Source organism: Rattus rattus, chromosome 6, assembly GCF_011064425.1.
Source record: "Rattus rattus isolate New Zealand chromosome 6, Rrattus_CSIRO_v1, whole genome shotgun sequence".
Taxonomy (NCBI): domain Eukaryota; kingdom Metazoa; phylum Chordata; class Mammalia; order Rodentia; family Muridae; genus Rattus; species Rattus rattus.
In genome coordinates, this window is record NC_046159.1 from 19,161,197 (window position 1) to 19,394,617 (window position 233,421).

Here is a 233,421-nt window from a genome sequence, read left to right on the forward strand (position 1 = left end):
GGAGGAGATTGGATTAAAGTAGGAAAGTACTGTTTCAGCTCAACGGAAATAGAAGCCATAAAACACAGTCTCCCTTGGGGAGCACTAGGAAATCACAGTGGGTGGGAAGCAGAAAGGGCCCGAGTTAAGGGAGAGATGCGTTGAGTACAAGGTTGAGAGGTTACTACAGAGCACCCTGTCATTCTAAAAACCAGTGGGAGGGGATGCGCCTAACCCTGTAAAGACTTGATGCCCAGGGAAGGGCGGAGTCTGGGGGGGGCAGTGGCAAGGGGACGGTGGGGGTGATGGTGGGGGGTGGGTGAGGGAGTGGGGAGCACACTCTCAGAGGCAAAGGGAGGGGTAGGACAGGATGAAGAACTGTGGGAGGGGGGACCAGGAAGGGGATCAACATTTGAAATATAAATAAATAAAATAATTTAATAAAAATAAAAAAGGTGCCTGTTGGGCTGGAGAGATGGCTCAGAGGTTAAGAGCACTGGCTGCTCCTGAGTTCAATTCCCAGCAAACACATGGTGGCTCACAACCATCTGTAATGAGATCCGATGCCCTCTTTTGGCCTGCAGGCAGAACACTACGTACATAATAAATAAATATTAATAAAAAAAAAAAAAGGTGCCTGTTAGGGTTTAAATCTTGGCCCGTGCCAGGACAGAACACACCAAACCAACATGGTCCCACGTGGAGAGGTTTAACGAGAGAAGAGTAGAAGGGAGGAACAAAGGAGGCGGGCCATGGGCACGTGGTGGGAGGGGAATGAGGAGAGAAGGGACAAGGACAAAGAGGGCACGAGAACAGAGAAGAATAAGGACAAGGAGAGAGGAGAGGATAGGGGAGGGGAGGGGGGGAGGGGAGGGGAGGGGAGAGGGGAGAGAGAGAGAGAGAGAGAGAGAGAGAGAGAGAGAGAGAGAGAGAGAGAGAGAGAGAGAGAGAGAGAGAGAGAGAGAGAGAGAGAGAGAGAGAGAGAGAGAGAGAAGGGAGCAAGCAGCTCCCTTTATAGTCAAGCACAGCTGGCTATTGCTAGGCAACTGTGGGGGTGGAGCATAACTGGCTGTTTCCAAGTAACTGTGGGGGGTGGGGGTGGAGCTTAGACAGAATACCAACAGTGCCCATTCAAAAATAAAACAAAAAACAAAAACAAACAAACAAACAAAAAACAAACCCTATTGTACTGCTTCAAGCTTACCTGAAGGCAATACCTTAATCTACTCTTTGTCTGACTTAGCATTCCTGCTGTGTTAATGAATTTACATTGAAGATAGAAAAATGTGCGGGGCTGGGGATTTAGCTCAGTGGTAGAGCGCTTGCCTAGGAAACGCAAGGCCCTGGGTTCGGTCCCCAGCTCCGGAAAAAAAAAAAAAAAAATGTGAAGGAGCTGGGGGGAAAAAATGATAGAAATGAGAAGCTTCTGTATCAGTGTTCACACGGCTTCAGGATTCACTAAGATTCTTTTACAAACAGGAAAAGGCAACCAACAAATTCTCCAGTCCTGCAGTTAAAGAATTTGGAGCCAAGAGCTCCTAGATCTCCCTAATGTTGTGACCCTTTAATACAGTCCCTCATGCTGAGGTGACCCCCAGCCATAAAATTATTTCATTGGTACTTCATAACTGTAATGTTGCTCCTGTTAGGATCATAATAAAAATATCTGTATTTTCCCATAGTCTTGGGCGACTCCAGTGAAAGGGCCATTGAACCACCTGCAAAGGAGTCCTGATCCACAGGTTGAGAACGCTGCCCTAGACTACCAGGATACAACAAAATGCAAAGCATTGGGGTAGTTAGATGTGCTCATCCATGTAGTTCCTCTGTTCGGGGTAGCATGCTCATCTTTAACCAATAAGCCTTACTGATTGACATTGAGTGAAACCTACCTCCATCTGTATGGGTGACTCCACTTAGTTAAGATTCTATTCTTCTATTTTATCAAATACAGCAATTCAAACACGTAAGCAGGCCATCAACACTCGTAAAAATATTAAAATTTTAAAAAATCCACGGTCTGCCTGTATTTCAAAGATTCCACTCAAGGAAAATATGCCCCTTATAGCCTAACACTGGAACATTTTCCTTTTCTGTTGTTTTCATATGATTATAGGAAACTTCTTTTTTTCTAAACAAATGACCAACTCTGTTTATTTGTGTATCCAGTAGTGACACTAGATATATAATAAGATGGTTTCTCAAATCATAGGCAAGGAAGAAGGGTATGCCGATGACAATAGATAACTGACCAATTGTTGATCTGCCTTCCGAAAGGCTGATGGAGGGTTCCCTGCATTTGTCTACCACGTCATGTTGACCTAGTACAGAGCCCTAGGCTTGAGTGTTGACAGTTGTTGAACACCCCCTTGGTGTTTAGGAGCTAAGAGTTCTACATCTTGTTCTAAAGGCAAACAGGAGAAGACTGTCTCATGGGCAGCTAGGAGGAGGGTCTCAAAGACCACCCCCAAAGTGACACACTTCCTCCAACAAGGCCATACCTATTCCATCAAGACCACACCTCCTAATAGCACCACGCCCTGGGCCAAGCATATTCAAACCACCATGACAACCATCAATAACTATGCCTGCTGCAAATTTAATTAGAGGAGGGAGCCACGTTTCAGCCCAGCAAGCAGCAGAACTTGGTAGTTTGAACCAGAGTTTGGCAGAAGTGGTTTGGCTTTAAAGTCAATGATATAAGAAAGGGGTTGTGGAATCCCCCTCCTCAGCTAAAGAGAAGCCGCTGAGGCCGGGTGTGTCAAGGCTGTCTCTGCACGAAAGCCCAAAGAGACCTCTTCGTGAAGCTGTGAAGCCAAAGCCTAGATTTCGTTGGATAGTCCAATATGTTGAAGATGCTAGAGTCATGAGATACCTGTCAAGAGGAGCCACATACAGCCAGAGAGAGAGAGAGAGAGAGAGAGAGAGAGAGAGAGAGAGAGAGAGAGAGGGGTTGCAGTTTACAAAGCTCAGAGGAGTTGGAGATCTGAACAGTACTTTGACATCAGACATGGAGAATTCAGAATTTGGAGTTTGCCCTGCTGATTTTAGGTCTTGCTTTGGTCCAGTATTTCCTAATTATGCTCCCTTGCCTTCCCTTTGAAGTAGTAATACATCTCCTGTGCCATTATATGTTGGAAGTAAGTGATCAGCTTTTTTATTTTTATTTTGCAGAGAGTTACAGCCTGAGTCTCAGAGACTTTGAATTTTGGACTTGTAAACAGTGTGGAGACTGACATAGACTATGTGGACTTTTGAAGTTAGACTGAATGCATTTTTGTATTATAATATGGCTATGAACCTGAGGGGGCCAGTGTGGCATGAATGTTGGGTCCAGCTTTGATTCAGAGTCCTCTGTTTCCCCTCTTAGGGTGTCCAGATGCCACTGTACCCTGGGCTTTATTTGGGGTGGGCTTCTATGCATACACTATTTGGGGTACACACACACACACACACACACACACACACACATACACACACACACAAACATACACATATACATATACAAATATACATATGTGCTTCTTTGCTGAGGTTTAAGGTGTTGGAGATACCTTATTTGCATGGAGAAGTGTTCCAGGAAGTTGAACCTGTAATTTCGCCAGGGATTACGTGACATTCCCCAGGTAGAGCGTGGGTAGGGCTTCCCAGATCAGAGAGAAGAAAAGGTCTGCTAAGAAAATAGAGTCCTCCATTTTGTATCGGTCTTGTCCAGGAAGCCCTTCCCTGTACCAGTGAGTTCAAGTATATCCCCTATCTTCTCTTAATTAGAATTGGGGTTCCAGGTCTTATATTGAGGTTCTTATCCATATGGACCCTGGCAGTATCGACATTTAGACCAACAAATGGGACCCAGTGAAACTAAAACGTTTCTGAACAGCAAAGGAAACCACCATCTGAGTGAAGAGGCAGGCTACCAAGTAGGAAAAATTAAAATCTTTATAAGATATATGTGTATGTATCTGTCAGGGAGTTACTATTTAGAACATGCATAGAACCCAAAAAACTAAACATCAAGGAAACAAACAACTCACTTAAAATTTTGGTGTGGAACTAATCACAAAGTTCTTAAAAGATAAAATAAAATAGCCGAGAAACATTTTTTTTCATATGCAGCATCCTTGGCTGTCAGAGAAATGCAGACTAAACCATCTTCAATTTAGGTTTATTTTCTACAAGAACATTCTCATCAAGTGTACTGGAGGTGGGGGATACCACTGAGATTTTGAAAAAGAAGACAGGATGAGTGGACTCTGTCTTGATGACACTCTGACTTGATCCCTGAATGCTGATACTGTATGACACAAAGAATGTGTCTTTGCAAAGTCAAAATCATGCGTTCCTTATGTCCTTTTTGTCTGCCTTTCTTCCTCCCTCCCAGAGTCTGCTCAGGAGCATACACTGAGGGCTGTGCAACCCTTCCCCCTTTTCCATTCCATTCTCTGCCGGAACAAGATTCACAACGGGAGAAAACATACCCATCTTTGGGGCTAGCTAGGCTATCATGGCGAATCTTCCCACTTCTGTCTTTCCTTAGAAACTTTGTTTCTAATACCATGTGTACTCATAGGAGCTTCCGTTTCTGTCTCAATATACGCAAATATAGCTCAGATTTCTGCCTCAGTAGTTCAAAATGCAGCTCCCCCAGTGTACACACCAAAATGGGGAGGACACTTCATTCTCAGCCCACTCATAATTGCTCAACCTTCAGCAAACACACATCTCGGGAAATGACACTGGCTTAGAACTATGTCCAAAGGTAATGATGTTTTCCATGGTTTTCTTTTTTAAATAGTTTTATTCTGCTAGTTTAAAAAGTCTGTTGTTTATTTAGCTTCCCACAGTTATCAGAAATGAAAAAAAAATTCCTCTAACCCTTCTTGGTGTAAATATTTAGTACCGTGATTCAGTCAGGGTTTTGCTTCTTATTCACAACAGCCTCTTTTGGCCTTTGCCATTGAAGTTTCCTTGGTTAGTACAGTATAGATTCATTAATCTTTTAAATGTGTGAGAGTTGTTGGAACTCAGCCAGGTTTATCAGTCTACACACTGATTTGTTTATCTTATGGTGTTGGACACTTTCTGCAGTGCACATGTGGAGACAAGAATTACTTATCTCTTACTCTGAAATCTGAGGCTCAAAACCAAGTCATCAGGGCTTGGACACTAGCCTTGGCCTGCTGAGCTATCTCCCTGATTCTGCAAGGTTTATGTTTGCCATTTGACAAAAATCTCCCACTCAGTTTCAACTTTGGCCTTGGTCTATTTCAACATCATTTCTGGCACCCTTGAAGTTGTATACGATCAATAACCTTATGATTGTTGCAGCCTACGATTAACTGTGTCCTACAGTTAACCCTAGGCATGACTTGAGAGTTATTCCAGTATGCGAAGACCTCTTCCCATGTATTTTACATATGCCCTGGAGTAAAGACCTTCCTTCTAGTTTCTTACAAAAAGACAATTTAAAACATCAATATTTGTAGAAACCCTTATAATCAAGGAACCCTCAGTTTGTCTTAAACGGTAAATACCCATTTTACTCAAATTTACTTCTGGTATGAAAAAGTCATGACATTAGAAATAGTTCATCCGGCTCATTCTGAAATTTTCTATAGTCAGGACTCAATGACTATTTTTGCTAAAAGGTCCATCTTTTGCCTTTTCCAACTGCCATCCATTTGCTGCTGAGAACTGCACAGTAGTAAATCAGAGAGCATGGGCGGAAACTCTAAGTGAGATGCCTTACATGTGTAGACAGTAGACCCTCACCCTGATTGCTTACCCTAGAACTGAGAAGTACAGGAGTACAGTAAGTTCATGAAAAGAAAAATTAATTTAACAGCAAATACTCAACTTAAATCTAGATTATTAGCAAATGTGGCATAGAGAGATGGATGGATGGATGGATGGATGGATGGATGGATGGATGGTGGATGGGTAGGTGGGTGGATGGATGGATGGGTGGGTGGGTGAGTGGATGGGTGGGTGGGTGGATGGATAATAGGCTAAAGTGTAGATCCTGGTTCTGATAAAATATAAACATTCTATGGAGTGCTATATTAACAAAAGTCTATTTATACTTGTGTTCCAACAGAAAATAAATAAACAGTTATCTCAGTTTATTCAGATTTGCTATGTGTATTGGGTTTAAAACTGTCTTTAATTAAGAAAGCGGCAGTCTGTAGCTTTCCCTAAGTCCTAGTAAGCCTTGGTATGAGCACACGGAACTTGGTGTAAAATGACTCAGCGGACAGATTTCCAGACTCTTTTGCAACTGAGTGGTTTTCAGTGCTTTTCTTTCAAAAGAACAATGGACAGCATAGTTACATTAGATTAAATTTTTAAAATTAATTTTATTGATGATCATATGTGACCTCTGTCTTCCAAACTTGAAGTGTAAATGATTAAATGACAGGTAAATGATTAAACAGAGCCTCTCCTTTTTCTGTATCTCTTTGGATGAGCCAGTTTTCTTATTGCTTCTGTCTGTCTACATAACAGGAAATAGAATAGAGGAAAAAAGGTAAAGAATAGGTTGCTGAAATTTGTCTCAAACTACCAATAATCAATATCTGTCCAAAGATACATAACCTCATCAAGGAGGCCAAATGCAATATGCATGTATTTCATTAAAACATAATTTTCTCCTCGACCTCCACAGGAAAGGAAATACACGATCAATAAGGAATAATATTTCAGTCTTTTTCCTTTTTTTAAACCTGAGAGAGGACCTCACTCTGTTTTCCTGGCTGGCTTAGAACTCACTATATAGAGGAGCCTTGCCTTGAACCGGTGGCCTCTGGTCTCTGCCACACAAGCGCTGGGACTGCCGGCTCTTTGTTTAGTTTTGAGGCAGGGTTGATAAATGCCCAGGCTTGGCTTAATCTCACTCCTGCTCCCAGGTCAACCTTAAAGTTATATCCTCCCGCCTCTGTCTCATGGATGCCAGGGTCACAGCCACGCAAAACACACACACTTTAGCCTTGTGGTGACTTTATATTAATGTAACAGTGGGATTTTTCTTATTTCCATAACTCTGTAAAATAGATCCCAACACTCCTGTCTTGAAAAGCAAATAGGACAATGAATGAATACTAACTAAAAACTTTTATTTCATTCTAGAAAAACTAAATAGGGCTGCCCATCAAATAGAAATTATTTTCTTAGAGAATAATCAATCTTCTTTATTTCCTTAATGTTTAGTGATTTATTAAATATGTATTGTATAGCATATGTCCAAATGAACTGTTTTTACTTTATAATAAACAAAGATAAGGAGAACCATACAAAAGCCAAACTTTTACATTGGAAGCTGGGCTAGGGAGGTAGTTCAGGTTTACTGTGGTCTTAAGTTTGCATTGCAGGACTCACATAAAAGGCCAGGCAGGCGGGTATGCACCTGTGGTTGTAGTCCCAGTTCTGTGCGGCAGAGACTGGAAGACCCAACAGCTTGCTGGCCAAATTGGTGAGCTCTAGAATCAGTGAGAGATAGCTGCCTCAAAAAATATGTCCAAGGCATCTACAGGGCCAGTCCCAGGATATCCAGGGCTACAAAAAGAAACTCTTATCTCGAAAAACAAAGAAGAGGAGGAGGAGGAGAAGGAGGAGGGGGAGGAGGAGGAGGAGGGGGGGGAGGGGGAAGGGAAGGGGATGGGGAGGGAGAAAGGGGAAGAAGAAGAAAGAGAAGGAGAAGAGGAGGAAGGAGGGAGAGGGGGACGGGAGGAGGAGGAAGAAGGAGAAGGGGGAAGAAGGAGGATTAGGATGAGAAGAGGAGGGAGGAGGGAGTGGAGGAGGGAGAGAAAATAGAGAAGCTATCTGCTGACAATCTCTGACTGCCACACTCACATGCATCCCCAGACACACACATTCCTGTGTGTCAGCCATCTCCTAAGAAGGCCTGACACAGGGGTTGGGGATTTAGCTCAGTGGTAGAGCGCTTGCCTAGCAAGCGCAAGGCCCTGGGTTCGGTCCCCAGCTCTGAAAAAAAGAAAAAAGAAGAAGAAGAAAAGAGAACAAAGAGAGAGAGAGAAAAAAAAGAAGGTCTGACACAAGCATCGATTCACCCCCGATAAGGATGCAATGATGAACCAAAGCAGTGGTTCTTCCAAAGTTTAACTCGGCTTTATTTTCTTCAACTCCTTAAAAAAAATAAAAATTAAAAAAAAAAAAGCACGTACCTCCGAACTTACCTTATCTAACATTCAGTGGTACATTTCACTATGTCTCTGAGTGAATGCAAAACCCCGAGTTATGAAGAGGGGATTGATATTGTATATTTGCATTCGTTACTCTTTAAAAACACTGGACAGGTATATTGATTGAGTTCATCAAACCATGTGATTTATTTCACTTTTCTTTGAAAATGTTTAAAGCCCCATGTATTAACCTGAGCTAGTGGCAGCCTGAAAGCAACACCTTTCAAACATTTTGGGTAAAAAACATAGATAGTCCTGGAAATGATCTGGAATTGATTTTTTTAATACTGAAGTAGTTAATATGTTACAAAAATAAATGGTTGTCAGTTTACTTTCACTGCCCATCAGGTAAAATAAAAACCAGCAGATCTGGACAAGGATCAGAGTTCAGGGGCTGAGGGCTCAGACCCACTCTTCCCTGCCCCTCTCCACCATGAGGAGAAACCAGCTGCCCATACCAGTCTTTCTTTTACTGTTCCTCCTTCTTCCCAGAGATGCCGCCACCGCAGCTACTGCAAAACCGTAAGCTATTCTTATTTCTAAGAAATTCTATTGTGTCCTTCCTTCCCACCATATTATCTCTTTCCTCGTCTCCTATGCAGAAGTCTGTTGTCAAAAAAACTTGGAAGGATTAGTTGTTGGGTTGGAAAGCAATTCCGCTTCTCCCCACATGTTACCTGTTAGTTTCTGGTGCTTCCTGGATAGGATTTGTGGTACACACATGGAACCCAAGGCCACATGCAGTGGGTTTTTAAAGGTTTCCAGTGATAACCCACTGATTAGCTCATGGTTTGGAAATTTGGAATTTTTAACCTAAACACATGATAGTTGTCACATCAGACCTGTGTGTGTATGTGTGTGTGTATGTGTGTGTGTGTGTGTGTGTGTGTGTGTGTGTGTGTGTGTGTGTGTGTGTGTGTGTGTGTGTGTGTGTGTGTGTGTGTGTGTGTCTCTATGAGGCAAGACCTGACACAAACATTTACCCAGCCCAGATAAGGAATGGACATAGTGATTCTACCAAAGTCCAACATGATTAACTAATGTGTTTGTGGGGTTACCTCCAGGAATATGAGTCAGTGGTTGCTTACAGGAACATGGATGATTCAAAGACAACTGTGTCTCATTCCTGGGACTCCCTGCTTGACTTGAAGGTAGCTCAGCTGGTAGAAAAGTCTCCTCCAGGAGACTTGGCTGGTCCGGGAGTCTCTCAGAGGCACCTCTGCCTCCTCTCATTTCTCCAACAGTTGTTTACTGCTTCTGTAACCATGGAGAGACTGCATCCATCCTGTTAGCCTCGGGTCATAACATTTACCTCTTGTATCTCATATGTCCCTCCTCCCTCCAGGAAGGAATGTCTTGATTTGGAGGAATTGTTACATAGCAATAACTTGAATTGATTGCCCAGTGTTTCTAATACTCTGTGGGTGACCAGTTCCTGAACACCAGAGAATCGCGCCAGTGTCTAATCTTAGGTTTTATGTTGACCTCCGGAGAACCCAATCCTCCTGAAACCTAAGATTGATGGCAGCATGAAAAATCCTAGAAAACACTCACGATAATGGCATCTTTCAAATCCTTCATGGTTGATCCTCTTCTCCACAGACGATATGTGGTGCTGGTCCCCTCAGAGCTCTATGCAGGAATCCCTGAAAAGGTCTGTGTCCACCTCAACCACCTGAACGAGACTGTGACACTCAACGTAACTCTAGAGTATGGAGTACAGCACTCAAACCTCCTCCTAGACCAGGCTGTGGATAAGGACTCCTCCTACTGCAGCTCTTTCACGGTCAGTGTCCCGCCTGGGCTGTCAGTGCTGGCAGAGAAAGACTAATTGAGCTGAACTGTATATTCTCATTCATCAAAAAGAAATATTTTAATTAAGGAAAAATGATGAATACAAAGTATACTTCAAATTGCCTTTATGAGACCTACAAACAGGTCTAATGAAGCGCTTTAAAGAAGACCACTGAGATTATCTTTTTACAGATTTATTCATTTTATTTATATGAGTACACTGAAGCTGTCTTCAGACACACCAGAAGAGGGCATTGGATGGTTGTGAGCCACCATGCTGTTGCTGGGAATTGAACAGTTAATGCTCTTAAACACTGAGCCATCTCTCTAGCCCCTTGAGATTCTTTTTTTAAAATTATGTTTTAGTAATTTATTTAGTCTTTTTTTTTTCTGGAGCTGAGGCCTGAACCCAGGGCCTTGCACTTGCTAGGCAAGCGCTCTACCACTGAGCTAAATTCCCAACCCGAGATTCTTGTTTAAGATTTATTTTCAGATTAAATTGTGTATGTGCACATGAGTGCAGGTAACCACGGAGGCCAGAAGAGGGCACCCTGAAGCTAAAGCTATGGACAGCTTGTGAGCCTCCTGAAATTAATGTGGGACCCTAATTTAGGGCCTCTGCAAAAGCAGTGTATGCCCTTAAGTGCTAAGCCATCTCTCCAGCCTTTGAATACTGATCTTCTTAAAAGCCAAATTATTCATGTAAGATGGCCTTGGAAGGTGGAGTAGGAAAATTACTTTTTAATAACAAGACTTTAGGGCTGGAGAGATGGCTCAGCGGTTAAGAGCACCTGACTGCTCTTCCAGAGGTCCTGAGTTCAATTCCCAGCAACCACATGGTGGCTCACAACCATCTGTAAAGAGATCTGGTGCCCTCTTCTGGTGTATCTGAAGACAGCTACAGTGTACTTATATATAATAAATGAATAAAAAAAAAAAAATAACAAGACTTTACTGTGAAAGTACAAGGACGCCATCTTATTCACTGCCCTGACTTCTGTTCTTTTGCAATGTTTTCTTCTAAAATCATGTTACACAATCATAATAGTCTATGGATAAAACAGGAAATTGAGCCCTTGACAACCCCTTACCAGATCTCAAGGATTCACGAAGCAAACAGATCCCTGTAGACGCTGAGCCCCCAGAAGTGGATCTGAACATTCTCTCTATGGGTTTTGGCAGATCTCAAGGCTGCTTTTACCCTCGGCATTCATTGCTGTGGAGATAAAAGGACCAACGCACCACTTCATAAAGAGGAAATCAATGTCGATAACAAAAGCTGAGAGCCCCGTCTTTGTCCAGACAGACAAACCCATATACAAACCTGGACAGACAGGTATAAAGAATTCACTGGGCAAAAAACAACTGTGGAGGTGGGGTGGAGGGTGGGGTTTGGTGTACTCTTTATGACTAAGCTGCAGTCATCGGACCTCTGGCCCTGGGTTCCCACTGGGCCATGGTTTGGGGATGGGAGGGAGGGAGAGTTGGGGAGGGTAGGTCTCACAGCAAAATCTCTGTTTCAGTGAAATTCCGAGTTGTGTCTGTGGACATCAGTTTTCGCCCGGTTAATGAAACGGTGAGTCTCCTGTTGGTGGGTGAGAAATGAGAACGATTGTTTACAATGAGAAAAGTAAACGAACATCTAAGTCTGATTCTTCAGAAAACCTGAACACCTGACTCTGCCACAGAACACTGCTTGAGAGCTTCCGTGCCAGAAGCATACGTGACGGTAGCATGGATACAGTTCACCAACTGCGTTCTTAGAGTAGATAAAACATTTAAAATCAAGCTGGGTCTGGTTATGCATGGTTCTAAGCCCAGAGGGTGGGAGGCTGAGAAGAAGGATCACGAGGTCCCGGCCGGCCTGGACCACACAGTAAGTTGCTGTCTAAAGAATAACAACAAAAGGATATTCCATTCAAAATGTCCTCTTAAAAGATTCCAGCCACTTCCACAAGCACATTTGGTTTCTCTTAAGCAAATACCAATTCCAAAATAATGATAGTAGTAGTAGTAGTAGTAGTTGTAGTAGTAGTAGTAGTAGTAGTAGTAGTAGTAGTAGTAGTAGTAGTTGTAGTAGTAGTAGTAGTAGTAGTTGTAGTAGTAGTAGTAGTAGTAGTAGTAGTAGTTGTAGTAGTGTAGTAGTAGTAGTAGTAGTAGTAGTAGTAGTAGTAGTAGTAGTAATATACTTATCATTGAAGTCTTTCATCCAGATAGATTTCCTCAAATGTATGCTAGCCACAAAAGGAAAGCCATGGCTTCTTAAGAGATTTATGTTCCAAACCAAACATGTAAAAAGCTAATGCATCAGGGGACCTTCCTACTTTACACAAGGAAAACAGCGACTTTGCTCCTCTGCGATACGGGCTCTATCACCTGATGTCATGGCTGTCTCTGACACCCGTGACTATGTGAGCAGCACCACTGGACCTGATGGGGGAGGGGAGACATGAAGGTGGGTGGGTAGAGAAGGAAGTGTGGGAGGGGTGAATATGGTCCAAGCTCATTTTACAAAAGTCTCAAGAGAACTAATTTAAAAAGGGAAACTGGCATGGAACAAGGAAATAAGTCATGGTAAGAAGAAAAAAAAAAAAGGCAATAAGCTTGGTACAATTGAAAGGCCGTAATTTGATAAAGATGCTCTCTTTCTAAATTACGATGCACACTCATACTGCCTTTTTTCTTTTCAGTTCCCTGTCGTTTATATTGAGGTAGGTACCAAACCGTACAGCTCAGTCAGAATGACGGTGCCCTACAAGTTCTGCACGATCTTGGGTCTCCTTTCAGACTCCATTTCACCTCTACTAAACAGACCCTATCTTCTCTGCCTACCTCTAGGAAAGTAAGAGTAAAGGACCGCAGCAGTTTATGATGGAGTGATTTTGTGGCTCTTCAAATATTTCTGGCTAAAACGGACTTGTGTATCAGAAGGAGGTCCACTGTGACACACATATGCAGGGTCTCCCTTCTAAATACTAACCTGCTTGGCTTCCAAGATCAGACAAGACTAGCACCTGGGATGGGATAGCTGTAGGGTTCAAAGGTTCCCACAGCTGGTGACTTCACCGTCCATTACTCAGGTCTACATTTTTTTTTTATGTTGGTTAATGATGTGAGCATTAATTTACCAACCGCCTATGAAACACCCAGTGTTATTATTACCTGATAAGCTGACCTCTAATCAAATTATATGTTTCAATTGTTTACACAACTCATAATATCTTTCTGTAGAATCCCAAGAGGAACAGAATCTTTCAATGGCAAAATGTCGATCTACCAGGAGGACTGTACCAGCTCTCTTTCCCACTGTCTGTTGAGCCAGCTCTAGGCATCTACAAGGTTGTAGTGCAGAAGGACTCAGGGAAGAAAATAGAACATTCCTTTGAGGTGAAGGAATATGGTAAGAATTGTACACATTTAAGGCATTTATGATGGTGGGACCCTTAAGGTTACTTTTCTGTATTTGTGTGTGGTATATGCATGTGTGTCCATGTTGGAGGTGTGGTATGTTCTCACTCTGTGTGTGCAGATGAGATGGGAGTTGATATCAGGAATATACCGATCATTAAGCATGATTCTCAAAGCTCCCCAGACCTTCTATGACAATTACATAATAAGATAATAGCTTTCACTCTTATGGGGGAAATTTGGAAAAGGAAGAACTCAACAGGAGGAAGTGGCGAATCCCAGAACATGACCAGCAAGTTCTAAAGTGGGCATGGGCTTAGTCAGAGCATAAGAGAGGGCGGGGGTGTGCAACTTCAGGTTCCAGAATGGAAGATTTGCAGGAATCAGTGAAAGAGTCTGCAGACCTTCAGTTCAGTACAACCATGTGTCTGACAATGGGGCTGATGATGTCTGTCAGTCAGAAGAACTAGCTTTTGGTTAAAATGAGAAAGGGAGGAGGGGAAGAGAGAGGAAAACCAATCAAACTTGAACCTACTGTTCCTTCAACTAACTGTGATGGATCTTCAGAGTCAGTGATGTTTCACCCACCTTTGAAATCTTGCACAAAATCAGAGAAGATGAGTCTGGGAAATGTAGTCCAGTTTCACCAAGTGGTCATGGTACCAACTGCTCACAGGAATGAATGACAACATCTCTTTCCTAGTATTGACACTGGAGCGCCTTCCGTGTTATTCTATGCCATAGATGCCTCTAATAAAATCCACTGGTAATATTTATGAGGTCTCTTACCTACTCTCACCTCTTTTTTTCCTCTATTCTAAACAGTTTTACCCAAATTTGAGGTGCAAGTAAAAATGCCCAAGACGATGGCTTTCCTGGAAGAGGAACTTGTTGTAACTGCTTGTGGCTTGTGAGTTACACTGTTTCATCTTGTTTTGTTCTCTGTATCCTATTTGAGATGGTATTTTAAATAATATTCAGTAAGGCATTACATAATAATCATCAGCACATAAGAAGTCTATGGCCATGAGGCTAAAGCTACAACATCACAGCTGGCCTAAGGGAAGATGCAGGGGTGTTGTCCTATGTCAGCTCTACAGGGGGACCCTCATTGAAATTAGAATCCCTAGCCCCACCTTCAGAAATTCTAGTTACAAACCTAAGGCAAGGGTCACAAATCCTCTACCGCAGCATGGTAGAATACCCATCCAGGGTATTGGCAAACAGGAAACGAATTCCACCCTTGCATGGTACCCTTCCACTGTACTCAGCAGAAACAAATTGAATCATCGTGATGTTATTTACAAATCATGTTTTTATTTTGTAGCCACTGCTTTCCCAAACAATTTCTTATTTGTTATTTTAAAATACTCAGAAATATGGTCTTTATATATCTTTTCCTCTTTTTTTATATAAAATAACATTCATGATCTGACATTCAGAGACAATCACTTTTTAATTAATTATGTGGGTTTGCCCATATTGCTACACACATGGGCAGAGGCCCAAGAAGCCCAGAGGTATTAGATCCACTGAAGCACTAAGGCTGGAATTGCAGGCAGTTGTGAGCCACCCGACATGAGTGCTGGGGAAACTCAGGTCCTTTGGAAGAGCGGGAAGCACTCTTTTTTATGTGCATGGGCGCTTTGCCCACACAACTGTCTGTGTCCCACATGCATGCCTGGTGCCTGCAGCGACCAGAGAAGGGCATCAGAGTCCCTGGAAGTTGCAGATGGTTCTGAACCATCAGGTGGGTGCTGGGAATCAAACCTGGATCCTCTGGAAGAGCAGCAAGTGCCCTTCACTACCATCTTTCCAGTGAACGGGACAGTCTTTTTTAAAATTGGATGTTTTATGTATTTACATTTCAAATGTCATCCCTTTCCTGGTTTTCCCCTCTCCTATACCCCCTCCCCCTGCTTCTATGAGGATGCTCCCCGCTCCCAACCACCCACTCCTACCTCAATGCCCTGGCGTTCCCCTACACTGAGGAATCGAGCCTTCATAGGACCAAGGACTTTCCTCCTACTGATGCCAGACAACACCATCCTCTGCTACATATGCGGCAGGAGCCATGGGTCCCTCCATGTGTACTCTGGTTGGTGGTTTAGTCTCTGGGAGCTCTGGTGAGATCTGGTTGGTTGATATTGTTGTTCTTCCTATGGGGTTGCAAACCCCTTCGGCTCCTTCAGTCTTTTCTCTAACTCCTCCATTGGGATCCCCAGGCTCAGTCCAATAACCATTGGATGCTGCAAGCATCCTCATCTGTATCAGTAGAGCTCTGGCAAAGCCTCTCAGGAGACATCCATATCAGACTCCTGTCAGCAAGCACTTCTTGGCATCAGCAATAATGACTAGGTTTGGGATGCATATGGGATGGATCCCCAGATGGGTCAGTCTCTAGATGGACTTTCCTTCAGTCTCTGCTCCACTCTTTGTCCCTGTATTTTCTCCTGTGAGGATTTTGTTCCGGCTTCTTTTTTTTTTTTTTTTTTTCGGAGCTGGGGACCGAACCCAGGGCCTTGCGCTTCCTAGGCAAGCGCTCTACGGCAAGCGCTCTACGGCAAGCACTCTACCGCTGAGCTAAATCCCCAACCCCTTTGTTTCGGCTCCTAAGAAGGACTGAAACATCCACATTTTGGTCTGCCCTCTTCTTGAGCTTCATATGGTCTATGAATTGTATCTTGGTTATTCCGAGCTTTTGGGCTAATATCCTCTAATCAGTGAGTGCATACCATGTGTGTTCTTTTGTGACTAGGTTACTTTACTCAGGATGATATTTTCTAGTTCCATCCATTTGCCTAAGAATTTCATGAAGTCGTTTTTAATAGCTGAGTAGTACTCCACTGTGTAAATGTACCACATTTTCTGTATCTATTCCTCTGTTGAAGGACATCTGGGTTCTTTTCAGCTTCTGGCTATTATAAATAAGGCTGCTATGAACACACAATACTAGTGGGAGACTTCAATACACCATTCTTATCAATAGACAGATAATAGAAACAGAAACTAAATAGAGCCACAGAGAAACTAACAGAAGTTATGAACCAAATGGATTTAGCAGATATCTATAGAACATTTCATCCTAAAACAAAAGAATATACTTTCTTCTCAGCACCTCATGGTACCTTCTCCAAAATTAACCATATAAGTGGTCACAAAACAGGCCTCAACAGACAGGAGAAGATAGAAATAATCCCATGCATTCTATCAGATCACCATGGACTTCAATAACAACAAAAACTACAGAAAGCCCACATACACATGGAAGCCAAACAACATTCTTCTCAATGAAACTTGGTCAAAGAAGAAATAGAGAAAGACTTCTTAGAATTTAATGAAAATGAAGGCACAACATACCCAAACTTATGGGACACAATGAAAGCAGTGCTAAGAGGAAAACTCATAGCTCTGACTGCCTCCAAAAAGAAACAAGAGAGAGCATACATCAGCAGTTTGACAGCGCACCTAAAAGCTCTAAAACAAAAAGAGACAAACACACCCAAGAGTAGTAGAAGGCAGGAAATACTCAAACTCAGGGCTGAAATCAACCAATTAAAAACAAAAAGAACTATACAAAGAATCAACAAAACCAGGAGCTGGTTCTTTGAGAAAATCAACAAGATAGATAAACCCTTAGCCAGAATAACCAGAGGGTACAGAGAGAGTATCCAAATTAACAAAATCAGAAATGAAAAGGGAGACATAGCAACAGAAACTAGAGGAAATTTGAAAACTTATCAGACCCTACTACAAAAGCGTATACTCAACAAAACTGGAAAATCAGGATGAAATGGACAATTTTCTAGACAGATACCAGGTACCAAAGTTAAATCCGGACAGTCTTATAGCAAAACCTCAACTAAAAGAGAAAGAGCTGGGTGTCGTGACTTTTAATCCCAGTAATCAGGAGACAGAAGCAAGCAGATCTTTGAGTTTACGTCAGCCTTTATGCAGCAAGTTCTAAGTTAGCCCAGGATGCATGAGACCCTGTCCCCAAGTTAAAAAAGAAAAGAAAAGAAAAGATAAAAGGAAGGAAGGAAGGGAAAGGAAAGGGAAGAGAAGCAAAGAAAAGAAGGAAGGAAAGAACCTTGGAAAAATATTAAATCAGTATCTTTCCATTTCAAGACATTTTCAAAAGGTTCACTGACTACTTTGTCTTAAAATTATAGCGCATTCTCACTTAGACAGGATGAAGCCTGGTATCCCGAGAGAGAGAGGAACCAATAGGACAGAACAGTGACTTGGTCCAGTCAGGCAAAGAAAACATCTTGACGTTCATAGTTGATCATGTTATTGTTCTAGATACACATACGGAAAGCCTGTTCCTGGTCTGGTGACAATGAAAGTATGCAGAAAATATACACAGTCCTACTCCAACTGCCATGGCCAACACTCGAAAAGTATCTGTGAAGAATTCAGCAAACAGGTATGAAGAAGCCACTCCCTAGTTCTTACTTTGTCATGAGCTATAGTGCTAAGTGCAGCACAAATAGGCATATACTCGAAGTGTCATCAAGCAAGACCTTGGAGTTGGGAGAAGGAATATGAGAATGGTTAGTGGTATCAGGAGCCCAGATGAAGGCGGAGATTCTGAATCTATAACTGGGTCCATTTGGCCAATTTTGTCATTTTTCTTGCCAACAGCAATCAACATGCTGAGTTCTAAAAGAACAAAGTAGCGTTCAACACGGCAGAATGAGTCAGGTGTCAAGGACTGTGGGAATACAGTAACACACCACTCCCAAATGACAGAGGGAAAAATACTGAACCGTAAATGAGCATCTGGCCCAGAAGAGGAAGACCCAGAAGACAGTAATTAGAGACCCCTATTATGTCTCAGAGGAGGGATAACGGAGGGAAACGTCTGAGAGTAGAATATCGCATTGAAAGCACTGGATGTGGCTGAGTGTAGAGGCTCAGGCCTGTAATCCTAGTAGCTGGGAAGCAAGGGCAAGAACAGGAGTCCAAGGTCATCCTTGGCTATATAACGAGACCAAAGTTGATGTGGACTGAACGAGAACTCGTCTCAAAAAGAACTTGTGGGGGTTGGGGATTTAGCTCAGTGGTAGAGCGCTTACCTAGCAAGCGCAAGGCCCTAGGTTCAGTCCCCAGCTCCGAAGAAAAGAAAAAGTAAAAAAAAAAAACTTGTGGCCCTGGAGAGACGTCTAGGAGTTAAGAACACTTGTCATTCCCCCTGAGGATCTAGGTTCAATTCCCAACACACACATGTGAACACAACCTCCTGTAACTTCAGTTCCAAGAGTATCCCACACCCTCTTCTAGCTTCCATGGGCTTTGCACACATGCAGTGCATAGACACACATGCAGGCAAAACACCCAAAGACATAAAATTAAATTAAAGATTCTTAAAGTTGTATGCATGCGTTCTGATTTCAAAGGAAGGGTATGTAAAAACTCAGAGATGGCTGTTAGAGCGAGCACTGTGTAGAAATACAGGAAAGTTACCAAAGCTGCAGGGAGCTAATCAGCGAGAGGCCAAAGTGGAAGGTGTGAGGATAAACAATGGGACAAACACTGATAAACACATCAGTTCACACTCCGGCTGCCCAGAAAATGACTCGTAATGTCTATAAATTCATTAATCATGATGGAATTTTGAGTAGGAGTAGTAGTAGTGGTAGAAGTAGTAGTAATGTGTGTGTGAGTGTGTGTGTGTGTGTGTGTGTGTGAGAGAGAGAGAGAGAAAGAGAGAGAGAGAGAGAGAGAGAGAGAGAGAGAGACAGACTATGTATTCCAAATTGACTTCAAATAATTCTGCTCCAACCTCCCAAATGCTAGGATTACAAATGTCTGTCAACTTGTGCAAATATGATATAATTAAATTTGTTATGCAATGGATATCTGCAGGTGAGACTTGGAAACAAATCTTTATTAAAACATAGGTCCCAACATTTAATTCAAAAGTCTGATTGCTATAAGGAATTGTCTAGTCAATGGCTATGCATGTTCCCAATGTCTTAGACATCAAGAAAATACAGGAAGTAACAAGTGCTGGCAAGGACACAGAGAAAAGGTAACCCTCGTGCAGTGGGGAATGTAAGCTACTCCAGGCACTTGTTGAGTAAGGGACTCAGTAAGGGAAGTTCCAAAATTAAAAATAGATCCATCTATGAAACAGCGGGGTATTTACCCGAAGGATTCACACACCACAGAGTCAACACGCCACGATGGCACATCCACAGTTCTTGCAGCACTGTTCCCGGTAGCTATATTATAAACCAAGTGAGGTACCAGTCAGTAGAGGAGTGGATAAAGAAACCGTGGTCTGATCTGCAGAAAGGAAATGCTTTAGCCATGAACAGAGGCAAGTTATGTGACTTTGTAGGAAAATGGGCACAACCAGAGATAATTGTGGTGAGTTAAGTCAACCTCAGAAAGGCAAGCATCATGTGTTTCACTCTCATTTGGCTCCCGTCTTTTATAGAGAGATACATATAATCATGCACGTGTTTACATACAATGGGGAAAAAAGTAGAAAGAGAACTACACAGGCTAGTGGTCCCCAACCATCCTAAATACAGCGACCCTTTCGTACAGTGCCTCATGTTGTGGTGACCCCAACCAGAAATTTATTTTTGTTGTTGTAAATGTTATTTTGCTACTGTTGTGAATAGATATACAAATATCTGTGTTTTCTGATAGTCTTAGGTGACTCCTGTAAAAGGGTTGTTCCACCCCCGCCAAAGGGATCACAACCCACAGGTTGAGAACTATGGACCTAGGTGAATACAGGAACAAGGGATAAGGAGTAGAATGAGGAGAGGAGAAGGGAAAGATGTGTTAAAGTAAATCATATACTTGTATGCAATGGGGTAATGAAACCCAGCGCCGTATATGAGGAATGTAGAACATTCTGTTTAAATATATCATATAAAAGAGAGCACATGGCCAACAGTCAGTGTTTAGCTAGAGGTGGTCATGGAAGCCTCCTATGTTATGCCTGAGGTAAGTGGGAAGAGTGGGGAGAATATTATCATTTGAGGAGTAACAAATGCAAAGAGCTGTAATTACAAAATATGACGGCACACTTGGAAAATCTAGGAGAGTTGATGTAGAACAAATGGATCCATGTTTTGGAAGAATGGGCGAAGGCTGACTGTAAATAACCCAGAGATTAACAAAGAAACTGTGTCATCCTTGGGGTCGGGAAAGGTAAAACAGCCAAAAGGTATCTGAACGCTAAAACCTTTTTGTAAACTTATAACCGGCATTTTTATGGCAAATCAGAGAGCTCAGGAACTCTCCCCTTCTCTTCAGGCAGATGAAAAAGGATGTTTCAGACAAGTTGTAAAAACCAAAGTATTCCAGCCCAGACAGAAAGGCTATGACATGAAGATAGAGGTGGAAGCCAAGATCAAAGAGGACGGAACAGGTTTGTATTATCGTGTAAACATTTGTCGGTTAAGTGGAAGCTTACCTAACTTCCGCTCCGCTTTGAATACTTTACGGTTTCTGCGTCTTATCAAAGCGGCAGGTCGCCAATCTCAAGAAATAAAACACTTCAGAACAGAAGGTGTGCGCGTGTGTCAGTGTGTATGTGTACAACTGTGATCAAATTTCCGTAAGGAATGTGAAATTTAAGGGAAGACTGGTGTGAAGGGAAGCAACTAATTCTAGTGCAGAGGCAGAGGAGAGATTGAGGATGAGGAACTTAGACCTGGTTCTGAAAAACATGGCTAGCTTCAGACGTATTTGATAATGACATTTAAAAAAAAAACCAGATATTTTAAAACAATGCTAACAAAAGATACAGGATAAATAAAACTGTGTTGGCTATGATACCTCATACAGTGTTCACAGATTGTTGCAACATCCTGTCATGACAGAGGAGAGCTGGGGTGGAAGTAGAAGGTAAGTTTTGAATACACCACACTGACATCACGGTTTTGGGTTTTGTTTTTCAGGAACGGAACTAACTGGTACTGGATCATGTGAAATCGCAAATACCTTAAGCAAACTGAAATTTACTAAAGTGAATAAATTTTACAGGCCTGGGCTGCCTTTCTTTGGACAGGTAAAATATTCTCCCCTGTAATCATACTTAAGGACATGAAATAGTACTGGGTGTGCAAAGTGTGCATATATACATGTGTATATCTTTACATGAGTGTAGGCACACATACATGCAGGTACATGTGTCCCTACCATGGGCATGTATGGACCAAGGCTCAAGGTTGATGTCAGGGGTCCTCCTCAGGCATTCTCTACCTTCTTCATTGAGGCGGAATCTCTCACTTGAACTTGGAATTTGACAATTCTGACTAGTCTCTAGATGGCCAGCTTGCTCCAGATAGCCCTGTCTTTACATCCCAAGGTCTGGAATCATAGGCCAGTTGTCATACCCACCTGCGTTTATGTAGTGCTGGGAACTGAGTCCTCAGGCAGCACAAGAAGCATTTCACTCACTGACCCATTTCCCCAAACCCAAGCGTGAGATCTTTTGAGGGAAAAAAATTTAATTGCAAAATCAAAATATATTACAACAGTTATTTAGAGAAAGAAATTATAAAAATTTTTACATTTATTAAGTATAGTGAAATGTTGAAAAAACAAAGCAAATTTTTAATCAATTTCCTTCTATGCCTCTGTAAAGTGTGTGTGTGGTGGGGGGGGGTTGGCTATATTCTCTTTGATTCCCTCTTTGTAAACAAAGCCTTTCTGACGCAATTAGAAATAATTTTTAGACAGTAATTGAGTTAGTCAACTCCCCATTACTATAACAAGATACTTGAGACCATTAACTTATAAAGGTTTATTTTGGCCTGGAGTCTTGGAAGTCTCTATCTATTATGAGTTATGTGTGTGGAGACACCACTCATTACAGTGGAAGCATAGAGCAAGTCAAAAATATCTCTCTCATGACAAAAAGAGAGAGCCAGTCTCCTTTGACAACACATCCCCAGTGAACTGAGGACTTCAAATTCAGCTCCACTTTGGGGTCCAAGCCTTTGCAAGACAATTAACATCCAAGTGGTATCAATAATATGCCATCTAGATGATAAAAATTGTAATTATTAAAAAAATTTTGGACTTCTTTTTCAATACTAAAACAATGTAATGGTAAATGTAGGACAGCTCATTTACATTTATATAGCATAGCTAAGGATTTAGGCATTTTTTTTCAAGTTTGCTTTTATAGTAAATAATCTTTAAGCTAAGTTTATGGGCAATTTCCTCATTCATATTTTGAATTTTATATCTGATTTTGGCTTTTATACTTTTTTCATTCACTTTAGTATTTCATAGCAAAGACACTGATAAGTATGTTGTGGTTTGACAAGGTCACCACAGGTAGAGAGAAGGTCAGGAGAAAACTGTAACATGTGAGTTCACTAGAAGTCGAATGCAGAAATGGAGATGGTAGCACACTAACTGGGGAAGTCAGAGCAGGAACACAAGGCAGGAACCTGGAGGCAGGGAGGAGTGCTGCTAACTTGCTTGCTCCTCATGGTTTGCTCACAATGCTTTTTTATGCAACCCAGGGCCACCTGCCCAGGGAGTAGGGCCACTCACAATGGGCCAGGCCTTCCTATGCCATCAATCAAGAAAATGCACCACAGGCTTGCCCACATGCCAATCTGGTGGGGGCAATTTTCTTAGTTCATGTTCCCCTTTTCTAAAAGGTCTCTAGCTTATGTCACATTGACATAAAACTAACCAGCTAAAACCTTATCTCATAAAAGCTATTTGTTTTTTAAAAAGGCACAAGCTGTAATGGAGAGGTTCATTAGCTGGGTGTAACCATTTCACTTCAATGCAGTTATCAAGATGTAACACTGTGCTCTAAGATTGTACAGTACTGATGTTTTTTTTTAATTAAAGATAATAAAATATGGAGCTGGAGAGATGTCTCAGTGGTTAAGAACTGTGCATTCAGAGAACCTAGGTTCAGTTCCCAGAACCCACATGGCAGCTCACAACCACGTGAAACTCTAGGGGATCTGATGCCCCCTTCCAAATCCAAGGGCACCAGGCACACAGATGGTGCCCAGACATCCATGCAGACCAAGCACCCATGCACATAAAATAAAAATGTAAACAAAATCATTTAAAAGAAATAAAAGGAAATGTGAAGAAATGTTTAAAAGGAGTATCACAATTTAAAGCCTCAGAAAAGAAGTCTCATTTGCAGCTGTGAAGATCTTCAGTAAAGGGCAGGGACTGAGAAAGAGACCAAGGTGAAAACTGAACAGGCTGGAAGGATGGAGTGGCTAGCTGCCATCTGTAACCGGCTGTTGCTTTCCTGTTTCTAGGTTCTTCTTGTTGATGAGAAGGATCAACCAATCCCCAACAAAAATCTAACTGTCCAAGTGAATTCAGTTAGGTCCCAGTTCACTTTTACTACCGATGAGCATGGCTTGGCCAACATTCTCATCGACACCACCAACTTCACGTTTTCGTTTATGGGAATCAGGGTAAGTAGAAACAGGCACGAGAGGCCGAAAAGGCTTAGTTCACAGGACTACGGGCAACGTAAGGATGTGTGAGAGGCACGTGAACTCCAGGGACAGAAGAAAATGTGACAGGAAATAAGGCAAACTGAGCAACATGGAACAGGTAACGGAGGACAGAAGATCCTGTGTCACCATGGACACTTATAGCATGCTCTGCCTCCTGTAACGCTGGGAAGATTCTTCTGGCGTTGCCTTGAAGTTTTTCGGTATTTTCATAGTTCTATTACCTGGTGATAGATTACACCTGATTCCTTTAGCATAATCTAATTGTCGTCTGTGCTTGAACAGTCAAGTTATCTTATGCACTAATGCAGTAAAAGGATGTGCAGTAGCTACCTACCCAAGACCTGTATGCAAGGCTGGACCTAGCACAATGGGTGGGAGAAGGACTCAGAAGGCCCCGCCCCTGGCAGAGGAGCTATATCAGTGGTTCTCAACCTTCCTAGTGCTGTGTGACCCTTTAATACAGTTCCTAATCAATTATTTTCATTGCTATCTCTTATTTGATATGAGACCCCTGTGGAAGAGTTCTTTGACTCCCCCCAAAGGGGTTGCAACCCACAGGATGAGAAACACTGAGCTGACAGGGGGAGGGAAATCATATTCCTCAGTGATACAGCCATGGATACATTGCCCCCACTCAATCAAATCACCCCCAACACATACTCATGAGACAACCCTAATTTAATGCAATGGGTCACACACACACACACACACACACACACACACACGCACACACACGCACACACAAAAGGCGCAATAGGAGAGAGACTCTGAAAGATGAGATATTCTGGGGTGGGGAATAGGATAACAAGGATTAGTGAGGGACTCGGTCAAAAAATATGTGTGTGAAATATTATAAGTAAAACAATTGCTCATACGTGCAACTAATGAAATAAATCTGAACAGAAAAAGTATGTGTGGGCTTTGCAAGCACAGTGAGCATTTCTTATCCCAGCTCTCAGGAGGAAGAAGCAAGAAGATTGTGAGTTTTATAGCCGGCCGGAGATGCAAAAGCTTAAATGATCTTAATAGGAAGTTGGGAAAGTGGTTATAGATTTAAGAAAGCCTTTTACAAAAAGATGTCATATAAGTAAGTGATATTGATATCTAGATAGAGATATAGATAGGTAGATAGATGACAGATAGATACATAGATACATAGATACATAGATGGATAGGTACATACATACATACATACATACATACATACATACATACATACATACATAGGTAGATGTAGCAGTACTATGTTAATCCACTCTAATCTCTCCAGCAGCGGCTGCTTGAGTTTATCACTGCCCGCCCAACTACACTGGATTCTAGAATGGAAGACAGGCAGGGGGTTGGGGGAGATACGCCTTAAACAGCACAATGGCTGGGCCACTCCCAAACTTACACACTGCTAATACTTCCCCTCTGACATTCCTTTATTATTACATATTAAAATCTGTATCCCATCTTTGCTACCCTAGACTCGAACGGGGGCCCTCTTGGGGCCACTCTTCCTTCCCTGGCTCTTATATAGTTGTATGCTCTCACTTCTCCAGCTCTCAAGCCTGATCCTTCTGCTTCCCTAGCATGGCGGTTCTTCCCCTTCCTTCCTCTCCTACACCCCTTGCACAGGAACTTCAAGTTCTGCCTGTCTCCCTACCCAGCCACTGGCCACCTGCAACTTTATTTACCAATTAGAGCCAACCATGGGCAGGGACCTGCATGTGAATTCCTACGTAATTTGGGAACCCAATTAGCATATTATAAGTAATAAAGCAAACCCATGACAGATAGATAGATAGATAGATAGATAGATAGATAGATAGATAGATAGATAGATAGATAGACAGACAGACAGACAGACAGACAGACAGATGATGAACAAACACTAAATACAAATGTCTTGTTCATTCTCCCATTAGGTCATCTACAAGCAGAACAACATCTGCTTTGATAACTGGTGGGTTGATGAATATCACACACAGGCAGATCATTCTGCAGCTCGCATCTTTTCCCCAAGCCGGAGTTATATACAACTTGAACTTGTTCTTGGTACTTTGACTTGTGGGCAAACTCAGGAGATTCGGATACACTACCTCTTGAATGAAGATGCCCTGAAAGATGAAAAAGACTTAACCTTTTACTATGTGGTAAGAGTGAAAGCCACTGCATCTCTTTCTAATTGTACAGACTCCAAATTTCCCAGGTTCCTCTCAAAATAATGGATTTTAGAGAACATCAGAGTTAATATTTAAGTTTTTGGTTTTTTTATGCTGGAGGGTAAACTGCTTCTTATGAAATTATTCATGCTTTAATTCACCGTTTGTGTTGTTCACTACTCAAATTTTGACTCTAAATAACATTTCTTCATCTCTATAAAAAAAAAGGGGGGGTACCACATTTACAATAGTTATAATTTCTGTCTTCGCTTCACAGTCATAAGACCTTGGATAATTGGCTAGGCTTCTTCCCCAAAAGCAAATATCAGTTCTCTCACCTGAACACTTGAAACAATAGTCCACATAGTTATTGAACAAGTTGAATTGTTCAAACTACCGTATCTCAGAGTTGAGCACACAGAGAATGAGCACTACATTTTGTTTATTTGAAAATAAGAGTAAGCAGTGGCTGCAGAGATGGCTCAGTGGTTAAGAGCACAGGATGCTCTTCCAGAGGTCCTGAGTTCAAATCCCAGCAACCACATGGTGGCTCACAGTCATCTATAATGGGATTTGATGCCCTCTTCTTGTGTGCACTCATATATAAATAAATAAAAATGTAAAAAAATAATTTTTAAATAAATAAAAGAAGAGTAACATCAGAGGATACTTACACTGTACATTTGCCTCCACCATATATTTCACATACAGAGAAATATACGTATTTTAGGAGGTGCTAAAAATACATATGTACATAGTTTCCACACATTGGTAGAAGTAATACTAAAGAAAATAAAACATAAAATTATGTACTCCTTATTTAAAAATATATGAAAAGGATGGAGGGGAAATATAGTAATAGAAATTACTCCCAAGTTGCAGTAACATGATAGTTACTTATATATCATGAGTAAGCTAACAGAAATACACTAACCTGTCTGGACAGACAAATGGTAATGGGTGTATTTCCTCCTGTCTTCAGATCAAAGCAAGGGGAAGCATCTTTAACTCAGGAAGCCACGTGTTATCGCTTGAACAAGGAAAAGGTAAGCATCTTTTGCTTTTTGTTTTGATTTGTTTTAATGTCTTCTCATCTTACCAAAACTTGGTGACCGGGCAAACTGGAGCCTCTCTCACATTACAGGAAGTGCATGGCAGTCCTCTATTATTCCGTGAGGAAGCTGATCAGAACATTTTTGGATTTTAGGGTTTTCTTTCTGAAGTAAAATATATTAATTTCATAATTATTTTCAAGAAGCAAAAAAAAAACAAAATGTAAAAAACAATTGATGGAAGAAGATTTGTCTTCATGAATTTGTGTTGGATCCCTACTGCTGCCATGATGGGTTAGCACAGGTTTCCTGGCACATAACAACACCAATTTCTAATATTTCTGTTCGGAAGTCTCACTGGGTTCAAGTCAAGTTATTGGCAGGATTGCCTTAGATCTTGAACTTTAGAGAAGGCCCAATGTTCTTGCTTTTCCTAACCACCTCCACCACTCCCTTCCCTTCCCTTCAAAGCCAGCAAGCAGCACTCCGTCCCCAAACCTCGCCTGCTTGGCTCCCTTTTATAGCCACCGTTATAAGGACACTGACTCCACCTGGATAATTCAAAACTATTTTCACATCTCGTGGTCCTGGCTTAACATCTGCAAAAGCTTTACTGCCATATAAAATAACATGCTCAAAGATTTCCAGGTCTAGATATCCAGGATTAGAAGTCTGCTTACCACAAGCATTTCAAAATCTATGTGTCCATCCAACAAGTCCAATTCAGTCATCAACAAACCCGAGTCCTTTCCTCAGGCCCCCAAATCTCATATATCATATGCGCAAAAACAGTCCCAAATTAAATCATCTCAAGTCATCTAAATTAAGCTTCGAGGCCTTTTATACAATTAATGCCAGAGTGAAAAATCATCTGTCTGGAGAGAGATGAAACTCACCCAAACAGCCGCAGACTCCAACAAAGACCATCTCTGGTTGGTGCCTCTGTATTCCTAACTTAACTCTGCTGTGCAAATCCCTTCCCTTCCCACCAAGCATCGAATGTGCACACAGCTGGTTTTGTGTCCTGTACTTAGAGCAATCAAATGCTCTCCCTTTATCTGCCCTCTCTGTCCGTTTAAAGAAACAGTGTCTCTTTTAGAATAATTCCGTAAGAATCTTGTCATCTGCCTGCATGCCACAAAGATTTTATATATCCTGCTAGACACAAGTTTCTCCGTAGATGTTTCCTGGATAATTCTACCTCTCATTTTGGCTTTTGCTGAGGGGAAGGGGAACTCTGTGAGTCATACTTAGAGCCTCTTCAAAGGCTTTGTGACTGAGCATGGTGGCATTTTCACTTGGTTTTGCTGTTAGCAGGAGGAGCACAAGGTTTCTCTCTCGAGCCCAGAAAGTGCTCTGTGTCCCTTAGAAGCTGCGTAATGTGAGTTTTCCGAAACCATTTTTTCTCACCAAATCCTTTTTGCTCTGTGGCGAACAAGTCCCGGTTTTCAGTCCTACCAAATCTTACTGCACATAGCAGGAAGAAGCCAGGCTGGGCACTGATGCTTCTCTTAATCTTCCCAAACCATTCTCTCTCTCTCTTTTTTTTTAATTTATTATATATTTCTTTACTTACATTTCAAAGGTTATTCCCCTTCTCAGTTTCCTGTCCATAAGCCTCCATCCCCTCCTCTTCCCTCCTCCCACATCTGGGTATTTCCCCCATCCATCACCTTATTGTCCCCTCCCTGTTCCCCTTCACTGGGGGGTCCAACCTTGGCAAGACCAAGGGATTCCCAACAAGGCTATTCTCTGCTACATATGCAGTTGGAGCCCTGGGTCAGTCCATGTATAGTCTATTGGTAGTGGTTTAGTCCCTGGAAGCTCTGATTGGTTGGCATTTTTGTTTTTATGGGGTTGCAAGCTCCTTCAACTCTTTCAAACCTTCCTCTAATTCCTCCCAAGGTGGTCCTGTTCTCAGTTCGGTGGTTTGCTGCTAGCATTGACCTCTGTATTGGACATGCTCTGGATGTGTCTCTCAGGAGAGATCTGTATCCTGTCCCTTTCTGCAAACATTTTTTTTCTATCAATCTCCTCTAATTTTGGTGGCAATATATATATGGGCCACATGTCTGTCAGGCTCTGAATGGCCATTCCTTGAGGGGATTTGCTTCCATATCCCCTCCTATAAATATTTTCCCCCTTTTAAGAAGGAGTGGGAGCATCTGCATTTTGGTCATCCTTCTTGAGCTTCCTGTGGTCTTAGATTGCATCTTGGGTAATTTGAGCTTTTTGGCTAATATCCACTTATGAGTTCATATCAAGTGTGTTCTTCTGTGATTGGGTCACTTCACTCAGGATGATATTTTCTAGTTCATTCCATTTGCCTATGATTTCATGAAGTCATTGGTTTTTTTTCCCATCTTTATTAACTTGGGTATTTTTTTTTTTTTTTTTTTTTTTGGTTCTTTTTTTCGGAGCTGGGGACCGAACCCAGGGCCTTGCGCTTCCTAGGCAAGCGCTCTACCGCTGAGCTAAATCCCCAGCCCCTAACTTGGGTATTTCTTATTTATGTTTTGATTGTTATTCCCTTTCCGGTTTCTGGGCCAACATCCTCTAACCCCTGCCCCTCCCCTTCTATATGGGTGTTCCCTTCCCCATCCTCCCCCCATTACCGCCCTCCCCCCAACAATCATGTTCACTGGGGGGTTCAGTCTTGGCAGGACCAAGGGCTTCCCCTTCCACTGGTGCCCTTACAAGGCTATTCATTGCTACCTATGCAGTTGGAGCCCAGGGTCAGTCCATGTATAGTCTTTGGGTAGTGGCTTAGTCCCTGGAAGCTCTGGTTGGTTGGCATTGTTGTTCATATGGGATCTCAAGCCCCTTCAAGCTCTTTCAGTCCTTTCTCTGGTTCCTTCAATGAGGGTCCCGTTCTCAGTTCAGTGGTTTAATGATGGCATTTACCTATGTATTTGCTATATTCTGGGTGTGTCTTTCAGGAGAGATCTACATCTGGTTCCTGTCAGCCTGCACTTCTTTGCTTCATCCATCTTATCTAGTCTGGTGGCTGTATATGTATGGGCCACATGTGGGGCAGGCTCTGAATGGGTGTTCCTTCTGCCTCTGTTCTACACTTTGTTTCCCTATTCCCTCCCAAGGGTATTCTTGTTCCCCTTTTAAAGGAGTGAAGCATTCACATTTTGGTCATCCTTCTTGAGTTTCATGTGTTCTGTGCATCTAGGGTAATTTGAGCATTTAGGCTAATAGCCACTTATCAATGAGTGCATACCATGTGTGTTTATCTGTGATTGGGTTACCTCACTCAGGATGATATCTTCCAGTTCCATCCATTTGCCTATGAATTTCATAAAGTCATTGTTTTGATAGCGGAGTAGTATTCCATTGTGTAGATGTACACATTTTCTGTATCCATTCCTCTGTTGAAGGGCATCTGGGTTCTTTCCAGCTTCTGGCTACTAGAAATAAGGCTGCTATGGACATAGTGGAGCACGTGTCTTTGTTATATGTTGGGACATCTTTTGGGTATATGCCCAAGAGAGGTATAGCTGGGTCCTCAGGTAGTTCAGTGTCCAATTTTCTGAGGAACCTCCAGACTGATTTCCAGAATGGTTGTATCAGTCTGCAATCCCACCAACAAGGGAGGAGTGTTCCTCTTTCTCCACATCCTTGCCAGCATCTGCTGTCACCTGAGTTTTTGATCTTAGCCATTCTGACAGGTGTGAGATTGAATCTCAGGGTTGTTTTGATTTGCATTTCCCTGATGACTAAGGATGTTGAACATTTCTTTTTTTTTTCTTTTTTCTTTTCTTTTTTTTTTTCAGAGCTGGGGACCAAACCCAGGGCCTTGATGGTGCTTCTTTAGGTGCTTTTTGGCCATTCAATAATTCTCAGCTGAGAATGTTTTGTTTAACTCTGTACCCCATTTTTAATAGGGTGATTTGGCTCTCTGGAGTCTAACTTCTTGAGTTCTTTGTATATTTTGTATATTAGCCCTCTATCAGTTGTAGGATTGGTAAAGATCTTTTCCCAATCTGTTGGTTGCTGTTTTGTCCTAATAACAGTGTCTTTTGCTTTACAAAAGCTTTGCAGTTTTATGAGGTCCCATTTGTTGATTCTTGATCTTAGAACATAAGCCATTGGTGTTTTGTTCAGGAAATTTTCTCCAGTGCCCAAGTGTTCGAGATGCTTCCCCACTTTTTCTTCTATTAGTTTGAGTGTATCTGGTTTGATGTGGAGGTCCTTGATCCACTTGGACTTAAGCTTTGTACATGGGGATAAGAATGGATCGATTTGCATTCTTCTACATGCTGACCTCCAGTTGAACCAGCACCATTTGTTGAAAATGCTATCTTTTTTCCATTGGATGATTTTAGCTCCTTTGTCAAAGATCAAGTGGGTTCATTTCTGGGTCTTCAATTCTATTCATCGATCTACCTGCCTGTCTCTGTACCAATACCATACGGTTTTTATGACTATTGCTCTGTAATACTGCTTGAACTCCGGTATGGTGATTCCCCCAGAAGTTCTTTTATCGTTGAGTATAGTTTTCGCTATCCTGGGTTTTTTGTTATTCCAAATGAATTTGCAAATTGCTCTTTCTACCTCTATGAAGAATTGAGTAGGAATTTTGGTGGGGATTGCATTCAATCTGTAGATTGCTTTTGGCAAAATGGCTATCTTTACTATAGTAATCCTGCCAATCCATGAACTTAGAAGATCTTTCCATCTTCTGAGATCTTCCTCAATTTCTTTCTTCAGAGACTTGAAGTTCTTGTCATACAGATCTTTCCCTTGCTTGTTCCCAACCCATTCTTTACATTTGCTCTCCACATAGCTTCAGGATTCAGTTCAGCAACAGCTTCTGCCACTGTGCAATAAGAATGCCCCTCCTCCATAGCTCTCATTGGCTGCGGTTTTTGTTTAATTATTATAATCATCAATACTTTTTAGTAATGCAGGTTCATGGGTTTCACAGTGATGTCTCCATGCATGGATGAATCATATTTTGGCCTTCCTTATCTTGCTCATCCTCTTTCCCTCTCTTCCCTTTCATGGGTTCTTCTAGTAGTTTCAGTAGATCTCTTTTTCTGGCTTGCCTTGTCTACCATGATATCCTCCAGATTCACCTGTTTTCCTGAAGATGACATAATTTCATTCTCCTTTATGTGTAAATAATATTCCACTGTCCATATGTACCACATTTTCTTGCCCACTCGTGTAGTGATGGGTGCTTAAGTTGACTCGGGATATTGGTGGTAGTGAGCAGGGCTACAGTAAGCGTGGATATTTATGTGTCTCATTTCAAGCCCTCCTGATAAACTCTCCAGAGTGGCATAGCTGGAGAATATGATGCGTTTTCAGCAACTGCATTTAAAAGGTCCTTCTCCTCCACATCTTCATTAGCACTTGGATTGTTTGTGTTTTCCTTTTCGCCATTCTGACTAGAATGAAGTGGGAACTCAATGTAAATATGATTTGCATTTCCCTGATGGCTACAGACACTGCGTGTGTTTTATGTTCTTCAACTATGAGCTTCTCCACGTCTTACACACGCCACTCGCCCATTTTATGATTAAGTTGTTTGTTCTTTTTTTTCTTATTATACATATTCTGTATCTCAATTCTCTGTTCGGTGAATAGCTGCAGAAGATAACCCCCACTGAGTAGGTTATGTTTTTCTCTTCTGAGCTTAGCTTGTTTACACAGTCACCCACTTCGGAAAGCAACTGTTCTCTAGTTGCTTTGACTTTCCCCATGAAGAGTAGTGGCTGCCTCTAACCATCTTGAATTGCCAAACACCTAGAATTACTTCTCATTTCTGTGTTTTTCTTGTTTGTTTATACCATGTTGAGTCTTCTCTAAGATGTCCACTCTACCATGACTCTCACTCTGCAGACTTCCTAGAGGAATTTTAGCATCATGATTCTGCCAGTCTAATAGAGATGCAGTATCCCCTTCTGTAAAGGCAGGCTCACCGTGGGGTCCTTAGGTCTACAGCACCTCTTCAGCCTCTGCTGTCTCACTAGAGACTGTGTTATCAGTGTGTTTGAAATTTAAAAAGGGGTCGAGGGCTGGAGAGATGGCTCAGTGGCTAAGAGCACCAGCTGCTCTTTCAGAGGACCTGGACTCCATTCTCAGCGCCCACATGGTGGCTCACAACCATCTGTAACTCCAGTTCCAAGGGATCTGATATTTTCTTCTGGCCTTTATGGGAATGGCACATATATGCTGCACAGAGAAGCATGAAGGCAAAACACCCATAAAAAGCAAAATAAAATATAAAAATTTTTAGAAATATATATACTAAGTGCTTTTTCATATTTAGCAGGGGGACAAAATTAAAGCTTTATCTATAAAAACATCATTCACTCATCATGCATTTATAAAGCACCACTGCATGCACATTCATCAAACATGCATTTATGAAGCACCACTGCATGTACAGTGCAAAGGTGCAAGTCTTTTTTTTAACATGATACAAATATGAATTCAACTGCTACAATATAAGATTAAGAATCCACTCCAAATCCATAATTCTGAATCTTCTTTATTCTCCAGTGAAAGGAGTAGTTTCCTTCCCAATTCAAGTGGAGCCAGGCATGGCTCCTGTGGCTAAGCTGATTGTCTACACTATTTTACCTAATGAAGAACTTATTGCTGATGTTCAGAAATTCGACATTGAAAAGTGTTTTGCCAATACGGTGAGTATTTGTGTCTAAGCCTGATCCTTTTGTTCTCTCCTTTATAAGTGTGGGCAATAAAGAAGTACTATAATTTTTTTTTTGAGATGTGGTATCTCTATGTAGCACTGGCTGTCCAGGAACTTACTACATTGACCAGGTTGGCCTCGAACTCACAGAGATCCTCCTGCCTCTGCCTTCCAAGTGTTAGGACCAAAGTCATACACATCACACCTGGCTTAATATTTATTTTAAAACCACAACATAGGGCTGTTAAACATTTCCTCCAAGTATCTCTCAAGTTAGTGAGAAGAGATACACACACCTTAACAGTCTAGTGGAAGTGACCAAAAGAGGTGGCCACAGGCAGAATTCTTTTTAATTTAAAAAGATTCATGTGGATTTCAAAATCTATTCTACAGCAAACTTTAAAAATATGTATACTGTTGCCTTTTGTCTTACCTGGATATATGCCTGTGCACCTTGTGTGTGCTTATAAAGGCAGAAGAGGCCACGGGAGCTCCAGGAACTGAAGTCAGACGGTATGAACAGCCATGTTGGTACTGGGAAAGGAACCCAGGTCTTCCGGAAAAGCACCCTATACTCTTAATGCTTAACCATCTCTCCAAGCCCCGTATCAAACTTTTAAATTATCTTGAAATATTTTGATATCAAACTTCCCATTGAAAATGCTGTTTCACCAGGCTGTGCTGGTCTCACACCGTCAGTTCCTCAGCAAACAGCCGTACCATACGCTGCGGGAGAGTGCGCTACTGTGAGTTCATAGTGAGCTCCTCAGTATAAACAGAAAAGTGTACAGGCCTTTGGCACACCGATAAGGAGTAAAATATAAAAAATTAACTTGTCGATGATATCTTCTGTTGTTTTGAAAGACTCCAAAGCTGTCGTGTGAGCTTCACAAAGCTATAAGTAACTTTTACCCAAGCAGAATTGGCATTTGTTGTCTGATTTGTTACTATTCTAGCAGGTGGGCTATGCCAACTGCAGCCACCTTTTTTCTTCAAAACTGTAACTACGAGGATAATGTCTATTTACAACAAGCGGGTATTTCTATGTACATAGTTACATAAAGTAATTGTGCCGTGATCTAAGCAAAAGACGGCGTGGATTGCTGCGTAAAGCTTCACTTCCTTCTAAGGAGTGCTGTGAAAGTCGGGTGGTTGTGTCCAGAAGCATCGTGCTGGTTCCTCTGTGAATTTCCTGTTTACTGAGTCCCCTGCCCCAGCCTGCAGTGTCTTCACTGTGAGTTGTGTGTAGCTGCGAGGAGAACTCTTGGGAGGGCTTTTGGCACATCTCACTCATGGGCAGCAGTCCTTAGCCTGGTCAGTTAGTTTCTTTACATTCCAGACATGAAGCTATCTGACAGCATATAATTGACAGGGGAAATAATTAATTCCTACTCAGAATCAATGCCTGACTGAAAAATAATACCTCTGATTCTGGAAATCTCTCTGTCATGGCACAAAAATTCTTGATAGAAGCCGAACTCCATTCAAAGCTATGTTCACTTCAGATCAAACATCTTTTCACTTAATGGTTGACCCAAGGTAAAAGAAAGCAGTGACAGGAACTCAAATGAGGATTCCTACACCACTCATGAGAATGCGGACAGCCACACAAAGGCCGGCAGGACAGATCTGGTACAGTTAATAATTTACGCCCCTGACTGGATGGTGGGCAAAGAGGAGCCTGAGAGAAGGAGGAAGGACATGGGGTCAGACAGGGATCTGTCTCTTCAAACCCAGTAGGTTGTTTTCAGTCTTTTATCAGATTGTTTTCTATTTAAAAACATCTTTCCTTTGAGACAGTGTGCACACATAAAATATGTATGAGTTTAAATGGTTTTTCTGGCAGCAAGCCCTGCAAATGCGTGTCTGCAGATAGTTGAAAGGCATTGATTTAAAATAAGCCCAATGACAAAAAAAAACCAAAAAACTGGTTTTGAGTGCAGTGCTGGCTGGAAGCCACCCCACCCCGTCCCTGAGAGGAAGGGCTGCTGCTGCAGTTATAGCTTTCTCCTTCCGCTATGGTGGAATCACATACCTGACGTGAATTGATTTCCCATGTGGCTAAGGTGGAGTAAAAGTGGCATATGAATTTTTGTGTCTCCCTTCTCAGGAGTGTTTCCAATACCATCCCAGATTCTATTTCAGTGGGGTCAAAATCAACTTGCTTCCTTCCAGTTACAGAGAGAGAGTTAAGTAAATCAGTACCACATCTCCACGTCATTCTGAGGATGTTGAAAGGGCAGCTCCTAGGAAAATAATTCTAAGATGGGAAAAGAGAAACAAAGTGAAAAACAAAAACAAGCAAACACTTCAGCATTGGCTGGACTGTGATCAACCTTCTTTTCCTTTTTTTTTTTTTTTTTTTTTTTTTTTCCAGAGCTGGGTTTTGAACCCAGGGCCTTGCGCCTGCTAGGCAAGCGCTTTACCGCTGAGCTAAATCCCCAACCCTTCTTTTCCTTTTTAAAGATGCTTCTATAATCACGTGCTCTTTGCAGGTGAATTTGAGTTTCCCATCAGCACAGAGCCTGCCAGCCTCTGACACCCACCTGACGGTCAAAGCCACGCCTCTGTCCCTGTGTGCCCTCACTGCGGTCGACCAGAGTGTGCTGCTACTGAAGCCCGAAGCCAAGCTCTCTCCTCAATCAGTGAGTGTCCATTGCAGTCTTGAGTACCTAAAGATGCTGACAATGACCAGACCGTTTCTTGTAACCATAACCACGAAGGACAAGATTCTCACAGTGAGAAGCGTCATGTCGTCCCCTAACCGTCACTGAATGGAGTGCTCTGCAGATTCATCTCATTTTACGCTGGTGTTTCATAACAAGTGGATCATCATTTGGGGGAGGTCTTATCCCTTCACTTTATGAAACACAAACAGGCTGTGTTAATTGTGCTACAGTGCGTTTTAGAGAGATTAAAATTCCATCCGATCCGTTTGCTAACCGGCCACAGCTCAAGATGATTGCGTAAGATGCCAGGTTTTTATGCTTTCCCTGAAATCAGGCACTTACGGATGTCAAGAGTGGACGAGAACAGTGTCTTCTCAAACATATCTCTAAAATGTCTGTGTTTTCAGAGAGGCATCAGAGAAGCATCCTCAGTTACAGGCTTCGCAGATGCTTCACCAGTCTTAAAGTTATCCTCTGTCCTCTCTGTAGAGACAAGCGGTTCAGAAGTGATCTCTCTCTCTCTCTCTCTCTCTCTCTCTCTCTCTCTCTCTCCTCCCCCCTCCCTCTCCCCCTCTCTCCTCTCTCCCCTTCCCCCTCTCCCCCCCTCTCTCTCTCTCCCTCTCTCTCTCTCCCTCTCTCTCTCTCCCTCTCTCCCTCCCCTCTCTCTCCCTCTCTCCCTCCCTCTCCCTCTCCCCTCTCTCCCCCTCTCTCTCCCCCTCTCCTCCCCCTCTCTCTCCCCCTCTCTCTCTTTCTCTCCCTCTCTCTCCCCTCTCTCCCTCTCTCCCTCTCTCCCCCTCCCTCTCCCCTCTCCTCTATTCTCTCTTCCCTCCTCTCCCCCTCCCCCTCCCTCTCTCCCCCTCTCCCCCCCCCCCCCCTCCCTCTCCCTCTCTCCCTCTCTGCACCATTAACCACAACCCTGTCAGCCTCCAGCTTTGGTCTTCATTCTCTTCTACTTTCAGATCGATTTTGATGAGTTCACTTAATTTTTTTTTTAAGAAGGAATCTCATAAAGGTTGAGACTGTCCTTGAACTCATAGACTGGGGATAACCTTGAGTTTTCACCCTCACAGCTCTCCCTCCCAAGTGCAGAGGATTACATGTCTGCACAGGCGTGCCCAGTTTATGTAGGGCTGGAGATGAAATCCAAAGCTTCATGCATGTTAGTCAGATAAACATCTACCAACTGAGCTACATCTCCAACCTCTTATGTCTTCAAGTGTTATATTTTTCCATGAGGGTTAGAAACTTTGACATTCTGACTCTTTCATTTATTTATTTATTTATTTATTTATTTATTTATTTATTTATTTATTTATTTATTTATTATGTATGAGCACACTGCAGCTGCCAGACACACCAGAAGAGGGCACCAGATCCCATTACAGATGGTTGTGAGCCACCATGTGGTTACTGGGAATTGAACTCAGGACCTCAGGAAGGGCAGTCAGTGCTCTTGTGATTCCCTGCCTCGTCCCTTGTGTAATACACATGGCAAAGGTGACTAAAATCACCGTGGTGATTTAAACTCCATATTGAACATTGCCACATTAAAGTTCTTTAAGCGGTAGAACAAGAAACAGTTTCTCTTTGTTCTCCTCCAATGTACAGATCTATAATTTGCTGCCACGAAAGGCTGAGCAGGGGGCTTACTTAGGCCCCCCATGGTACGAAGGCAGTGAGAACTGCATCAATGTAGAAGACATCACTCACAACGGCATTGTGTACACACCAAAGCAGGATCTGAACGACAATGACGCATACAGCGTTTTCCAGGTAATCCCTCCTGAGACACAGCAGAGCTGAGTTCTAAGTCTGTGCTGACACGCAAGAGTCCAGTGCTTCTGAGTGCCACAACCTAACCCTCCCCTTAGGTTAATCTGTACACAAACATATCTGCTGGGACTTCTCATGCTCGTGTGTGTGTGTGTGTGTGTGTGTGTGTGTGTGCGCGCACGTGCGTGCATGTGTGCGTGATATATATATATATATACATATATATATACATACATATATATGTCATTAATATACAAGATAATATATTAGTCACTCTTGGCAGCCATAATATAAGCCATTTGTACAATAAATTCTTTAAATGTCTTAAAGCGTCTGTGTGCACACAGTTCGTTGATCGTATCCCTCTGGTAACGTCCCACAGTCCCACTCCTCACCCTCCCCATTCCCATGAGCCCCTCTGTCTGCTAGACTGCTTCACTTCCACTGTCATTAATAGACGCAGGCAAGACTTTATATATCTATACAAAGTCTAGGAACCACAAATGAGAGAAAACACAGAGTCATTGAAAAGGTGGTCATTTTATTTCTGAAAAACTCACATACATGCACATGTGTGTACATATACTTGTATATGTGCAATGTTTGATATATGTTATATGTGCGTGTACCACTTTCCCTATCCAAGCCTCTATTTTCAGACAGTTAGATCGGCTCTAGAAGTTAGCTATTGCGAACAGTGATTCCATAAAGACTGAACTGCGAGGAGTCTGCGATGGTCTGACGAGCAGCACTTTGGGAAAAGGAGTAACATAGTCATATGGAAGATCTACCTCCTTCTAGGTTTTTGAGAATCCTCCACATTTCCATAGTGGCAGGACTACTTTATACTGCTGCCAGCGGGATTTCTTTGTCAGTATTTGCCCGAATGTCTTTTCCTTATATGACGGCCATTCTGAGTAGACTAATACAGAATCTCAACGTGGCTTTGATTAATATTTTTCTAATAGCTAAGGAAGTCAAATACATTTCATATGCTTATTGACCACTTATATTTCACCTATTGAGAATTATCTATTAGTAACCTGTTTTCATTTTTTGTTTTTAAGATTTATTTTTTATATATAAATACACAAGAAAAGGGCATCAGATCTCATTACAGATGGTTGTGAGCCACCATCTGGTTGCTGGGATTTGAACTCAGGACCTCGGGAAGAGCAGTCAGTGCTCTTAACCAGTGAGCCATCTCTCCAGCCCACTAACCTGTTTTCTTATTGGATTAATTTCTTGCTGTTTAGGGTTTTTTGAGTTCTTTGTATACTATAGATAGTAATCCTCTGTCAGATGTACAGTTGGCCAAGATTTTCTCCCCTCCTATAGACAGTCCCTTCAAAAATCAATTCACTGGTTTCTTTGCTTTGCAAAATTTTTTTTCACAAGGTCGTATCTTTTAATGCTTGGTCTTATTAATAAAATCCACTTAAGAAGTATCGGTCTGTTTTCAAAGAATATTTTTAGGATTAACTACAGCTAAGCAGAGCTATGATACTATGGTATATCCAGATGGTGAATTAAATTTTATCCTATCAAAATAAACTAAAATTCTTTGTCTTACCTTAAAAGCATTTATCTGCCCTCCTCTAGAGGTCTGCAGCTCAGCAGAGAACAATTTAAATCACCTCCCTGCAGCTTTTCAAAATCATAGCCACTTAATCTTTTATTTATGATTTCTTTCCTCCTATTTCATATGACTACCACGCACAGCTGTGCCCACCCAGAGTCACAGGCTGTGAGAGAAGACTTTGAGGGGTGTTTATTTATGCCTAACATTGAAAGTGAACTTTGAGAAGAGGTGACCTGAGGGCTCAGATGATCGCAGTGTGGGTAGCAGATCTCAGTTACAATAAACTGGGAAGGAAAAGAGAGGGATAAAATCCAGAGGGTGAGCCAAGTACAGATACTCAGGAAAGGGTAACCAACGCAACCTACAGTTTCAGGAGAAAAGGCAAGGGAAGAACAGATTCTCTCAGCATTAAATCCATGTTTGTCTGTCCATGCATCCATTCACACAAACATATAAATGCAGGTATTTTGTGAGGAAAAGGAAAATAACAGAAGACAAAGAATGCCATTACAGAGGCATTAGGCACGGGAGACAATATTTTAAAGTAGGGGCAGAAGAAATGGGCTTGGATCCTATTTCCCACTCATTAGCCCCATGACTTTGCCCTTCTGTGACAACACTGTGTTTTATGACTTTTCCCCAAATCAGAATCTTATCCTAGGAGCCATGTGTCAACAGTAATGAAATGGCAGCATGAACCCAAGAAAAGAATCACTGTCTCAAGATTAGGCTTTCCAACACCTTTAACATGTAATTTTTTCCAGTCCATAGGATTAAACATTTTTACCAACACCAGAGTCCACAAACCACGCTATTGTCCAATGTATCGAGCCTATCTGCCTTTGCCCTACGTAGGAGGTAAGGGTGTGATTTGTTTGTCTTCTAGAATAACAGGTGCAAAAAAAAAAAATGATGCTTCTTTTCTGGTAGGGTGGGCGTTTAGAGAACATTTTTATACACACTGAATCTTAGGTTCCTCACAGCTCCTTTGGCAAATGTATTCACAAGTCCCATCCGCCAAATATGGGCGTGACTGCTGTTTCTCTCTGCCTGTCCTCTCCTCTCCCAGACTTCTCTCTTCCTTGCTTCCCTCTCCTCTCTCCTTTCCTTGTCAATATTGGCCTTTTTATCCTAGACGCCAATCACCTCGCTTCTTCATCTTCCCTCTGTCCTCTGTAGACACCGCACCTAAGTCAGTCAGCATCTGAGGCTTCAGGTCAGAGCGAGCACCCCAATCTCGGCGGCTAAGCTTCATGTTGCTTTCCTAGGCTATTTCCATGTCACACTCACACAGAAGCTACTTGTGAGTCCATTTCTTTGCTCTCCCTGAGTCTTGCCTCAAAAGGCCTCTTCGTCCTAATTTCCCGGTGTTTTCTTCTACGATTACAATTTGCTTGATGGTGATAAGCATACTCCTGAAAGATACACTCTACTCTAGAGAAGCTTTCCATAACTTCTGAAGGTGCCTTCCCATTGTAGTGAAGACATTTGCACAGCCACTGCCCTGGAATTTCCTCCCCATCCCTGTCTTCCCGTCAACCGATGACCCCCTTAAGTTCCACATGCGGAAATCTCCTGATCAGGTCTCAGCTGATCCCAGAGGTGTATAACGGACTTCTTAAACTTGACACACTTGTAACCTCTTTTCAAATGTAACCTTGGCGAGCACCTGTGTCACACAGTTATGAATATAAAGTGTTCAATGGCGGTGAATCGTAGAGAAATTTATCTTAAAGCAATTCTATGGTATGCTGACATATTTGCCATTTACTAAAGACAAAAGCAAATGCACGTACTAATAGGAAGAATGTGCTTGTCTGTATTTGCGTAAGGAATTAAGTTTTAGATGCACATTGGATACTTGAGGATCCGAAGCATCCTCAGTGTTCCGCAGCCTTGATTGATAAGGTGACTTCATACTCACCAATGCTGAGAGTGACGCTTCACATAGAAAAACAGTAGATGCGTGTTTATGGCCATCTCAGAAATCACTGGACATTCTATGCTAACGACATGCTAAAATTCATCAAACCACGTTTTTGTCAAACTCGAGCCAACTCAAAGAATTGCAGTGTTTTAAACTCAGACATTCTAAATGACAAAACCTAAAGATAGACTAGCATGATGCCTCTATGGTAGAAAGAAAATATTAGAACTCCTTACTGTTGTAACTAAGCCGTTATGCTTCTAGTAGAGCAGAAACCTTCATATGGAGAGCAAAACGGCTGTAGTTCATAGCACACGACAGCCTGGAATCTGACTCTGGGTATTTCTAGCAGCAAAGGGCAGTGCATGCTTAGGCCTAAGGTTACAGGGAAATGGACAATGTACACTGAGAGGACACCTGATTCGTTGCATCTCTGATTGCTGGTCAGTTTTGAGTCATATTTCTGACCTCTCGCTCCAGCTAATCTCCTTTCTTGTTCTTCGGTGACCACTGCCAGTGCCCGTGACAGACACAGCTGTCATTTCAGAGGAAGACCCATCCTAAAGAAAGCTACATTTGCTTTATTTCTAAAGGAAAATATACCCACGTATGTTCGATGAAGCAACAGAACAAATGTATAACATATAGAAGTGATTAAAAATATTTTAAAAAGTTGACTATTGGGTAGATTGATGACCCTCTTCTCACGACAGAGCCTCAAGCCTTAGCTATGGCTGCAATCCCAGGAGCCGGCATGGCATCAAGCAACATTAGGACCGGCTCGATGATGATGATGGGCGCCTCGGAAGTACCTCAGGAGGCAGAAGTAAGAGAGACAGTGCGGAAGTACTTCCCAGAAACCTGGATCTGGGACATGGTGCCGCTGGAGTGAGTTGCGTGTCCCCTGGGATTTAGCATAGGTGAAGGTGGGCCTCCTGCTCTGGGACTTTGGGTTCTGACCCTTTCCATTCTACAATCTCAGAGCAAAACAACCCTTCTCCCTCTTATGTGGTTCCCAGGCAACAGAAGTAACAGAAAATAGGAAACTGTCTTTTCCCCCAGGGAAAAAGAAAGGGAGCGAGGAAAACGGAGAGGGAGGGAGAAGAAAATAAAAATGGGAGGGACAGACAGAGAGAGAAGAAGAGGGGAGGAGAGAATGTCAGAGACCAACAGAAACATCAGCCTCCTAGGTTTAGTCCCGTGCTTTCTGTGCTTGGTTTCTGAGCTATCACTTTCTGACTGTCTGTCTGTCTGTCTTCTGTTCTTTCTCCTCCACACCAGCTTATCCGGTGACGGTGAGTTGCCGGTAAAGGTCCCTGACACCATCACTGAGTGGAAGGCCAGTGCGTTCTGCCTGTCTGGACCTACTGGCCTTGGTCTCTCCTCCGCCATCTCCCATAAAGTCTTCCAACCCTTCTTCCTGGAGCTCACTCTCCCCCACTCTGTGGTGCGAGGCGAAGCATTTATCCTCAAAGCTACCGTACTCAACTACATGCCTCACTGCATTCGGGTAAGGGCGCTTCTCTGCAAGTGAGTGGGAACCCCCAACACCTCTCATTACCTAGGGGTCCTCAGGCCTCTCCTAATGCAACACAAGCTGTGTTCTGACTTTGGAAGGGAGCAAGTACTCAGAGAAAAGTTCTCTGACGACAGACTATTTCTATTGAGGACTGTAAATGTTGCTAAATTCAGACGTGGTTTCCACATGATTACTTTTTTCTTTTTGGATATTTGTATGTGTGTGAGAGAGAGACAGAGTCTCACTGTGAACACACCCCAGGCTGACCTATAAACTCCCACTTTCCTGACTTAATTAACGGTGTGCCGGAATTACAGTGTGTCGCCATGCCTAACTAAACTACTTCATATGTAAAGTCTGCCTGAAGAAATGTCTCTTCCTCCACTGACACAGAGAACTCCCAGGCATTTACACCATTCCTACAACCCTCAAACCCCCGTATTGCAAACATCTAAACTTTAAAGTACGTGCTAGGATTTACCCATTCTGGAGCACCTCAGTCTCTGGACTTGTCTGCACTCTTGTCAGCTTCTTGCTCCTCTCCTGATTCTTTCTGCCTGTCTGGGTTTGGGAACAGATCCGTGTGAGCCTAGAGATGTCTCCTCATTTCCTGGCAGTCCCCGTGGGGAACCATGAAGATTCTCATTGCATCTGTGGAAATGAAAGAAAAACCGTGTCCTGGGCTGTGACCCCAAAGTCGCTGGGTGAGTAGCGAAGTCGTTGGCTGATTTCATGCTTTGTGCTCCTGTGGCTTTCTCTGGCTCTGATCCCAGTGCAGGCTTTTCCTCCTCTTGAATTTAACTGATCAACCAAGCTGAAAACTGTACACTGGGGGTAGGGATAACATTTAACACAAAATAACTGTTTTCCTGAATTTGCAAACATGTTTCTTTGCTCTATGTGCGCCACGAGGCACGTGTGGAAGTCAGATGACAACTTGTGGGGAGTTGGTTGTCTATTTCTACCACGTGGGTCCCAGGGATCGAACCCGGGGTGTCAGGCTTGGCAGCGAGCATCTTCAAACAGCTGAGTTATTTCACTGGCCTAAGCATTACCATTTAAAGCCATCAAAATTTTTTCTCCCAGGGGAGGTGAACTTCACAGCTACTGCAGAAGCTTTGCAGTCTCCAGAACTGTGTGGCAATAAGGTGGCAGAAGTGCCAGCCCTTGTACAGAAGGACACTGTAGTGAAGCCCGTAATAGTCGAGGTGTGTGAGTCCTGAGTCTGTCATATGACATCGTGTTTGTAATCTGGGTGGCTGTATCGCACTTCCGAGTTTGTGTATGGGCTTATAGATCAATTTTTTTTTTACTAATACTTAAAAGTGGTTGGTCTGGGGTCTTTTTTTACTTGTATGTGACGTGTCATTTTACTTTTGTTTTGTTTTGTTTTTTCACTTTCAACGCTAAGCCTGAAGGAATTGAGAAGGAACAAACGTACAACACACTGTTATGCCCACAAAGTAAGTATGACAAAACAAAATTCTCAGGTTAGGCCGTTTAGTAGAATTTCTAACTGTGGAGAAACCATCTCTGGGCTATGGGTTACTCTGAAGAGAAAAATAAAACAAACACTTTTATGTTCTTTCCACGCACACCTAAATATATCTCATGAAGAGAAGCCCTTTCTGGGTGAAAACCTCACAGGTGGGCTCATTTTCCCCAGGGTAATAAGGATAAGTACTACTGGGGGCTCTCTGTCATTATTACTCTCATATTGTAAGGATAAAGAAGAGGTGTGGTGGAAGACGTGGCCCTGCTTAGTGATGAGAACTAAACCCTTTGGCTGGGACAGGATTCTTTCTAATACATCTGTCAAACTCTTCCTCAAACTCTGTTGAGGATGTTGAAGGACCGGTGTGGCATTGGTCTATTGCCCTGTTACACCAGTCATTTAAATATATCCATACTTGTGCTTTGACTCACAGAATCTCTAGGGCACCGGCACAGACGCCAAAACTGTGTATGACCAACACTGTTAGCATGGTCAAATAAAAAATCCCCAACTAAAGAGTTGTCACCATCTAGAATGTTCCTCAAGGTGAGGTTTTTTTCTACAAGTCTGTTCCCTGTACAGATACCTTCCAACTCACAAAGGGGTGGCAACCTATCAAATCCATTACAAATTGGAATAGTAGGAGTCAAAATATACTTATCATACCTAGCCTGTAGGACGCCATAGATCAGCAACACACGTGTCTGCTCTTATAACCGCATCCTGGCTCAAAGCAGAGGATGCCCTGCCACTCTGAAGCCTCACAAAGGGTGTGGCTGTATTGCAGGTCAGGGCAAAGGGTGATGTTTAGAATTCAAGCGGCTTATTATCTCTACTGACTGCACATCACTTTCATACCAAGGTGACTGGAGCCATCATAAGTCAGGGACAATTGTGTAAATATATTTGGTAGTCTCGTCTACGTACATTGTGTATGCGTGTGTGCATGTGCATGTGTGTTCCTGTGGAGGATGTATATATGTGCATGTGCATTTGGAGGACAAAATTCAACCTCAGACATTGTACCCCAAGTGCTATCCACCTTATTTTTGTATGACAAGTTCTCTCACTAACCTAGTTCGTAAGACAGGTCTGCTCACCAGCAAACCTGAGGGATCCCCCTGTCTCTGCTTCCCCAAAGCTGAGATTTCAAATATACACTACCATGTCTGGCTTCTTCCTGCCATGGGTTCTGAGTCCCAAGCTCAGGACCTCAGAGTGAACATTCTCCTGACTAAGCCACCTTCCCAGCCCTAGGCACCTGCTTTAATGGCAGCTAAGTCCCAGATCCAAACATCACTGGTACACATCTCCCTTCTGGGCTCAGATCCCTGCATTTAGGCTCATATGCACTCGCAGGCTTGCAGGTCTAACAGGTACCTCAGAAGCACCCTTCTGATAGAGGGAAGCATTGCTAGCCCCACGCCTCTGCTACCTCACACCTTGGTAATTTCAGTCTTCTACAGGTCAAGTGTAAAAAACTGAATCTGCGTTTATCCCATCATTTCTCTCGTACTCCACCCCGATCCATTCACACATCTGATTGACAAGACTTTCAAGTGAGATCAGGGTGTACCCACTGCTTGCCGTATCTTCTACCGCAGTCCTTTCTCCGACTGAGCCATCTAAATGACTTCCTAATTGTGCTGCATGCCGTGGTACATTCGGTCATCAGAAAGTAGAGGCAGGAACATCGCAAGTTTGAGGCCAAGATAGACAGTAAGAGCACATCCCAAAAAAAAAATGAATTCAGTAATTTCCTAACTGACCTCTTGACCATCATCCCCGGTCGTCCCCTTACTGCAAGCCCATTTCCTTCAAGAATGTGACAAACCAGCTGGAACATGCCCTTCCCTCACCAGCTCCTTTCACTGCTCTCCTATGTTCCACAGAACTACAACCCGTAACCTCACTCATCCTCAAGCCCTCCCCACCCCTAAACATCATGGCCTGGTGCTCTGACATTGTGCCAGCCCTGTGCTTTGTGTCAGTCACACCACCTGTCTCAGTCTGGTTTCTATTCCTGCACAAAACATCAGGACCATGAAGCAAGTTGGGGAGGAAAGGGTTTATTCAGCTTACACTTCCATATTGCTGTTCATCACCAAAGGAAGTCAGGACTGGAACTCAAGCAGGTCAGGAAGCAGGAGCTGATGCAGAGGCCATGGAGGGATGTTACTTACTGGCTTGCTTCCCCTGGCTTGTTCAGCTTGCTTTCTTATAGAACCCAAGACCACCAGCCCAGGGATGGCACCACCCACAGTGGGCTGGGGCTGGGCCCTCCCACCCTTGATCACTAGTTGAGAAAATGCTTTACAGCTGCGTCTCATGGAGGCATTTCTACAACTGAGGCTTTCTCTGTGATAACTCCAGCTTGTGTCAAGTTGACACACAAAACCAGTCAGTACATCAGCCTTCTCCTTCGTCTTAGAACACATTGATCCTGCTTCAGTCTCTGAAGTCTTTTTACATTTGTTTCATTTTTCCTGGAAGTTATCTCCCATATCTCCCATCTATAAATCTTACTCCATGACTGACTGCTGAATGACTTCATCGATAAGTCTTTCCACAGTGACTCACCTCCCCAGTCTCCCACATCCAGACTGCCCAGACTTTATTGGTTCAGGCCATAAACAGCTTCTTTTCATTTTCTCCAGTACCCACCACTGTCGACTTCACTAAACACATCCTTACTTGTTTACCAACCCTACCTATAGGAATAAACAATCTAAGAAATCAGGAAATTAGCTTTGAAAACTGCCAGTCAGTAGGCAATGTGCTTGCTGTACAAGTACGAGGATATGAATTTGGATCTCACACACACACACACACACAGAGAGAGAGAGAGAGAGAGAGAGAGAGAGAGAGAGAGAGAGAGAGAGAGAATGAGAATTTATATAATCCCTGAGAAAGAGGAAGTCCTCCATAAGGAAGGAAATCATATAATCAATAAGAATTTTACCATAGGGGTTGGGGATTTAGCTCAGTGGTAGAGCGCTTGCCTTGGAAGCGCAAGGCCCTGGGTTTGGGCCCCAGCTCAAAAAAAAAGAACCAAAAAAAAAAAAAAAAAGAATTTTACCATAAAACAAATGGTGATTCTGGGAGAAACTGAATTGCATAAGAAATTGCCTATGGTCCAAGAGATATGGAAATGTTGCACCTAATAATAAGGAAAAACATTTGACAAGCATTTCTCTTTCTCTCTCTCTCTCTCTCTCTCTCTCTCTCTCTCTCTCTCTCACACACACACACACACACACACACACACACACACACACACACACTATAATTGTCTAATGTCTTCTTTCATTAGATGCTGAGTTACAGGAAAATTGGACGCTGGATCTTCCAGCCAATGTGGTTGAAGGATCTGCCAGGGCTACACAGTCCGTTTTGGGTAAGTCTGTAGCAGCTGCCCCTCGCTGTGATACTGTGTGTGACTAATGATGTCATTGAGCAAGGGATGTGAGCCTGAGAAAAGGAGTGGCAAGTCCAGGGCTACCCTGTGCACCAGTGAGCGACGGGCTGAACAGATGCTGTATGCAGCGGCATGCTTCGGTCCACTCTGACAGCTAAGAAGCGCTGTGCTCTCATCTTCCAGTGATCCACGGGGTGACAGAGTATCCTAGAGGCTATGGAAATGATAATTCCGTTTCTCCAGACATCATGACCCATCAGAAAAGATGTTGTCTCTTGCCATTTAGTTTCTTTCCTGCTCTCTCTGTGTCCTGGAGCTGCCTGCTTTTCTTTTTTCTTGTGTAACTTTTTCGTCTTTCCTCCTGTTAGTAACGTGGTCTCTCAGTTGTATTTTCCTACTACACTACAGCCGCTTCTGTATTTCTCTGTATTCCTCAGGCGATATACTAGGCTCTGCGATGCAAAATCTCCAGAATCTTCTCCAGATGCCCTATGGCTGTGGGGAACAAAACATGGTCCTCTTCGTCCCTAACATCTACGTTCTGGAGTATCTCAATGAGACACAGCAGCTGACAGAGGCGATCAAGTCCAAGGCCATTAGCTACCTCATCGGCGGTAAGCAACCCTACAAACCTCTGAACGCCTTCTGTTTGGTTAAGATCTGGCCATTACTGTTGCTCTGATTTCCAATCACATGCCCCTCTTGAGAGCAGGGGCTCTCAGCAGTGCCGATACCCTTAGAAGGGTGGGATTAAAACATCTTTACTCGATGGTTCTTTCATAGGGTTAAGGTAATAATTAATCACTGTTAATAATAATAATAATTAATAGTTAATGATTGTCTAAAGTTGCTCTACCTCATAAAGGACTGAAACTCCCTCTCCAGGGTACCAGAGGCAGCTGAACTATCAGCACAGCGACGGTTCATACAGCACATTCGGGGACCGCGGTATGAGGCACAGTCAGGGAAACACTTGGTAAGAGGAAACTGTGTCTTCCTGCTCTGCTGATCCGAGGTGCTTGAGAAGTCTAGAAAAGGCTGTTCTCTTGAGCCTGGGATTCTTTTCTAGAAGATTTACTCATTATTAAAACTCCAAATGTCAACCCTACCGATCCTTACAAACCCGCCTGCTCTTCCAGCACAGCTGATAATAGTGAAATCAAAGAGACAGAGGTGTGAGGCAGGAAGTGCAGTTGTCCATAGCGATGGGGAGGAGTCCTCACTGCCCTTTGGAGAGGGCAAGGCAGAGAGCAGGGAGAGAGAGGGAAATGCAGTTTTGATGGGAGGGTGCTGTAACAGTTCAAAAATTCTATTTTATAAGACCAAAAGAGTGATGCCATCAACTAATGCCCTAGAACGAGCCCCACTGAACCTTGAAGATCAGAGCAGCACACAGTGAGCTTTAAAGGTGATCTGCTGTCTCGGTCTCTCTTTCTGCTGGGCAGGCTCACTGCGTTTGTGCTCAAGGCCTTCGCTCAAGCTCAGTCATACATCTATATAGAGAAGACACACATCACAAATGCTTTCAATTGGCTCTCGATGAAACAAAGGGAGAACGGTTGTTTCCAACAGTCTGGATCCCTGCTCAACAATGCGATGAAGGTGAGGCCCTGCTAGCGTCTCTGCGAGACTCTCGAGGTTGTGATACGTAGGAAGGGAGGCCTCTGTAAGAGTTCTCTGGTCCTTCAGGCTGGAGAGATGGGTCCACAGTTGAGAGTGGTTAGTGCTATTGCAGAGGATCTATTTGGTTCCCAGCATCCTTCCAGCCATTTCCAACCAGCTCCACATGACCCAATGCCTCCCTCTTCTGGCATCAGTGGGTACTATATTCATGAACAAACCCACATATAGATACACACATATATACGTGATCTCACAATCTTAAAAGAAAAAGAAAAGAATTCTCCAGTCCTGATGACATAACTCGGAGGGTCTAATGCTTTTAACAAAGACTTAGCAGACCAGCAAAGACTGAGGTGTGTGAGCGTTCTCCTTCCGTTCTTCCAGGGTGGTGTGGATGATGAGGTGACACTCTCTGCCTATATCACCATTGCTCTGCTGGAGATGCCCCTGCCTGTCACTGTACGTATATACCCATCCCCATAGCTCCTTCACAAATGTAAGGAATAAAAGAAGAAAGAAATCACAGAACCATAACCCCCTCAAAACTCCAGTTTTGATGGTCTTTTATCTTGGTACATTTCACTGTGACAGGATTTAGCAAGTCCTTTTAAAAAGATTTAGAGGAGACTCCTCCCTGGTTGTCACAGTGTGGCCCTCAAGCCGGGGTTAACCTGGTGGGTAGCTCATTAGCCCGGTCTTGTAATTCTAAAATTGGCTTTCGTCTTCTTTTACAGCACAGTGTTGTTCGTAATGCTCTATTCTGCCTGGAAATGGCCTGGGCCTCCATCTCAAACAGCCAAGAAAGTCATGTCTACACCAAAGCACTGCTGGCCTATGCCTTTGCCCTGGCAGGAAACAGAGCCAAGCGAAGCGAGGTGCTTGAATCCCTAAACAAGGACGCTGTGAATGAGGGTAGGTTTCTACTGCACAGTATACTTAGGTAGATGTAACCAGAGTCCCTCTGTTGAGCTCCCACCTCTTGTCCGACCTTAACCAGAAAGAGGACAGAGAAACTGTCATTGATCCAATGCCTAAGTGATAGGAACCAGTTTACTGACACACGCATTACTGATTTTATATAACCCAGCTGCTGGTGCAGCACGGGAACGTAAGAGACCCAAAGACTCCCCCTGTGATCATCTGGGAGCTTGGTGTACTTTCTTGCTAAAGACCTGCTCATCGCCAGGCAATGGGGCTCACGCCTTTAATCCCAGCCTTAAAAGGCAGAGACCAGTGGATCTCTGAGTTCAAGTTCAAGGCCAGCAGGGGTCTAGATTGTGACCATTTAAAGCACTTGTGCACTTCATCTATGCCATTTCATTAGCTGAGCTAATTGTCATTCATAGGCTAGATTTTTTTTTAAATATTTTATTTATTTTATGTATATGATGAGTACACTGTAGCTGTCTTCACACACACCAGAAGAGGGCATTGGATCCTATTACAGATGGTTGTGAGCCACCATGTGGTTGCTGGGAATTGAACTCAGAACCTCTGGAAGAACAGCCATTGCTCTTAACCACTGAGCCATCTCTCCAGCCCCATAGGCTAGATTTTTAAAACCATGTTTTAAGCTTAAAATTCCATCCTTTCTGTTTGAAAGAGGAATCAGTGCACTGGCAACGTCCTAAGAATGTCGAGGGAAATGTCCGGGAAATGAGGTCGTTCTCTTATAAACCGCGGGCCCCTTCTGCTGAAGTGGAGCTGACAGCTTACGTGCTTCTCGCCTACCTCACCTCTGCATCTTCCCGGCCTACGCGAGACCTTTCTTCATCGGACCTGACTACAGCATCCAAGATTGTGAAGTGGATCATCAAACAACAAAACTCCCATGGGGGGTTCTCCTCCACTCAGGTCTGTGGAGAGACCCTAGGAAGGAAAGAGAAAGCAATTAATCTAAATACAAACGCAGACATGTATATGCAGCTCTGACTCATATTTTCTCCACTCCTCCATCACCAAGTCCCACCTAATTCACACATGGAGCACTGCTGGGTCCTCCTTTCACGCCCCTTACCCTCTCTTCACACAGGTCCTCCACATCACCACGGGTCAGTTTCCCAAAGTACTGTTTTTGTAATGTTTTTTAAAACCTTACTACTTCCATGAGAAAAAAGTAACTTTATTTTCATCCACAGACTAAAATTCTCACTCTACCTAGGCTACTTCCTGTCCACAGCAGTGCCACAAGTCCTCGTGCTGATTTTGGAGTGGACTTGCTCCCATGTCTGAGACCATTTGAAACATTCCAGCTCTGCCATGGTGCTCCTTTCCCTCTACGTTTTATTATTCAAGATTTATCCTACTTCTCATCTTCAGTCTTCTTTTTCTCTCCGCCTGCATCTTCTTCCCCGTTTCTAGCTTGCAACAAATATCGCAACGCAGATTTATAAACTGCTGGGTCATATGTTCAGTTCACATTCCTGTATATATTGTAATGTGTGTAAACGATAGAACGGACTCCTCCTGCAGTAGCTAGATTGGGTCCCCCTTAGCTCGCAGGACCGAACCCTGGTGCTAACGTTGGACATTCAGGGTGGTCTCGCTATTGCTGCTTTCTCTGCAATGTCTGTATCTTTCTTTTTCTCAGGATACAGTGGTGGCTCTTCAAGCCCTCTCCAAATACGGAGCAGCCACTTTTACGAAAAGTAATAAAGAAGTGTCGGTCACCATCAAGTCTTCAGGGACCATCTCTCGGACTCTCCATGTTAACAATGGCAATCGCCTGCTGCTGCAGGAAGTCAGGCTGGCAGATCTGCCCGGAAATTACAGAACCAAAGTGTCAGGGTCAGGATGTGTGTACCTCCAGGTGAGACCTCCAGGGCCCAGAGGATGGGCTTGTGAGAGAGGGAATGCCAAGGCTTACATTTAATTGCACAATCGAAATGGAAATGTGTGCTAAGGGAATACCTGAGTTACTTAAAGGAGGCTGCAAGGTGTTCCAGCACTGAGATAAAGAACTTTGCTGTTGTTGTTTTCAGACATCTCTAAAGTACAACATCCTTCCGGAGGCAGGAGAAGCGCCCTTCACTCTGAAGGTCAACACTCTCCCCTTAAACTTTGATAAGGCAGAACATCACAGAAAGTTCCAGATCCATATCAACGTAAGGTAAATCCTAAATTATAAGCAGTCAATTTATAGAACATGTAAAGAAAAAACGGGTTAACTTCTGTGGAAGAAATGCATTGTGCAAAGTTAGGCTTAACAAAAATGGGCTCTTGTATTTGTTAACAAGGATATTTCCTTAACTCTTAATGAAAGGTCTTAACATTGAGAATATTTCTCAGAAATACACACACATACATAAACATGCACCTATATGTACACACACACATATATGTTCTAGCTGGAGAGAGGAGAGGAAAATGGTGAGGTTTCCACACAGCTACACAGATATGATAGAAAGAGAGCTGAGTGGTGAAGTTTAGACTTCTGGCGTCAGTGAGTCCTGAGGAATGCTGTAGGGAGGACTGATCTCTGTGTGTTATCTACAGCTACATTGGAGAACGACCCAACTCCAACATGGTCATTGTTGATGTGAAGATGGTGTCAGGCTTCATACCTGTGAAGCCATCCGTGAAAAAGGTAAAGCCTAGGCCATCAGTAGCAGATGTCTAACGCTAAACCGCTGGTGGAAAGGGCGAACCCTAAACCACTGGTGGCAATGCCATACTATTTGTTGACTTAATTTTATTGATGTAGCCTTCACAGAGCTTACTTGGCAAACCTGCCTCTCCAGAGTGTGACTTTGTCATTTGCTACTGTTTATACTGGTTAGGGTGTCAAGTTCTAGCCTCACACCCAAGGTACTAGCAAACCAGTAGCTATCAAGTATGTGGACATACTTTCCAAATACATGTATGCCCACATATATATATATATATATATATGAATCTCCTTATACATTCCTAGCATGTGTACATATCAAATATATGTATCTATACACATATATATGTGTATGAATAGAAAGGATTTATAAGTATCATCATCATGACTAGTATTCCTAAAGAAAGAAAATCAGTAGTTTGTATTCTCCATCAAAGTCTTTTATATGATAAACACCTGTAACTGCTCCTACCATAAACCTTCCTCACTCCATCACCAGCTCCAAGACCAGTCTAACATTCAGAGGACTGAAGTGAACACCAACCACGTTCTAATCTACATTGAAAAGGTAAGACGCTGAGACTCTGTGGGGTGTGTAAGAAGTGATAGAGGAAGGGCTGGGGCTGGAGAGATGTCCAGAGGTTAAAAGCACTGACTGCTCTTCTAGAGGTCCTGAGTTCAACTCCCAGCAACCACATGGTGGCTCACAACCATCTATAATGAGATGTGATGCCCTCTCTGGTGTGTCTGAAGACAGCTACAGTGTACTTATATACAATAAATAAATAAATCTTAAAAAAAAAAAAAGAAGAAGAAGAAGTGATGGAGGATCTAACAAGACCATCAGGAGCCAGGTGATAGTGGCACATGCCTTTAATCCCAGTATTTGGGAGGCAGTGGCAGGTAAATCCCCGTGAGTTCTGGGCTAGCCTTGTCTACAGAGTGAGTCCAGGGCAGCCAGGGCTAATAGGGAAACCCTGGAAAACTGTCTCGAAAGACAACAATAACAATAAAAGACCATCAAGGGTTCAAAGTCAGTCTTGCCACCACTCCTTTCTCACACAAGCACACTCTCGAACACACACACACACACACACACACACACACACACACACACACACACACACACACACGGACAAAATAGCTACAGAGAAAAAAGGGACTGGGACTCATCAGCAAGGCTAAATTTATGACATTTAAGTGGAATCACCTAATGTTTACATTCTATACACACAGTTTTCTAAGACACATTTAAATGTACATTGGTTAAATTCAACTGCACTGCAATTAGCCATGTGGCACGGCAGGAGAGCTCTCACACAGAAGAAATTCCTTTAGGTTGATTGACAGGTTCACTCTTTCACAACGAATCATTTTCGACAATACCTTTGGTTCTCATTTTTAAACTTTGAGAAAATCTGAGAACTGTTTCGTCACTAAAGACAATTAAAATTAAAGATTTATAATTTTCATTAGCTACGTTACACAGATCGAAGCACACCCCGTCCTCTTCCAGGCTGTCACGTGGGACAGCACACTCATACAGCTTGGTAGATCTTAAGAAACAAGACGGTGACTAATGACTAAGTTAACCATTGAGTCCAATGCTCTCACCTCCACAGCTAACCAATCAAACCATGGGTTTCTCCTTCGCGGTGGAACAAGACATTCCAGTAAAGAACTTAAAACCAGCCCCAGTAAAAGTCTACGATTATTATGAGACAGGTGAGTGGAATCCAGACACAGGAGCTTTGATAGGAGATAGTGCCTAATTTAATAAAAGGTCACCTTAAACAAAACACCACAGCATTTCACTGGGGGGAAAGTGAGTCTACGGTCATTTATAATTATGTTTTTATATATTAACCTCTTGGGTATGCTTTAAACAAGGCTTAGAGCCATTCTGATGAAAACATCATGAAAAAACTGGTCATGAGTTCTAAAATTTCCTTTTAAAGTTGCTTGCTTAGGGCTGGACTATTCTAGAAAGGTAGAATCACAGTATCTGTTTTGTAAGATCACATCTTGCTACTGATGTGTGACATAAAACCTACCATTTGACCTATTTGTTTTTTTTTATGTGCTGTAGATAATCCCTCCAATGGGGCTTGGAGGAGGACTGTATATAGTAGGAAATTCTTCCATTTGGTCCCAATTCTGAACTCGATCATACCATGCTAGCGGTGTTAACGGTGTCTCCTCCTTAACTGAGCACACACAGGGAACACACAGTCAGAGCAAGCCTGGAGCCCACCCCTCAGTTCTGCTCCTTAGCTCTGGTTCTCTTAGGCTCCACCCCCAATCAAAGTAACTCAGTTTAGCCTATATTTTCATTAATTCTACAGCTACAATTTATGCCTTCCTTCTTCACTTGTAGGGTTTTCTTCTTTCATAATTAACCACTTTCTACCCAATCATTTCTGTGTTCTAGATGAATTCGCCATTGAAGAATACAGCGCCCCTTTCAATTCTGGTACAGTATACTCGAATCCTATGCCAACCTAAAGAAAGCAAAAGAGTACCTGCTTGGACCTCCATACTAGACTGTTTTTTGAGTTTAACGTTTTCTATTATTAGTTGGACTGATTCAGGTACACTGTAGAAATTCTTAACAGAAAAAAAAAATGCTAGTGAACTCTAATTACTACTACCTGGACTGACTTGTTTTTAACTAAATTCATGAATCTGAGAGATGTATTTGAGAGAGAACATGAAGTTGGGTAGAGAGGAAGGCAGAAAGGACCCGAGAGGAGAAAGAATATGGGCAAGATACATAAAATTCTTCAAGTTAAGAAATACATATAGAAAATTTGTGAGACATAAAAATGGAATCACCTAATGTTTACATTCTATACACACACAGTTTTCTAAGACACATTTAAATGTACATTAAATTCAACCGCACTGCAATTAGCCATGTGGCACGGCAGGAGAGCTCTCACACAGAAGAAATTCCTTTGGGTTGATTGACAGGTTCACTCTTTCACAACGAATCATTTTCAACAATAACTTTGGTTCTCATTTTTTTTTTTTTTTTGGTTCTTTTTTTCGGAGCTGGGGACCGAACCTAGGGCCTTTCGCTTCCTAGGCAAGCGCTCTACCACTGAGCTAAATCCCCAACCCCTTGGTTCTCATTTTTAAACTTGGAGAAAATCTGAGAAAATTTGAGAAAATGTTTCGTCATTAAAGACAATTAAAATTAAAGATTTATAATTAAATATTAGAATTCGTTCTTTTGGTAGGTGTGTGACTTCCTCTGATATTTCTAACTATTCTTCTGTCTAGACTCTGAACAAGGAAATGCTTAAAAATAGGAACCTATAGATTTCCTCAGAAAGACTCCTCCACACGTGAAGAACCAAGACAGCAAGATAAATGGAAAGGAATTAAAAACCCATAAAATTTATATGTTGAATAAAGTTATGACATTTACAAACTGTGTTTTTTTTTCTTTTTGTATTTTTATATTTATTTTCTGAAATAAGGATTTTATTCTCCGCAGCACTTTTAAAATACCTAAGGAAGTTATAAACAGAGAGACACTGAGAAACACTATAAAGAGAAATTCAAAAAAGTGTCTTTGTTAACCCACAAGGGCATGGGGAAAATGAACCTCTGTTTTCTGACATTGAAAAACGGCCCAAATGCTCGCCAATAAGGCCAATGATGGTCTCACAAACTGTGGCATGTTCATTCCAGAGTGCTACTGCACAATATTAGATGGTGCACGCAACTGACAAACTCACCTGCCTACATGTGTTTTTCAATAAAGAGTTCCAGATAAAGAAAGAGATGGTGTCAGAAGTGAGGGTGACCTGCTTGGTCTTTTTTTTTTTTTTCCTTTTCTAGTTTATTCTTAAAACTGTTTCTAACTTTAATATATAATTTCACTTGATGTATCTCATTTGAACACGTAAAATGCTTACAAACAAAAAACAACCAGCAAAACTGTGGTTGAATATGCTTGGCCCAGGAAGTGGCACTATTTGGAGGTGTGGCCTTGTTGAAGTGGGTGTGGCCTTGTTGAAGTGGGTGTGGCCTTTTGGAGGAAGTATGTCACTGTGGGTGTGGGCTTTAAGACCCTCATCCTAGATGCCTGGAAGTCAGTCTTCTCCTAACGGCCTCCAAATAAAGATGTAGAACTCTTAGCTCCATCAGTACCATGTCTGCCTAGATGCCGCCATGCTCCTTCCTTGATAATGGACTGAACCTCTGAACCTGTAAGCCAGTCCCAGTTAAATGTTGTCCTTATAAGAGTTGCCTTGGTCATGGTGTCTCTTCACTGCTGTAAAACCCTAAGACACGAACTTTATTTTATTTGCATATTTTTATGCTGAATGTTCTCTCCTGCCAGAAGTTTCTGTTGCTCTGGTTGCTTCTAGAATCTTTCTTCTGAGCAGCCTTGTCTTCTGGCTTTGGAAAAACTTTTTTTCAGTGTGGATTGTGTCCGTGCAGCAGGACAGGGGAGCTCACGTGTGGGCTAACGGCAATCCTGGATGCTTTGTTCAGAGGCACATGGTCAGTGACAAGAGAATTTCCACCTAAACCTTCATGCTGAACTTTTGGTTCTCAGGTGTCTTGTCTTACTAATGTTCACTCCCAGAAGTTACTGCCCACCTCTCAGGAAACACCATCCATAGCTGCTCAGCCTGAGGTGTAGACAGACACTTACTCCCAAAGAAACCCACACCGGTGGGTTACAAAGTCCCACAGACCGACAACGGGATTATGCAGGGACATTTCTGAGTGTGTCCGCTCATCCTCAGATACGCAAGGAAGTTGTCAGCATCAGACGAGTAGCAGAGCAGTCATTCATGATTCGTGGGCTCAGCCCGATCTGAGGGTGGAAAGCAAGGCGTGGGAAGTTCTAAATGGGTTTTAAACCCTGGTAGGTAGATCGTGTGCTTCCTTCACAGCATGACAAACCATAGATCTACAAAGTGATTCAGGAAATGTCTGATGAAGTCCTCTGTCCAGGCGTCAGATAACCAAAGTCTTGGGGTGGCGTCCTGCTGCCATCTAACCCAGCCTAGTCCAGAGTCACAGGATGGGTTTGGCTTCTCTGTTTGTAGCACATCTGTACTGTAACCACATCTGAAACCTGCTTGGCTGCATCTACTCAGATCATACACAGCTGAATCACATCGATCTGCCCAGTACCGACTTTCTCATTTAGAGACCTTTCTGGAGAGTTTCACAATCGCGACGTTTCTGTAAAGGACTCTGGCTCCACACTGACTGGAAGCCAAGGAACTGGAGCCAGGCCTCTGGTAGAAAGTGGGTCCTGCTTTGGCCTGGGTGGGCTTTGACGTCATGAGAACTGTGTTAGCAGAGTAGGATGCTCAGATGACAACTGACAGGGAAGGGTGGGAACGAAAGGCCAGAGCCTGCAGACCCTGCCTTTCTCCACTTCTTGTGGCCTTGGAGGAGCCTGAAGGAGGAGCAGTGGGTACAGAAACCAGGAGAGAGGCTGTGTACTGTATCCTAGAATCTTGGAGTGAGTAAGGGGCATGGGTGCTGCCTTCCGATGTCGGGAATCATGGAAACCTGAGAACTGGGAAAAATGAATCCAACTATGGTCTGGGAAGATTCAGATCTGTGTCAAGCTCTCCAGTCTTCATGGTCTTCAGAAGCCAATCTGAGTCCTAGGGACATGCTGGCCTCCAAGAATGCCTTTTCACAACAGTTATCAGCTGTCATCACCTTCCATCTCTAACTGAGGGTACAGAGTGTGGTAGTGCGAAGTCCCAGATCCTCTGTGTTCTCAAGGTGACATGTCGACTTTCCCTGCCGTTCATTCACTGTCTGGAAATGACCTGACTCAGCGGACTCCCCTACAGAGAGCAGACCGCAGAGCGAACCTGTCCAAATGCCCCACGGTACTTGCCTGGGTCAATACAAAGAAGGCAAGTACTGAACAGGAAGATAATTCTTGCTTTCAAATCCTAGGCAGCTGTGTGACAAGGCTGGGACGATGTCCCCACCGTGGTTCCATATTGGACTAGGCCATCTTTGCGATCCCACTGGGAGGCCATCAACTACAGTCCCTAGGGTGTTCCAGATCAGACTCACCCAGACTCTGTTTACACAGCTGCCTACTCAGCAGCTCTCTCCTGCTCAGCTGTGAAGTCTGATAAACCAGAGACAGTCTCTCTGATAGAGATAAACCCAACAGTTCAGCAACCAGTAGGAGACCGCTCTGTCAGGTGGGTAGAGAAAGCATGTCCACAGGAGAAGTAGGAGGAGCACGTGCAGTTGGGAGGTGGGGGATGGGAGAGCTGGACAATGGGAAGAGGATGCGGTCACCAGCACTTCCTGCTGGTTGAGTGGCCCTGCCCCCATGGCACCTGTTGCTACAGCCAGTGACAAAGGCTCTTCTGTCCTGCAGTTGCATCCTCGGTGAGACAGCTAGGCTCTGCCATTGAGTTTTAATTTCAAGGGATGATGGGGTCACAGGTGCCTGTCATGCAGAACGGCAGAAACACTCAGCAAGGGTCTGCTCCTCCTGGCATCGCGCAGTGCTAGCCCTCGTGGCCACTGGCCCACCGTGGCCCACTGTAAACCTGGCCATCCCTGGAGTCCTACAGGCCTGTGGAGAGGACGGGGGATAAAACTTTGAGAAAACCCTTTCTCACACCATGTTCCCATCGTTTGTCTGTCTGTCCGCTAGTCGGGGAAGGATGGTTCCTGAAGGAAACGCAAGCCAAGAAAACATTCTCCTAGCTGCACCCCTGCTGTGGGCCTTTCCTGTTGCCCATGCGGGCAGCCAGCAGAGGGGGCAAGAGCCATTCTGTTTTCCTGTCCCTGACTCCCTCCCCGTCTACCAAGAGGAAATCAGCCACAAGGGGGAGCTAGAGGGAGACTGTTGTCCTCAGCAGGGTCTGAGGAGATTTCAGTTCAGATCGGAAAAACAGGGCCCTAACACGCATAATAGACCGGTGGAAACTCAACTAGGAGAGATTCTCAGACACTGGCATGAACAAAGACTCCCCACTCCTGGCCACAGAAATCACAACTCAGCCACCTCTAGCTTCAGCTGGGTGAAGACTCTGGAAATTTCCTACCACACTGAAGCCTTAAGTGGAGTCACCTGAGGCCAGTGAGTCCCAACGGCCTAGGCCCCTCGACTGCCCATGATCCTCTAGTCAATTACTCAGCTTTGTATTTGACTTTGTATGTATGGGTTTTGTTTGTTTTTGTATTTTTTCTCTAAATACGATTCCCCAAATTGATTTAACATCACTTCCTCAAAACATCACTGTTTAGCTTTGGGTGGGAAAGGAAAAGAGATTCAACAGATTTGTTAGCAGCAGCAACAGGGCTCAGGAAATACAGTGGAAGCTCTGAGGCACCACAAAGCAAGCAGAGCAGGGTGTCTGCTGTTTAAGGTTTCAGACAGAAGGGAAGGGAAGCAGGCTTAGTTAATATGTGACCCATGCTACATGACCAAGGTAGGGGACTAGGTCATACTTGAGTCATATGGAAGGGTCACTCTGTCTGGGTAAGGGAATGGGGGCTGGTTAATGTGAGCCATATACATGACAGTAGTCAGGCTGCCACTGGTCCCTGCATAGTGGGGGTGGGGCGGGGGGAGCCTCCGTGCTCTCTTGTAACCTTCTCTGTTTACGGCCTGGTAAACTGGAGGACATGGGGTCTCAAGTCAGGAAGCAGACGGCCTCCGGCTGAATTAGGGTATCACTGGGTTAGCAGCTCTGTTTGGTAGTGGGCGAGTAAGGAGATGGTCCTTGGGTCAGAGACTGGTATTTGAACACGTACCAGGAGGACATTGTCAACGTGTAAAACCATTTGGAGTTGGACTTGTTGGATTCTGGAAGAAATGAACAAGGATAATTAGAGGAGTTACCAACTAAACGGGCACGTCAAAGGAAGGAGGTAGCCACAGCACCCACATTTCTACTCAACTTCCTGGAAGATACATTTGTTACTGTGCTGGACTTTTTTCTGATTTGTTCAAAAGAACGAGTCAGGCTGTTTCTGAGATAGGTGAGAGGAGTTCGTGGGAGGGCAGAAAAAGAGTAAAGGTAGTTTTTAGTGGGGTTTGTATGGTTGTGTGTAAGGTTAATCTCAGTCAGGAACAAAGCAGCTTCTGAGTTCACACCAGGAAATCCGATTAGCAAGGCTTAGTAGCTCAAATCTTGAATGACAGACAGACAGACTGGCAGAAGACCAGAAATACTGGTTTCGAGCACTCCTCTATAAGGAGTTTGCCAAAACCCAATATCATTGTATTTCCCAAAGGTTACTGAAAACAAGCTCGGACTTAGGTTTGAACCCAAGGCCTCCAGCCTCCAGCTCTCAAGTGCTGATAACAAACATGGGACATCACACCCACCCTGTGGTTCCGACTCCCAAAGGTACAATGTGCACAAGTGAGCAATGTGGCATCCCACCCGCATGACAGCCAATCTTCACAATCAGTTTAAGTCACCAGAGGACGCGCTTGGGGGTGGGGGTGGGAGGAGTATTCCAGTAAGAAATAGCTGAGGAGGGCGGGCCCACTTTAAATGTAGGCTGCTCTAAACCATGAGCCCCAGACTGAATACTAAGAGGGAGAGGCTATCTGTGTCTTGTTCTGTAGTATTTGGTGGTTGTCTCTTGGAAGGCTGTTCCTTCCTGAAGGGAAAGAGAGGAGGAGTGGATTTGGAGGGGAGAGAAGGCGGTTGGGAGCTGGAGCAGTGGAGGGAGGGAAACTGTGGTCGGAATGTATTGTATGAAAGATGAATCTATTCTCAATAAAGAGAAAGAGGGAAACTAAATATTTTCACATGAGGCTAGCTGTTGTGTGGACAGCTGTGGTGGGTAAGTCGGCCATCTGTGCCTACCAGTTACGCTGTGACTGTAGCAACACTACTACTCTCTGTATAACAGCAAGGGAAAAGGCTTTCTAAATAAAATCTGGACATTTTGGGCCTCTTTTTAAAAAAATGTAAAGGGCAGTTGAGCACAAGCACTCGTCTCTGTCTGTTCCGTGGTGTGTGCAGATGAGAGGTGTCCCAGTCACACAGCTGCCATTACCACCATGGTAATATACCTGAGGAGACATCCCATGTGGATTTGTGGAAAAAATGTAATTGGGTTCAAAAAATATCATGTATTCCTTGGAAAACATGCCTATTCGCAGCTGCTCCCACAGAGTGACTGAGATCATATAACTCACACACACCCAACTCAGCAAAGCACGTTCCATGCAGATGTGAGTGTGTATAGCTTGCTAAATGCTAGACAAAGATGCAGGAAAAACAGGACACATCTGGAGCCAAAGAGCCTCCTGTGAAGACGGTCACCAGGATGCAACCTCTCCTGCCTCTTCTTGGGACCCTGAGGGCTGTGGCGCTACTAGGAAACCCTGTGTGTCTTGTCCAGAGCTTCTCATAGAACAACCCTCCACTAAGCTCCCTGGGGAGTAGGAGTACTAAGGAGTGGGGAATACCACTGTAGCTTAATCCATTCCTCCAGTAGATGAAAGTCCATGCTCAGGCTGGGATCCCAGGTTTCTGCCCTCTTTCTGGCCCATTGTTCTCCATGCAAACTGAGCAGCACCCCACCTCAACACCTCAGCACATGCTGATGCGCTTGTCCTCCTACCTGAGGAGCCCCTCTCAGGGTCCTCAAGTCAGCCCCCTTCATGTGCTGTCTTTGAGCTCAGCCAGCACAGTGTTGAGCAACACCCCCAAACACTGAAGACTTCTACCTCTGAGGGCTCCCGGTCTGGGAGATGGACCACACTTTAGAAGCTCGTTCTACCTCAGTGAGAAGCATTGCATGCACGATTTTCCATCCCGGGGCCTGCTCTGACACTGTAAACGCATGGGAAATAAAGGACTTCATGACCAGGGATCCTGGTCTCTGCTGAGGATGGATGGATAAGAGGCTGCACATCTCTCTCCTCCTGTCGTTCTCTTTTCCCTGCTTCCACAGTCATGGTTTTGGAGTTTTTCCAGGCACAGAGTTTCTCTGAGTTCTCTTGTGGTTTTGTCCTCTTCATACAGATGGGAAATGAGGAAGCCATGCTGAATCCCCAAGTACTTAGGGCAGTCTGGGTGACCCCTAGAGTCAGTGAAACTCAACAGGAATGCAGCAAGACAATAATCCCTCCTCCAGCCACACCCTCTCAGGGTTCTGATCAGCCTGTCTTATTGCTGCACCTGCTGGTTTTCACCCTATATAGGGACAGCGGCCTCCTCTCTCTGTCTCGTGACTTGTAAAGGCAAGAAACACCCTGAGGGCCTGAATTCAAGGGTGGGACAAGAGGGACATGACTGGTCACAAGGATTCTCAGATTTGAACCTTTGAAGCGAGAGATGGGTTGTTGGCAACGTTACCTCTCTGGTGACTTCCCCGAGTATGTTCATGACTCCTTCCGTAGCATGGGACGGCTGTCTTGTGTGAGCCTGAGAAGCACAAAATGTGGCACCAAACATGTCCAGGTCACTCCCTTGTCACTCCAGGAAGCCCCGACTTCCTTCCCCCTTTTAGCAACACTGTGTGTCCATGAAGACCTGGCGAGACCAACCCACCTCTGCCCTCCAGCACCTACTCCTGTGCTCTCTGCATTCCCTTCCACAACCGCCTGCCTGTTCCAGCACAGACACGGCAGGGGTGTGTCTCCACGCCAAATCAATGTCCTGGTGCCCTTTCCTGCAGGTCTTTCCTAACTAAAAATAAGAATCTGAAGGTAAACTCATTTTTCCGAACTCTTGACCTGGGGGATTGACGGGTTAATTAAAGGAGAGACTTCCTAGAATTTGGCGGAAGAAGTAAACAGCATCATTAGGAACCTCTGAGAGCCTGAGTTCACTAGGCTGAATGTGTGTCAAGAGAGGAGAGGAGAGCATGTGGGGAGCCGACTGTGAACAAGGTTGTGGTCACTCGGTTCTCACTTCACTGCAGGCTTTGATGTGGTCACACCTCAACTACATCAGACCTCGTGATCTTCTGTTTGTGTCTCATGTGGCCAGGGCCTGTGGTCACAAGGCACAGACATGGCCAGAGCCTTGTCCAGTTCCCAGGATTAAAAACAATAAAATAAATAAATAAATAAATAAATAAATAAAGTAAGTAAGTAAGTAAGTAAGTAAGTAAGTTTCTGTGGTCAGGTTAGCCTAGGCTCAGGCTGAAAGTGACCTCTGTCTGCATCTTTTGTGTTCATTTCTCAGCCCTCAGTTCCCATAGATTAGGCCTCTTCTTGTTCTTGTGAGGGATACTGGTCTCATTCTGCTTTCGTAGCTCACCAGATGTAACAGCAGCATGGAGTGCCCCCTGCTATTGTCTCCACAAACAATGACCTCTGTGACCAGAAAGAGTGAAGAAATGAATGAATACTCCTTCTGGGCTGCCTCCTGGATTTTATTTATTTTTTTCTTAATATCTCAAAATCCAACTCCCGATTATAAGGTTAGCAGGGAGGACAGATCCCACAGTGTCTCCTTGTAGGCCAAGTCCTACAAGAACTGTGTTGGACTCTGCTTGACTCTTCCTCCTCCTCCCTCCCTCTGCTAACCCTGGTGAATGACTCCCCGTGGAAGGTGATATAGCACTGATCACTACTCAGATACTTGGTGTCAAATGAGTGACATTTTTGTTGCTCCTAGGATGCTGTATTAGTCAGGGTTCTCTAAAGTCACAGAACTTATAGAATGAAATGTGTGTGTGTGTGTGTGTGTGTGTGTGTGTGTGTGTGTGTAATTCATTGAATGACTTACAGACTGCAGGTTCACCTAATCCAACAATGGTCAGCTATGAATGGAAAGTCCAAGAATCAAGTACTTGCTCACTCCCATAAGCCTGGGTGTCTCAGCTGATCTTCTGTAGATGCTGGGATCCCAAAGAAGTAGGCTCCCACGGCAGCGAAGGAATGGATGTGCTAGCATGGTTAGGGCAAGCAGGCAAAGGACTAAAGCTTCCTCCTTCCACTGTCCTTATAGAGGCTTCTAAGAAGGTGTGGCCCAGATTAAATATGTGTCTTCCTGTCACAAAATCTACATCACAGATTTCTAGATTGTAGTTCATTCAGGTATAATCAAGTTGACAATGAACAATAGCTATCACAGAATATGAGGTAATCAAAATCATTGCAGGACTTACTTTCATGCATTGGAGTGGAAACACGATATAGTATACTCTACCAGAATAAAAAAGGGACAATTGTTTCAGAAGGTAGTGGACATTATAGGGAAGGTGCTCCAAGGAGCAGGTATTTTAGCAGGATGCCCTATGGTTTGTTATGGTTTGTGTATGCTTGGCCCAGGGAGTGGCACTATTAGAAGGTGTGGCCTTGTTGGAGAAAGTGTGTCACTGTGGGGGTTGACTGGGAGACCCTCCTCCTAGCTGCTTCAGGATGCACAGTCTGCTCCTGGCTTCCTTTGGGTGAAGATGTAGAACTCAGCTCCTCCTGCACCATGCCTGCCTGGATGCTGCGATGCTGCCAGGCTCCTGCCTTGATGATAATGGACTGAACCTCTGAACCTGTAAGCCAGCCCCAATTAAATGTTGTCCTTTATAAGACTTGCCTTGGTCATGGTGTCTGTTCACAGCAGTAAACCTCTAACTAAAACAGGACTCATCGAAGCATGGTATTCAGGAAAAAAAAACTAAGATCATGAGAAATCTCCCAGAGAATGTCCAATCCAAGCTCCTTCCAGGCTGTGAATCCTACAGTGCAGGGGCACTGTGGCAGAAGTGCGTCTGTGTGTCACAGAATAGGCAAGCTAACTAGAACAGAGTCACTCAGAGGATTCGGTACCGGCCACATCCTAAGCCTGGAGGAGGTGGGAACAGTTCAGACTCTTTCTAGATGTGACAGAACCAGGAAACAGTTGCCCCCACAGAAGCATGATGGGACTGTTTCCTTTTTTGAAGGAAAGGGCCACTTGGTATCTTGAAATAATGTTGCCTTTAGCTGAGATTTGAGCATTGAGGAAAACCAACACTATATTTTATGCCAGAAAGAAATGCCACAAAACTGAGAGGACAATGGCCACTGCGGGTCTTCTTGAGGCTCAGATGTCTCAGAGCTGTCAACCCAATCTGGCTCCCAGATCTCTAATTCTGAAGCCCCATGCTTCTGGTCAAATCTACTCAGTGAGGGAGCCTGGCCCTGGCCACATTCTCCATCTCCTCACAGATGGGAGAAGCTAGAGAAGTTGACCAGAGGGGAGTGGTATTTAATTAACGTTAATTAAAACAACCAATCTCCACAGACATAAAACGCATGAGACCAAGAAGTGGAGAAGAAGTGCTCGGCTCTCATTGCCCTTCCTCCCCTCCCCCGAAGCTTCCCCTCACATCAGCAGGGCAGGTACTAGATACAGATTACCAAGGTCTGTGTCTCTGGCTCCTATTTAGCTAGAGAAAAGACGCCGACAACAAAAACAAAGCTTGTGGTCCTAGACTCTCCCCTGGGATTTCTCCTTCTCTCCTGTCTTAGCTACCTTTCTATTGCTGTGTAAGAGATGCCATGACCAAGGCGATTAAAAAAAAAATGTAATTGTGGGCTTGCTTATAGTTTCAGAGAGGATTCCATAACCACCATGGTGGGCAGCATGACAGCATGCTGGCTGGCACGGCGCTTAAGCAGTACCTGAGGGCTCACATGTTGAGACAACAACCATGAGGCAGAGACAGACAGACAGACAGAGTCACAGACAGAGAGCTAACTGGGAAACGGAATGGGCTTTTGAAACTTCAAAGCCCACCCCCGGTGACTCACCTCCTAATACTTCCAAAACAGCTCCACCAACTGGGGACCAAGCATACAAATTTATGAGCCTATGGAGGCCATTCTCGTTCAAGTCAGCACATCCTTACACCCCATTACTTCCCCATTTCCTCTTTCCTCAATTCACTTGTGTCTCCTGCTCAGGACACCCTTGCAGAGGGAGGAGGGGAAATGTACTGAAGGAGGGCTCCAGCAACAGCACAATACCTCGGGGGACGCCCCTTCCCTTTGACAATGGCCCCAGGTGCCACCTGGTGCTGGTGAGGCGACTGGAAGTCAGTTGGCAGCCAAGTCACTCCAGCCTCAGACAGCTCCTGCCCTTCGCGACTGAGCCGGTGTCGCGATTCAGCACCACGGACAGCTCCAGGAGCAGCCCCTGTGCCCAACCCTGCTGGGAGACAGCTTACTCCACTAGGTTTCCAAAAAGCCTCTGCCACCCACCCACGTACTGTATTTGACCACATGCGACTGAATGCAGCGATGAGCAGGAAAAGACTGAGAATCAGAGCAGAGGCCCTGGGCAAGCCGGATGGCCAAGAGGAAAAGGAGAGAGGCTGAAAGAGAAAACAGAAATGGGAGGGAGAAGGGAGAGGGAAGAGAGAAGGCAGAGAAGGGGACAAGGGAAGGAGCCAGGGATTCTGAAATGTTACTAAGTCCCTGGGCATGGTGGCGCATGCCTTTAATCCCAGCACTCGGAGTTCAGAGACAGGCGGATCTCTGAATTTGAGGCCATTCTGGTCTACAAAACAAGTCCAGGACAGCTAGGACTACACAGACAACCCCTGTCTCAAAGAAACAAGCAAACAAACAAAAAAGGTTACTAATTCTTTTTCCTACGTCCAGCCATCTCGGAAACTGAAACCCATCTTGCAGACCTTCTGATGAGGGGGGACACACCTGCCTCTTTTGTATTCGGCAATATGCTTTGCTGGGAAGCCCTGAGGTGTAGAACCATGAGCCTTCACGGACTCCAGAGAGCACATGAGGAACTTGTGCTGATACTTCCAGAACATTCTGAAATGACCATTCTGCTTGACATTCAAGGAAGCATTTATAATTAGTAAGTACTGGATTCAGTTTGGGATCCCCAAACCCAGAGGTTAGTGCCATCCAGTTTTAGAACGGGTCTCCCTACTTCAATTAACTCAATTAGGATAACCCCTCACAGGCATAGCCAGAGGACAAGGATTCTGTCAGACTGACCGTTAACAATGTGAGGTCCCATGTGTGTGTATAGTGTGCAGTGTGTATGTACCTTATGAATGTGAACATACATATCCACATGTGTATACATGTATGTAGAGGCCATAGGTTATATCGCATGCCTTTACTGCTCTCCACCTTATTTTTTGAGATGAGGTCTTGCCACGTCCCTGGCATAAGCTACCACATCGAGGGCTGGATGGGTACTGGAGATCTGAACTCCGGTACTCATGGTTGGACGAGTACGTGAGCCATCTTCCCGGGCCTCCCAATGCTATTTAGAAGACGGTTACGTGTTTTCCTTTGACTGTTTATGCTACTTCCGTATCTTGGCTGTGCCCCATTCACCGCTTGCCACGCTTGGTGGTCAGCGTGCTGCCTTGCACTGCATTGGCAGCTGAGATGAGAAAACACTCAATGATTAGTTTCTGAGGCACAGTGTCGGCCGGTTCGTCCTACTACCCTCTTTTAGCCTTATCAATGTGTTGTATATTATTTATGTGCATTGGTGTTTTGCCTGCATTGGTCTGTGTTAGGGGACCAAATACTGGAGGTACATACAGCTGTGAGCTGCCATGTGGGTGCTGGGAAGTGATCCCAGGTCCTCTAGAAGAGCAGCCCTTACTGCTGAACCATCTCTCCAGTCTGGTTTTATAGTTTTTTTTTTTAAATGTTAAATCAGTGAAGTTTTATTACATAGATTTGTTCATTTTCTGCATTAATGATTGCAAACTTAGGACCTGCTTTATGACTTTAATACTCTGTCTGAATTAGGATCACTATGTAGGAAATTTTGTTTAATTGGAGACATTTTGTTTACTTGCTTGTGTATTTTTTATTTTCAGATCTCCTTAGTTTATGTGCATGTATTAATATTCTGCCCGGGTGTGTGTATGTGCACCATGTGTATGCCTGGTACCCACAGGGGTCGGAGGGGAGTGTCTAGTTCCCTGGAACTGGGGCTATGGAACTGTCATGCGGGTACTGGGAACCAAACAGGCCTCCTCTGCAGGAACAACAAGTGTAATTAACTGCAGAACCATCTCTTCAGCCCCGGTGTATTTAATGTGTAGCCCAAGACAATGCTGCTTTATCCAATGTGGCCCAGAGGAGCCAACGTGATCACTCCTATGTGGATGATGCTACCTGGTGCTGCAGTCAGTTCCAGGCACAGCCTTTTCTGCCTTTGAGCTAAAGCTACAGTGGCCTCTGTGCTGGGCATTGCTTGAAACAGGGAATCTGCTCAGCAGCATTCGCAGTTTAAACTCCTCTGCTTTCAGGTGAATTCACGTTTCCTCAAGATGGAGGCTTTGATGGGTGCCTTCTTGTCTTCGGCGCACCTTCCCCACCCTCCTGGTGCAGAGTTCCAATTACGACTGTGTCCTCGGCCTCCTTGTCTGCCGCTCTGTGTTCTCCATCACTCTGCTGAGTGGACCGTTTTTATCTTCTCCTAATCTATCTAGTACAACCTCCTGGACTAAAAACTATGGATGCCGTATGAACCAGAGTCCCCTCTCAACCCTTCAGAAGGCCAAATTGAGCCCAGTAAGTGTTCAGACAGTATGCTCAATTAAAGACTGAGATAACTGTTGGTATCCAGAAGACAGAGGGCGAGGAGTACGTGTGCTCGATTGTGGGGAAGGAAGGCGCTCTAGCCCTGTGCAACTCACTTTTCAATGGGCTTGGTACAGGCAGGCGGGCAGCTGAGCGTCTGTGCACAGTGCTTTGCCCAGCATGCACAAAGGCCTGGGTTTGACCCCTCAAAGGCTACAGAATTAAATGACATGGTAATATATTAGGATAAATTATGTGTATACATATGTGAGTGTACACACACACACACAGGCAGCTGTGTGTCTATACATACATATTTGCATTACGTATGAGGTACATATGATATAATGTATTTTCATGTATATATAGTTTAAAGTAAAATGTCTCAAGATTTAGATTTCCAGGAAAAAAAAAAAACTACTATGATTTGGCTTAGAAATGTTCCTCACAGACTTGTGTGTTTAACACCTGGCCTCCAGTTGGTGGCGCTGTTCTAGAGACTTGGGGGACAAGCTGGGGCAGGTATTCACCAACAGTAAACTTTTGAAGGTTATAGCTCTGTTCTGCTATGACCTCTCCTCTCAGTTTCTGAGCAAGTACCACATGAAAAGTCCCTGCTATGAGCCGCCATTACTACATATTAGTCCACTCCAGATGCTAAGTCTTCCTCCAGCAGGATAGACGTGTCTCCTGAACAACAAACCAAGATAAAGCTCTCCTCAAGTTGCTGCTGCTTGGGTCACATCCGTGAGAGCAGTAACTAACTCAGCAGTCATTTCTAGGCTTCCTCTTAGCTGTGCCACACACATATTTTGAAAAATAACCCTAGGGTGATTTTTCAAATCCAACATGGGGATATTGATGAAGACTTTAGATTGTGAAGAGCGGCGAAGCCTTTGGTCCTCTGCCCAGGGCACTGGTTGAATGCATCCCCTTTGCCTTTTTGCACTTGTGGGACATTTGCAGCATTATTTGGGGTGGAGAGTCACTTCATTTCCACGCTCAGGGCTCCCAGCTGCTTCTGGTCAGGTATAACCTCCTAGTCTACTCCAGCTGGGCACGGAAGGGATGGAGTGTGGAAGAGACAGGTGAATGGGATGGAATTTGAAAGTGGCAGGGTTTTTCCTAACCTGGCTAGCTCCCATATAATTAAGACAGAGACTCAAAGATCTATTCAGCAAGTGTTAAGACAATCACTGAGCAGATATTTCTAATCTTCTATGCTTTCTAGCTACTTCCCAGCCACACACCCGAGTTACTTGCATTTAGTCTCCCCTTGGCTCACTCTGCTGTAACTGTCTGTCCTCATAAAGAACCCATTTGGCATCTCCTCCTCATGCTTAACCTGGTGACCTTTTTCTTTTTTCCTTTTCTTCTTCCTCTTCCTCCTTTTCCTCTTCCTCCTCCTGCTCCTCTTCCTCCTCCACCTGCCTTCTGGCTGCCCTTCTCCCTGACTCCTCTCCCTTGGATCCCTGGCAGGGGTCAGAAGTCCAGCCTTCCTATCTCCTCTGCCCAGTCACTTTTTATTCAAGTTCAGCTTTTTATTAACCAATCAGAAATGATTGGGGAGCATCCTTTACACCACATTGACACAGGAGATTCTTCAATGCCTGTGTGTGGACTATAACCAGATGGGGGTGGGGTGTACAGAAATCAGTATCTGGATACACAGTGCACAAGACCTTCCCCCAACACAGAAACATCAGCTTCTGCCCAGAAGATTCATTGGATTCTGGACTGTTGGGGATCATTTTTGTAGGGGACAAATAGGGGTCCTTTATTCTTCATTGTAAGAGCTCATTTGTACATAGTGTAGGAAGAACCAGCATAGGCACACTGTACACAGCCCAGGCCACACACTTTGTCAGCACCTTGTTTGTTGTGAGTTAACCTCTAACCGGGATGTAACCCAGACGCCTCAGGAAGAATGTAAGACTCGGTGGCCCTGGGAGTCTGCAAACCCTCACTACACAGGAAGACGATGATAAGGAGAGTACAGGGGACGATAAGGGGAGAAGCTTTAAGACCATGAGTCTCAGAAACAAGGCTGGCCACCTGACCAGGGGGACAAGTTATGGCCCCACCCCATCTGCCACCACACACACAGAATTTCTGAATCATGCGGATTCTTCTTGTGCGTTGTTAGGAGACGTGACATGAAGCAGATTATCATTCTCGGAGAAATAAAGCGGAAAAGCCTGGAGCTGTGTTTACGGGCATTAGCCTCACTAATATATGTTAGGGATGCTGGTCTGAGCCAACACATGTATTTGAATCCATGCTTTAAGGATCTCTGGGACTTGACTTCTTAGACTGGAAAACAGGCAATAGTAACTGTGTTTCCACCACAGGAATTTAGGATTAACCAGCCATTCAAATAAAGCATGACCACGAATAAGCATTTGATTCGGGCGAGCATAAACAAGGCATATATTGCTACATTCCTGGTTTCCAAAAGTGATAAATGGGGCTCAGTGACTCTGTTGGCTACTTGTCTCATCACTGTGACAAAACATCTGATGAGAAGCAATTTAAGGAAGGAAGTGGGGGTTTTGGGGCTTTGGGGGTTTGTTTCAGCTCACACGTATGAGGAAAAGACAGGAACATCACAGCAGCAGGAGCCTAAGGCAGTGGCTGCTCACACACATTTGCATCTGCAGTCAGGAAACAGTAATGGATGCTAGAGCTCAGACCACTGCCACCTTCTTATTCAGCCTAGGATCCAGGCTGGTGGGCCAGGCACTGCAGTACAGAACTTCAATCCCAGCACTCGGGAGACAGAGGAAAGTGGATCTCTATGAGTTTGAGGCCAGCCTGGTCTACAGAGTGAGACGATAGAGTGAGAGGATATAGTGAGACATTGTCTCAAAAAGGAAAAATCTTTCCACTTCAATTGACCTAATTTGGATAATCCTTCATGAGCATACCAAGAGGCTGTCCTGTAATCTTGGTTGTCAACTTGACTGCATCTGGAATCGACTGAGAGAGATGTCTATGAGCAGACTTCCAGCAGCCAATCCAAATGTAAGGAAATTCAAGGCAGGGCACCAGTTTCTGCATTTTTGGCTTCTCGTCTCTCACTGGCAAGTTCATCTGCCCTGTTTGAGACTCGGTCTACCTCACTGCTGCCATTGCCACTGACATGCAGCCTTCCTCAGAGATTTTTCTTCATGCAGTGGGCAGCAGTTAACAGTCTTATGCCCAGATCTGAGGGTCCCCAAAGAGCACCTGAAGTTGAACTCATGCAAAGGCAAAGAGCCCTTATTCAAGCTCAAGCTGGGGCCCTTAGGCTCCTCTGACAAAGCAAGGTAGCACAGAAGGCCCCAAGCACTAAGATTCGGCCCTTTTTTATTTATTATATATGAGTACACTGTAGCTGTCTTCAGACTCACCAGAAGAGGGCATCAGATCCCATTACAGATGGTTGTGGGCCACCATGTGTTTGCTGGGAATTGAACTCAGGACCTCTAGAAGAGCAGTCAGTGCTCTTAACCGCTGAGCCATGTCTCCAGCTATTGGCCTTTTTATTGCAGTTACAGCGAGGGACTTACCAACTTGGCAGTTACATGATTGGTTAACAATGATTTCAGTTGGCTTAAGCAATCTATCTATATCTATCTATAGCCTCTGGAACATTAGGTATTTTCCTGCTGGTAGCCCACGTCTAGGGTGGCTCCTTTCTAGAACAGTTTGTGGTTTTTCCAGTAATTAGAGTTTAACCTGAGGACAGGGCCTGGTGCATAAAATGGAGGCCTGGTTACAAGATGGAGTCTCTCTTGTCAGGTTGGAGCCCTTCAACAGAAACTCTTAAGTACCCAAAGTGCTGAGAACGAGTCAAGGTTGAATGCTGGGCCTGAATGAGGATAATTTTATTGAATGCTGGGCCTGAATGAGAATAATTCTATTACTCCTACACAGGCTCAGGGAGCTTCATGGAAGATGGGAGGAGGGGGGGTGGGGGCGTGAGGACCAGAAGATGGGGAAATGTACTGCAGAAGGACATCTTCCGGGCATGACTCTCCATTGCAGCTATATTCACTGCAGCTGTGCTTACGTGCACAAGACTGGGGCCGTGGACATTTCCTCATGGTAAGGGAGGGACTAAGCGGGACAGTTACTGCTTGATGAGGGAGGTGTACTTACGTCACTTTTTCAGTGGTATAGCCACTGGTAAGCTGCCCTTAAGCTAGGAAATAACCTCCTACCCACTGCTCTAAATCCAGTGGGCCACACAGAAAAAGGCATCAAAATAGGAGCAGAGCCTGTTGAGCAGAGAAGATCCAGTGAAGGGTTTTATTGCGATGAATAGACACCATGACCACAGCAACTCTTATAAAGGTGGTTGACTTACAGTTTCAGAGGTTTAGTCCATTATCATCGTGGCAGGAAGCATGGCAGCATCCAGGCACACGTGCTGAAGAATCCAAGAGTTCTGCATCTTGATCAGGAGGCAGCCAGGAGGAGACTGTCTTCTGCAGGCAGCCAGTGGCACGGGCCATGCCCACTGGAAACAGCGAGACTCATGAAGCCAGCTCAGCTGCTTGACACAGTTCCAGCAAAGCCAAGAGATTGCTGCAATCTCTGTCCTTCTGCCTCTCACTTTTGGGTTTTGGTCTCTGAGTGTCGCACTCCTGAGGACTTCCTGCATTATGATTCACTGTATGCCTTTTCCTGAGAAAATTGTGTCTCCGTCTTTTCAGGAAAATCCTAACATTAACTTTATCTGGCCACTGTTTGGAAGTCTTCCTTACGCCTTGGAGACCATTAAGCACACATAAGCACATAGCTAGATGAGGACATTACTCCAGGAATCTGCTTGGGGTCTCTGCCCCTGAGCAAACTTGAACTGTGTATTTGCAGAAGGGCAAACAGACACAATTGACAAACTCTTGACTGTCGGGGAGAACAGGTTATAGATTCTAGGTCTTTGTTTATTATAGGCTTAGGGCTCCTGAAAATATAATTTAAAGAGAAGGGGCCATGCAGGTTACACTCCTGGAAGAATAAAACTCAGTAAATAAGACAGATGGACTAAAGCAAGCTTTCCCTACCTTACAGGGTAGATGAAGCACTATAGTAGAAGTTAGGTGTTAACATTTGCTATGCATAAAAAGACTGTTCAGATCACTTCTGCTTGTCTAGAGCACTTTCAAACTCCAAACACTGTGTTCATTCTCCTCTATGGCCTGCCCTACCAGCAAAGACCTTTAGACTCTCTCTCCATGCCAGGGAAGGCCCCCCCCCCACAGGCCAGGATAGGGGCATAGGAGACCTCAAAGCCCACCACCACAGTGACACACTCCAGCAAGGCCACACTTACTCCAACAAGACCATATTTCCTAATAGTGCCACTCCCCCTGGGCCAAATACTCAAATACATGAGTCTGTAGGAGCCATAGTTAAACCACCACAAAGGGAACTAAAAAGAGAATGGAGGGTGAAGTTCATTGTATAAATGAAAAATTTACTATATGAATTATACAAATGAATAAAAATCCAAGGGTCATGAAGCATGTATATATAAAATCATTATTTAAAGATATAAAACTAAAAATCATTGTATGTATATTAAACTGTCTAAGTAAATAAGTCCATAAAAGAACCCAGCTTCTTCCACCATGTTAACATGGATTAGAACAATATATGTCTCAGGACCAATTTTCTGCAGTACTTGTTTTTACTGTTGTAAGATTCCCAGGCAAAGCCACCTTAAGGAAGCAAGGGTTTATATTAGCTCACAGTTTGAGGGCACAGTCCATCTTGGTAGGGGAGCCCTGGTGTGGGAACCTGAGGCGGCTGGTCACACAGTACACAGAGCAGGAAGCATGGATGAATGGTAGTATCCATGGCTTCCTCTTCGCTATTCATACCAAACCTTCACCCCACAGAATGATACCACACTTAGGATAAGTGATCAAGGGTGGGAGGGCCCAGCCCCAGCCCACTGTGGGTGTCCATCCCTGGGCTGGTGGTCTTGGGTTCTATAAGAAAGCAAGCTGAGCAAGCCAGGGGAAGCAAGCCAGTGAGTAACATTCCTCCACGGCCTCTGCATCAGCCACTGCTTCCTGACCTGCTTGAGTTCCAGTCCTGACTTCCTTTGGTGATGAACAGCAATGTGGAAGTGTAAGCTGAATCAACCCTTTCCTCCCCAGCTTGCTTCTTGGTCCTGATATTTGTGCAGGAATAGGAACCCTGACTAAAACAGATAATAAACATTCACGTTATCATAACCACAAGCATTAGTTTGGCTTCCCCAGGAAAACAGACACAGTTGGGTGCATGAGTGCATGCGTGATTATGCAGTCTAACTCTTCAGATGAGGCTATCAGGCTGGAGAACACAGAGGGACTAATTTTTAGTTCACGAATGCTGCTGGCTTTTACTTCTCTATCGGCCTTTGTCCTATTCAATGTCCCCCTTCATTTGCATTACTTAAACGGCTAATGTTAATGTTACACTCATCCACAAACACCTTCCCAGAAGCCAGGGGAACAAAGTCAGACCAGCTCTCTGGGCACTGCAGCTCTGTCAAGCTGGTTGAAACATACTATCACACCAGTAATGGCCTCATCCCTGTAGCACCCACATATACTCCCAATGCACAGCCCATTTCAATTAATCTTGTAAACCCTACAAAGTAAGTAAATATTCTCGCTTTTAACTATGCAGAACCTAAGACTCAGGATGATTTGATCTGAAAATATACATCATTTAGAATATTGGGCTGGGTAGGGTGCATCCACCTTTAACTCCCGACCTTGGGAAGCAGAGGTAGGCACATCTCTGAAAGTTTCAGGCCAGCCTGGTCTACATAATGAGTTCCCGGCCAGCCAGGGCTACATAGTGAGACCTTGTCCTCGGGGAGAGGGGTATGGATTACTGCCAACTTCAGTGAAATTATGCAGTCAATTCTAACCAAGTAGAAAACAACCCCCATCTCCCTCATTTCTTAAGGTGTTCAAAAGCAAGCCAGGCAAGCGGCACATTCCTGTCAACCTAGCTACCTACCGCAGACACTGAAGCCAAGGGAATCCGGGGTGCTCTGAGGTTCAAGACCACCCTGGAGAAACATAGTCAAACACCAGCTTTAAAATAAATAGATTCCACCCTCAAAGCAATGGAGTGGGAGGTAGTACACACCTGTAACCCCAGAGCCTGCTGAAGCTGAAGCAAGAAGGAAGCCATCTCAGGGTATGGTAGACTCTGTCTCAAAAGCCAAAGCAAATACTTGTGTGCGTGCGTGCGTGCGTGCGTGCGTGTGTGTGTTTGTGTGTGTGTGTGTGTGTGTGTGTGTGTGTGTGTGTGGTGTGGTGTGTGTGTGTGTGTGTGTGTGTGTATGGTGTGTGTGTGTGTGTGTGTGTGGTGTGGTGTGTGTGTGTGTGGTGTGGTGTGTGTGTGTGTGTGTGGTATGGTGTGTGTGTGTGAGTGTGTGTGTGGTGTGGTGTGTGTGTGTGTGTGTGGTGTGGTGTGTGTGTGTGTGTGTGCAGTGTGTGTGTGTGGTGTGTGTGTGTGTTTGTGTGTGTGGTGTGGTGTGTGTGTGGTGTGTGTGTGTGTGTGGTGTGGTGTGTGTGTGGTGTGGTGTGTGTGTGTGTGGTGTGGTGAGTGTGTGTGTGTGTGGTGTGGTGTGTGTGTGTGTGGTGTGGTGTGTGTGTGTGGTGTGGTGTGGTGTGTGTGTGTGTGGTGTGGTGTGTGTGGTGTGTGTGTGTGTGTGGTGTGTGTGTTTGTGTGTGTGTGTGTGGTGTGTGTGTTTGTGTGTGTGGTGTGTGTGTGGTGTGTGTGTGTGTGTGTGTGTGGGTGTGGTGTGTGTGTGTGTGTGTTTTTGTGTTTGCATGTGTGTGTGTGGTGTGCGTGTGTGCATGAGTGTGCCTGTGTGACTCGCACTGGGACTATCATGGCCAAGTTCCAACACCTTAACTACTTCATTACATTTGGAGAATGGCCGTTGTCTTTTCACACTGATCCGCCCTTCCTATCACTGTTCTCTACTTTTCACAACAATCCTGAAGGATGAAGTAAATCCACAGGCCTTACTGTGCCCGTGACAGGAAATCCACATAACCCCACCCTACCCCACATCCCCTACCTTCCCTCCCTCGAGTCCAAGCTGGTGGGCAGCTCTGCTAACTTAAGTTTCCTCTACCTTTTTATTTCTGTCATCTTTACTCACCACCTCTGTACAGCAGCCTAAGGTAACTGTTTTTCCTGCAACCACTGGTTCCCATCCTAGTTATCAAGATGCCTGGGACAAGAATGGAAGCACACCCATGTCCTTTAACAATATTTTCCTGCACAGCCAGGCATGGTGGCAACACCTGTAATCCTTGCTGATCTAAGTTCAGGGCCAGCCTAGTCTATGAAGCGAATTCCAGGACAGCTAGGGCTACACAGAGAACCCCTGTCTTGCACATACATTATCTTGTCTTACACCTGCTTGGTCAGTTTATTACCTGGCCATGTAAAGGAACCCAGGAAACATTCTCTATTCTAGACAGATACATGGTTGTCAAAGATTTTGTTGTGTATATGTGTGCCTGAGTTTATATATGCGTACTGCAAAACGGCAGGTGTCCGTGGAGATCAGAGAGGATGACAGATCCCATGAAGCTCAAATTACAGGTATTATAAGATGTGGGTGCTAGGAATCGAACTTGGTCCTCTACGAGAGCCGTGAGTGCTCTTAGCCACAAAGCCATCTCTCCAGCCTCAGATGAGTATTGCAAATGAGAAAAAAGCCACAGGAAATTAGATGTGGGTGTTTGAAACTAATCAAAGTTTGTGTTTGCTGAATTTTGGGAGTTTGGGAAAAGAGAAGTTACCCCCCACGCCCCCCCCAAAACACACACACACACACACACAGAGAGAGAGAGAGAGAGAGAGAGAGAGAGAGAGAGAGAGAGAGAGAGAGAGAGAGAGAGCTCTCTCCTAAGGCATGTTCTGTAGATACCCACTCTGCCTGGAAGTGTGTGGGGAGGGAATTCTGAGGAAAAGGGTTCAGTCACACCATGCTGACACACCCCAAAGTCATCACAAACTCCAGATTCCTGACCCACAGAAACACTAATGAAATTTTAATTCTTGGTTTCTCCCTGCCAAATCTGAAGCTGGAGGCTGCCCCAAAGCAGCATCAGAGATGTTTCTGATAAGGAATTCTTCAAACCATTCCAACGTGCGCCTGCCTGGGCTTCAAAGAAAAGAAGTGGTCAATGCCAGGATGAGGAAAACACACATTTGCTAGAAGAATTTACAACAGCTCAGCAGCTCCAGGGATGACGAGAGAAGGGCCTTCTGCCTGCATGTACCCACAGCAAAGGGAGCTGGGAGTGGAGTTCCTCCAGAGGTTTATGGAATTCCGTTCAGGGTTAGTGCTCGCTCTTTCAGGGTTTTGAGCAACAGCCTAACTGCCTCTATTGGGCCTGGAATGCTCAAGGCCTCTCTCTTGGAGGCATGGCTGCCTGGAGAACATTCTCACTGGGTCAGAACACTTGAGCCCTCCAGTGTTCCTCTGAGCTAAGTGGGGTAAAACAGGCGGCCCTAAAACTACAGGAAGGGCACATTTTCGGGCCTGGGAATGTCTATCCCACATAGGTAGAGGAGTCAAAAATGGTGACTAAACTCCATGATTGCACCTGCTTCTCCTTTCTGCCACAGAGAACCCTTCCTGGCTGTTCCAGAGCTTATCCTGTCAGACAGGTAAGCCCAAACCCCAACAACTGGGATGGAAGCAAGCTGGCTCTGGGTTGGAACATTCTATTTATGAATGTGCTGGTTGTTCACAACCCCATGGGAAGGAAAAGACAAGAATGTAAATCCCTAAGGTGAACTGACTCCCAAGTGCGACCCGTAGTAGTCAAACTCAGTGGACCAGAGGCGGACGTGACTGTTGGTGGAGCTGACGTACCCAAAAGTAGAGGAGGTTTGGATATCCAAATGAGTCCACAAGCACTGCAGTTCACAGACACTCGGCTCCTTCCATAACGGTCTTCATTTTCTCATGATTTACTTCCTGCTTACACGCATGACAGTTTTGACTGCATGTGCACACGTGCCCACAGAGCTAAGGACATGGGATTCTCCTTAGAAATGGAGTTACACTGTGTCACCATTGAGTGCTGGGGACCAAACGCAGGCGCTCTTCACGGCTGAGCCACCTCTCCAGACCATTACCTAACTTTTTTAACCTTTTTAACGTCTCGCTGCTGTTGCTGTCATATATTTGTTAGACACAGTAGTGTGTACGGGACATTTTCCTGCAAGTACGGAATATACATGATCTCACCAGGCCCCTTCTACCCTCTGCACTCCTCTCTCATTGGTTCCCTTGGCTCAGCTGTCTTCTGTGTCATATATGCATCCATATTTCATGTATCTTGATAAAACCTAGGCTCCATCAATGAGAGGAAATATGAGCTATTTGGCTTTGAGTCTGACCTTATGCACTTATGCTATCTCGACTTAGAGTCCAGGTAAAAATACCCAGGAGTGGCGCTGCCGCCGCCACCACTACTTAAAGCTGATGGCTCTTCCTTCAGCAGTACCTAAGGGTTCCCTTTTCTCTACATCCTCGGCAGAATCTGTGTTTTGTTTTATTTTGTTTTGAGAAGGATCTCATTACACAGCCCTCAGAGGCTTGGAGCTCAGTATGTAGATTCTGGTCTCAGAGCTCTGCCTGCCTCTGTCTCCCTAGCACAGGAGTAAAAGGTGTGCACCACCATGCCTGATTTGTTTCTTAAAGATCACCCTCTCGGAGGCAAGGGGGATGTGGAACTGTGGGAGGGAGATGGGGGGAGGACATGAGGGGGCTGAAATGTAAATAAATTTTTAAAAACTACATATAATTTTAAAATTTATACCATAAAAATTGTTCTTCTGACTGTGGTGAAATGTAATACCAATGTAGTTTTTAGTTGCTGGTGGCAGTGACGCCAAGCATTCCTTTAGGTGCCACTGGCCATTGGTACATGATTTTTTAAGAACTGTGTTCGTCTCACTCGCCTATTTATTTGGGTGTTTGTTTCTTGATATTCTGGGCTTTTTGCGCTCTTTAATCCTGTTACATGTACTTATCAAACATTTCCTTCCATTCTGCAGACTGTTCTCACTGGATTGCTTTCCCTTTAATAACCTTTATACCTTTTTGACAATGTCGTGCATGTATACAATGTATCTTCCACATAACTCCTCCTGAACCCATCCCCCTCTCACCCTTCACATCCGATTTGTAATAACCTGCTGTCCCTAGAGAGTCCTGTCTGCATGCATGTGTGTGCAGCCGCCCACCACAACATGAGCGACCTATCATCAGGCACAGCTGGGAAGAATGATTCCCCTTCCCCCAATATCCATCGACTGCTGTTAGATCATCAACTAGAAGTGGAGCCTTATTTCCCAGCATTCCTCCCTGCTCTCCAGCTCTGACATCTCCCAGATTCAGTTTCAATAGTTCTCAGTCCCTCAGAAACAGCATGAGCCAGGCTTCCACTGCCCACAGTCCTTCTGAAAATCACGTCCAGTGACCCAAGAACAAATGATGTTGCTGAGCCCAGTGGTGACTCCGTTCTCCACATCCATTCTCCGACCTATTATTCTTTTCATTGCTATGACAAAAAACCCAACAGAAGTTAAGAAGGGTTTTGTTTTGGTTGTTGCTGTTGTCTCCTCAATGATTCAAAACTACAGCAAATTAACAAGATTAACTACTTCTCACAGACTGCACGGGAGGACCATTTTCTGGTCACCAGTATAGCTCCCACACACCTCCTCGAACACTCCCAACGCCCTCGCCTTTCTCTGCTGTGTCGCTAAGATATACGTATGTAAGAGTCTATGATTAACCAGAGAATGATACCCAGGACTCAAATAGTATGTAAGTATAAAGAGTGCTTTATTCTGCAGAAGTCTAGCATGTTGGGGGTCCTTCATTACCAAGATAGAGAGAAAATCAAGTGAGCTTGTAGGCCAGCTTTAAAACACATTAGGGAATCCTGGGGTAGGCGGCTTCATCTTCTCTGGCATTCTCTAGGCATTGCTGAGATGTTAGCTGGGTGTGGTGGTAGTGGCTCCAGACTGTTGCTGAGGAATCCTGGGTTGGTGGTTGGTTTATTGTTTTCTGGCTTTTTTTTTTTCTAGTAACTGACTTGCGTGGCTCGCCTGGGCTTGTCCAGTTTTTAGGCCTAGTCTCCTGGACTATCAATTTGAAGCCTGTCATGGAGTCAGCCTAGCCTTTTCACATGGTTTTATGTAGAGCACAGTCCTCCTCTCCCATCAGAGTGGAGGCTGCACAAAAGCAGGGGCACCAACTTAGTTTGCCACTGTGTTCCTAGAGTCAAAGCATACCCACACTGTGATTAAGAAACAAATTTGGGAGGCTGGAGAGAATGCTCACCAGTTAAGAGCACATACTGCTCATGCAGATGACACACACACACGCATAGGTTAAAAAGAAACTAATTGTATAGAAAGAGCAAGACCCACTGTCAGGACGTTTTATCCACTGACTCCTAGGGAAGGAAGAAAACTTGTCTCCTTCCATCAGATAGAAGGAACACGTTCTAGTGTTCCACGGCACAGGGGGTGACTACAGTTGAAAACTCCTATTGTATAGTTTATAGAGAACTAGAAAAGGAGCTCAAAAGCTCTAATCAGAGTATTGACAAGAGGATGGAAATACTAGGTACTGAAACCTGATCAGCATTCATTGTATACATGCACTAATATCATATTGCACCCCAAAATATACTTTGTTATTTCAGTAAAAATTTGTACTGTTTATAGAAGTAGAATATAACTATCTTGATTTGTTCATTATATACTGTACAAATGATCTGAGTTATACTGTGGCCCATAAATAAAATATGTATAATTAAAATATAATTAGTAAAAAATAAGCTCTATAGTTGGCATTTGTTTTACATGTATTTATTTATATATTTATACATATTTTACTTATTTACTTCTATTTTACAAAGATCATGCCATCTTTCATCATACAAAAGTGGATAAACTGTATATAGAAAATCTCATTATTTTATGAAGTGGGAATGTAGTCCAGTTGGCAGAGGGTTTACTTTGCATAAGAAAGCATTCTATCTCTAGTACCACATAAACTGGGTATGTGGTAACATATGCCTGTAATCTCAGCACTTAGGAGGTAGACAGAATTAGGAGTTCAAGGTCAGCCATAGCTATATAGTAAATACCAGCCAAGGATGATGAAATACTGTCTCCAAAAGGGCTATCCAGTACTCACAGGATACGAGTACTTACCACCAAGCCTGCCAACCTAAATTTAATCTCTAAGACCTACCAATATGAAAGGAGAAAACCAACTCCTGAATGTTCACTGTAACACATGCACACCTAAAGACATACATTTCAGAGAGAGACAGACAGCAAATAAATGTAAAAAAATTAAGTAAAGCATGTCAATATTCAAAGACAGATTAGCACTCAGAAAACTGAGGCAATTAAGATCATAGTTTGAGATGACCACAAAGAAAGTTCTATGTCAGCCAGGGCTACACATTGAGATTCTTTATCTTTTTTCTTTGTTTTAATTCTTTTATCTTTTTTATACAGTCCAGTCATTATCCTCTCCCAGTCTGCCCTCTGACTGTTCCTCATCCCATACCTCCCCCCTAAATCCCCCTACTTCCCAACTCCCATCTTCAAGAGAATGTCCTCACCCCACCCTCACCCCACCCTCACCCCACCAGACCTCTCCACTCCCTGGGGCCTCAAGTCTCTCAAGGATTAATTGCATCTTCACTCACCGAGGCCAAACCAGGCAGCCCTCTGCTATATATGTTGGGAGCCTCATATCAGCTGGTGTATGCTGCCTGGTTGGTGGCTCAGTGTCTGAGAGATCTTGGGGATCAAGGTCAGTTGAGACTGATGGTCTTCCTATGGGGTCACCCTCTCCTCACCACCTTCCAGTTTTTCCCTAATTCAACCACAGGAGTCAGCAGCTTCTGTCCGTTGGTTGGATGTATTTGCATCTGACTCTTTTCAGATGCTTGTTGGGTCTCTTGGAGGACAGCCATGCTAGGCTCCTGTCTGTAAGCACACTATAGCATCTGTAATAGTGTCAGGCATTGGAGCCTCCCTTGAACTGGATCCCAAGCTGGGCTGTCGCTGAACCTCCTTTCTCTCAGGCTCTTCTCCATTTTTGACCCTGAAGTTCTTTCAGACAGAAACAATTCTGGGTCAGAGTTTTGACTGTGGGATGATAATCATCCCTCCACTTGTTGCCCTGTCTTTCTATCGGAGGTGTGGACTCTACAGGTTCCCTCTCCCCACTGTTGGGCATTTCATCTAAGATCCCTCCCTTTCAGTCCTGTGCTTCTCTCACCTCCCAGGTCTCTAAGTCCACTCTAGAGGGCCCCCCCACCTCCTACCTCCGGAGGTTGCTTGTTTCCACTCTTTCTGCTGGCCCTCAGGTCTTCATATCCCTAGCCAAACTAACTAAAGGGCCCAGAGACAGTGTCCAAGTTAACAAAATCAGAAATAAAAAGAGAGACATAACAACAGAAACAGAGGAAATTCAAAAAATCATCAGATTGTACTACAAAAGCCTATACTCAACCGAACTGGAAAATCTAGATGAAATGGATGATTTTCTAGACAGATACCATTTACCAAAGTTAAATCAAAAGCAGGTATACTATCTAAACAGTCCCATAACCCCTAAGAAATATAGGCAGTCATTAAAAACCTCCCAACCAAAAGGAGCCCCAGGGTCAGATGGTTTTAGTGCAGAATTCTACGAGACCTTCAAAGAACTAATACCAATATTCTTCAAACTAATCCATAAAATAAAAACAGAAGGAACACTACCGAATTCCTTCTATGAAGCCACAATTACTCTGATACCTAAACCACACAAGGACCCAACAAAAAAAGAGAACTTCAGATCTATTCCACTTACGAATATTGATGCAAAAATACTCAACAATATTCTCCCAAACCAAATCCAAGAACACATCAAAACCATCATTCATCACAATCAAGTAGGCATCATCCCAGGAATGCAATGTTGGTTCAATATACAAAACTCTATCAATGTAATCCACTGTATAAACAAAATCAAACAGGGGGCGGGGATCATCTCATTAGATGCTGAAAAAGCATTGGACAATACAACACCCCTTCATGTTAAAAATATTGGAGACATCAGATGAGACATTTTTTCAATTTATAAAGAAAGGGGGCAGGAGATGGGGATGGGTAGGAGAGAAAGAAAGCACAGAGCCAACTCCACTTCTTTAGCCTTCACGAGTCTGCAGACCTAAAGCAGAAAAGGCCTTCTGACAAAACCCAACATCCCATCATAAAAGTTCTGGAGAATTTAAGGACACAGGGAACATGTCTCAACATAATAAAGGCAATATACAGTGAGCTTGGATCCAAAATCATGCTAAATGGAGAAAAACTCAAAGCATTTCCACTAAAATAAGGAGCAAGACAGAAGTGTCCACTCTCCCCACTCCTCTTCAGTGACCGACATTTTAGCTCAGCATAAGACAAGTGAAGGAGATACAAGGATACAAAAAGGAAAAACAGAAGTCAAAGTATCCTTGTTTGCAGATGGCTCTATACATGACTCCACCAGAAATCTACAGATGATAAACACACTCAGCAGGACTTTAGGGTGATCTATCTTTTGGTGCACTGTGTATAGAAAGACTGTATTATTCAAATACTGATGTCTGTGCCAGCAGAGAGTAAAGTACAAACCAAACTTTGGTATTGTTATTCATATGGCTACATCATATTTTGTAAGCACTCCCTCTCCCCTCTGATTGGTTTAATAAAAGGCCAATAGCTATAGCAAAGAAGGAGAGATGGGGGTAGGGTAGGGCAGAAAGAGTTGGGGGGGAGTTGGACACAGTTCTGGGAAAGACCCGGCAGGAGAGTCACCACTGAGATTTGGAGAAACTGAGGAGAGGTAACCAGCCATGTGGCAAACATAGAATAGCATAAACAGGTTGAGTTACAAGCTAGTTGGGAAACAAGCAGTCTAAGCCCTAGGCATTAATGCATAAGTAAATAAGCCTCAGTGTCATTAACTGGGAACTGGAGTGGACACAACACCCCAAGCAGTTACAGCAGGATACAAATTAGCACACAAATCACAGTTGTCCTCCTACATGCAACAAATAACACACTAAGAAGGAAACCAGGGAGCCTGCATTGTTCACAGTAACCTCAAAGATAATTTGTCTTGGGGTAACTCTAATCAAGAAAGCAAAGACTTGAAGAGTAAAATTTTAAGACATTGAAAAAGACAGAAGAGGGGTTGGGGATTTAGCTCAGTGGTAGAGCGCTTGCCTAGGAAGCGCAAGGCCCTGGTTGGTCCCCAGCTCTGAAAAAAGAACCAAAAAAAAAAAAAAAAAAAAAGACAGCAGAAAATGGAAAGACCTAGGACTGGCAAGGATAATGTGAAAATGATCATCCGCCAAAAGCAGTCTATGGACTCATTCTGATTGCCATCAAAGTTCTTACATAATTGTTTGCAGAAATTGAAGGAGATATTCATAAATTTCATATCGAAACACCCAGGAAAACCAAAGCAACCCTGAACAATTAAAGTTTTAAAACTAGCAGCAATATCACCATCGAAGACAGTAAGTATACCACAGAGTTATAGTAATAAAAACATCACGACACAACAGCTTAAAAGAAGGCACACTAAGGGGTTGGGGATTTAGCTCAGTGGTAGAGCGCTTGCCTAGCAAGTGCAAGGCCCTGGGTTCGGTCCTCAGCTACGAAAAAAAGAAAAAAGAAAAAAAAAGTAGGCACACTGATCACTAGGATGGAACAAAACAACCACACACAAGCTCACACCCCTATAGCCACCAATAATTTGGCAAAGAGGCCAACAATAAACACTGGAGAAAAGACAGATCCTTCAGCTAATGGTGCTGCTAAGACTAGACCCTTCTTGCTCACCCTGCACAAAATCCAACTCCACATGGATCAAGGACTTCACTATAAGAGCAGATACCCTGAATTTGATAAAAGGAAAATAGGGAATATACTCCTCGGGTTTAAAAAAAAATACTGGGGTGGGGTAAATGTCTACCAGGTAAAGGCCCTTGCTACCAAGCCTGACAACCTGAGTTTGTCCCCAGGACCCACATGGTGAAAGGAGAGAATCGATTCCCTCAAGATGTCCTCTGACTCCACATGTGTGCTCCAGCATGCATGTGCCCACACACATATACACACAGTAAACAAGCAAATGTAATTCTTTAAAAATGCCCGGCACTGCAGTGCAGCCCTGTAATAATCTCGGCACTGGGGAGGTAGAGACAGGCAGACCCCTGGACTTGCAAGCTAGCCAGCGAGCCTAGTGGAATCAGTGAGAGACCCTGCCTCAAACAGAAATAGAATCATCTAACCTCTGGCACATATACACAAGTGCACACACATGAACACACAAGCACTTGCACACACACACACACACACACACACTATAAATAAGTATAATTTTAAAAGGCTTTAAAAGAGGGGGAAATGAAGATATTTCATATCTACTAAGGAATTTATTATTTAAAGCCTTAACTGACAAAAGGCAGGAGGTTCTCTGAGTTCAAGGCTAGCCCGATCTACATAGCAAGTTCTAGGCCATGCAGACCTACATAGTGAGAGCCTACCTTAAAAAAAAAAAAAAAAAAAAAAAAAAAAAAAAAACCTTCCCTGAGAGAGAGTAACTAATGACTAGACTTCTGTCAGCAAAGAATGAAAACAACTCAGGAAATGGGGAGGGGGAACAGCACTCACTATGTTCACAGGAGTGAAATATGCAATGTGCTAAGTCTCCCCAGGTCTTTCCTGCACCCTCTTCACTCTAAAATGCTTTGGGAAGCCATGGAGTGTGAATTCCATCAACAGGATTCCCTGGTCCTCTGGCTTTTTCCCACTAGGAGCTCTAATAGTTCACTGCAGAAAGGGAAGATACCGAGTTCAGAGTACACAGTATTCTGCTGGTCCCCACATCAGCTAATCCTCAAAGGGACAAACAGCTCCATAATTCTTATAGTTGATTTATGCATAAAATATGAGCCATGCTAACCCTGGTATGTAACTTGTTTCCTGTGAGGAGATCTAACTCTAAGCACTTGCTGCTCAATCACTAGTAGTCAGAGGGATGGAAACTGTGCTGCACCTGAAACATCAGACATCACACAACTAGGATGAGCAGGCTGGGCTGGTGACCCGCTGGATCCCACAGTAAGAAAGAGAAAACATCCCCCGAAAGTTGTCTTCTGATCTCCACGTGCTATGGCGCATGTGCCTCCACACTCATGCACGGATTACACACACCTTTTTAAGGATGAGCAAGGTGAGGCTGCATACAAGGCAGAAAAAAAATACAGGGTTCAGAATCAATGTCCACAAGTTTTAGGGTAAAATGTCGGTCTGTCTGCACCTCCAGGGCATGAGATGTCGAGCTTATTTCTATCTTAACATCTTTATTTATCGACAGTATTTCAACGTAGTACATCCTGTGAATTCACCTTCCCTCCTCCACTCAAACTGTATCCATATCTCCAGGTGACACTCAAATCTCCATGTAGATAGATTGTCTTGTGTATTGTATGAATGCATCACCTGTCAATTAAAAAGCCTTTGGCCTATGGCTTAGGCAGGAAATGGGAGGTGTGACATCCACAAGGCAGAATTCTGGGAGATCTGCCTGGGAAGATGTGAGGAGACTGACACATACCTGAGCACAGGTAATCAGCCACGTGGCAGAATGTAGGTTAAAATAAATGGAGTACTTTAGTCAGAGAAGAGCCTAGCTATATGGCCAGGATATTTGTAAATGTATTTTGAGTCAGTCTTATCTCTGGGAGCATGGGACTGGGAGGTAGAACCAAGACTAACTTTACACCACTAGCCATCTTTGATTCCTTTTCTCGCTCACCACCCAGCTCTAGTCCCCAGAACAGAGCACCCACTTGGGAATATCTCTCAAAGCCTTTTCTTTCCAGCCTTCACATGCCCCAGTCCATTTCTCAGGGTCTGCTGCATCTGGAAACCTGACTGAAGGAACACAGGAATAAAAACAAAACAAAACGGCAGGCACATATACAGAAAAGCTGGGATCAGGTAGGCTGTGTTGATGGACACCAACTACACTACACCCCAGAAATGTGTAAACACTCATATTTGGACCAGAGAAAAGTTTTGCTGTCCCCAAGCCTCACCCAGGGAGGACTGTTACTTCCATGTATCTGAGCATTGAGGTCCTGTCATGGCTGTGCTCATGTTAATAACAAGCATTCCCTCGGGACATCACCCATTCTCCACAATGTGCAGACTCCCCTGGACTCTTAAACCCAACTCGTCTGTCCCTTGTTATTGTCCTCAGTTACACCACATGGGCAGGCACATGGCATAGAGAAGATGTCTTCAGAAACACTGGATTGCTAACCACAGCCTAGCAACAAAGTTTATGAAGCATAACCTGGACCTAATCCAGTAGCTGCTAGTTGAACACAAGAATCAGAATTCATCATAACTCTATACAGGTTCTTCTTTCAATTGCCATATAGTATTTATTAGAAAGGAAGAGGGGGGGAGGAGGGGGAGGAGGAATTTGATGGGCTAGAGAAGGCGTATAGGTTAAGAACACTTACTGCTTGCTCTTGGACAGGACCTGAGTTGCCAGAATCTACATGGCAGTTGGTAACTTACTGTTCCATTGCTGTGAGGAGACACTATGACCAATGCAACTTAAAGCATTTAGATGTCCACTTACAGTTTCAGATGGTTAGATCAAGATCATGGCAAGGAACATGGTAGCAGGCAGGCAGGCAAACATGGCCCTGGAGCAGTAAGTAGCTCAGAGCTTACACCTGACCCACAAGTTGTGGGCAGTGAGAAGGACTGAGCCTGGTATGGACTTTTGAAACCTCAAAGCCATCCACCTGCCCAGTGACACACCTCCTCCAACAAGGCCACACTTCTGATCCTTCCCAAACAGTTCTGAGTACCAAGCATTCAATCATATGAGCCTATGGGGGCCATTCTCATTCAAAATCACCATCAGTAACTTCAGTTCAGGAATTCTGATGCCCTCCCCTTCAGGCCTCTTCAGGAAGTGCAGGTATGGTATAAGAAAAACACTCATGGGGCTGGAGAGATGGCTCAGTGGTTAAGAGCACTTGCTGCTCTTCCAGAGGTCCTGAGCTCAATTCCCAACAACCACACAGTGGCTCACAACCACCTGTATTGGGATCCGATGCCCTCTTCTGGTGTGTCTGAAGAGAATGACAGTGTACTTACATACATAAAATAAATATTTTTAAAAAAAGAAGAGAGAAAGGAAAACACATACTAAAATTTTAAAATAGTTTTTAAAAAAGTTAAATACTTGGAAAAAATAAGCTTTTAAAAATATGTTTGACCAGAAATGTGCACAGCATTTACACACACCAGTGCTTATTGTTAAATCTGTATATAGAAAAAATTCAAAATACTTTTAATACACAAACGCTTAACTATAGTTCAGATATATAAGAAGACACTGTAGTCAATAAGAACAATTTGTAAAATAATATTTAATGACAGAAAGAACAGCAAGGCTGGAGGTGAGGCTGGCAGAGCACAGGGCGGACCCTGCATCCGCTCTGCAGCACACAGACCCGAGGTATGTGAGTTCCTCGTCTACTTTCAGCGCGTGGAAGGCAGAGGCAGGAAAATCAGAAATGTAGACACCTTTGGCTACATAGCAAGGTAAGGTCCATCCTGGACTCCATGGGACTCCAAACAGTCAAGCTGGCTCAGCAGGTAAAGGAACTCACTTCCAAACCTGCCCACCTGAGTTCAGTCCCCAGAACCCATGTGAGAGAAGAAGAGGACTGTCGCCTGTAGATTATGTTCTGGCCTCCACATGTGCGCTCTGGCATGTGAGCCCATGCACATATACTCACACAAACGCAAATTAATGTGTTTGTAAAAAAGGGATCAGAAGTTTACAAACACACTGCAGCCTTTAGAGTCCTGAGTCTGCCCACCTTTCTGGATTATTCAGAAAGCATAACTTTTCCTGTTGTTGTTGTTGTTTAAACTCTCTGCACTTTCCCTAACACTGTGGGCTTCTTACTTTCCCTCAAGCCTCCTTTCCACCATGTGACTGCTTCTCTGCCATGCCAGGTGCCTGCACTCCATGCTGGCTTCTCTCTCCACTTTCCTCCCCCCAGCAGCAGCTGAGGTTAAGGCTCACCTACCCTGCTGCTGTGGGACAGGTTTCTTTTAAACTGTAATAAAATTGTTTTCAAGTTCCCATTTCAGTCCACCCAGAAATTATTCTATTAATGAGACTAACTCCAAAAGGGGACCCTGATTTACCGGTACTGCCTAGTAACCACAAAGGGACCTGAAAACCCTCGTCACATTTGAGGCAACAGACCAGTCAGTATTAAACTGTCTCTGAGGAAAGACAAGAGCAGAAAAGAAATTTTGGTAACATGAGTTGGACAGAGGGCTCAGTGGATAAGAGCCCACTTGCTGCTCTGCTCTTCCAGAGGATCTGAGTTCAGTTCCCAGCATCCGTGTGGCAGTTCACAACCCCCTGTAACTAGTCCCAAGGAGATTCAGTCCCTTTTCTGGCTTCTTCAGCCACTGTACACAAATTGGTAGATTTACATACATACATGGAAAACATTCATACACATAAAAAAGTTAGAAAACATTCAATATAAAACCATAGCTGTTGGGGTTGGGGATTTAGCTCAGTGGTAGAGTGCTTGCCTAGCAAGCGCAAGGCCCTGGGTTCGGTCCTCAGCTCCGGGGGAAAAAAAAAAAAACTATAGCTGTTGTGTTTTATAAAAGAAAGCTAGAATATGCTTGATAGAGCCAGGTATGGGGAGGGGGAGGGGTACCTCAGAGGGCCCATGCTGAGGATCCCTTCCCCGAGGTATAGAAGAGTTTATTTAGGGACAGGGAAAGAGGAGTTGAAAATGGAGTAGACCAGAGAAGGATGGGGAGAGGGGAGAGGGGAACAGGGAGAGGGAGAAAGGGAGAGAGGGTAAAGGAAGAGAGGGAGAGAGGGGAGATGGGGAGAGGTAGAGAGAGAGGAGAGGGAGGAGAGAGGCCGGTCAGGAACATGTGGAGAAAGAGGGGGTAGGGGGAAGGGGAGAGAGAAAATACAGAGTGGCAGAAAGAGCTAGAGAGTAAGAGGATAAGAGAATAAGAGGGAGAGGAGGAGCCAAACAGCACCTTTTACAGGAAGCCAGGCCTACCTGGCTGTTGCCAGGTAACTGTTGGGCAGAGCCTAGAAGGGAAGCTAGCAACAATGCTCCATAATTAAGACTACAGGAATTCACACTTAAAATTCTGCTATCTGACCTTTCTAAAAAATACCCCTCCAAGCTTCAAATAAAGCAGAATCACAAAAATATGAGAACAGCGTCACCAAAACTGAAAACAAGATTTATGAGCTCATTGCTGTAGTGTCCTAGTTCCTTCCAACTGCTGTGATGAGCACCCTGGGCATGGCGACTCCAAGGGTGAGTCCATATGGCTGAGCTAGGGTATGACAGCAAGAGCAGGGAGCTAAGACTCGTGTCTTGAATCACAAGCACAAATAGAAAGTCCACTGGGTGTAGCATCTAGCCTTAAGCTCTTAAAGCCCTCCCCCAGTGACACACTTCCCCCAATAAGGCCACACCTCCTAAACCTACCCAAGCAGTGCCACCAGCGAGGGATCACACATCCAAATGCCAACACTACAAGGACATCTTATTAAGTTACCACATACAAAACACGACAAAGCCTAAGGAATGGCCAGCAGCAGCGTTTACAGAAAGCAGAAAGCCTGCTCCTGGGTCTGCTGCTGCTGCAAGACTGACAGTTTGGGACTATATAGAACTTTACTCAAGGAGAGCCACCCACCCAAGCCCAGGCCCAGCACTTTGTTCTGAGTCTAGAGAGGTATCTACCAGAGTTGGTTGTTCTATCATTTTCCCTTTGGCTTTCAGACATGTGATATAATTCTTGTTTTTATTTTGGAAAATACCAAGTTGCTACAGAGATGATAGCATGGTGTTTAACAGCACCATCTGCTCTTGTAGGGAGGACTGAAGTCAATTGGGGCTCATATGGTGGCTCACAACCATTCAAAACCTTGGTCTCCATCGCCCTCTTTTGGCTCCTGCAGGCACTGCACACATGTGGTACAGAGACATTCTTGCAGGCAAAATGCTCATAATTTTTTTAAGATTTATTTTATGTATGTGAGTACACTGTAGCTGTCTTCAGACACACCAGAAGAGGGCATCAGATCCCATTACAGATGCTTGTGAGCCACCATGAGGTTGTTGGGAATTGAACTCAGGACCTCTGGAAAAGCAGTCAGTGCTCAAAACCGCTGAGCCATCTCTCCAGCCCTCATAAATTTTTTAGGTAAAAATAAAACATACTTTTGAAAAATAAGAGAAAATTATAAGAAATGCCTATAATTTTACATACCTTAACCACATGTGGATATATGCACACATAAATAGTCGTGGAGGCAGACTATATATATATATATATATACTACACATACATTTATTTATCCGTGTGAATGCATACATATACACATATGTAAATGCAAATAAAGAGCGCCATCAAAAGAGTGACATATCCAGTGTGTGGCAGACAATGTTCATGTTCTTCCAAGGACTCTGCTGTACACTTCACAGTCTACATGGACCATGTTACCAGATCTGCCACTTACAAAGCAGTTGTTTACAGTTCTGAGGCTGTCCTCAGAGGTTTGTACATGCTAAGCTAGATAGGCACTCTCTCACTGAGCTACATCCCTAGTAACATATACCAGTTTAATAGACTCCTCCAATGTTGAGAGGACTAAGCCCTACGGGTACTCTCTTAATGTGCCAAGTTGCTTGCTTGGTTGTTTAATTTCATTTTATTAACGTATTATTAATATGCTAATAACAAACCAGTGGGTTTCACTTTGCTATTCAATTCATGCGTACGATACACTTTGACCCCATTCATACCCATGGCCCCCCCTTGGCCCCTCACTGCTGCTGGTCCTCTCCACTTTTGCCCTTGGCGAATCAACTGAAGGCACAGGACACTCACGAGTAGCTATACCACTAAACCAAGTATTTCTAACTCTCCCAAGATTCCCCTAATTGCCCATAGATCCTCAGGGAAAGAGTGTGCTATTGAGACTCTCTCCCCTAGCAACCTTTAACTTCCTATAAATCCTCACAAGACGTTCCCTGCTCTGTGGTAGAATGTTAGTGAGCCAAATCTTACACCGGTTTTGTGTAGGTAATAGAGCTTCTGGAAGTCAGAGAGGGTAACTGTTATATAATGCCCAGAAGATGACAGTGTCCCAATCACTATAACCCTTCCTCTACCCATACATTTCTCCACTCCCTCGTCCATGATGTCCCTGAGCCTTGGATGGGGTAAGAGAGATGTCCCCTAGGACTGAGCACCCCAACTCATTTCCCAGTCGTGACCTCTTCACTAGGTGCTGCCCAGAGCAAACAGCAGAATGTGGCCATGGGAAAGGCCACACACAACACATGGAAAGTATTTGGTGGGCACATCACATTCAAACATCAGAAGTAACTTCCCCCACTCACAATCTCCTTAGCCGTGAGTTTCTGACCAGGTTTGTAGTATAAAATGTGGATTCCCTTCTGTGGAATGGGCCTCAAATCCAATCAGAAAGTGGAAGGAAGCCTGTAGACTCCTTCTCAAGTTTTAGACTTCAAAGGGCAAAAGTCCTTCATACTGAAAATAGAGTCCGATTCAAAGGAGAGAGGAGAGTGAAGAACTTTGAGGCAGGATAAACTTCCTATCTCTTTAAATAGCCAAGCATATGTAAAGCTGCGCTCTGGCCTACCTGGGATGCCCCTCCTAGCCTTGTGCACTGGAAAACACCTATCATCTTCCAAGACTCAGTTCAAGTACCTTCTTTCCTATCGCTTCTTAAGGCATCACAGTCCCCTGAAGGACCTCCTACCTTAGCACTCAGCCCACACTTGGCACTGGGTTCCCATGGCTGTCTTGCTCCTTAAGACTATGGTCTTCCCTATTTGGGGACCCACATGAAAATATCACCTGCAAATTATAGGTAACTCTGTTAATGAACACTTATAAGAAACACTGAGCTGATCTGCCTAAGCATGGAGCCCGAGGAAAGGATTGTCGTACCTGCCTAGCAGGCTTTCACCTGCCTAGACTCAGCCAGTCAGCTGAGTTCTCCTGCCATTCTCTCCACCCAATCCCATCTTCTGGCTAGATATCAGACATCCCTACTGGCTACTGCCGGCTTTATAAGATCATCTGCCCTCTAAACCTATCAGCACCCATTAGAACTTGGAAACTTCTATGAAATTGTCCACAAATAAATCGGATAATCCCAAGTGACCAGTGACTAGTGACTAGTCTCCATATTGGAGACACATGGTATTTAGCTTCAGCAACCCAGACAAACCATATTACTGTATCCTTAATCCCTTGTAGCTGTGACTGACATTATTACCTCTTCTCTGTGTCAGGAGATACCCGTCTTCAAACAAGATGGAGCTCAGAACAACAGAGTCTTCCAATGCAGCTGTATTCTGAAGGCAGAAATCTGAATCAGAGGCTTTTGGTCCTGATGCCTGACCATGGGACCATCGCCCTTCCACTCAGAGACAGGGTGAAGATGCTTCCCCAGCTTGAGAATGCAGTGAGATCCAATACGCCACCCTGCCAGCACACCCACTCTGGAGCATCCGTTTACTTTGGAGCAAGCAACATTGAACATGCCTTTATCTTCTACAGCAAGTACATCAAGTCCTTCATGCACCAAGGCCCTGGATACCAGGATCAAAAGGAGATGCTGTTCCTGACAGTCAAGAAATTACCGGACTTGCTTTTCCTAGGCAGAGGGGCCTAAAGTGGGTTTGGATACATACACCAAAGTAAATGAAAACTATAAAGAGAAGGTGGGAGGGTCAGAATGCCCCCAGCACATGGACAGCACATGGCCATCCAGCAAGCACTGGGGAAAGAGAGCAAAAGCTGCACCAGCTAGAACAGAAACAGTTCCATGCCTTTGAGGAGATGATCCAGAACCAGGAACTGAAAAAATTGATTAAAAATTGAGCAAGAGTTTAGCAAGGTGGGACCAGACCCGGAGGCTGCTAGGGCCTGACTCAGAAAAGGCCTCTGAGGAGTACTCACAGCTCATGTGTTATCGGCAGGCTTCAGACTGTTAACACAGCCAGAAGGCTGAGTCAGCAGTGGTAGACAGGCCTCTGAGACCTTGAGTGCAACAGAAGTGAATCACACTATGTATGGTACCTTGATCTACACCCTACACCGAGTTTCCCCAGTTCACTGATACTAAAACTACCCGTGACATAGAAACATGTGGAGCACTCGGTGGGAAACTGACGAGCAATGACGTCAGCATCATACACATTATCATCCCAGACAAAATGCTAGGTCTGATTATTGCAACACAGAGGATAAAGACATTTTCTTCCTACAGGACGAACTAGGTATGCTCATACTTCGATAGACTTACCCTCCCCTCACACAAACGGCCTTTCATCCCAGTGCAGACATTCACATTCTCTGCTCTTAGCAGATGATGTTGACAGATTCAACAGCTGCTGTCTGTCTCCCCACTCCCTGCCCCCAGGTTCAAGGAAACAATGCCATCTAAACTAACTGATCACAGACTACAGGAGATTTCTTTCTGTACTTATAAAGGCTTTCATACAACAAAAGCATGCTGTAGTCACGTTACTGTTAAGGACTAGGCTGTGATTACCATAGATGATTCTCGACCTAAGGAGCTACAAACCCAAGTCAGTTTATACTGCACCTGAATTTAAGCTTTCCAAAAAGATTTAGAGACGACAAATACGGGCAATGGCAGAAAAAGACTGACTTTTTTTTTTTTGGTTTTGTCCTTTTGAAAACAAATCATTGAATATATTTTTAAAACAAATTTGAAAGAGGAAACCTATCACACTAAGCAACTAACTCAAAAATTAGGTGAAAACAGAGAGCATTTCTTTGCCCTTCTGGACTCAAGGATTACCCATCTTCCTTGTCTCTACCTATCAGCCTGCACACTGTCTACCTTTGGGCTAGGGAACAGCAGCTGTGGAGAGGTCTGAGAGACATTTGCAATGTTTGGGCTCTCCCTTGGCTGGTGGTATAGTTATCTGGCAGCTGTTGGAGACAAGTTGCCTGAGTGGTTGGTAGCCCAGTTTTGTCACTGTTCCTGTGTCTAAGGTGTCAGCAGTTGTTGGAGACCCTGTCCCACAAAAGAGCAGACTTGGGATTACCTTGTTCCTCACTGTACCCTGTTGTCACTGTTACTGCCTCTACTGTTTTAACAAGAAAGGCAGTCACTGTCCATTGTGATTTCTGCTTATACATTAAGACCCCGACCTTAACCACTAACAACTTTTTATTTTAACTTAGACCCCTTTGGTAAGATAGGGAGTCCTTAGTCTTCTGGGTTTTCAATCTTTGACCGAAATCCAGATTCCAATTAGAATCTCCCAGCTTCAGCAAGTCATGTGATCTCACATGCCCCCTTCTGGTGAGGAGAAGCAATACCTCAGCTCCTAGGGCAGGTCTAATTGTCTGGAAGTTTGCCTAACACCTAACATAGACAATGGAGTAGGGAGAAGCTTGGGATTGGATGCACGTCTGTGAACTGAATGAGAAAAAGAAATAAAAGGAGAACATGACTGCTCCTAAGGGGCTGAAATTTTTATTATAGATATAAGGGAGAAAACAGGTAGAGATGGAGACATCTTGGAGAGTCTAGAGTGAAGCTAGACTGAGCCGGGTCATGGGAGGGGGAAGGAGGACAAGAGAGGAGCCAGACCAAGAGGGGCAGCCGGGGTCAAGAGCCGGGTGTAACCAAATTTGGTGATTTATACAGGGGCAAGACGAGCTGGAGGCAGGATGCCCAGACTAGGGTAGGGGGTGGGGTATGCTAGCCAGGAGGACCTCAAACAGATAGGGACTGAGGGATGCTGGGAGAACCTGGCAGCCAGTGTCTGCTTTGATATGTTAATAGGTATCTCAGCCTAGTGAGTTTGATTTGAAACCAAACTCACAGGAAGTGCAGAGAGGCAGAAAAAGCTCCTGAATAACTAGATGCTCAAGACAACCGTGACAGAGAGACCATCAGCCACCGTCTTCGAATACTCAATGGCTCACACAGGAGTTCAGTAAACAGATGTTTGCTAAGTGACCAGACAAATGAAGGGAGAACGAGTGAGGAGCAGAGGGGCACTTGCAGATGGATCCATTACACACTGAATGCCTGTTCCACACTGCAGCAGATTCTAACTGTCCAAAGCCCCAGGCATCTCCCATTTGAGCCCGGAAGTTGGTAATCTTATTCAAAAGCAAGACATGCACCCCACCCATAACTGAGACAAGTGAGGAACATGTGAGACCAGGTCCCATGATAAACTGAAATGTTATGACAGTCACTGAACACCAGACATATGCAGCGAAGAAAAAAAGTCTTGGTCCCGAAGAGTGATCAGGAAAGTAGTCCTCAAAGACTTTTTGATTTTGAGCTTCCCAAAGGAAGATAGAAGGAAAGAAAACAGGAAAGTCACCACTGGTCTGTTAGCATCCTGGAGTCCTGGTCCTGAAGCCTCAGAGATTCTGAAGCAAAGGGACATGGGTAACCACCCAGACCATGATCCTGTATGAATAATGTGCCATCAGGACAGGGGTGATACAGAGGACAACTGTATACTGCCCTAGGTTCCACACAACAGTGAATTCTGGAATCCTGGTGCTACAGTCCTGATCCCAATCTCACTCTAACTAGGCCCCTGTTTTTCGGGTACAGCACAAGGTAAAATATTGATAAGACTAAGTAACATGCTTACCCACGACATCTTCCAATAATATCCTCAAGCCAGCATTAGGGGTAGGAGGTGAACACACCAAGCAATCAAATGAACCAAAGAGTCCAAGGAGAAGGCGGCCTTGGCCTCCCAGACTCCCACTCCCTTGCTGACAGAATCATCGTGGCTCATGGAACTAGGTGGGACCATTTGCTTGCCCACTACAACTGAGGAGAAGGAGCTGAAGGAGGTGGAGGATCTTCCTCAGTGTTCCTTTCTTCCACATCCAGCCACACGATACAACTTAAGTGTCTCGGAGGCCAGTTTCTTGGTTCCCAGAATCCAGCAGCCTCCACTTCAGGATTCTCACATCTTCAACTCTTACAGGACTGGATTCATCTACCCCTCCTCCACAGATACTCAGGTACATCCTGGGGTGGCTTTCTCCTTCTGTCCCAGCACTTACAATACCCAGCTCCCTTCCACAGCAAACAATATGGTAGAACTAAACAACACGGACTGAGAGTCACAATGACTCAGTCCACATCCTTTGCTGAACACTGAGTATTGGACATACAACAGGTACAACAAATTACCACAAACCTGTTGCTTAGAACAAGAATTGTGGCAATGGGTGCTTAGAATACCAGCATTAGGGGTGCAGGTGGGGGGTATGAGTTTGAGATCAACAAGACCCTATGGCAAAACAAGAAGAAGCCAACTAGGATGGTACGCACTCCCAGAAGCTGGGGGGTAGAAGCAGGGGAATCAGAAGTTCAAGGTCACCCTGGGCCACAGAGAAGTCAAGGCCAGCCTAGGCTATAGGAGACTGTAACAAAAACAAACAATAAAAACAAACAAAAAAAAATCAACATTGTGTGGTTGCACAACGTTACATTAGATTTAAAGGCCACTGAACTGCCCAGTGGGAAATGGTTAAAAAAAAAAAAAAAAAAAAGCCATGCTTGGTAGCACAGGCCTTTAATCCAAACATCTGGAAAGCCAGAGGCACAAGGACTTCAAGTCTGAGGCCACTGTGGGATACATGATGAGACCTCACTTCCAAAACATAAAAATAGTAGTAAGAGTTACACAGGAAGTCTTGTTATGAAAATAGCAAGTAAAATGCATTTTGATGTTTTGGTTGTGAGCCTAATGGCTGAAACATTTCTCCAACTCCTAAAATGCATTTTATGCACCAGCAGTAAACAGAAGATCTTTGGAGACATTTAAAGCAACAGCAAACAAAGACCTAGGGCTGAATTTAATGAAGTGGCCATGGGGCTTCCGCCCCACTGCTGCGTGCTTTACAACCACTGACCGTGGAGAGGCCGAAGAGTGCAGCGAGTTTTAAAATGGGTATATATGCACAGTGAAATGCTACTGAGCCACACAGAAAGAAGGATGGAACCAAAGGTTATGCTAAGCAAAATAAGCCAGACTTGAACAAATCCTACATCTGCTCCTGTGTGGAATCGAATGTATAGATGTGTGTATAGGAAATGGAAGCAGAGAGAGAGAGGCCACTTGGGAAAAGAGAGTGGACAAACAGAATGGGGAGACGAGTAGGAGAGAACAGGGTACAAGACGAGACAAATGTGGTTCCTCTAAATAAAGGTCATACAAAAGCCACTACTTTGTATGCTGACTGGAAAACCTAAAGGCAAGAAAGACTTCCAACCTGCAAAGTACATAAAACATTGTTCAGTGTTGCAACACCAGGGGGCAGAACACTGAACAGGCTGGCCCTCCCATCTGACTCCTGCTTGCATTTCACTTCGTTGGGTTTTGTTTTGGGTTTTTTTTTTTTTTAAGTTTTTTTTCATCATTTTTAGCAGTATTTTTGTTTGCATGCTGGGAAAATCTGTCCCATACTTTCTAGTTTCCATGTCTGTTTCTTCTCTGAAGAATCCTTTTCTTTTGTTTTCAACGTTCCTCTCTCTTCTGTGCCATCATTCTTCGAAAACATAAAATTACAATTTTAATGCAAGACATTTAAAAAGCATCAATCTCTAAGAAAGATATCTTGGAAGAGGAAAACAAGAAACCTATTACTTAAAGGGGCAGGGGCAGGGTAGGGACTTCCTATTTCAGAAGAAACAGGAGGATTCCAGAGCTCTCCAACCAGCCAATCAGTGTCGGTGTCAAAGGTGGATGGACTGAGAACCAGGTGCACACCTTTAATCCCAGCCCTGGGGAGGCAGAGGCAAGTGTATCTCAGTGAGTTTGAGGCCAGCCTAGTCTACATTAGTGAGCTCTAGGTCAGTCAGGAGCCATAGAGAAACACTGTCTTGGAGCAGGGGAGTGTTGGCGGTTGTGAGGGGTAAAAGGAGGGGTGGATGGAAAGGGCTCATCCACTAAAAACACTTGGCAGTGCAAACCTAATGTTCTGAGTTCTCTCCCTGGGATCTGTGTCAAGGTGGAAGGTGAGAGCTGACTCCACAAAGTTGTTTTCTGACCTCCACTCGTGCTGTGGGACATCCGTGCTGACACACACACACACACACACACACACACACACACACACACACACACACACACACCATGCAGTACCATAACAGTAAATAAGTTTTTAGATGGACAGGACTAGAGAAAAACACCTATATCTGTATGAGCACACACTCACACAATGACTTATTTAAATGAGTAGGGGGAAAAGGGTGGAGGAGGAGACCAAGATACCTTCTTAGATGAGTACATATAAGGTTTAGGTGGCCATTCTTCCAGAAGACCTAGGTTCAATTCCCAGCACCTGCCTGATAACACACAGCGATCTGACATCAGCCTTGGGGATCTGGTGCCCTCTTTAGGCCTCATGAGCACTTTATGCACATAGTGCCCAGACATACATACAGGCAAAACACCCATATGGGTAAAAAAAAAAGGTAAAAAAAAAAAAAAAAAAAAAAGACCCTTAATTTTTTTTTCCAAGAGAAGTGACATACACAACCAGAAGAAACTCCAAATGCACACAGCCCTGCCCTGAGACCTCAGTGCCTGACTGTTGGCCTCCCAAGCTGCATCACAGAGGGAGGGCCCTCTCACTGGAGACCTGTCCTCATATCTTGCATGCCACCTTCCCTCTTACCGCAGTGCTCCATGCTCACCGCGGTCCCCCCACATATCACTTATCCACTCGCCACTAGAAGCTCAGACCTGCACTAGACACACCGGTACACTCCCTCCTTTATAAGTGTTAGGTCACTCTATTAACAGGACTCACAGACGAGAGACAGAGGCTAACAAATGAGGCAACCTGCCTCGACTTAAGACAGCCTTACTGTAAGGTGAGCCAACCCTTTGCTTACTGCTAATCCATAAGCACCGTCTACTCTAACCCGAGGTTACTCTGTTCCAGCAGGCACGTGCTGGTGCTCAGCTGGAAAGTGCTGCATGAGATCAAAGGATTTAGGCCTACAATGCTGTTCTCAGGGAAGAGACACAAACTCACTGCTAGTACTTAGCTTCTCCATCACAACTTGCTGTGCCAGATAACACCCCAGGGTCAACCAAAGTCTCTTCCACAATCAACAGGTATATAGGAGAGCAACAGAGAGTTAAGTACCGTGTGCAAGCCAGTGGTATACAAGAGCCCTCCCTACCGGAGTAGCCACTCACTCCCTTCCATATTCTTTGGCAGTGTCTCTAGCCACCAAAGGAGTCTTAGATTGTGGTTAAACTCGTAAGACTATAAATTGCTGGAAAGAATGGGTTACTTCTACATCCCGTTCGACAGGTTCCAGCAGAAGGGACTACAATAAAATATCTAACATGCTTAAACCATTATAATAAGAGTTATTATTATTATTATTATTATTATTATTATTATTATTATTTCACTCCTCTGGGAGGAATAATAGGCCACAAGTGTGGATGTCAAAAGACAACGTTGAAGGAGTTTTCCCAACATTGTGGGTGTTAGGGATCAAACCCAGGTTCAAAAGCACAATCTCGCAGGCCCCATATAATAAACAGCCTGTTGCCTACTTAATGCCATCACTTGCTTAGTACAACGAACGGCATCATGCTGGGCACATGGAGACGGAAAAAGTTCATTACACCGGAGTGAAAATTCACAAAGCCAATGATACAATAGGTAGATCTGGTAGCACTCACCAGGCTCTATGTATAACTGTGGTACTATCCGGCTGGGCAGTCAGGACCTCTCCAGACAGATCTTCCATCAAGTCAGCAGACCAAGCCATCACTGTTTCAGTAATCAGAACTTCATGGTTTTAGCCACACGGACTCGGAACTCCACAAGCATCTCTTAGGAGCATCAGGTTGAGAAGAAAAGGTTCCTTCACCTTTAGTAAAGGGGGAAAGGGGAATTTTTTTTTCCATGTGTGCTGAAACTATTTTGTGCTCCAGTACTAAACAAAAAAGGCTAATTAGTATGGTGGGAGAAAACGTATTTTAACACACGTACCCCACTTACAAGTCTTTGTCTCTTACATATCTGCTCATGGTATTTTAGAAAGCAACTCATGCGGTGGGCCTGCCAGGCTGCAGAGAGGGCAAAGTTGTGTCCAATTTGTGCACCTGGGCTAAACTGTTCCCTCCTGGGCCCACACTTTCACTCCCTGGACCTCTCTTCCCACACTACTCAAGTGCCCACGCCTGGGACCATAGGCATCGGCCGCACAGTCAGGGGAGGCCGACCTTTGCCACTTCACATCTGGCTGCCTGTCTCCAGCTATTACACTGTGGGCCTGGGTGAACAGGGCGGGCCACCAGACAGGCCCAGACTTGGGAGTCCTGAGGATGGAGAAGGATCTGGAAAAATCTGCTAGCCGCGGGCGGAGGGGGTGGGGGTGGGGAGGGACGACATAAGGAAGACTGTGATCTTCAAAATCCCAGAGGTCCTAGTGTTGGAGAGGAGGGCACCCCTAAAAGCTATCAACCAGAGAAGCAAATCTTAATAAAAACAATGTAAAAACAAAAAACCAAACCGCTCCAATACCCTCAGCCCAAGAGCCCCAACCCGTTTAACCGCTTCTCTAGAAAGTTCTCCGCTCCCGCCCCTCTGCAGCCCGGCTCGTGCCGCTCCTCCCTGCCCCGCCCCCGAGGCAGATAGGACCAATCGGGGACCGAGACGCGCCGCGCGGGCCCGCCCCTCGGCGTCGCCCTACTCCGCAGCCGCCGGCGAGCGCGCGGAGAGCCCGGTGCGCGAGCCTGGAGCGCGGTTCGAGGTGGGCAGCGCCGCCTTCCGCTGCACGCCACCCCGCCGCTCATCCCGGTCGGCGGCCAGAGTACCGGGCTCGCGCTCGCCCCACTCCCGCAGCCAACGGTGCGCCCAGCGGCCATGACCGCCGAGGAGATGAAGGTGGCGGAGAACGGGGCGCAATCGGCGCCCCTGCCTCTCGAAGGAGTGGACATCAGCCCCAAGCAGGACGAGGGCGTGCTCAAGGTGAGGGGGCCGTGGAACCCTCGGCTGCAGGCTCAAGAGCCTCAGGGGTATCGTGGCCGGAGGGTGGGGGAATTCGTCTTCCCTACGCGGGCTGCAGCCCTGAAGACCGTACGGCGGCTGCACGCTCTTGAGGGTGCGGCCCCGGTCCGGGAAGGATCCCCCAGTGCAACGCCAACTCGAGCCGGCTGCACTGTGCGGCTGAGAGGGGCGGAGCGGAGCGCGAGAGCCACAGCCAGGGGCCCGGGCGGGGCGCACGAGGCCCGGACGCGCGGAGGGACTCGGGCCTCGCCTCCCGGGAACCCCTCGGCTGCAGCGTGCGCCAGCCACCTGGACGAAGGTGCTCCAGGGCTCGCCCACTTGAAAGTTAAACATTAGCTAGGACCAAAAACGGCTCCCGGGAGCAGGTTCCTGGCCCAAAGCCCATTGTGCTTTTCCGCGCCCCTTTTGCAATCGCTGAGATCCAGCGAGGTCACGGGCTCGGCCATGCTGTGCCCCCTTTCTCGGCCCGGGGAGAGCGAGAGCGATGCATGCCGGGACCTGTAGTTCCTCGCCTGTCCCTCCTGAGTCTGAGTTGGGGGTACCGAGTGCTAACCGTGGGGGAGGTGCATTGCCCTGGAGCCAGCGGCTCACTAATCGCCTGACTGCAAATAGCCCGAGGAGCGAGGGGGAGGGCGCCCTGACCCGGGTCAGGACAATGGGCGCCGGTTCAGAGCAGGTTCTGCCAGCAGTCCAGGACGTTGAAATCCTAACCCGCATTGCATGTCTCCCTGCATCCATTGTTTCTCCTCCTCCGTGTGTCCCATCTCTCGGCTCCTAGTGTGTGTGGCTTGTGCAAAGCAGACCTTAGGGAGCCTTGTTAGCCCAGAAATGCTCTTGTCTTTTTTTTTTTTTTTTTTTTTAAACCTTAGCTCTATCTAGCTGCTCCTGGTGAACATGTGGCCCTTCTTTGCACTAGGTTCTAATCCCCAGAGGGAGTCAATTCCTCTTTTATGCTCCATTGCTTCCAGGACCCTGTACATCCTTATGAAGGAAGCTTTCCCTTAGAGGATGGTCCCACATCCACCTATTGGCCTGCCCATGGGGTCACCATATATACAAATAAATATTAAGCAGAAGTAGTTGCCTGCCTATACATGCATGGGAGGTAAAGGACCCCTTAGCTTGACAGTCAGGTAGTTTCCTTTCCCATGTCTAATTTCCAGCACCTGATACACAGAGCCATTGTGCCCGTCTGTAATCTGGCCCTTGCTTTTCCCAGTTTTGAGCAGATCTGTTCTTTTCATTACTCCTGTTCCATTCTGTTCAAACCAGACCCTGATCTGATGACCCACTAGTTTCTGTTGGGTTTTTTCCCTCAGAGCACCTCTGGAGGGTAGGGATTGTCTTCGGTGCCTGACCCAATAAGTTCAGGATAGTTTAGCACCTTGTCCGAAACCATAGACAAAACTTAATCCCAAGTCATTATCTGCAGTTTTCCAAAGCAGTGCCTGGAGGGAGAAGGGAAGGTTAGTGGAATCTAAGCTAAGTCACTAGTGTCGGGATCATTTGAAGATTGATCTCTCAGACCTGCTGAAAAGAAGCAGGGGCCAGTGGGTACAGCAGAGGCCATTCAGTTTGTGCCTTTGGTGGGGCTTATGGACAGTTGGGGCTCTTCTGCCCACATCCCTAGGTACTCACCTTCTTCCCCTTCCCCCCAGGTCATCAAGAGAGAGGGTACAGGCACAGAGACAGCCATGATTGGGGACCGAGTCTTTGTCCACTACACTGGCTGGCTGCTAGATGGCACAAAGTTTGACTCCAGTTTGGACCGCAAGGACAAATTCTCCTTTGACCTGGGAAAAGGTAGGCCTGGCTAGTAGGCTGACAGGATAGATAGGCTCTGAAGTTGATAGCAGCTGTCACAGGCAAAAGTCATGTTCTCAGCCAAGCTTGAGCCGGGTGCCGTGCAGCACTGCCTACCTGTGTACCCAGGTACCAGAGAGGCTGAGGCACGAAAGCCACTGAAGCCGGTAGTTCAAGTCAGCCTTTGGCAAAATAGCAAAAACTAGCCATCAGAAAAGAAAAGGCCCCCAGAAGGAAGCTTAAGAAGGAATAGTTAAGAACCCATCCGTTTCCCATCCTGTGTTTTCTTCTACTGTTTCGGGACTGGTTGATTCCTCCTTTCCCATCTCATCCATCCAGCCCTTCCCTCACTTGGGGATGGATAGTCTTGCTTCTTGAATTGTGTCACAGGGTTGGGCAACCTTTTAATGTCCTGAGAATGACAACACTGCTGCTTCTTGTCTCCTGGTCCTATTTCTAGAGGTGTTTAGATTCTGCCTGGGTGTAGTGCAGCTCCTATCTTTGGGGACATTGAGCCTAGAGTCAAGCCCCTGCTAAGTGGGTCTTTTCCTCCACCTATAGGGGAGGTCATCAAGGCTTGGGATATTGCTGTGGCAACCATGAAAGTGGGGGAAGTGTGCCACATCACCTGCAAGCCAGAATACGCCTACGGTTCAGCAGGCAGCCCTCCAAAGATTCCCCCAAATGCCACACTTGTATTTGAGGTGAGTACTGGCCACAGATCTCCCAGGCAAAGAGCCAGACCTTATCTCACCCCATTGCCTGGCTGTCCTCCAGCCCTTTCTGCCTCTTGGAGACAATGTAGCCAAGCCTGAGGGCCTAGCTTTAGTAGGAAGAAAGGTAGAAAGGTTAGCTGGCTCTGCTGCCTCCAGAGAGACCAGTAGTAGAGGCTTCCAGTTAGAAAAGGGGCTCCACAGCCCTTATAGAATAGGGGTGACTAGTACTCTCAACTGAAAGGAATCTGAGGTCAGGAAGCGTCTGGGTTATAAAGGGCAGTGTAGCATATTGGTACCCTGGATCTCCAGAGGCAGAGACACCTTCCTATATGTCAGTGGTTGAGGCAGGACCTCCACTGAGGGAAAGAACTAAAGCTGTTGAACTGAAAGCAGAAAACCAATCAGTGGGCATAGGAGAATATTCACACGGCCATTGAGATGGCAGGTCACTTCTGATGCCTGCCCGATGAAATAATACCATGTCCTTGTTAGATAGAGCAGGATGATAGAAGGCTTGTCTTTCTGAAGCCAAGTAAAATCCCTGTATCCTTCTGGCCAGATATGGTCTGGCCATTACTAGTGACTCTTCTGAGTGGAAAAGAGGCAGTTTCACTGTTAAGTTAGTGAAGAAAGGACTTGGTCACTTTCTGTCTCATCACGCAGGTGGAGCTGTTTGAGTTCAAAGGAGAAGATCTTACAGAAGATGAAGATGGTGGGATCATCCGCAGAATACGGACTCGGGGGGAAGGCTATGCCAGGCCCAATGATGGCGCTATGGTAGAAGGTAAGAAAGTGGAGTCCAGTATGGGAAGAAGAAAAAAAAGAGTTGGCTTGATTCCTGACTCAGAGACTTATGGCCTTGGGTAGTGTGGACCAAGTCATTTTCCTTCTATAAGCCTTTTGTCTCATCCTTAAAATGAGAAGAACCACACAGCCTTAGCACCCCATCCAAGTCTCAGACACATTGGTTATCTTGAGTCTGTGCCGTGATGTGGAGATGTGGGGAGGCTGGTGGCAGCTTTCTCAGTGCTCTGCCTTCTCACACCCGGGGCACGCCTTCTCTTTCTCTCATGTTAGTGGCACTAGAAGGCTACTATACTGACCGGCTGTTTGACCAGCGGGAGCTCTGCTTTGAAGTCGGGGAAGGGGAAAGCCTGGATCTGCCCTGTGGGCTGGAGGAGGCCATTCAGCGCATGGAGAAAGGAGAACATTCCATTGTGTACCTCAAACCTAGGTGAGACACAGGCACTTTGCAGGGGAGAGGGACACAACTGAAAGTCCAAGGTGAGCTGTGGGATAGACATTGACAAGCGCCATGTCCCTGATGCTACTCTAAGAATGCTGAGAGCACATGAGCTCTTGATTGGATCTGAAAGTGGCCACAGTTGACCACATTGCCTCATTCAGATCCCTAACATCTAGATTTCCATATGCCATTAATTTATTCAATCATTAACATTTGTTAAAACACCTACTGTGTGCCATACATACTTAAGTCTCTAGGTCTTCAACATGGTTCTTGCTTCAGTGTCTCTTTGAGTTTGTCTTCTCAATAGTGTATAGTTAAGACTTAGGAACAAGAAGTAGTGAGCACTGAGGGACCACCTGAATGTATAATGAAGATGCTAGGGACATGTTTGCCCAACAGGAAACATTTGAACCAGGTTTCAAGATGGGAAGGTCCTTTCCAGAAAACCAACAGGAAGCCTCTCGGTCCGAGCAGACGAAGGGCTGTGAGGTAACCCAGGCATTTTTCACCTCCACAGCTATGCTTTTGGCAGTGTTGGGAAGGAAAGGTTCCAGATCCCACCACATGCTGAGCTGAGGTATGAAGTACATCTGAAGAGTTTTGAGAAGGTGAGTCTGCCTAAGGTGCTCCCTCCCCTGCAGTCTGGTCTGTGGGTGATTCTGGGGAAGGTGACCACTGTGTCTGTCCTTTGGGGTATGACAGGCCAAGGCATCTTGGGAGATGAACTCTGAGGAGAAGCTGGAGCAGAGCAACATAGTGAAAGAAAGGGGCACCGTATACTTCAAGGTGAGGCAAGGGCAAGGCACCTCAGGGAGGGCTATCCAGGTAATATTCTGTCACAGTGTGGACATCCCCTGAGGTTGTCACCTAGTGTATCTTAGTCCATTTGGTCTGGGACGGGAAGGAGTGGGAGGCTGGTGTCCAGGAGTCACTCGAGCCTACCAGGTGAGACAACCTGGGCTGCTGAACCTGCACTGGGTGCCTGAGCTTCCCTCCCATTCTAGGAAGGCAAGTACAAGCAAGCCTTACTGCAGTACAAGAAGATTGTGTCTTGGCTAGAATACGAGTCTAGTTTTTCCGGTGAGGAAATGCAAAAGGTCCATGCGCTCCGACTGGCCTCACATCTCAATCTGGCCATGTGTCACCTGAAACTGCAGGCCTTCTCAGCTGCCATCGAAAGCTGTAACAAGGTGAGTTCCCTTCAAGAATGTGTTAACAGCATTTACAGGCAGTTGTGGGGTAGAGTTAGTAGGATATATCACTGGGAATCCTGAGTTCCAGACCTAGAGAGTGGAAGTAGTAAGTTTTTTGATGGTGGGAAAGAATAGGTACAGACACTGAGCAAGCCCTGATTGGGGAAAGCTAAAGGGGCGGGGTTTGGGTTTTGTCCTTATCTGTATCTGGGAAAGTTAGGTTGTGTTCTTCCTATGCCTGAAGACCTGCTGAATTTCCTTTTTTCCTCTCGGATTATGTGAATTTCTTCCTGGCCCATGACCCTTCCGATTTAATGTCTCTGTCTACTTTTTTCTGGCTTGGCACCAACCACTTCCACTGAGCCTCATCCATCTGAAGGGTTCCTTGGAAATCCTACTGGTGCTGCAGAGTCTGATGTCCCCACTGCTTCCTTTCTGTGCTCTTAGGCCTTGGAGCTGGACAGCAACAATGAGAAGGGCCTGTTTCGCCGGGGAGAGGCACACCTGGCCGTGAATGACTTTGACCTGGCACGAGCTGACTTCCAAAAGGTCCTGCAGCTCTATCCCAGCAACAAAGCCGCCAAGACCCAGCTGGCTGTGTGCCAGCAGCGGACCCGCAGGCAGCTTGCCCGGGAAAAGAAGCTCTATGCCAACATGTTTGAGAGGCTGGCTGAGGAGGAACATAAGGTTAGGTTAGGGGGGTGTGTCTTCTCTAATTTTCCATTGCTAAGAAGAGACTATGACCAAGACAGCTCATAGGAGAGTTGATAGAGGGCTCACCACTCTAGAGGGTTGGTGTATGAGACTGCCATGGCAGGGAGTGTTAAGTGCAAGACCCGTCAACACAGGCTTTTGACATCTCAAAGCCTCTTAGCAAACATCTCCGCCAACAAGGCCATACCTCCTAATCCTTCCCCAGAGTCCCACCAACCAGGAATTAGGCATTCAGATACGTGATCTTCTGGGGCCATTCTCATTCAAGCTACTGCATGGTGGAAGTGGCTAAAATGGGCAAAAGAAGAGGGATTTTCTTAATCCCTTGAGCACATCAGGTGAGGCCACTGCCTGTGGTTGCTCATGGCATCTGCATAAGCCGAAGGCTTCTCTTCCCAGGAAAGAAGTGTAAGTTCTGTCTTAATGCTGACCCCACCAATGGGGCTGACATCACAGAAGTGCTTCTACACACCAGAGCCCAGTTCTGAAGTGTGCTGTGTTCGAGGCAACTGGCCTAAAATTCACAAAGTAGACCGCGCTGGCCTGGAACTCAGTTGTCCACCTGTCTCTGCCCCATACTCAGAACCAAAAGGTTCTATGCTTAGCACACAGGCACATGATCCTGCCAGTTCAGCCTACCCCACTGTACATTTGCCCTGTATGTTGGTTAATGTGTGGAGGCTTATTTACATCACTAAAGACAGCTTCCAAATTTTTCCTATTCTGCATTGTTTTGTTGCACATCCATAGCATAACTTACATTAGCCTGTTGCTTCAGTGTTCCTGATATTACCATCCAAGAGGAATAGATGACAAAATATACTTTTTGTAGCCACATTTGAAAGGTGAAATTGAATAGTGATTTAATATTTTATATAGTTTTAAAATGATTTTGGTTAACATATAAAGAAATGGGTTTAACGTTGTGCGGTGTATCTCCTGAGATACCCTAATCCATCCTTCGATTTTGATGCCACGGAAGCACACATGGGGTTAAACATTTAAGAATATTTTTGTTTAATGGCTCTAGGATAAAACTCGAGACCCTGAGTTTAAACCCAAAGCACAAAGAGAACATCTGAAATCTGTGACATTCAACAGTAGTATGTTGAATGGTCTTGTCAGGTCAGAGTGTGTGTGTGCATGTGCGTGTGCGTATGTGTGCACGCACAGGTGCTTTGAACAGTTCCAGGATTGCGGTTAGAAGTTGTCTGTCTTGCTTAGAAATTCAGCCTCTTCCTCTTGCTCATCTTGCAGGCCAAGACGGAAGTGGCTGCAGGAGACCATCCCACTGATGCTGAGATGAAGGGTGAGCCGAACAATGTGGCAGGCAACCAGGCTCAGGTGAAGACAGAAGCATAGCCTGCCTCTCCGCCTACCCACCCCTGCGGCTGCCTCCCTGCTCCCTTCCCTACTCCACCCTGTTAGTTTTGTAAAAACTGAAGAATTTTGAGTGAATTAGACCTTTATTTTTCTATCTGTTTGGATGATGGCTTTGGGGAAGAAGGGAGAAGAGCAGGCTGAGGGTGAAATGGGGGGTAGTTTTAGATGGTGTCAACTCCTCTTTCCTTCCCCGTTATACATGAGTGTATATCCTTCCACACATACATCAGAATGTTAATTTATTTTGCTCCCTCTGTTTGCTCCATTTTCAAGTGGTTGAAGGGGCTGTGTGATAGGGATGGGGTCTGATAAGCCAGGGTGGAGAAGACTCCTGGGCAGCCATTTTCCCCATCCCTTCCCTCTGTGGTTGTTTTCCAAGCCTGCGGTCTCCATGAAGGTGCTAGGGGCATGGGAAAACCACTGTTGTGTCCATTACCTCTCTTGCCTTGCTCTCCTGAGATGGTATTCCCGATAACATCCCCCGGTATCACAGTGATCACCTATAGACAGCTCCTACCAGTACTTCCCCTTTCCTCCCCTCCTCTCAGTTTCCTCATCCAGGTCATCCCTGTCCCCATCCCCTCAGCCTCTTTAATGCACGCTGAAGGTCCAGGCACACCTCAAGTCCTGTGCTTGAGCAATAAAGTGGAAACAACAAAACCTGGGTGTCAGGCAACCCTTTATGTTGAGCTCTCGGGTGGGGCATGGTGGGGATGTGGGCGGGGCAGGATGAATAAGGTCCCACTCTGCTCCAGCGTTAAGTGTGGGATATGGTGCAGACTATGGCAAGGCAGGAAACAGCTGCTGTGCTCATACACCCTGAGCTCTGATACTGACTACAGCAGTAGAATGCTGGGGTGGTTCCCCTCAACAAGAAGAGGAAAAGTTTATAAACAGTGGTTTTGAAACTGGCTTCTTGTACTACTGCCTCCCTGTTCTAGTAGACATCTGGGGTGTTGTAGCTGAATGTATATCTAAGCACCATGTCCATTCTGGATGCCTGTGGAGACCAGACTAGGGCATCAAGTCCCTCAGACTGGAGAGAATTGAGAGTCACTAGTTGGGTGCCTGGAATCACACCTGGGTCCTTGTCCAATGATATAAAAACACTATCACTAGGCTGGCCTTGTGTGTCACATCTTTAATGCCAGCACTCTGAAATTGGGGTCGGGTGGATCTCTGGTCAAGGCCAGCTTGATCTACAGAATGAGTCCAGGACAGCCAGGGCTCTTTATACAGAGAAACACTGTCTCAAAGACCTTCAGTGTTGCTGGCTTTTGTTGGGTCAGATAGCTTTTACTTAAATTTAAGGTACTGGTGAAGATACTGGCGACACCCAACTTAAGTTTTGACCTTTACAAGAAGCGACTGTGGACTATGTTAACCACACTGAACTTGTTCTTGATCATCCTACAGGTCAGAGATCACTGGCCTGGGAACCCTTCTCAAATGATGATAGTGGGGCAGTCAGGCTGCATTCCTCTACATCTTTTGACATTGTAGAGGATGAATTTCTATGGAAAAGGACTTGGTTCTTCAACATGGCCATTACTGTATCTGTTTAGTTCCCCTACTGGGTGTAAGTCCAGGCTTGGGCTTGAGTTTTATGTCTGGTTATTTTAGGGAGTTTCTAACTTTGATTCTTGCTTTTGCTCTCGATGATACCAAGCCCTTGCTAAATTGCTAAGTGGTCATCAATGTAAGCTTTGACCTGTACCAAGGACTCCCTGATTACAATGTTGATCCAAATATCCTAAGAATGGCATGGCCCATTTTACACATGAAGAAACAACCAAAGCTTGAGAAACTGCTCAGTCACTACTTAGTGTACAGGTGTGGGTCTGGTTCGGATCCCCAGCACCCGTGTCAGAAGCTGGGTGCTGGCCTTGGAGAGACAGCATCATAATAGTCCCAAGAGGATCCTGTAACCTCCATCTCTCCAGCCCTTTATCTTCTTTTAAAGACTTATTTTTATACCAGGCATAGTAGCACATACTTTTAATCCAACACTCAGAAGGCAAAGGCAAGGGGAGTCCCTGGACGTATCTTGTACAGTACCCATGGATGGTAAAAGAGTGTCAGTCCCAAGAACTTGGGTTAAGAGTTAATTATGGGGTGGGGCTGGGGATTTAGCTCAGTGGTAGAGCGCTTACCTAGGAAGCGCAAGGCCCTGGGTTCGGGCCCCAGCTCCGAAAAAAAGAACCAAAAAAAAAAAAAAAGAGTTAATTATGGGGCTGGAGAGATGACTTAGCGGTTAAGAGCACTGACTGCTCTTCCAGAGGTACTAAGTTCAATTCCCAGCAACCACATGGTGTCTCACAACCATCTATAATGAGATCTGGTGTCATCTTCTGGCCTGCAGGCACATATGCAGGCAGAAATCTGTATGATGTATACATAATAAATACTTTTTTTAAAAAAGTTAATTGTGAGCCATGTGGATTCCCAGAACTGAACCTGGGGTCCTCTAAGAGCAAGTGCTTCCAGCTTCAGGGGAACCAATATCCTCTTCTGGTTTTCACTGTAAGCTGTGTACCCATTGCCCACACTCAGACATTACAAATAAGTAAATACGGACATGAGACTTGAAGTACTGGGTCAGACTCCCATCACCACATGAACCATACATGATGTGTGTTTGTAACCCCAGCATTCAGGAGGTATAGGCAGAGGGATCAGGAGTTGAAGGTTATCTTCAGCTATATAAGTTCAAGGTCGGGGTTGGGGATTTAGCTCAGTGGTTAGAGCGCTTGCCTAGGAAGCTCAAGGCCCTGGGTTCGATCCCCAGCTCCGAAAAAAAAAAAAAAATAAGTTCAAGGCCAGCCTGAGCTTATGTGTTACCCTACTTCAAAAAAGAAAAAGTTTGCAAATGTCAGAAACTAACCCAAACTACTATGAGATCATGTGATTCAGAGCCAGTCTTAAGCCTCCTTCCATCTATAATTAATGGATTAAAAGCATCCTAAAATATTTTTCATCTCTTGAGTACTCCTTGGGATTCTAAGGACTTAAATGACTCCTCTTTATAGAGCCCTGGAGATGGGAAGGTCCTAGTTTATTGTAACGTGAAAACTGTCTAGTGAAGATACTTTGATGAAGTAGCTAAATCTTTATGGCTAAACTAATCCTGCCACATCCTGACCCTGCCAGCTCCGCTCACATTGTTTTATAGGCACTTGCACCTTGCTCGCCCCCAGCATTTGTGGAGGGAACATGCTCAGAGGTGAAAGTCCAGCAACAGGTTCTGGGCTAACATTAACAATGTAGATTTTAGGTAGTTGCTCTCTGCGAAAGCAGAACTAGAGTTCTGTATATTATGTTGCCAAAGTATTTCCAGTGTCCAGCCCATGAAATGTTTCTCCCCTACATTCCTTCTCCAATGGCCCCACACCATTGTCCACTTGCTCTCAACAGGCTCTTCGATCCCTCTTAAATACCGTGCCCACTGAATCCCTGTCAGTGTCCCACAAAGCCTGCAAGGCCACTTACCTTGCCTACTCGAATGCATCTGTGACATCCTCCTGAGGTCCCCTGCAGATGAGTTGTGTGGCCCATTTTACCTGAGGAGAAAAAGTACAGCAATAACACTGAGAACTAGAGAAAGTATTCTTACAAGTAAATCATTGCTAGAAAAAGGGATACAGCCATACAGCTATGCAGGGAGCAGTCACGTGGTACCATGAACAATGTACTTGAAGAATTCAAGGTAAGGAGAGACATGTCTGCAAAGGTTTGGGTCAGGGATGGCTCAGTGGATAAAAGTCCTTGCACAGGCATGAGGACCTGGGTTCAGATCCCTAGCACCCATTGGACCCTGGAGCAAGGAAGCAGCACAGTTCACTCACTGACCTGGCAGACAAGCTGAAAAGGTGAACTCCAGGTTCAGTGAGAAAACATGTCTAAACAAGATGGAGAAGCAGTTGTAGAAGACATAAATAGCATCAACCTCTGCTTTTACATACACATACATAGTCAAGCGTACCCACACATACAAGTAAGTGCACAGATAACACACACAATACTTTATGCCCTGTTGGGTCTTTTTTTCTTTTTTAACTTTATTTGGCTCTCTTTACTAACAAAAGTTGTGATTGAAATGAAACAGCCTTAATGTTAAACAACTGTACAAACCAAAACCAGACAGTGCCACTGAAAATTCCAGAACAAGAACCCCGAATGATGAAGATTAAGGTATTGTGCTAGGCAGTGGTAATGTACACCCAGCACTTGGGAGGCAGAGGCAGGAAGATCTTTTTTTGAGTTCAAGGGCAACCTGTTCCACAGAGCTAGTTCCAGGATTACAGAGAGAAACTCTGTCTCAAAAGACAAACAAAAAAGGTACTGTGGAGTTTTGGGTCAGGCTGTGATTTCAAATTGGGTCAGAGCAGAGTGAACAGTGAGAGAAGTAGGCTGATCATCCTCTATTCAGACCTAAGAATTAAGGTATTTATCTTACAGTTGTGTTCAGAAAGCTAAAAAGAAAACAGCTAAGTACAACAAAACAAATTACTTGTTATATTCAAGCACAAACACTTAAGTTGGTTCTGTTTTCTCAAGTGGATAACAAGAGTAGACAGCAGGTGACAGCATACAACCCCTCCGTGAATAACAATGAGTTTACAGCACCAGGTGCACCTGTGTGACTTAGACCTAATAGATACAGCCATCCCCACAGCTCACCACCAATAATAGGAACCAGTAACTAGGAATGGATCTGCAGTCCCCAGTATTGGTCCAGAACTCCTTCCTGATTGCCTTTTTTTTTTTCTTTCTACTTTCAGCTGTCAGAGCCACTAAGACCAAATCCATTTTTTCCTTCCTCTATGGTAGAAAGGTCTCTTTCTCAGCCTTGTTCCACCACCTTCGACATAGAACATAGGACATCTCTGATCCAACATCCCCTAAGATGAGAAACAAAGTGTAAATCAGCCTGAGCTTGCACATTTAAAACTAAAGGGTTTTCCCTTAAGAGTCTCATTTCAGGCTGGCCTCAGACTGCATGTGATCAAGGATAATCCTGAACTTCTGATACTCCTGCCTCTGCCTCCCTAGTGCCAGGACTACAAGTATGAGTGCTTCACCTGGAGTATGTGTTGCTAAGGATAGAACCCAGGACTTGACACATGTTGACCATGCACTCTAGCGGCTGAGTTACAACCTCTGCCCCAGGCCCAGTTTTCAATTGAGTATTTTTTTTTTTTTTTTGAGACAGGGTCTTATGTAACCAAAGCTGACGTAGAATTCCGTAGCCTAGGCTGATACTGATCTCTTGATCCTCCTGCCTACGCCTCCCATGTGCTGGAATTACAGTCGAGCAATACCACATGTAGTCTTGATGTCATATCTCAGAAGAAAAGCAGAACCTAGTTAAACAGGGAAAGTATCCCAAGCAGCCAGTCAGAGTAATGGCCCCACCTAAACTAGAGCAAGGCCCCCTTGAAACAGCCAGCTTAGTGCTGAGGGTGGGGGTCCACACCCTGCAGCGTATCCAGAATCCCAACAACCTTCACTTCCATAGGAACTGCACTAATGACAAAAGAGTTCTAACCTTTTATATCAAGCATCTTGGTTTGAATCTCACTTCTCCCACTGCCTGCCAAGTTACTCAATCTTGATGAGCATGTTTTCCACATCTGAAGAAACAATAAAGCTTACATAATTTTGCTGATTAAAAAAATACACGCAAGGTGTGCTTTGCAATAGGTATTTTTTTAAACTGCTGCCTATTAAGTACACAGCATAATTTTTTCCATTATAATCCAGGCGATATAAACAACCGAAACAAGGCTTTCATAAAATAATACCTACTACTTAGATCTTTTTCTCTTTTCATATTTTTAAAATCTTTGTGGTGGCTTTTATGCTATGTGTATCTGTGCATCACCTAGGTGCCCAGGAACCCAGAAGAGGGTGTCTGGCGTCGGATCTCCTAGAACTGTAATTATAGATGCGTGGATGCGAGCACCATGTTGAGGCTAGGAATCTACACAGGGTTCTCTGCAAGAACAGCCAGTGCTGCTCATTGCTGAGCTCTTTCTGACTTCTTGTTTTTGTTTTTTGTTCACTACGTCGTGTTGACAACTCTATTGGGTAATTTCATAGAAACTGTTGGAAAACAAAGTTGTTAATTATGACAGCTATTACTATGACTCGAGGAATAGTTTGAATCCCCTTCAGAGAAGAGGGTCAAGCCCCAAGGGTCAGGTCGGCTCCCGGCACGGAAGGCCCGCCTCCTCCCCTAAGGTTAGTTGGAGAAAGCCGGAACTCAAGGCTCAAGCGGTGACGTAGACTTCCGGTTCGGTGGCCTGACATGCGCGCACGGCTGTCGACAGGGCTCGAGGGTCGTTTTGGTGCGGTGGCTCGGCACCTCAGCCCTCCAGAGTGCCATGAGGTCGGTTAGCTATGTGCAGCGCGTGGCGCTGGACTTCAGCGGGAGTCTCTTCCCGCACGCCATCTGCCTCGGAGACGTCGATAACGACGCGGTGAGTGCATGCGCACTGCAAACGACATTATTTGGGCGGGGCGAAATGTGGGAAAGTGGCGTGTGGTGCGCTTGCGCACTGGGGTCAACATGGCGTGTGGAGGAGAAAATTTTGATTGACAGTATTGGCCCCTGACCATCACTGCAGGCGGCTTAGTTGGGCCAGATCCTCTAGTAAAGCTATTTTTTGTTTTAACTTTAAATTTTATGTGTAGTGTGTTTTGCTTGCATGTATGCGAGCACCGTGTGCGAGCAGGGCCCAGGGAGGCCAGAAGAGGAACGTTGGATTCCCTAGAAATGGAGTTACAGACCCTTGAGAGCTGCCACGTAGATGCTAGGAATTGAACCCTATTCATCTGGAAGAGCAGCTAGTGTCCTAATCGCTGAGTCATCTCTCCAGCTGTATTTTATTTTTATTATTATTAATTTTTAAGAGGATAAGTAGTTGGTTCTCTTGCTCAGTTCAGTGACTTGTCAGGGTAGGAGGTTGTAAAAGCCTGTTCCCTGCATTATTTCCTTTCGTAGTCGCAATACCTTTGCAAACATCTTTACTTTTCAAAGCTCTTTTTTTTTTTAGCCTGTAAAGTGAATTTAATGATATCCCTCTACCTATGACTTTGCTTCCCCCGCCCATCCCCCATGCTACCATGCTTGCCCATATTCATTATTGTTATTGCCCTTGTCTCCTGCACTGGAATCAACCGGTAGATATCTCTGCTGCCTCCAACCTACAGAAGATACCCCATGTCGGGCTTCTACTGTGCCTACCCAGAATAGACTCAGGTGTCGGGCGACTTTGTAGTGCTACCTCTTGTTGAATTACAAAAGCAATTTCCATCTACTTTGTTTTCTTTCCTAGGCAGTTGTTCCTTTTCTCATCATTTAAATAGATAAATGCAGATTAAACAGGCGAAGCAACGACAGGCACACAGTTAAGGCTCTGGAACTGTCAGTGTTAACAATATTAGCAGCCCTCCCAAACCCACCAGACCTACCATAGGAAATATTCAAAAAGGTGGGGTGGGGGGGAACTGTACCTAGTATGTTCAGATTTCATTTCTTGATACCATTACTTAAACTGCACAGTACAGCATAACCTAAGGGAGGGGATACTTTGAGAAAAGCATTATTGGATTACTTTGTTGTCCTAACGTTATAGTGTTTGCACAAACCTGAGTGTATTTATCCTGATACATGGAGCCCACCACTGACCAAAGTATATGCAGTGTGGGTCTGTATTCAGATAATCCTGGAGATGATTAAATACATAGCAGCATCCTGGGGATGCAGCTATCAAACACTTGCCTGACTGTGAACAAAGCCCTGGATTGAATTCTCAGAACCACAAAAATAAATAAAAGAATGAGAATCAAGCTGGATGTGATGACGCACACCTTCAGTCCCAGCATTTGGAAGGCAAGAGCAGGTGGGATCTCAAGTTGGAGTCTAGCCTCATCTATAGAGCAAGTTGCAAGACAGCCAGAGCTACACGGAAACCACGTCTTGAAACACCAAAAATGAAAAAGAAAAGAAATGAAAATATACATGGGGTTATGTGCAGATGCTACTGTATGGTTTGGTGTAAGGAACTTGATTTGAGTATTCACGGAGTTCCTATGATCAATGCCCCACAGATACAGAGGTTCAACCGTCATTTATGCTGTCCTTATTTTTCTTGCCCAAGTTGGGAACTCTGAAGTTACAAATGCTTGTGAGCTGTTGTGTGGATGCTGGGAACGAAACCTGAGTACCCTGCAAGAGTAGTAAGTGTTCTAAGCCCCTCTCTAAACCACTTCATCCCCACCCTCAATAATTTGTAAAGTATACTTGCTTTATTTGCATGTGTGAGTGACAGGGCAAGCACACGTGTACATGCATGCACACAGGGCAGATGTAGAGGTCAAAGGATAGCTTGCAGGAGTTGGTTCTCTCATCCATCACATGGATTCTGTCCAGGGATCAAACTCAGAATTTTAACTTTATAATTGTTATTAAAGACAAGTGGGAAAAACAAAATGTTGTATGGTGGAAGTGTTGATCCAGTGCTGTTTAAAAGACAAAGCAAATGTGATTGTTTCAAAGCCACCTTTGTGTTGGGGGGAGGCGTGGGAAGGATAGAAGTTAGTTAACAAGTGACCAGCTGTACCACATGTTCCATAAGACTGTAGCTATAGTCTGAGAATGTAGCCCAGTGGAGGGGTACTCATCTAGCATGTGTGAGGCCTTGAATTCTTTCCCCAGCCATTCTAAAAGAAGGGGTTTTGTGAGGATTGTTGCTAAGCGAGGTGGTACACGTCTGTAATCCCAGCACCCAGCACAGAGGCAGGAGTGTCACTGCAAGTTCAGCCTGATCTACACAGCAGATTCCAGGCCACCCAAGGCTATGGAGTGAAACACTGTCTCAAATCTACCAATAAAACATGATTAGTAGTCCCTAGACAATTGGAGCTTTGGGAACGGGGACAAAGTCTGATTTCAACTTGATAAATCCTTAGCCTAAAGTTCTTTGAAGCTGATTTACTTCCTGCTGAGGCAGAGGGAGAAGCCAGGAATGAAATTTGTTCTCAGACCGCCCACAGAACCCTGGCTGGATGCAGCAGGGGCAAGCCCTTGGGAGGCTGAAGCAGATCACAGAAAGACTGCACCTTTCTCCTTCAGCACCCCTTAAATATGGTGGGCTTTCCCTCTGAGGGTCTTCACCATCACTGTGTTAGGGGTGAGGCCAGAGCCAAGCTCTGTCAGAGCAGCAGGTCTGATGAGAAGCATTCAAGTGCTAGAAGTCAGATCGCTGCCTTGGAAATGTCCGCTCCCACATGTTGCCTCAAACTGCCTAGCTGAGTCACATCTGCTTGCTCAGTGTACTTCCCATGCTGTTTTATGGTTCTTTTCCTGTGTCTGGGGCTCCACAAGATTGAGAATTCTTTCTCTACAAGACTGCTGCCTGGAAACTGGAGGGCTGGCTGAGCACTTTCTTTTATTTCTAATTTTTCTTTCTTTGATAAAGTCTCACAATGTACTCACCCCAGGCTGAGCTGGAATTTGCAGCCCTCCCCTCTTCCTCAACCTCTGGATGCCGGATTGTAGGCATGCACACTGTTATAGGCCCCTCTCAGCATCTTATACATGGAAAACAAGCAGGGACAGCAGATCAAGGGGCTTAACCACCAAGCCTGGGGAACTGAGTGTGGGCTCTGGGACCCCCAAGATGGAAGAAAGGAGCTGATTCTTGCGCACGCGCGCGCGCACACACACACACACACACACACACACACACACACACACACACAAGGTTGGAGTGATTGCTTGGTGGTTTAGAGTATTGGCTGCTCTTCTAAAGGACCCCAGTTTGATTCCTAGAACCCAGGGCCTCACAATCGTCTCTGACTCCAGTACTAGGGCCTCTGACAGCCTCTTCTGACCTCTGAGGACACCAGGCATGCATGGTGCACAGACATACATGCAGGCAAAACATTTATATACACAAAGTAAAATTAAATCTTTTTTGAGAAAAAGTAAGAGAGGGGGTTGGGGGAGCCCAGCATGGTGGCACACATCTTTAATCCCAGCACTTGGGAGGCAGAGGCAGGTGGAACTGAGTCCAAGGCTAACCTGGTCTACAGAGCAAGTTTAGGACAGCTAGGGATATACAGAAAGGGAGGGGGAGAGATTGAGAGAGAGAGAAAGAAAAGGGGTAGGGGAATAGGCAGAAAGAGCTGTGTTAAAATTCAACAGTTGCACGCTAAACCCTTACAGTGTGTGGCCTCTCTCTGCGGAGTCTGCAGAAGTCCTCTCAGGTGACAGTAATTGAGAGAGACCTCAGCTGTGGGATGTTGTAAATCAGTACAATGTACGCTTATATGACCTGACACTGCCTTCTTGTTTGTTTGTTTTTCTTTTTGTATAATCTAATAGGCTAGCACAAAACTCCCATACTGTTATAAATACATCTTTAAAAGTCAAATCATGTCAATCCCAGTTTCTCTCAAATTTCTTGTTTTGGGCAGGTCTCGAATAGCTGGGTCTAACAGACCCATGTCACCCCCTCAGTCTCCCTTATTATTTTTGATCTCTTAAGAATCTAACTCTAATTTCCTCTCTCTGTGGGAAACATTGTCTTCTTTCCCAGAGAAGGGAAAAAAAAAAAAAACTGTAGAGACAGGGTTTAGAACCACCCAGTTATCATGAGAGCTCCCCAGATAGATAGTTATTTGGACTATTGGGAGGTCAGGGGAGAAGCTCCCTGAAGGGCCCCCCCAACCCCCACGCCCAGAGTCAGGATGCTCATACCTTCATGCTGTGTACCTCAAGCAGGGCCATTCCTCTGTGTTCCTGTATACATGAAAATCATTAAAACGAAGGGGTCTTGTGAGAAGAGACAGGACCCTGGGAACTGGCTTTGTAGTCTTGACCTCTGATAAAATATGACATCTGAGGTGAGTCTTCAGAAATTCACTGTCAGGCTGTTTTCAAAACATATCCCGAGCTAGGCATGTGTGCAGAACTGTGCAGACAGCTGGCTTACCTAAATCACTGCTCTAACACACACACACACACACACACACACACACACACACACACACACACACACACACACACACACACGGAAGTAAGCTGTGGAAAACTGTCTGTATTGCTTCCAAAAGATGTTTGTTGTTGGTTCCCTCTGCTTCTTTACCTGTGCCAGGTAAGTGCTCTGCTGCTGAGCCACCCCCTGCCCACAGGCAGTCTCAAAAGATGGGTTTTTTTCCCCCTGAAACTTGTTCTTCCAGTGTAACCTAGTCTGGCCTTGAACTTGCTATCCTCTGGCCTCAGTCTCCTGAGTGCTGGGATCACAGGCAGATCTCTCAAAGCCTTGATTTAAAGGCTGGCTTAAATTTGCTCTGCAACTTGAAAATGTCCTTGAACTTCTGACACCTTGTCTTCCCCTCCAGTGCTGAGATACCTGATGTGTACCTCGGTGCCTATTTTTCCTTGCTGGTGTTTGGTTTGGTTTTATTTTGTTTTGAGACACTATGTAGCCCTGACTGTCCTGAAGCAGTCTGTAGACCAGTCTGGCTTTGAACTCACAGTGATCCTCCTGCCTTGTCCTCTGGAGTGGGGGGATTAAAGGGTATGCCACCATACCTAGCAACTGCACCTGGCCCCCGTGGGGCTGGAGACAGAGCCCAGGGCCTCATGCATGTTAGGCAAAGCACGTCACCAACTGAGTTACACCTGCAGCCCGTCAGAGGGTTTTTAACAAAGTTACTCATATTCAAATATAAATATAAAGGTTACGGTTTTTCCAGAGACAGCTGAGCTTCGATCCCTCCCTAACAGTGCTCTCTCCGTTTGCAGTTAAATGAGCTGGTAGTAGGAGACACCAGCGGAAAACTGTACGTGTATAAGAGTGACGACAGCCGGCCGTGGCTTACCTGTGCATGCCAGGGAATGGTCAGTACTCATCCCTGTGGGTCTCAGGGGGGAGATAAGGTGCCTTTGTGTTGGATGGCAAGGAAGAGCCCCACAGTGAGTCCCCAGGCAACTCATTGGATTACTGCTTCAGAGTTTGTTGCACTGAGGGGATGGCGGGGTTGGGGGTTGGGGGGTTAGCTCTCACTTGCTCTGCTCCCCTTTCAACTCTCCCACAAGACTAGTTTGTGGGAGCTTGCTCTCTGTTGCCATGATAAAGGCCATGACTTAAAACAACTCCGGAAGGAAGGAGTATATTACAGTTCACAATTTATAGTCTGTTTTGAAGTCTGAAAACAGTACAGGATCTCAAGGTGGGAACCTGGAAGCATCAATTCCTGCAGAGAATATGAAGGCGCTTACTGGCCTTCTTTCTCATACAACCCAGAACCACGTGCCCAGGACTACGCCCTCCCAAATCAGTCATTAATCAAGAAGTTGCCTCCAAGCAATCTGAAGGAGGCATATTCTCAGTCTCAGTGTAACAGGGGAAAACTATATTGTCCTTATGTTGTAGAGTGAGCTTGCTACTGTATGGAGACTGCCTGGGATTTTCTGACAGTATGCAGTGTAGCCATACACCGGTTAACAGCAAGGACATGTTCTGAGAAATGCATTGCTGGGTTCTTTGATCATCAGGTGACCACAGCATTTATATAAACTAAGACAACTACTGTGTTAGCTTAGGTGTACGAGGTGGGGTCTTGCTTTGTAGCTCAGGCTAGCTTCAGACTCTCAGTCCTCCTGCCTCAGCCTCTTCATTGACACCTGGCTATGTGATGGGAACTTATAGGTCCACCACCATATATGTGACGTGTTGTTAACTAAAATGTCCTTACACAGTATGTGACTGTATAACAAAAAATGAGAGTAATACTTAGAATAGTCTAGAAATATGATAATTAGGCTGTTTTTCTGTTTGGTGGGTGTTTTTTTGGGGGGCAGGGGGTGGGGCCATAGAGGGCTTATGAGACAGGGTCTTGCCATATAACTCTGGTTGGCCTAGAATTCATAGCAGTTCTTCTGCTTCAGCCTCCTGAGTACTGGAGGAGTCTAGGTGTGCACCATACATTAGAAAAGAATTTTTTTAAATTTTTTTTGCCTAAATCTGAGTTTTTACCTCCTTGAGTCTCCAAGGTATTACCGTTTGAACAAAACAAACTGTCCAGCTCAGTGTGTCTATTAATAAAGACTATTTGTGTAAGTTGCATGACACAAGCTTTCATGAATGCTTTGGAAGTTTAGAGGTGAATGGTCTCTCTTGGTACCTCCCTCAGGCTCTTTCTCTCTTGCAGTTGACTTGCGTTGGGGTCGGAGATGTCTGCAATAAAGGGAAGGTAAGAACTCAGGCCGGGTTGGGGATTTAGCTCAGTGGTAGAGCGCTTGCCTAGGAAGCGCAAGGCCCTGGGTTCGGTCCCCAGCTCCGGAAAAAAAAGAACCAAAAATAAATAAATAAATAAATAAACACCTACATTGAAATTTTGGGGTTGGGGATTTAGCTCAGTGGTAGAGCGCTTGCCTAGGAAGCGCAAAGTCCTGGGTTCGGTCCCCAGCTCCGGAAAAAAAAGAACCAAAAAAAAAATAAATAAATAAATAAACACCTACATTGAAATTTTGGGGTTGGGGATTTAGCTCAGTGGTAGAGCGCTTGCCTAGGAAGCGCAAGGTCCTGGGTTCGGTCCCCAGCTCCGAAAAAAAGAACCAAAAAAAAAAAAAAAGAACTCAGGCCGTCGAGGTAGAGCTTCAAGGCCTTGCCTCCATTGTGACTCTCAGGGAAAGTCAGCCCTGGCCCTTGATGTCTGCTCTGATAAGTTCTCACCAACCCCTGTGTCTCTCCTGTGCCTCTGTCTCTCCCAGAACCTGGTGGTAGCAGTCAGCGCAGAAGGCTGGCTTCACTTGTTTGACCTGACACCCACCAAGGCTCTAGATGCTTCTGGGCACCATGAGACACTTGTCGAGGAGCAGCGACCTGTCTTCAAGCAGCACATCCCTGCCAACACAAAGGTCATGCTGATCAGCGACATCGGTGGGCATGAGCAGCCAAGGAGGGGCCGGTGGGCTCTCGGGCAGACCCCAGGGACTGCCGAGGAGAGTTGGCTCCATCCTGCCTTGTGCTATGTGTTATCTTTCTCTCTCCTTTATCTTCACTTGTTGTATGTTTGAGGCATAGTTACTGAGCTCCTGTTATAAGCTAGGAACTGTTCTAGGTTCTAGAATTACAAAAATGAATAAAGCAGGAAAAAGAATTCAGACCATCTAAGATCATACTAAGAGGAGTCAGAATAAATTTTATAACAAAATGAAATAATGAGGCTGGGAATTTAGCTCAGGATTAGAACACTGCCAAGAATCAATACTATATTAGAGGGTAGTAAGTAAATCACAGGGCTGAAGGTGTCAAGATAGAGACAGCAATTTTAAAGATTTACTTGTATTTAATTATGTGTGGTTGTGTGTGGGTTTGTGGACGTAAGCGAAGGTCAGATCTGTAGCAGGAGTTTCAGGGAGTTGTGAGCCACTTGACATGAGTATCGGGAACTCAACCAGGGTCCTCTGGAAGAGCAGCAGTACTCTTACCCTCTGAGCCAGGCTTGAGTAGTGGCAGTCTTAAAAGGAGTTGTCGCAGACACTCTGCTGGAAGGTAGCATTTGGTAAAGAGCTGAAAGTGGGGAGCTGGAGAAATGGCTCAGTGGTTAAGAGCACTGACTGCTCTTCCAGAGGTCCTGAGTTCAAATCCCAGCAACCACATGGTGGCTCACAACCATCTGTAATGAGATCTGGTGCCCTCTTCTGGTGTGTCGGAAGACAGCGTGTACTCACATACATAAAATAAATAAATCTTTAAAAAAAAAAAAAAAAAAGAGCTGAAAGTGGCAGGAGAGTGAGCGGTGGAGACTTGGGGATGCTAATGGGCTAGAAGCTGTGTAGCCGGAGGTGTGCAGAGTGAGTCAAGGGGCTGTGGCGTGGAGATAGGAAGCTGAGGGCTGAGATGACGGGGCCTGCAGAGCATTTCCATGAGAAGCTGCATGAGCACAAGGCCAGGCAGGGGTGGGCAGCAACCCTAGGGTGTGGTGAGTGGCTCAGAAGCCTGGGCATGAAGCTCCATTCAATTGAAAGTGGCAGGAGTGTCAGCCATGGAAAGGTAGCCGTAGGCGGAAGCTGAGCAGTTGAGGTTTGGCTCCAAATCCATTGTGTTTCTGTGCCTACAGATGGAGATGGGTGTTATGAGCTGGTGGTAGGATACACGGACCGTGTGGTGCGGGCCTTCCGCTGGGAAGAGCTGACTGAGGGGCCTGAACACCTGGCAGGGCAGTTGGTGTCCCTCAAGAAGTGGATGCTGGAGGGCCAGGTGAGAAGAGTGAACAGAAAGGCTTATAGAAAGTGGGGCCGTCTGGGAAGAAAGGAAAATCTCCTTGCTGAGAGAGACCCGGGTCACTTTTAGATGAGTGGAGTTCTAGTAACAGGTACAGAGTGCAGGGAATGGTGGACTAAGACTTCAGGTGGAAGCCAGTGGGCACCCTGCAGAAAGCAGACTGACCGTGGAGGGGGTGGTGCCAGACAAGTTCACAAACCTCAGATCCCCATCAAGCTGGGGGGCTCCTCTCAGAAACCCTGCCTGTGTCTCCCCTGTTCCTGGGGGCAGAGTCTCCCTTCCTTCCTGCTCTGTCCCCATTAAGACTCTGTTCTCTGGTGCAGGTAGACAGTCTCTCTGTGACCCCAGGGCCCCTGGGTGTGCCTGAGCTGGTTGTGTCGCAGCCAGGGTGTGCTTATGCAGTTCTCCTGTGCACCTGGAACAAGGACACTGGCTCCCCTCCTGCCTCTGAGGAGGCCACAGGAGACAGTAGGTAAGGGGTGGGTGGTGGGTGCATCGGCAGAATGACATGGTGGCCTGGTGGTGAGACAGATCTGTAGATGCCAGGACCCACCTTCCAAGTCCCAGTCCAAACACTTTGCCCCATTAGAAAAGGCTATTTAGGGACTCAGGAGTCCAGAGCTTTTACTTAGAGCATTTGCTCGCTGTAACCAGGCTTTGCAGAGATTCCACCATGCAGAGCCAGGTCTCAGCACTCCTGCCCGGCAGCCCCATCACTCCCCTTCCATTTGCTACATGGGTCTGAAAGAGTCGGGGGGCGGGGGGGGGGCTCTGAAATCGAGAGGTGGACCCTGGAGAACTCAGCTCCCTTGACTTTCTTGACGTCCGGTCCCTCTTTTACCCACAGGGAGACCCCTGCCCGAGATGTGGTACTGCACCAGACCTCTGGCCGAATCCACAACAAGAACGTTTCTACTCACCTAATTGGCAACATCAAACAAGGTAAGGGGGGAAGGAACTAAAGGAACAAGGCAGCTCTGGAAGAAAGCTGCCTTGCCCTCATTCCTGCCTCCATTCCCCACATAGGTCATTACCCTGAAAGTGGTAACACAGGCCTCTTTGCCCTGTGCACCTTAGATGGTGAGTAGTCCTGGGCTGGGTGAGGTGGGGTTCTGCCTGAGGGGTCTGCTCAAAGGTCCAGCACACACACGTACACACACACGCACGCACGCACGCACGCACGCACGCACGCACACACACACACACACACACACACACTCAGGCATATACACACACATACCCCCACCGCTCTTTCTCTAGGAACACTGAAGCTGATGCAGGAAGCAGATAAGTTGCTGTGGTCTGTGCAGGTGGATCACCAGCTCTTCGCCCTGGAAAAGCTGGATGTCACGGTCAGTGGACTTTTTCCTTTTTCGAGATTCCTTGGTTTAATTATGTTCACGTGTATGGATGTTTTACCTGCATATATGTCTGAATGCCACATGTGTGCCTAGGACCATGGAGGTCAGAAGAGAGCATCAGAGCCCCTAGAAGTGGAGTTACAGAGAGTTGCTAGCCACTTTGTGGGTACTAGGAATCAAACCTAGGTCCTCTGGAAGAAAAGCCATTGTTCTTAATCGCTGAACCATCATTCCAGCCCACTCACAACCAGACATTTAAATCAGCTGTTCTCACCTCCCAGTCACTGAACCTTTTTTCTCGGACTGAAATGAGTGTGTCTATTACAGTCAAGTGTGCCCTTATAGCACACAATTTAATTCTCTATGAGACTACTAGAAAATCATTTCCAGGCCTTTCAGCCAAAATAGTGGCCCTAACGTAAACAGGCACTAGGTCCAGAAGTGGGTTATTCGTCCTGTGTGTCCTGTGGTGTTCTTCCTTGTCCATGAGTCTGTTTGACATCACTGTAGTCCCTCACTTGCCAGATGGGTCTACACTAATATACTACCGTGGTACAAGCTGGGTGGCTTTGACCAGAACAGACCTGTACTTGGTTTTGCCTCTATTCCCCTACTTGTGACCTTGACAAGTGACTTTATCTGTCTTAGCAGAAATTTCCAAGGTAAAACTGAGAATAATGTCAACATCATAGTATTGCTTTGAGTATTAAACAAAGTAAATCATTGATTGCCCTGTGGGGCCTTGGCACATGGAGAGATACCCTAACTTACAGTTTGCCAACCAGAGTCAAGTTCATGGTCCTCTATGTCTTACTGCCCCCAAGCCACCATCTGATCCTTTTCTCCTCTCTTTCCTGTTTTTTTCTTTTCTTTTCTGACACAGGATCCTGCTATGTGCTCTGTAGTACAAGCTACCCCTGACCCTGACCCTGATCCTAACCCTGACCCTGACCCTGCCTCTGCCTCAGCCCCTGCCCCTGCCTCTGCCTCTGCAGCACTGAGGTTACAGCTCTGTGATACTACATCTGACTAGTCTCTTACTAAAATGGTTCCTGACCCTCTGGCATCCTGTCTTTGACCTTTTTCAGGGCAATGGGCTTGAGGAGGTGGTAGCCTGTGCCTGGGATGGACAGACATATATCATCGATCACAACCGCACTGTTGTGCGCTTCCAAGTGGATGAAAATATCCGTGCCTTCTGTGCAGGTGGGACAGTGCCCTCTGAGCTCAGCTACTCCAGCTTAGTCAATGTGCTAGAAAGTGACTCATTTCCCTTCAGTGTAGCCCTTGATAGGTGTCATCCTTAGCTTTCACTAGTGGGTGATGAATGGGTCCCATGCTGCCAGCTTGACTGTGGTTTTTAATTTAGGAGGAAATGGTTATTTATTCTTCTATGTCTGAGTGTTTGCCTGGATGTATGTCTATGCACCGTGTCTGCACAGTGCCCACAGAGGCCAGAAGAGGGCATCATATCCCCAGGACCAGAGTTACAGACAATGGCTAGCTACCTTGTGGATGTTAGGAATTGAATCCCCAGTCTTCTGAAAGAGCAGCCAGTGTCCCGAGCCATCTCTCCAGCCCTAGCATGGTAGTTTGGAATGAGAAGTAAAGCACAGTGAGACCTCCATCTTTAAATGTATAACGAATGGGGTGACTGGGAAGACTTTCCACCTGAGCATGCCAGGCTGAAGAAAATGCTTCCAGGGTATTCCCTGAAGTCCCAACTGTGGACTTTGAAAAGCAGCAGTGGCTGTTTGGGAACAGGAATGTATCTGGCAACTAAAAGGATAACGAACCAAGGGTGTGGTGTGGTGGTAGAGTTGGCATGTACAAAGCTGTGGGCTTGGACTCCAGGACCTCTCAATAACTGGAAGGAGTTGGGAAACACCTGGTTACCTGGAAGGTTGATGTGTGCCTTGGAAGAAAGGGATGGGCCAGGAAAAGCCTCCTCTCATCACTATGTTACCTACCCCTTGCATTCACATAGCTCTCTTTTATCCCATAACATCACTAAGGTGAGAAGACTCTAATGTATTGTTCCTGCCCTCCTCCTGCCACCAGGACTAAGCCTTGACCTTTCTCTTCTTGCTCCCTTCTTCCAGGCCAGTACGCCTGCAAAGAGGGCCGCAATAGTCCCTGCTTGGTCTATGTCACTTTCAATCAGAAGATCTACGTGTACTGGGAAGTGCAGCTGGAACGTATGGAGTCCACTAATCTTCTGAAGCTGCTGGAGGCTGAGCCTGAGTACCACAGCCTACTGCAGGAGCTGGGTGTGGGTGAGTGTCAACAAAGCCACTGGGCCTGCACCAGAGGCCTGACAGCCTCTTACCAGTCTCTTCTTGGCCTTCAGATCCTGAGGATCTTCCTGCAGTCTGTACCCTGCTTCAGCAGACTCTCTACCATCCGGATCAGCCAAGCTTCCAGGACCCCACCTAACTAGGCTTGATCACTTAGCTGGTGAAGGATCCTTCTGAGTCCCCCAACCCTACCCCAAAGTGATCTTGGCAGGATGGGGAATGTATATTACAGAGGAGCAAGACTTGGTTCTCAGCATGGATGGATGGTGGACCCCAGAGAGCTTTTGATGAAGAGATGGGTTGCCTCTTTGCTTGTTGCCCCATGGTCCCCTTCCCGTGCTCCCTGCTCTGATTGCAGGAAATGGACATGTTTGTGAGACAAGGCAGCAAACCTTTGCCATGATCCAACACCTGAAAGGCTTCAGGCCTGAGGGAGCATGGAGGTGACCCCGACACCCTCTGCTGAGCACCGACTTTCATAGCTCTAGGCAGCTGACACAGTAGTTATCACAGGAATGGCAGAGTTTGTTCAGGGCATCTTTTAGGATATTTTCCTGTCTCATCTTCCTGTGTTTCCATTTACTGAAGCAACTAGGTCAGGGCTTTCCATTTTGTCATTATCTCTCTCTCTCTCTCTCTCTCTCTCTCTCTCTCTCTCGCTCTCGCTCTCGCTCTCTCTCTCTCTCTGGTTTTGTTTTGGGGTTGTGTTTGTTGTTTTCTATGTCTGTGTGTGCACAGAGGTGGAACCCAGGGCCTTTCACAGGCTAGCCAAGCACTCTGCTATCAGCTGCATCCCAGCACTGCCACACTCTGAGGTAGCGACTGCCTGTAGTAGACACTCAGAGTTTGCCTCTGTCTTACATGATGGTGCACCAGTGTAATCCCAGTTCTGGGAGGAAGATCATGAGTCTAAAGCCAGCCATTTGAGACCAGCATGGGTCACATTTGGAGATCTTATCTCAAATAAACAAGACAAAACAAAAAGACATTCACAATCTGGTACAGCTTTACACTCTGAACTGTAAACGAGGCAGGCAGCTAGATGTCTGAGTTCAAGATAGCTGGGTCTATGTAGTTTCAGACCGACCATAGTAAGTTCCTGCCTTTAAGGGGTGTGTGTGTCTGTGTGTGTGAGGGGGGGGCGTGGCTTAGGCCATTTATGTTTTAATTGCTTCTTACTCTGTGTGCTCTAAGTATTTTTTTAGTTATAAGTGAGAAGCCTTTGGATTGTGGCTAAACTTTGTGTTTGTCATGTATGTGCATATCCTTTTACACACACACACACACACACACACACACACACACGAGCCAAAAGAGGATGTCCAGACTCCTGCTTTCTTTCCGTCCAGTTTACTCCCTTGAGACAGGGTGGTCTCTCATTGTCTCTGAAGCTGTTTCCTGTAGTCAGCTGCTCACTAAGACAAGTGATCTACCTGTGTCTGCATCACACAGTGTTAGGGTTACAAACATCTGAGCAGGGGGTTGGGGATTTAGCTCAGTGGTAGAGCGCTTGCCTAGCAAACGCAAGGCCCTGGGTTCGGTCTCCAACTCCGAAAAAAAAAGAAAAAAAAAAAAAAAAAAAGAACTTTAAAACAAACATCTGAGCAGTGTGCATGCGTGTGTTTCGCCTGTACTTATGACTGTGTAAGGGTGTCAGAAGCCTTGGAACTGGAGTAACAGGCAGACGGGTGAGCTACCGTGTGTGTTGGGAATGAAGGGCTGAGGCCCAGATTCAGGTTCTGAAGCCTGCCTGGCACATGCTCCTCCCACTAAGCCATCTCCCTCCTCCCCACCAAGCCATCTCCCTCCTCCCCACCAAGCCATCTCCCTCCTCCCCACCAAGCCATCTCCCTCCTCCCCACTAAGGCATCTACCTCCTCCCCACTAACCCATCTACCTCCCCAGCCTCAGGGCTTTCGAACTAAGTGAATAGAGTAAAAGAAAATGGAGACTGTCAGAGTCCAGTATGACCTCACAGTGGAGGTAATACTTATTTGGTGCAACTGCATGTATGTTTGTATAGTGCATAGGGTGGTAAGTGTTCTTCACAGGCCTGTGTTCCAGCTCGGGTTCCCTATGTGCCTGAGGGCAGAGGTACTGTGAGCTCCTGGAGGTAAGGAGGAAGAGACCGACCAGAAGAGCAGCCTTAGAGAAACATTGTTTATTCAAATGCGGAAGCAGGCCAAGTGCCTGCCCTAGGCTGGTCTGCCTCTAATGGAGCAGGAGGAGGCAGACTGGGAGGGAGCTTGTCTCAAAGCACTGCAGTGAGGGAGGGAGTCGGGATTGAGACGAGGAACCCCACACCCAGCACCCAGAGTGCTTTTGAAAGTGAAGAAAGTGACACTTTGTGTGCTGGTTCCTCTTTGGTCCACATAGGCTTTGTATTGAGTTCCCTGGTTTGGGTTAGAAATATTGTCTCTCTTCCCCTAAGACTTGAGAGTCAGCCCAGCCAGAGAGACACTCGGACATCTGCCACCCAGAAAGAGTACTGACTACAGGCCCTCAGCTCAGGGACTGCCTTCCTAACCAACAGCCCTACTTGTGTCCCCCCTCCCCAGCTGTAAGCAGATGAGTACATGTGTCAGGAGGGCCAGCTTGGGGTGGGCTTCAGGCTGGTGGAGGCAGCAGGTAACTTTGACCCCCACAGCCAGGGTAAAGTCTAGAGCCCATTTTCTGGAGGTCCCTTTCTATAAGTGACTGGGTTGTGCACTTGGGAAGGGATAAGAGAGAATGGGGAAGCCAGGACCTCAGAGTCACAGTACTCTCGGTAGGAGTTCCTAGGGCAGAGGGCAGCGATGGAGAAGCAGAAGAGAGGTGGCCTACTGCAGGATCAGGGTGGTGAGTAAAGAGATTAATGCAGTGGTCTCCAGATGCCCTGCTCAGGTAATACCCACTCCACACCACTCTTCCCTAAGGCACGGTGTTGCCCTAGGGACTGGCTGAGACAGTGGTCACTGGCCAGGCTCTTGATACAGAGGCAGGAAGGGCAGCTCCGAGAAGGGGGCTTTCAGCCGAAGCACTCCACGGTCCAGGTCAATGCAGCACTGCCGTGGGGACCGCGGATGTGTAGTCACCTCCCTGCTAGCTCATACCTGCTCCCTTCCTTCTGCCTCCCGCTACTCCCATGCCCCTGCCCCATCAGAGGGGGAATGAACCCATTTCATTTTCCTTTTGGGGATAATTAAGCAAGTTCCCAGTTTTTAGCACCTCTCAGTCTTGCCAGTCTGATTGGGGCTTCCACCCTGACCCTTCTATCTGTCCTAGCATTTTGGGTCAGGCCCAAGCATGGACACCTTACCTTGAGGGAAAGCAGAGTCTGCAGTCCCAGGCAGAATTCAGGACTGTCCACATCTGCAGGAACCATTGGGAAACAAGGTTGGCTCTCTGACCACTGCCACCCTCCGCTGATCACTCACTCCTCTCCCAACCCGTCCACTCCCACAGCTGAGATCAGCAGAGTGGTAATAATCTGTGCATCCTGGGAGCGATCCCTGACAGGACCCAAACCACTCAGAAGAGAGGTAGGAGAGGGGAAGGACTTACCCACCACCTGGGCCGAGCATGCCACCGTCTCCTGCCCCAGCTCCAGCTCCACCTGTTCCACCTGACTTGTTGACTCAGGTGCCAGATCCCCACTAGGGGCTTGGGGGACCCTCTTTCCTAACCTGTGGTTAGAAAGCAAGGGTTATAGACACCACAGGCTGTCTTTCCAGTCCTTGACCCAGGTAAGGCTCAGCTATTTCCTGCCAGAGCTGCCTGACCAACCTCCCCCAGTTTAAGAAGACAGAATAGCTGTACTGAGAGTTTGTATGCCATCATTTCACTCTTGATTGTTGGTTTTGTTTGGGTTGGTGGGGAGGCTGTGGTTTTTGAAATAGTCTTGTAGAGCCTAGGCTGTCTCAGATATCTTAGGTAGCCAAGGCTGACCTTGAATTCCTAGTTCTTTACCCTCAGATGTTAGGTTTGCAGACACGAGCCACCGGCAGCCATCTTCAGTAGATACTTTGAATACATTTCATCAACCCAGAGAAACCACACCCCAAAACCCAGTGTGGCCTGTAGTGCCAACACAAACCCACACACAGGAGGCTGAGGCAAAAGGTTGTTGTTTTTGAGGCCAACATGGGCTACACAGGGAAACCCTGTATCAAAAAACAAAAAGGGGATTGGGCAAGGGGAGGAAACACCACCCACTGCTCTGGCTTAGGCTGTACTCTTACCCCAGGCGCCTGAGGCATCCAGCAGATATCTGATTGTGCTGGGTCCCTGTGTCCACAGCCACACGAAGCATCTGATCCTGGCACTAAGAAAGAAGCATTGTGATGAGTTAGTAAGTCCCCCAGGAGGGGACTGGGTCGGAACTCTCAACTTGCTGACCTCTTCAATGTTTCCCTTTAAGACATGAGGGGATGGCGAGTTCATTAAGTTGAGAAAGATCTGGGCCACAATGGCCATCTGTATGTTTACAGGAACCTGAAGGCCTCCTAGTCAAAGAGCCACAGTCTGGAAGGGCTAAGAAGACAAACCTCTAATGTGGACACTCAAGATTTGGGTGACCAAGAATGGAAAGAGGAAGACAAATTCACTGCCTTGGGGTATTGATAGGCAGCAAGGTGGACACCTCGATACGTACACAGAAAAATGAGTGTTCTTGTTCCAAACACTGAGCAGCTACTGCGTGGAATGTGTGGCTAGTAGATAATGAGTACCATTCCCTGGCATTGCTAAAGATGAAGTCTGACTCCTCCATGGTAGAGCAGTAAGTCTATAGAAGGACCACGAACAGCATGCCTCAGGACACGGAGCTGTTCCTTGCTGGACAGAGAAAAGTTCAAGGAGGAGGCAGCATCAGAGTTGGGCCTTAAAAAATAAGAACGTGGACAAAGGATGATTGGAGATTAGGAAGTAAGATTTCTGGGCACAGAATCAGTGGACATTTACTGGAATTGTCCCACCAGCAAGTGTGTGCTCCAATGGCTCTCGAGATGAGGGACCTTGGGGCCATAGAGATGGCTCAGTGGTTAAGAGCATCTGCCACTCTTCAAGAATACCTGAGTTCAGTCCCTGGATTGGGCAGCTCACAACTCCAGCTCAAGAGGATACAACAGCCTCTTCTGGCCACTGCCTGGGCATTTGTGTGCACAAGCGCACACACACACACACACACACACACACACACACACACACACCACAAACATACATAGCCTAAGATCCTTCTTCACCTTGGAACATGAGCCTTGCGTACACATGTGTACCTTTCCAATGTGTGCAGTACAGAAAAGCAAATGTGCATTTACATACAGTTTGATAAAAGCATGGGGGCACAGTACTACAACAGTGTGGACAGCTGGCAGTACACAGAGGAGACAGACAGAAAAGTAGATGCTGGCCCAGAAAAGGAGAGATACGCCTTCTTGACAGCCCAGGCAGAAGGGAAAGCTTGTGAAGTGAGCAGGCTCAGCAGGAAAGTCAAAATCGGAACCTGGGAGACTTCTTACCTTGCAGTTGACAAGAAGAGCTGGAACCTGTGTCGCACTGGTCCTGCTGCTGTCATGGCCATGGATCAGGGCCTGCAGCAGGGGGGACTCCCCCTGAAGCCGCCTCTGGTTTCCCTCCACCAGGCGTCTTTGGATCACACTGTGTGGCTGCTGGCTCCATCACAAAATAGTGAAAGCAGTCTAAGCCGAGGATACAGGCCACTTGCTTCCCCATCTTAAACCTTGCAAACCACAGGATCTTTGCCCCAGCTCTACCCAAGACAGGAGCAGTAAGAAAGTAGCTGAGGGATGGTTCAGCAGTTAAGAGCACTGGCTGCTTTTCTAGAGGACCTGGGTTCAATTCCTATCACCTATACAGAGGCTCATAACTAGCTCCAGTATGATACAATTGCACAGTAGAACAGGTCTGTCACCCGGCACTTGCTAGGTGGAGGAAGGAAAGTCAGGAATTCAAAGTCATCCTCAGCTACATGGCAAATTTGAGGCCAGCAGGGCCTAAGTGTCTCAAAAATATTTTAAAATATGATTGTAACAAATATGAGCCAACCAATGGTGGCATATAACTATTTTTTAAAATATTTGTTATGTATACACCATACAGCTTTCTGCCTGCATGTATGCCTGCAAGGCAGAAGAGGGCACTAGACCTCATTACAGATGGTTGTGAGCCACCATGTAGTTGCTGGGAATTGAACTCAGGACCTCTGGAAGAGCAGTTAGTGCTCTTAACCACTGAGCCATCTCCCCGGCACACGACTTTAGTCCAAAGCACTGGAGAGGCAAAGGCAAGCAGATCTCTTAGAGTTCACGGCCAGCCTGGTCTACAGAACAAGTGCCGGGGTACACAGAGAAACCCTGTCTCAACCCTCTCCCTAACCTCAAAAGAGTGCTCAGGCTAGAATAATGAATGATTATCCTTGACCTCCCCCATCTGTAGCCACCCTCATCCAGCCTGAATCCTGCCAGCTGTGCTTCCTTTCTTTGTAGGAACGCCTACTGTATCCAAACTCCCACAATTCTCTTGGGCTCCTGGACACCTTCCCTCTCTCACAGAAGCCTGCCTCCAGGTCTTGCCTTTCTACACTGACTTAGCTAAAGCCCTGCTACTCACAGTGTGGTCCTCAAGCCAACACATACAGAATTTATTATCTATGATTGTAGTTGAGATCTTAAGGGGTGGTGGTGGGTGTGTGTCTGTGCGTGTTTTGCCTATATGCATTTCTGGGAACTATGAAGTCCAGAAGACAACATCATACCCTAGAACTGGAGCTGCAGATGGTCATGAGCTGCCAGTATGTACTAGGAATAAAATCTTGTGTCCTCTGGAAGAGCAGCCTCTAAGCCATCTCTCCAGCCCTAAACCAACAGCTTTAAGGACATGCTAAAGCCTGTTTTGTTTTTTTTAATTTGTTTATTTTATGTATGTGAGTACACTGTTACTGTCTTCAGACACACCAGAAGAGGGCATCAGACCTCATTACAGATGCTTGTGAGCCACCATGTGGTTGCTGGGAATTGAACTCAGGACCCCTAGGAATGGCAGTCAGTGCTCTTAACCACTGAGCCATCTCTCCAGCCAGCTAAAGCCTGTTTGAAATGCAGAGTCTCAGGCCTGCATCAAGAATTTTGTTTCTGTTCTATTGTTTTCTGGTGCTCGGGCTTAAACTCAGAAGCTTGCACATATCTGGCAAATGCTCTACTGAGCAGCTGCTCTCCCAGCTCTGAATATGCTTGGTTTCGTTTCATTTCATTTGGTCATTTGGTTTCTTTCTTTTGTTGTGGTTTGATTCGGTTTTGGTTTGGTTTTATTTTTTGGTTTTTTTTTTCAAGATAGTGTTTCTCTGTGTACCCCTGGCTGTCCTAGAACTCAATCTGTAGACCAGGCTGGCCTCAAAATCAGAGATCTGCTTCCTGAATGCTAGGTGCTATGATTAAAGGCATGTGTCACCATCACCTGACATTTCGTTTGTTTTATGACAAGGTCTTACTATGTAACCCTGGCTAATCTGGAACTTTCTCTGTAGACCAAGCTGGCCTTGAACTAACAGAGATTCACCTGCCTCTTCCTCCCAAGAGGTTTAAAGGGCGTATGCCATCCAGTCCAGCCTAGCCCCTAATCTTGTTTCAGTAAGATTCCTACACAGTCAAGTTTGAGAAATGCTTAAGTAAAATGTAAAAACAACTGTACAGTCCAGATACGGTGTTGTGTTTCTGTAAACTTCCAGTGTTCAGAAGGCTGAAGCAGAATAGCCACTCTAGGCTACCTTTAAAAAAAAAAAAAAAGGAACTGGTGTGGTGGTACATATAGGACTAAGGAGGAAGAGACTGGTGGATATCTGTGAGTTCAGGGCCACATAGCAAGTTCCAGAACAGCCTGAGCTGCATAGTAAGAACCTATCTTGAAAACAAATTTTTAAGTGCTATTCGCCAGTAGGGACAGCCTACTTTTGTTTTTTATTGTTATTGTGTGTTTGCTTTGGGGTTCTTTTGTTGTTGTTGCTTTTTAATGTGCATTGCTGTTTTTGCCTGCATGTATACAGGCATGATGGTGTCAGATCTTGGAGTTACAGACAGTTGTGAGCTGCCATGTGGGTGCTGAGAATTGAACCCGGGTCCTCTAGAAGTGCAAGCAGTGCTCTTAACCACTGAGTTGTATCCAGCCCCTCTTGCTTTGTTTTGTTTTGTTTTGTTTGTTTTTGAGACAGGGTTTCTCTATGTAGCCTTGACTGAGGGAATTCAATATGTGGTCCAGGCTGGCTTCAAACTCACAAGAGATCTGCTTTCTTCTTCCTCCCAAGTGCTGGGATTAAAGGTGTGAGTGGCTACACCCAGTTCTGCATTTTCTGAACTGATCCCTAGATGACCTGGCTATTGTCTTTCTGGATTGTCCACCACACACGGCTCTCATACTCTAGAGGCACTACTCTTGCCTGGCCAGGCTGTTTCACCTCGGCCTCTAGTCTTGCTCACCTCTCCAGGAAGCCCCTCCTTCCCAGTTCTCACTAGGCTGGTCTGGACACATAGCTTCCTACACTTCATTGAGTAGACAGGTAAAAGGGCCTTGCTTCTACCTCTGACGCCACCTGCAGGTCTGGCCTCTGGGTTATTCTGTCCTCCGTCGTTCTCCCCGCCTTGTAGCTCATTTGGTCTTGATTCTCACAGATGTTATTTTTGGATTTCACCCCCACTGCAGCCTGGAAGGGCCTTCAAATCAGATTTGTCTTGCTCATCTTTCTGTCCCAGGGCCTAGTTCAGCATAAAGAGGCTCTGTGGCTTGTGAACTGGGGGTGGTTCCACCATAGCAAACTTGCCTAGCATGCACGTCTCATCCCCAGTACGGAAAAGAAAAAGAAAAAAGACTTGAAATAAAGTGGTTCGTTTTAGTCTTGTATGGGATCACACTCCTGTAATCACAGCATTCAGGAGAGGGAGGCAGGAGGATCACCACAAAGATGAGGTCAGCCTGGGCTACATAGTGAGTCCCATCTCAAAAATAAAGTACAATTAATCCTGCTGTTTATAAGCTTAAAAGGCACTGGTGTAAGCCAGCCTGGGTTATATAGCAGATTCAGGCCACCAGGGCTACGTAGTGAGACTGAAAAAAATCAAATGGCTGCAGCCTCCCAGGCCCCACACACCCCTCCACCTGACCCCGGGAGCCTGGGATTGTTTTTCCACCCTTGGCCTCAGGAGACCCTGGCAACAAGCTGCTGCTCTGGGAAAGCGCAGCCAGCTTGGGACCCAAGTGGTTCCCATGCCCGCCCTTCCACAGTGACTCCAGGCTCCTCGATGTTGGGAAGTATGCATCAGGGCCATCCCAAACGGGAAGAGGGGCTCCCAGAGTATAGCTTCTTCATTCCCTAAGTCTTAGGAGCTGCCTGCTGCAGATTATGCAGGTGACGAGGCAAAGGAGAAAGGTGAGAAACCCTGGTGTCAAAAGGCTGGGCTTGCTACTCTGAGGTGGTGGTGTCCACAGGGCAACTTCTGGGCAAGACAGGTACAGGACTATATGGAGAAGCACAAGACCCATGCCCCAGAGGCACCAAAGAACCTGCTCTCCCACCCCTCCCCATTCCTCAGCAGTCTCCTGTCTTCTCCTGTGAGCTGCTGAGATGGGACTAGGGGATTCCTGGAGAGAAAACCCAGACCTGGAGTAGGACAGAAAGGTAGAGCCAGGTCATTCAAAGCAACAGAGGATGCATTTACCCCCAGGGAGAAGTGGCTTCCACAGAATGGAATTCTGTATTCTCTGGACCCTCCAGAATTCACAGCAACTCAGAAGCTAAAAAGAACCATAACAAGAAGCGCTCCCGGTCATTTACCTAGTGTTTCTATTAGCCAGGCTCTGTCACGGTGCTAAGTACGTGGAAGCCCAGGCAACTTCTTTACCAGGCAGATGCTCAGAGCTTTACCCCTTTCTAACAGATGGAGATAACAAGACACAGAGACACAACTTTCCCAATAACAGCCAGAATTTCGCTCCAAGCAAGGTGGCTCCAAAGCCCATGCTCTTGGTGTTATATCCCTGAAGGCAAAGACTGCACGCTGACCCTAACCCCCTAGCCTCACTGTCACCCTGCTCCTGTTCCCTCCGGGGGCCAAGACTGCTGCAGTGGTTGGGGAGGAAAGGACATAAGGACACAGACACTGATGGTCCAGGTCAGAGCCATATGAACCCGATTGCCCAGAAGGCCCTCAATAAGTGCACGATGAGGGGAAAGGGCAGGGGTGGGGGGTCGGGTCTGAGGAATGGGTCAAATTCATGGGCAGCTTTGAAGAAATCTAGAAGTAGGAGTCATAACCTAGGCTGACCCATCCTCTAGGCCTTACTGTCCTTATGAGCCCATTCCATAGGAATCCCGGGTCCTCTAGGCTCCAACTGAACAGCATAACTCTCCACTGCCCCCAGGAGAGCCTTGAGCTTTAAGGGCGACAAAACGGCGGAAGCTGAGTTATGAGCCCAGGGACCCTCACTGCCCCCAGGCCAAGAAACATCCCAATGAAGGATCTGGGGAGGATTGGGGGTTGGGGGGCTGCAAGTTGGCAGAAACATCTCTCCCATCTCAACCGGAGATAGAAATTTGAATATTGAGGCTCTGCCCTTTAGATCACCTCCCTGCACCCCAAACACAGGATATGAGAAGAGGAAAGGGTCAGGGGCCTTACCAGGTCCTTAGAGGTGCCTAGCCTCTTGAGGCTGTCCAGGGGCAGCAGGTCAGCCGAGTCCTTGTGCAAGAACTGGGTGGCCTGTTTGAGTCGGCGCTGCTGGCTCAGGTGGGCTCGGTCCCGAATCGAGGCTTCCTGGTCTTTCCTAGAGTCTCCCTCATCTCTCCTGGCCTCTTGCCCAGTGCTCATGGTCCTCTGTGGAAAGCAGACAGGGGTGTATGGGAGTCTCTCTCCACCTCCCTTTGGCTCCCAGCTCCTCCTGTAGCTTCTGCCTTTCTCTGTCTCCGGACTGCGGCTCTCCCTCTGACAGGAGGGTCTCAGCAGGGAGAAAAGAAGAAATAAATAAATAATAGGCGGGAACCGCCGCGTCAGACACCGATTTCCAAAGATTGCAGTAGAGGGAGGGAGCGAGGTTCCGGCTGGAAAAACCCAGCCCTAGAGGAGAGGGAGGGCTGGCAGGGCCTGCAGCTGGTAGGCTGCAAAACCCCGCAGCTCTGGGGTCCTGCTCAGAGTGGGCGGTGGATGGCGTGTGTGTGTGTGTGTGTGTGTGTGTGTGTGTGTGTGTGTGTGTGTGTGTGTGTGTGTGTGTGTGTGTGTGTGACTGACTGTCAGGAGGTTGTGCCAAGTCATCAGAGGGGTGAGTGCCATTGTGTGGGGCTGCATGTTTGGTTATGTGTGGGGAGGCAGCAAGCCCCTGTCTCTTGTCTGTTTGTGGGCTGGTTCTGCTGAGCCCCTTCCACTCTCCAGACAGTCAGCCACCCAGCGCTTTCCTCCTGCTGCTGCCCTTTGCTGAAGGGTTTGAGGTGCTGGCCAGAGAGGGACAGGATGAAAGTGCCCTACTCAGTTCTCCTCCGTCAGCCATCAGACACCTTCCTTGCTTGGCCTCTCCCTGTCAGATGGTCCCAATATCTCCTCTCGAATTGCAACAAGATCAGGCATGCTGTAGTAATACACAGCTCTGAGATTTTCCTTATTAGAGGCTGAAGTCCCTGTGATACGATGATGAAGTCTGGGGACCATTCTGGGCCTAGTACTCTCTCCAACTGGGTTAGTTCATGACTCACCTTGGTCCCCTCCTGTCCTTGTTATGTGAAGTTGTAGTTACAGAATCCAATCCAGGCCTGGTGGTCCAGTCCTAGAATCCCAACTAGGAATTGGGAAGGTAAGACAGGAGGATCACAGTTTGCTGCCTGCCTGAACTACAGCATGAGTTCAAATCCAGGCTTTCAATTTAGTGAAATCTCAAAAATAAAAAAAAAGAAGGGGGCTGAAGAGATGGCTCAGTGGTTAAGAGCACTGGCTGTTCTTCTGGAGGACCAGGGTTCAATTCCCAGTATCCACATGGCAGCTCACAACTGTCTGTAATTCCAGTTCCAGGGGGTCCTTGGCACCAGACATGCACTTGGTATGCGTGTGTGTGTGTGTGTGTGTGTGTGTGTGTGTGTGTGTGTGTGTGTGTGTGTGTGTGTGTATGCTTGATGTCCCAGAGAAGGAATACTAGAGAGACTAGAGGGTTAAGGGAGGAGTAGGTAGGTGAGTGGGGGGGGGGTGTCTTGGAGCGGAGACCAGGAAGGGGATAACATTGGAAATGCAAACAAATAAAATGATTAACAAATAAAATCAACAACAACAAAAGAAAAAGAAGGGTCCAGAAAGATGGCTTGGGACTTAAAGAGTGCTTACTGCTAGCCTAGCAGTGGTGGTGCATGCCTTTAATCCCAGCATTGGAAGGTAGAGGCAGGCGGATCTCTGTAAGTTCAAGGCCAGCCTGATCTACGGAGCGAGTTCTGGGACAGCCAGGGCTACACAGAGAGACCCTATTGAAAACCTTCCAAAACAAGAAGAGTGCCTACTCCCCTGATTCCAGGTAGCTCACAGACACCTGTCACCCCAGCACATGTGTGGGATATACTCAGACACACAAAAGGAATAAAAACAAAGTAGCAAAATCAGCTTAAATGGAAATAATAATAAAAAGGAGTTGGGGTTGGACTACAGAGATAGCACAAACTGTGCTTACTGCCCTTGCAGTGTGGTTCTAGAACGCCAGTCAGACGGCCATCTACAACTCCAGTGCCAGCCAGGAGATCTAACACCCTCTTCTGGACTCCTAAGCACGTGTACCCAGAGATGTACCTATTCCCACACTCGAAGGCACATTTATATATAGACAATTTTTAAAAGTAAAAAGCTACCGAAGATGGTAGAATGCTTGCCTAACACCTGGTTCCCCAAAACAGCAACACAAAATATAGAATCCACAAATATCTCCAGGGGGCTGAGGCAGAGGATTGCTCAAGCCCAGGATTCCAGGGTCAGCTTGGGCAAATCAGTAGCTTGGTCAAAACAATAGCCAATCATTTAGGGCTGGAGAGATGAGCCAGAAGCTAGGAACACCAGGCTCAATTCCCAGCACCCACACATGGCAGCTCACGATTGCCGGTAACTTCAATTTCAGGGGTCCCACACTCTCTTACCTCAGGCGCCAGGCATGCGTGTGTTTCCCAGACATACACATCCAAGCACATAACATAAACAAATACAATTTTTTAAAAAAATCACTTCTGAGGAATATCTCTTTGTAATCATTGTAATCTCTAATGAACAAACAGGAAGAAATTTCCAGCATTCATCTGGAAGGTTCTTGTCTCTTTGGTTGTGAGCCTCTTTTTCCTTTTCTTGTGTAGTATTGACTCTCCTTGAACTCCCTATATAAAACAGGCTGAGATCCTCCCAGAGATCCTCCTGCCTCTGCTGGGATAAAGGTGTGTACCACCATGTTCTGGGTTTTTTTTTTGTTGTTGTTGTTGTTTTCTTTTTTAGATTAATCTTATGTGATGAGTATTTACCTGCACCCATGTATGTGTAGCATGTGTGTGCCTGGTGGCACAGAGGTCAGAAGAAGAGCATTGGTTCCCCTGGACCAGATGGCTGTGAGCCATTATGTGGGTGCTGGGACTTGACCCCTGGTCCTCTACAAGAACACAGTACTCTTTAGTACTGAGTCAACTCTCCAGCCCCCTCCATAGCACTCAGGGATGGGTTGGAGGGAGGGTTTCCTTCCCAAGACACTTGAAAAGGTCTTGTGGTTTATGGAAATACCACAGTGGATTGGATATAAACTCAGAAGTCTTGAAAGAAAAATGGAGATGCCAGGATCGAGCTCACTCCATGTCTCAGGTTCTCCTCTGAGTGATGTGCCCTCAGGCTTAGAAAACAGTATTTACCGAGCCTCTTCGGTGCACTAGTCCCTAAGCTAGCCTAGAATTACCTGAGTAGGGAGACTCAACAGAGGGTCCTGACTACCTTGATTGATGTGGGAAGGCCCGCCCTAGTTGTGAGTGACACCGTCAGACAGCAGCTCAGAAAAACCATCCCAGCAGAAGAAAGAGTGTCTCCCCCTTTGCTTGCTCAGCCTCCCTCTCGCTGATGGTTGATCTGCCCTGTTGTTGCTGCTGCCTGCTTCGCTGCTATTAGAGCCTATGGTTCCAAGTTTCTGTTGTAGACTAGGGACCAATGGCTCTCCCAGCTTCTAATGCCAGATTGGGACCATTGAGGCACTAGCCTCAAGGACAGAGTAACCACTGGGTTCTCAACACTCAGGCATGAGTCTGCTGCTGTCGCTCTTTTAAAGCTGACTTAGTAGTTCAGGGGTGTGTGTGTGTGTGTGTGTGTGTGTGTGTTCTATTGTTCTGTTCCCCTAGAGAACCACCCATATTCAGAGAGAATCTTCTCTCTGTTAAAGCTCTCTAGAAACACCCTCACAGACTCTCCGAGTTAAAAGTCACAGCAACTATTATAAGAGAAAACATTTCGTTGCAGGCTTGATTACAGTTCCAGAGGTTTAGTCTATTATCATCATGGTGGGGAGCATGCAACAGGCCTGTAGGCACTGGAGCACTAGTTGAGAGCTACATCCTGATCTGCTGGCCGAGAGAGGCAAACAGACTAGACCTGGTATGGGCTTTTGAAACCTCAAAACCCACATCCAATGACTTCCTCCAACAAGGCCACACCTCCTAATCCTTCTCAAACAGTGCACTCCCTGGTAACTATTCAAATGTATGAGCCTATGGGAGCCATTCTCTTTCAAACCACCACGCAGACATACCCAGAGTTGTGTCCCCAGATGACTCCATATCTAGAAAGTTGGTACTGCAGATCGTGTATGCGTATGTGTGCACACACATGTGCATATATTACATGCATGCCGAGATGAAACCTAGGGCCTCACACATACTAAACACATGCTCTACAGACAAAGTACACCCCCAGTCCCGTTTGTAATTCTAGACTTGTACTGTGTACTGTATCACCCGGTCACTGAGCATTTAAGTCCAGTTCACTTGAAATAAGGTCTGCTTAACAGCCCACCTTGCATTTGAAAAGCAATATAGGAAACACCGTGAGACATCTTATTTATTTCCAAGTCATTGTCGGACAGGAATATTTTGGATCTGTTTGGTTCAACAAAATAAACTATAAAGTCAATTTGTTTCATCTTGATTTTTCACATATAATTTTTCACACACATAAATTTTCACAATATAATTTGTTTATTTATATATTTAGACTTGCCGAGCACCTGACTATACACCTCTGTAGCCCTGGATAGCCTCGAACTCGTTTTCTATACCATGTTCACCTTGAACCTGTGCTGGTCTTCCTGCCTCTCCTCTTGTATCTGGAGATTATCGATTGCACCACCACACCTCACTTATCTATTTTGTTGGTATTGTGAGGGATGGAGCCGGGGTCTCATGAATACTGAGAATGTGCTTTACCAATGTGCCATATCCATGATCCCAGCTATTAAATGTTCAAACCTACCTGGGAAACGCCATTGTATTTCCATAACAACCGCTGGTTTCAGCAGGGGCACAGGTTGCTCCTCTGATGTGTATAATCTAACTCCAACATTCCTTAATGATATCAGGAAGTTCTTTGTGTCTAATCTAAATCCCTGTGAATAAATACACACATGTGTAATAATATGCATGTATATGTGTGGGTCCAAATTCCGCCCCACTGCAGGACACAGCCTTTAGGGAGGCAAAATGCATGGAGCTTGTCCCACACTGTTGCTGCTGGGCTGTTTTTGCGGGGTGGGAAGACGCAGTCGGAGATGGGGAGGCTGAAGTTGGGGTCCCCAGGTCCCCCAGGTGGGGACCATGAAGAGGAGTCAGGAACAAAGGATAAGGAAGGATGGGGGTCCACTGGCCCTCTATGAGGCTCCCAAACTCCTGGACATCTAAGCATTGCTGAGTTTCGAGGAGTTGGGAGCAGAGTTGAGGCCCCGCAGGCTGGGGGAAATGGGAGCTCAGGCTTAGCTCAGTGGTGAGTGCCCTTAGCTTGACCGGAAGTTGTGGCTGGAAGCGCAGAGAGGTCTCTGCGGGAGACTTTAACTGCAGCTCTGTAGTCAAACACCTTCTCCACACTCCCCATGGCAGATCTCGATGAAAGAGACAGTCCTTGGTTCCAAACTGCTTATTGACTGTTCATCGCGGAAAATGGATACATACCCACTTCTCGGAGTGCACCTGAGATTAAATACCTTTTGCAGAGAGGAAAGTCCGGGAAGGAGAGCTTATTGGCTAAACCCTTGGACCTCTTGGCTCCTCATTAGCAAGGAGAACTCTGTTTTGGGCTATGTGACCAACATGGGGAGCATGGCACGTGTTCAGCCAAGAATCTGACAGGGGAGACGACTACCATTTCTGGTGGATACCCACTAAGTCTCTGGGGTCTCAAACCGGCTCGACCTTACCAAGCTTCCTGGCATGGTTTACCGTCCCACATCTATGAATACATATAATATCACTAACCGAAGCTAACCTCAAACTTACTATGTAGCCAAGGATGACCTTGAACTCCTGATCCTCTATCTCTCTGCAGCTATTGTTCAAACCACAGGCGAGACCTAAAGGCGGCTTCTTCTTCTTCTTCTTCTTCTTCTTCTTCTTCTTCTTCTTCTTCTTCTTCTTCTTCTTCTTCTTCTTCTTCTTCTTCTTCTTCTTCTTCTTCTTCTTCTTTTCTTCTTCTTCTTCTTCTTCTTCTTCTTCTTCTTCTTCTTCTTCTTCTTCTTCTTCTTCTTCTTCTTCTTCTTCTTCTTCTTCTTCTTCTTCTTCTCCTCCTCCTCTTCTCCTCCTCCTCCTCCTTCCTCCTCCTCCTCCTTCTTCTTCTTCTTCTTCTTCTTCTTCTTCTTCTTTTTTTTTGCCTTTAAATATCCTCATATCCTTTCAACATTCATTTCTTAATGCTGATAGTGCAGCTCTTGCCTTAGCTGATAGGATGAACTGGGCCTGTGGGCTCAGTGAAATCTCCCAGGCATGCACTCCACCACAAAAGGAAACTCCCAGAATATTTGAGGAAGAGTGAGTTATTCAGAGCTGGACAGACAGCTCCCTTGAGCCACTGGAAGGTTGAGAGCAGCCAACTCTATTTCAGGCTTTGTCCTCTGGGCCTGTCAGATCTGCCGAAGGAATGAATGATGTGGCTTTCGAGAATTCTCCTGCCCAGCAAGGGTCCTAGGAACCCAGTGCCAGTTTTGAAATCTATTACCAAGGGAGGAAACAGTCCTGCTTTCATGTTAAAAGAATGAGCTTCCAAAGACAACCAGGTCAAGCTCACATGTGGTGTTAGTGACTCCGGCCTGATCCCCCCACTCTGTGGAAGCCAAAGCCAGCATACATTAAAGGATGGTGACCTGTCTTTATAAAAATGGCATACCCAGGGGCGTGGAATTCAGATGTCTCTGCTAAGATTACCACAGCTTGGCCTCAGCAGGTAAAAGTGCTTGCCACACAGACCTGACCACCTGACTTCAATGCCCAGAACTGACTGTGGAAGGAGAGAACTGATCCCCAAATTTGTCCTTTGACCAACACACACACACACACACACACACACACACACACACACACACACACACACACACTCACAGGCAAACATGGACATACACTAATTAAGCAAATAAATTAAGTATAAAAAACATGATGGAAAAAACAAAAAGTTTCAACTCTTTTTTTTTTTTTCTCGGAGCTGGGGACTGAACCCAGGGCCTCGTGCAAAAGTTTCAACTCTTAACCAGAATGGCAACTAGCACTCAAGAGGCTGAAGAAGAATCATCAGCTGGAGGCCAGCCTGAGCTACATAGTGGTGTCATAGGCAGGAGAATCAGGAGTTCAAGGCCACATAGGAAGTTTGAGGCCATCCTGGGATATATCTCCAGGTATATTGACTGGCACATGACTTTGTTCTTCGAACTCTGGAGGCAGAGACAGGAGGATCTTAGGATCTTTGTGAGTTTAAGGCTAGCCTGGTCTACACTGCAAGTTCTATGCCAGTCAGGGCTACATAATGAGACGCTGTCCTAAAAGTAGAACATTTGGGCTGGAGAGATGGCTCAGAGGTCAAGAGCACTGTCTGCTCTTCCAGAGGTTCTGAGTTCAATTCCCAGCAACCACATGGTGGCTCACAACCATCTGTAGTGAGATCCGATGCCCTCTTCGCGGGTGTCTGAAGACAGCTAAGTGTACCTGATAATAAATAAATAAATGTTAAAAAAAAAAAAAGTAGAACACTAGATCCAGATGGATCTAGTCCTTGACACCAGGAAAAAAAGTATCAAGAATTTCATGCCACTTTGCTGGACAATTCAGAGTGAGATACTAATCTGAAATACATAATTTGTAGAATTGGAACGAGGTTTAAATGAGAGGTAGACCAGCAACAAGGAGCTATCTGCCTCAGCTTACTTATCTCTAAAGTGGGGTGCATCACAGGGGTTGAATGGGTTGTTTCTGTAGGTCCCTCACAGCGGTGGTACCATGGGAGCGCATGCACTCTCTGACTTGTCCATCACTTCCCTCGCTCTCGGGTCCAGATGAATCAGGTATCTATTACATCAGCTGTCATTTTATTTTCAGGGTTTTAGTGGTGGTGGTGGTGTTTGGAGTTAGAGTCTTATACTCCATAACCCAGACTGGGTTGGAATTCATGATGATTCTCCTGCCTCAGCCTTCCCAAATGTGGGATTTCAGGATAATTCTTACACTTTATAATGGCTTCCTTGTCCAGTCCCCCATTTCACCCGAAGGCTTATGAGAGCAGAAACCTTTATTCCTCTTTGTGCACAAGGTTGTTATTTATTTATTCATTTAATTTTTATTTATGTGCACCAGTGCTTTTCCTGCTTATACATCTGTGCACCATAGTCCTGCCTAGTGCCTGCGGAGGCCAGAAGAGGGTCGGATCTCCTGGAACTGGAGTCATAAACAGTTGTTACCTGCCATGTGAGTTCTTGAGAAATGAACCTGAGCCCTTTGCACGAGCAGTCAGCATTCTCAACGACTGAGCCACCTTTCCAGCCCCTTGACAAGCTGTTTGTTTGTTAGGTTGGTTGGTGTTTTGACACAGGGTTTCTTTGTGTAGTCCTGGCTGTCTTGGAACTAGCTCTGTAGACCAGATCATAAGGATCCACCTGTCTCTGCCTCCAGGGTGCTGGGATTAAAGGCATGCACCACCACCATCTGGCTAGGGATTGGTTTGTTGGTTTCTCTTTTTTCCTTCTTTTCCTTCCTTCCTTTCTTTCGAGTAAACTGCTCCCAAGACTCCACAGAGAAGACGTTGTCATTTTCCCACCTCTCTGCTGACAAAATAGAAACTCATGGAGCACCCGCTTCTTAACAGATTCTTTTTTTAGATTTATTTATTTTATTATATACGAGTACACTGTAGCTGTCTTCAGACACACCAGAAGAGGGCATCAGATCCTATTACAGATGGTTGTGAGCCACCATGTGGTTGTTGCTGGGATTTGAACTCAGGACCTCTAGAAGAGCAGTCAGTGCTCTTAACCCCTGAGCCATCTCTCCAGCCCGGAGCACCCACCTCTTAGTTGGATGCCTTTCTCTTTTCCTGTACTCCTCTGAACTTACTCTATGTCGGTAAGAGTTCGGAATTGATTGGGATGAATTATGTAACATCCCTATGATAGAGCTCTGTGATTGTAACCTGCCATCCCCCAGAGAGAGAGAGAGAGAGAGAGAGAGAGAGAGAGAGAGAGAGCATGATATGGAGCAGCCAAGGGAAGAGTTGGGGATTTTTGAGAGCTTTTTCCAGGCTGTTTGGATTCCCAGCCCCCCAAAACTGCAAGGTAGGGCTGGAGAGATGGCTCAGTGGTTATGAGCATTAGCTGTTCTTCTAGGGGTCCTGAGTTCAATTCCCAGCAACCATATGGTGGCTTATAACCATCTGCAATGAGATCTGGTGTCCTCTTTTTTTTTTTTTTTTTAAGAAAAAACCTGCAAGGTAAATAGACCTCTTCTATTTATGAAGTGGTCTACTACTTTATTATAGTAACAAAAACTGTCTAATACAGTTTCCCAACTTTATTCTTTCTAGCTTTTACTTATTTGCCTTTTGTTTGTTTGAGTTCTTCAAAGGGCCATGCTCTGTATCCCAAGGTGGCCGTTAACTCACAAGGTAGCCCAGATTGACTTAAAACTCATGGCAATTCTCCTGCCTCAGCCTCCTAAGCAGCTGAGACTGTAGACACCAGAATACACTAGCATGATCTTGGTCACGATCCTGCGAATTCTCTGGAAATGTGTCAAAATCAGAACTGTGGCTCTTTCCAAACATTCTGGCCCTTCAGTCCTTAGCAAAGACTCCTGCCTTGCTCCCCCAGCTTCAGTGGTCTCTTCCGCCCCTTCCAGCCTCTTCTCGTTATCTCCTTTCCTTCCTCCTTACATGTTCTGGGTCTGCCTCAACATCCACGGACACGACCTTTCTCTTCTGTTGCATGCAAACTGCAGAAGTGACTGTCATGTAGCAACGGAGGCATGACACCTAGCATCAGTGCTCAGCAAACACCCGACAATGTGTCGGTGACCTAAGGGAAGCCACAGTCGAGTTCAGACTCTGCAGTATGTAGCAGCATGATCGATAAGCTTGTAGGCCTCTGTCGGGCTCTGTCTATAAGGCCTACAGAGGGGGGGGTTGGCTCAGGACCGATTGATGTCTGAGGGGAAACCTCTTGCGTGAATCCTCAAGAAGTTAGTAAGTACCCAATAAATCAGTAGCCTCTGAGGGGCTCCTGGAAAGTTGTCCAAGATCAACACAGCAGCTGCATCCCGGGGAACTTGCTGGAAGCAGGACTCTCAGCATCGCCAAAGCTAACCATCCAGAGCATCTGAGTGGAATCCAGCAGTTTGTGTTTTAATGAGCTCTCTAGGGGATTTGAACACCCCATATAGTTTAAGAATCAATCCCTTCAGGACTCTCTCCCTCCAAATGAAGTCTGTGGGGCTTTTATTGTTTTTGTTTTTATAGGTATGTGTGTGTGTGTGTGTGTGTGTGTGTGTGTGTGTGTGTGTGTGTGTAAGAGTCTTGCTTTGTTTCCATAGGTGGCTTGGAGTTCACTGTGTCACCCAGTCTAGACTGGAACTCACATCTGCTTCTGCCTCCTGAGTGCTGGGATTACAGTCTTGTCCTTCTTCCTTCCCCACAAGCCCTCAGCAGCTTTTCATCCCCAGGGCTTTCAATACCCACCCAATCTGGTCTTCCCTGAGGCCTGCTGCAGTTCAGCTTGCTTTCATGCAGCCTGGTTTCTGGCACCAAGAGTGGAGGCTTAGAAGGGATTACTGGCTCTGAAGGCTTCCTGTGTATCTGTAAAACTGTTGGCATTCAGCAGGATGCAGGCTGTTTCAGAGTATGTGCGGCTGGCTAAGTATGTGTATAGAGATGGGCTCCATTCTTCCACCTCTTCTTCCCCTCAGATCTCCAGATATGAGGCAGGAGGCCCTTCGGGCAGACCCAGTTGTTAAGTTGCTGGGCCCCTTACCCCTAACGTCCACTCCTCACTACCTCACTGAAGGTCTTCAAGAACTCTTTGTTCTTTAGCATATTGGGTGCAGAAGTTGGGGGTGTCTGTGGTCACCAGCTGGCTATATGGTAAGATAACCTAGGCATTGTCATCTTCAGGGACCCAATCCAGGAGAAGAAAGGGTTCCATTGTCCCCCAGGTCTCCAAAGCCCACTGAGTGCAGCGTTTCAGGAGGCCTTGGCTTGCCTTGTGGGCAAGAGAGCCCTGCTTATGCACCAGGCACTTGTCCATCATGGAAGAGGCTGGCCCAGAGAAAACAATGGGAGGGTGTTGAGGTAAGGTAGATGTCCTCATTGAGATTAGGAGTCTTTTGTGTTGGAGGGGCTGGGGCTCTGTCTGGGTCTGCCAAGGTGGGGATCTAAAGCACTTTCTGCGCTTTTATACTCTAAGGACAGCGAGTAAGCAAATTGCTCTCAAAAGCCCCAGCAGAATGCTTATAATCCCAGAAGATGAGAGCCTGAAGATGGAGGACTATCTTCAGCCTGAACTGAAGGCCAGCCTGAACTACATAGTGAGTTACCGTTGAAAAGGAAGAGGGTAGGGAAGAGGGGAAGAAAGAAATGTGGGGTGGGGTGCTGTGAGAGGTGCCATAGTTCTAGATATTCGAGAACTGTGGTACTGGGACTGGGCCAGCAAGATGGTTCAGTGATAAAGTCACTTGCTGCCAATTCTAAAGACCTGAGTTCAATCTCTTGGGCCTACTTGGTGGAAGGAGATAATAGGCTGCCCAAGTCATCCTCTGACACCACACACACACACACACACACACACACACACACACACACACACACACACACACATGCACACGCACATACAGTTTAAAATCAAAACAGAGAGTGGTGTGGGCTGGTCTTGTTCCTTTATAGCAGCTTGCTTTCTAGAGACTAACACTTATTTATTTATTATACATAAGTACACTGTAGCTGTCTTCAGGCACACCAGAAGAGGGATCAGATCCCATTACAGATGGTTGTGAGCCACCATGTGGTTGCTGGGATTTGAACTCAGGACCTCTGGAAGAGCAGTCGGTGCTCTTAACCTCTGAGCCATCTCTCCAGCCCCAAGGCCCCACCATCTCTTAAAGATTCCCCCACCGTTCACAGTGCCACACTGGGGACCAAGCTTCTAAATCCTAGCAAGCCCTTTATGACCTTTAGTATCTGACTGCTATCACTTAGCATAATGTTTTTCTTTTGCAAAAACGTTATTGTGAGCTCCTCAATAGCTATGGGCTTCACTGGGCCCACAGGTCTGTCTGAGGCTAGAGCAGGCTGGCTGGACTCACAGAGATCCACAGGCTCCTGCCCCTTGGGTTCTGGGATTGAATGTGTGCCTGGCTCAATCCCACTTTAAAACTTCCCAGCTGAAGCTCCTGTCTGTCTCCCTTTCTCTTTTCCTAAGGCCGCCTGCTGCTGTGTGCATGACTTCCACGTGTGTCTTCTCCTTCCTCCCAGCAGCTTCGAGCTTCACAGCCTGCCTGCTCTGAGGTTCCCTTTTAAACTCTAATAACTTGTCCTTGAGTTTCAAAATTACTTTTCATTGTAGTAAAACACACACACACACGCACACACACACACACACATATGATTTATGTTTACCAGTTGTAAGTGAGTCATGGGCACTAACGACACTCCCCATATTACACTGCAATTGCCACGATCCAATTCCAGGATTTCTTCCTCATCCCAACAGGAATTCTGTGCACATTAAACAATAACCCACAAACCCCTGGTGCCTCTCTACTTTTTCTGTGAATTTGCCTATCCCAGGACCTCATCTGTTACGTAGCCCTTTGTGCTTGGCATGGTGTTTTCCAGTTGGGTCGTCGCTGTAGCGTCTACCAGTTCCTTGTTATACGTGAGTAACAGGTACTTCATTCTGTGGATGATGGCGGAGATTCATTTAAAAGGCCTACACTATGCCAGTGCCCGGCAAGAACTTCACTTACGTTATTTTCTTTATCCCTGCTATTTATAGCCTAGTGGTTTCCATTGTGGAAACCAAACCTAAAATCCAGACGGGGGAGGTTACTTTCTCTCAGGGCTCACAGCTGCTGAGGGGTCCAACCAGTGCTAGCTAAACTCTGTGGTGTTTCAAATCCCAACGACCTTCGGGGCTTTACAGATGTGGAGGCAGAGGGGCTTAGAGCGATGGCTGAGCCGTTAAGAGTCCTGCTGCTCTTCCAGAAGACCCTAGTTCAGTTCTCAGCACCTGTATCAGGCAGTCCCCAGCCGCCTGTAACTCCGGCTCCAGAGGATCACACGCTTTCTTCTGGCTCTGTGGGCACCGATGCACGTAGGTGCATTTAGAATGCATGTGCACAAAGCCACACGACCACACACAAACACAGGAGGAAAAGTAAAATGTTTCGAACAAAAGAGAATGGGAGTCAAACTCCAACAGCTAGAGCAGGCCACACCCACTCGAGGATATGTTAAGGGAGGCACTGAGAGGGTCCCCCACCATTTGATTTCTCGCCCTGTAGCCACACATCCTGGCCTTCTCCACCAGGCTCTGCTCCCTGCACTTCAATCACGGAAGACTCCTGACTGTCGCCTTTCGCGGGCCTCCATGTCAAGTCTTGTCTCTGACCCAGGGTCAGTGCTCAGGCCTCTGCAGTTGACAGACACTCAGGCCCAAGGCCCTTCGACCACTCTCAGATGACTGCAGTCTTTCTGTGGGGCTCCCTGTGACACCACGGCCAGCAGACTGATGCTTTCTGAGGGGCAAGAAGACAGTTTGGTTCAACATGACACAGTAGCTGCTATTGGCTCAAGCTTTGTGAGTCTGACCCCGAGTAGTTTCACTTAGGCACATTTAAGCACAGCATGACTAGGTAAAGATTTTTCTGGGGAAAAATTAACTCAGTCCTGTGAACCCAACAAAGCCTAAGACATGACATCAAAGTACACGTTGTAAAGTACACGTGATGTCGTCTATAAAGATGGAATAATCCTATAGATTAACTGAGAAAAACAAGCTCATGCTACAGGTCTAGGGGAGGGTCCGGTGTGGTCTGAATCACACACATTAGTGCAAAGGACACCAGGCTGTTCACCAGGCAGAAAACAGGTTATACATCTCTCCCTGTGAAGAGACAACCCCAGGCGTTTAACATTTCTGGTTCCCTAGGGCTTATCTGTGAGCACAAGGACCTCTGTGGGCCCTTCGCCTTTCACCTTGAATATCTCTTTCGTTCCAGTCTTGCCCTGTTGAGAAATGGCTGCCTTTCTCAGGCCTGCTTCTCCTGTCTCCGACACCATCAGCCATCAGTTCTACAGAGGGACTTAGAAACAGTATTAGAACTACCCGAACAGGGGTTGGGGATTTAGCTCAGTGGTAGAGCGCTTGCCTAACAAGCGCAAGGCCCTGGGTTTGGTCCCCAACTCCGGAAAAAAAAAAAAAAGAACTACCCGAACAATTGTGTCTGGTCTCGGTCCAGTTATCAGAGAGTCCATGGAGGGATGGCTATGAGATTAGATTTTTGTCTAAGACATTTACTGTCCCCTAAGGAATCTCAGTGTCTTTGTGGATGTGTTCTGAGAATAGAGACACTTTCTTTTATATGATAGGATTTGAACTTAGGACTTCACTCCTCCCAGACAAGTGTTCTACTACTGAGCTATATCCCCAACCTGCAGTTCCTTGCTCACATTTCTTACCGTGTCCCGACTCCACATACCCCTCACCACTCTATGCCTAAGAGCTGGAACCTACGGGTATTCTAGCTGCCCCACCCTCTCTCCCTGCCCCAATTCTCCCACCCTGCGATAAGTCTTCAAAGAAAAACACAGAGAAATTCAGAGCTTCAGTAACATCTCCAGAAGCCTGATACAGAGGTGACAAGAGGCTGGAGGCTGGTGGAAAGGTTATTCTGTAGGCCCAGAGTTCTTAGTCTCCTGGAGTCTCTTGGCTGAAGAAGGCTAGGCTGCAAACCCTAAGGCCCACTATGGACTCTTCTTTCAGACATGTCCAGGTCTCCTTTTCCTCCTTCCCTCTGATGTTTTAGCTGGTCCTGCCTTGGATAGGTAGTGGACCGGTATGGCCAACCGGTTTTTAATCAGGGCTTGGTAGTCCTTCACAAGGTCTTCGCTCAGGGGTACAGTGGGCAGTCGAGCCAGTTTCAGGATCGTCTCCTGGTAATGAGGTTGACGATTTGGGCAGGGCCAGTTCTTGCTGAAATTATTGGGAAGTGGGTTGGGTAGGAACTGGAGGCCCCAAGGAACAAGCCTTCCACCAGCAGATATGTACTGGGACCTGTGGGAAAGTGGTTCAGAGACAACAAAAGTCAAGGGAAGGCACCAGGCACGGTAGGGAGAGGAGAGAAGGAAAGGTGACAATTTCTACCAGCTATTCGGAGATCAGGCCTGCCGCCACACGGCCCGCGTTTTAACCTGTGTGCTGTGGCATTAGGGAGCCACAGTGTCTAGCTGAACACCTCTCATACTTTGCACAATTGTATAGAAAGCACCTAATTTTTTTTAAAATATACTTTTTGTTACGTATATTATATTGATTTTACTATTTTAGGTGTGTGAATGTCGGGCCAATGCGGTAATGACTTGTTAGCATGGTATCAGCGGAAGTCATTAGAGGGAGTGAGATCCCCTCAGACTAGACTTTCAGATGATTGTGAGCTGCCATGTGGGTGCTGGGAATTGAATTCCAGGGCTCTTAACTGCAGAGCCATCTCTCCAGCCCCTCACCTAGGATATTCTTTCTATATCTGTGTGGGGTGCTAGGGAATCGAACCCGGGGCCTTACATGTGCATAGTGGGCACTCCGCCACTGAGCTACGCCCTAACCCAAGTACCCACTCGCTGCTTTCTTCATTCTTCTTTCCATCTCAGTACGCGGTCCGTGCTGGTCTCCATCTTGAATCTTCTTGCTCCACCTTCAGAGTGCTAGGGTCATAGGTTTCTACCGCCCTGCCTGGCTATTGCAGGGTTCTGTCTAGATGCCAGCTGCTCTTCCCATCTCCCCTGTTCTACTAATGCAGTGCATACAGCAAGGCCGCCGAGCCCAGCGTAGTGGGGCAGCTGACTTTCTCTTCGTTGTTGTCCTGAAGTATTAAGTTGAACAGCAGCAAACTGACTTAAGAACAAAACAACACCACGGTTGAACGGTAGCAGTTTTTCCGTGCTTCATCAGGCGCTGTGCTCAGTTCAGCACATATTCCTGTTTGCCGCTTCGAGCCTCTTGCATGGTAGGCAAGAAACTATATTCCTGACCTGTGTCCCCGCCCCTGTGGTGTTTGGAAAAATTCCCCAGGGATGTACCCCAGTGGTAGAAACCTTGCCAAACAGGTCCATGACCTTCGGTTTCTATCCAGAGAGTCCTAAGGATCAAGACAGACTCTCATATAGTTCCAATCATGACCGGTTTATGTGGGGCAAGGCATTGGACCTAGGACCTCATGCACTCTAGTAACTAACTGAATGTATGCACCTGCCCACCCTCTTTTCTGAAAGAGGCTCTCATGTATCCTGGGGTGGCATCAAACTTACAATGTAGACAAAGATGGCCTTGAACTCCTGATCCCCCTGACTTAGTCTCCCACATGCCAGGATCATAGTCACGTAACATCATGTCCCACACAACTGTGACTCTTTCTGAACATGCCTGTATGATACACACCAGTCACCATGGTATGGACAGCACAGGAAGCCAGGGTCCCCAAGATGACTCACCTCAAAAAGTTGCTGACCTTTGGTGCCATATTTTAAAAGTTGTATGTGGATATACAGACGTGTGTATGGTACATGTGTGTGGTGTGTGCATATGAGTGTGCAGGTGCTGGTACAGAGGCTAGAAGAAGCCATCAGTGCCCTGCCCCCTCCCTCACTTTCTGCCTTACTCCCTAAGACAGCGTCTCTCACTGAATCTGAAACTTAACATTTCCACAAGGCTAACTGGCCAGGGAGCTCCCAGAATCTGCCTGTCTCCATCCTCCAACGTTGCTGGGGTTACAAGTGTGCATGGCTGCACCCGGCTCTCTCTACATAGGTGCTGAGGAGTCAAACTTGGGTCCTTATGCTTCCGCAGCAAGTGCTCACCCACTGAGCCATGTGGGTGCCTGTGTGTGAGCTGGAGGTGGGACCTGGCCTTGAACATGCTTAAGGCCCGCTGAGCTGTTCTCAGCCTCGCTGGTGTTGTTAGTTGTTTTTAATTAAAAGTCTCTAAATGTGGTGGTGCGCACCTTTAATCCTAACGCTGTGAGTTCCACGCTAGCCCAGGCTACAGAGAGACCCCGTTTGAAAAAAAAAAATTCTCTTAGGGCTGAAGAGATAGCTCAGTGGTCAAAAGAGTTTAGTGCTCTATCAGAAGAGCAGAGTTCAGATCCCAGCATCTATATCAGGGTCTCATGAAATGCTGTAACTCCAGCTTCAAGGGATCCAATGCCACTTTCTGGCCTCCATGAAGAACCTGTACACACACACACACACATACAGACACACACAGACACACATATACATACAGACACACACACACATACACACACACAGACACAAACACACAGACACACACACAGACAGACACACCCAGACACACATACACACACACAGACACACATACACACACACAGACACACACAGACACAGATACACACACATACACACACAGACACACACATACAGATACATAGACACACACACACACACACACACATACAGACACAGCCAGACACAGACACACACACAGACACACACACACACACACACACACACACACACACACACACACAGACACACACACACAGACACACACACACAGACACACACACACACACAGACACACACACACACACACACACACACACAGACACACACACACAGACACACACACACACACACACACACACAGACACACACACACAGACACACACACAGACACATAGACACACACACACACACAGACACACACAGACAGACACACATAGACAGACACACACAGACACAAACACACAGACACACACACAGACAGACACACCCAGACACACAGACACACAGAACCACTCCAGCAGAGTCTGGATGGTTCAAGCCCCTCCCCTGTAACCTTCTGAAGGCCTTCTAACCTTCCAGCCTTAGCCCTGGCTTCTGTTACTCTTTGAGGGGTAGAGGGGGACAGACACTCTAGCCCATAGTAGTTCTGCCTGCTCAAGAATTTCTGGAACATCAAATTTCTAATGTTTTTCTTATCATACGTTATGCATAAGGGATCTCATTGTATTTCATCCCTGTATATAATGTATTTGGATAACATTCACTCTCAAGACCCTTTCTTGTCCTCCTTTCCGAGAGATCCCCTTCTTCCCAACCAATGTGTGTGGCCCAATGTATTTCATTAGGATTATTACAGGAGCATGGGCTGCTTAGCAGTGGCTACGCCCTTGAAGGACATCTTTCCTCTAGTAACCATCAACTTCTCTTACTAACCCTTTGGAAGCAGAGATGTCACCTCATGCATCTGCCCCTCCCCTCTTCCCTGACAAGATAACACCTAACTTTGGTTCAATTTCTGTCTCCCATCTTTCTTTTCTTTTCTCTGTGGAGGATGGAACCCAAAGCCCTGAGCATGTAAGCAGGGATCGCCCCACAGAGCTACACTCTAAGGTCCTGGTGTGGATCTGCTATGTACTGATAACCATTCACCCTTACTCACTGAGGATCTGATAACCATTTCACCCTTACCCAGTGAGGCAAGTGTTTATGATTCTCCTTTAATGACCAAGCCTGGAGAAACCAAGCCACTTGTCAGAATGATAATCTTGGGACTTCATTCTGACCCCTGGTTTCATTTCTGCTTTCTCTATTAACAACGAACGTTACAGGCCAGATGTGGTGGCAAATGCCTGCCCACCACTTGGGAGGTAAAGGCAAAAGAATGGTGAGTTCAAGGCCAATTTTGGCTACATGAGGTTCCAGCTTTAAAAAAAAGGGATTCACTGGTGGTTTAATACTCCTGTGCCTCAGACATGTAATACCATCTGTATTCTCCTTGTTAAAAAAGAAAGAAAAGAGAGAGAAGAAAGGAAAGAAGGTAGAAGGAAGGGAGGAAGGAAGGAAGGAAAAGAGGAAAGAACGAAAGGAAGAAAAGGAGAGGGAAGAAAGGAAGAGGGGAGGAAGAAGGAAGAAGAGAGAAAGAAAAGGAAGGAAGGAAAAGAGAGGAAAGAAAGGAAGAAAAAAGGAGGGAAGAAAGGAAGGAGAAGAAAGGAGGAAGGAAGAAAGAAAAGGAAGGAAGGGAGGAAGGAAGGAAGGAAGGGAGGAAAGAAGGAAGGAAGGAAGGAAGGAAGGAAGGAAAAGTTCTGGGAGAGAGGTCTAGTGGTTAGAGCACTGGATCCAGACTCACATCCCAGGACCCACATAGTTGTTTTCAATTATGTGCAACTCCAGTTCCAGAGGATCCAACGGCCTTTTCTGGCTTCCTCATATACTAGGAAGCCATGCTTGTGGTGTTTACACATGCATACAGGCAAAACATCCATACACATAATTTATTAAAAACCTTGAAAAAGAAAATGGCAGGCAGCCATGATGCATACATATGTAATCCTAGCACTCAAGAGGCTGAGGCAGGAGAATTGCCAAACAAGGCCAGCCTAGACTATATGGGAGATCCTGCCTCAATGAAATGAAAGAAATGTAGCACACACACACACACACACACACACACACACACACAAACACACACACACATACACACACACTTTGTAGGCTCAGTATGGTTTTGGTAGCTGTCTTTCTATCTTTTGAAAGCAGGGGCTAAATTACATCTCTCGGCATCCCTAGGCTAAGAGGATGCTAAATTCATAGGACCCTCTCTCCGTTTATAGTTTATAATAATAAGAGCCTTTCCACTGGCTATTCTTCCATGCCTCCATGGCAGAACACTTGCAAAGCATTTGCAAGGCCATGGATTCCAGCTACACAAAAGAAACAGGTAGCTATGAGTGGGAAAGTTGGAGAAGCAAATCAGATACTAGAAACAGGACCAGGGAGAGGTGGGAGAGGTTGCAGAAACATGGGCAGAATGGCTGCCTGAGAAGGGGTGAGCTTACTTCTTGAAGTTTGGTGGAGGTAGGATATTGCCATGGGCATCGAGCGGAGGGGCCCTTAGTTCGCTCCTCAGCTTGAGTTTCTCAATTTCCTTCAGCTCCTTCACTGTTCTCACAATTATCTGCTTCTTTCTGTTCATGTCCACGAAGATGGGGGTAGCATTGATGAAGGTCAGGAAGCTATGTGGGCCCATCCAGGAGGGTGGAGGAATGCCAGGCTTTGCGGCAGGGAGGCGGTAAGCACTGGAGTGAGTCAAATAGCGCCAGACATTGCTGTCATAGGGTACGTCTGGTCTAGTGGGGAAGGTAGCAGGCAAACGTCCCACATCAAGCCATGTGTGGAAGCCCCAGGTGTGCTCGACTGGATCCTTCCAAGGATAGAATAACCGGTGATGCACCTTAGACTTCAACTCTGTCCATGGTGGCTGTTTCCCGGCCAGCTTGTGGTAGCTTTGCTGGGTGAAGCCCGGGAACTTCCCGGTCTCTTTGGGGAGGAGGAACTCACGCTGAGTCCAAGTCTGATAGGTTGGGAAGAATTCTCTGGCATGGATCATCTAGGGAGACATGAAAGGGAGCCTAGCATGGCTGTGCCAGCAGAGATACCGGATGCGGCAGAGGTGCTCTGATTTCCTTCTCAGGCACGAGCTGCCGCCTTCTTCCAACCCAGGACTTATCAGAATTAGATGGCCTCCACGAGGAGGCATTTCTCCATTCCCACTGTCGGAGGTGTGTGTGCACACATGTACATCTGTGTGGGCGCCTGTGCACATGCACTTATGTGTGGATGTGGTTCCTCATCAGCCATTCATCTTTTTTTTTTTTTCTTTTTCAGACAGGGCATCTCTGGCAATTACTGAAATGGCTACACTGACTGGCCATCGAGCCTCAAGACTACCTCTTCCCATCCCAGTCTCCAGCCCTGGGATTACAAGTGTTACTATGCAAGACCATAAAGAAAGTTATTTATAAAAATATTTATTTTTATTTTATGCCTGCAAATATGTGTACTGTGTGGGGTAATCTCAGAGACCAGAATCCAGGGGGTCCAATGGAGTTAAAGATGGTTGTGAGCTGCCCCGTGGGTACTGGGACTCTAATGTAGGTCCTCTGCAAGAGCAGCAAATGCTCTTAACCACTGAACCATTTCTCTAGCCCTATGCAAAGGTTTTGGTTTTTGGTTTTTGGTTTTGGTTGTTTTTTTTTTCTATGAGTTCTCAGGACTGAACTCTGGTCCTCGAGCTTGCATAGCAAGTACTTACAAACTGAGCTGTTTCTCTTAACATTATTGTCAGCTTGACAAGTTCTAGAACGTACAAGATGCAAGCCTCTGACCCACGTGAAAGGGACCATCTAGATGACAGATAACTGAGGTGGAGAGAGCCACGTTGACTCTGGTGCCATCGTGCCACAGGCAGGGGTCTTAAGCTGACTAAAAAAACCAGCTGAGCACTAGCACTTCTCTGATTCCTGTCAACAGTGGGGACACCTACTCAAGCTCCAGCATACTATAGTCCCGAACTGGGAGCCAAAAGAAGGCCTCTTCCCTTGCCTTTGCTTGTGAGGTATTGTTTCAATGAGGCAAGTAAATGCCACCGTCCAGAAGTTACTGTACGTTCATTTCAGTTCCACAGACTTATCAAATTTCATTAGTTCTCCACTGGTCACATTTTGGCTTTGATTTCCCATTCTCTCAACATTCACATCATAACTACATGTGTGTGATTTGTAACTTGCCTATGTGTATACCTGTACACAACATACTTGCTTACTGACAAAGGAGGCCAGGAAAAGGCACCAGATCCCCTGGAACTGGAGCTAAGAGATGGTTATGAGCAACCATGTAGGTAGGTGCTGGGAGCCTGGTTCCTCTGGAAGGGCAAGCTGTGCTTTGAAAAAACCAAGCATCTAACCCCGACTTGCTTAAACATTTTAATGTTTACTTAGTGTGTTTATGTTATAGTGTGGAGGTCAGAAGACAGCTCACAGAAGCCACTTCTGTCCTACCATCTCTGGAGAACTAAACTCGGGTTCAAGTTTGGTGGCAAATGTCTTTACTCTGGGTTATCCCCAGCCTACTTCACTCCTCACCACTCACCTCCGTTCTGATGTCCTCTTATGTGTCCCTGTAGACACATCAGGCCTAGGGGATGAGCCATGCCGGCCATTCTAGAAATCTACCTTCCCCTTCCCTTGTCCTGAAGACACCTTAGGGAAGTCCCCAGGAGAACCAGGTAGCTTTCCATGCAGAGTCCACTTATTACCCATTCTGTCAAGGTCTTTACCCTCATTTCTCATTAAAGGCCAGTTGGTCTAGAAAGAATCTAGCATGTTCTTTCCCTACTTTTGTGCCCTCTTCCCTACACTCCCATGAGCAAATATCCAAATTCTGCCTTGGTGTGTGTGTGTCCCTCAAAGGCCCATGTAAAATGCTTGGTTCCAGTCTGAGGACAGATTGGGAGGCAGTAGAAGATTGAGGGATTAGTGGAAGTTAGGCCATTGGGGACACACTCTTAAGGGGGACAGTGGGACCCTGGGCCCTTCCTGTCTCTTTCCATATTTGCTGTCTCACAGGTCTGAAGCAGCAAGGCCCAATGACTGCACAGCAAAAGAAGCCGCTATCAGGAGCCCAGGTGAGCCCATCTTTTGAGTTACAAGTACTTCGTCACAGCAGTAGAAAATCCACCAGTCCTACGTCAGATGCAGAAACACCCTGTTACAGTAAGGAATTCACACAAGGTCGAAGCTGAGGAAGGCTTAAGCTGTGTTCACTCAGTATATATTGATACGGCGCTGAGTCTGTTCATAGTCAGCCCAGGTCAGAAATGTTTCTCCCTCTCAGCCACTTTAGGGCTTCCTCACTCTAATACCACCCCTAAATTGTTCTCAAAACAAAAAATACCTAGTGCGTGTGTAAGCACATGCACGAGTCATAGCATGCATGCGGAGGCCTGAGGACAGCTTGTAGGAGTCTGTGGGTTCTAAGGCCGGGACTCGGGCTGTCAGGCGCAGCACTGTCTCAGCATCCTGGCCTGCTTGCGTGTTTGTTCTCGTCCTTCCTTCTTCCTTTGGTTCTGTGAGATAAGGTCTCACTTGCAGCCCCGGTGGAGCATGCTGGTGAATGCTAACAGTACAGGCATGCCCCACTGGACCTAATTCCAAGTCTTCTGGGATTACCCAGGCAGGGCAGTAAGTGCCTGTAACTCCACTCAGGACGCAGAGGCAGAGGTTTGACAATAACCTGGTGGTCCAGGTGTGTATTTCAGCCAGAGCTATACAGAGAGCTTCTATAAAACCAAAACTGGTCAGAACGGCACAGATCTATACTGCCAGCCCTTGGGAAGGTCGAGACAGGGTCATTGCAGGCTAATAGTATTCGGCTAGCCCAAGCTACCTAACAGGACTGCCTCAGCAAAACAAAACCCCTAAAATCTGATGATGTTGTATCACAAATGCGGAGAAAATATTTTCCTCTCTGGGCAAAGGCATGGTTCTCAAGTGGGAAATTCAACATTTGACCTCTGTGATTAGTCTCAGTCCAATCATAGACGTCCTAAACATACTGCATTCATTAAATCACCTTCAGGCTGTGTACAAGTTACATATGAAACAAAGAAATTTTATATTAAGTTTGGGGTCCTTTCCCAAGGTAGTTTTACATACAGATACTCCAAAATCCAAAAGTAAACCCCAAAGTTGAGCACACTTCTGACCCCGAGTCCTTTAGCTAAGTAAGGCCTCTTAGCCAGACTGCTCTTCTCTGCTCTAAGCTCCAAGCTTAGGGTCCCACAGGATGAAAGCAGAGGACTGCTTAAGTACCAAAGCCTACTGCTCAGGACAACCTGAGAGGCTGGCTGCAGGGTTGGGCCCCACTCTACCTTCAGGAAAGGTTCCCTGGTAGGAGATACATGACTCAGGTCTCGCTTCTGGAGGGATGTTTTCTTCGGGCTGTTGGCCATTTTTCTTCTGAGCCACAGAGCCAGGAGAGGAGGCTTTGAGGTAAGCCCTTTCTGGTACCATTGTTTGCTGCTAGGGTTGCTATGGTGATGTTTTCTGACTGGTGCTGCCGGGAGGAGGCCCTGGCCTGTCCTGGAAGGCTCCTCAGTCCCTGATGCTTTTCCTATGAGGCAGGGAGGGTGCAGTGCTGTCAGTTCTGGTTACAAACTTGGTAACAGGAGCTTCTCTGGGAGAGCCTTGCCTGGTAAGGCTGGGGAGCAGGAAGCAGTCTGGCTCCCAGGCTCAGGGCTGGGATAGAGGTGGTAATGAGACACCTGCAACCGGCATAGCTTTCTGGCCTGAATGTTGAATGGAATGGGAGGGAAATGAAGCATTACAACTCCTGTTGTTACCAAGGGCTCAACAAGGACCTAAGTCAGATTCTGATCCCATGGAACAAGGTCTAGGGTGGTAAGGAAGAGGTGGGCAATGCAGGGGAACAGTGGGGAAACTGGATTCTGTGGACAGGATCTCATGTAGTCTAGAATGGCTGATTCTCCTGCCTCTACCTCAAAAGCTGAGATTATTGATAAGAAGCATCACAGACAAAACTGGCAATTTCAGAGTCAAAGAAGGATGTGGAGAGACAACCTGTGCAAGGCCCATGCAGCAGGTACAGGCCTGCCCATCGTCTCCGGGCTCCATCACCTCACTCAATTCCGAGATCAGGCCACCTGGGCTTTATTCAGTAGGTAGTTACAGTAGTGTTCTTGTGCTAGCTTGTAGAGTGGGGTCTAGGGTGGCTTTTTGCAAAACTCAGGTGCAAGCTAAGGAAGCCAGGCAAGTCAGTGGTCACTTCCTCCTCCTCCTCAGGCCTCAGCCTGAGTTCTCAATGCTAGACTCCCTGGCATGATTGGGAACACGATCAGAGAAACACCTAACAGGACTCCCGTGAGTACCCATGCTTTTGCTTCAGGCACACCCGTCCCCACACACCCAGAGCCAATAGGCTTTGCCGCAGGATTTCTTCATGCAGTACCACTGGCTTAGAACCAGGGGGAGCTGTGAGGAAAGGGCAGTAAGTGGGGTCCTGGCAAGGACACCTGTGTGTCTAGAAGCCTACAGCAGAACCCACAGTGTGAAGAGGCTGAACTGCAGGTCCTGCCCCCAAAGGCCACAAGCAGAAGCTAATGCAACCCCTTGTCACCCTACCCATTCTGGCAGTCTCTGGATAATGAGAGCTAAGGGAATATGGCTACATTTATAATTACAGGACAACTTGGGTAACTGACACCATTTACAAGGGTTATCCTGCCAGGAGCAGCAGGTGACTAATGGGCGGGCATTTCCTGGTCCTCGCGGCTCTGTCACACCCACTTCACTTGCCAGCAGGGAGTGGAGGACTCTGGGAGATCCTATTGCTTGCATAGGTCCCAGCAGTGGCTTAGACGTGGCTTTCACCTTGGCATAATTAGGTCAAAGGGCACTGCTCAGCCCTTGCCTGCTAGCTCCCTCAGACGGTTTGGGGTACACTGAGCCTTGCACTATCCAGCCACACAAGTGCCAGGATAACTGGTGGCTTGAGTGGCAAGGGTAAGACCCTGCCTCTATCGCAGCTCAGGGATGAACTGAGACCAGTTGATGTTGTCAGGGCCCAGAGGGTCCTCCTCCAGGCCAGGGAAACTGATGTCTAGAAGGATCTTGCTGAGGCTATCATTCATTGTGTCCAGGACAAGGCCTTCTGTGAGAGAACGGTTGGCTGAAAGGCTGGGGACCTGCAGCTCGGGGGAGCCTGGCTTGGCTTCCAAATGTGGTGGTGGAGAACTGCTAAAGGGATCAGAGGCAAGGTCAAAGGCTTCTGAGTTAAGGAGCTCCCGGGGTGAGTCGAAGAGGGGAACACTTTTCAGAGGTGTGGTATTCAGCTCCATAAGCCCCAGCGAGTCAGGCAGAGGGCCAAAGGCACCCTGGGGGGTTCGTACTGGGCTGAAATCTAACCCCCCAACTTTGGCTGGGGGTGTGAGCCTCCAGGACTCAGGGTCTCTAGAGAGCATAGACTTGCTAGGAGTGGAGGAGACAGGCAATGTCTCCTTGATGGGGGTCTTGAAGGGCCCTCCCTCCTCCTGAGGGCAGCTGAGCTTCGGTGCAGGCTCTGAAGACTCTGCCAGGATCTCCATGGCTGGCCGAAATGTGCTGGAGTCCTCTGAGAAGAAGAGTTCAGGCTCATCCAGACAGGGTGGCTGAAGGTGCTGCTTCCTCCGAGATCGGCTCACCTCTCTCTTCTCTCTCCGCTTTGTCACCAGCATTTCTGAGACACACCGCGTTGGGGACTTAAGCCCACAATAGGACTTCTTGGGCTTTGGGGTAGGAGAGCAGGAAGAATCTTCCCAGGAGTTGGACAGTTCCTCTTTCACTGATGCACACGGAGAGGGCCACTCTTCCAAGGGAGGGCTCTCCACTTTGATAGGCCTCTCTAAGTGTGGTATGTCCTCCCCAGGCTGAATTACTTCTTCCTTAATGGACTGAATAGGAAGCAAAGGCAATAGCCCTTCTCCAAGCAGGGGTTTCTCCTCCTTCATGGGTTCTGTGGCAGGAAGTGGGGCTATCCCTTCGTTGGATAGCAGCACCTTGGGTGCAATGCGGACTCGCTTGCTATGACGGGCAAGCTCTGAGCTCATAAGAGATGCTGCCAGAGGCAAGGGAACCTTCACCGAGGGCTGTAACACCAGAGACTGGTTCACCGGGAACTGGATGGGCACCAGGTATGAGCTAACCCGTGGGAGCAGTGGCTTCATCTTTCGCCCTAGGAGGAAGCAGGAGAGATCAGAGGTAGCAATGCTAGGGGTCTACTACTTCCCACTCCAGGAGCACTACTCAACTATGGACTCAAACTCCCTTTGAGTTGGAGACATAACCTGAAGATAGGTCCCAGAACCAGGATTGGGCGCGTCTGAGACCCACTCTCATACTCACGTGCGCCTAGTGGGAGTTCAGTTTTGATGGTCACATTTCTACGGAGCTCAGGATTGGGTCGTTTCTGCTGCTGCTTATTGGGAGAGAAAGAAACCTGGACTAGTAAGGTAAGGAGAGAAGCAGAACCCCACCAACCTGAGCTGATGCAGAAACCTTTCTGGTCTAAAAACCCAGAAAGACCAGCTGGTTTGAGTGATGGATGCGGGTGTGTACATCTATCAAGCCATGCTTAGGGGAAAGGTGGACAACAGCAGACACGAGGGAGGGCAGGACAGTGCTACACCTGACCCATGGTACTCACCACCCCCAGGGAAATATGCACTTAGCCATCTGAGAGACAAACACAAGCCACGTACGCTGAGAGAACAGGCTGCTGCCCCTGCGGCAGGGCCCATGCCTTGCATCTGCCCTTGCAATGGTGGGTCTTGCAGTGCCCACTTTGCTCTGCTCAGCACACCTTTGTGGTACTGTGTTCAGGGTTAGCAGCCACAGGGCCAAACATAGTCCCCTCCCCATGTCACAGCTTCTCTGCCCACTAAAGCCATGCTGAGCAGTGAAGGGAAAGAAGGCCAAGCCCCGAGCCAGAGGAAAAGAATCTTACTGATTCCAAGTGCTCGGGCGATTGTGGAGACCCTGGTTCCAGTGGCTGGTGGCGGCCAGGCATTGAGGGAGAGAAATGAAATGAAGTTACCACAATTGTGGTCAATCTACCCAGACTAGGAAGAAACCTATTTGATGGGTGCCAAGGGACACCATGGAGAAACATTCCCTTCCAGAAGAACAAACAGTACAGCAACAGCATCCTTATGGGTACCTAGAAGTCCCCAAAACAACTTTTTTTTCTGAAAACATGTTCTTATGGCTCCATTTCTGGTCTCTAGACTTAAAGAAGGGCTTCTTTGGAGCAAGGTGGAAAATACAAACTACAAAGCTGGAGAGACGAGTCAGTGGGAAGAGAGCTTGTTGTACCAAGCAAAAAGATCTCAGCTCAGATCCTAGGACCTACATTAAAAAGAGGCCAGAGGTGGCCTTGCATGCATCTATAACCCCAGGGCTATGAGGAGTGCGGGTGGAGATAGGCGGATTGAAGGGGTTTGCTGACCCCAGTGTAGCTCCAGGTTCCACAAGAGAGTCACCCCAAGGACACAGAGTGATAGAGAAGGACACCCAAAGTCTTCCTCTGGCCTCCACACATGCCTGGTTTGTGCACTTGCACACAGACTCTCTGCTCTGCCACACCAAATTACTAGACCTGTCCCAGATTCTCCGTTCAGAACCCCAAGCAAGAGACCTGGAAGCTGCATTGTAACAAGTGTCTACTTACAGGGAATTAGAAAAAGACTCCTCTATTTAGACCAGAACAGTTTTCTTTACTCTCTGGTCTAGTACAAGGAGTATCACTTTGTATCTGTCAGCAGGCCTCGGTTAAGGGAATCATGCAAGTTATTAACTGGGTAACTGGCTTCTAGCTCTCCCTCAGTGAGAACATCAGAAGGAACACCACTCCTTTACAGAAGGCGCAGTAATCACCAACTGCCTCTCCAGATGAAACAAGGACTCACCTTAAACACTTGGTCCAATGTCAAGTAGCGATTAGCACTTGGGTGAATGGTCCAGAAGGAGACCTTGCCATTGGCAGATGTTTCTCGAACAAACATGTCATGGAGAGAAAGGTTGTGACGAATAGAGTTCTGAAAGCGACAGATAAGCAGCTATCAATTCAGTTAGCTTTGGAAACATTGCTCAGAGTTGGGAAAGGCCAGGGTATCTCCCACTATGTTTAACAAAGATCGTGTTCAGGTCCTAGCAATGTCACCTGTTGGCACTCCCTTCCTGGTATGCCACACTGCAGAGCTAACCTCAGCCGATAAAGATTCATAACTCCCCCATCCCCTACCCCCCAATCAGTGGCCAGAACAACAAACACCTGTAACTCTTGCCTCATCACCTGTGTGGAAAATGAGGCAGGCTAAGCTGGGCAGCCAAGAACCTGTGTTTTTCAGAAGTGCATCATGCCCTTCGGCATCAGGAGAGAGGAGAGGACTCCACTGCACAGTCCCCAGAGAAACACTAGAGGTGCGAGAGCAGCAGCAGCAGCAGGAAAAGCCATCTGTGTGCCTGGACACAGTGGTGCATGCCATATGCCTGGAACGCAGGAAGGTGAAGCAGGAAGATAGAGTTCAAAGCCAGTCTGTTACCCAGCAAGATCCTATTTCAGAGACAGAACATGCCAATCTGAGGATCAAATATGACAGAAGCGCTGCTACCCGTGGCCCGAGCTTGTGGTAGGCCTGGTGCCAACACTGCAGACATGCAGCACAGGACAGGCAGCAGAGGACATGAGGTCACATGCTGGTTCAAGGTCAGTCTTCCTGGCATATCCACTTCAAAGCCAGGCTCTTGTGCATGGCAGAAGTGGGAAGTACCCTGCCACTGAGCTACACCTTCAGCCTGACAAAGTCCATTTCTGCCCCAGCTTTTCAATGCAAGGAACCGAAAAGCCGGTAAGGTACCTGCTGTCAGCCTGAGCTCCATCCCAGAACTCCCATCAAGGAAACAAGTGCAGCAAGCTGTCCTCTGGTTGTCACACACTCGCATAATACACAACTCCTCATCCCGAAAGCAAATAAGTAAATGTGCATGCGTGCATACATGTGTGTACACTCTCGCACGCGCACACACGCACACGCGCACACACGCGCACACACGCACGCACGCACGCACGCACGCACACACACACACACACACACACACAGTGTGATTCTGACAAAGATTCCTAGGCATCTGTCTCAGAGTCCCCATGCATCAAATGAAAACCAAGACAAATCCTACCCTTGCAGTCCCACCTACTCCCAAGGTTGGAACAGGAGTTTATAAGTCTGAGGCCAGCTTAGAGCATGTAGTGAGACTGTCTCAAAACGAGAGAGAAAGAAGAGGCCTTGCCCACTAGATGTTACAGGAAATTAATCTTGGAGCCACTGGCTTATTGTTTCTTTGTTATTTTTCATTAGGACACAACCTAAGCGTCACAAAAAAAAAAAAAAAAAAAAAACCAGACCAGAGAGACCATGACACTGGCTATGGGACATAATACCTTCCAGCCTGGCTTGGCAATGTGCTTAAAATAAGGGAAGTGGTCCTCGATCCAAGTGTAGATATCCTTCAAGGTCATACGCTTCCTCTCAGTGCTGTTGATCGCGAACTGTATCATGGCCATGTAGGAGTAGGGTGGCCTCTCAGACACAGAGTCCTGCCAAGACACTGATGCTCTTGAGGGCGCCTCAACCTGTGGGGTGAAAGAAGCCAAAGGGAAAGAGAACAGAGAAGACACAGGTTTACGAGAGCCATTCCCCACCCGAAGTCCACTGAGAACACCCTGCAGAATAATGGCCCTCAACCTTCCTAACTGACCTTTTAATATAGTTCCTCCCTGGTGACCCAACCATGGAACTGGCTTCATTGCTATCTCCTAACTCTAACCTTGTGACTGTTATCATTCTAATGTAAACATCTGATATGTGGGATACTTAATGTGCAACCCCGAAGAGGTCATGACCCACAGGTTGAAAACAACTGCTCTAGGGGATAACAGAAACAAACTCATCTGAGACCATTATTTTGTAATGGAATTTAATTAGTCTAGGCCCCAATCAATTAGGAACTGATTCCCTTCCATCTTTTTTCTCAAGATAAACTGCCTGGTCAGACTTGGTCTAGAGGCTGGGGACATAGCTCTGTTTGATAGAGTACCTGCCTGAGGCATGAAGGCCTGGGTTTGAGCTCAAGCACCACATAGGAAATGGGTTGTGGTGGCACATGTCTGTACTTTCAGCAGTAGAGGGGCTGAAGCAGGATGACCAAGAATTTAAGGTCATCCAGGTACACAAGACTCTATTCCAAAAGCAAAGGACAAATGAGGTCTCTTCCAGTAGTTGGGATCTGCACAACAATTTGTATGAATTTTCCGACTTGCAGGTCAGAGGACTTAGGTCTGGGGTCCACTTGTAGTCCTGATTCGACATAAGCCCACCGTGTTTCAGTGCATATATAGAACAGCCAAAACTGTGGGACAAACGCTTTCAAAAGGCCCATGTGGACAAGTCTCAGACAACGGTCTCATCAGTTTAAAATTTTGAGATAAAATTTTATAGGTCCAGCTGTATGTTTAAATAAATAGTTTAATACAAATAAACTTCCTATAGGATTTACTTTGCTATTAATCTAACAGTGTATCTCCTAATAAAACTGTCATGCTAATGATGCTACATTCAAGTTTGACTGTTGGGATGCCGCTTTAGTCCAAATGGCTGGGGCTGGAGAGATGGCTTAGTGGTTAAGAGCACTGACTGCTCTTCCAGAGGTTCCGAGTTCAATTCCCAGCAACCACATGGTGGCTCACAACCATCTATAATGAGATGTGATGCCCTCTCTGGTAAGACAGGTACAGTGTACTCATATATAATAAATAAATCTTAAAAGAAAAAAAAAAGTCCAAATGGCTTAGCTAAGAACCTTCATCATTTCCTGAATATTTACTAAGGGCCACTAAACCCAGGATATTAAACCCAGTGCTAGAGCCTTCAATGAGCCACATATGGAGACAGTAAGAGGTCCCACACAGTAAAGTAACTCAGAAGTCACAGAGGTGGCTGTGCTGGCACACACAATCCTAGTTACTGAGGGGCCAAGGCAGGAGGGCCCAAGCAAGATATAGTCAGTCAGTCTTAGTGTGTCTGTCTCTGTCTCTCTCTTTCTCTCAACAGGGATTCTCTGTGTAGCTCTGGCTCTCTGGCTGTTACGGAACTCACTCTGTAGAGCAGGCCTGCCACTGCCTGCCTTAAAGGCCTGCACCACCACCACCAGCCTATACTGCTATAGTCACTCTCCAATACCTCCAAAGGAAGGACAATGTTTAAAAAAAACAGCACACAGAAAAGCCTTAGGTAGTGCTACTAGAACTTCCCGAATGAGTGACAGAACAGTTCACCTTAACCCGATTCTGCTCCAGGTGACAATTCTCCTTCTCTTCCAGTTCCTGCTTAATGCTGCAGGGGCCCAGCCCATCAGAACTCATCTTTCCAAGCCACTGGATATTGGTTAAGCTGTTGTCCAGTGTGCAGCCGGCCGCTTCACCACCTGCTAGAGGGAAAACAACCCAAGACTCCATTAGCAGCCTCTTCAGATGCACTACAGCTCTACCAAAACCAACGGTTGGGGATAACCCCTCTGAGACCTGTTCTAAGGGACAGGGAACACATGGTAAATCGTTGTGGCTCTAAGTTATTCTGCTCCATTATGGACTTCAGTAGACATTCATGAACAATAAATTGTATTTCAATGAGACAGATGGAACCTCAGGCATCTGTCAAGGCAAATTTTGGTAGCTACACAAAAAAAGTCACTTTTCTTCCCTGGGCTTTGGTTTATTTCTTTAAAATGGAAATTTACTTTCTTACAAGTATGAATAAGAATGGCCCCCATATTTGAAATGATGAGGAGGATTAGGGCGTGTGGCATTGTCAGAGGAAGTCTATCACTGAGGAAGCCCATGCCAGGCCCAGGGTCTGTCTCTAGGCCCAGGTCAGGATGTAGCCCTCAGCTACTGCTCCAGTGTTCTCTGGCATGCTGCCATGCTTCCCACCATGTTGGTAACGGACTAAACCTCTGGAAGTATAAGCAAAAGTTGCTTTCTTTTCTAAGAGTTGCAGAATAGTCACTAAGACACATGTCAATACAAAGAATGAATCAACCAACCAACCCTTTTCCAACATAAAGAGAGCAACAGTAAAGCTACATTACTATAACCATTTCAACAGCTCTCAGATGTTTCAATGCTCAAAGAATAAAAGAAGAAAAGGCCTTCTCCTTGGTTCCTCCTAGATTCCTGCCTACCACAGACATCAGTGTGACACACTGAAGACCTTTCCAGTGAGGAGAAAAGCCAACCTCCACACCCTTGCAGACCACATACCACAGCTCTCCTGTCTTTGCCTTGGAAGAGCTCCAGGTGGCTTGGGAACAGGCACACCCTTAGCCCCTGGCTTTGGTCCCAACGTCTCAGTGATCACTTCTGTTCTCTTGGAATCAGTGCTGGTTTGGGCTTGAGGTTGAGGATCAGGAGGGTGAGATGAGGCCCCCCCAGAGCTGATGAGGATGAACTTATTGGGCCCACTGCTGCCACTCTCTTTCCCTTTGGCAGTCAGTGCTGTGATGATGCTCTGGATGTCGGCGTTGTTGGGGATAGCCACCACTTGTGTGTTGGGCATGGTTGGGTGGTTGATAATCTTGATTCCAGCTGGAAATTTGCAAGAGCTGGACTCTGCCACATCTTGGGAGGCCTGTGCTTGAGTAGGCTCCTGCTGTCCAGGGGATCTCTTTGCTTCTTCCTCTGAGGTTTCACTTGGGGCATTTTGAATAGGAAGGGGCAGCCTCCGTCTCTTGAGAATCAGTGGCCGCCGGGGGCTGGTTCTCATCATGAAGCTGTGCTTTCACTCTCCATCGAGAATCACAAGCTTTGACCCTGCAGAGGGCAAGGAGAAGCTTGCTATCAGATCTGCTGGGCTGAGACAAACTGGAAGTGTTCCTCTGCATGAACAGACAGAAGCAGAAGCTCAAAGGCCCAGGGGAATCCTGCCTGGACCTTTGTCCAACCCTCAGACAATAAGGACAGAAGCTAGGTTTGATGCCCACTTGTGATCCCAGCACCTACAAGGTTTAAGGTCACCCTTAGCCAGAGAGTGAATTCAAGGTCAGCATGGGCCACATGAGACCCTGTCTCAAAAACAAACGAGCAAACAAGAACAAACAAACAAATAAAGCCCTATCACTGACCAAGGAAAGCGGAAAACTGCAGCAAACACTTCAAGATGGGAACATGGGACTGCACTGAAGAGCATGGTCCCCTGTAAGCTTAAGAATGTTTGGCCAGGCCAAGGATGTAGCTTAGTAATAGAGTGCTTGCTTAGCAAGGCCCTAAGTTCAGTTCCCAGTACTACAAAAAGGCAAACAAACCAGAAAGATTTGGGAGGGAGGGGAGGCTGGCAAGATGGGTCAATGACTGAAACCATCAGCTGCTAAGCCTGGCCACCTGCATTCAGTCCCCAGGACCACGATGGTGGGAAGAGAGAATCAGCTCCTGACTGTTACCCTCCAACCTCCATACATGTGCTGTGGCATGTGGGCAACCCTCCCCCCAACCCCCGCCCCAGTAAAAATGCAAAAACCTCTTTTTGAACGTTTGGCTAGAGGAATACGTGAGACATCTACAAGAATGTGGAAATACCAGCCACTGTCCACTAGAATGCAGGTCACTCTCGATGACTGTAGAGACGAATGAAAGACTCTACCCAAGCCATAGCCCTAGTGCCCTTTTCTTTCTGTTCTCAAATAATGCAGCTGACCTACACGTCTGATTCTCCTGCCTCCACCTGCCAGAATCACAGGTGTGGCTACAATGCCAGGTTTAGGTGATGGTAGGGATTGAACCTGGGGCTTTGTGAATGCTTGGAAAGCATGCTACAATTAAAAATTCCAATCCTCTTGAATTAAAAATAATTTTTTTCAATAGTTGTCAATAACCACTGAGCCATCTCTCCAGCCCCATTCTTTCTTTCAAAATCTGAAAAGCATTTGCACAGTGACATTTTGGTACTTGAGAGTAACTATATTTTAGTTTTATAAGTATAATACTTTATGTACCTTGATTTTTCTGCTTCTAAAGATTGTAATACAGATCTTCTCCATACCAAAACGTGCTATCATTAATATGCTTAAGGTGGCTTTAATTTTTGAGACAGCGTCTCATGTAGCCCAGGCTGGTTTTGAACCACTGAGCCTTTGGCCCCCAATTTTCTAGGTGCTGAGATTACAGGCATTCACCACTATGCCTGGCTATGCTAAAGTCACTTTGAAATGCTAAGGAAGTCTTTAGAAAAAGCATTTCATAGGTTTTTATAGATATATAGAATAATTTATCATTAAATTAAATCCTGCCACTCCATTTTGCAATCCTGCGAGAAAGGGAGAAACAGCCGGCACTTTAGGAAACCTTCCAAAAAGTAATTACACTTTTTTGACATTTGCCAGCTGCTTAGCGTTCTTAGGTCCCTTCCTCCCTGTAGCTTTCTCTCCTTTATACTTCGTTCTCTCGACCTTCAAATCTCAGTTCTCGTTTTGTTTCACACTGCACCCACCCCAATCAAATGGTAGACACCCCCCACCATAGGGTACCTCTCTCTTTGACCAGCCTTTTCCTAACACCCCCAAAATCTTCTAGCGCACGGCGACTTGCAGAGCCACCCCCAAAGACCCCATTCTCCACACAGAACCGGGAACCTTGCAACACTCAGCTAGGATCCCACCCTGCAGCAGTGGAGGCGGAGGCAGGGTTGACTGCAAGCGCAGACTCAGACTCAGGCCTGTTCCCAGGGTCCCGGGGTGCTCGGAGAACGCGGCGGGAAAGCCGAGGCCGGCGGCTCAGACTTTCTTCCTGGCGGTCCTCAACACCCCCTCGCGCCCCACAGCCCCGGCAGTCCCGACTCCAAGCCTTCCCCGGACCGGGTCGCACCCCACTCACCTCACAGGCCACCGCTGCTCCACGCGGGGCCAAGCCAGGCCCGGGCGGGCGGGTCCCGGCGGGACGGCCGGGGTGGGAACCCGGGGCGGGGTGGGGGGTGAGCCCGGGCCGGGGGTGGGTCCCGCAGCGCCGCTTTCAGTTGTTCCGCTGTTTGAAATTGGCGCCGGCGGAGCGTTGCGGTCACGTGACGGAGCGTCGCCAATCGGCACCGGCTTGTCTCCGGGTTCCGGCCCCGAACGCTCGGCGTCCTGAGGAGCGGCGGCCGCGGCCGGGAGGGCGGGTAAGGCGGCCCCGGAGCTCGAGGGGCGGCGGGAGGGACGCGGGGACGCGGGGACGCGCGGACCGCGGCCAGCAGCCTGCTCCGCCCCGCCCCGGACCGCCCTGCCTCCGTGGTCGACTTCCTTCCGGGGCAGCGTACGCCACTCCCCCGGTTAGCTACCCACTGGGCTACCTCTGGATCCACCGCCGGGCTCAGCCCTCGCTGCTGCGTGGGGTCCAGCTTGGGTTTCTGTCCCCAGACTTGCGGTTAAGTGCCCTACGCCCCGCCCCTGTCTGTGGCCGCCTCCACCTCGGGCCCATCCCCGAGGTGTCCGGACGATCTTTTTTCCGTACTTTACGAAAGAGTGGAAGATACAGTGGCAGACCCGGCCGTCCTTCCCCTGGGCTCACCGGTGGTCTGATGGAGAGGGAGCCCAGAATGAGATGAACAGATCGGTAGAATTCTAGCTACAGAGGAACAGGTTAGAGGCCGGTGGGTTTTGTCTGACCCCGGGTCTCCCCATGTGTAGAATTCTCGATTCTCGTGTTTCCGCCTTCGGAGTAGCCCGGGTCACTGGCTCGCCCTCCCGCAGCCTCCAGTGATAAATTTGAATATTTATTTTAATGAGAAAATCTTGACTTAGGGCAGGAAAGCCTTTCTTTTTCCTTTCTTTCTTCCTCCTTTCTTTTTCCTTTCTTTCTTCCTCCTTTCTTTTTCCTTCCTTTCTTCCTTCCTTCCTTCTTTCCTTCCTTCCTTCCTTCCTTCCTTCCTTCCTTATGAGCTGAGAACAAGGTGTAAGATCTGTCACCCATTACACAGAAGGGAAGGAAACATTGAAGCAGCTAGATTAAGAAGGGAGCTGTTTTGACTGGAGGAGGCTAGGCTGGTGAACACAAAGGCTGAAGGTCACAGGGATTTGAACTAAGACTTAGGGGGCGTGGTATGCTATGAGACGGGGGAGCAGGGCCTTCGCCATTCTGAATTTTGTTGTCTAATAATTAAAGGAACCTGGTCAAAAGTTGTAAGCAGCTAGTATGTGGCACATACCAATGATTAGTGTGAAACAAAAGGCAAGTCTGGGCTACATGATAAAGACTGTGTTTGAAAGGTGAACAGGTTAGAGGCTGGTGGGTTTTCACTGACACCGGAGGGTGGTGGCTCACGCCTTTAATCCCAGCACCCAGGAGGCAGAAGCAGGCAGATCTCTGTGAATTCCAAGCCAGCCAGGTATTCATAGCCAGCCCCAGGCTAGCCAAGGCTACATAGTAAGACTCTATCTCAAAATTAAAAAAAAAAAAAAAAATAGGCCAAGGTTGTGCAAAACCTGACTTAGATTTTGTTTGGGTAAGTCTATAAGAGCTTATCTAGATTAGACAGAGATGGGTGGGATATGGCCCTATTTCATGGGCTGTGGGCCTCGACTGACTAAAGAGAGAAAGCTAGCCGAGTAGGAGAGTTCATCTTCTTCCTGCCTGTTAAAGGGATGTGCCCAGCTGCTATGATTCCAGCAACAAAGGACTACCCTGTAAGCCAAAATAAGCCCCTCTTTCCTTCACTTGCCTTCCAGGGAATTTTATGATGGCAACAGAAAAAGCACCTAAAACAGTGGGGCATGCCTTGGGAACCAGCACTTGGGAGGTGGAGACTACACAGTGTATTTGAAGCCAGGCAAGGCTATGCAAGACCATGTCTCACAATAAGAGGGCTGGTATATAGCCGAGTGGTACCGTTATCGCCTAACATGCTGAGGCCTAAGGTTCAGTCTGAAAACTGAAAGGAATGTATTTTTTTCAAAATCATGCAAGGGGAAAGGTAGGGGAAACTGATAGATCATATATGGTCAGGATTGAAGCAGCTGGGTGCTAAGTACATGGGGCTCATCCCATAACTCAGTTGACCCCTCTTTATGTTCTAGAGAATCTGAACAATCTGTTCTTTTTGTTGTTTTGTTGTTTGTTTGTCTTTTAACAAAACCTAGATGTGATCCCAAGCTTCTATCTGAAATTCTGTAATGATTGATTACTCAACCCCCCCCCACTCTCATGTGGCCTCACTTGGTTTTCAGACTCAATGTTGACACCATGTTTAATATTTTTTTGTCGTTTATCCTTTAAAACTTTTATTAAAAACAGGGCCTCACTTTGTATTCCCTTCTAGCAAGGAGCTCACTAAATAGATCAGGTTGACCTCCAGCTCAGAGAAATCTGCCTCCTGAATGCTGGGATTTGAGATGGATGTTACCACACTTAGCCTCTTTTCCTTTTTTATTTTGTTAGCTAGATAGTCACATCCTCATAGATAGTGACATTGTGTGTGAGGACACATGCCTGTGAGGACACACATGCCACACATGTGGATGTCAAAGGACATCTTTTGGGAATTAGTTTCGGCCTTTCGAGTTCTTGTGAGTTCTGGAGATCACACTCAAGCCCTTGGTTTGTGAGGTAAGTTCTTTTACTGCTGAGCTATCTTTCACTCAGTCTGCAATGAGCTTGTGATTCTCTGAATTCACAAAACAGCCTTTTGGCTGTTTAAGGTTTCACATGACTCCGGGTGGTCTCTCACTAGCCAAAGACAACCTTGAGCTCCCGATCCTCCTGTCTCCCTTCCCTAGGGCTGGGATCCTAGGCACGCCCCACCACATCTGGCTTGGTTTGGCTTTTGAGAGCTTTTTGTGTGCAGCCCAAGTTTGACTTGAACTCCTGATCTCTTGCCTCAGGTGTGCTAATTAGCATGTGCCCCCATGCCCTCTGTAACGGTCTTTGCCTGTGGTGCACCTCAGCCTCCAGTGACCTTCCTGGCTTTTGCTTCTCCTGGTTCCTTCCACAGGTTAAGTGTCTTCCTACCCAGAAAGCCTTCTCTGACGAGAACTGAAGCGGACTGTGCTATACTGAGATGTGATTGTTTCCTTCTGGTAGCTCTCTTCCTCTTCCTTTCCTTCTTCCTTTCCACGGTTCCCTCGTTTGCAGTTCTGGGGGCTGAAACCTGCAGCTTTGTGCACATTAGGCAAGTGCTGTACCACAGTGCCTCAAAAGCAGGGACCTCTGTGTCACTACAGGTACTTAGTACTCAGTACTGTGAATAAGTACTTGCCCGTCTTTAAAGTCTTTAAATCCTAGCACTCAGTGTGGCAGAATACCGTGAGTTCAGTGGGTGCTCACTGAGTGAGTTTTGTTGAATATGGATAAGATCGTATGTTTCTCTGGTTGGTATAGGAAGCTGGTTTACCTACAACCTGAGGTCTGATTGGTGGTTTCTGATAGATTGGTTACCCTGACGTCATGAAGAATTGGGGGAGGGGTGCCACCCACATGACCTCCCCCGTTTGTTTCCTCTCTCCAGGCATGGTTTGCAACTGGACCCTGACCCAGACCAGGAAGGCAGCCTGCATCATGTTGTTACTAACTGTTCTTCATTTACCCATTGATGCCTCCCCGAAAGAGACGCAGACAGTGCCAGAAAGCCCAGCTGCTATTCCACCAACAGCCACTGGAGGGCCCCAAACCCCATTATGAATCTCACCAGCAGCCCATTACCCACACTGTACAGGTGCCCAGCAAACCCATTGATCAGAGCACCATCACTTCCTGGGTGAGTCCTCACAATTCTTTGACCTTTGCTGTGTTACGTTTTTCAGAATCCTGACTCTTAATCCTTTTGGAGCAGGGACAGGGAAGCAGTTGCTCTTTCTGGCTGCGGTTACCTGATTTGTCTGGTATATCCTCTTTTCATTCACACTAAAATATGTTTTATATGGAATTGGAGTCTTCCTGCCAGGTTCCTCTGAAAAGTTCTGATTGAACACTTCACTCCCCAGTCACTGGGTGAAGAAGCTAAAAAAAAAAAATGACCAACTTATAAAAGATTACTTGGGGTTGGGGATTTAGCTCAGTGGTAGAGCGCTTGCCTAGGAAGCATAAGGCCCTGGGTTCGGTCCCCAGCTCCGAAAAAAAAAAAAAAGATTACTTCCTGTATTTCATATGAAAAGTACTAGGTACTCTACAGTTGACTAACTTTAGTGGAGAAACCTCCTACAAAGGTGGCGTGCTAATTCATGCAAGTCCAGCGTTGGGGAGGCTGAGACAGAACGATCTCATGGTGAAGGCCAGCCTGGACTTTACGGTGAGACTGTCTGACAAAAGAAATTCATACGCAGACTGAATGAACATGCAGATTAGATCCCACGCCTCAGCAGTCTCACTTCCACGGAGCTGCCGGTCATATTTGCTGAAGACCTTCCTGCCAGGCCCTCGACAGGCGTTGGAGACCGTCCCTTTGTCCCTGCCCTCTTGAGGGCGTGGTTTTGCTGAGGTTGAACTGAGTGTGCAGAGCACGTGTTCTGCTCCTGAGAACAGAGTTAAACAAGCTTGAGCAGTGAAGTGTGGTGGCCATGAGAGATGCCCGTCTCCTTTCCTGCTCAGGAGCAACCGGAAGAGCAGGGGGATTGGACCAGCTGGCCCAGGTCCCTTGTCTTCCTGTTGTATCACATAGCTGGGTTTTTATCGTAGTGAGTCCTCACGATTCTGAACAAAAAATAAAGGGTCGTACATATTTACTATAGTTTCTTTGTAGTCGGCTCACCACCACCACCATCTCTTTCTTTTTTCATGCACAGGTGTTACCTCAGTTTGATACAGCAGCAGAAAGCCGGTTTCCAACACACCGGAAACATCACCGAGACCAAGCAAGACACCCAACTCGGAGATCTACCTGCAAGTTTCCACGTCTAACCTTTGAGAGTCCACAGTCTTCGAGTTCAGAGACATTGTTGCTATCCAACAGAGAGCAGCTCCAGAACTCAGAAAAGGATGCTCCCAGAAGGCCTTTAGTGCCATTGTTCAGTCCCCAGAGCTGTGGGGAGCTGTCAGTGCACGTACCTCAAAGCTTACCTCATGTGTTCATGCCCCCCGATATCCAGACCCCAGGGTCTTCGGTAAGAGAAGATCCCATTTCCCCAGACCAGAAGGAAAACAGTCTTCCTAGCTGCATCCTTGGTCCTAGGACCCCCAGGACCCCGGAGCCGGGGCCTGTTCTGGTCAAGGACACCCCTGAGGAGAAGTATGGGATTAAGGTCACGTGGAGACGCAGAAGGCACCTGTTTGCCTACCTTAAGGAGAGAGGGAAGCTGGATAAAAGCCAGTTCCTTGTGAAGACCTGACTGGACTACACAGACTTCGGTTCACCCCAGAGCTGCTGCGGGGAGGTTTCCCAAGTCCCTTCTGGTTTGAGAGGATGCAATGGGACTAGGAAGATGACTTAGCCAGAGGCCTAGAGTTGGAATTCAGTTTCTAGATTTCCTTTTTAAGCCACCTCACCTCAGAAACAGTTGAATTCAGTATCATGAACTGTTGGTATTTTTCTCATATTAACTGTCTAAACCTCTGAAGTATCTTGTACTGTTTACAGTGCTTGTAAATAAATGGCTGTCCTGAGTTTTTAGAGAACCCCACCTTTGTCAGCAATGTGGCAGCACGCCCATCTATAAAAGGTCTATCTATGCTCATTGGTCTTCTGCCTTGAACTAATTCGTTCCACACTTTTGGTTCCACTTGACACTCAGCTGTCACTTGGCTGTCGGAGAAAATCAAGAGCGAGCTCCGGTTTTTAATGGTCGACAGCTACCTTGACAGTCTTGGCTCCTCTGCTCAAAGGGCCACAGCCAGGCCTGTGTTGGTGAATACAGTGGGGTCAGAGAGGTAGGGAACAGATGAGTAGTTTAGGTTTGTGTTTTGAGATTCTGTCTAGAGTGGAAGAAATCACAGATGCTGGAGAAATGAATTCCTATTAACTTATCCTATGTGTACATAAAGCAGAAGCTCATATTCTAGTGTGGTTAGTGTAGACGTCTCAGTGACTCTCTTATGCATTCAAATAGCATCTCTTTCAACCCTACTCATTTAGCATCTAGGCCCTTCTAGGCCAAGCAGAGCTTATGCTGTGCCTTACATGAGTGAAGATTTGTAGCACAAAAGAGGAGGAGGAGGAGGAAGAAGGAAGAAGAAGAAGAGGAGGAGGAGGAGGGGTTGGGGATTTAGCTCAGTGGTAGAGCACTTGCCTAGGAAGCGCAAGGCCCTGGATTTGGTCCCCAGCTCCGAAAAAAAGAACCAAAAGAAGAAGAAGAAGGAGAAGAAGAAGAAGAAGGAAGAAGAAGAAGAAGAAGGAAGAAGAAAAGAAGAAGGAGAAGAAGAAGGAGAAGAAGAAGAAGAAGAGGAAGAAGAAGAAGAAGAAGAAAAGAAGAAGAAGAAGAAGCAGCAGCAGCAGCCACCCAGGGTCACATAGGATAGGGAGGGGGGCCAAGTTCAGTGTTCTGCTCTCCTAGCCTTTGTTTGCAGGTATGTTATTCCCTAGTTTTCAAAAATTAATTTCTGGGACTTGGAGAGGTGGCTCAGCAGTTATGAGCCTTGGATACCCAGAAGGCACAAGTTCTATTCCCAGCACCCACATAGTGACTCACAACCATCTATAACTCCAGTTCCGGGGTATCTGACAGCTTTGGGCACCAGGGATGCATATGATATGCAGACACTCACATAGGTGAAACATATGGCACATGCCTTTAATTCTAGCACTAGGGCGACAGAGGCAGTTGGATCTCAGAGTTCCAGACCAGCCTAGGACTGTGTACTGAGATCCTGTCTCAAAATAAATACATTATTTTTTAAGTGAATTTTTGGATTCAACATCAGTGTGCCTTTGGCCTTACTCATTAAGTCTATCTGTTGTAGTTCTGGTCATAAAAGAGCCACAGAGGCACTGATGCCTGGAGGCATGATTCAATGCAGAGAGGACAGCTTAGTAGCTACCCTCACGAATAAGGACACTTGAAGACAGTCCCCAGGTAGGGATCCCGCAGTCGGCCTGTGAGCAAGGGCTGGTTTGGAAGGCTGAATGAAGGCCTCAGGTATCCTGGAGCAGGTCAGACTGCGAAGCTTCGGGCGACAGAGGTTCGAAAACCAGGGACTACACCCTGGCAGCACCACAGTGGAGTGCAGGGAATCGCCCTGTCGTGGTCGGCCCTGGAGTGGAGCAGATGAAGACTACTCCGAGAACCAGCTCGGACCCAGCCCCGGTGCTGGTCCCCTCTCTAGCGCACGCGCCTTTGCCTCCCGGTGCCTCCCGCCCCCTGGAAACCCTCCAGCATCGCGGCTAGCGTCATTTGCCAGTGAGACGGGAGCGGAGGGTACTGGACCAATGGGCGTCCGCGACAGTGCGGGGTGTGGTTGCCAGGGGCGGGGCCCGACCTCCTCCATCCTCTCCAGCCTGGCGGCGGCGTCTCGGGGTCTGGACGCTGATGCCACCGGTCGGGCGGGTATGGAGGCGGCGCGCTGCGCACCGGGATCCCGTGGGGACAGGTCAGGCGGCGGAGAGGCGGGCTAGGGTCTCCAGGGGGGGCGGGCAAGAGCGGAGGCCAGGCTCTTGTACCCAGGCTGGGCAGGGGCTACGCACACCTTGTGTCTCCAGAGCTCTCTTGTCGCTCTCCTGGAGTTTATCCCGAACCAGCTCGCTCTTCTCCCCTAGGGCCTCGGAATCTCTGACTTGCAATGCGCTGTGCATCCCGCGCCGCAAGCTCTCTCGAGCCGCTCCCCTGGAGTTTACCCCGGACGAACTCGCCATGCTCCCCTAGGGTCTCGATTCCCTCACTTGCAATGCGTTCTCCCGTCTCTGTCTCTCTCGACTAGGATCAGAACTGAGCTGGAAGGAGGGCACTCCTGGGAGTCGAAGCGGAAGGTCGAGGGTGATGGTTAATTGGTTCCAAGGCCGTTGCTTTTGGCAGTCATTGCGGAATTCTGGAACGAGTCCGAGGACTGAAAATGCAAAACTGTTCTTTTCTTCTTTCTTTCTTCCCCTGAGTTCCAGGAGTTCTTTCAGTCAGGCCTGTCTTAGTTTAGACTGTTCCATACTTTCGTTCGTGCCCCCGATTTCTCTACCAAGACCCCTCTTTTTTCCTGGTTCAAAGAGTGAGCTTGGGAAAGCAAACGGGCTGCAATCCCAGCCTCCTCGTTTCTCGTCATCGAGGCTAAGGAAAAGTTAATGGGGGCCGTGTGAAATCACTGTCTCAAAACTTCAGCATTGTGTGAGGATTGAAACCAAACACGCCAACTGCATTCTTCCTTTACCCTTCCATTACCACAGCAGATAAAGACTTGGCGTAAGGATTTAGTCTGACGTTTAAACGAGTTTTTAACTGGCCCGAAACCAGCTTTTAAGAAGTTACAAAGACGGAATACAGACCCGTGCTCTCCGTCGGTGTCATACAGAATAAGCTTCCCTCAAACTTGACAATAAGGCTGACTTTGAACATTTGTTTCCTACCTCTGCTTCCCAAGGCTGACCTGTTTTCATCTTTCATCAAGTAAATTCTATAAACTTGGTAGCTGCTCGCCGAAATTTGTTTACAACCCCCCCTTCATTTTGGGAACAGAAAATACATTTGCAAGTATCAGGTCGGGTTAGCAAAGTTAGTATTCAGCATGTCCGGGTGAAATCAGCTGAGGGGTTTCATTTTTAACTAAACGATTTTAGAGAAGTCAATTCCATAGGAATGTAATTTTTATTTTGAGGTAGGTCTTATGTAGCAGGACTGAAACTCGATATTTAAACCAGGCCAGCTTCGAACTCACACAGATCCATCTGTCTCTGCCTTAAATGACTCACGATTTTAGGGAACAGGAACTTGACTTTGAGATTGGGACCAGCTGGCAGGTTTTTTTTTTTTTTTTTTTTCATCTCCTGAACTTGAAGCTTAAAGGAATAATTTTAAGCACCTCCCCCATTCTTCCAAAGAAAAGAAACCGACTCTAATTTCTAGTTGATTGACACGTTAGGAGCCAGTGCCAGGCCCTAGTTTCTCTTGCCCTAGGTAGAGCATGCAGCTCTGTCACTGTTTAACTCGTTTGTTGCTAAAAACCAGTGAATGTCTCCCTTTTTAGGCTGTCCTTAATAGTTTTTTGAGAGAGACTGAGAGACTGATTTGGTTGAATGTCAGTATAATCCGGTAATCCAGGCTAGCCTCAAACTCAAAATCCCCCCTGCCTGAGCCTCCCAAGTGTCTTATGTAGGCATGTATCACCAAGCCTGGACGTACTTGTGTACTAGGTGTTCTCTCTCTCTCTCTCTCTCTCTCTCTCTCTCTCTCTCCCCTCTCTCCCTCCCCTCCCTCCTCCCTCCCCCTCCCTCCCCACCCCCTCCTCAGGTTTGAAATTTTCTTTACATCCTTACCAAAATTTCCCCTTCCCCCTCTCCTCCCAGTATCCTCCTCCCTTCCCACCCCCCCACCCCCCATCTACTCCCTCCTCTTCTCTTTCTCTTCAAGAAAGGGCAAGCCTACCCATAGATATCAGCCAGTCATGGCATATCAGGTTGCATTAAGACTAGGCACCTCCTCTTCTATTAAGTCTGGAGGAGGCCATCCAATAGGAGGAAAGAATCCCCAAATGAGGTAACAGAATTAGAACCAGCCCCTGCTCCCACTGTTAAGAGTCTTATAAGAAGACTATGCCACACAATTGTAACATATGTGCAGAGAGCCTAGGTCAGTCCCATGCATGCTCCCTGGTTGGCGGTTCAGTCTCTGCGAGCGCCTGTGAACCCCAGTTAGTTGATTCTGTAGGTTTTCTTGTGGTGTCTTTGACCCCTCTGGCTTCTTCAATCCTCCTTCTCTTCCACAGGATTCCCTAAGCTCCACCTAATGTTTAGCTGTGGGTCTCTGTATCTGTTTTCATCAGTTGCTAGGTGAAGCCTCTCTGATGATGGCTACACTAGGCTCCTGTCTGCAAGCATAGCAAACAGGATATCATTAACAGTGTCAGGGGTGATCTCTCTCTTACGGCATGGGTCTCAAGCTGGACCAGTAACCGCTTGCCCATTCCCTCTTCCTCTGCTCTGTCTTTACCCCTGCACATCCTACAGGCAGGACAGATTGTATGTAGGTTGAAGGGTTTGTGGCTGGGTTGTTGTCTCCATCCCTCCACTGGAAATCTTGTCTGGTTACAGGAGATGCTCGGTTTGGGCTCCACATCCCCATTGTTAGGAGTTTTAGCTAGGGTCACCCTCACAGATTCCTGGGAGTTTCCATTGCATGAGATTTCTAGCTCACCCCAGAGATGCCACAACACCCACCCCCCATTCCAGTTGTCTCTCCCAGTACTCTCGCCCTGAATCCTCCCCCAACTTGATCCCTCCCGTTCCTGACCCCACCCCTCCATTGGAGAATAACCCTTCTGCCCCTGTGCCCCACGCCAAATGTAGCTGCTGTGAACATAGTTGTGCAGGTATCCTTGTGGTATGGTGGAGCATTCCTTGGGTGTATACCCAGGAGTCTTGAGGTACTTGGGTCTTGAGGTTGACCGATTGCCAATTTTCTGAAAAACCAGCATAATTGATTTCCAAAGCGCCCGTGCAAGTTTGCAGTCCCACCAGCAGTGGAGGAGTGCTCCCCTTACTCCAGATCCTCACTGGCATGAGCTGTCACTTCTGTTTTTGGTCTTAGCCATTTTGACAGGTGGAAGGTAGAATCTCAGAGTCCTTTTCGCTATGCCTTTCCCTGATAACTAAAGATGATGGATATTCCTTAAGTGCTTCTCGGTCATTAGAGATTGCTCTGTGAAGATTATGTTTAGCTCTGTACCCCATTTTAAGAATTGGATTATTTGGGTGGTTTATGTCTAGTTTCTTGAGTTCTTTATGTACTTTGGATATCAGCCCTCTGTCAAATGTGGACTTGATGTAGAAGACCTTATCTCATTCTGTAGACTTCCATTTTGTCCTTCTGACAGTGTCCCTTGCCTTTCTGAAGATTTTCAGTTTCGTGAGGTCCCATTATTGAAGATATGACTTACTTACTATTGCCAGACATGGTGCTAGAACTCCTTTTAGTCCCAGCACTTAAGAGGCAGAGGCAGGCAGATCTCTGTGAGTTCAGGCCAGCCTGGCCTCTATAGTGAGTTCCAGTATTGCCAGGGATATGTAGATAACCCAGCTCCAAAAAAGTATAATTCATGAGTGGGGTGAGGTAGTACTATAGCAGGAACGTGAAGTCAGAGGACTGCAGTGGAATCAGCTCGCTCCTTCCACGTTAAGTGGGTCTGAGGGCAGAACAGGTCACCAGATCTACATGGGAAGTGCCCGCTGAGACATCTTTCCAGTTCTCATACTTAAAAACTTTTGATGAAAGACTTGAATACAGATCCCCTGGTATTAATGCCTTTCGTTGTGTGGGTAACACCTAGCTTTTTATATCTGAAATTGGCAGTGAAAATTGGAGACAGGCTGTAAAAGCACAGTCAGGAACTTCGCTGAGCCTAGGCAGCTGATGCTGCTAATTCCTTGGGGATAGCAGCTTAGGATGGGCTTAGGCTGTCTGCACCTTTGCTAGTGATACCTGTGTGTGTGTGTGTGTGTGTGTGTGTGTGTGTGTGTGTGTGTGTGTGTGTGTGTGTCTGGGGTATGGCTCAGGGACAGAGTGTTTGCTTGGCATTTTGGAAGTCTTAGGTTTGATCCCAGCTGCACATATACACAAGAGTGCTTGTTATTAATACAGAAGTGAAGGTGTGTCAAGACCTTGTGATCTAGAATTGCCTAAGAAAGCATCAGACTGCCCAGTATGGCTTATGCATAGCTGCAGGTTTAAGGTGAGTTCCAGGACAGCCAGGACTACACAGGCCCTAACCCAGCCCATCATAGGTGATTTCCCTTTGGAAATAAAATATGGAAGCTTGGTGTGGCCTGTGGACACCGATATTCCCTTTGCCCTCTACTTGTGTACAAGTAAACCTACACATGCACACACAAAGGAATAACAATAAAGCCAGGCAGTGGTGGTGCACGCCTTTGTCCCCAGAACTCAGCAGGCAGAAGCAGGTGAATTTCTGAGCTCAAGGCCAGCCTGGTCTACAGTGAGAGTTCCAGGACAGCCAGAGATATACAGAGATATATACAGAACCCGTCTTGGGGAAAGGAAGAAGAGAGAGAGAGAGAGAGAGAGAGAGAGAGAGAGAGAGATAGATAGTTGGATGGAAGCTGGGCAAGGCGGGTAAACCTGTAATCCTAACACTGGGGAAATAGAAACACCAAGTCAGGAGTCAGACTCATGAGCCAAATGAGTCCCTGACTTAAAAGGAGCCCCCCTCACCCTCGCAACTAGAAGGGTGACACCCCAGTTAACAACACACTTTGCTCTTACAGATCACCTCTGTGTTTGGTTCACAGCACCTACATAGTGGCTCACAACCTCCATAACTGTAGTTTGTAGGGACCCAGTGCCTCCTTCTGGCCTCCATGCAGGCCAAAACACTCATGCACGTAAAATGAAATGAAAATAGAAAGATGAAGGACGAGAGAGAGAGAGAGAGAGAGAGAGAGAGAGAGAGAGAGAGAGAGAGAGAGAGAGAAAACGAACGAATGAGAACATTCCTGGCTGGAAATTATGCCTTTGCTAGTTTGCTAGTCTGGTTAATATGGTGTGTGTGTGTGTGTGTGTGTGTGTGTGTGTGTGTGTGTGTGTGTGTGTTGAGTTGAAGTGAGGTCTCATCCCTAGACAGGAAAGAATATTCTGTAATAATTCCTTTTTGCCAGGGTCCTTTGCTGTAAGCAGAACAGTTAATTTCTGTTTCTTAGGCCTTCCTGTGGAAACCCTACCGTTTCTTGGCATCAGTGCCCACTGAAAGAACAAGTTAATGTTTGTTCTTACCAGAGCTCAGAGAATCTTTGAACTGAATTCTTCAGAGGAGGAGTTGAAGCTGTCTCCCAGCCAGGTGTCCGGTGGTTGGAAGGCCTAGATGATTTCTTTCACTCCCCTGTTGGAGAACAGCTCTACAGGGGAGGAGGGTCTCTGGCAAGCCAGAATTCCATAGAGGCCGCTGTCCATTTTGGCTCCAGTTCACCAGGAGTAATTTCCTGTCCTACTTAATGTCCACTGCCTTGTTGGGCATTCTTCCTGTGATTTTGTTTGATTGATCGATTGATTTCATTTTTTAAAAAGATTTATTATATATAAGTTCACTGTAGCTGTCTTCACACACACCAGAAGAGGGCCTCAGATCTCATTACAGATGATTGTGAGCCACCATGTGGTTGCTGGGATTTGAACTCAGAACCTTTGGAAGAGCAGTCAGTGCTCTTAACTGCTGAGCCATCTCTCCAGCCTCCATTTTAAAAACATTTTAATTGTATGTATGTACATGTTTGTGCAAGTGTCTGAGGAGGTCACAGGAGCCCCATCCCCCTGGGAGCTGGAGTTAACAGCCTGATGTAGGTGCTTGGAACTGAGCTTGGGTCCTCTTAAGTCTCTCCAGCCCCAGATGGAGAGAGAGAGAGAGAGAGAGAGAGAGAGAGAGAGAGAGAGAGAGAGAGGATGGAAATTGGAACTAAAACCTTGCACTTAATAACTTTGATTTTTAGGATAAATCTAAACTCTAAAACCTACTTTTAACATGAGTAAGGTATATGTGTGTGGGGGTGTCTCATTGTGTACATGAGGGCTGGGGATGGGGGCAGTGGAGGCTGGGGGACAACCTGTGGGAATCTCTCCTCTCCTTCCACTCTTAGGTCCTAAGGATTAAGCTCACACCACCAAGCTTAACAGCCACCTCCTGTCACCACTGCTCTATTGCACTGGCCTGGCTCTGATCATGAACATCTGATGTGTCTGTCCCAGCCACCCTTTCGTGCATGATATCCCTTTAGCATATGAATCACAGCGACAAGTTTTAAGATTCTTTTCATTGACAAAATATAGAAGAATTTCACACAGGCTCCTGAAAATGTAAATCATTGTCATTTATTAACTACAAGCCTTGCAGGGGAAAACTTCAATAGATTTCGATGAAATTAGGACAAAACCCATCCTACTGGAACATAGTATAAGTTTAGTTCGGTGATTCACTATGTCCAGAAAACTGGAGGCGGAAGTAGGGAGGGACATTTTGATTGGATGAAATTCTTTATTTTTTTCCATCTTTATTAAATTGGGTATTATTTACATTTCAAATGTTATTCCCTTTCCTGGTTTCCATGCCAACATCCCCTAACCCCCCCCCCCCTTCTATATGGGTGTTCCCCTCCCAATCCTTCCCCCATTACCGACCTCCCCCAACAATCCCGTTCACTGGGGTTCAATGTTGGCAGGACCAGGGCTTCCCCTTCCACTGGTGCTCTTACTAGGCTATTCATTGCTACCAGTGAGGTTGGAGCCCAGGGTCAGTCCATATATAGTCTTTGGGTAGTGGCTTAGTCCCTGGAAGCTCTGGTTGGTTGGCATTGTTGTTCATATGGGGTCTCGAGCCCCTTCAAGCTCTTCCAGTCCTTTCTCTGATTCCTTCAACAGGGGTCCCGTTCTCAGTTCAGTGGTTTGCTGCTGGCATTCGCCTCTGTATTTGCTGTATTCTGGCTGTGTCTCTCAGGAGAGATCTACATGATTGGATGAAATTCTTCAACTCTTTTGAATTTGCCACCTTCCTTCCACCTGCTGAGTTGGTGGGGCCTGGGGGTTCATAGGACTTTACCACAAACCTGTTGAGTATAGGGGTTCACAGGACTGTACCATATACCTGCTGAGTGTGTGTGTGTGTGTGTGTGTGTGTGTGTGTGTGTGTTGTGGGGGGGTAGGTCACAGGATTGATCACCATAAATTGCCAATTTTTTTCCTTAAATATTTTCTGTGTCTTTAGTATTTTGAGGATTATTTTCCAAAAAAAAGTCTTCAAATTTTTTCTTAAATATTTTTTATGCCATTTATATTTTCAGAATGATTTTTGCCAAAAATCGTCAAGTTTTTTCCTGGTTTTAAGGAGTGCCGGGTATTGAACCCAGGGCTTCATTTCATGCTAGGCAAGCAAGCATTCTGCCATTGCTCTACATCCCCAGCCTTAAGCTGTCCTTCTGTTTTAGATCAGCTCTCACCGCTTAGCCTTGGCTGGCCTTGAACCCAAGATCCTTCCACCTCAGCCTCTGGAGTGCCGGCACCATGGGCTTCCACCACTGTGCAAAGCCTTAAACTGTATTTTGAACAAGGAGAGATCTGTTAGGACAACTGGTCAACAGTAGTGTTGCACACGTGAGTGTGCTTCATCACTTTGAAGGAAGCTGGGTGACGTCATTACCTTCACTTTAAGGATAGGAATTTACAACACTGGGCCTGTTTGTTCCTGTCAGTATCCTTCATTCAGGATAGGAGATTAAGCCCAGCCTGGATAATATAGTGAGACTGTCTCAAAAAAAAAAAAAAACAAACAAACAAACAAACAAAAAAACCCCAACATCAGGGAAAGGAGAAAAAAAAGCCAGATGCTGGTTGTGCATGTGCTCGGGAGGCAGAAGATCTTTGTGAGCTCGAGGCCAGCCTGGTCTACAGGATGAATTCCAGAATAGCCAGGGTTACACAGAGAAACCTTACCTCAAAAAAACCAAAATGAAAGAAAGAAACACAGAGAAAAAGAGAGAAGCTGTGCTATCCCTAAGGTTGTATAATTGAACGGTGGCATCAGAAATATAACTCAGGGCTAATGAGATGGCCTGGTAGGTAAAGGTACCAAGGCTGCCAAGCCTGATGACTTGAGTTTAATCCTCCAGACTCCTATAATTTGTCCTCAGACCCCCATGTGTGTACTGTGGTACATGTGCCCACCCACTGTGTACACTCATACCAAATAAGTGTCATGAAACAAGTTAAGTAAACTCTTACCTGTCGTGGGCTATAGTGATATTAAGTGGAGAGATGTCTCACTGGTTAAGAACACCTGCTGCTATTCTAGAGGACCTCCTATAGATGGGGGGGCTCACGACCCCCTGTGATGACTTCATCTCCAGGACAATCTGATGCCCTAGTTCACTCTCCATGGGAATACACACACACACACGCGCACACATGCACGCACACACGTGCACAAACACAATCTTTTAATGAGTCCGGGGGAGTGGAAGGTAGGATCGAGGGGTAGATAGAGTTAAGATACATTCATTTTATACATATATGAAATTATAATAAAACAAAGAAGAAAACATTTAAAAATAAATGAATTTCAAGCTTTTGAATTCCGTAGGTTCCTATTCTTTTTTTTTTTTTTTTAATCCTGTATATCAAAGCATATAATGCAGATATTTGAGGATTTTGGTTTTGAGATGGGATCACACTGTAGCCCAGGCTTGCCCCACCCTCATTGTTCATCCTGCCAACCCCTCTTCATGAGCCACCTGTGAATATTCCGAGTGTGATCTGTGCACATAAATGCTAACAACAGATATTGCTTACACTTAAACTATTTTTTAGAGCAAGCTGTTTAAGAAATGTAAACATCTAGGATATGTACAAGTAAGTATCAAATTTGGTGAGCCTCAGATCCTCGGGCTTGCCAAGTACCGTCTTTTCTGGGCACCAAGCTCTACACCAAGCCCAAGAGTATGTGTTTGGTATTATCAGCCAAAAGACTACTTTTATCTTCTCCCTAGAAAGACAAGGGAAATAAGCAGGATGCTGGAGAGAGAAGGTGTAACCCCAGAAACAGGCGAAAGGAACACTGCCTCTTGGTACCGAGTATTAGCTGACCGTAGATCCCCAGGGAGGGATGCGTTCTTTAGCTTCTGGATCAAGTCCTCTATTATTAGTAACGATTCTGATGGGGGTAGAGTGGTGCTCGCCTAGAGTCCCAGCCTGTAATCTGAGGTAGACAAGATGATCAGGAGCTCAAGGCCGTATGGACTACTTGACAAGACACTGTATCTCAAACAACCATGCTGATCCCTCACAAAAGCCAAGGTTGGGTCACTCAAATGAATTTTTTTCTTCTGTTCCATATATGGGGCGTGCCAAATCAAGAGGGAATCACGCTAAATAAATTCCTTGCTGTGTTTTTATGTTGTGTGAAGGCTTAAACCACTTTCTAACCCTCCCTTCTCACTGGCTGCTCCTTCCCCAAGCAATGCTTGCTTTCCAGCCTGTGTTTACTAACTGCGCCTCTTAAGAGATGGATTTTCAGTCTCTGGCTTCAGTTAAGTTCGCTCCAGTTTGCGGCAGCCTCTCTAGGGGAACACAGCCGGGTCTGGAATATTGGCATTTCTCCCTGGTTGAGGGAGAACTATTTAGAAAGAGTCTTTTCCGGAGTGTCTCATTTGTTCTCGATGTGTCTTTTCCCAGGGACAATATTTTGTTCTAGTCAGAATTATTCTTAGCGTCTCTCAGCATGTATAAAAATACAACTTTCCAAGGTTAACCTAAATTTAGAGGTTGGATGAGGTGAATTTTATTTTATTTCATTTGTAATTCCAGCTGCTTGGTCTGCCAGAGGAGAATGAAGCTGGGTTTCAAACACAGGACCGTTGTCCTGCCTCTGCCTCCCACGTGTCAGGGGGAAAGGTCTTACAAGCCCACATCAGCCCGAGCAACAGAGATGACACTATCTCATTTAAAAAGTTGATTTGCATAGAGCAGGTACTCTGATTTGCATATTAGCATGGATACTCTACTAAGTAAGATTATGTAACCAATACTTTGTCCATCAAACCAAGTACACTCTTTGTTTAGGTTAGGATGTGATTGGGAGTTACCGCAAAACCATCATAGGTATATAAGAAAAAAATCTTGATGGATGTTGCCGTACTTGCCTATAACCCTACCCTTGGAGTAGAAGTAGGAGAGTTGGGAGTTCAAGGCCAGCCTTAGCTACATAATAAGTTCAAGGCTAGCCTAAGTTACATGACTGTCAACAAAGAAAAGAGGACAAAATATATTTTGAAGCCAGGATGCCTTTAATCCCAATTGGGATTTAATCCCAATTTGAGAGGCAAAGGCAGGCAAATTTCTGAGTTCCTGGCCAGCCTGGTCTACAGAGTAAGTTCCAGGACAGTCAGCAAATTCTGTCTCAAAAAAGAAAAACAAACAAAAACAAAACAAAAAGACCCAAACAAAAATAAAAGCAAACAAACAAAAAACAAAACATTTTGATAGTTGCTGAGTTCAAGAGTTCTGTCTTGCAAAATATAATTTTATATAAAAATTAATTTTATGTGAAATAGGAAGAGATAGCATGTTGGAGGTACCAAGGTGCATCAACATTCAGCTCTCAAGCATCATTTAGTCGAAGACCAACACCCCAAGTTAAGATTTAATAACATGCTTAAAAACCGCCCTTACCACAATGCCAGGCTCCTAATGTCATGCTGACCAATCAGGAGCGGCAGAAGTTTCTTATGGTTGATGCTGCAGTGTGGCTGAAAGGCCACTAAACCCTTTTAACTGGCCAAAGAAAAGGAGGATCCAGAGAACAGAGAGGAAGCTGGTGTCGTGTCAGTGGGCAGCTTGACCGTATCTCTAATAGGCCATCACCGCTAACAGAAGTGTACACGGTTTGCTTGAGACTTCAAAGTTTTCTTTAAAAATTTAGTTTTCATTTTTGGCTTCTCACAATAGGATTTCTCTGTAGCCTTGTCTGTCCTGGAGCTCACTCTGTAGACCAGGCTATCCTGGGACTCACAGATATCCAAAGACCTCTGCCTCCAGACCGCTGGGATTAAAGGTGTGCACCACATCCTCCTGCTAAAAAAGTATTTTTTGATCATAAAATAAAACCCTGCCAAAAAGCATATATCATCACTTTCTCTTGAAGTTGTTTTTTTTTAATTTGTCAAGATAATAAGAAAATTATTTCTGCCAGGGATTTCAAAAATTCTTGATAAACTTCTGTATTACTATTCTCATTCATTCGTTCCTTTGTTCTCTCACCTTCTCCCTCCCCCTTCCTCCCTTCCTCTTTTCCTTTGAGCAGTCCAGGTATCTCTCTAATTGCCGTGCGAGTCAGCAGAGGGCTTGACAGAGCTTTGTTTTGGAAGTTGGTCTGTCGTAGTGAAAACAAGAATTCCCAGAGAAGTGCGTGGACTGTTTCTCCAGATGCCACAGCTGTAGCGTAAACACATGTAAACAATACTGATGTGGGGTGGGGAGGAGCCTGGGCACCCAGGCTCCTGTACTGGCACCAGCCACCCCTACTCCCTCAGCAGAGCCCCAGAGTCCTTTTAGAAAATGTTTATTTTTATTTTATGTATATGAATCTTTGCATGCATATATATCTGTGTGCCATGTGAGTGACTGGTGGATACAGGAGAGGGCATGGGGTCCCCTGGAACGGGGATGACAGATGATTGTGAGCCATCGTGTGGGTCCTGGGAACTGAACCTGGGTCCTCTGTAAAAATAGCAAGTGCTCTTAACTGCTGAGGCATCTCTCCAGCCCTCAGAGCTCTTCTTAAGCATATCGTGGTGTTCATTGTCCTTAATGGCAATAGTAGCATGAGTTGTAGATTTCTAGCCAGTGCAACAACCTTTCCAGTATTGTTCATGTTAAAAAGCATTGATTTGTTTGTTTGTTTGTTTGTTATTTTTGCAACAAGGTCTTGCTATGTAGTCCCAGATAGCTTTGAACTGTCATATCCTCCTGCCTCAGCCTCCAAGTACTCCTGTCACAGGCATGCAATACTAGCCGGACTTGTAAGTACATCTGTGTGAGAGACTTTTACCGTGTGCATGCATGCATGCATGCGTGTGTGCGTGCATGTATGTGATAGACGGAACATGTGCCAGTTAGTGATTGATTACAAATATTTTAACAATGTTAAATAAAAGTATTAATTAAAAATATTGAATGGGGTTGGGGATTTAGCTCAGTGGTAGAGTGCTTGCCTAGCAAGAGCAAGGCCCTGGGTTCGGTCCCCAGCTCCAAAAAAAAAAAAGAAAAAAAAAGTTTAAAAATATTGAAAAAGATTTATTTACTTTCGTTATGTGTATGAGTGTTTTGCCTGCATGTATGTCTGCGTGTCTATGTACCATGTTTGTGCCTGATGCCCTGGGAGTCCAGAAGGGGTCATCAAACCTCCTAGAACTGGTGCTACAGGTGGTTAGGAGCTGCCACGTGGGCACTGGACACTTGGGCTTCAGTTGCTGCCTCCTTGGAGGCTTCCTCAGTTCAGATACGGGAGTCTGTGTCCATAGACTGGGGACCCGACCGACAGGCCTTTTGTGTTTGACTTTTTGTTGTCTTACTCCCCTTAGCAAGGTGTGACGTTCAGGATGTTGTTGATAATTGAAAGAATTAACAGAAGAAACAAAGACCAGGGCTATATCCGAAAAGGAATTTCTCCTCTGTTGGCTCTCTTTCCCCCTTGTCTTCCATTGCTGCATCTGTTCCTGCTTCCTGGGTGAAGAGACACCATGACCAAGGCTACTCTTAGAACAACATTTAATTGGGGCTGGCTTACAGTTCCAGAGGTTCAGTCCATCATCATCATCATGGCAGGAAGCATGGCAGCATCCAGGCAGGCATGGTGCAGGAGAAGCTGAGAGTTGTACATCTTGTTCCAGAGGCAAGCAGGAGAAGACTGTCTTGGAAGCAGCTAGGGGGAGGGTCTCTGAAAGCCCACCCCACACAGTGCCGTACTTCTTCCAGCAAGGCCACACCTTTCACCAGTGCCACCCCCTGTAGGCCAAGCGCATTCAGTCAGGCTCCCACCAATGGGATGAGGCATAGTCACTATAACTGCATCAGGGATGGAAGGCCGGCGAGCTCTACCTGGTGTGCTTGCTAGCTGATTGCTCGCACACACACCCTTTTTACAAAAAGAAAATCGCCTTGCCAAACTACCTTTGCTTTGTTTGTGTGTTCCTCTGTGTAACACCTAAATTATGCTTTCTGACAGCCTCATCTGCCTGTCCTGTCAGTTCACTCACGGTCAGGTTTATAGATGTTGGTCATAAGTGTAAGTTAATGAAAACTAGCCACGCGTTGTTTAATAAGTTATTCTTTTCTAAACATATCCCGGAGGATCTCACGTAGTGTATGACAGAGTTCTTTGGCAGCGGGTGTAGGAGATCACCACATAACAGAATATGGATCCGTGGTTGGAAACACACAAAGCATTTGGTGCATCAATTTGAAAAAACCTATGGGAAATTTCAGACGTTAAGAAGGAATTATTAGGAAAATTTAGAGTCGTGTCTGGAAAGATTTACAGGGTGTAGGATCAAGAGCAACACTAAGACGGACTACTGGGGATAAAAGGTTTATTATCGCCAGGAGTGGTGCTGCCCACCTTTGAGTTATTAATGTCATGGATGGACAGAAAGACAGCAGTTAGTCGGACTCTGAGGAGGAGATTCAGGCCAAAGCAGCAGAGATGAGGCCTCTTCTTACAGATTTCAGAGGATCCTGCCCTTGGGCTATTCCTCAGCCGTCTACAGGAAAAGAATGTGTCAGTGTCCTCTAGTTCTTTGATACGTCTGATTGTTCAGTCTGCCCACAAAAGGAGCTCACTTGGGGGAGTAAGTAACCAAGTGCCTGGGAATCTGTTTGCTAGAGATTCAGGTGGTTGGCTGAGAAGATGCCCACCAGCTTCTGTCTGACTGTGGAGAGCGGACAGCTGCTGCAGGTAGTCCAGATTCTGAAGCTCGGAGAGATGGCTCTGTGGATAAGAGTGCTTGCTGCTCAAGCTTGGGGACCTGAGTTCAAATCCCCTGGCGCACATGTAAAAGTTCAAGTAGCCAGGCACATACCTACATCTTGAAAGCCATATAAAAAGGAGATAGGAGAATTGCTGGAGCTTGCTGGATGCCAGCATCGTTGCAAAGTTCAGAAGGAGACTCTGACTGGAGGGAATAAGGCAAGAGAGTCATAGAACAGGACACCCAGTTACGAAGTCGGACAGTTCTCTGAGGAGGGAGTGAGGATGACTATAGGATAGAAAAAAGATACAGGAGACAGGTATGGGAGGGCTGCAGGCCATCACCGTGCCAGCAGCGAGTGTATTTCTCATAGCTTCCTAATACTACAGTACTGTGAGAAGCAAAGCCACAAGCTAACAGAAACAGTTTGCTGAAATACACACGGACGATGTTTGTCCCCATCCCTGTTCTTCCACCAAGGTCAATCGAATCTTCAGCCCCTCTCCTTGAACCCCTTATCGGACCAGGCCTCAGCAGGCCAGAAAATCTGCCAACAGACCCTGACCTGCCTTGACTCTGCCTGGGAGGCAGGACTTTATCTCTTTCTCTCTATTTTTTTTCCCTCTCTGCTTCAGAGAAGCAGCAGACTGCTCCTGACACCTAATGTTCTCTGGCTTCCACATGCACGTGCTCAAGTTCATACACCTGTATATGCATGGGTGCACATAACACACACACACACACACACACACACGAGCTGTATCTACTTTCCTAAAGTGTCCCTTTTCTTCAGACTTCCACTCATGCTCATCTTACCGCTGGTCTCTGCCGGTATCAGTTACTTACAGGTGACTTGGTATTTTGGTATTCTTGGTTCCTACAGAAGTACAAACAGTCACCTTTAGTGCATATTTTAGTGTAGTAGTTGAGAGTACAGAGCAGGACCAGGACGCCCGCCCGTCTCTTGTATCCTGCATTTGCTGCTTAATGATTGTAGAACCACGTGGTCTCACTGAGAGGTGTCTCAATGCCCTCAGAGAGCCCAGACTAAACTGGATCCCCGAGATCTGATATCAAAATCACAGACAAGGGAGTCTGATTGCTCAGGTAGGTCGGGTATCTTCCGGATGTGTTGGTTGATGGTCACAGAAACTTGGTACAGAACAATCAAGTCCCCTCCCCAAGATAGAGCACAGTATATCCGAGGCTGGCCTTGCATGATAAATTTATAGAATGCTTCTTAGTGTGCTGGGATGTAGGCTACTGCGTGAATTCATGTGCTTCTATTGCATTTCCTTCCTTCTTTCTTCTTGAGACTGGGTCTCTCTATAGTCCTGGCTGGCCTGGAACTTGGCTGACCTCTAACTCACAGAGATCCTTCTGCCTCTGCATGCCACCCCTCACAAAACAGAGAAATGTCATGAGTAATTTTTAACAGTATTAAAGCTGTCGTCTTGAGGCGAACCTTTCCTTCTGCCTTTCCCAAAACATCTCCCAATACTTCCTTGTCGCACACCAAATCATTTATCTCTGCTAAGCTCTGTCACAGTCCCTTGGCCCTGGTGTATTTCTTGCATTTGGTAGCCAGGGTAAGTCATTCCTTCCTCGCTGTAATGAGACCAACAGGCAGCGTTTCTGATGGTCGGGAGCCGGCAAAGGAAGTGTTTGCCCTGGTCACTCCCGAGAAAGAAAGCCTTGACCCCGTCTCACTCCTTCTCTTTTTGCAAGCCTTATCTTGTTCCCTCCCTGCAGGGTGGCTTTGCTAAGCCTCCACATCCTTGGCAAATGCAGCCAAGAGCTTCTTCCCTCAGCATCCTCCTCTGGTGGAGCAGTCGTTTGATCATCAGCAGGCTCCAGGGAACTTGCCAGGAGACGGAGGTTGTTCCAGGTTATTGAGTGGTTCAATAACCTACCATCTTCTGGGAAGTCCTGTGGCCTGAAGGTGTTCGTCCCATATCCTTCCACCACAGTGAATCAAATTAGCTAAGTGGTGGTGTCGGGACATGGGGCTTTGGGGAAGTGATAGGTCCGTGAGAGCAGAGTCTTTATGGATGGAACTGGAAAGAGAAAGATAAAAAACAAACCATTGTGGAAGCTGTGGGGGTTGGGAGCTGGAGAGGTGGCCCCCACACATTTTAGTTTCTGCTAAATGAGAATTTCAGTTTGCTCTTTTTTTTTTTTTTTTTTTTTTTTTTGGTAGTGCTGAGGATCAAACCCAGGGCCGTATGAATGTCTGACAAGCGCCTTGCCAGCAAGCCACATCCGAGCTCCTCTGGCTATTGTGTTGGTGTTGACTAGACAGGCCTATAGCATCTATGATACCCTGTTATTTAGATCTCTGCTCAGCTTGCCCAGGCTTGCTGGGAGCAATTTAGTGGCGTCTGGATGCGCCTTGGAAGACAGCCCCAGCGTGCTGACTGTCAGAGGCCCTGAAAGGGATGCTTGTGGAAGACTTGAGTGGTGTTCAGTCAGAGTGTAGTGTTACTGAGGGTCCAGCCCTGGGGAGGTGTGTGGTGAGGAGAGAGAGGGGCAGTCTCTCTATCCGTGCCAGAAAGCATCACACTTTGGGTTTAGTACTGAGGCAGAGTGAGGATGCTGAGCCAAAGCAGGGCTACAGTGGCTGTTGGAAGCTAAGCTGTGGTCAGAGCCTTTTCCCGAGGCTACCCTTCCCACCTACTATTCATGAGCTCGCTCCTTCCTTCCTTCCTTCCTTCCTTCCTTCCTTCCTTCCTTCCTTCCTTCCTTCCTTCCTTCTCTCCCTCCCCTCCCCTCCCTCCCTTTCTTTGTCTCAGTCATTTTAGACACCATCTTTGCAAATCTACGCTAATCCCCACTGGATACCAACACTGTGCCCTGTGTTAATGCACTAGGTGTCAAGAGCGCGTAAGTCTATCTCAGGAGACATGCAGGGACCCCACAGGGAACCAGGAGTGGGCTGCAGCTGGGAGGAGGGGCTGCCATTCTAGGTGTTCCTTGGTTTTCTTGTTTGTTCCTTTGTTTAGTTCCATGGCCTTACATATGAAGCACTCTACCATGGAGCTATACCACTAGCCAGTTTTGTCTTTGAGACAGGGTCTTCCTGTGTAATCCTGGCTGTCCTGGAACTCACCCTGCAGACCAGGCTGGCCTCAAACTTACAGAGATCTGTCTGCCTCTGCCTGTCCAGTGCTGGGTATGAGCTGCCACCTCCACCAGGGCCTGGCCATTTGTTTGTTTGTTTCTAACAAGAAGTCTGTCTCAGATTTGGGAGTGTGGCTCAGTGAGAGATTACTTGCCTAGCCTGCTCAAGGCCCTGGGTTTAATCCCAATCACTACCTTTTCAGAACAGTAGATGATAGGTTAGATGGACAGATGAATGGACAGACAGTTGGACGGATGGATTGAAAGGGAGCCTGGAAGGCTAGTTTAGAGGTAAGAGCTCTGGCTGCTCTTCAAAAGGACCTGAGTTCACTTTCCAGCATCCACCTAGTGGTTCACAACCACCTGTAACTCGGCCTCTTTTGGTGTCCAATGGTGTCAGTCTGTGTGTTCCTTAGTACTTCTCTGCAGAACAGATATTATTAATACCCGACCCTGTTGATTTTCGAGAGACGGAGAAGCCTGTGGCTGTCCTCAAAGTCAAGGCAGTTCTCCTAGCTACCCCACCCCCAACCCCAATACTGGCATTGCCAGTGTGAGCTGCCATGAGTGGCCATGGTGGCGACGGGATGAGTAACTTAAGTACCTTGCCCAGATCGCAGGGAAGCAAGACAAGCCTGGGAGCTGTGACACCCAGATTCTGTTTCTTAGAAGTAGCTCCAAAAAAGTAAAACACCCCGATTTTTAGGTCCAGTTTAGGCTCTAGCTGTTAGACATAGGCATGACTCGCTCGCTGAGTCTCTGTTTCTTCATCTTCAGGATGAAAAATGGGGCCCGATTCAGAGGGTCGCTTAAGGAATCAACAGAACAAGGCATGCACACAACACCTAGGCCAGGTTGTTTTGGAACACAATGAGTGTTAAACAAAAAGAGCCGAATGGGGCTCAGTGCACAGGCTTAGCAGGCCCAAGGCCTGGGTACCACCCCCAGCACAAAACAAGCAAGAAGCAGAGAGAAGAACAATCTCTTTAGCATGGGTTTGTGTTAGCATCTTTTTCTTAGCCTTTGTAGACTCGGATTTCCTCTGGGCCCCTAGAGTCTGTGTGGTAGTGGGCGGGCCGCTGTGGTAATAGGTAGGCCTCTGTGGTAGTGGGCGGGTCTCTGTGGTAGATATGCCCTTGTGTGAATGTAGGCAATACTGGGAATGGACACTTCCTCTAAGCAGAGTCGATTAGCCCATGGGAACACATAACATGAAAAAAAATAATAGGCAGGCTTTCAGAACAATTATCTTTTTTTTTTTTTTTTTTTCCGGAGCTGGGGGACAAACCCAGGGCCTTGCGCTTCCTAGGCAAGCGCTCTACCACTGAGCTAAATCCCCAACCCCCAGAACAATTATCTTTATGTGCTTTCTTTTTTGTTGTTTTTGAAACAGTGCCTTTGAGGATGAGACCCTGAGACTTCGGCAACTGAAGCTGGACAATCAGGTGAGCAGGGACTCCTGGAGGGCTGCACAGACTGGCACTGAAGTCCCGACAGGGACTCACAGGATTAGAAGGGCAGGATCACTCATGGTCACTCGTTAAATAGTGTGTGAGCTTAGTAGTCGCTGAACCAAAGCTCCAGGCTGTGGCAAGACCAGAGTGGTTTGAAGATGGCAGCAGTACACTGCCTTTATTAGTATTCAGTGACAATCTCCTGGCTCCTATACGCTTAGGCTTAGAAGGATGCTGTAGCTGGGCGCGGTAGCGCTAACTGGGAATCCCAGCACTAGACAGGCTGAGACAGCTTCCTAGGAGTTCAAGGCTACTCTGAGCAACGTAGTACAAAAGAATTACTTATTCTAGCTAGCTCATATGAAAGACACAAAACCCTGGTATTTTATTTGCAAGCTATAAGCCTAGATCGGGCAGGTTCTATGCTATGCTCACCTATATCCAAACCATATGTCCCTTGTTACTTGCTGTTTGCTTCTCCCCTGGGCTGCTTTTGCTCCATCGGCCTGTCCTCGGTACAGGGTGCACTTCTCCTGGCCACATGCTCATCATCCATCCAGACTCATGGTGGCCTCCTCCTCTCTCCAACCCCCCCACCTCCTGTGGTCTCTCTCCAGACCCCTCACTCAGTTCTCAAGTTTCGCCTTTCTTTCTCTCCTGCCCAATCACAGGCTAGAGCCCTTTAAATTGAGGAGTAAGGTTTACACAGCAAAGGCCAGTGTATGTGAGGATGCTCTTGTCTGGACAGCAACCAGATTTGGGGGTTCAGAATTTATAGCATTTGTATACACAATAACAGTCCAACCCCCAACATCATAGGGAAACCATAACTCAATAACCCAAAAATAAAAATGATAATAAATGAGGAAATAAAAGTTGCATTTGGCCTGCCTCTTGTTGCTATAACAAAATACCTGAGCCTGGGCACATCGTTTTTAAAAATAAACTTACTTAGCTCACAGTTTTAGACACTGAAGTGCAAGATTTGACAGCTTCGTCTGTTTGGTGTCTGGTGAGGGCCCCTGTCTTAGTTTTCGATCGCTAGGATAAGCACCGTGACCACGCTCACAGCTGATAGAAGGTGCACCTGCCTAAACATAATCTTAAAGAAAGGCCTTTTCTCAGTTGAGACTCCCCCTTCCCAAATGACCGCAGCTTATATACAGGGGACGTAGAACTAGCAGCCCCCTCAGTTACATCACAGCGCGGCGGAGAAGCAACAAGGGAATCAGCCGAGTTTCTTGGGGTGGGGGATTGACTGGCTGGCCTTGAACTACAGAGACCGGCCTGCCTCTGGGTCCCCAGTGCTGGGATTAAAGGTGTGCACAACCCCTGCTCCAGCTACTTATTTATTTTTGATGTGTGAAGGGGTTGGGTTTTTAGGCAGGGTCTCACCCTAGCCCAGGCTGACTCCAGCCTCCCCAGTGCTGGGATCTCAGGCATGTTCTACCCTGGCTAGCTGTGTTTGTTTCCTTTACTGCAGTAACTATGGAGTAAGAACCAAGGGCAGTAAGAGACACGTTCATTTGTGACTGACACATAATAACTACATGTTTATGGGGCACTGTGGTATTTCATACCAGGTTTCTATGGATGTGTGTTTGTTCCTCTGTGAGAAATCGTAGGACAGCCTGTGGGTCTCAGTCCTCACCTGTCCAGCCTGCTTGAGACAGGGCTGTGGTTGGCACAAGCATCTCCATGCATTGGCTGGAGCTTCTGCAGAGTCCCCTGTCCTGCCTCCTATCTCCCCATATGGGTGGACACCCGAGGATTATTACACTTAAGCTACTGCAGTTGATCTCATGTGGCTTCTGGGCATCTGAGCTTAGATCAGGCTTGTATGGCAAGTACCCATTGAGCCATCTCTCTGTCCCCCAACCCACTTATTTTACTCTGTGTGTGTGTGTGTGTGTGTATTTTGAAACAGTCTCTCTGTCTCTCTGTCTCTCTCTCTCTCTCTGTCTCTCTCTCTCTCTGTCTCTCTCTGTCTCTCTCTGTCTCTCTCTCTGTCTCTCTCTCTGTCTCTCTCTCTCTGTCTCTCTCTCTCTCTCTCTCTCTCTCTCTCTCTCTCTCTCTCTCTCTCTCTCTCTCTCTCTCTCTTTTGTAGTCTTGGCTGTCCTTGAACTCACTATGTTGACCAGGCTGGCCTTGAACTCACAGAGATCTGTCTTGCCTGCCTGCCTTATCTCCCAAAGTACTGGAGTAAAGATATGGCCACTAAGCCTGGCTCCCACTAAGTATATCTTTGATAATCACTTTATCATAATTCCCTAACCTAGAGACATACAACAATCTCTCATTACATGTTTGAGTGAAGGGAAGGATGGATGAGCAGTGTTACTTAATAACGAACGCACTGTAATAATCAGGCACCTAACGTCTGTCATTTTGTGTCTGTTTTCTTTGTTTTTCGAGACAGGGTTTCTCTGTTATGGCCTTGGCTGTCCTGGAGCTCACTCTGTGGACCAGGCTGGACTCAAACTCATAGAGATTCACCTGCCTCTGCCTCCCAGATGCTGGGATTAAAGGTGTACGCCACCACTACCTAGCTGGTTTTTTTGTTTTGTTTTGTTTGTTTAACATTTGTCAAAAACATTTAGTAATCATATAAATGACAGGTGAGTTTAGCTGGGGGACTCTTGAAGAAAATGGTGACTCTTAATCTACTCCAACACAGACTAGGGAAAGGCCAGAGGGGTGGGCTGAATCTGTAGAGTTGCCTTAGTCACCAGCGAGCACCAGAGCTCAGCGGTGAGAGGGTGTCGATTGCAGAGAAAGAAGAGGTCACATGCAAAGCACAGAGGAGGAGTCATTGAAGATGAGATGACCCTGCACTCTGGAGGTCAGCAAGGACCTTATCATGGCTGTCAAACAGGACAGTATTGCAGAGTCTCTCGGCCCAACAGTTGTGACTCCTCTGACCTTACCTGGGATTCCCCTAGAATCTTTAAAAATGACCAAAGGTTAGTGGAGCATGCCAGTGCATGCCTGTAATACCAGCCCTGAGGAGGCAGAGGTAGGAGGACCACAGGTTCAAAGCCAGCCTCAGCTACATAGCAAGACCCTGTCTCTAACAAAGAAACGGTGTATCGTTTGCTTAGAGCTTTTGCTTGCTCTCTATAGGCTTAAATCACCCTGATTTCTAAAGGACTGAGTACAGTATGGATGGTACAGTACAGTTCTCAGGTGTGGGAGGAGGCTTCTGTCTTCAAGCACTTAGCGTTGACTCCTAGCATCTCAGTGGGTGCAGCTCGGTTTCTGTCTCCCTAGTAACTAACAGTGCTAAACTGTCCATAACTTAAACAAGCAAACCAGGGTCTTGCTGTATAGCCCTGACTCTCTGAAATTCTAGTTCCAGATCTGACTCCCTCTTCTGAACTCTGTGGGCACCAGGCATGCACTGGAGCACATGCATGCATGCATGTATACATACATACATACATACATACATACATTCGGGCAAAACATTTATGCACAAATCAAATATAACTTAAAAAATAGTATATGTGACAGAGCTTTCCTTACTGTTATACTAGAACCTTTTTTCTCTTAACCCTTCATTTTTTTTTTTTTTTTGCCTGACTTTCTTGCTTTCTTTGTCTTGCTACTGGTTTGGTTTGGTTTGGTTTGGTTTGGTTTGGTTTGGTTTGGAGGCACTTTACCTTGCTACCCAATCTGGGCATGAGCTCCTGGGATCAAGATATCCTCCTGCTTCAGCCTCCCGAGTAGCTGAGACTAAATGAGCGGCCCCAAACTCAGAGTCCCCACTGCTGTAACCACAGCTTTCTCACACAGGGTGTGTAGGTTGGTTTTTTTTTTTTTTTTTTTTTTTTTTTTTTTTTTTTTTTTTTTTTTTTTTTCGGGGCTGGGGGCCGGAGGTTGGTTTTTAACAACACAAGCTGGAGTCATCTGAGCAGAAGAGGGAACCTCAATTGAGAGACGGCTCCCATCAGGTTGGACCAGTGACAAGCCTGGGGGCGTGGAGAGGTTCTTGATTGATGATTAGTGTGAAAGGACCCAGCCTATTATGGGTGGTGCCCTGCTTGGGATGCTGGGCCTGCATATATAAGAGAAAACTGAGTCAGCCACGAGGAGCAAGCCAGTAAACTGCCTTCCTCCACAGCCTCTGCTCTGTTTAGCTTTTGCCCCCAGTTTCCTGTCCTGACCTGACTGTAAGTGGAAACTTAGTCTTTCCTGGAGAGGTTGCCTTTGGTCCTGGTGTTTAGCGCCGCAACGGTAACTAGAACACAAAGCAAATGTTCCGCCCCACCCCCTGGCCCTTCGTCTGGCTTTTACCCACGGACTCCATTGTTCTCTGCTCAGAATCCTGGGTGCCTTTTCTTTCTTCTCACCTCTGCCAAGGTCATTTGATTTTGAATTTTGTAAGTCGAACAAGAGTGGAAAACTGAGGTTGGCCGTGGGGGTGCATCCCTGAAATCCCAGGATTTGGGAGAACGGGTCAGGTCACTAGTTGAAAATCAGTCTAGAATACATAGGAAGACCCATCTCAGAAAAGAAGACCTTCCTGAGCGTCCCGGCCACACCACAGGTGTAAAAGATTTCTCTGTGTCGTCTTAGCATCCCAAGTACCAGGATCAAAGGCGTGTGTCACTGCACCCAGCCTGAGTGTTTCCATTTCTTGTGAGAAAAAAATGGTTCACAGTAGTATTTAGGAGGGTTAGTGGGAGTGGGGCTGGGGGGTTCTAGAGTAAACAGTCTAAGCTGTTCCAGAGGGTAGGCCTCAGTGTTGTAATGACGCATTTTCTCTCTAGAGGGCACTGCTGGAGAAGAAGCAGAGAAAGAAGCGCCTTGAGCCACTCATGGTACAGCCAAACCCAGAAGCCAGGCTGCGAAGATTAAAGCCAAGAGGGAGTGAGGAGCACACGCCTTTGGTGGACCCTCAGACGCCGCGCAGCGATGTCATCCTACATGGTGTGTATTTAGACGGTGCCACTCTGACTTCAGAACAGCTTTCACGCACCCCAGATAAGGCGAGAGGATGCTGAAGTGCTACGCGGGGGAGTTAGTGTTAGCATCCTTCCTAAGTACCTTCATAATCTCTGTAGTCAATTCCCGGGCTTTGGAAGAAAATAAAAAACATGGGAGATGCCTTCAGGTTTAAGCCCACCCTGGAACTATTGATTTAATGCAAAATGGATTGTACTCTCCGAAGTGAATGAATGAATGAATGAATGAATTCTCAAAATTCTCCAAATGCATGAAAATTCTCTGGCACCGAGCCGCTCCCCCAACCTCTTGGTTTCAGTCCTAGCTTCTGAAGTACAGTTTGAATAGCCAAGGCTGTCAATAGAAGCAGTCCTTGTCCCGGCAAACGTGCTTGTGACGTTAAAGAGGAGAACGGAGCTGGCTGGGTAGCCGTATGAGCACATCCCCCAAACCACCTGGCTAAATTCTGGTTAACTTTCACCCTGTCTCTCCCCCTGGGCTCCTAGGCATCGATGGTCCAGCTGCTTTCCTTAAGCCAGAGGCTCAGGATTTGGAAAGCAAGCCTCAAGTTCTCTCAGTGGGCTCCTCCCCTACCCCAGAAGAAGGCACCGAAGGAAGTGCAGATGGCGAAAGCCCCGTGGAGACAACCTCCAAGCCAGACCTTCAGGAGATTCTCCAAAAACACGGTGAGGGCGGTGCCAGGTTCAAGGCTGGGTGTCCTCCTTACTCTCACTGGCTTATATTCTGAGTGGCTCAGGCCTGCTGTGAGTGGTCCAGGCCTGCCGTGAGTGGCTCAGGCCTGCTGTGAGTGGTCCAGGCCTGCCGTGAGTGGCTCAGGCCTGCTGTGAGTGGCCCAGGCCTGCTGTGAGTGGTCCAGGCCTGCTGTGAGTGGCTCAGGCCTGCTGTGAGTGGCCCAGGCCTGCTGTGAGTGGTCCAGGCCTGCTGTGAGTGGCCCAGGCTTTCAGCATCGTTGACATCCAAGTGGTGATGCTTAGCAACAGTAATTGTTTATGTTGTTGTCCGAGAAAACAGGTAATGGAATATGGCATAGCCATTGTTATATATGATTTTTCCTTTTGACAATTGTTCATTGCCTGCGCCCGCCTGTTGCTAGGATTCCTTTGTGGAGGAGACAAACAACACGAACCCCTTCTAAGGTGCCAATGACAAACTGAGGGCTAGCTCCACCAAAGGTCACTCCGTGGCCTGGGGGTGCACCTCAGTTGCTGGAGTGTTTGCCAACATGCATGGAGTGCTGAGTTTGATCCCCAGAACTGCCACTGACAGAACTCTGTGTTGAGACACACAGCTGTGATCCCACCACTTGGAAGATGGAAGCAGGAAGATTCCGAGTTTATGGTTCTCCTTGCTTGTAAAGCAAGTTTAAGGCTATCCTGGACTACATGAGATGCTGTCTCAAAAATAATTGTTGCTTTGTGCTAGAAATGAAAAGGTGCCAGAGTCTCTGGGTGCTCCTAACCTAGACTAGGTGGTGTGGCTCCCAGAGGAAGTGTGAGGGCCTGACAGCACAGGAGCTGGCCCACCAAGATGGTCCATTGAGATGCTGGCCCACTGAGATGCTGGCCCACTGAGATGCTGGCCCACTGAGATGCTGGCCCACTGAGATGGAGCAGGATGTGATCAGGTGGGAGGGAGAGTGGGCGGACAAGCCTAGAGGGTTTAGAAGGACTAGTTCTAGGCATAGAGATGTAGGGCGTAGTGGTGCCCTACACTCAGGAGACAGAGGCAGGCAGATCTCTGTGTGTTCAAGAGCAGCCTGATCTACAGACTTGAGTTCAGGACAGCCAGAGCTACATGGTGAGACTGTCTCAAGAACAGATAGAAAGAGAAGGCATAGAGTGTGGGAGGCCATAGCAGGACTTCAAAGTTTGCCTAAAACATAATAGGAGGTAGTGGTGAGACGGGTCTCATGTAGCCCAGGCTGGCCTCTTGCTTGTTTTGTAGCCAAGGATAGCCTTGACTTCATAGTCCTTCTGCCTCTGCCTCCTGAGTACTGGGACTACAAGCATTGAATCAACCTGGTTCCAGTTAGCGATTTATCACTATTACTATTTATTACTACTGCTGCTGCTGCTGCTGCTACTGCTGTTATTATATTTTTGTGTACGTGTATGTACGTGTGCACGCAAGCCATCTTGCTGGCCCCACCTGGGAATGTCTAAGCAAGAAAAAAAAAATCAATTCCTTTTTAGAGGTGAGTTAAGACAGGGTTTTTTTGTGTAGTCTTAGCTGTTCTGAAACTCACTCTGTAGACCAGGCTGGCCTTAAACTCACAGAGCTCCTCCTGCCTCTGCCCCCAAATGCTGGGATTAAAGGCATGCACCACCATCCCCCTGTAAAGCTCTTTTCTTTTCTTTTTTATTTACTTTACATCCCTGCCACAGTTCCCCTCCTTCCTCTCCTCCCAGCCCTGACCACCCATGTCCCCCTCCCCTCCATTCCTCCTCCCTTTCACCTCAGAAAAGAGGAGACCTTCCGTGGATGTCACCCAGCCTTGGCGTATCATTGCAGTAAGACTCGGCCTACCTTCTCCCGTTGGGATAGCCCGGTAGGGGGAAGAGGTCCCACAGGCAGGCAGCAGAGTCAGAGACAGCCCCGCTTCCTCTGTTAGGAGTCCCACACGAGGACCATGCTACACACGTATGCTGTATGTGCAAAGGACCTAGGTCAGGCCACAAATGCTCTTTGGTTGGTAGTTCTCTGTGAGCCCTCTGGCCCGGGTTAGTTGATCCTGTAGGGTTTCTTGCAGTGTCCTTGATCTCTCTGGCTCCAGTTCTTCCTCCCTGTCTTACCCAGGATTTCACCAGCTCCACTTAATGTTCGGCTGTGGGTCTGTCCCTGCATCTGTCTCTATCAGGTGCTGGTGAAGCCTCTCTGATGATGGCTATGCTAGGTCCTGTCTGCAAGTATAGCACAGTGTCATGGGTAGGCTCCCTCTCATGGCATGGGTCTCAGGCTGGACCAGACATTGTCCGTTCCTGCTCCATCTCCATCCCTATACATATAGGCAGGCCAAGTTGTAGGTGGAAGGGTTTGTGGTTGGCTTGGTGTCCCAGTCACTCTATCGGAAGTCTTGCCTGATTGCAGGAGATGGCCACTTCAGGCTCCATACCCCCCCATTGCTAGTCTTAGCTAGGGTCACCATCATAGATTCCTGGGGGTTTCTGTTGCCCTAGGTTTCTAACTCATCCTAGAGATGCTCCTCTCCCCAACCCTCATTCCAGTTGTTTCTCCTAGTACTCTCTCCTCTCTCCGCCTGATCCCTCCAGTTCCCATCCCCACTCCATCCCATCAGATCATCCCCCCACAATGTCTATTCCATTTCCCCTTCTCAGAGAGATTCACATGTCCGTCCCCCCCTGAATCCTCTTTGTTACTTACCTTTGACTCTGTGGAATTGTAGCAGTTATTCTTTACCTTATGGCTAATATCTACTTATAAATAAACATATACCATGTTGTCTTTTGGGGCGTAGATTACCTCACTCAGGATGATATTTTCTAGTTCCATCCATTTGCCCGCAAAATTCATGATGTCCTTGTTTTTAATAGCTGAGTGGTATCCCACTGTGTGCGTGAACCACACTTTCTTTATCCATTCTTCAGGTGAGGGACATCTAGGTTGTTTCCAGTTTCTGTCTACTGCAAATAAAGCTTTTGTAAACATGGTGGAGCAAGTGCCTTCCTGGGGCGGTGGGGCATCCTTTGGGTGTATGCCCAGGAGTGGTATAGCTGGCTCTTGAGGTAGAACTGTTCTCAGTTTTCTGAGAAACTGCCAAAGTGACTGTGCGAGTCTGCGCTCCCACCAGCAATGGAGGGGCGCTCCCCCTGCTCCCCAGTCTCCCCAGCAGGAGCTGTCACTTGAGGTTTTGATCTTAACCATTCTGGCAGTGTTAAAATGGAATCCCAGAGTCTCAGCCATTACACACTCCTCTGTTGAGAATTCTGTTTAGATCTATACACCCCTCCCTCCTTTGTTTTCTTGAGATAGGGTTATTACTCTGACAGGTACCAGAGCCTTGGCTGTCCTGGACTCACCTTGTAGACCAGACTGGCCTCAGACTCATAGAGATCCGCCTGCTTCTGCCTTGTGAGTGCTGGAATTAAAAGTGTGTATCACCAGGGGTTGGGGATTTGGCTCAGTGGTAGAGCGCTTGCCTAGGAAGCACAAGGTCCTGGGTTCGATCCCCAGCCCCGAAAAAAAAGAAAAAAAAAAAAAGTGTGTACCACCACACCCAGCTCTGTACCCCATTTTTAAATTGGGTTATTTGGTTTGTTGACGTCTGTTTTCTTGAGGTCTATATATCTTAGATATTAGCCTTCCGTCAGACATGGAGTGGGTGGGTGAAGATATTTTCCATTCTGTAGGCTGCCATTTTGTTCTTTGGACAGTGTCTATTTCCTTGCAGAAGCTTCTCAGTTTCCCGAGGTCCTGTGTATTGATTGTTGGTCTTAGTGCCTGAGCTGTTAGTGTTCTGCTCAGGCACTTGTCTCCTGTGCCAACGCACTCACGGTTATTCCCCACCTTCTCTTCTGTCAGGTTTAGCGTACGTGGTTTTATTTTGAGGCCTTTGATCCACCTGAGTTTTGTGCAGGGTGATAGATGTGGCTTGTATGAGTTCTTTTTACATGTAGACATCGAGTTAGCCCAGCATCACTTTCATTCTTCCACTGTGCGGTTTTGGCTTCTTTGTCAAAAAACAAGTATCCCTAGGTGTGTGGGTTTACTTCTGGGTCTTTGCTTCGATTCCATTGATCAACCGGTCTATTTTTCTGCCAGTATCATCAGGGTTTCATTACTGTGGCTCTGAGGTACAGCTTGAAATCAGACAGCCTGGGTTTTTTGTTTTTCCTTATGAAGTTGAGAATTGTTCTTTCAGGGTCTGTAAAGAATTGTGTTGGACTTTTAGTGGAATTGCATTGAATCTGTAATTGAATTGATAAGGTGGACATTTTTACTATGGTAATCCTACCAATTCACAAGCAAGGGAGATCTTTCCACCCTCTGATAGCTTCTTCAGTCTCTCTGTTCTCGGAGTTCTTGTCATACAGGTCTTTGGTTGGTCAGACTTATGCTAAGATATTTTCTATTATTTGTGGCTATTGTGAAGGACGTTATTTCCTGATTTCTTTTTCTTTTTTCTTTTTTGTCGGAGCTGGGGACCGAACCCAGGGCCTTGCGGTTGCTAGGCAAGCGCTCTACCACTGAGCTAAATGCCCAACCCTATTTCCTGATTTCTTTCTCAGCCCATTTATCATTTCTACATAGGAGGGCTACTGAACTGCTAATTTATTTATTTGTTAATTTGATATTCAGCCACTTTGCTGATGGTGTTCGTTAGCTGTAGGAGTTCTCTGGTAGCACTTACATGTGCTGTCATATCATCTACAAATGGCGGTATTTGGACTGTTCCCTTTCCAATCTGTATCCCCTTGGTCTCCTTTAGTTGTCTTACTGCTTTAGGTAAAACTTCAAGTCTTATATTGAGTAGATATGGAGACAGTGGACAGCCTTGTCTTGTTCCTGGTTTTAGTGGAATTGCTTTAAGTGTCTCTCCATTTAACTTAAAGTTGGCTATTGGATCACTGTGTGTTGCTTTAATTACGAGGAGTTGCATCCAGCCCCGCACCCCTGGGACGAAACCTACTTAATCAAGGGGGATGATGTTGTTGATGTGTCTTAGATTCCCTTTGAGAGAATTTTACTGAGTATTTTTGCATCGATGCTCATAAAGGAAATAGGTCTGAAATTTTCTTTCTTTTTTTGAAAGTCTAGTAGACTTTCTGCTAAACCATGTGGCCCTGTGCCTTTTTTTGGTTGGGAAAACTTAATGATTGCTTCTATTTCTTTAGGGGTTACAGATCTATGTGGATTATTTATCTGGGCTTGACTTAATTTTGATAAGTGGTATCTTTCAAGAAAATTGTCCATTTCTTTTAAATTTTCCAATTTTTTCTTTTTCTTTTCTTTTCTTTTTTTTTTTTTTTTTTTTTTTAGTTTCTAGGATGTCTGTTGTTAAGTTCCTTTTTCATTTCTGATTTTGTTAATTTGTTTAGCTTTTTTTTTTTCCTTTTCCGAGCTGGGGACCGAACCTAGGGCCTTGTGCTTGCTAGGCAAGCGCTCTACCACTGAGTTAAATCCTCAACCCCGATTTTATTAATTTGTATATTCTTTCTCTGCCTTTTAGTTACTTTGGCTAAGGGTTTGTCTCTTACTGAATTTTGCAAAGAACCAATTCTTTATTTCCTTGATTATTTGTTTTCTTTGTTTCTGTTTTACTGATTTCAGCCCTGAGTTTGGCTATTTCCTCTGTCTTCTCCTCTTGGCTGTGTTTGCTCCTTGTTCTGGAGCTTTCAACGTGCTGTCAAGTCAATAGTATGTGATCTCCATGTTCCTTTTGTCTAATAAATATTTGTTTAATATATGTAAGTATACTGTTGCTATCTTCAGACACACCAGAAGAGAGCATCAGAGCTGGGACTTGAACTCAGGACCTCTGGAAAAGCAGCCAATGTTCTTAGCCATCTCGCCAACCTTTTTTTTTTTAATTGTTTATTTTATTTATATGAGTGCACTGTAGCTGTCAGAAACACCAGAAGAGGTCATCAGATACCAGATGGTTGTAAGCCACCATGTGGTTTCTGGGATTTGAACTCAGGACCTCTGGAAGAGCAGTCAGTGCTCTTAACTGCTGAGCCATCTCTCCAGCCCCCCTCTCCAGTTTCTTTACAAAGGCATTTAGTGCTGTGAACTTTCTTCTTAGCACTGCTTTCATTGTGTCCCATGAGTTTGGGTATGCTGTGCCTTCATTTTTATTGAATTCTACTTTTTTTATTTACTTTACTTTTTTTATTTCTTCCCTGACCCAGTGGTCACTGAGTAGAGAGTTGTTCAGTTTCCATGAGTTTGTGAGCTTCTGTTGTTTCTGAAGTCTAGCTTTGCTCTGTGGTGGTCTGATAAGATACAGTTGGTTCTTTCGGTTTCCTTGTATCTGTTGAGGCTTGTTTTGTGACTGAATATATGGTCAGTTTTGAAGACAGTACCATGAGGTGCTGAAAAGAAGGTATATTCTTTTGTGTTTGGGTGAAATGTTCTGTAGATATCCGTTAGGTCCCTTTGAATCATAACATCTGTTAGTTTCGTTATTTCTGTGTTGACCTGTCTACTGGTTAGAGTGGGATGTTAATGTCTTCCACTTATTAATCTGTGGGGTTCCATGTGTGATTTAAGTTTTAGTATTGTTTCTTTTACCAACATGGGTGCCCTTACATTTGGGGCATAGATATTTAGAATTGAAATGTCATCTTGGTAGATTTTTCCTTTGATGAGTATTAATTAATTAAGGTTTATTTTGTTTATTATTAGAATGGCTATACCAGCTTGCTTCTTGAGTCCATTTGCTTGGAAAATCTCTTTCTAGTTCTTTACTCTGAGGTAGTGTTTATCTTTGATGTTGAGTTGTGTTTCTTGTATGCAGCAGAATGGTGGACCTGTTTAAGTATACAGTCTGTTAGCTTGTGTCTTTTTATTGGGAATTGAGACCATTAATATTGATATTAATGACCAGTGACTGTCAGTTCCTGATGGTGGTGGTGGTAGTGTGTGTGTGTTACATTCTTCCCTTCATTTGTTTTTGCTGATGTGACATTATTATTTCCTGTGTTTTCTTGGATGTAATTAGCCTCCAATTGGAGGCTGTAATTGGAGTTTTCCTCCTAGTATGTTCTATAGGGCTGATTTATGGATAGGCACTGTTAAAGTGTGGTTTTTGTCATGGAATATCTTGTTTTCTCCATCTATGGTGATTGAAGTTTTGCTGCGTATAGTAGTCTGGGCTGACATCTGTGGTCTCTTATAATCTGCAAGACATTTGCTCAGGCCCTTCTGGCTTTAAAGTCTCTGTTGAGAAGTCTCATGTAATTCTAATAGGTCTGCATTTATATGTCACTTGACCTTTTCCCCTTGCCACTTCTTTTTAGATTTAATATTTTCTTTGACCAGTGTATCGATTTATCAAGTATCTTCTATCTCTTGTATTCCACTGGTGATGCTCATGGCTGTGGTTCCTGTTTGCTTACCTAGGTTTTCTATCTCCAGCCTCAGAGAGAGGGGGGGGGGTGAGTTCATATGTGAGTGTTTTATTGGTTCTATTTCCATTTTCAGGTCATGAACAGTTTTATGAACATTTTCAGGTCATTTTCCTTAGCTGTTTGATTGTATTTTCCTAAAAGGGATTTAGTCGCTTCCTCTTTAACAGCCTGTATCATAAGATCTTCTTAAGATTGGAATTCCGGTCATGTTCTTGTATTTCAGCTGTGTTGGGATAGCCGGGGCTTGCTGTACTAGGTGGCTATGGCTGTGATAGGTGGTACCCGGCTGTTGTTGGTGCTGTTCTGACATTCTCCTCTGGTTATCTGGGTTTGTGGTTATTGTAGGTTTAGGTGCTAATTTCTGAGTTTAGCTTTGTTAGGTAGGTTGGTTTTTTTGTTTGTTTTGTTTTTCCCTTTGGCTTCTGTTTCTGGTCTTCTGGCCTCAGTGGCCTGGGCTTCTGATGAGCAAACGACCCCAGTGGGTTGTCTCTGCCGGGGTTTGTTATGGCCTGCTCGACTTCTGGGGTTTTTTGGGTGCCAAAGTTGTCTCTGCAGTTCATAGATCCTGCGTGGACTCTGGGAAAGCAGAGAGGTCTTCTGCTGAAGTCATGGGCCAGAATATGGAGCCCAGGTGGTAGGGTGTGGGTCACGCTGTTTGGTGTGCTTTAAGGGGAGTTGGTGGGCACACGGCAGGGTCTTACCTGGGGTCCCCCCCCATACTCTTTATTTCGAATATGATCCCTTCAAGCCACAGTTGTCGACTGCTGACAGTGTTTCTTTTTCTGCCAGGCATCTTGAGTAGTGTGAACTATGACGAGGAACCTGATGACGAGGCAGAGGATGAAGGGGAAAACCTCAGCTCCCCACCAGCTCAGTCAGAGAAGGAGAGTACTGGAGCCAGCCAGAAAGCAGCCTCGGTATGTTGTGCTAAAGCAGCTGGAGGAACTGTCCCCAAACACTGGTTACCTCAGGGCTCTGGATTCCCTGCTTGACCCGGGTTACCCTTTGCCAGAGGAGTGAGCACAGGGTTGGGAGAGCCAGAAGGGTTTGTCCACCAAGTGTTGGTCGTGGGTGGGGGTGGGGTGAGGTGAGGTTTGTGCCCGATTCTGGTTGCTCACATTAAAGTCTTTTTTTTTTTTCAGGACACAGGAGCTTCCGGTGTGACAGCCCAGCAGGGTGATGCCCAGCTCGGAGAAGTGGAGAATTTAGAGGATTTTGCATATAGTCCTGCCCCTCGGGGTGTCACAGTGAAGTGTAGAGTGACTAGGGATAAGAAAGGCATGGACCGTGGCCTCTTCCCCACCTACTATATGCACCTGGAGAAGGAGGAGAACCGCAAGGTACAGGGGTTGGTCCCAGGCCGTTTTCTACTAGTACTAGGGCTAAAACTCCATGCATGCTAAGCAGGTACTGCTCCCTCAAGCCACATCCTAAGTCTGAGCTGCTCCCAAGAGGACAGGATGTTGTAGGAATTGATCATGTCCAGGAAGTCCCTCTACTTAGACCACACAGCACCTGAAAGTGGGTCGTGTGCCCAGAAGTCCTGTTCTTAGCGTCATCCAAGTCATGGGCAGGCTCTCTAGTTCCTCACCCCTGCCCACCGTCAAGGGGAGAAGTAGTTCCCTGGGTTAGGTTGGAGCTCAGCCTCCTGCACTATGGTAGCTGACCACCACTGAGCTAACCTCCACTAAGCTGACCACCAAAGAGCTGACCTCCACTGAGCTCACCCACCACCGAGCTGATCACTGAGCTGACCACCAAGTGCTGGTTCTCATTTGTATATTTGTATATTTTCTTATTTTTATGGTTTTTTTTTTTTTTGGTTTGGTTGGTTTTTTGTTTGTTTGGTTTTTGTTGTTGTTTTGTTTTTGTTTTTTTGAGACAGGGTCTCTCTATGTAGCCCTGGCTGTCCTGGAACTCACTCTGTAGAATCTCAGATTCACAGAGATCCTCCTGCCTCTGCCTCCTGAGTGCTGGGATTACAGACCTACAATGCCGGGCCCTAAGATTGATTTCTTTGCACATGGTATCATTACACTTAAGACTGTGGGCTCCCTGGACTGTGCTCGACTGACATCTTTCTTTCCTCAGATATTTCTTCTAGCTGGTAGGAAGCGAAAAAAGAGCAAGACGTCCAACTACCTGGTCTCCACAGACCCGACAGATTTGTCTCGTGAAGGGGAAAGTTACATCGGCAAACTCAGGTGATGGAGCCTCAGATCATTGGCCTATCTCTTCTGTAGTTCCGTGATTTCAGAGTAACGGCTGTTGTATCCTTCCCCACCCCCAACCCCACCCCTTCTCTGTTACTAGGGATTAAACGAGGCCTTACACTTGGTAAGCAGTTACTCCACCACTGAGCCACACATCCATAGCTTTGGCGATCTCTCGATCTCTCTCTCTCTCTCCCTCCCTCCTTCCCTGCCCCCTCCCCTGTCTCTCTCTCTCTTTCTTTCTTTTTATGATTCAAATACATAGCTGTGTTAATCTTAAAAAGAAAAAAGTTAGTCAGAGGTTCACACCTTTAATCCCAGCCCTCGGGAGGCAGAGGCAGGTGGACCTTAGTTCAAGGCCAGCCTGGTCTACAGAGTGAGTTCCAGGACAGCCAGGGCTACTCAAAGAAACCTTGTCTCGAAATACCACAAAGGCAGAAAATTTAATGAAAACCTTGAGGCGTAATGGTGCACACCTCTGACCCCAGAGCCTGGAAGATACAAACAGGTAGATTGTGAATTCCAAACCAGCTAGGGCTACACAGAACTAGTCTCAAAAACTAAAAGAATGATGTGATTTATTTTATTAATTAATTAATTTATTAAATTCTATACAATTAAAATGTTTAAAAAGAAGATATCAAATGATGTCCATGCTGGCATCCGGGGCGGGCGGGGCAGGCAGATGGGTCTCCCCTCTACTTCTGTCCTCAAGAAAACTGCAGATCATCATGGTCGCTTTCTCTCCCCATACTAGATCCAATCTCATGGGAACCAAGTTCACGGTGTACGACCATGGTGTCAACCCAGTGAAGGCCCAGGGTCTGGTGGAAAAGGCCCACACCCGACAGGAGCTGGCTGCCATCTGCTATGTAAGTGCTGCCCTTACCGCCCCTGGTGCTGCCCTGCGGTGCCCTCCTGCATGCTAGCCATGCCCAGAGCCAGCTCTTCCCCCTGCTCCTCCTTCCATGTTTCCTCGGCCCCCTCTGACGTCATCTCAGGGATTTAGATCACCAAGCTCAGTTCCGATCAACTCTGCATTAGCCTCCCTTTCCCGATGCTTACGCTTTAGTCAGAGGCTACAATAAAAATAAATCACGATTAAAGCCATCTCTTTGCATTTAATCTTTCCCTGCCTTCCGTTCCTTCCTCTTTCCTCCTTTTTTTTTTTTTTTTTTCTTTTTTTTTTTTTTTTTTTGTTATTTTTGTTTTGTTTTGTTTTGTTTCTTTCTAGACAGGGTCTCCTTGTCTGCCCTAGCCTTCCTGCATATTCCAGGCTGGCCTCAAACTCTCAACCTTCCTGCTTCAACCTGCTGAATTCTGGGATTAAAGGTGTGTACCACCACAGCTAGCTTTCCTCTCTTGTCTTTTCTCCTCCTTCCGTGACAAGGGCTCACTTCTGTGCCTAGGCTAGCCCCAAACTCCCGGCCTTAAGCAATCTTCTCACCTCAACCTCCCAAGCGCTAAGACTCGGTACGGGTGTGCGCCACCACGCCTGACTTCCTGTGTCCAGTTCTCGGTCTCTGTGTTTGGCTCTGGCAAGGAACCAGAACTGGTTTTGGTGCTCTCGGTGCAGGCAGCATATTCTGTGTCAGAGGACATTGCCTGTAAAAGTAGAACACAGTTCCTTTTTCCCTTCCGCTTCCAAATTCTGCCTTACTCTACTGTCTTTCAGGAAACAAATGTACTTGGTTTCAAAGGTCCCAGGAAAATGTCCGTGATCATTCCAGGGATGAATATGAATCACGAACGCATCCCATTTCGACCACGAAACGTAAGTAAAAACATAGTCCCAGTGAGACCAGCTCTCAAAGACAGAAGAGAAATTATATTCCACCAGCAAAGGTCTCCAAAACACAGTAATGCACCTTTAATGCTGTAATACAGTACAGCAGAGAGCAGTTCAAAAAACTGCTTTTTCTGGAAGCCCAGGCTCGACTGTTTCTCTTACCATTCATCAGGAAAGCCACTGCTCCTGATCCCCAGAGCAGGACATTCCAGAGATGATGATTTAAGAAATGCTAGAACATCAGAATCTCAAGGCTGAGTCTGGAGAGGTGGCTCAGTGGTTAAGAGCACTGGTTCCTCTCCCAGAGGACCCCGGTTCAATTCCCAGGACACATGTGGCGGCTCACAATTACCCGTGACTTCAAATTAAAACAAAAATCAGTAATTAAAAAGAAAAATTGTGGGGTTGGGGATTTAGCTCAGTGGTAGAGCACTTGCCTAGCAAGCGCAAGGCCCTGGGTTCGGTCCTCAGCTCCGGAAAAAAAAGAAAAAAAAAAAAAAAAGAAAAATTGTTAAAAAGGAATTCCATGGGTGACCAGGAGGGGGCAGCGAGTGGAACATAAAGTGAATAAGTAATAAATAAATAAATTAAATTAAATTAAAAAACAGAAAAGACTCCTATAGCTTGTGCTGATATTTGCCTTTGGTCCTCTGATGCCGTTTCAAGTGAAGAGGTGGCCTTTTCCCTGCCCCTCAGGATTGTGAGTAAATGACAAAGTAGTGGTTTTCTCTCCACACAGGAGCACGAGAGCTTGCTTTCCAAATGGCAAAACAAATCCATGGAGAACCTGATCGAACTGCACAACAAGGCCCCGGTGTGGAACGACGACACCCAGTCCTACGTCCTGAACTTCCACGGCAGAGTCACTCAGGCGTCTGTGAAGAACTTCCAGATAGTCCACGGGAATGACCGTGAGTGCGTGGGAAGGGCTGGGTGGGGCGGGCAGACACACCCCGTGCAGGCTCGGAAATGACCTCGTCCACAGTGGCCTGGAAGCTGTCCAGGAGGGAGTGACTGAACATGATCTCTTGGGAAGATGGCACCACAGGGTGAAGGGAGTGTGAGCGTCTCCCTGTGGCACATCAAAGGACTGTGGGTGAGGTGCAAGTGACAGCCAGCGGGTGACTGCAGCCTGTCCTCTGGTCCCACCTGCTTCCCTAGGCTCTCTTCCTGCCCTCTCTGCTCATCAGGAGTGGTTTCCCAGTCTGTAGGGAGAGGAACAGACATAGAAAATGGAATGGGCTTACCTTTTTGAGACAGGGTTCTGTAGGCCCAACTGGTAAGCTGTGCTCCTCCTGCCTCAGCCTCCTGAATGCTAAGAAGACAAGTATGCACCACCACACCTAGATGCAAGCTCCTCCCTCCCTCCCTCCCTCCCTCCCTCCCTTATTTTGTGTGTGAGGCTAGGGCTAGAACTTAGTACCTCCCGCATCCCAGGCAGGTGCTATACCACTGAGCCACTATCCCCACCCCTCCATTGCCTGTTTTAAAGAGAACTCGGTTAACCCAGCCCCACCTCCCAGTACAACCACATTAACCCCTCAACTTCCCGAATGCTGCCATCCTTTAATCAGTTCCTCACATTGTGGTGACAAACCACCCCCGTCCCCAACCACACGGTTATTTTCATGGCTGCTTCATGACTGTAATTTTGGTGCTGATAACGAATCGTAACGTGGGCATCTGACACGTGACCCCTGTGAAAGGGCCGTCCGACCCACAGGCTGAGAACTGCAGCTCTAACGCGTTCATCTCTTTCTGTTTCCAGCTGACTACATAGTCATGCAGTTCGGACGCGTGGCGGACGACGTGTTCACACTGGACTATAACTACCCACTGTGCGCACTTCAAGCCTTCGCCATCGGGCTGTCGAGCTTTGACAGCAAGCTGGCCTGTGAATGAAAAGCAGCAAGAGGGGGCGCGTCTTCACCACAGAGCCTTCAGGAGCAGAAAGCTGCTGCCCTCACCCCGCCCTAGCACAAGAAAAGCAGCATTCTGCCCCTCTGGGGAATGATCGAGTGTGTGTGTGTGTGTGTGTGTGTGTGTGTATGTGCGTGTGTGTGCTTATACATGCACACGTTTATACACACGTGGACGCATGCTTCCACATACTCGTTCATGCCTTCTCTGAACTTCAGAGACCTGGTCACAGATTATAGCTTCTCGTGGGTGAGAGGTGGTTTAAAGCACAGGGAGGTAGATAACTCGGGCACACTGGTGTCTCCTGATTGGATAACAGATTCTGTGTGGTGAGTGTAGCTTTCGTGTGCTCGGGCACTTCCGACAGAATCAGGTTCTAATGACTAAATACTTGGGCCTCCTTTTTTGAAGCCCCTTTCAAAAGGGGGGGCTATTCCTTTGGATGCCTTTAGCCCAGGAGCCTGCAGACTTTTCTCAGCCAATGGTCTCTTGCACTGAGTCCAGTTAGCTTCTTTAGCACAAAACAGCCATAACCAGTTGGTGCACAAAGAGTGTAGCTGTGTCCCAATAAAATTTTATTTACAAAGTGGGCATTGGCCTGAGACGCTGGTCTGCGGACCTGCCCTGGATGTGTCCCTGTTCTCCAAGGCTGGAGCATTTCCCAGAACATAAGTGGAGAGTGGGCACGGTTTACTTTTCAGTAACAGCAGACTGACTTTTTATTTTTATTTTTTCCCCGTGGATCTGTGTAGCCCCGGCTGCCCTGGAACTTGTTCTGTAGACCAGACTGGCCTCAGAGATCCACCTGCCTCTGCCTCCCAAGTGCTGGGATTAAAGGCCTGTGCTACCATGCCAGCAACAGACTGACTTTTTTTTTTTTTTTTTTTTGAGCTGGGAACTGAACCCGGGCCTTGCGCTTCCTAGGCAAGCGCTCTACCACTGAGCTAAATCCCCAACCCTCAGACTGACTCTTAAGAGGAATTCTTGCCGAATCCACTCTCGGTAGCTTTTGCCTCAAGAACCTTATGGTTGTAGAGTGTCATCTGCCGTCGTGGAGCACGTGACACTAGCTTGTCCGTAGGGTCTGAAAGGCTCTGTCGTCCCAGCCTCCCTCTTTGTTATCCTTAGAGCAGGTTGCTGGGCAGCCATCTCGAGAGCATGGCTGTGGCCAGATCTCTGGAATCCCTGCTCTCCAGCATCTTAGTCTAGTGTCTTGTTCGAGGCAGGAGTGTCATCCACAGGCCTTGCCCATCCGTCAGCTTTGTCCTCCAGCCTCAGAGCCTGGCCCACACCAGTGCAGACACTGCCCCGCGTACTCGAGGCTCTGAGGCCTGAGCATCTCCCAGCGAATCATGACAAACTCCTCAAGTTCCCCAGCCTACAGTGTACCTGAACTTGAGAATTCAAAAACCCTGGGTCTACATTCAGTGGTCCCAGACTCCCAAACTGCTTCCCAGCGTGGGTCAAGGGTCATACTCCATGGTTTTGCCTATATGGAGGCGGAGGAGGTCCCTTCATGCCTGCGTCCTGTGACTCCCGGCTCAGCGTCCGGCATGATGCTGGCGTGAGATCTGGGAGGTGAGACCTGTGCTGTCCCAGTGTCTTGCCTGTCCCTTCAGATGTCAGTTTCTGCCTCAGGCATGCTTCCCATTAAGTGCCTTCTTCATAAATGTGCTCTGGAACCTGACACACCTCTGCTACCCACTTTCCCCGCCACCTTTGTTGAGCTGAAAGTTGCTCAATTGTCCCCACTTAAGGAGGGTGGGGCTATGGGTCACCGGGTCTGACCTCTGGCCAGCTTTAAAGAGCTGTATACTCCCATTTCACGGACTCTCAGCTTGAGTGTGCAGGTTTTACATGAATCCTATTTATACCTTTTGTATACCATATAAATAAAGATAATTTATATAAAGATGTCGCTCTGCCAGAATCCCATCCCTCGGGGTTCTTCCTGTTGTGTTCTGTGGGAATGTTCTTTTAGTTTTTTGAGCCCAAGTAGCCAGGGCTTGGGGGCGGGGGACTGCACCACAGACTAAGAAACCTCTTTAGGAGACAGCATAGACGCATCATACTCAAGATCTCGGAGCGCTCTGCATGGATCATGGAACTGAGCACAGTGTGCCAGGGGCCCTGGATGGCCAGGCCACATCATCTTGAACGCCTACACTGGTCAGCCTGCTGGATCTTTTGTTGGTTTTGTTCACTGGTGCATCAAAACAAGCGAAATATTTATCAGTAAAACAGACTGTGTGTGTGTGTGTGTGTATTTAGAGAGGATTTTGTGTATTCAAGGGTAGACCGGAAAGTGTAGCCCAGGCTGCCTTTGAACTCGTACCCCTCCTACCTCAGCCTCTTGAGCACTGAGACCAAGAGCTCTGGGCACATGTAATTGACCATGTGTCACCTGATGTTGACACTTGGAGAGTGAGAAAACCTGTACCCACAGACCTTTATGGACTTTTACTCCCCCTGTTAGCAATAAAGAGGGAAAAAAATCAAGAGCCCCAACTGAGAATGTAGTTCTTAATAATCTGATCTTTTGCATAATTTTGTGTAACCAAGGTGTATTATTAGCTTGGGGTTTTTTTGTTTGTTTGTTTGTTTGTTGGTGAGGTGGAAGCAGGTCTCAGTAATCTTTTGTGTATGGGTTTTTGTTTTTTTTGCCTGCACATGTGTGCCCGCTGCCCACAGAGACCATAGCAGGGCGTCGAGTCTGCTCTAACTGGAGTTACAAGTGGTAATGAGCTATTGTGTGAGCACCAAGAATTGAACCCTGGTCCCCTGGAATTGCAGCAAGTGCTTTTTAACCACTGAGCCATGCCTCAAGTGCTGAGGTCCAAATTCTCCTGTAACACTTTTATCTAACATTCAGTGATAGAGGTTTTTCTTTCTTTCAGTGCTGGTGATGGAGTCCAGGCCCTCACACATGCTCAGTCACACTCTCAGCCCTCTTTTTAAACAGAAGTCACTAAGCATGGTGACCCGCCTGTAACACCAGCCCTTGGGCTGCTGAGTGAGGGAGCATTTGAATTTGAGACTAGCTTTGGCTATGTACCGAGGCCCTGTATGAATTTTTCTTTGTAAAGTCAAGATCTTTATGTGGCATACAGCTGGTCCTAGCTGGCTTGGAACTAACTGTGTAGATTAGGCTGGTCTTGAACTCAGAAGTCCGTAGACACTGCCTCTTGAGTGCCGGGATCAGAGGTGTGCCCCACTGTGCTCAGCCTCTGGTCTTTTTTAAAGACAAAAACCTCATGTTGCCCTAGGCTAGCCTATACCTATGTAGTTTAGGCTATACCTGACAAGTACCCCGTTTTGTAGGTAGCTGTGTTGTATGCACATGTGTTCATGTGTATGTGGGGGAAGATACACTTCCATGTGGAGACCTGAGGTTGACCTTAAGGGTTATCCTTTGGTGTCCTCATTTTCTAAGAAAAGGCCTCTGCCCTAAGGTTAGACTAGGCTGAGTGGCCAGTGGCGCCAAGGATTAAGCTAGCTGGCTGGTGTCACCAGGGATTAGCCTGTCTTTGGCCCAGAGCTGGGATTACAGACTTCAAACCAGACTGGACTGGTCTTGGCAAGTCTGAAGCCAGCCTGATCTACATGAGTTCCAGAACAGCAAAGCTATGTAGAGAGACTCTGACTCAGAAACAAACAAACCAAACAGGCATTGTCGTGCTCTCGTGGTAAATTCTTTTATCAGCTGAGCCACCCTCTGGTCCCCATGCCCTAAAGTAAGCGTCTGTTTTACTAGTTATGTCATCCATTAGGTTGACACTTGTCAATTCTTTTGTCCTATATGTACAGATGGTCGTGAGCCACCATGTGGTTGCTGGGAATTGAACTCAGAACCTCTGGAAGAGCAGCCAGTGCTCTTGACCTCTGAGCCATCTCTCCAACCCCCCCTCCCTTTCTGGTCTTTATCAAAGGTTTGCTTGTGTGTGTGTGTGTGTGTGTGTGTGTGTGTGTGTGTGTGTGTTAATCCTCAGTCTTACAATCACATGCTTGTAATTCCAGCACTCTAGGTCTCAAGGCCAGAAACCTTTAAGGCCTATCTGGTTTACACAGCTAGATAAATAAAAGACTCCAGTACAACCATAAACTTTGCCTCCATTGTAAGGGAAGAAAGTAAGAAGGGTTTGGTGCCACTTTGTGGCCAAAAATGCACACTACACGTTCTTAACCTGGTGACCTCCACACCACCCAATATTACAGAGCAATCCTCTCAAGGTGTGAAAACTCTAGTGTGATGGTTTGTATATGCTCGGCCCAGGGAATGACACTTTTAGAAGGTATGACCCTGTTGGAGTAGGCGTGGCCCTGTTGGAATAGGTGTGTCACTATGGGTGTGGGCTTTAACACCCTCATCCTAGCTTCCTGGAGGCCAGCATTCTCCTAGCAGCCTTTAGATGAAGATTCAGAACACTCAGCTCAGCCAGCACCATGCCTGCCTGGATGCTGCCATGCTCCTGCCTTGATGATAATTGACTGAACCTCTGAGCCTGTAAGCCAGCCCCAGTTAAATGTTGTTCTTACAAGAGTTGACTTGGTCATGGTGTCTTTACACAGCAGTAAAACCCTAAGACAACTAGTAAAAAAAAAAGTGTGTGTGTGTGTGTGTGTATGTGTGCGCGCGCGCGCACATGCAAACTCTCCCCTCTAAGCTACACTCCCCATTCTGGCTCGGAGAGATGGCTCAGAGGCTAAGAGCACCTGTGACTCTTCCGGAGAATGTGAGTTTAACCTCTAGTACTCACACGACAGCTCACAACCATCGGGAACTCCAGTTCCAGGGATCAACACCCTCTTCTGACTTCAGCAGGCACCAGAAACACACACAGTGAACAGGCAAACTGACGAACCAGCCTCCTTCCATCTCAGGCTTAAAAGCCATCTCATAGTAAAGACAAACTAGGCTCATTCCTGTTTGTGATTAAACCCGTTGCTCAAGGATTGGGCTATGTCATGTGACCTTAACTACAAATGGTTCTGTACTGCCCATCCCAGGACACAGTAATCATGTCTTTGTTTCAAAAGTCTTTTTATAACCAATTTACAGCCTTTGTCTGAAAAGGTTGTTCTAACCACCTGTTGTTATGACTACCTTGTAACACCACCTTGCAACCATGACTTTGCTGCAGATGGTCCTTATGACTGGCTTGCTATATTTGTGCTCTGCTCCTGTAACCCTGCCTATTTTGCCCACAGACACCACATTTGGAAACCCCTCCCTCTGGTCTATAAAATCCTATCTCCCTCACATCCAATGCTGGCCCCTGGAATCCTGCCTTAGGGGGAAGGGGCCAATAAAAAAGTTTGCTTTAATTATTTACTTGCTTTAATTACTGAATTTGGCCATGATTTGTGTTAGTGGTCTCTCCCCATGAATTTTTTGGGATTAAAATACATGCAGGCAAAATGTTCATACACCATTTTTGTTTTGTTTTGTAGGGTTTCTCTGTGTAGGCCTGGCTGTCCTGGAATTTGATCTGTAGACCAGGCTGGCCTCAAACTCAGAGATACCCCTGTCTCTGGTCCTGAGTGCTGGGATTAAGGGTGTGCACCACCACCTCCTGGCTTCACACACCCTTTCTTAAAAATTAGATCTTGTGCCAGGCGGCTTTAATCCCGGCACTTGGGAGACAGAGACAGACATATTTCTGTGAGTTCAAAGCTAGCTGGTCTAAATAGTGAGTCCAGGACAAACAGTACTGCATAGAAAGACAAGAGAGAGAGAGAGAGAGAGAGAGAGAGAGAGAGAGAGAGAGAGAGAGAGAGAGAGAGAGGAATGATTTTCTTTCTGGGGATCCTCATACAAAAAAAAAAAGTTATCATGGATGAAATGGATGAAGCTGGGTAGCTAGAAATGAGTCCTGACCCTACCTACCGCATGCCTACTTCTCTACTTTTACCAAAAGTAACGAGCCATTCAAGGAAAGCAGCCCTGACCTTACCTGACAATTTTGTTGTTTTGTCTCACTATGGAGCCCTGGTTGGCGTGGAACTCGCTATGCAGACCAGGCTGCTCTACCAGAGGTCCTGAGTTCAATTCCCAGCAATCACATGGTGGCTCACAACCATCTGTAATGGGATCTTGGTGCCCTCTATTGGCATTCAGGCAGAACACTGTATACACAATCAATCAATCAATAAATCTTTAAAAAAATGTGTACCACCATGCCCAGATTAATAGACAATAAAAAAAAAAAAACACTTTTAAAGCATGTGACCGAGTGTTTTGGGGACGTGAGTGGAGGCCGATCGCTCAGAGGTGCTAGGCGTGCCGTGGCAGCAAGCAAGTTCCTGCGAGTACTCAGTGGTTTTCCTCAGCCTCCCGACTGGTTGCCCCTCCCCCCTCTCAGTGCCTTCTGCCTGCAGCCCAGCGAAGCTCTGTTGATGAATTTCACTATCTCTTCAGAGATGACCCAGACTATGACTCATGATCATCCCAGAAGAAATTCACATCTACAGCGTCTAAGGACTTGACTACATCATTTCAAGCCTGATAGTTTTGGAACCACCATTAACAACTAAGACTTCACTCAGCCACCTGCCTTCACACCATAACGAAGTGCTTTGTTCCATAATGAACTCCGTCTTAGGACCATTTGTGTTTTCAGTGACACATTTCTCTTCAGCCACAGTTGCCAAATTTATAAGGAAAAAATGGTTCCCAATGGATATTTGATGTTTGAAGATGAGAATTTTATTGAATCTTCTGTTGCCAAATTAAGTGCCTTGAGGAAAAGTGGGCAGTTCTGTGATGTTTGACTTCAGGTCTGGGGCCATGAAATGCTAGCACACAGGGCAGTCCTGGCTTGAGGTAGCCCCTATCTATTTGAAATCTTTAATAGTGACAGTGACACACGAGGATTTCCTCATGTGAAGTCAGGTGATCTCAATCCAGAAGCTGTCGAAGTCTTGCTGAATTACGCATACAGTGCTCAGTTGAAAGCCGATAAGGAATTTGTAAAAGATGTTCATTCTGCCGCAAAGAAGCTGAAGATGGTCGGAGTAAAGCAGGTCTAGGAGATTATTTACTCTCTAGAGCGGATGCTGCTAGCCGGATCTCTTACCGAAGCTTTGCAAGTTGGATGGGAGACTCCTGTTTGTTGAATAAAGTTGACGCTTATACTCAGGAGCATTTGTTACAAATCTCAGAAGAGGAGGAGTTTCTTGAGCTTCAGAGACTAAGGTTGGAGGTAGTGCTTGAAGATAATGTTTGCTTGCCCGGCAATGGCAAATTGTACACAAAGTTTCAAACCTGGTACTACGCAGCCCACAGGCTGCTTGTTGGGAACCACTAGACCCACAGGCTGAGGTGTTTGGCAGTGATGAGGACCACATTCAGTTTGTGCAGAAAAAGCCGCCCCTTGAGAATGGCCATAAGCCGGTAAGTGGTAGTTCCACTGGAGGTCTCTCTTCTCCAAACGCTTCAGTGCAAAGTCCTAAGCGTGAGTGGAAATAAGACTTCAAATAACACTTACTCGTTTGTGCCTGGCTGTGTTGGATGGTTCATTCTGTGTCATTTTCCTTCATGGGCGGGACAGTCCACAGAGCTCACCAACAAGTACTCCAACACCGAGCAAAAGCTTAAGCTTTAAGATGCAGCCCATGTCTCCCATGCAGTACACATGGTCTGGACTGAGGACAGATGAAGAGCGAACTCATGGCTGCAGGTGGTCATGACAGAGAGGAGTGTCTTCGAACAGTTGAGTGCTTCCTTGCTCCCATTAGAACACCAAGAGCCTGCTTTCGAATGGCTGTGCTGATGGGACAGCTCTATGCGGTGGGCGGATCAAATGGACACTCAGATGAGAATGTGTGATCCAAGCATTGATGGCCAGACCTCTGTTCCAGAGTTGAGAACTAACTGTCGTAATGCAGGAGTGTGTGCCCCGAATGGGAAATTGTACACTGTTGGTGGCTCTGATCCACATGGTCAAAAAGGCCTGAAAAATTGGGATGTATTTGATCCTGTAACAAAGTTGTGGACAAGCTGGGCTCCTTTTTTTTTTTTTTTTTTTTTTTTTAAGATTTATTTATTTTATGTATATGAGTACAGTGTCGCTGTCTTCAGACACACCAGAAGAGGGCATCAGATCCCATTACAGATGGTTGTGAGCCACCATGTGGTTGCTGGGATTTGAACTCAGGACCTCTGGAAGAGCAGTCAGTGCTCTTAACCACTGAGCCATCTCTCCAGCCCCACTGGGCTCCTCTTAACCTACGTAGACACCAGTCTGCAGTTTGTGAACTTGGTGGTTCTTTGTATGTAATTGGAGGTGCAGAATCTTGGAATTGTCTGAACACAGTAGAACGATACAATCATGAAGATGACACCTGGACTTATTTGCACCCATGAATGTGTCTAGGGGAAGAGCTGGAGTTGCTGTTCTTGGTGGAAAACCATTTGTAGGTGGTGGCTTTGATGGATTTCATGCCATCAGCTGTATGGAGATGTATGATCCAACTAGAAATGAATGGAGGATGATGGGAAATATGACTTCACCAAGGAGCAATGCTGAGATCACAACTGTGCCATTTATGTAGTGGGAAGATTGGCAATGAATTTCTGAATACCATGGAAGTCTATAACCTTGAATCAAATGAATAGAGCCCTTACCCAAAGATTTTCCAGTTTTGGGCTGGAGAGACGGCTCAGTGGTTAAGAGCCCTGACTGCTCTTGCAGAGGTCCTGAGTTCAGATCCCAGCAACCACACGGTGGCTCACAACCGTCTGTAATGGGATCTGATGCCCTCTCATGGTGTGTCTGAAGACAGCTACAGTGTATATAATAAATAAATAAATCTTTTAAAAATATTTTCAGTTTTAACAAATTTAAGAACCCCAAACCAACAGACTTAGTGATGTAATTGTGATTAGCAGAGGTACACTTGTGAACAAGGAGGGGTAGACATTGCTAATGGCAACACAAAGCTTCTGCCATACTGCGTATTATTAAAGATGTCGTATGTACCTTTTGTGTTCGGAGCAGAGCGCCAAGATGAAGGTCCGTTTGTGAATTCTTAAGAGATCTCTGGTTACATTTTACTCTTCAAAGGTTGGTACTGTGAAAGAGTAAACCACAAGTTGATTGGGAACATCATTTCAAGAAGCCCTACCCCTCCACATTTGTTTTGCCAATTTGCACACTAAATGACTCTTGCCTCAGTTCTGTATTAAGCAAGAGGGGTAGGGTTTACCCGTAGACAGTTGGGTTTGTTAGGGATCCCCTTTCAATAACCGAAAGATGTTGTTGTAAAAATATAAAAAAAAATAGAATGCTGTCTTTTATCCTGTTCTAGGTCCAGCACCACAGTGCTCCAAGATATCTGCTGGATATCTTAAGTCTCGGTCAGCAAAGCCTCTCACACGCTTTGCTCCATCCCCTATCACACTGTTGAAGGCCTCTCTCTGAGCCTGTAGCAATCTCTCTACCTATCTAGTTCCCATGGCAGGTTTCCATGCCAGAAACACACGTCCCAATTCTGCGGTGGCCCAGTGTCCCCAGCCGCCTCATACTTTCTTACACTTAAATCGCTACATGAAAGACCACACAAAGGGGTTGGGGATTTAGCTCAGTGGTAGAGCGCTTGCCTAGCAAGCACAAGGCCCTGGGTTCGGTCCCCAGCTCCGGAAAAAAGAAAAAAAAAATGAAAGACCACACAACACAATAACCTCTGATCCAATTGCTAGGATATAATTGCCCACCTAAGCATACAAAGCCCTGCACACACCCATCCCTTAAGAACATTCATAACAACCTGTAAAGGTACGGCGTGGAATCTTAACGTCAGCCTCCATATTGTCTCCACCACTTCTCTGCAACCTCCTCCCTCTTCCGTTCCTGTCTCCTCCTCTTCCTTCAAACTTGTCTCCCGCCCACCCTTCCTTCTCGCCCAATGACGGGCCTCATTCTATCTTGTGCCTGCCTCACCTGTGACGTCATCCCACAGGAACAGTCTATAACAAGATACTTATTTAAATGGATAACAATGACTATTTTTGTTTTTAACTAAATGACCTCCCAAGTCCTTGGCACCTGGGTGCGGAATTTCTACCTTTTGGTTAGGTGGGATCTATCACTCTAGGTAAGGGGGTAGATAGCAAAAGAGAGGAGGGTAGGCCAGGTCCTCCATGCTCCCTGGAAGGCAAACCCCCCAATGGCCTAAGGATCTCCCATCAGACTCCACCTCCTAAGGGCCCCTACTCACCCCCTAATTGCCCAAGCCGCCAATTAGCCCTTTCTCTACAAGGGTCTCTGTGCACCATCCCGCATCTGATCTACAGCAGTGCATAGGAGTCTTCCTAGCCTGTGACCACCTTTTAGACTCATCTTTAGTTTAAAGGGGTCCCGGAAACTCAGGACAATCTGCATACTTACATTTTTCTTTCCATGATTCCCCAACATTTCTAGAATGATTGGCCAGCAGTTCTTTGTGTAAGTTGGGAGCAAGAAGGCAAGTTTGAAGAGGGAATGAGGACGGCTGGTGAAAAAGAGCCAGGATTTAGATGCTTTTAAAATCGAGGGCTGGCTAGATGGCTCAGCAGGTAAGGGGGCTTGCTGCCAAGCCTAACATCCCCAAGTTTGATCCCTGGGACCAGTTCCTGATGGTTTTCTTATGACAGCCACATGTTTAAAAGAAATAAAATGGTAAATTGTTAGATGTGGTCTGGTTTTGCTTTTGGTCTATTTTACACTAGCTTAGCTTAGGTATTAATAGAGTGTCTTGGTAACTTTTCTGTTGCAGTAATAAAATGCCCTGCTAAAAGCAACTTAACAGGGAAAGGATTTACTTTGGCTCACAGTTTGAGGATACTGTCTACCACGGGGAGAAGGCCAGGAGGCAGGAGTCTGAGAAGCTGCTCACACTGCCTCTGCAGAGATTAGCGATCAACATCCCAGTCAGGGCGTGCCTTCCGACTCTCCGTAATTCTTCCTAGACATACCTAGAGGCTGACCCATTCCAGAAGATCCCTGGCAGGCATGGCTAGTGGCTCACCTCTTCGGCGACTCTAGTAAACATTACGAAGAGATTCATAAAATTGACAGGAATAATATTGAAAAGTGAAACAAAGTCTACTCCTATCTGCCCTTTTCTGGTCAATCATTCCCAAGCTGCTACTGCTGCTTCTTCTGCTTCTTCTTCTTCTTCTCCTTCTCCTTCTCCTCCTCCTCTTCCTCCTCTTCCTCCTTCTCCTCCTCTTCCTCTTTCTTAAGATTTATTTATTTATTATATATGAGTACACTGTAGCTGTCTTCAGACACACCAGAAGAGGGTATCAGATCCCATTACAGATGGTTACCATGTGGTTGCTGGGAATTGAACTCAGGACCTCTGGAAGAGCAGTAAGTGCTCTTAACCACTGAGCCATCTCTCCAGCCCCCTTTTTTCCCCCTTTTTACCCAATTTATTTATTTACTTATTCATTACGGGTTCTGAGACAAAGTCTTGTAGATCCCATGCCGCCCTTGAAGTCCTAAATGTCACAGAGAAGACTTTGAATTATTGACCCTGCTGCCTAACCCCCATCCCCAGGTGCTGAAATTACTAGAATTACAGGAACCTGGCTATGCAGGGTCAGGGATAAAACCAGAGCTGTGCGCACGCTAAGGAACATCTTGCCAACTGAGTAATATCCCCACCCCTCCCTTTTTATTTCTTAAAAGTGTTAAATGGACACAGAAAATTATACATATATATGGATACCGAGTAAGCACCAGGGCTAACATCGCTATCATTTCAGACATTTATCGTTTTTTGTGAACAGACTGGCGGTTTGTATGTTCACACTGCTCTGTGTGTGTGCACCCACCCCTCTCTACCCTCACTATTTCCTGCAATCTTGAATTCTCTCCTGAGCTATCAGTCAGTTTCTGATGTCACCCTTCCAGTGGTCCATGGCTGTGCTGCCAACGAGTTTGACCA

General features: G+C 46.2%; 7 protein-coding genes, 3 long non-coding RNA genes and 1 pseudogene across 15 annotated transcripts; 8 read left to right on the plus strand and 3 right to left on the minus strand.

Moving 5' to 3' along the window:
• Nucleotides 1-8,533: 8,533 nt before the first annotated feature.
• LOC116903209 (alpha-1-macroglobulin) lies at nucleotides 8,534-56,781 on the plus strand. Its single transcript, XM_032905583.1, has 36 exons — nucleotides 8,534-8,699; nucleotides 9,780-9,963; nucleotides 11,154-11,307; nucleotides 11,495-11,547; nucleotides 12,662-12,682; nucleotides 13,203-13,371; nucleotides 14,205-14,289; nucleotides 17,685-17,808; nucleotides 20,661-20,775; nucleotides 21,308-21,417; nucleotides 23,657-23,818; nucleotides 25,774-26,001; nucleotides 26,993-27,056; nucleotides 33,582-33,724; nucleotides 36,228-36,377; nucleotides 38,010-38,174; nucleotides 40,521-40,614; nucleotides 42,397-42,571; nucleotides 42,965-43,193; nucleotides 43,780-43,906; nucleotides 44,289-44,410; nucleotides 44,614-44,665; nucleotides 48,011-48,094; nucleotides 48,553-48,729; nucleotides 49,001-49,091; nucleotides 49,561-49,717; nucleotides 50,123-50,197; nucleotides 50,473-50,650; nucleotides 51,342-51,592; nucleotides 52,329-52,547; nucleotides 52,720-52,847; nucleotides 53,234-53,324; nucleotides 53,845-53,913; nucleotides 54,968-55,070; nucleotides 55,777-55,818; nucleotides 56,631-56,781. The coding sequence occupies exons 1-36, from the start codon at nucleotides 8,611-8,613 to the stop codon at nucleotides 56,651-56,653; spliced, it is 4,503 nt and encodes a 1,500-aa protein (XP_032761474.1). The 5' UTR covers nucleotides 8,534-8,610; the 3' UTR covers nucleotides 56,654-56,781.
• Nucleotides 51,478-103,658, minus strand: LOC116903210. Its single transcript, XR_004388261.1, has 3 exons — nucleotides 103,129-103,658; nucleotides 102,816-103,006; nucleotides 51,478-51,607 (listed from the first exon to the last, which is right to left on the minus strand). It is a non-coding gene; the product is annotated as an uncharacterized LOC116903210 (long non-coding RNA).
• Nucleotides 103,659-103,831: 173 nt separating this feature from the next.
• Nucleotides 103,832-111,866, plus strand: Fkbp4 (FKBP prolyl isomerase 4). The gene is made up of 10 exons (XM_032905584.1): nucleotides 103,832-104,109; nucleotides 105,807-105,951; nucleotides 106,513-106,655; nucleotides 107,331-107,451; nucleotides 107,745-107,901; nucleotides 108,434-108,524; nucleotides 108,619-108,702; nucleotides 108,921-109,106; nucleotides 109,557-109,796; nucleotides 111,081-111,866. Exons 1-10 carry the CDS (start codon nucleotides 104,005-104,007, stop codon nucleotides 111,183-111,185), a joined length of 1,377 nt encoding a protein of 458 aa, XP_032761475.1. The 5' UTR covers nucleotides 103,832-104,004; the 3' UTR covers nucleotides 111,186-111,866.
• Nucleotides 111,867-113,640: 1,774 nt separating this feature from the next.
• Nucleotides 113,641-114,178, plus strand: LOC116904574. The gene is made up of 2 exons (XR_004388343.1): nucleotides 113,641-113,920; nucleotides 114,025-114,178. It is a non-coding gene; the product is annotated as an uncharacterized LOC116904574 (long non-coding RNA).
• A 3,293-nt stretch (nucleotides 114,179-117,471) lies between these two features.
• Nucleotides 117,472-130,416, plus strand: Itfg2 (integrin alpha FG-GAP repeat containing 2). The gene is made up of 12 exons (XM_032905586.1): nucleotides 117,472-117,688; nucleotides 123,025-123,120; nucleotides 124,434-124,475; nucleotides 124,996-125,164; nucleotides 126,348-126,487; nucleotides 126,835-126,983; nucleotides 127,359-127,453; nucleotides 127,538-127,591; nucleotides 127,772-127,863; nucleotides 128,961-129,078; nucleotides 129,975-130,148; nucleotides 130,223-130,416. Exons 1-12 carry the CDS (start codon nucleotides 117,593-117,595, stop codon nucleotides 130,306-130,308), a joined length of 1,311 nt encoding a protein of 436 aa, XP_032761477.1. The 5' UTR covers nucleotides 117,472-117,592; the 3' UTR covers nucleotides 130,309-130,416.
• A 2,562-nt stretch (nucleotides 130,417-132,978) lies between these two features.
• Nucleotides 132,979-164,751, minus strand: LOC116903214 (testis-expressed protein 52-like). 2 transcript variants are annotated; one of them, XM_032905589.1, is made up of 7 exons: nucleotides 164,652-164,751; nucleotides 140,834-141,028; nucleotides 135,668-135,817; nucleotides 134,390-134,472; nucleotides 133,713-133,834; nucleotides 133,468-133,520; nucleotides 132,979-133,213 (listed from the first exon to the last, which is right to left on the minus strand). In XM_032905589.1, the coding sequence occupies exons 1-7, from the start codon at nucleotides 164,730-164,732 to the stop codon at nucleotides 133,121-133,123; spliced, it is 777 nt and encodes a 258-aa protein (XP_032761480.1). In that variant the 5' UTR covers nucleotides 164,733-164,751; the 3' UTR covers nucleotides 132,979-133,120. The 2 variants fall into 2 exon arrangements, with proteins under 2 accessions (XP_032761480.1, XP_032761481.1); XM_032905590.1 differs by lacking the exons at nucleotides 132,979-133,213; nucleotides 133,468-133,520; nucleotides 133,713-133,834; ... (1 more) ...; nucleotides 135,668-135,817; nucleotides 140,834-141,028 and adding exons at nucleotides 155,634-155,978; nucleotides 160,780-161,330.
• Nucleotides 163,322-173,054, plus strand: LOC116903216. Its single transcript, XR_004388262.1, has 2 exons — nucleotides 163,322-163,406; nucleotides 172,712-173,054. It is a non-coding gene; the product is annotated as an uncharacterized LOC116903216 (long non-coding RNA).
• Nucleotides 164,003-176,341, minus strand: Foxm1 (forkhead box M1). 2 transcript variants are annotated; one of them, XM_032905588.1, is made up of 8 exons: nucleotides 176,255-176,341; nucleotides 173,651-174,199; nucleotides 172,667-172,815; nucleotides 170,774-170,965; nucleotides 169,242-169,370; nucleotides 168,281-168,325; nucleotides 167,680-167,749; nucleotides 164,003-167,509 (listed from the first exon to the last, which is right to left on the minus strand). In XM_032905588.1, the coding sequence occupies exons 2-8, from the start codon at nucleotides 174,153-174,155 to the stop codon at nucleotides 166,317-166,319; spliced, it is 2,283 nt and encodes a 760-aa protein (XP_032761479.1). In that variant the 5' UTR covers nucleotides 174,156-174,199; nucleotides 176,255-176,341; the 3' UTR covers nucleotides 164,003-166,316. The 2 variants fall into 2 exon arrangements, with proteins under 2 accessions (XP_032761479.1, XP_032761478.1); XM_032905587.1 differs by having other exon boundaries at nucleotides 172,667-172,818.
• Rhno1 (RAD9-HUS1-RAD1 interacting nuclear orphan 1) lies at nucleotides 176,267-182,016 on the plus strand. 3 transcript variants are annotated; one of them, XM_032905592.1, is made up of 3 exons: nucleotides 176,267-176,534; nucleotides 179,856-180,104; nucleotides 181,129-182,016. In XM_032905592.1, exons 2-3 carry the CDS (start codon nucleotides 179,940-179,942, stop codon nucleotides 181,669-181,671), a joined length of 708 nt encoding a protein of 235 aa, XP_032761483.1. In that variant the 5' UTR covers nucleotides 176,267-176,534; nucleotides 179,856-179,939; the 3' UTR covers nucleotides 181,672-182,016. The 3 variants fall into 3 exon arrangements, with proteins under 3 accessions (XP_032761483.1, XP_032761482.1, XP_032761484.1); XM_032905591.1 differs by lacking the exon at nucleotides 176,267-176,534 and adding an exon at nucleotides 176,596-176,994; XM_032905593.1 differs by lacking the exon at nucleotides 176,267-176,534 and adding an exon at nucleotides 176,599-176,884.
• A 1,766-nt stretch (nucleotides 182,017-183,782) lies between these two features.
• Nucleotides 183,783-222,078, plus strand: Tulp3 (TUB like protein 3). Of its 2 annotated transcripts, XM_032905595.1 has the most exons (12): nucleotides 183,783-183,865; nucleotides 202,447-202,498; nucleotides 207,280-207,439; nucleotides 207,961-208,140; nucleotides 216,355-216,482; nucleotides 216,708-216,905; nucleotides 217,657-217,769; nucleotides 218,536-218,650; nucleotides 219,017-219,110; nucleotides 219,454-219,552; nucleotides 220,307-220,478; nucleotides 221,336-222,078. In XM_032905595.1, the coding sequence occupies exons 1-11, from the start codon at nucleotides 183,825-183,827 to the stop codon at nucleotides 220,474-220,476; spliced, it is 1,350 nt and encodes a 449-aa protein (XP_032761486.1). In that variant the 5' UTR covers nucleotides 183,783-183,824; the 3' UTR covers nucleotides 220,477-220,478; nucleotides 221,336-222,078. The 2 variants fall into 2 exon arrangements, with proteins under 2 accessions (XP_032761486.1, XP_032761485.1); XM_032905594.1 differs by lacking the exon at nucleotides 219,017-219,110.
• Nucleotides 222,079-228,153: 6,075 nt separating this feature from the next.
• Nucleotides 228,154-232,486, plus strand: LOC116903825 (annotated as a pseudogene).
• Nucleotides 232,487-233,421: the final 935 nt, after the last annotated feature.

What these genes read in the sequence shown, in the direction of transcription:
- LOC116903209 (XM_032905583.1), top strand. Translation starts at nt 8,611, where the DNA reads ATGAGGAGAAACCAGCTGCCCATACCAGTCTTTCTTTTACTGTTCCTC. An exon ending in CAAGGACGCTGTGAATGAGG is followed by an intron (nt 50,651 to 51,341) that starts GTAGGTTTCTAC and finishes TCTGTTTGAAAG; the next exon opens with AGGAATCAGTGCACTGGCAA. An exon ending in TGAAGCCATCCGTGAAAAAG is followed by an intron (nt 53,325 to 53,844) that starts GTAAAGCCTAGG and finishes CTCCATCACCAG; the next exon opens with CTCCAAGACCAGTCTAACAT.
- Fkbp4 (XM_032905584.1), top strand. Translation starts at nt 104,005, where the DNA reads ATGACCGCCGAGGAGATGAAGGTGGCGGAGAACGGGGCGCAATCGGCG. An exon ending in ATGCCACACTTGTATTTGAG is followed by an intron (nt 106,656 to 107,330) that starts GTGAGTACTGGC and finishes CTCATCACGCAG; the next exon opens with GTGGAGCTGTTTGAGTTCAA. An exon ending in TGATGGCGCTATGGTAGAAG is followed by an intron (nt 107,452 to 107,744) that starts GTAAGAAAGTGG and finishes CTCTCATGTTAG; the next exon opens with TGGCACTAGAAGGCTACTAT.
- Itfg2 (XM_032905586.1), top strand. Translation starts at nt 117,593, where the DNA reads ATGAGGTCGGTTAGCTATGTGCAGCGCGTGGCGCTGGACTTCAGCGGG. An exon ending in ATGTCTGCAATAAAGGGAAG is followed by an intron (nt 124,476 to 124,995) that starts GTAAGAACTCAG and finishes TGTCTCTCCCAG; the next exon opens with AACCTGGTGGTAGCAGTCAG. An exon ending in CATGCTGATCAGCGACATCG is followed by an intron (nt 125,165 to 126,347) that starts GTGGGCATGAGC and finishes CTGTGCCTACAG; the next exon opens with ATGGAGATGGGTGTTATGAG.
- LOC116903214 (XM_032905590.1), bottom strand. Translation starts at nt 164,732, where the DNA reads ATGGCCAACAGCCCGAAGAAAACATCCCTCCAGAAGCGAGACCTGAGT. An exon ending in CCAGGGAACCTTTCCTGAAG is followed by an intron (nt 161,331 to 164,651) that starts GTAGAGTGGGGC and finishes ATGTCTCCCTAG; the next exon opens with ATGATCCATGCCAGAGAATT. An exon ending in CCTCCACCAAACTTCAAGAA is followed by an intron (nt 155,979 to 160,779) that starts GTAAGCTCACCC and finishes ACTTTCCCACAG; the next exon opens with GTCCCAGTACATATCTGCTG.
- Foxm1 (XM_032905587.1), bottom strand. Translation starts at nt 174,155, where the DNA reads ATGATGAGAACCAGCCCCCGGCGGCCACTGATTCTCAAGAGACGGAGG. An exon ending in CATTGGACCAAGTGTTTAAG is followed by an intron (nt 168,326 to 169,241) that starts GTGAGTCCTTGT and finishes GGCCGCCACCAG; the next exon opens with CCACTGGAACCAGGGTCTCC. An exon ending in TGAACTCCCACTAGGCGCAC is followed by an intron (nt 167,510 to 167,679) that starts GTGAGTATGAGA and finishes GCTTCCTCCTAG; the next exon opens with GGCGAAAGATGAAGCCACTG.
- Rhno1 (XM_032905592.1), top strand. Translation starts at nt 179,940, where the DNA reads ATGCCTCCCCGAAAGAGACGCAGACAGTGCCAGAAAGCCCAGCTGCTA. An exon ending in AGAGCACCATCACTTCCTGG is followed by an intron (nt 180,105 to 181,128) that starts GTGAGTCCTCAC and finishes TTTCATGCACAG; the next exon opens with GTGTTACCTCAGTTTGATAC.
- Tulp3 (XM_032905594.1), top strand. Translation starts at nt 183,825, where the DNA reads ATGGAGGCGGCGCGCTGCGCACCGGGATCCCGTGGGGACAG. An exon ending in AGTTACATCGGCAAACTCAG is followed by an intron (nt 217,770 to 218,535) that starts GTGATGGAGCCT and finishes TCCCCATACTAG; the next exon opens with ATCCAATCTCATGGGAACCA. An exon ending in AGCTGGCTGCCATCTGCTAT is followed by an intron (nt 218,651 to 219,453) that starts GTAAGTGCTGCC and finishes ACTGTCTTTCAG; the next exon opens with GAAACAAATGTACTTGGTTT.